This window comes from Perca fluviatilis, chromosome 21 (genome assembly GCF_010015445.1).
Source record: "Perca fluviatilis chromosome 21, GENO_Pfluv_1.0, whole genome shotgun sequence".
Classification (NCBI taxonomy): Eukaryota; Metazoa; Chordata; class Actinopteri; order Perciformes; family Percidae; genus Perca; species Perca fluviatilis.
In genome coordinates, this window is record NC_053132.1 from 15,848,239 (window position 1) to 16,057,495 (window position 209,257).

Here is a 209,257-nt window from a genome sequence, read left to right on the forward strand (position 1 = left end):
TTATCCATGATTTTCACACATGTAATTTTCCAGTAGATCTTCAAACTAACAGCTAACTGTGACTGTGCGGTATATCTGATGCAACAGCAAAGACTAAATGCCATCTGTATCATGGAGGAATTAACAAATGATAAATAATTTTTTTTCTTCCTTTAAACAAATTTGATATTTTTACATTTTTACAAGAACTGTTTGTGGAGTTCACTGACAACAGTGATAGTTCATTTAACTCACCTGTGCTATATGGCGTTATATATGTGCCTCATTCCTGAGCGAGTATTTGTATGTTTTGAGCACAGAGAACTACATTTTGCAAGCACATTACATTACATTTTGAACAGAAATTAACAATTGCAAAAAATTATTTCGTTTGAGCAAACAAAAACCTATTCTGTGCTCAATAAATGTATTTGCATGTTTGCTATTATGCATATTAACATGCAGTAATAACCCTTCTCACGTAGTTTACTTGTGCCCTCTCAAAAACTCTTCCTCTGTGCGCAGGTAGACGCTGCCGCGCTCCGTTCATGTCTCCCTTGCTCTCATCCTCTGCACTCTGTGTGCACTCAACTTTTCATAGCATTATAAGTGTGCCACAAAACCAACTAATATGAGAATTAAAGGTCATTTCTGATTGGCTATTTGTCTCCAAATAGATCGCTAGTAGCAGGAAACACAAATCTAGGGGGAACAGTCTTTGACACAACACCTGCAGTGATTCCTCAGCCAGAGGTATCTGCTGTTGCCAGGAGGTACTTGGAAAGATTGTGGAGCAGCTTAACTAATCAAAATAATTGAAATTATGTAGTCAAAAACTACTTTTTACAGTTTACAGCACTGAGAGGCCTGTTCAGATGACATTTCAGCTGCATAGATATGTTATGCTCTGCTGTTGTGTGCTAACGTTAGATTGAACATACAATTACTCACTCATCGATGAGGCACATATATAACGCCTTTGTGCTACACTCAGGTATTAAACTTGATGTGTAATGTATGTTGCACCACAATATCTGATATTGATCTAAAGGGGCTGTGCATTCCCACTCAGATGATGCCCTAAATAAAATGTTTTTTCTTCTTCTCCAAAACACAGCTGTTGAATGTTTTCAAAGACTCTGCGGGTTACTCTGGATCTAAAGTGTTGGCACTCAGGTAAGTCAGAGTCACAATGGTGTTTACCATCTGACTGTCTATCAATCTAGAATCACACTTCCTACAGTCCACTTACAGCATACTGCACTTAATAATTGCAGAATGTAATCATCATTAAGTGTGATTCTTGTCTATACAGGCCCAATAAAGCCAGTAAGGTTTGGTCAAGGTCAGAGACTGGGGTCAGAGCAGATGTAGAGATAATCTTCACAGAACAGGTTGAAATCACAACAGGAGAAGTTATAGAGAAGATGAAAACAGCCAGCAGTGGAGACGGTGTTCTGAAAGGTGCAGTCTTTGAAGGTAAGTCTATCTATCAAGTGTAAACGTTACTTCTTTATCTAGTTTGATGGTGAGATTTATCTAAATAATATTCAAACAAGACAGATTTGTATTTATATATATATATATATATATATATATATATATATATATATATATATATATATATATATATACCAATGGGCCAAAGTTCTGTAAAAATCTGGTCAGGTGTATATTTAGGCCCTCTGTCATTGCACATATAGTGATCTTTGTACAGAGTATCAGTACAGAGTATAATTGAGTAATAGCCATTGAGTAATAATGTCTTACTGATAAGGGTATTTCTCAACTTCTGTCAGCATAGAACATTTCAGACCACAGTTCACATCATGTAATTATTTTTTTTGATTTTGTACCACTGTATTTATTTGAATGTGGTGTACTGACTTTTATCTTATTATGTTTCCTTCATTTAAAGATACAGACCTGTGTGAAAAGAAGCCCTGTGATGAGGGCAGTACAACGTGCAAATGGGCAAATGGATCGTTTAACTGCACCTGTTTGGACAATTACATTAAGACAGACTTCACTACCAAAATGTGCATTTGTAAGGGCCTTTATTGAGTGCGAGAGAAATAAAGTGTGTGTGTGTGTGTGTGTTACATAATAACCTTTCTTTATCTAAACTCCCTCAACTTTTATTACTTTTGCAGCTTGTCCCAATGGTCAAAAAGCTGAGGGTTCCGAAAAATGTGTCAAGTGAGTGTTTAAATCTAAAAGAATGTTCTGAAAATGTAATCATTTGTTTCTATCCAATTATATACCTAATTATATTTCAACAACATTTAATACAAATCATAGTGAGGAGGGAAAAGCAGAGAGCCACTGTGAATATGATATGTGTCTGTAGAGAGCATGGGTATAAATGAAATCATATGAAATTATAAAATTAACCATTCTTCTCTTTCAGTTGTCCATTTGGTTATTCTGGTTTTAACTGCAAAGAATGTGAGTATAAAAGCATGTTTGACAGCAAAGGCAAAAACAGCTACAAAATTGCATAATGAGAATATTTATAAAAAAAAATAAGAAATCACTATTTGATAATAGTGATACTACATAGTTGACAACACATGATCTTATTGTGATTTAAAAAATTAACCGTTAATCTAGATTTGTTTACAGTTTAATACCATGGTATTACAACAGGTAAAAACTATACTCCGCAAAAAAATTTGACCGTGCCTCACGGACTGGTGTACTGGTACTCATTTGCCTGCTTGTTGGTTAACGTTTCATGATCAGTTAACGAGGGCCACCTATCGGTCAGGAAACAAAATCTAAAGTGGCATTCCTACAATTGATTGACACAAATCTTCTCTATTGCAGTAAAATGACTTCCCCAAATCATGTTCGTATGCAACTTCTGGCAAGTGCAATATATGCTCTGGGGAAATAAAATCCTGCTGAAACACATCAGACATAAGAAAATAGATATTTTATTAATAGCAATGCATGGCACATAAAATTTCTTTATTTTATATGGGGTTGCCAATTTGATAAAGTTGAACTAGGCGAGCCGGCATTGCAGTGGTCCTCCACACTTGTTTCACTACAGGATGTCCACCTGTGTATATTTATAATGTATGTATTTGAGCATATTTTGTATAGAGGCTACATGATTCCCATGCTAATAGAGGGCAAGGAATGTGTATTGTAAGCCTTTTAAATATTTTGAAATGGTGACTACATTTCATGCCATTTATTAGATTTTGCGCAGCTCCCTCTGAAGCCACAAAAGACTATAACTTTCTCATGAGAACTGTAAACAGACTTTGATGTGTGTGTGTGTGTGTGAGAGAGTTCTTTATTGCTATGACGTTGCGTTGTCTGTATTGTGAAACACTTTGCAGATTTTGTTTCATAGGAAAGTTGTTACTAAAGTCATTTCAACAGCGTAGCCTGATGTCCTTTTCATTGTGTTTTGTTAGCATGGAAGCTGGTGCTGGTAATCGTCGGCTCTGTGCTCGGGGGACTGCTGCTCATCGCACTCATTCTTCTGCCTATAGTGGCACGCAAGTGAGTTTCTCATCTATTCACTCACCCACTTCTAGTCATTCATTACTGCCTCTGCCATGTCTTTGCCATGTTTCTCTCTAACTTACGCTTGCCTGCCCTTAGTTTTAGACACACACATTTTGCCATTAAAGGGGTGATAGAATGCAAAACCGATTTTACCCTGTCATAGTTGAATAACAACAGTTCGGTGGGTAAATAGGACATACATATAAGCTCAAAATCCCATTGACACCCTTTTACTATGAAAATTTCATATTTTGAAACTGCTGCTGAAAACGGGCGAATCCCAACAAAGCTGGAAGTTGACATCAACCTCCCAAAATCCGGAACCTTTGTCACAGCCATGGGTGTATTAAGAGAACGGTCACGCCCCAACATTTACATAGGCTACACAACTGACCTGAGATCAGTTAGTCTTCTGAATCTAGGTCGTGCAGATCTCAGAAAATGTATACATTGTTCATATGCTATTTTACCATTAAATTCACTTCTGAGACTTTTTTATGCGAGAAATCAACTACTTAGAGGTCAAATATGGGCCGTTTTACGAAAATTGATGTCTAATTGCAAATTTTGTTCGACTGTGTGTCGGACTTCAGAGGTTGGTGCTGCCTGTGTTGCTGCCTCGCCACCTGGCCTGCCTTCCTCCACAGTCCCCGGCTTGCTGTGAGCCCGATTGAGCTCCGGCACGGCTGCTGCAGCCCACAGCACCTCATACCCGCGCAAAGTCACCGTTTGGGCTGGTGGACTACTACAAACCGCTATCAAACGGCCAGAGCTCCAGGGCCTGCAACTCCCCTCTTCCTGCTAGCTAGCTAAATGCCCGGTGTATGTGAGTGAAAGCGCAGTCAGCGAGCTTGTTACGCCAGCATTCTCTTACCACAGATTCTAGTTAATCTTATAATGTGTGTAATTATAATGTGTTGAGTTATTTAAACAAACGATTGGGAAAATAAACGCCGCTTGTCCATGAGTCTCATTGATAGAGCCTGCGGCTGGATGGAGCTCTATCAATGAGAGCTAGCTAGCCTCCTCTTAGAATTCACAAATATTCATTAACTTGAAATCGGACACCGTTGTTAGCTTTATAAAACATATAGTTAGTTGTTGTATAAGTGGCGTGACGAAATTCAAACTGTAAATATACTCGAATTACGACCAAAAATGAAGCTAACTAGCCGCAATCTGTACACATAGGATTGTAGGGACAGTCGCAGCTAACGAAACCCTTACAGCTCACAAATATTCATTAACTTGAAATCGGACACCGTTGTTAGCTTTATAAAACATATAGTTAGTTGTTGTATAAGTGGCGTGACGAAATTCAAATTGTAAATATACTCAAATTACGACCAAAAATGAAGCTAACTAGCCGCAATCTGTACACATAGGATTGCAGGGACAGTCGCAGCTAACGAAACCCTTACAGCTCACAAATATACATTAACTTGAAATCGGACACCGTTGTTAGCTTTATAAAACATATAGTTAGATGTTGTATAAGTGGTGTGACGAAATTCAAACTGTAAATATACTCAAATTACGACCAAAAATGAAGCTAACTAGCCGCAATCTGTACACATAGGATTGAAGGGACAGTCGCAGCTAACGAAACCCTTACAGCTCACAAATATTCATTAACTTGAAATCGGACACCGTTGTTAGCTTTATAAAACATATAGTTAGTTGTTGTATAGCTAAGTGGCGTGACATGTGTGTAACATGTGGTAAGAGATTGCTGGTGTAACAAGCTCGCTGACCGCGCTCTCACACACGGGCCATTTAGCTAGCAGGAAGAGAGGAGATGCAGGCCCTGGAGCTTTGTCAGGGCAGCGGCGTTTGGTAGTAGTCCACCAGCCCAAACGGGGACTTTGCGCGGGTATGAGGTGCTGTGGGCTGCAGCAGCCGTGCCGGAGCTCAATCGAGCTCACAGCAAGCCGGGGTCTGTGGAGGAAGGCAGGCCAGGCGGCGAGCCAGCAACACAGGCAGCTGAACTCCGACACACAGTTTTACCAAATTTGCAATTAGCCATCCATTTTCGTAAAACGGCCCATATTTGAGCTTTATATAGTTGATTTCTCGCATAAAAAAGTCTCAGAAGTGAATTTGGTAAGGAAACATTGCAGTGTCTGGAATATGAGATTCTGTCGCGTTTCTAATGTCTGTGTATTGGGGATTCGCTCAACCAATCAGCATATGACCTCTAATGCGTGTGTATGGCGAGTCGCTCAACCAATCAGCGCGTCTATATGTGTAATACGGGGCTAAGGCTCAACCAAGCGGGCGCAGCTCATCTAAATATTCATGACCATACCATATTTGGAAGTAAAGCTCTTGTTACAAATAGGGCCAAAACACAGGGATGCATAAGGGCCAATAAAATATCAACCGGGCCATTTTCAGCCCAACTAATGTTACATACCCCATTAGGAGACCATAAGGAACAGTGTGAAATACCCTATATAATCATTCTATCACCCCTTTAATTTGAGTCATAGAAAATATGTACATATGTAATGAAGACTATAATGCAATTCAGATTCTGTAACAGTAGTAATGTGCAATTTTGTTTTAATTTGTTAGATTTTCAAAGAGCTCGATTATGAACAAAAATGCAGACATTGGGAAGCCTTACATCAGCCACCCTCCTGCCAATAAACCATTGGTTAACAGCAGCTTAGCCAACGGCCGGGCGACCTCTGTTAACAGGCAAGTCAACGGCCTGTCAGCCTTTGCCAATGCTGGGGTGCCCAGGATCCCACGGGCCTCAACCACCAACAGCTGGGACAGCAGGACCAACCTGGAGATGACTCCGAACACCAGCCGGCAAAACATGATCCCTGAAGGGAGGTACTCTGTGAGTATACGTCTGTGTGTTTGATGTACAAAGAGGGAGAGTAGTAAGGGCAAATTAAAGAAGAATAAAATGTCAAAGGGGTTTTAGTTCATTAAACAGACAGAAAGTAGAATGTTAGTAGAAAATATTAAGCAGAGTAAGAGAAGTGAAAATTTGGCATAAGCTTGGTTTTCTAATTCTCTCATGAAGAAATTCTCTTTTCATTGTAGCGTTTCCACGATGACCATGATGACATGAACTCATATGCTCAGACTCAACCTCAGAGCAGCGTCTATGCTCAGACTCGCCCCTATGCCCAGAATCGACCTCAGATCAACCCTTATGCTCAGAACCAAGGCCACAGCAACCCTAACTACATGCACAACAATGGAAGAAGGTTGAATCAATGAGGATGCACAAAGGTTCATCCTGCAGTGACATTTCTCTCCCAAATAACTGTACACCATTATGGTAAGAGTTGTATAAACAGAAGTAAAACAGTTGCATAGGTCTTGTGCAGTAGTGTGAACACTATGCTGGTCCATTATAAGCTTTCATAAATCATTCCTGTCTTTCCTTCTTTTATCTTTGTGAAAGTTTGGGATATGAGAGGCACTGTCTGTAGGTCTTTTTAAAGGGTTCTCAGTATTTCCTATTGTTAATAAATTAAAATATTACTCACTTAAGCATATCCAAATGTTTAATGGCTGCAATGGTGAAAGCTCTGTCGCCTCTATTACCTTTATATACTTACTTACGGTTTATACAAACTGTTAACACCTCTCTATAGATATCTATAGATATATTTATTTCTTCTCTTATTTCTTCTCTCTCATATATGTTTACTACATACCTGTTTACATTCAAATAACATTCAGTTCATTCATTTATTATCCATGTTTACATTTTAGCCCTATAATTTAACTGTACTATCATGTCTTAGATTTGTATTTACTTTTTTTTAATACATATTTCAATTCAATTCACTTCAATTCAATTTTATTTATAGTATCAAATCATAACAAGAGTTATCTCGAGACACTTGACAGATAGAGTAGGTCTAGACCACACTCTATAATTTACAAATCCCCAACAATTCCAGCAATTACAGTAATTCCCTCAAGAGCAAGCAGTGCGACAGTGGCGAGGAAAAACTCTCTCTTGGGAAGAAACCTCGGACAGACCCAGGCTCTTGGTAGGCGGTGTCTGACGGGCCGGTTGGGGATATGATGAACAGTGGCAATAATAGTCAAATTAATAATGGAACAGTGACTTCAAATGGTAGTCGTAGTAGTTCATGTCATATCAGGGCGCTGCAGGGCGTTACAGGATGTAGCGTGGCCCAGCAGAGCATGGATGGACGTAGCAGGAAGCAGCAGGGTTCAGCCGGACGCAGCATGACATTGCAGGGCACCGCTGAGCTCAGCAGGGAGTGCAGCAGGACCACGGCGACAGCTGCAACCAGGATCTTGGTGCCAACGTTCTCCAAGGAAATATTTATTAAATTAAATTAATATTTAATTTGTAGGAGACAGCCTTAGATCCAAGATTTACATTGTCAACAACTGCTTCTTGTAATTGTTGTGCACATGACAATAAATAACTTGAAACTGGTTTTAAATTTGAGGAACATTAAACATTCATGAATATCATAATCAAATTGAGATTGTTATATTATTATATTTTAATATATAGAGTATTGCGTTTTATGTTTCCGCTTCGGTTTGACCATTTGTTTGTTTGTTGGTTTGTTAGTTAGTCTGTCAACAGGATTATAGAAAAACTTAGACTGGAAGGGTGTAGCATGGGCCAAGGAAGAACCCATTCAATTTTGGAGTGGATCCTAATCACAGGGTGTACACTGAAATTATTTTTTTCACTTTCGCTAACATAACATTGCAAAATTAGTTCCATGACTGGGAAAATATACACTGCATTAACATTGTGAGATAGGGTGTGCCTTGGCAAAGAATGTCCTTCTAGTTAATGTGTTTTTGATTTTCCTGTAACGCTAGTACTCACACTTAACCATATGGTTGCCTTGTGCAACATATATTTTTCGTTGAGTCATATCCTTTCTACATTCTCACATCTTACATATGAAGATAGGTGAGATTCAGCCCTTTACAATGAGAATGTAACACTCAAAAGTGCAATAAACTTTAACCAGATCAAACAAAAGACTCTGGCTCCAATATTACAAGATGGCAGTGCCCCTATCCAAGATATTTTGGCTTCACATTTGTACAGTGGGAGGAAGTGGAGTCGTCCATCTTTTTTTACGTCTATGTTTTTAACCAATACATGCTTTTAACTGAAACCACAATCTTTTTCTAAACTTAACTCAGTAGTTTTTATGCCTAAACCTAACCAAACTGCGACCATTTCACAACGTTAACGACGTGTTCACAACACACAAGTGCAGCACAAGAGGTTTTGTGTATCCAAGTGATGTGTTTAATCTATTCTTGTGTCACTTCTGTTGTTTTCCAAGAGAACATTGGTAAACTCGCCAACAGAAGTCTAAACAAACCTGCCGATGAGGGCTGCTGTTGTTTTAACGTTACATCACCCTGTCTTGAAGGACAAGTTGCCCAACAGCATGCGTATGCAGATTAAGTAAAAGTAGCAATACCACAATTTAAAAGCACTTCAAGTTATGCACTCAAAATTTTACTTCAATAAAAAATACAGAAGTATGAGCAGCAATGTGTACTTGAGTATCAAAGGTGAAAGTACAGGTAGTGAGGAGCGAGAAACAATTTGTGTGTCCACCCAGTGATTCAGATCTGTTACAAAATGTAATGAGTTCTTCCTTGGCTCATGCTTCATCCTTTTCATGGTTTCATGAAAATCCTGTTGACATACAGACAGACGAACCGAGCCAAAAAACATAACCTCTTTGGCAGAGATAAAAATAGAGAACAAAATGGGTCCCAGACTGGAACCCTGGGGGACACCTAGTTATCTCAATACAATTAGTATGTGTCCTACTTCATGGACACACTGAGTTTGATCTACAAAATAATTTCTGGACCATTTAACAGCCTTAGGACCAAACCCACTATTTCTAAGTTTGTTCAGCGGCAACATACACTCCACTGAGTCAAATGCCTTAGATAGATCCACAAATAAGGCAGCACAATGCTGTTTTTTTTCCAAGGCACAAATGAGATCATTTGTCACAACCAATAGCAGCAGTAATCGTACTGTGGCCAGGTCTAAAACCAGATTATAAATCAGTGATAATATTATTATCAAGTAGAAATTGTTTTACTGTTGTTAAACTGTAAATTTTTCATTTTTCCTGGGATTCAAGGATCTTAGCCAGGATTGAGACTTTGGAAATTACACAGATACTGTAGAAAGAGTAGAAAGAAATAAGTAAGTGTATGTACATAAGTACTGTACATTAGTACAATTTTGAGGTACTTGTACTTTACTTGAGTATTTCCATTACTGCTACTTAATATTTCTACTCTACTACATTTCAGAGGCAAATATTGTACTTTTTACTCTACTACATTTATTTGATAAGCTGGTATCAATCTTCCTCCCTCACCCTCAAGAACATCATGTTCAACTCAAATCACATCATCATTGCCAGGAACAGCAGGTTGGGTGGGGTTTAGGATGGCCAGAAACATAAATCACTTTGGACTTACAGTTAGCAAGAGGACCCAGAGGCAGTTATGGCTCTGTGGTCGCACCTCTGTTGACTCACGGCAACATGTTCATAAAACCTCCAGGTGAAAAATGTAGCTGAAGAATTATACTAGATGTCTTAATTTGTAGGAATATAGAATTCACCTGCTCTGAAATAAATTGTTAAGGTGAACATCATGTAAAAATGTAAAAAATTAAAAATTCACTTTTTTTATTAAATTAACACTTGTTAAAGGATCGTGAAGAAAAAATGAATAGTGAAATCCTTTTTGTTCAGCAAAGCAGTGGGATTAATGAAAAAAATGTGGTCTTAACATAGTATTGAATACCATTTATTATGTTGATTGTTGGGTGAAAAGTAAGGACTATCATTGGAAATGATAGCAGGTTCCAATCCAGTATTTTGAAGATATTTTTTTTAAAACATTTACATCCAGCAAACATTCTGTGGTCATGTTGCGAGTTGTATGTTTTATATTTTTAGTTTTTTTAAATAGTTAACCACAAAAAAGATATTAATATTATTAGTAGTATTGTTATTTTGCATTCAGTGTGGAAGCCCTAAATTGACTAAACAAATGTGTTTAAACACATTTCAGTGTCATTATGTGCATTAGTGGAAAAATGGCTGAAACAGGTATGTTTTCAAATGTGTTTTAGCACATTTGTTGTTTTGACTGCTACGCCTGGAAACCGGGTTGAAAACATACCTGTTTTTGACAACAGACATTTTTCCATTGATGCACATGATGACGCTGACGTGGTGCAAGACTTTCGTCATGTGTTAATTTAGATATGCGACTGGGATCAAAGTCAACTTTGAGATCATATAATTTTATGGGTGGTGATAGGATGATAGCTCTTTATGAACTTTCAAATAATTTAAAACATTACTTCAGGTTAACATTCTTGAGGTGATGCTTAAAACACATTTTGATTTTCCAAAGTTCCAACTTTCATGATGAGGTCTTGTCAACCTTTTTAGCTGTTTACCAAAAAGATTGTATTATCTCACATCTTATGACGTCTTTAAATCAAAGGTCACATAATCCTTCGTCACAACCCGTTTTATTGGTCACATAGTTTCCGATAAGACAGTTCTAAATGGGTTGAATTACTTTCTGAGGAGACATTTTTAGACTTTTGTTAGTAATTGGCTTCATGGACGCAGTTTCTTACGTGGTGTAGTATGGACACTGTTATGTTTCAATTAGTCCTTTGAAGAACTCATGTTTGTTAAAGTCTCTGGGTTGAATGATGACTGGTGGAATTGCCATAAATTCATAAAATGACTGGCAAGGAATGTAATCTTTCTCCCTCCTGTTCATCGCAGCCCCTGTAAGTAACTTATAAAGTCTGAGATGTACAAAATAAAAGTGCTATTTACCCTAGAAAGAAGCTGACAATTTTAATGAACTGACCAACAGCGCTGCATGAATATTGAAGCAAGTAAGCATACATTGTTTGTCAATAAACCGAGGGAGAATTTTGTTTTTCGTTGTTGTCATACAAATACTAGTTTTCAGCTATGGAGATAAGTTCAGACAGGAAACATGTACGTGACATCACTTAGTGTCAGTGTAATGTGTTTGATATTGCACAATGACGATAACCTCTATCAGTAAACTATCCTATGCTTTAAAGCTTCTTCCTTATTTAAAAAAAAAACCTGGTATAATTCCAAGTCTGTGTCAGCTTTAGTTAAGTTGACGTTTGCTCTTGATGTGGGTTGATCCAGGCACATAAATGCAGAACATGAGTTACCTATTCATTTACTGTTATCACTGACTCCTTACTGGCAAAGGCCAATGCTTCCTTTTGCATTTCTCCTAAGTTGTGATTTTAGACCCACTGTGAGTCATGACAACATTAATTAAATTATTAATATTAACTGTGTCAAAAATATGACCTGTCCTAAAAACAGAAGATGAAAGAATTTTAAGACAGACATATTGTTGGCATCTATAAACTAATTAGCAAAATACAATTAAAAAAATAAATAATAGAAAACTACTGTATGTATTAATCTGTGTGGTAAACAAATGTATTGATTAACTAATTATATTTCAATTGCAGATTTTTGATTGCTTCATATTATCTATTGTACCATATGGGAAGCTTTGAGTTGTGGTGATGTTGGAGGAATGTGACCTGACCTCTGCTTTAGTTAATTGTTTCACAGTTAGTTTACCATTACTTTTAATACATTTTAACTGCTACATTCAAGGTAACACTATTGTTTTGATTATTTAATGTAGCATCAATTCAAAAACGTCCCTTGAGTGGCTGCCCAGCCAATGAACCATGTCAGGTTTGACTCTCAAGTTGACCTATAAAACATCTGGGTACTTTGTTGGGTTTTTATGGGAGCAATGACGATGAAATGAGGAGGATAAAAAGCATCTTTTTTGTTGACATTTTAAGAGGGTTTCTGATGATTCAGTAAGTGGTTACTGAGATAATTTCAACTACACTCATTAAGATCCTGTGTCAAACAAACAGCATGGCCAGCTGTTCTTTGGATTTTCTCTGGATCAAATTTGTCTGAGGTTGTGTTTTTGATGGCTACGGTCACTCCTGTCTTAGCCTGGACAAACCTTTGTATAGTTCTTAGATCTGACACACTTTCTGGACATCAACAAAAACAAACTGGCAGATACACATCTATGTTATAAAGATTGATAAACATATACATGGCTTGGTAGACATGGAAAGTTTGAACACAGAGTCTTCTTTTCTGTTCGAGAAATGTACTTTAGCACACAGTGCTTTCCTCAGGGGAGTGGCTAATGATTACAGTAAAACTGCCTAGGGAGGACACCTGCACCAGCACTAAAGCCTCTTCCACTCATAGCCCACTCAGGCTTTCTCTCTTGTGGTGAAGTTTTGACAGCAAATTATTTTCCAATGGCTCAAAAATTCAAACTCATCTCTGTCCTTTGGCTAATTGTGGCCTGTCTTGGTAAGTTGCCTGATTTATTTATACGAACTTTAAATCCTAAACATTTTATAAATCTTTGTCGTTAGTCTCTGATAGGTGGAATATGTGAACATCAGGTAAACTTTATGTGTCTTTCAGTCAAATTATATAGATTATGTCTTGAAAGGTAACTGGAATTTAGGTTTACATAAGTCGCTACCCAAAGTAGAGAAACACAGCATCTGTTTAAATGGCCTTTTATCAGATAGTAATAGATATAAAGAAGATTTATGGCATTGTATGACTTATTAAATCTAGATCCAGTGATGAAAAAATAATGTGATGATGTAGGCTGAATGCTGAAACAACATTGTTCCTTTAAATACCAGTGTACCTATTCTCTCAACAGCCTGTTATTTTCAGATTTAATCTCCTTTACCTTAGTTTTGTTTCAAATCTAGCTATCATAAATCAACATTTATTATGAAGGCATAATTTGCACAATTGCTTCAAGCTTGGCCATTTTTACTGGATTGGTTTGGCGCACACACACACACAATCAAATGCAAATATTTAACTACTGTGTTGATGCAGACAAATCTGAATTTACCTTATGACCCTGTTGTTACTTTACCTTCTGTTGGAAGTCTATTCTAATCAAGGAAGTCTCTTTGTTCCCCTTAGACCCTCCAGTCTGGTTAATGCTTTACATGTGTGAAGCTTAAATAAGCTATCTGAGAGCCTTCATTTCTTCTAAATCACAAATTATTCCACAGTGCAAATGTGTCTAGGATATTGTTTTTAGACCAAAATATGTCAGTTATACTTATTACATGTCTCAACTTCAATGTGTGCAACATCGGATAGTGACGCCACAAACCTAATGATCCAATGATTACAACAGTAAAACAACAATGCTTAGTCTTTTACACAGTGAACAGCTGGACTTTTTCTTAAGCTATCTATGTAATATATGGCAGGGCCACGCCTAGTTCACCATTCACCCTTTAAGCTGTATATCTATCCTTGCTATATTTATTCCTTTTTTGTCTTCAGGTCAAGAAAAAGCACTGCCTATAAACCCATATATTCATGGTGCTGGGTCATAAAGCTGTACTGGGGAAACCTGATTGTTTTGGTAGTGTTGATTTTATTTGTCGTCAAATTTGTTAGCCATTTCAAAGTTAGTTGTAAGTGAACAAAAAAAGAATTGCTATGTAAAGATATAGTGGAGTAATGGCGTCCTGGGCAGAGAATGAAGTCACACTCCCTCTGAGTGTTTTAACATGAGCTTCTCTGTTCTTTGTTTTGATAGCTGGTTAGGACATGCGTCCATGTTAGTTTATGTGAGTGCCTTGTGCCTCGGTATCATACGCAGAGGGCTGTGACAGTGAAAGCGTCGGTATTTGACGAATTGGGAGCGGTCTGTGATAGCCATGTGGAGGCAATCTCAGACCACTTATTTTTTTGAATATAGAGTACAGCCCCTTTTAAGGGGCTATTATTTGTGTATTCGAAATACTTAAAATACATTATTTAATATATAATTTTATTCTCAAATAATTTTTATCCCCAGAAAAAAACTGTACAACAATTAGCCTAATCCCGGGCTTTGGCTAAATGCAAGTGAATAACCTGTCATGTCCTGTGTCATTGAGAACTACCATATAGGCTTATTTCATTTCCGTTTCCCTGGACTGAAGTGTTAGGGGGTACACAAAAGAAGTATTTTAGTTTTTTCAAATTACTTTTATTTTAATTAAATACATTTTTCTCATACCAGTATTTGGGATTTTATTTTTACACATTTGATGAGCAAGTATTTTTAATTTGTAACAAAATACTTTAATGTATTTTTGCCCATCTCTTACTGTAGCTGATACAAAAGTTGCAGAAGGTAGCACCACCATAGCAGCAGCTCCAGCTAAAAACATTACAACTACAGCCCCTACAACAACAACAACAACAGCTCCGGCTACTACAGCTACAACTCCTACAACAACAACAGCAGCTCCGGTTACTACAGCTACAGCTACAGCTCCTACAACAACAACAAAAGCTCCGGCTACTACAGCTACAACTCCTACAACAACAGCAGCAGCTCCGGTTACTACAGCTACAGCTACAGCTCCTACAACAACAACAAAAGCTCCAGCTACTACAGCTACAACTCCTACAACAACAACAACAGCTCCGGTTACTACAGCTACAGCTACAGCTCCTACAACAACAACAAAAGCTCCGGCTACTACAGCTACAACTCCTACAGCAACAACAGCAGCACCGGTTACTACAGCTACAGCTACAGCTACAACTCCTACAATAACAACAGCAGATCCGGATGGTTCATCCACAACACTAACACCTGCAACAACACCAGCTCCTACAACAACAAAGCTTCCAGGTAATTAAACCTGTGTCCAAAAAGTAATTTACTCTGTTTCCAAGATGTCATTGTATATGCTGTAAAGCCTTATATGTTTGTGTGCATGTTATTTATTCTTTTGCCTTTAAAGACCCTTGTGATGGAAACCCATGTGGCGATGGGAGCACCTGTGTGCCTCGTTTCAATCAAAGCTTTGCATGCTTGTGCTTGGTTGGTGAGAACTACAATAATGACAGCAGAAGATGTGAGAGTGGTAAGTATTTGTTTGCATACCACCACTATGAGGTTGTTACTCAATGAGAAAGTGACTTAAGGAATTATAATACAAAAGTCTAGGACTGTACCTGTGGGATGTAGGAGGACTTTGTTGAGAAGTGTTACTGTAAGGCTCAATGGTGTTTTAAGCCTTCAACGTCTCCTTCCAGGCAGCGCTGCGAACGTTAACTTCAAGGCACCTAACCTTAACCCTAACCATTGCCTAATCCTAGTGAGAGACATTGGGGGCTTAAAACACAGATAAACTACTGTAAGCCCCAATTATACTCCTTTTCAACATCATATTTGTTCTCTTGGGGTCTACTAGGATAGGTTTACATGCAGAAAAATACATCTATTACATACACAAAAAACTATATAACACACTCAAAGATTATCAGGTCAGTCAAAATGATTAGCATCTTTCGAAGACCAATTATACTTCAATTGTTTAAGAAAACAATTGAAGCTGTCCTGTCTTTACTTTGAGGTTGCTAGCTAGGCAAGCAGAGAAGATTTCAAGCTAGCCTTGTCTTATGTCTCAATGCTAAGCTAATTGCCTTTATTTATTGGGCAGACACAAAAGTTTGGGTTTATCTTCTCATCTAGCTCTGCAAGAAAGTTAAAAAGCATATATCCCACATAGTTAAACTATGATTTTAAATAATTGGTTATAACAGGAGTGTATATACAACTTTCCTAAGATGATATTTTCCTATTTTAGCCAAAGTTTTCCCTGGACAACTAGCCCTGCCTGAATTAACATACAAAGCAAAAATGTCTGACGATACATCACAAGAATTTCAGTCTGCCTCAAAAAACATTATTGATGCGGTAAGCAAAAATTCCTCTCCTCTTTTTTATTTTACTTTTTTGGACTACATTTCAGGTAAAGCACACCCCTTGTGTTGTTTAAATATGTATGTATCTACTTTGCAAGGAGTGACACATATATTTATCCATGATTTGCACACATTTAATTTTCCTCTAGATCACAGCTAACTAACTGTGGCTGTTGCATTATATCTGATGCAACAGCAAAGACTTAATGCCAGTAATAGTTCACTTAACTCACCAGTGCTACACTCAGGTATTAAAGTTAATGCATGTGGTAATGAATGTACGTTGTTGTTACATAATATCTATCAATCCCAAGAGTGAAATTGATCTAAAGGGGCTGTCAGTTGATGCCCTAAAGAAAAGGTTTTTTCTTCTTTTTCAAAACACAGCTGTTTGATGTTTTCAAAAACATTGCGGGTTACTCTGGATCTACAGTGTTGGCACTCAGGTAAGTCAGAGTCACAATGGTGTTTATCATCTGACTGTCTATCAATCTAGAACCACACTTCCTACGGTCCACTTACAGCATATTTCACTTAATAATTGTAGAATATAATCCTCAGCATATTTCACTTAATAATTGTAGAATATAATCCTCATTAAGTGTGATTTTTTGTTTTTTTTGTCTATACAGGCCCAATAAAGCCAGTAAGGTCAAAGCCAGGTCAAGGTCAGAGACTGGGGTCAGAGCAGATGTAGAGATCATCTTCACAGAACAGGCTGAAATCACAACAGGAGAAGTTATAGAGAAGATGAACAAAGCCAGCAGTGGAGACGGTGTTCTGAAAGGTGCAGTCTTTAAAGGTAAGTCTATCTATCAAGTGTAAATGTTACTTCTTTATCCAGTTTGATGGTGAGAATAATATTCAAACAAGACATTTGATTTCAGGTATAACATAATTGAAGAGTTCTGTTTTCAAAATGTTGTATGCTATATCTGCAGCACTGACTGAAACAAATTCATGAATTATTCAATCAAATATAGAATAATTAGTTGTAAATTTAAAAAAAAATGGTTTAGTTGTATTCACTGTTAGGGCTCTGAAATGCAGAACTGTCTATTGCTGTGATTTTTTTAAGACACTACACTCACTTTGGGTTTTGGCCAAGTGATAATTTCACTTGCTGTGATTAAAAAATAAAGTGTATTATAATACATGAAAATAGTGTTGGCATCAAAATGTTATGTGTTTCTGTTAGATACTAGTACTGTAACATAGTGAGGTTTAGTATTTTTATTTTATTTTCTGTTCTTCTGTAATTTCATTAAATTGCACACAATTAGTGTTTTTACAAAGCCTGTATCTGTTTTGTTTTTCTCTTCATGCCTGAAGTGAGTTATGGTTTCATGCTGTTGATTCATAAAGGACATGTACTGTACATTGTTCTTCCGAGTGTCTCAAAAGGAATTTAATAGCATGCTTGTAGAGGCATTGGAGAATTTCAGATATTAAATGTTAGTGTGTAGCAGCGTGTGGCAAGGCTCAAGTTCTTTTTCAACCATCCAGCACAATACATTTTATTTTTTTATCTGTTATCAGTTATGAATCTGATTACAAGTGTATTTCTATGCCCTCTGTCATAGCAAATATTGTGATCTTTGTACAGTGTACAGAGTATCATTCAGCCAATGAGTAATAATGTCCTACTAATAATGGTATTTCTCAACTGGTACCAGAACACTGAACATTTCAGACAATTGTTCATATCTAGTTATTTTTTCATTTTGTACCACTGCATTTATTTGAATTTGGTGTACTGACTTTTATCTTACTTTGTTTCCTTCATTTAAAGAAACAGACCTGTGTGAAAAAAAGCCCTGTGATGAGGGCAGTACAAAGTGCAATAGGGGAAATGGATCGTTTACCTGCACCTGTTTGGACAATTACATTAAGACGGACTACACTACCAAAATGTGCATTGGTAAGGGCCTTTATTGAGTGCGAGAGAGATAAAGTGTGTGTGTGTGTTTGTGTGTTACATAATAACCTTTTTTTATTTAAACTATTTTTGCAGCTTGTCCCAGCGGTCAAAAAGCTGAGGGTTCCAAAAAGTGTGTCAAGTGAGTGTTTAAATGTCAAAGCATTGTCCGGAGTGTAACTTTTTTTATATATATATATATCCAATTATATACCTTATTATATTTCAACAAATTTAATGCAAATCATAGTGAGGAGGGAAAAGCAGAGAGCCACTGTAAATATGACCTGTGTCTGTAGAGAGCATGGGTATAAATTAAATCATATGAAATTATAAAATGAACAATTCTTCTTCTCTTTCAGTTGTCCATTTGGTTATTCTGGTTTTAACTGCAATGAATGTGAGTATAAAAGCATGTGTTTGACAGTAAAGGCACAAACAACAGACACTCCTTTTAAAAAATAAACATGAGAAATCCCTTTTTGATAATAGTTATACATCAAATGCATCCAATCAGAGGGAGCCACAACCTATCCTGACACAGTAAAATACTAAAGTCAGAACAGCAAGAACTCCATGAGAAAATAAAAGAAAATAATAAACAATGACAAATCATGGGTCGCCAAGCACTTTAATTAGTCAGAACCACAGCTTGAGTGAACTACACTACATGGACATTGAGGCAGTAAAGATGCCACAGAGGTGGAAATGGGGACAGAATCGTCTTCAAAGGGAGGCATATTGGATACACATTCTAACACCCTCATTCTTAATAGTATGAATGAGGGGATTTAATTTGCTTGTTTCATATAAATTTGTGACTTTTTCATTTTAAAAGGTTGATTCATTTAATTTTCTTCTTCTTCTTTTTCTTCTCATATTTTTCGTGTTGTTCTGACTTTGGTATCTTACTGTGTCTGTGTAGGTTGTGGCTCCCTCTGATGGGATGTATATAATGTACTGGTTGTGGGTACCTGTAGTTAACCCAACCTGTGTAGCTATATTTTTGAGAAATATGTGGCAATAAAAAATGTTAATTGGAGTGCTGTCCTAATTGCCCTGTATGCATTGCAGTAAAAGTACTTCCCCAAAATCATGTTCATATGCAACTCCTGGAAAGTGCAATATCTGTTCTGGGGGAAATATAATCCTGCGGAAACATTTCAACACAATAGACATAAGAATATATATACATATATATTCTTACTTTTATCAATGCATGGTAAATGAAATAAGCAATTTTATTTGGAGTTGCTAGTTTGATGAAGTTGAACTAAGTGCTCCTGCGTTGCAGTGGCCCTCCACACTTGTTTTCCTACAGGATGTCAACCCGTGTATGTATATATTTATTCTGTATGTCTATTAACTGTATGTTTTGAGCATATATTGTATAGAGGCTACATGATACCCATGCCAATAGAGGGGTAGGTAACACATTTGTTGTAAGCCTTTTAAATATTTTGAAATGGTGACTACATTTCATGCCATTTATCAGATTATGCGCAGCTCCCTCTGGAGCCACAAACGACTTTATAACTTTCTCATGAGAACTGTAAACAGACTTTGATGTGTGTGTGTGTGAGAGTTCTTTATTGCTATAACTTTGCGTTGCCTGTATTGTGAAACACTTTGCAGATTTTGTTTCATAGGAAAGTTGTTATTAAAGTCATTTCAACAGCGTAGCCTGATGTCCTTTTCATTGTGTTTTGTTAGCATGGAAGCTGGTGCTGGTAATCGTCGGCTCTGTGCTCGGGGGACTGCTGCTCATCGCACTCATTCTTCTGCCTATAGTGGCACGCAAGTGAGTTTCTCATCTATTCACTCACCCACTTCTAGTCATTCATTACTGCCTCTGCCATGTCTTTGCCATGTTTATCTCTCACTTACGCTACACATTAACCTTTATGTAACCCATCAGATTAATTATGAACTTTTTTTATTGTGTCAAGGTAGCCTGGTGTTTTTAACGTGCCATTATTTTAGGAACACATATATTTGGGAATTAATTTGAGTCATAGAAAAATCACTTTACAAATGTAATGAAGACTATAACGCAGAAATAAAGATTAAGTAACAGTAGAGAGTAATGTGTTATTTTGTTTTATTTTGTTAGATCCTCAAAGAAAAGCTCCAAGATGAACAAAAATGCAGACATTGGGAAGCCTTACATGAGCCACCCTCCTGCCAATAAACCATTGGTTAACAGCAGCTTAGCCAACAGCCAACAGACCTCTGTTAACAGGCAAGCCAACGGCCTGTCAGCCTTTGCCAATGCTGGGGTGCCCAGGATCCCACGGGCCTCAACCACCAACAGCTGGGACAGCAGGACCAACCTGGAGATGACTCCGAACACCAGCCGGCAAAACTTGATCCCTGAGGGGAGGAACTCTGTGAGTATACTGTATACTGTCTGTGTGTTTAATGTACAAAGAGGAGCAACATCGGAGAGTGGTAAGGGTTAATTAAAGAAGTATAAAATGTAAAAACGATTTCCTAAAAGGGTTTTAGTTCATGGAACAGAAAGAGCCAAAGTAGAATGTTAGTAGAAAATATTCAGCAGAGTAAGAGAAGTTAACATCTGGGATATACATGGCTGGTTTTGCAATTCTCTCATGAAGAAATTCTCTTTTCATTGTAGCGTTACTACGACGACCATGATGACAATCAGTATGCTCAGGCTCGCCCCCAGACCAACCCCTATGCCCAGAATCGACCTGAGGTCAATCCATATGCTCAGAACCAAGGCCACAGAAACCCTTACTACACGCACGACGATGGAAGAAGGTTGAATTAATGAGGATGAACAAAGGTTCACCCTGCAGTGACATTTACCCAGATCAAAAATTCTTCCCCCTCCCCAAATAACTGTACACCATTAAAACACCATCATGCTGAGAGTTGTGGGAATAGAAGCACAACAGTTGCTTAGGTTTTATGCAGTAGTGTGAACTCTATGCTGATCCATTATTAGCTTTCATAAATCATTCCTGTCTTTCCTTCATTCATGTTTGGGATATGATATGCACTGTAGGTCTTTACAAAAGGTTGTTAATATTATTAGTTAATTCATTAGAATATTACTCTCTTAAGAATGTCTAATTGTTTATTGACATTGACACCCAGAAATGAGGAGCTGTTGGATATCATTGCACACATAATGTCTCACTCATCTATGAATTTACAACTTCTCATTACATTTTTTTGTTTCACACTTGTGAATGAGATGAAGATATTTTTTATCAAATAGAATTGCATGACTTATTCCTCCAAATCAGGGCATGTCAGGTCCCTCTATATATTTCAGGTTATTATTTGTGTAAAATGTTTACTAAATTGAAATTGTTTGATGTTTTATTTTGTTCAACTGAGAGTCACTTTCTTGTCTGATTAATAATCAAGCTGTTTTTCAAAATGAATAAAATATTACAATATTTAGAAATATTTGACCACGTATCTTATTTAATATTTTGTCTTTGTCGCTCAAAATAAATCTTTATATTTAATTCATTTTAACCATGTAAATATATTAAAACACAATTTTAATAATAAATAAAGACTTTCCATTATGATTTTCATGTATCATTTAAAAATATTTTAGCCATCTCCATTATTAAGCAACTTATTATTATTATTATTATTATTATTATTATTATTATTATTATTATTATTATTTAACTGCTTTTGTTAAGTCAAATACCTGTCACCCTGTATGCCATGTGTAGAGATGGTTGCAGTGTGCACTGCTGTCTTTCATTCTGCCACTGGAGGGCGCCGTGAAGACAGGGTCAACAAAAAAGCAGTACGCTTTATGTTTTGTGTGTCCATAGGATTCCGGTGCCTAAACTTGACCGTTGTGTTTTTCTGCAGGTCAGCTTCTCTTTTTTTTTTTTTTTTAAGAATTTTTTTGGGCTTTTCCGCCTTTAATTTTTGACAGGACAGCTAGGTGAGAAAGGGGAGAGAGAGGGGGAAGACATGCTGGAAATTGTCACAGGTTGGATTCGAACCCTGGACCTCTGCGTCAAGGCATAAACCTCTCAGTACATGTGCGCCTGCTCTATCAATGATCCAACCCGGCCACAGCTCCCCTTTTAATTTGGTCCCAAAGAAGTAAAAATGCTTTAGAGAAATAGACATTCCATGTGTCCCTGTAAAGTAATAAAAAAAAGTTTTTTTAAATCCCAAGATTGTCCTTAAAGTTTACTATTGTGCTTTGGAGAGTAAAGCTTGTGGGTTCCTCCTCTCAAACAAATACATTATTCTATATCACCGTAGCTGTGTTCACGGAATTTAAGTTAAAAGCCAATTCAGAGTATGTGTCCGTTTTCAAAGCTTTAACAAATGTTATTTCTCAGAAACATGCAAGAACAGTGAAACAGTGACTGCACAGAAAAACACATGGTTTAAAGCTTGAGTGGCTGGGAACACATGTTTGTAAGGAGAAGATATTTTGTGTTGTGGGAAGATAACATCTGATTTGTTGAATTGCTGATATACCCTTTGCCAGAACACATGGGCCAAATATGATTTAGCTGTAGCTCGATTACAGTTTTTTCTCTACTGAGGAGGATAAATGTGACAAAAAAGGCATTTGCCACTAGTCACCACTTTTTGTTTGTCTCAAAGCAATATTCCTGTGTGCAACCAATTAAGCAGATATGCTGTGACAAGGTCACATATTGAAAAAATAAAAAGCCACTAGAAGCTGTCAATATTTTGTTTGTTTGATGGCTGTAGCTAAATCAATTAATTGCCATAAAGCTCATTTAGTGATCATCTTTTTTGTTCTTCTCAAACAGGGTGGAATTCATAGACCATGACATACACCACTCTTACAAAAAACATTCAGATTTGAATTATGTTCTTAAAGGTTCTTTACAGGATGTAAAGAACTAATAAAAAAAAGGCTGGTAAAAAAACTCTCATGATCATCGCTATTTTTAGGAACTATATAGGCTGTATTAACTGGTTTTTGCCACATGCAGTGTTAACTTCCTGCTACAGTGTTACAAAAAAGTGAGTAGTTACTTTTTCTTGCTGATGTGGACAACATACCAACAGGTAAAAGTTAATCTTAGATGAAGTTTATGTAAAGAAGCGAGCCATAAAAAGCTGTATTACTGCATATCACGTTGTTGGTCTGCTGGTTGCTCCGGGTCAAATATCTCAGTCCCAAAGGCTGTATCTTCCCCAGGCTTATAACACGGTCAGATGTAGCATGAGTGTACATACTTTGTCAAACTAACACCAAAATTAAATTATGGTCCTTAAAGGTCTTCATCTTCTGTCTCTTCTACTGTTGTCCAAAGGAATTCAAATTTCTCAAGGTATGTATCTTCTTAATTTCACAACAATATGTTTTCTAGTCACAAATATGTTAAAAGAATACACATACTTGCGAATGGTCAGGAGTGGGATTTTTGGATGTTTGCATCATCAGTGTTATTTTGACCAAAATATTGAGTTTTAAGGGCTTTCATGTTTCACAATTACTGTAGTTTTTAAACTGCACAAAAATGTTTAGAGAGCCGTGCTTAGAAGATCTGAGTAGTTTGACACCCCAAGAAAGTATTACATTAATAAAAAATCACGACAATTTTAACTGTTTTAATTCATTAATCCATTTTTTAAAAAGTGCACTTACATGTGATGTTAAAATATTGTGAACATAATTTTTATTTTTTTTTTTAAAGTAAAGGTTTACCTCCGAAGTATATACAACTAAATTTAGTTCATGCCTAAGCAAGGTTTGGACTTTTTGCCGGGTTATGCCTCATTCAAAATTATATTTTACAAAATACTGAAAAGTTCTGAATACACAAGTGATACAAATTACATGTCTCTGTGCTGATTCAGACATCAGTTATTTATTTGAAATGATAGGCTGCCAAGGTCATAAGATGTACTGTTTATTCATGGTGAAGAATTAACTTCCCTTTAATTACAGAATCACATGTTTTCAGGTTCAAATGTTGCACACTTAGTGTGGCTTCAGCTGTCATAAACATGGTAACTCATTTGTCAAGGAAATTGTAAAAAGCATTTTTTTCATTTAAGCATCATGGTCATCGCCTGCCTGGAAAATCTACCATTGTATTTTAAACATATGAAATGTGTAAATGTACTCTGTAACTAAAACCATGCAGGTCGAGCCTGCATTATTACCTTAAAAAGATGATGACAGACGTTTTAATCCCATCCTTCTTTCTCTGTGGGTGTTTTTGCAGGAAGTTGTGGCAGTTGGGAGTTTCAGTGCACTAATGGACAATGCATCAACATAGCTTGGAAGTGTGATGGGACTAAAGACTGTGCAGATGACTCTGATGAGCTGAGCTGTCGTGAGTATGACAACCATAGGCGTAATTTACAGGCGGGATGGGGGGGGTTACAAGCCCCCAGAAATCAAAACTGTCCAGTGCAACCTCCCCAAAATACCTATTATAATTTCCTTTACATAAATAAAGGCATTTGCACCATAACTTGATGCAGAAAATGTAAAAAATGTTCCAGGAAAATTCACCAGCATACAGGAAATTAAGTGTTTGATATGTTCAAAATTTCAATTTTGCTCAAAAATGGAGATCTCAACAACTGCCAATGTTGAACCCGAAGTTATGCCCTTGATGACAACCAATCACTGAAAACACAGACGGCACCAGGCAAAATCATTATAAAAACCCAGTGTTTCCAGGGATTTTATAAATTCATCACACAGACAAAAATGGATGTCTGTTAACTGGGGAAGAAACGAAGAAAACGAAGAAAGGATTTGTACAGAAACATAAAACCATACCCAAACACAGCACTATTATTCATGTGTAAACTCTTAAAATGTTTTGTTCTTTGTGGCAGCACCTCCATCATGTACCTCGCAACAATTTAAATGTGTGACAAGCGGTGAATGCATCTCTTTGGGATTTGTCTGCGATGGAGAGGAGGATTGCATCGATGGCTCAGATGAACAAAGAACCTGTGGTATGCAGTGTTTATTGTTTATGTGGTGTTGTTTACAATGAGAGACTGATAAAAAAAATTCATGAAAATGGAATGAAAGTAGAGCATGTAAAGTTTTATATTATGCTGCAAAAAGCTGCATGTTCATGTGCAGTAATGAAGAGTAAAACCACTAGGTGGCCACATCAAGTCACTAATAAAACTGAAGCCTTTCAATAGTGAAATGCATGGAGTGAGAATTAAACTTGTAATACATGTTAATAAACTTCACGCTTAAGCATGTTGTCATTTCACATTCCAAATTACAAGTCTGCAAAATAGCATTTTAAGACTAAACCCAGTCACATGGTCTTGGTTCAGGTGGACAGACCTGCAGCCCAGACCAGTTCACCTGCCAGGAGGGCCAGTGTATCCCTAGCAAATACAGATGTGACCATGTAAAGGACTGCCTGGACAACTCTGATGAGAACAACTGCAGTAAGACTTTTACATCTGAACTTAGGACACTGTACTTTGAAGTCAGTCCAAAATTCACAATACTGATGTATACTTTTTTGCAGACTATCCACGTTGCACTGAGAAGACATGTGCTAATGGGGCCTGTTACAACAACTCTCAGTACTGCAATGGGCTGCAGGATTGCAGAGATGGCTCTGATGAATTCAACTGCAGTGAGTAAATGAGACTCACAGCAAACCCAGATGTCTTGGCATTGATGGCAATGGTTTTGCAGATACTTAAAAATATATGTGTTCTGTTCTGTAACACTGAGAACAAATGTAAGCTGGGTATCATTATGTTAAATAAAGAAAAGGTTTTCTGTGCAAAATAGTTGCTTCAGATAATATGATAGGATTAGAGCAGTGATTTTGTAATGTAAATGTTTACTGAGATGAAAAAATCATTGTGCTGTAAAATAACGACAATGTGAATGATGGGACATATGGGTATTAATAGAGTTAAGTTGGTCTTATACATTTGGATCACAGCCAAGCACAGATTGATTGTTGGAAGTGACTTGCTCATAGTAGACAACATTATGTTAAAAATGAAAAGATGTATTATTATGTTCATCTTAATTTTCATAATAGTTTCTATCACAAGACATTCACATTTTTTTATTGAACATATTGAACATATAGGCTACAACATCTCCGACACATACTCAATATAACGATCCAGAGAAACAAGTATATTACTTAAAATAAATAAATAATAAATAAATATAATGTTAATAAAAAAATCCGTATAATCAGGAAACAACATACATTGTTCTTATATAAAGGGTTCACCGTACTGTTCAACAGTTTTGTTACTTTTTTAGTGTACGTTTGAGTCTTCTTTGAATTCACTAAAAGAAAGCGGTGAAATTGGGGGTAACTTTTGTTATTTTGCATTTATGTAAGTAACATTTTGCATTTATGTAAGTAACATTTACATTTGATTCATTTAATTTCTCATGTTCAAAATATAAAATTATATTTTTCCACTCAATTTGATATTAGGATTAGTTTTACACAGTAATGTGTCATTTGAGTACAAGAAGTAATTGAATGTGTACAATGGTAAAATAATTGCGTTAAAGATTCTGGTTCATCTTTGCAAAAATTACATTTGTTTATTTAAATATCTCTGTGTATAGTTCCTTCATTTGAAGAGCTGATGGCCATGCACTCCAATTACTCATGCACTCTGCCAGTCAGTAGCCTACTACTAACAAGACGTTCATTTCCGGTCGCCATCTTTGTTTGTTTTAGCTAAATCGCTATCTATGGCAACTAAAGTTATGGGCATAGATATATATGTATATATCTATGAGTTATGGGAAGGTTAAAGCAAATATTGAGAAGCAGAGTAAATATTTTTCATTTCAGCTGGATAGAAGTGTGGTCAAGAATTCTGGAAATGTCTTTAAAACAGCCGTAAGAGTTGTCAATAATCTTAAAATCAAACAAACGTTGGCGTCTATTTATCTTTGACAGTAGCGTAAGTTACATGTATGTTATAACGTTAGTTAAAGCTCAAACTTTGTGACGTTACCTTTTGTTTCTTTTTCAATTTTTGCTTCCTCGTGAATTTGGTGACACTAAAATTGAAACGTATTTAGCTGTCACTTCGGTTTATGACCGTGGTAAAGTTGGTTTTATATTGGACGTTGGACACATTCGAAAAATCTATTATGCAGCTTACGCTTTCAACCTATTCATGTCAAACCACTTGTGATGAACTCAGCTAACCACCCTACACATTGCACAAAGCTTCTTTTTTCAAAAAACTCATCCTTTAATTTTTTTAATATTTTTTTATGTAAAAGAATGCTTTAAATCTATTATGCAGCCTGTCCTTTTGACCTATTCAGGTCAAACCACTTGTGATGAACTCAGCTAACCACCCTACACATTGCACAAAGCTTATTTTTTCAAAAAACCCATCCTTTAATTTTGTTTTGTTTTGTCTTTGTGCAATGTGTAGGATGGTTAGCTGAGTTCATCACAAGTGGTTTGACGTGAATAGGTCAAAAGGTCAGGCCACATAATAGATTTATGACATTTTTTAATATTAAAAAATATTAAAAAAATTAAAGGATGGGTTTTTTTTAAAAATAAGCTTTGTGCAATGTGTAGGGGGGTTACAGTGCGTTCTATTATTTATCCGTGTCGGACTTCCGACTAGGAAAACATACGTTGCCTAGCAACAAGCACCACTGCGTCACTTTTCCTCGGATTTCCGAGCTCGGAACTCGGACAACCGTGAGGACGCCGAGCAAGAATTCCGATACGGATTCCAAGATGGCAGCGCCCTGTGTAACTTGTAGGTATGAATTGTTGTCCTTGTTTTTTGGACCACTTTGGCTTTTAAATGAAGATTTCAATCACTTTCGTATTACAGCAATTCCTTACTATGTCCGTTTCACTGCCTGTTGGTAGTGGAATCGGTCTTGTTGTTTGCTAACGTGGCTAGCGTTGCTAACTCGGCCAGTGCTACCATAGCAACAGCTTTCCGTGTGGTGTCCATGTTTTTTCTCCGACTCGGACGCGCAAAACATACCAGAACGCTTGAAGTGTGGAAGTGACGTCATATCCGAGGTCCGAGTCGGTTCGTTGGGAATAATAGAACGCACCATTAGTTGAGTTCATCACAAGTGGTTTGACGTGAATAGGTCAAAAGGTCAGGCCACATAATAGATTTATGACATTTTTTAATATTAAAAAATATTAAGAAAATTAAAGGATGGGTTTTTTGAAAAAAGAAGCTTTGTGCAATGTGTAGGGTGGTTAGCTGAGTTCATCACAAGTGGTTTGACCTGAATAGGTCAAAAGGACAGGCCGCATAATAGATTTAAAGCATTTTTTTACATAAAAAAATATAAAAAAAATTAAAGGATGTTTCTTTTTTAAAAATAAGCTTTGTGCAATGTGTAGGGGACTTAGCTGAGTTCATCACAAGTGGTTTGACCTGAATAGGTCAAAAGGTCAGGCCGCATAATAGATTCAAAGCATTTATTTACATAAAAAAATATTTTAAAAATTAAATTTGGGGTTTTTTGAAAAACGAAGCTTTGTGCAATGTGTAGGGTGGTTAGCTGAGTTCATCACAAGTGGTTTGACATGAATAGGTTGAAAGGGCAAGCTGCATAATAGATTTTTCGAATGTGTCGAATATCCAACGTCCAATATAAAACCAACTTTACCACGGTCAGTTTATGTTGAGTTTAGTCAGAGGTTGTTTGACTTCAAGTGTACGTGCCGCCGCTTTTTAGCACTTCTAAATTCAATCGCTGTGTTTTATTTTCAGCGTCACAGCACTGTCCCATCCACCAGTATCAGTGCGCAAATGGCTACTGTATCCCTCATTCCTTTGTGTGTGACCACTGGAACGACTGTGGGGACAACAGTGATGAGCAAGACTGTGGTAAGGATGAAAGTGACTCGACAAGCCAGGGTTTGGTTTTAACTGAGGTGCAACTTTGACCATGATGCTGTTTTATGTCATTTCAGTATCTCATTTACATCTGAAATAAATTGGACAGTAGATAAGTTGTTAATGTTATCTTGTTAAAAGACCAATCTGTTCTTCAACCGTAAACGGAGTAGGGCTAAATGAAATCCCACAAAACCAAAATACAGTGGTTTCTCATGTTCAGGTTGCTCAATAGTTTGATGCAAGGTCCTATGGCATGCAGTATTTTAATATTGCATTTTAAGCTATAAAAAGTCTTTAAACGTGTGCATATGTAGTAACTGTAAAATTGAAGTAGTGTTTTTAGGTGTATAAAGACGGGCAACAGTTATGTTTGTTTAGAAGACAAAACTGTTCATTATTCTGAACAGATTAAAAATATATTTACATAATTCTCAAATGTTAGGGAAGGCAAGAAACCACAAAGCATTTCATACCTTTCAGCTGTTGGAAATTTTGCAATTACAATTGTTAAGCTCCAAAAAAGGCTTATCTATTAGTATTGTATTTATTGTTAAGAAGATGTGTAATGATAAATTACAGATAAATTAAGATGATAAATGTGAGTCCTATCTATTTATTCTTAAGCGTACCAGAGCTGTAGTGGCAGTGAGTTCACATGTTCCAGTGGCCGTTGCATTCCTCAGCGCTGGGTGTGTGACCATTTCAATGACTGTGGGGACTACAGTGATGAGAAAGGATGTGGTGAGAAAACTTTTTCTTATTAATAGTTTAAACTGTATATTCAATATTGCACACGACTAAGTCGTCTTGGTATAACTGAGGAGATTCATTCAAAAATGTAAAAAAAAAAACCTGTGAGAAACAAATGACTGCAGTAATGGAATAACCCATTTAGAAAAACTGGTAGCAGAAAACTTTTAGGAAATGTAAAGAGTAGTCTAAACAAATTCTGACAGATGACCAAAATAGAAAACTGCTTAAAGAATAGCATTTGTTTCTTTGTTTTTTAGATAGTAACTCTAGAGACTGTTACCCTGGTGAGTGGGGATGCCCAGGCTCGTCAGCATGCATACCAGTGGGCAAAGTGTGTGACGGCAAAACTGACTGTCCTGGAGGAACAGACGAGACCAACTCCACAGCACAGCAAACCTGCAGTAAGTCACACAGATGTTAATGTTTTACATGGGTTGAGAACTGTAGAATTCTGCCATGTATGCCTATTCTATCTGAAAAAAAACACAGAATTACTGCTTCCTAAATGAGAGACCTCTAGAACATTGTGTATAATATCCCAGATTTGCAGCATTTTCATAGGGCTATACATTTTAGGTGTAAGGTTTTAGACATTAAAGTGTATTGTACTCATCATTAATGTTTCGCAGAAGCCAGCTGTTCAGACTGCGATATGATACTTTCGCCTTCTATATCACTGCCTTCACGCACACCTGGTTTAAGATTAACTTTTATCAGGTAATTTTCCTAGGGCGAACACTAATGGCCTCCGTATTCAGTTGATGATGGCTATAATGCTGGTCACAATACTGATAATGATGCCCTGGCAGACAAAGCTGCGCACATGATAATCCCAAATAAAGATTTGTCCATGATGATTTATATGATTTTTACTCACAGGCCTGGAGCAGTGCTCCGCCTTGAGTTGCGAGTTCCATTGCCACCCGTCTCCTCAGGGAGGTGCGTGCTACTGCCCTGATGGTTTCACTGTAGCCAATGACAGCCGTTCCTGTGTAGGTGAGTGACATGTACCATGTATGTTTTTGTGAAAACAAAATCTATATTCTTTAAATGTGTACTGTAGGTAAGCAACATGAGGAAGTGGTACTATTCAACAAAGCAGCATGTAGTAAGAATAAGGTCATTGATTGAATTGAATTTGAAGTGGATCATTTCTGAGATCTCCTAACATTGTTGCAAGATCTGTGGATTACTTCCATGGTAACATAAATACATTCCATGATACCTTATTCTGTAATGTGGTGTTATTTTAGTGTTAATTTAATGAAGGGAGCACAGAGCTTTTGGTTAAATAGTCTCTGTCATTTTATTTTGGTTTTTAATGTGAGTCAGCCTTGAAGAGCTATAATTACTGGATTAATTTCATGGATCTCTGGTTGCAATTAGCGTTATAGATCCTCATCCTAATGCCTAATACATAACAAATGGCTTTTTGTTTTATTGCCCAGACTATAATGATTGTCAAATCTGGGGGATCTGTGACCAGCTGTGTGAAGATCGTCCTGGTACACACCACTGTAGCTGTGCTGATGGATACTTCTTGGAGCAGGGTCATGTCTGCAAAGCCAATGTGTCAGGTACAGAGATCACACATCACACTGTAGCTTTATATGTTTCTGTTGCTACGTAATCAATGGCGTGTTTTAAAGATCAATATGACATAGTTAAGAGAACAATACTTTAAATTTGCTCATACGAATTATAAGGCCTATTTCTTTTTCAACATTTACTAAAAGTCAATGTTTTTCAGTACAATGATTTGGTTTTCTAAAATATGTATATTTTGTATAATTATATCAAACATCTAAGATGACTTTAACTTTTTGAAATAAATTCACTGCTGATGTGTTTTCTAGGTGGACTGCCACAGCTAATTTTCACCAACGGGGGTGATGTGATGATAGCTGATATACACGGACGCTTTGTCAGAACTCTGGTGCCGTCCCAGGGCAAAGGCTATGCTGTAGGGGTGGCATATCACTGGCACAGCAACACAGTCTTTTGGAGTGATACAAATACCAAAAAGGTCAGTCTGGATCATTGTCTGGTGACATAATTTAATTTAATTTTTTTATATGATTAACACCAACTTCTTGTGTATCCAAACTGCACCACTTTAGTTCAACAGCAATACTTTCTGTTGGCCACTGAGAAGCTGTGCTAAAGCAGCTGTGGCTTTTATGCTTTTCTCAAGGCCACTAAGGCAGTAGTTGATTTGGGAAGACACACCCACTCGTCCTAAACCCTGTCCTTCTCTTGCCAGGTGTACTCTGCCAACTACAATGGTGGTAACATTGAGGAAGTTCTGACTGCTGCAGTCCAAAATGTACAGAACATTGCTGTGGACTGGATCAACTTCAAACTCTATGTCTTAGAGGCAATGATGCAGCGTATCGACATGTGCGACTTTAATGGAGGGAACCGGGTCACACTGTTGGCAGAAAACCTGCAGACTCCTCATGGCCTCGTCCTGGACCCTACAGTGGGGTGGGTTTAAATGCTTTAGTCTGTCAATGCTGCTTCCGAAGCTGCTGAGAAAGGCATGCATGGCAATCCATTTCAGACATAATTTCATGAGCTGCATACCAATAACATCTGATTTTAATAAGATAATGCTATGTAACAATGTATGTAATTTGCAAGGCAAGGCAAATGTGTTTTTATAGCACATTTTATACCCAAAGGCAACCCAATATTACAGTGTACATGTACAGATTACACAGAGTAAATCAAAAAACAAAACAAAAGAAACCATTAAATGCACATACATGCATAAACATAGAAAAATAATTAAAAGCAATATGAAAAGGTGGGTCTTTAGCTTAGACTTTAAGGTAATTAGGATTGATCTGATCTGATTGATCAAGTATCCTGGACCTAAACCGTAGTGATTTATAGGCAAGCAATAGAAGTTTTAAAGTTGATAAAAAGTTGATTCTGTGAAATCTGGTCGCCAATGTAATGATCTGAGAACTGTTGAACAGAGTTAGTTATGTCGGTATTATAATTTCTTTTCTTTCTTTTTTTTATGATACATTTTTTTATTATTTTTATGTTTTTGAACACGCAACATACAGAACAAACAAATACAATCGAACAGGAACCAAAACTCTCACCATTTCTTTTTTTAAATAAAACTTAAATGATGCAACGTGGTAAAGACTGGTCCAAAGTCTGCTCTATGTCATTTGTCAGGGATGACATGTTTACTTATCGTTGTCAGTTACGCTTATCAGTTAAAGCCTATTTATGTAAAATACAAAGTAAATCAGTGGCAACTCTACAAGATTTTAAATGAATCCTGTTAAAGAACTCCATAAATCCAACTGCCTGCACATAATCCACAGTGGAACCGCTCTGCGCTGGCTGTGCCTTTGTTTTCCTATGGAGAGAGCAGTGGAGACAACTGGGCTGGAAGTGCTACCCTTGGCGTTGCGACTGCTCGGAATTGCCGCCGAACACTGCGCTCAAAGTTCAAATAATTTCAACTTTGAACTTGTTGCCACTGACTTTTCAAGGCGCAACCATAGGCTGTATGAGATTATTTCATATTTTTACAGTCTATGGGCGCAACCAAAGCCAGAAACAATTATGAAGTATACCTGCGCTGTGCTTTGCCTCTCTGCTCTGCACCCTACCTTGCCGTTTTGCAGAGGATCATATGTGGGCGGCTTTATACTAAGAGTTTTTATATCCATTTGACCCGGCATCATGTGGCTTATATTATATCCTTTTTTTTTTTTTAACAATGTGTTTATTGATTTTCAGTTTGCAAATCACATCAAGTTATACAGTGTATAACAGAACACAGCAAACATTTTACACACTGTTCTCCCTCCCATCACCCCAACCCACCCATATTGCAACACTTTAAGTTTTAATATTTTGCTTGTTTGCAGCTACATGTTCTTCACAGACATGGGCTATGCTAATGAACAGATGAAGCTTGAGCGTGCCTTCATGGATGGCAGTAATCGTGTAGAGCTGGTAAAGAGCAGACTCGGCATTCCAACCGGAATTACCCTAGATATTGTCACCAAGAGAGTCTACTGGTCTGACAGCCACTTTGACACGATAGAGACAGTCACCTACAGTGGTTTGGACAGGTAAAGGTTGCACTAAAAATTCATTAAAGATTTCTCTCTACCTGTAGAGTAACTTTAAGTTGAAAAGGGAAACGATGACATATTCCATGTTGTGCTCTTCTTGATGGCCATTAAGGTGTTGTTGTTTCCCAGGAAAATAGTCCTCAATGGTGGAACCCAGGCTCCACATCCTTTTGGAATTGCTGTGTTTGAAAACCATGTATTCTTCACTGACTGGACCAAGATGGGTGTGGTGAGAGCCAACCGGTTCAAAGACAACAACCCAGCACTGCTCTATCGTACCACAAAGCGACCGGGCCATGTTGTAGTCTCACACGCTGTCCTGCAACCTGTTGGTATGGAGACACACTTCCAACCTGTAACAAGTTGGATTAAGTTCAGTGGTCAGAGATGTCCAATTTATTCTGCTGCTTGCATAGAATTAATTCCTACTTAACTTTTTTATGCATATCCGTTTTCTTGTCTTCCTTTTGTTTAACACCAGATACACTCTGAATCTCATTCGTTATGTTTATGAATTAATACTACATAAATATTAAAACAGTGCTGTCATAAAATGACCAGATCTGTCATGTCATGTCCTTCAGTGATTAACCCTTGCGGCAGACACAATGGGGGTTGTCAGCAGATTTGTGTATTGAGTCACCGCTCCGACAATGACGGTCTGGGCTTCCGCTGCAAGTGCCGCCATGGCTACGACCTGCACGCTGACCGTCAGGCCTGCTTTAGTGAGTTTCTCTTGATTGAGGGCAAAATGACCTGATTAGAGTTGGTCTGTTACTCATTTTGCAATATTCTCTGTATTCTGCTGTCAGATGTTCATATTTTTAATTAGTCTTAAAATTATATAAATTAAATTTACAATATTGTACACACATTTTCTAAATTGCAGTTATTTTATTTCATCATTCAGTTGCTAGTAGGTTTGCATCACATTTAAGCTATAATGTGCATGAGCATAACACACTTTTCCATCTTGAATATTTTTATCCCAATTACTTGCTGTACTAACAACAAACTTTTAGAATTAAATTGTTAAGACAGTATGTTTACCTGCTAGTAATCACTGCCACTCACTCTTTGAACAGAGGTGAAAGACTTCTTGTTGTTGGCCACCTCTCTGGGGGTGCGGGGAATCCCACTGAACGTATCCCTCCAGGAGGACATCACCCTGCCCCTCACAGGGCTCGGGACGTCTTTCTCCGGCTCTGCTGTGGAATTTGACGGCAACGAGGAAGCCCTTTTCTACAACGACAGGTCCAGAGGCCTCATCTATAAGTCGAACCTCAATGGCACTGGTGATTTTTTTTTTTTATTATTTGTGTTATAAAGCACCAATTCAAGAGCACTAAGGGTGATCACATGTAATATAAATGTTTGTGTTAGGCAATTAATTTGTAAGGTAATTTATTACCCATAAAATATAATATAGAATTTTGTCTTTCAAGACTCTGTTCTTAATCCTGTGTGTCACACATCACATTATTGATTTTCTCTATGCATTCTCAGTGCAACAGATTTTGACAGGCTACAGAGTGGGAACGATTGACGCCATGGCTTATGACTGGACCTCCAAAGTATTGTTTTGGACCACAAGCACCTACAAGACGGTGGTGGCCTTCAGAGTCACAGACAAGTCGAGACGAGACATTGTGACAGGAATAAGGAACCCAAAAGGAATTGCAGTGCATCCCAGTGCTGGGTGAGTGCTAAAATATATCAGGTTTAAATACTGGAGAGTGATTTGTTTGCTCTGAGGAGATTTCAGGTGGCAGGGACAGCACATTCACTGGTTTACAATATGACAGTCAAGTAATGGTAGTGCAGATGTGCCTTTTTATTGATATCCTGTGTATGATGTATTTTCAGTTTGAAAACCAATTTTTTTTTTCTATAATCTACTGCATTACTCCAGTCCATTATTTCGATTGCTTCTATTTAAGAAATACTGGTAATTGAATTGTATTTAAATAGTTCACTTGTTGCCAATTATTGCCATAATTGAATACCTTCAGGCTCCACGGTTTCGTTAATCCATGAAGTGACATAAAGGTTAACTGATTTCCTTATATTTTATTTTGATTGACACTAAACAGATCTGTTCTCTTGTGCGTGTAATCAAACATTGATCCACAGTTACTTGTTTTGGTCTGACTGGTACCGTCCAGCCGTCATAATGAGAGGCTTCACTGATGGCAGCAATGCTGTTCCTCTAGTCAACACAACACTGGGATGGCCGTATGGACTTTCTGTTGACTATGTGTAAGCAGAATGATGACCTAAAGTGAACAATTCTTAGGCTTTTCAAGGAATCAAAGAATGTTGTGTAGACTACAGTATTCCTTTATATTTGCTGGTTAATTCCTTGTGATTAATCTTCAACAGGATGGACAGGCTGTACTGGGTGGATTCCCAATTGGACCAGATTGGACACATCGGCATCGAAGGATATGACAGACAGACATTTACCAACATTGGCCAGATCACTCAACCCTACTCTCTAACAATTTTTTCAGGTAAGATTTATGGTTTATCCTCATGACTCCCACCTATATTACTCATGCACAAGATTATTCAAATTGTATATGATATTCAGGTTTATCTTCAGCTTTGACAAAATAAAACACAAACTTCATTATAAACAACAGTCAGACCAAAAAACTGTGGTGAACAGAGGATAACTTTAATTAATACATTAATGTATGCATCCCATCTAATCAATTAATGCCCAATACTATAAACAAATGTTAAATCTGAATATTTCTTTCCTTTATTTTTTTCTCTATGTAGAAGTGCGTAATACTTTTGTTTCTGTACTGACTGAACTTTATGTTAATTAAATTACTTACAATACTTCCTTTGGGAAATTATAGTACCACTGCCTTGTATGTATTTAGTCAAATGTTTAAAATTAGTTTATAGCATTGTGCACATTCAAGTTGTAGCTGTACATTAATAAAATGTTATAATGCCACTTATTTTACCTTTTTATAACTTATTAAAGGGATACGTCACCGTTTGTTGAAATAGGGCTTATCACGGTCTCCCCTAACTGTAGATAGGTGGGCCAACGCATTTTTTTTTTTTTTACATGCATCGTTTTAGTCCGGTGCAACACCGGCAGTGCCGCTGCTAGTTAGCTTAGCGTAGTGAATGGAATCCTATGTTGCCGGTTAGCATGTTGTGAGTAAAAGTGAGTCAACAAAAGACAAAAAAACAACCTAATTACTTGCACTGAGACAAAAAATGCATTGGCCCACCTATCTACAGCCAGGGTTGACCGTGATAAGCCCCATTTCAACAAACGGTGGCGTATTCCTTTAAGCAATTTACTTTGCCTGTGCTAAAATGACTCTCAGAGATACTCATTTATTATATTTTGTGAATGTGGATTTATTTTTACGTACCTTTGCTAGTTGTTTAAAAAAAATACTGAACCATCTATTTCTGTCTTGCAGACTACCTGTATGTGTCTGACACAAGGACCAGAGCAGTATTCGAGATGAGGAAGAGGGATGGAGGAGGAAACGTTATGATCAGACAAGGAATCACTGGCATCATGAATGTCAAGGCCTACACAGCTGATCTCCATAGCAGTAAGTTCTCACACAGGGAGTCTGCAGATATTGTAACACTCCAATCCTACTGTAGCTGATGCAGAGTGGTAAGTAGAGGCCAAATTTTTGACAGTGTAGATAACTGTGTATTAAGAACAAGACAGAGAGGAGTTGACTGCTAGTAGTCCAGGAGAGCAATGACAAGATAGAGGTAGAAGAGAAGAGAATGATATCCATATTACGTTCTTTCTACTTAAACTAGAATGATCAATGACTGCAGGGCCAGGGCCATAGTTGAGCTGTGACTCAGCCAGATATAATAATCCAGAAACCTGCTGACTGCTTCTTCATCATTCTCCTGGCAGCATTCACCAGCCGCTGCAATATGGTGCCCAACGGGCGATGCAGCCACTTCTGTTTCCCGACTCCCTCCTACAATCGAGTGTGTGGCTGTCCGTACGGCATGAAACTTCAATCCAATCAGAGGGACTGCATCAAGGACGATTCTGTTCCTCCACCTGACAACAACTGTGGCGACTACGCCTTTGAGTGTGACGAAGGACGCTGCAGGCCCAACTCCTACCGATGTGATGGAATTGCTGATTGCATAGATAAGACTGATGAGGCGAACTGCACTGATACAGGTGAATGTATAAACAGATGGGGGTGTTTTGTGGAGTAGGAACAAAATTATTGCGCAAACAATTGTATTAATCCATCTGCCTACTTTGTATTCTTTACCAGGCGCGACCTGTTCTCCACAAGCGTTCACCTGCAACAACAAGCACTGCATCCTCTCCAGTTGGCGCTGTGATGGCATGGACGACTGTGGCGACGGTTCTGATGAAATTAACTGTCCCACCCGTCTCCCTACCACCTGTGCTGCCAGCTCCTTTACCTGTGATAACAACAGGTGTATCTCTCAAATATGGGTGTGTGACGGTGACAACGACTGTGGTGATGGCTCTGATGAACACAACTGCAGTAAGTATCTGTCAATTTTTAGCCCAGTCACTTGTGTAATGTGATTTTACTTTATAGAATATTGGGCAGGCAAATTTTATCATGTAAATGTAATGTAACAAAATTCAGATTCATGCGCTGCATCTGTGATTGATAGATTCAACCATCACTACTTGCCCTCCTGCCTACTTCCTGTGTCCCGACCACCGCTGCATCCATAACTCCTATGTGTGTGATGGAGACCAGGACTGCCTGGATGGCTCTGATGAGAAAAACTGCGGTAGGAATTACTATAACTTCGATCTTTTTTGTGTTCTGTTTTATTTATGTAGATCATTTAAGACAGAACACCTTATTGAGCCCAAAAGACTCATTTTTGGGTTCAAAAATACCTGTTTATGTTTCTTTTGTGTTTTAATTGAGTTTTGATTTAAAAAATAAATAAATTCTGCCTCTTGTTCTTCTGCCTTTCACCAGAGTTTGCCTGTGCCTCCTATGAGTTTGCCTGTGCCAGTGGGGACCAGTGTGTCAGTTCGAGTTATCGGTGTGATGGAGTGTTTGATTGCCGGGACCATTCTGATGAACGAGACTGTCGTAAGCTAGCTACACTGACTGACAATATATATAACAACTGTGTCAATTAGTGATGTGATCATGACAGATTGCACCACTTGTAATTCGGTCAGTTTTATTGTTGATATTGTTCAACCAGAAAATGATTGTTGACCGGAATAAATCAATATGCTAATTAATAGATATTACACCTCTGTCTTGATGTTCGGTGTGTCAGTTTTCTGTTGGTGAGTCACTGTAATTTCTCAAAGAAAGTAATTTTATTTAAAAAGTAATTTTTAAATATTTGTTGCTCCTTCAGCCACTCGAGGTCCAGGCCTCTGCCACAATGACGAGTTCCAGTGCCAGACCGACGGTTTCTGCATACCAGATGAGTGGGAGTGTGACGGCCACCCAGACTGTGAGGATGGATCTGATGAACACAACTCCTGCCCGCCTATCACCTGCAAACCCAACTATTTCCAGTGTACCAACAAGTTGTGCATCCCGACAAGCTGGTTGTGTGACGGCGCCAACGACTGCCGGGACATGAGTGATGAACAGAACTGCCCCACCCCTCCATTTAGTTGCCCCTCCGGACAGTGGCAGTGCCCCACCGACCAGCTGTGCATCGACCTCGACAAGGTGTGCAACGGCCAGAGAGACTGCCCCAATGGAGCAGATGAGTCACCTATCTGCAGTGAGTTTTTGAAATATCATTCATTATACATCATATTTAAGCCTCAGCAAAGAGTATTCGTACAAAAACAGAATACAAAGATTTCTGTTGTATATGATTCAAAGAGAATAATCAAAAGGTAATAAAACAACATATCAAATAAACAGAGCATTGTTCAAATGTTTAAAAAAATGTAAAAGACTGTAGGAATTACCACAATAATAACCACATAATATAATGTACAAGAATAAAAAGAAACAAACAGCACTGAAATAACAGAAATTTAAGCAAAATCATCAGCAGCAAATACAGAACGGTGCCTAATAAATGCACAATACTAACTGGCATGTCATTTTTAAGACCAAAACGACTGTTCACTGAACAACGGGGGCTGCAGTAACGGCTGTGTCCAAGGACCATTTGGGGCTCAGTGCACCTGTCCACCAGGATTTCAGCTCCTCAACGACTCCAAGACTTGTGATGACATCAACGAGTGTCTGATCCCAGGTTTCTGCAGCCAGCAGTGCTACAACGAGAGAGGAAGCTTCAGGTGCTCCTGCTCATATGGTTACCTCCTAGAGCCTGATGGGCGCACCTGCAAAGCTGCAGGTAGGCAACAAACATTACGTTACAAAAAAAGCTGCAATTAAACAATGCTGAATATATGATGTATACCGTATATTTTTCAATTATGTTCTGGGTGTATATTAATAGAAACATATCTGTTTTTGATTTGTGACAAAACTAATTAGGTCAATTCATTACTTGAATCAAAAAAGCCCTACATGCAGCATTTACTGCAGGGTTGCAAATGTTATACACTACATGCAAACAAAGCACAGTACACATTGGAACAGTACACCCAAAGATAAACTTTAGATAAGATGTTGGTAGGAAACAAGATACTTCTCTGCCCTTAGACCCACTGGCAGCTGTCCTTCTGGTTGCCAAGCGAAGCCAGATCATCGCCAACCATATCAACATGAAACCTCCCGAGATGCATCCAGTGATCAGTGGTTCAAGCATTGTGACCGTGGACTTTGACCGCATAACATCCAGAATCTACTGGGCCGATGCTTCGCAGAAGAAGATATGGAGTGCCTACCAGAACGGCACCGACAGACGAGAAGTAAGAGAAATTATATCACAGATGCGTTTAAAGCAAGAGATTTCCACCACTGGTCACAAAGTTTCTCTGAAGGGTAAAATTCGAACATAGCTGCTGTACAATATTCTCAGTTTAACCTCTCCCTATTGTTCTAGGTGTTCTCCTATGGTCTGATGGTACCAGAGAGTATAGCTGTGGACTGGGTGGGTCGAAACCTTTATTGGACCGACTCTGTCATGGAGAACATTGAGGTCTCCACTCTGGACGGTCGCTATCGTAAAGTCCTCCTCACCAAGAATGTTACCAGCCCCCGTGGACTGGTTCTAGACCCCCGTAACAAGTGAGTAGAGACTCTTTGGGAGAAAGGGACATGGACATTTAGATGGTTTTAATTTGATTTTCAATTACATTGCCTGTTTTTTTTTATTTTATGTTTAGCTTACCCCTAAACAGCAAGTCACAAGACCATGACAAAAAAATATGTAACACACTGTCATTCCTCCCAGCACCAACCTGATGTTCTGGTCAGACTGGGGTCAGAACCCCAGGATCGAGCGGGCCGACATGGATGGAGCCATGAGAAAAGTCATTGTCAGCACTAAACTCTACTGGCCCAACGGCCTGGCCCTGGACTACACCACCCGCAGGGTCTACTTTGCTGACGCCTACCTCAAATATATTGACTACTGTGACTATGATGGCAAAAACCGCTTTCAGGTCATGGCAAGTGACATGGTAGGTTTAGTTTGATTCAGTTTGAGAAAAAACAAAGGGGATATTTTACTCATTGCGCCAAATCATAAATGACACCGGAGACAAGACAACAACAAAAGCTGTTTCAAACTTTAATGCAACAAGACAAATTAAACTCGAGATTGTGACAATTTCTTTCTTTCTGAAATAAGTTTGGTTCCTTCATACTAGTATCTTTTTACTGACGTGGAAAAACTCACTTAAGGCGGTAGGTAAGATGGTAGCCTAAACATTTTAGAGAGGGCACAAATCAGGGAAAATTTAAGTTTAACACTACCTTCTTTGAGCAGTGACTCAGAGTAAGATAGGGAGTTCCTTGAATAAATAAAGTTTAAAAAAAAACATCATCTCTGTGCACCTCACACCAGGTTCTCCAGCACCCACACGGTATGACCATCTTCGAGGACAACATCTACTGGTCGGAGCACTACACCAGCAAAGTGATGAGGACGAATAAGTTCCATGGTGGTAACATCAGCACTCTGATGAACAATGTCTACCAACCCATGGGCATCGTTATGGACCATCCCATCAAACAGCCCACAGGTAACTTCCAATTAAACAATAAATCTTACTTGCATACTTTCAGATTTCTGAAGTGTATTGAAATGATGCAGTGTAGAAAGGTAAAAGCATGTCTAATCTGTAATCAGTGAGTATAAAGTGAGCCCTCTAGAGTTATTGACGGGCCAACTGTATATATCTTCCTGAATGCATGCTTCTAAAGTTATGCTAACCACGTGTTAATGTCTTTGCGGAATAGAAGTACACAGACAGCATAAACAGCAGTAGCAGCAATATCTGAAAAATCAAATGTTAAGTGCATGTAAAATCCCCACCACAATGGCTGCACCAAATATTCATTTTAGTATGACAAATTGGATAGTATGTAGAAAAAGTATAAATGTCGTATTAAGGGTGGTTGAAGGTGACACTGTGGTTTTGTACTTAGCTATCGACCCATGCAGAGAACACCTGTGCACTCAGCTGTGCCTGCTGTCAGGCATAAGACCCAGGTACTACACCTGCCACTGTCAGTCTGGCTGGAAGCTGGATACTGACAAACGCACCTGTATCAAAGGTAGTTTTTTTTTTTTTTTTTACACAGTGCTTTCTGCATCAGTGTTTACATGATTTAACCATGTTGAAATCTTGCTACATACAAACCATGTAATAAATGTGATCAAATTTCAATTTCTGTTTGATATATATTATTTTTTGTGTGTTTCTGCTAAAATGTATATTCTCTCTTACAGCTTGGCACCCCTTTTTGTGAGTATTGTCTTCCTCTTGTCATCTGAACTTCTGTTCTATTCTAGATGAGACTCCATTCTTGATGGTTGTGAGAGATTCAGTGATTTTTGGCATTCCTTTGGACCCTGCTGACATTTCCAACAATGCAATGGCCCCTGTGTCTGGCATCAGCCAGGGGCAGGACATCGACTTTGATGACCAGAAGCAGTTAATCTATTGGGTGCAGAGCACTGTGAGTGGAGGTTTTAAATTGAACCTTGGAGAACTGTTTTGTTATAATGAATTTATCATGATGCAAGGATAGTGTTTCATAAAAATGTGTTATTATTATAGGCAACTGTGTAACTTGTATCCCATTATACTTGAATAGTATCTATGTAGAAGAGAAGAAAAAGGTTAGGCTTTTCAGAATTATTTCCATTACATGCTATAGTAATATATGGTTAATTACTGATGTGCACCTGTGGATATTTTTCTCTGTCTTTTGGTTATTGTTTACAAATTAGTTAAGTATCTACAGTTTCTAAAATGCTTGTTTTGAAGCATGGTCTTTAATTGTGTTCTATTGTCAGGGATCTATATGGCAAGTAAAAACCAATGGCGCAAACAGGTCTGAGTTTGCTCCCGCTGCTTTCATGGGCTCACCGTCTGGTCTGGCTTTTGATTGGATAAGCCGAATAATGTATTACACCAATCCCACTGTTAAAGCCATAGAGGTAAGCACCTTTTCAGACAGAAATTGGAGTTATGATTACTGGCAATACAAATATAGATTATGACAAGTGTTAATTGTTAATTATTTGATAACAACAATGGTAAATAGAACCTAACATTGCCAAAACTAGATTACTAGAAAACTGATGTGAAAAAATTACTAGATTATGAATGCAAAAGGTAAATGACACTGGAAGGATAAAGGGGGGAAAAAATCTAACACCTGGGAAATGAAATGTTTTAGTGTTGATATATGTAACCATTTAAATAAATAAACTACCACTCACTCCCTATTTTCTATTATAGCACATTCATTAGTTCATCAGTTATATTAATTAGAATACATATACATGGATTTATTCTTTGTCTGATTTAATTTATGTATTCTATTTATTTATTTAATCTACATTTAATATTTTACAATGTGTGTGTTTTTTTTTATCTCTTAATTTCTGTTTTTACATCATCATTGTGCAAGTAAATAATCAAACTTTATCTTCCACTTAGGTTATCCGTGTGGATGGAGACCAGCACTATAGAAAGACTCTCATCATCTCCACTGGTAAACCGGAGGGAGCAGGAGAGCCCATTGGAATAGCCCTGGATCCAGTCCGAGGGTAAAGCCTCTGTTCAACCTATGGAGTATTTGCTCTATTACTGAATTCAGTGAAATGGGAAAAACAATAGGAGGAACATATATAAGTGTCAGTTTCTCTGGGTAAAATGTTCAAACATGTTTCTGATGGTATAAGCAATACTTATTTATTTGTACTTGCTGGTACTAGAAAGACAGAACCAATAGACCAGGACATGATTAATTGGATAGCATTAATTGAGTGGATGATAGCAGGCTTACAAGAACAAAGTGGTCTGATTGTTGTGCATGCAATTGGAAAGTAAAATGATTTATTTCTCTAGCAACATCATCAATCATGTTTCTTGTGATATAAATAACCAACCAAAACCTATAACAGTAAAGGTAACACAGTCAGACATTTGTGCCTGCAACTTTACATTTTTTGTACAGTAGGTGAAAAATAATCACTTTATGTATATTCTGAATGTTATTTTAATCAGAGAGGAATTTTACACATAGCTAAAATTATGATGATTGACTCATTTTTGACTGACTCTTTAGTGGTTTCTCACATTTAAATTTTCCCTTCACAGGAAATTATTTTGGACAGACAAGGGGTCAAACAACGGAGTTCCACCAAAGGTTGGCAGTGCGGACATGGATGGAGGAAACCTCAGGAACCTCTACACAGACAACCTGGTGAACATAGGATTCATCGCCGCTGACATCTCTACCATGAAACTGTACTGGGGTGTTTCGGGCTCAGGGGTGGTATGTACACTATACATACTCAGCATATAGATGTCATCCGTTACTGTACATTTCAATACAAACTGCATTTTTGGGATGTTGAGGGTTATAAATTCTCTCTTTGGAACGGGCTGATTTCTTGGCCTGTGGTATTGCTGCTTGAAGCTTTTTCCAGAACCTTTGTACCCCAAAATAACTTACAGTACCCCAAAGCACTTAATATGCAAGCTACTATAATAAATTAGCACAAGTACACAACCTAGTCTGTGTGAGACGGAGGAAGATAGCTCTCTTTGCCCGGTCAGGCTCCGAGATTATTTTATTATTATATGTTATCTTCTGCCTTCTTCTTAGAAGTTAATTACAACTCACAGCAACTTAATACGATATAGTGTCTATAGTGGCTTTTGTTTTGATCTAGTGTCTGCAAAATGCCTTTTTATTGAGTTTCCTCTTAGCGAAATGCTCTGATTGAATTTAAACTGGGATTTTATTCTGAAGGGTAGATTTTTTTTCTTTTCTCAACTTTATTGTGCGGCCGTTTAGTTTTATTCGCAGTTTATTAATATCTAAAATCCAACGCTGTCCAAACTGCTCCAAATTCCAAAAGCCAAGTTCAGTGGGTACCCAGGAAGCCAAGTGTGATATTTTAAAATGGACACACTCACACACGCACTATGAACATTATTTACTGAAACTATATGTAACCACCAGCATATAACAAACAATATACTAAGGAATTACATTAATTTCTCTGTAATAATTAACATAAATGAAATTTAACATATTGTTCATTAACACAAACTGAGAGTAAGCTACATCCATACATCGCATATCCATTACGGACCAAAACGGTGAATTACACCTTTACTATCTGAGCACGTGGCTCCACAGCGCTAGTCTGTTTACTAGCAATTGCACGTTGTTGCTAGCGATCATTATATCCAATAATATTAAACAATCTGCACTTCCATCAGCTATGCAATAGAAAACGCAGCAACAGCAATATTATGGCGATAACATATTTCTCTCACTCTAAATAAATGTCACGTTGTAACACAGTCTAAACCTATACGCATCGTAGCAGAAAACTTATTGAAATCAATAAACATAGCTTTAGAGTTTACACAGATAACAAGGCAGTAAGATCCACAACAGTGTAGCAAGCTACAGAATAGTTTTAACTTCTTCTTAGTTCTGAGCTACACACATCACTTCAAGAAGTCTGAAAATGGGAAAAGAATGATAGAGAAAAAGTCTGTTAACAGCTGCTGCGTTCCTTCCCCTTCTCCTGTCTGAGTGTGAGTGATTGACAGGAGATCAGGAGAGAGAGCAAATGTTATATTACATTTATGTAAATTACATAATAAAACATGTTTTGTCCTGATCCTTTTAATACTTCCACACCAATTATGTGATGTGTTCAGACCAAGCTTACAGTATGTTTTTTTTATTTTTTATTCAAGTTCCCCTTGTTCTTATGTTACCTCTTGTGCTGATTCATCTTCATGCTGGTCCTGATTCAACTACTCGCAGTAACCTCTTCCTCTTTGCTCTCCTTCCTTGTTTGCCCAGATTCAGAGTGGCACCATGGACGGAATAACCCGGGTGACAGTGGTGAGTGGCCTCTCCCATCCGTGGGGGCTGACAATCTACCAGAACCACCTCTACTACACTGACCTGGACTACGAGGTCATTGAGAGGGTTGACAAGGACACCGGTGCTAATATGGTGGTGATGAGGAGCAGCATGTCTGGCCTGCGTGCCCTCAAAGTGCATGCCAGAGACAGTAAGTGGACCCACTGGTTTTTAATTTGAATTCAGAGGTGTCTGTCCTTGAGCTTTTTTTGTGTTTGCAAATATTATGCAACAGATAATTACTCCCAGAGAGTTAGCGAGTAGGAGTGTAGTGTCCTCCTCAAGGACAACACACAGCAGGGTTGAGCACTGCTTGTATTTCAGTTGTCAGTTTTTTTTTTTAAATGCATAATAATAATCAGCCATTTTTAAAGATTGGAAGAATATTTTTCTCTCTCTTTCACATCCCTGTGAATGTATAATTCATCAATAATAAGAAAAAACAAGTTGATAAGGTAGGGGTAAATGGAGGAATTAATAGCTTAATGATCTATGAATTACAACTGCACAGTACATAAATATTGCAGGAAGCTGTCAAACATTTTTCACATGAGGAGAAAAACGGCATCCTATCTCTCCTCTTCAGATGTTGTTTATATGATCCGGTAATGTTCACCTACACCACTATCTTTCTCTCTCCCACCTTAGACTCGGCAGGGACCTCCAACGCCTGCAGCTCCAACAACGGAGGCTGTCCCCACCTCTGTCTACCCAAACCAGGGAATCAAAAGACCTGTGCCTGCACCACAGGCTTTAACCCCTCTCAAGATGGCTCCCGCTGCGAACAGTATGAATCTTTCGCAATTGTCTCCACCCCCAAGTACATCCGTGGCTTCCACATAAACAGCTCTGACCACTCTGAGGCTATGGTGCCTGTCGGTGGAAGTATGTTGGCGTGATATTGTTCTGCATTATGTTGTTCGCTATAAATACCAAATTATCAGTTGATACAAGTAGCATTTTAATCTTTTTTTCAGCTTCCTACTCCATTAAGGGCAAGTTGGACCTTCATATCGAATCTGGCTTTTTATACTGGACTGACAACAGCACCTCCACCTCATTCAGGGGCATCTTCAGGGCCAAAACAGATGGAGGGCATTACAGCACTGTCCTCAACTCTGGCGTTGGAAGAGGAGGCATCCAGGGCCTTGCTGTAGACTGGATTGCGGGTATGAAGCCTCTCAATCATCCCTTCATTCATACTTCATCTTTACAGGAAGGCTCAAGGAGCAAATATATTAGCTAGTACTTACATTAAAAATCATACATTAATAATTCCCTAAAGTGTATTAATTTCATGCAGAACTAAACCCCTATGTTACCCTGTTGAGTACTACAGCTGGCAGTAATATTGTCCTCATCCCTTTCTTTCTTTTTCTTAGGTAATTTATACTTCACCAATGCCTTTGAGAGGGAGACCTTCCTGGAGGTGCTTTCCATCAACACCAGCTACCGAATGATTCTCCTTAAGTCCTCCCAGGACCAACCCCGTGACGTGGCTGTCAGCCCCAAGCTTCGCTACCTCTTCTGGACTGATGGTGGCCAAACACCTAAAATTGAGCGGGCTCTGCTGGATGGGACCAACCGCACTGTGTTGGCATCTGAAAGCCTAGCGTCACCACGTGGCCTTACCATTGATTACACCAATGATTTCCTCTACTGGACAGATGATGTTCTTAATATGATCTCCCGAATGGCCACAGACGGCACACAGAGGCAGATTATCCTGTATGGGAGCCGGTATCCATCACCAACAGGAATGGCTATATTTGGAAACTACATGCTGTGGGTGGATAAAAAGCTTGGGAAGCTCTTACAAGCCAGTAAGGACCCAGCCAATACCGACCAGCCAGAGGTGACAGTTAAATCTGCTTAATTAAACACAGTTCGTGCTTTCATGATGATGATGTTTTGTGATCTTGCAATGAAATAACTAAATCATTTGTATAATTTACACAATTTTTTGGGAAAACACAATATGTGGACTCAAATATTACAGGAGCTCCAGTCAATTTATGTCTTATATTGTTGTTAGAACCACATGCACATGACCATTGTTTAGTTAGTCGGAAAAAATGTCACCATAGTTTTACGGACAACTCAAGGGCTGCAACTAATGATTATTGTCAGTATAAATTAGTCTGCAGATTATTTTTTCAATGAATGGATTCATTCTTTGGTCTATACAACTGTTTAAAGGTCCCATGACATGGTGCTCTTTGGATGCTTTTCTATAGACCTTAGTGGTCTCCTAATACTGTATCTGAAGTCTCTTTCCCGAAATTCAGCCTTGGTGCAGAATTACAACCACTAGAGCCAGTCCCACAATGAGCTTTCCTTAGTATGTGCCATTTCTGTGTCTGTAGCTATTGAGGAGGAGAGAGGGAGGGGCAAGGTGGAGGGTGGGGGTGTGGGCTTGACCAACTGCCACTTTGCTCCATTTGAAAGCCATGATGTCTCTCTCTCATGGGTTGGCCAAATTCTCTGGGTGGGTAAAGCAGAGAAAGGGGAGGTAACCTTGCTTGTTATGACCTCATAACAAGGCTCGGTTTACACCTATCACCATTTCAAGCCAATTGGGGACCATAGGCAGGCTGGGGGAACTCATACTAATGTTAAAAAACCTCATAAAGTGAAATTTTCATGCCATGGGACCTTTAAATATGTCAGAGGGAAAACCACAAAAACCTTACATTTGGGTAGCTGGAAACAACAAATGTTTGAATATAATCTTTAGTTGCATCCCTAACAGCATCAATAAAGGTTTAGTAGCACCATCATTTTCTTGTGTCCTGAGAATGATTTTGTAAATGAGATTCTCTCAGAAAAGTACTTAGGAGCTGGAAGGAAGGAGAAAGACTGTTTAACAGACAAAAGTCCATTGAGAACAATTGACCGGCTGTTAATGTGCTATGCACCTGCTACTTAATAAAAAATTTTTTTTTCCAATGGTACCAGGTAATTCGAGACAACCTTGATGGGCTGATGGATGTCACTGTTTTTGACGCCCATGTCCAGCCTACATCTGCCAACCAGGTGGGCTTTAACCCATGCCAAGAAGATAACGGACGTTGTCAGCAGCTCTGCTTCGCCATACCAGGCCAGGAAAAACCAAAATGTGGTTGTGCACATGGGTCACTTCTTAGTAATGGAGTAACATGTGGTTATGGACAAGAGGAGTTTCTAGTTTTCACCACAGACTACACGCTAAATAGCTTGAGGTTAGATCCTGCAGATCACAGCACCCCCTATCCAGTGGTGAACTTAGGCTACAACTTGATGGCTTTGGATTATGACTTTAAGGACAAGCGAATTTTCTTTACCCAGTATATGGGAATCGGTCGTAGCAGAATTGGATACGTCACCACGACATCCATCACCAGCCCACCTGTCTTCATAGCTACAAGTGAGTTTAGCATTGATTGTTATTGTGTTCCCTTTGTTAGGACTCCATCTTGTAATATTTCTTTCTTCCTGATTTATTTTTTACTCTTTTCTCTCACCCGGTTTCATTTTCTAATTTGCTTCATGATCTTATCATTGTTTTTGTCTCTGCATTCAATATTCTCTCCTCTCTGTTCCACTGCTCAGATTTGGATGACCCAGAGGGTTTGGCATTTGATTGGGTCAACAAGCGTCTCTACTTTACTGATTACTATAGCCGCAATGTCCAGTCCGTGGGGCTAGATGGGATGAACCGCTCAATCATTGCCCATGCAAACCGTCCCAGAGGCATTATTGTTGACCCCTGCTATGGGTAAAAACAACAGACCATTACTTCACTACACAATGTGTACAGATTGGACATAGATTATTCTTGTACTTACTATGGAGCTCCTCTCCTCCCTTCTCACTCTGCTCTCTTCGCCTAGTTACCTGTACTGGACAGACTGGGGCTCTCCAGCTAAGATTGAGAGGGCCACACTGGGTGGAAACTTCCGGACCTCCATCATCAACAGCAGCCTGACAACACCCAATGGCCTGTCCCTGGATTACGAGGAAAGGATGCTCTACTGGGCCGATGCCTCATTGTACGTCCAGTTTTTTAATGTACACTGTGTTTCAGCAGATCCTATACAGCTCATAGTTTTTTGACATCTCTTCTCCCCCGCTGCTTCCCACAGAGATAAGATTGAGAGGGCCTCTCTGACAGGCGAGAACAGACAAGTGATCTTGCAGGGGGTCCAGAACCCATACGCCATGACTGTCTTCCAACAGGACATCTTCTGGACCGACTGGACTGAGAGAGCCGTCTTCAGGGCTGGGAAGGACGACGGCTCTGGCTTTGCAGTGCTGGCCCAGGACCTTCAGTACCGACCAAACGACATCCATGTTTATGCCGCATCTAAACAGGAGAGCTGCTCCAGCTCCTGTCAGCAGTTCAACGGAGGCTGCAGCAATGTCTGTGTTCCTGGTAAGAGGAGACTCTTCCTTATGGGTGCTAATAAACAAGGCGCTGAATCCCGACTAATACTACATTCCAGTTACACATCAACCACCAGACAGTAATTATACAGGTGATTTTGCCTCAAAACTCTAAAATTGTTAATTCAGCTTTCTCTGGACAGATTGCATAATTTACTGCTGTTCAAGGAACAGTTATTTTATTCATTTCTCTCGCCATTTTTTGGTACCATTTTTTGGTACTGAAAAAAGGATTATAAGACATAATACTTTTTACCAATACAATGTTCCTTAAAACGTTAACCATGCTGGACACAATATGGGTAAGTGTTTTGTTTTTCAAGTTGAAGTTGAACTTGCTCACTAAGAACTTGGAGCAAGTCGAGAAAGTTCAGAACAACACAAAGACACACAGTACTACTAATTAAAAAGACGGATTATCTCTGTGTTCCCTTCAGTTCCTCTCCATTTTTAAATCCCCTTACCTCCAATAATCTCTCCTGTAGGTCCATTGGGCCCAGAGTGCCAGTGTCCTCATCAAGGAGAGTGGTACCTGGCCAACAATGGCAAAGACTGTATTAAAGACACAGGGAATCGCTGTCAACCAGAGCAGTTCACCTGTCTCAATGGTAACTGCATCTCAGCACGCTGGAAGTGTGATGGTGTCAACGACTGCCAGGATAACTCTGATGAGCTGGAGAGAGTGTGTGGTAAGATATGAGGTTTAATCTGAGAGTGGTTGGTTGCATTTTTTAGTGGATAGACACAAGCAGACCAAGTAGGCAAGCGGACTTAAAAATGTTGTACATTTTAACCCCACATTAGGTATCAAATGGGCCACGTGGCGCCAACATGGGAAAGTAACACACACATTTTGTTATTGAGTTTGTTAGTAATACTGGTAAAATAACAATGTGTGTTCAATTTTGGGTTGCTGGTCTAACTTGCTCTTAAAAAAAGAGAATAAACAGAAAGCCTAAAACATAAATTTCACGGCAAGAAAGTAAGTCGGCACTTTGTTGTTCCTCCTGCTCAGCCTTCCACACCTGCTCAGCCATGGACTTTACATGTGACAATGGGCGCTGCGTGCTGCTCAGCTACACTTGTGACTACACAGACGACTGTGGTGACAACAGTGACGAGCGAGGCTGCCCCTTCCCCACATGTAACCCCGCTACCGAGTTCACGTGCGCCAACGGACGCTGCATCAGTGCTGCCTTCATCTGTGACGGCCACAATGACTGCCGAGACAACGCCACTTCTGACGAAATCAACTGCCGTGAGTGATGATTGGGATGATCAAGGGATTGATTCATGAACAGATTGATTGATTATTGTGGGAAATGAGATACATGTTGCAAGATTGTAAATTGATTAGGAAGAGAAGACCACCTTCCAGTTGTTATTCTGTGCTGCTGAGCAAGTAATGATATGTGTCGTGTGGTTTTGATCCTGTGGTTGATGTTTTGATCTTTGCCCCCCTCTCGACCCTCTGCAGCTGACCGGACGTGTCCCGCGGGCCAGGTCAAGTGTGATCGCAACAACATCTGCATCTACCCTGAAAACCTGTGTGATGGCTACAACAACTGTGGAGACAACAGTGATGAGAATCCTCTCTTCTGCGGTAAGTTGAACACTCAGCCTTAATGTGTGTTAGAGAAAGAGACGTGATAAGAACTATCACCCACAGAGTTTGTGTTTTACCTGCTGAGTAGATTCCGTAAGAATTCTACAAGGATATATGTCAGAATTTCTGTTCCTGTGCTACAGCGGGTCGTACATGCTCTCCAGATCAGTTCCGCTGCGATGGAGGAAAGTGTATCCCTGACTCTTGGGTGTGTGACTCAATCCAAGACTGCACTGATGGAACAGATGAACCTCTTTCCTGTAGTGAGTTCTTTGCATTTACATTTGACATTTTGGCTTTTTAGACAGGTTCAACTTACATTCAGAGAGCATGTTCAGTGACTTGATATCTTGACACGACTCGATTGCTGAAAGAAGGAGATCAACCTTTTGACTGTAGTTACACGCCCTAACTTTTGTGTTTCTAGTATGGTTTTTAGTTGGTATGTGGAGCCAATGCATTTGGATGACACCTTTTATATACACAGTAACTCACAATTCTTATTTTTAAATCGCAGCCAAATTAGGCAAAAGTTATATTAATTTTACTATTGAAATACTGATTTCCAGATAATAACCTTTAGCTACATTTGTTTAGTTGTGTGTTGTACTTTAAATCCAGCAGTGGATTTTTTAGAATAGATGCCACATTGTTTTTAAAGGATAGTTATCAATGACCTGTTATTTATACAGCAAGTAAGTGTCACCATGTGGTAATCTTTTTGCCTTTCAATCACATTTTTCAGCTCTTTGTTGTTGATTAGTGGTGTGTGTTTAGAGTAGATCTCTTAATGCGTCTTGAAAATGATTTCTCTTTGTTCTTGTGCAGAGGATCAAATCAAAACATGCAGTCCCAGTCAGTTTACTTGTACCAATGGAAACTGCATCCCCCAGTCAATGGTCTGCGATGGCAACAATGACTGCTGGGACAACAGTGATGAAGCTCCTGAACTACAGTGTGGTGAGATAGCACTTAGACATTTATTTATTTCACTGTGCGACGAGGGTAATACTGGTAATCTATTTATTGTATGTGATGTGTTAGAGGCTAGAAAAATACACTATATTTTAGCTAATTTGTTTTATTCTCAGCTCTTTTCCATGTCTCACCTGAATTAACGTACACTTAACAGCTGCATGTGTGATCTTGCACAAGTTTATGGTATCATATAGTTCATCCATCCCTGGCTGACCATTCTTATACTCTCTCTGTCTCCTTCAGGCCAACGTACCTGCAGTTCCAACCAGTTCACCTGTCCAACCTGGTACCCTGGCTACCCGCGCTGTGTGCCGTTAAGCTTTGTGTGTGATGGGGAGAAAGACTGCGCCAACGCGGCTGATGAGCTCCAGAACTGCCCCAACCGCACCTGCCATATGAACGAGTTTGCCTGTTCCAATGGGCTTTGCATCCTCCTCCCTTACCAGTAAGTAAGAAGTGTGTGTGAGTGAATAAAACATTTATTATATAATAGACATTTGTTCACTTGAATAGAGTCTAATGAATTTGTCTTCTTCCCCAGCTGTGACCGTGTGAACGACTGCGGTGACGGCAGTGATGAGTTGCGCTGTACATATGACACATGCAGCAGCAACCAGTTTACCTGCAGTAACGGAGCCTGCATCCCTGCCTCCTTCACCTGCGACGGGGAGAGTGACTGTATGGATGGCTCAGATGAGGGAGACAGCTTGTGCGTCACGCCCCAGCCCACCTGTGCTCCCCAGCAGTACATGTGCAAGTCAGGCGATTGTATCGACATCCATAAGGTGTGCAACGGACAGAAGGACTGCCAGGACAACAGCGATGAAAAAGGCTGTGGTAAGAGATACGAAAATAAGACATTATGTGACAATACTGATGTGAATTGATTTGAGTGTAGAGGAAAATAAGCATCTTTCTTACACAACCGGGATATTTGGTTTCGCAAGCCATCACTTAAATACAGATGTATTGTTTTAATTCAGTGGAGAAATACAATGGGGATTCTTCCTAAGGGTATTCAATATCCTTAAATTTATGTCCAGTTGGATACATTTTGTGAACCAAAATATTACCTCCCATGTTTTAAAAAATCCAAAAATAAATGTTAAAATGGGTGCTTGAATTTCTGTTGAAGTTTAATCAGAAATATCAAAGTTCTCACAAGTTTTATGAATATACACATGTAATTAGGAGCAGCAACACATTTTTTTTATTCTAAATGATTGATTAAAGATTTAATCTTCAAATGTTTGGATTTGTTTCACAACAGTTCAAAACAAAAAAAAAAGAAAAAAAAAAAAAAAAAAAAATAAAAAAAAAAAAAAAAAAAAAAATTTAAAACATTTCTACAATATTCTGTGAATCCGCTCATTGACTTTTTTTAAATTTTATTTATATAGGTTTATTGTAATCTGTGAGAATCTTTTGCACTCATTTAAAATCTAATTGAGAACTTGTATGTCTGTGTCACCTTGTTTTCCTGTCTTTTCTCCACTTGTTCTGTTTAGGAGTCAATGAGTGCCATAGCCCTTCAGTCCACCAGTGTGCCCAGCTCTGCACCGACACTCTTACCGGTTACTACTGCTCCTGCCACCCCGGCTACCGACTCATGCCAGATGGCAAAGCCTGCGAGGACCTCAACGAGTGTTTAAGCACACCCGCTGTCTGCAGCCAGATCTGCGAAAACACGGTTGGCTCGTACCACTGCAAATGTGCCCCGGGGTACATCCGTGAACCTGATGGACGCACTTGTCGTCAGAACAGTGGCATTTCCCCATACCTGTTGTACAGTAACCGCTACTACATCCGCAATTTGACCACTGACGGGTCACATCTGAGTATAGTCTTGCAGGGGCTGTCCAATGTGATGGCGTTAGATTTTGACAACTATGAGAAGAGGCTTTATTGGCTGGATGCAGGGGCAGGAAAGATTGAAAGGATGCGTTTTGACGGGACTGACAGGGAGACGCTGGTGGATGATGACGTCATAGGAGCTGAAGGTCTGGCACTGGACTGGGTGGGCAGGTGTGTGAAGTGGGAGGAACTTCATTATTAAAGCTTTGTTAATAAAGAATTAATTATTGAATAGTTTATTAAACAATGAGCAGTCCAATACCTAGATATGTTTACGTGAAAAAAAAATATTTGACTCAGTCTGGCTGACCAAAACAGGGCTACAGCAGTGTCAGTAAAAAAAACTGTTTGTGTCTGTTGCAGGAAATTGTACTGGGTGGACGGTTATTACGGTTCAGTTCATGTGATGGAGTTGGATGGGCGCTACCAGAGGAGGCTGCGGTCAGGAGAGTTCACAGATGGAAATACCACTTATCTTATCAGCCGACCTCGTGCTGTGGCTGTTAACCCCAAATATGGGTACTGACAATCTCACACACACACACATACACACACACACACACAGTTTACACTTGATGTTTAATTTTGGAAATAGGTTTTTACATTGTGCTGTCTACACTGATATCCAGTTAGGCTCAGGAATAGGAAAGGTAATAAAATGTGTCCAGAAATACAGTATTAGGTATTACTAGCTGTTTGCTATTTGCTGAAGATTTATAATAGTAAGTATCCACTACAATTTACTCTTGAATTCTTTGTTTTGATATTTCCCATCCTTCCTTTTATCTTCCGTCCTGTCCTCTTTTTTTTTTTTTTTTTTCTTTCTCCTAGATGGCTGTACTGGACTGACTGGGGTGACACAGCATATATAGGCAGAGTTGGCATGGATGGAAGCAATATCAGTGCCATTATCACAACCAAGCTGGAGTGGCCCAATGCTCTGACTATAGACTACACCACCAACAAGATCTTTTTTGCTGATTCCCACCTTAACTTTCTGGAGTGAGTCCATATTGAGTTGCCATCAAGTATCCTTTAATGGGGCTCTGAATTCTGTAGTTATTTCTGTATAATAGTACCAGTAGGACTTACAACGTGTATTAACCCTCCACTGTATCAACCTTAAGCTTTGCAGACATGGACGGCCAGAACCGACACCGGGCCATTGCTGGTACACTTCCCCATGTCTTCGCTGTTTCCCTGTTTGAAGACTGGGTTTACTGGACAGACTGGAACACACACACAGTGGAGAAGGCTCACAAGTACACTGGCGAACAGCGCACAATCATGGGCAACAACACGCATCGGCCATATGACATTCACGTCTACCACCCCTACAGGCAGCCTCGCAGTATGTACATTTGAACTGTGGATGCTTATATTCTTATTGTCTCAATGGACTGCAGCTCAGAATAGATCAATATGTTGTTTTTAATTGATTTATTTTCCAGGTGAAAACCCCTGCTCCTCCCATCACCTGACCTGCAGTCACTTGTGTCTGATTGGCCCTGGTGGGCAGCAAGCTTCCTGCCAGTGTCCAGATCACTTCATTGGCCTCTCTGTGGGCTTCAAGATCCAGTGTGTCGCTGACTGCTCAAGCACCCAGTTCCGCTGTGGAGACAATGAGAAGTCAGTCCGATATAAAATCACTTGTGTTCCCATTCCACTGTCCTCACAACTCCATTCATCAAGCCAGTCTCAATGTTCTTTCACACTAAACTCTATCCAAAGTAAAAACAAATTACGAAAATTAATGGGATTATTTTCAGAGCTTTATGTATTGGGGGATTTTCCATAAAACCCTGTGAATCAATGGATTAATTTCTTTGTAAAAAATAAAATAAAAAATAAAAATACATAAATAAATTCACATTAATTATAAGATTATACTGTCATTGCATTTCAGACAAACATTTCCAATATTGAAAAGCAGGCTATACTGATCACAGGCTGCTAATTTCTATTGGTGTTTGTTGCAGATTGTTGTGCAACAAATAAGGCTTAAGAAAGACATAATTGAGAATTTCCTGATTGCTTTCAACTGTTAGATTTATTGTGATTATTTTATAATCGCGAAAAACACAATACTCTTTACTTTGGATCTTTTTAAGCAAAGTCTGCGGTACTCCTCTTAAATTAGTAAACCTTTACTGTTTTTTTTTGTTTTGAATTAACGCTGTAGGGAAACAGGATGTGAACCTTGTAGGTTATAAAGATTTACATTTCAGGGTTAGTAGTACATTTGTAAGATAACAGGAAACGCGTGTTTAGTTGTGTAAAGTTATATGCATTATCCAGATACAATTTTTTTGATGTGGAAAGTATTACTGACACAAGGTTATTAATATCTTTTTGGTTTATTGACAACATATCAGACCCCATGTCGGGTAGAATGACAAAGTCCTGGACTTATTTCTACGAGATGGACATTCAATGTCTGTCATTAAGATATACAGTATTAGAAAATAAGAGCTAAAGAACTAGAAAACTGAATCATATGAACAAACCATTGAAAAAGCAAACAAGGTAAAAAGTATCAAATGCAGAACTAGAGGATAGATTAAGCTAACCTGTTCATGCTCTCTATTGTCCTTAGGTGTGTTCCTATATGGTGGAAGTGTGACGGCCAGTCAGATTGCGGAGATGGCTCAGATGAACCTCAGACCTGCCCACCACGATATTGCCCCATTGGCCAGTTCCAGTGTCAAGATGGCAGCTGTACCTACCCTGGCGTCATCTGTGACGGCCACTCGGACTGCCCCGACAGTTCAGACGAGGAAGCGGCCCTCTGCAGTATGAAAATTAACACAGTTACAGTAATTAACTGCAACAGTGTAGAAAATCAGATAGGGATGTTGTTCACATTTGCAGAATTGAAAAACTTCAGCTTGGGTTTTGCTTATGAAGTACTGAAGAATACTACATTTACTGGTAGAAATTCAGGCCTTGACGAGACTTTGACTCAGGCGAAGCCGTCACACTTAAGAATGAGTTCAGGCAAATGGTTCAGTTTTCAAACACTGGTCAAGCTGTAGTCTGTCCCTGTAGGTGACCACCGATGCCAGGAAAACCAGTTCCAGTGTAAAAACAAGAAGTGCATCCCTGTGTCCTGGCACTGCGACGGCGTGAATGACTGTTCTGATGGAAGCGACGAGGACACAGAGACTTGTTCCCAGAGGACCTGCCGACCGGGACAGTTCCAGTGTGCCAACGGGCGCTGTCTGCCGTCAAGCTACGTTTGTGACGCCCAGGACGACTGTGGGGATGCATCTGATGAGCCGTATGAAACCTGCAGTAAGTAGCACATTATGAGATGGCGGTTTTGGTAAATCGAACAAGAAAATGATACCATACACCACACAAACTGATGATCTTATCCATATTGCTGAGTCAGGAGAGAGAGGTATGATGTCTTGTTTAGTGGCTGTGGCAGGAATTAAAGCTGTGCCATTCCTGATTTTCTTCTGTGTGAAGCACAGTAAGACACTGTTGTAATTGATGACAGCAGTGTAATGTGGCAAAACAGAGCTGACAGTTTAATCAAGCATAGATTTATGTTTTTCAGTGATGTGTGTATATATATATATATATATAATCGATGTAGAATCTTCCATGTCCCAAGAGGAATCTGAGTGAATTAATGATGTTGTATTGTGTTTTTCTGAATTTAAGAGGCACAAACTATTGATCTTTTACCCTCTCATCATCTTCCTTCTGCTCTTACTCACTGTCTGTTTCTCACTTGTTTCCTATGTCTCATGTATCTCTGTCCAGTGGGTCCAGACTACAAGTGTGATGAGGACACTGAGTTCTCCTGCAAGACAAACTACCGCTGTATTCCTCAGTGGGCGCGCTGTGACGGCACCAATGACTGCATCGACAACAGCGACGAGCAAGGCTGCGGTCAGTGCTTGTGTGTCAGCAGATGTATTACGTGACTGCACTGGTTGAGGAAAAACAAATTTAGCAATAAAATACTGTGTCTTACTGTACATGATTTAAAAATCCTTCAGGAGTTTCATGACGATGAACAGAGATCTTGTTTTTCTGCTAGAGCTCTGCGCTGTACTGTTGGAAACAGAAAACCGAAAATAACAGATTTTTCCCACAGTTGTATGCCATTAACACAGGATTATTGACATATTTTGAATAGGCAGGAAAAATGTCATCTGATGGTGGCCCACACCAAAACAAGTTAAAGAGAAAATAGTATAATGAAGACAAGCACAAAATGTTAGTGATGTAGGATCTAAACATACCATTTTGTCAGTCAGTTGTGTGTACGTAATTGTGTTGTATGAACATATCTGGGGTTTTAAACATGGGGTCACTGAACTCTTGTTTTTCAAATTGACCGCATGTCCATTTCTGACTTTGTCTTCCAACAGAGGAGGTGACCTGTGATCCTCTGGGAGATTTCCGATGTGATAACCACCGCTGTGTCCCTATCCGCTGGCTGTGTGATGGCACCAACGACTGTGGTGACAGCTCAGATGAAAGGAACTGCCGTGAGTGTCATACTCCATATTTTTTTGCTTAATCTATCACAGACCAGCAGGAGTCGTGTGACCACCAGGGTTACAAAATTAAATTTTTCTTCTGTTTAGCCCTGTATTTTCGATTATGATTCAATCTACAAAAAAGCATTTACTAATATAATTTTCTTAATGCTGACCTAACCTTTCAGTTTTACTCATACTTACTTACCTGCCTGTGTAGGGTATGCTTGAACAGTAAGACCTCATTCTGATTGCATACTGAATATATTGTGTCTCTTTCTTATGGTGATTGTGGTCTACAGAGCCAAGGCCTTGCTCTGAAAGTGAGTTTCGATGTGACGACGCACAGTGCATCCCTGGAAACTGGGTGTGTGACCAGGACAACGACTGCGGGGACAACTCAGATGAACGGGACTGTGGTGAGCAGGCGCTGCACACAAAATCACTTCCTTGATATATTCTCTGTCATAAACTTGTTACCATCCTGGCTCTCTTCCAGAGTTGCATACGTGCCGTCCAGGTTCTTTCCAGTGTGACTCTGGTCACTGTATCCCTGCTGCTCTGCAGTGTGATGGCCGGCCTGATTGTCAGGACCTGTCAGATGAGACCAGCTGTCGTAAGTGCCTGGTCCCTACAGAGTTTACTGCACTTATATATATATATATATATATATATATATATATATATATATATATATATATATATATATATATATATATATATATATTGTATGAATGAACACATATGGAATTATGTACTTAACAAAAAAGTGTGGAATAACTGAGAAACATGTCCTTATATTTTAGATTCTTTAAAGTAGCCACCCTTTGCTTTTTTATTAATAAGGGAACAAATTCCACTAATTAACCCTGACAAAGCACACCTGTGAAGTGAAAACCATTTCAGGTGACTACCTCATGAAGCTCATTGAGAGAACACCAAGGGTTTGCAGAGTTATCAAAAAAAGCAAAGGGTGGCTACTTTGAAGAATCTAAAATATAAGACATGTTTTCAGTTATTTCACACTTTTTTGTAAGTACATAATTCCATATGTGTTCATTCATAGTTGTGATGCCTTCAGTGAGAATCTACAATGTAAATAGTCATGAAAATAAAGAAACACATTGAATGAGAAGGTGTGTCCAAACTTTTGGCCTGTACTGTATGTGTGTGTGTGTGTGTGTGTGTGTGTGATCTACATGCCCTTAGTCTTAAATTATTCAAGTGTAAATATGAAAATGTCTAAAATGTGCTACAGTAGGACACACAGCACAAGCAGTTAAAATGCAGACTAGAAGCACAGCAACAGTTTAACCCAGTTATTCAAATTTAGTTTTTTCAAAGTAACATTGTAAAACTGCATACACACACAACTACAGTATACTACTGTACAGTACAATAATTGAACAACAGAGTAGCTTTACAAGATCTGAAGGACTGTTTCAATTGACAGTTTGGGTTAAATCTATACCAGTTGCTTTTGTTTTCACATCCAGGTATTTGATTTAAATATGGTATGTTTAAACTGTGGACTTGGGATGCCCTGGTGGTCTAGGGTTTAAGCTTGGCAATGTTCCCAATTCAAGTCTGGCAACGGACCTTTTCTGCATGTCTTTCCCATTTCTTTTCTTCCCATTCTAAAGGCGTAAAAGGTCTGTTGGTTTAGTTGCTCTGTGCACCCTTTGAGTGTCATACCCCAGATCTCAGATCTTAGTGAGTAAAACGTTACCATAATCAAGAAGAAAGGTGGCCACACTAAAATAAGATCAACTCTCTCTAACTACTCCAGTGCAACTTACTCAGTTTTTACCGGGCAACTATTGGCTGTGACTGTTTGTATCTGAAGGTGAGTGGAGAGTGAAGGCTGAAAAATCATGGAAAGAGATAAACACTGATGTTGTCTGTCTGTAGATATTAGATGATCTGTTAATAACCATTTTTTCTACTCCAACAGCTACTCGTTACCCAGGAGGACGTTGGTGCCCTCAGAACCAGTTCCAGTGTGCGAACCGTCTGTGTGTGAACCAGGGCTGGGTGTGTGATGGCGTTGATGACTGTGGGGATCGCTCTGACGAACAGCTCGGTTTATGCTGTGAGAACCATTTGGTTTATAGTGTATGACAAAGTCCTGTGAAAAGAATTTCTCCCTGTGTGATGGACATAATCATTTATCCCTGACACACAATGCTAACCCTAATCTTAATTAATGAACTAATATAAGGATTGATAATATATTTTGAGCATTTTCATGTTAGTAATTTGTTCTATGCATAGACAGATAAATGCAAGCAGATTTTCTTTCCCATCTTCCTAAAATACTATAAAGTGATCAAAGAATCTGGAGCTCTGTAGCTGCTTCCCCCGGTTGAATCTACCTAATACTTAAGTCAACAAATGTGTACAGAGAAGACACTTGAATACGCTTACATGATTTAAAGGAACACGCCGACTTATTGGGAATTTAGCTTATTCACCGTAACCCCCAGAGTAAGACAAGTCGATACATACCCTTCTCATCTCTGTGCGTGCTGTAAAGCTGTCTGACGGCTCCAGCGGCATCAGGCCAGCAGAACATGCAGGTGAATGGTTCCAGCAATCCTACTGCTCCGAATAAGTGACAAGCAACACCAACATGTTCCTATTTACATGTTGTGATTTGTAGAGTCATCATGTGTACAAAAACAACGTAACATGAGACACAAGCATTTTCTAACCGTAAACAAAACCGGGAACTATATTCACAGGCGGAAGAATATAGTGCTTGGGCGGAGTGATATGCTCGCAAGCAAGCCTGTCTGAGAATATAGTTCCGGTTTGTTTTACGGTTAGAAGACTGATGTGTCCTCATGTTACGTTGTTTTTGTACACGCTGTGGCTCTACAAATCAAACATGGAAATAGGAACATGTTACGTTATTTTGTCACTTTGTCACAATTCGGAGCAGTAGGCTAGTTGGAACCAGTTACCTGCAGGATCTGTGCTAAGCTAATGCTGGAGCCGTCAGACAGCGTTACAGCACGCACGGAGATGAGAAGGGTATGTATCGACTTGTCTTACTCTGGGGGTTATGGTGAATAAGCTAAATTCCCAATAAGTCGGCGTGTTCCTTTTAAAGTAGCAGTGTGTTTTTAATAATTTATACTCCCAGTGGTTGTTCTAAACTCAGGTGTGTGTGTGTGTGTGTGTGTGTGTGTGTGTGTCCAGTGAACGTCACCTGTGAGATGCCTTCCAGGTTCCGCTGTGCAAACGGCTACTGTATCTACTCCGGCCTGCTGTGCAACCAGAAGGACGACTGTGGAGACGGCAGTGACGAGAAGGAAGAACTCTGTATGACTCACACACATTTGCCGCAATCTGTTTAGTTCATCAGGGCTATTGTGAATATAAACATTGCTCCTAAAACGTGCAGTATACTCGCCACTCCTGACCTGTCGCGTGACAGTGTGACGTCATGGGAGCGCCGTAACTATTTATACTCGCTCGTTTTGGTTGCGACACTAGTTGCAGTCTTCTCCTGAACAGAGGTGTCGCAACTGAGGAAAGGCTACCGACTTTGCTATTTTTACGGACTAGAAGAAGAAGAAAAAAGGCAGAACTGGCAGCAGCATTTTATTTTTTTTTTATATATTCTTTATTGTATAATAGAGATACAATCAAGGCACACTGTGTTTGTACATTTGTCAAAAAAAGTGTTGACAGCTTTGAGGTAGAAACAATATATACAGCAAAACAACAAATAAAGAAATTGGCAGCAGCATTGACATCAATCATCAAGATGATATTGGAGTCAATGGATGAGGAAGAACAGCTGCTTTTGAGCCTGCTTGCAAAGAAACAAAGAAAAAGAAGGTGGAATGTTCGTCCTTTGAATAACGCCAGACATAAATATGGTGAGTTCAATATCCTCATGGAACAAATGAGGATGATAGACGAAGAGAAGAACTTTGAATTCTTCAGAATGTATTCACAACAATTCAATGACCTACTTCGTCGGATCAAGCCTTTCATTCACCATAAAAGAACTCATCTTAACCCAGTAAGTTTACAAGAGAGAACTTGTCCATGCTTCCTGTTTCCACTTTGTCGTGCGCTGCGGAAAAAAAATAGTGGTGCATGATCTCTGTCGCGGCAGCGAGATCTACGTTATTTTGACGTCACATTGTCGCGCGACAGGTCAGGAACGGCGACTGTAAAAAGCCTTTACCCATTGCCAGTGCTACTTTTTGTATAACAGGTACTGTGTGTAACATCCTCTCTCACCAAATGGGTTTCTTAAATTCTCCGGAAGTGTGGAACTCAAATTTAATGAAAGCATTTTGAAGCACTGGTGTTCTCTTTTGCAGGGTGCAAATGTTTCACCAAAATAAGTTTCTTCCCAAGACCATTTTGCAGAGCCACCGTCGTTGCGTCGAGAGCTTAGTGCTGCCCAAGACGATTGTGATTGGTTCAAAGAAACGCAAACAACCCAGAGCGATTTATTTTTTTATTTTTTGTGGTGTAGCCAGACCTTACTCCACAGTGCTGTGGAGATAGAGCTGGCAATGCGAGACTAGCTCTCAATTAACAAAAAGACAGATACTGAAACACCGCTACACAAAGGTATCAAGCTAAACATATAAGAAAACTTGATAAGATAAAACTTGATTTATACTAAGAGAAATTGCTGAACCTGTAGCTGTTATTTAGAGGCAAGAGCTGGACAACAAACTAATTATTTAGATGCAAAATATTATGATATTATAAAAAAAAATTGTTAAAACTTGTTTAAACACAAATCAGAGACATTTGAGCGAGGCATAAAGATGTAAGCACACGGAAACAAGCGGTAATGCAAACATTGCTTTTTTTTAAACAAATGCTTTTTTCTCCTTTTTTAAACATAACCATTACCAGATATGTAATACGTTCAGGTTCAGCAAATGCACCACCAATCATCAGTTTTTGGTATCCCCAAGGATTAGTCGTAATCGTAACATTACTAATGCCTCATAAACCTTCCTCTCAAAGGCCAGTGAAATGGGAAATCCCAAAATGACATCAGTGTGTCTGCACAGGACACAAAGCCTGAAACATAGAATATAGGGATAAGGAAATAGTCTGTTTAATGGAATTGTTACGCAGTCAGGTTAAATGTCAATCAGAGCAAATTATTTTGAGAGGAGATTAAATAGGTTCAGAGAGGAGATGGACATTGGCTAGCTCATCATAAGCCATTTGTTTTTAGGGTGGAGACAGTGAAGGTAAACCGAGAGGACACTGTGGAGAAACCTTAAGTGATTAACTGTTTTGTTCACCAGCCACTTTTTTAGTTTTGTAACTGGCAAGTGTAACTGCATGTGAAAAAATAATACAAGATCTACAAGTATATCTCAAGCATGTTTATTTCATAAGGTAAAGTCTTAAGGAAAATACTAACATTCTCTCTTTCTCTCTCATGCACACACCGCACACTCACACCCACACACGAACCATGAAGTTATATTTAGCCTAATGAGTTGGGCAGATTAAACAAAAAACATTCCTCCACCCATCCTCATCCCCAGTCCCAGTTCCATTCTGATCTTTCACTGGTTCATCTTTTACCATCTTCATCATCATCTTTTACTTTATCAGATCGTACTTGAACAGGTGCTACACCAAAAAGAAGAGAAACTATCATTACATTGGGCAGTGGCATTACAACATAAAGTCCAACTCCAGACACATTTTGAATGTCCGTTATAAGTATTTTTTTTTTTTAATATGGTTTACCCACATAAAAAGTAAAATAAAAGTCTGACATGGGCTGGAAGCACATCTACCCTTTCTCCCTCATTGAGAAATTCTGGATCTGGCCTGGCCCCATCCACCTTGCTCATTCTCGCACTTGGTTGAGACTCGTTCGGTGACTACATTCTAGCATCTACCTAAGGTTGACCGGTAAACGAGCAGCACGTGTCTAGATTATTAGAAACATTGGAGATTCAGCTATGGCTTACGCTGGGTTCAGACAGGAGGAGCTGGGATGGCTGTCTTGCATTGCCCCGTGGCATGGCCACCTGCACTGGCAGCCTGCTTGTGGAGCTCCGCAACCTCGCAGTCTGCAACTTTACTAAGGAAGTCCTGTCTGACATTTGACGCGCGTTGACAACATAATGAACAGAAATTGTCCGGCTTGTCTCGTCGTAAGCTAACCAATGAAGGTGTGTCTCCTCTAAAAGTGTCCGAGTGAAGCAGTATGCTGCTTTTATTTACCCGCCACTGTGGCTGGTAGGTTTGGCAAATTCACCAGTTCACTAATTTCCATCCCTGTTAGTGAATAAAGTATGTTGCCATGTTAGACTATATGTCTGCATTTGAGTACTTGCTTGTGTGGGAGCTTGCCTGTATATGTGCATGCTTGGGTGTTTTTAAATCTCCAAGTGTGGGCACTAATTTCCACAAATTCTTTTCATTTTTGTTGGTATTTAGACAGTTGGGGAGTGAGGAGCGAAACTAGAGAAAGCTCTGAATTTAGACTAGTGGAGGTGGACATGTTTCCACAGATGGGTTGTATACCCACTCAACCTTCCCTGTGTTCTTGTGTTGATGACTCATTCTAACTGTGTCCTTCTCAGGCCGCGAGCCCACTCTGCCGCCCTGCACACTTGAAGAGTTTAAATGCACCAACGGACACTGTGTGGCCCTGCCATACGTGTGTGACCACAATGACAACTGTGGGGACCGCACCGATGAATTAGGCTGCAGTAAGTAGCATGACAAAACACTCATTCACTCACGGGAGATATTCTTTTTTAATGTTGATTATTAAATGTTGCTATTAAACATGTTAAAGCAGAAAACATAATTATAGCTACATTATTTATACAGATAATAGCAGATCATAAGTCAAGACTACAGCATCGTATGGCATTAACCAAAAAAAGGGATTGTATAATAAGAAAAATGTCATTATTATGATAATGTGAACAATGTGGTCTTGTAAGGAAGCACATTGCATTCTCCAAGTAAAAATAAATTTATATATAGTGACTTTTATATTGTGTAATGTTGACTTATCCATCCATTTTCCGCTTCTTCAGGGCGGCAACCCAATTACAACTTTGTGTCTCATAATTACAGTATGAGATACGAATCTTGTAATTATCAGAAAAAAATCCTATTATTTATCTAAAAAAATACATTGCAATTAGATTTTAAATTCTACTATTTGTAATATATATAATAATTTATAATTTCAGTTTGGCCTTAACACTACAGGTGGACAGAAATATCCTGTTGGCCGATTTTATTTATGGATACATGAATGTTCAGTCATAAAGGTGCAGAGAATCATTGTGACCTGGTTTATAGTCAACAGTTGAATTATTCTGCCCATGTAAACAAAGCCATTGTTGGATTTCATCAGAAGTAAGCAGCTCTTAACATTAGAAACAAATCTGTTTCATATGTGTCTAAGCTGTGCTTTGTGTTGTCTGGCTCCAGATTTTGGCCACAATCGCAACTGTGAAGAGAAGCTGTGCCAGCACGAGTGCACCAACCTGAACGGCACCGGCTTCATCTGCTCCTGCAGGCCCGGATACAGAGTGGACCCAGACAGCACCTACACCTGCCTGGGTACACAGACACACTCTTTGGGGGCCTGCTCCTCCTTTTATTTAACTTGCACAAACATGACTGCACATGGTTGAACATAAAAATTCCACTAAAAAGATTAATATTCAATAAATTATAATTATGATAATATCATCATTTCAGGTAAAGATCTTTTGGTAAAACCGTAAAAAAAAACTGAATTCTTTCTCGCAACCTCTTACAGACATCAACGAGTGTGAGGTGTACGGCACCTGTCCTCAGGTCTGTAAAAACACCAAGGGTGGCTACGACTGTGAGTGTGCTCCTGGCTACCGGAAAGTGGGCAACGGTAACATGTGCGAAGCTAAGGGTGAGAACAAACTTTTTATGAGCCTGGGTTTAGACTAGAGCAACATACAAAAACTTCACTTGGATATAATAAAGAGTCATAAGGCAGATATAAGTTGTATCTGCTATCTCTGAATATTTTTAAGAATGCCCAAAACAGTGTTAAGTGTAAATTTCTGTCTCGCTCAGGAGCGACTCCCCTGCTGCTTCTACCAGAGAACATTCGTATCCGCAGGTTCAACCTGCAGACGGAGGCCTACCACGACTTCCTTCAGGAAGAGGAGCACATTATGGCTCTGGACTATGACTGGGACCACAACAACACTGGATTCAGTAGGTCACACGCAGATCAATTCTAGATACTACATGAAATGCAGTAATGATGACACATCATCAATCAGAGGTACTTATTTGATGATGTCTTGTGTTTTGTCAGGTATGGTGTATTTCACTGTAGCTGGTAAGGACTCTGTACCAGGTGCCATAAAGAGAGCATACATACCTTCAGTGGATGATGGCAGTAACAACATCGGTGCTGCTGTTGACCTCGGCATCAAATACATCACCAGACCAGATGGCATCGCCGTGGACTGGGTGGGCAGGTGCGTTTAACTTTTCTGAACTAACCTGATTCACATTCCTGCAGTACTCTGGTCCCTTTAACTGTCTTGATTTGATTGATAAAGAATCTTGTCAGAAAGAAATATACAGCTTCTCGCTAGAAGGTTTGCATGTGTCAAAGCATATTTTGTGAATAGTTTCGTAATTCTTCGGCCTGTAGGAACCTTTACTGGGCAGACTCCAGTGTGAAGAGGTTAGAGGTGACTATGTTGGACGGACGCTACAGGAAGCAACTAGTCAAAACTGAGCTGGGCCACCCATCTGCTGTGGCCGTCAACCCACGACTGGGGTGAGACAGAGAGAGCTACCACACCTGACTTTAAGGAACTATTTTACAGATAGACAGTAAATTAGGGAAAATGTTTATTCAATGTCAAGCAGATAATATTGATTTGTGTCACTTTATGTTGCTCAATTTATCCATTTTTTTACCTGGTTTAATTAGTTGGAAAATGATTAGTAGAAGGATTGAACATTGAAAAATGTGTGGAATCTTTCTAGAGAATCTTGCTGTTATGTTGTATTTATCTGTCATGGAAAACCTAAAAGGAAGGCACTTTAACGCACCATATCTCAGAGCCCAGAACTCTAATCTCTGCTACGTTTCGGCAGGATGTTGTACTGGGCAGACCGTGGGGACGCAGCCAAGATCGAGTGCTCTTGGCTGGACGGTCAGGAGAGGAAAGTCCTGGTGGCCGATGGCCTGGGTTGGCCCACTGGTCTGTCAATCGACTTCACCAACGATGACAGAATCTACTGGTCTGACTCCAAGGAAAGCCGCATAGAGTCTGTTCTTCCTTCGGGAGACGGCCGTAGAACTGCCGTCTACATAGGTGAGGATTACAAAGGACAGTCATGAAAGAAGACTGAGATGAGATGTTAAATGTGAGACTGTAAATTAATTTTTTTTTAAATCTCTAAAGGAGAACATTTTCATATGTTACTTTTCAGAAATTCCAGTAATTCTCAAGAACCCTCATCATCCATCCATATTCCATACATTCAGTATCTATCTACATCACTGGTATTGAGTGAAATTGTTCAAACGTTTTGTTGCACCTTGTCTAGATGTGAGAAACCCCTTCAGTGTGAGCGTGTTCGAGGACCACGTTTATTGGGGTACTCAGGAGAAAGGAGAGGTGTTCCGGCAGGACAAGTTTGGCCGCGGAGCCAAGACTAAGCTGCTGACTGCCGGGCCGTGGCTGACCCAGATCTCTGTGTACCAGCAGCAGAGATACAACTCCATAGCTAGTAAGCTGCACTCACATATTCAAACACAGTAACACTTACTGTACTGTAAGCATGGAGTCCAATGTGCATGTGGGGTTTTCTTTTTTGTTTACAGTATATATCACTCTAATAGATTTTTTTGTTTTGCATCTTGTTTTATCTGTGGATTATTTTGTATTAGTAGATTATTAATTATTTATTTTACTAACTGCTATTTTATTTTTGACTGATATAGTATTTAGTTATATATATATATATATATATATATATATATATATATATATATATATATATATATATATATATATATATATATAGTTAGTTAGTTAGTATTCCATTAGACACATCCAGGGATTTAATGCACAGAAAGAATTGCGCTTTTTATCAGCAATCTGCAAGAAAGAAAAAATTTTGATTGACAGAAAGTTCAGTGAAAAAGTCATCACAGTAATGGCCCCATCAATAAAGAAGGGAGATAGCAAAGTCCTGCTTGCAGCAATCATGTCAAATTCAAAAATACTCAAACAAAAAACACAACCCAGCCTCCAGCCTTTTCAGATTACCATTATAAAATATGTGAGTCATGCACTTTACCTTGTTAAAATGAAATAATCAAAGCACCTTTCCTTGTCTCTGCAGTGAAGAATCCGTGTAAGGGAACCTGCAGCCACCTGTGTTTGCTCCGGCCGGGAGGTTACACCTGCGCCTGCCCCCAGGGCACCAGCTTCATCCCCGGCAGCAACATTGAATGTGATGCCGGTAAGAGAAAGACTTATTGATTTCCCTCAGTATGTGACCTAAAAACATGGGGCATCATGTATTGAAGTTGCAGAAATGAATCTCAATTGCAGCAATATTGATAAAATTACGGCAGAGATTCAATAGAGTTGTGAAATGCCAAGTAGGAGGTAACATGAAGCAAAATACCAATAATATGACAATAATACATGCCATTTAGTGTGTTTGGCTTGAGAGGGAGGATATTTCTTTCTCTTGGCTAGGAAAGTGTTTTAATTACACTAGACACAGATAAAGAGGACGTTTTATAAAGTCATGAATCTGTAGTTTGCCTAAAATTCTATTACATTCCCTTTGATGTTGAAATGATATAATTTGTTCTTCCATGTGGGGCAGTAGTGGTTCCTTTCAATGTTATGATCGTTGTTAACATAAATGATTTTAGGGTTTGATCCACCGCCCACCATGCCCCCACCATGTCAGTGTCAAAATGGAGGTACCTGCTACTTTGATGACAACAAGGCTCTTTGCAAGTAAGAAATATTTACAACCAGGAATTAAAAAATCCATCAAAAATATACTCATACACAGTATAATACAAATAAAACAAACGAATAAAAATGGATGCACAGATAAATACACTGCACAGTGATTAAGTACTGTAAATGAGCACAGTGTTTTGAAATGTTACAATTCTAAAGTTTGTATTTTGTTTCACAGATGTGCTCCAGACTGGACGGGAGAATACTGCCAGACAAACATATACAACGTGGTCGCATCCTCAAGTATATTTGATGTTAAAGCCAAAAATATAACATTACAACATTCAAACTTTGAACTTTATCTCGTTATTAATACGCTGCCTTTTGCTCCCCCCCTCCTCTGTCCATGTCCCTCCACCTAGTTGGAATAGCGATTGGGGTGACAGTGGTGATTGTGGCTCTGCTGGGAGCTCTGGTCTATGCTGCCAAGAAGAAGTCTAACCTGCTGGAGAGAGTATGGAGCAACCTGCCCAGTATGCCCAGTATGCCATCCATGCCCAACCTGCCAAGCTTCAGGTGAGATGGAGCCAAAAGAGAAAAGATACAAGAGATGGTTCTTTCTTTTTCTATATCTGAAATGTTTATTTTACCTTAATGACATGTCCACAGTTTTCATCTTCTACTACCAAACAAGACTAGATATAAAACTTCTGAAATTGTTTTACTTTAAAGAAAGCTAAAATTGTATTATTATTAATAATATGCTTTCAATATTGAGTAGTAGGCTTACTAATAGGTTTTCTGTTTTACTGTGAGGGTATGTTAGTAAGTTGTGTACAGCATCGTGTTACACCTGAATCATTTGTGTCTTTTGATGATTTTCAGAAATGGTTCATCTCCAAATGCATCAACAACAGAGGAGAATGACCCAAGGGGGGATTTTGAAGCCGTAAGTAGCAAAGCAAAACAGCCATTCATGAGGGGTGTCATTAACACTTTATCAATACTTCTACTCTTATTGATACTCCTTATTGGTTCTTTTTTATTGCCAAAAACATTTTAATAAAAACGTCTTAACAGGATTAGGATTTATTTATATTTTAAATGTAACAAAGTAGTGATTTTAGAGCAGCAGCAACATTTTCAACAGCAAAGTCGATATATAAACTTAATAACTTCCTGGAAACAAATCAATATATCTAAATTTTCCTGAGGTTTGAACAATGTGTGAATTTTAAAAATTAATGTGAATGAATCAACCACTATCACTCATTCATCCTGTCCTCTGACATCCTCTCTCTGTACTAATGTGGATATAGGGAGGAGGGGCTTGATGTGATTGGGGGCTGCCATCAGCCAGAATCATTTAGAACTGGTTCCAATACAGACCCAGGTTTTGGGAGGCATCCCTATTCATTATAAAAGCAAATGTTTCATATGACTGCTAGGCATCAACTCGTCAGATAAACAAAGAGCTATTCTAGCTATTGCGTTGTTTTGTCGTCTGTTTTCAGGTTCCCTGTATGTCTGTGTCCGTGGTGGAAACAGACGGGAAGAGTTTTGAGAACCCAGCCTATGAAGTTGGGGAACCAGCTGCTGCCACGAGCATGATAGCAGCCACCTCTGCTCCTGATGGAACAAGCGAGGTAGATAAACAGAAATGACTTACAGCTCGCCTGTACAGTTCATTGATTCTGCTCTCACCTTCTTTTGCTTAGTGGCTGCATATATATGACATACTACATGGCAACTGTTTTAAATGATATGCCAAAAGGCAATATTGTCATGACCAGATTTTTCCCTTATGGATCTTTTCCCTGCTAATGTACAAATTAATTTTGATATTTTTGATACAAACATGCTGTAATTGTTGTATCTGTTGTTTTTTTGTTTTTTTTATCACTCACCAAATGACATAATGCAAAAACATGACATTGTGCTCCAATGCAGCGCCTCACTTGTTTTAGATTTTGATATATTTGGATTAGCTCAGTCTTGTGATCCTGTGTTTCCTTTCTCAGGAGAACATTAGGAATCCTTTGTATACGGAAGAAGTTCAAGTTGTGGACGAGCCCACAAGAAGTGCAGACAAACTTGCCACTGTCAACAAGGTCGGTTTCACATTCATCACCAATTTGATTTAATGCCAAATGATTTACATATCTAATAACTCAAATATTACACCACACTGAAGACATTGCAGCGAGAGAAATATCTGTTATTACATTGTTTCAGTCATTAATCATTTTCTACATGTCAGGTCTTCAGTTCTTACTGACTAAAGTTACTACTGAGTTTTATTTTGTTGTGTGATGATCCTCAACTAGTTTAATATTGCTTTAAACCATTTTGAATTTGTCTACCTTGTGGCCATTTTAGGAGCCTTTTGAGAACCCAGCACGCGGCTCAGACATAGAAGATGTCGACGTCACTTCTACACAACCAGCGGGTTCGAGCACACAGGTAGCCATGGAGACGCATGTCAAAATGTTCAACAACGTTTACTGCTCAATATCTGAAAACATTGATAATTACATCCTTTGAATGTTTTGAAATTTGCAGCCAAAGGTCTGAAATACAATATCTGACTGGACAGTTTTGTCAAGAGTAGATTGAGGGCAGTGAAATCTTTGTGTGTGTGCTTGTATATATTCTCAGTTATTGAAGCATTTTATTTCTCCTTTTTCTAGACGTTTGAACCCATTGGGGACGACAGTTTTGTGACTTTCAAAAACCCCACATACACGGTGAGTCCAGAATGACATAAAGCTCAGACTGAATGTGTCAGGGGGAAAACAAGGGATATAAACGGGCCGCATTCAGTGTCTCAAAAAACTGTCTATCACTCTGGATTAACTAGATTTTATTTTGACATACACAGCTGTAAACGTTCTGCACATTATTGCCGTCTTAAAATGTATAGATATAAAAATATCTATACATTTTTACTTTAATTTGACAACTTTGTACTGACCGTCTTAGCAATTCACAGATTCACAGACTAATTCTTAGTCTCTGGCAATTCACAGCATACATTGTCATTTTTGTAAATTATGTAACAGTGAGTCTGACTATTAACAAAATTGTTGAAAATCCAAGAATGATTTCATTTTATGTTTAAATATTTTATATGACATGTATGTATATGACATAAACCAGCTTGGACACAATGTATTGGTGGCATTTTTAGTAATTGTGATCTTCCAACAGGACCACACACCAGATTCTAACATTTGATGTGACCTCTACATCAGAGATTAGACTGGACCACGTTTCAGGACTGAAACCTCAACAGCACAACTCAACAAGCAGAGCATTGCGAACACTGACAGACCCAGAACAAATCAACCAAGACAGTTTGTAAAAGAAAGACCCCTTTTGTATAGATATGCATTTGGAGGGATTTACATGCTTAACTTTAATTTCTATAACTGTTTGTGTAAAAAAAAAATGACAAACATGATTTAATGTAACTAATATGAGACTCATTCAATAAGTGAACATTTTGATTGTGAGAAAGTTGAATATTAAAACTGCTGTTATCATCAGAGTACATTTGTGTTTTTATTGCATTTTAAGCACTTTAGATAAAGCCCCTGATACTGAACGTTATTACAATCTCTCCCTCTTGTACCTTTTTTATGTGACAGTGCACATATCACAGAAGGATCTGTCACTACGACAAGGCTGAGTCTCACTGTTGTTATCCACTCTCTCATCACAGATAAGACTGATCCCCAGCTCTATCTGACCCACTGAGCTAATATGAAATGCTTTCTCATCATCCATTTAATAACAGAGCCACAATTTGAGGCCGTGATCACAGGGCAACAGTAATGACTCTGCTCCTCTCCCACTGTCACCAATGTCTGAACACATCAAGGTCTCTTTGAGCTTGCAACAACTAGGCCAACCAGATGAGCAAAGGGACAAAAGAAAAGTGAAAAAGACCGATACGTAGGAATGTATAGGGAGCTGCGACCTGTGTGTTTCTACGATGTGGTCCGTGATGATTTGTAGTCAATGTTACATTCTGCCTGCCCTCCACAAGGCATCTCTGACCGTCAGCCAAAACATGGACTTTACCGCTCACTGAGACACAGACATGAGGGAGGGGATGAATAGCAATAGATGGATTTGAGGGGGGCGGACCAAAGAGACATGTGTGCACACTGTGCTGCCTTCATGAGCAGTCAGAGTACAAACACTCAGTTCTCATGAAAGATCTAGTTCTCAAATAGAATTTAATTTTTATACAGAATATGTAATAAAAGTAAGGAGGAACATTTTCTTTATCATATGTAATTGGTCAGGTTATAGTTCGTATGGAAGCCCATTTCTGCCAGGAAAAGAAAAGTCAGATTAAAAATGATGGCAAAAGTCATGGCAAGTCAAATGATAAATCAAAATTATGAGATGCTAAGTGATAATACAACAATAAGTTTGACTTTCTTTAAAATCTAAATTAATTTATTGTCAAACTTTTGACTTGATTATTTTCACTTAGCCTATATGTATAAATTTGTCATTCTTTACATCGATTTTTTCCTTTCCTGGCAGATATAGTCTTCCATATAGGTTTTGCATTTTTCTTTGTAAAAATTAATGTATATTTTTGATATAAGTTGTTTAGTAAATTATTTTTCTAGAGCTAAGATTTGAACAAAAAGCAGAAATATGCTGCTTTTTGTTCAAATCTTGGCTCTAGAAAAATAATTTACTAAACAACTTAAAACCAATTGAAACAAAAAGTCAGCAATGAGTGGTGCTATGACTGGGTTAACATGTTAGGCCCACTGGAGAAAAGAAAATGCTGTTTGGCCCATTTTGACATCCAACCCTGTTACTCCCAGTTCACACAATTGTTTTAGAATACCCACCAAGTGAAGACAGTATAACTAAAAAGTAAAAGTGTCCACCAACATCAAACTTGACAGGAGGGGAACAAGATGAAAATAATAATGCAGAACACGCCTTGACTTATTTTAGACGTCCGAAGGTCGAGGTACTTTTCGGTGGCTGCCCCGACACTTTGGAACAGGTTAACCCCTGACATAATTACAGACGTAGCTATTTTTTAATCTAACCTTAAAAACCTATTTATTTCGAATGGCTTTTAATACATATTAGCACTGTGACATTTTCCTTTGTACCTACTGTATGTTATGTTTTATTCTTGTTCCTTGATGCAAAGCACTTGGGATACCTGCTGGTTGCCGTAAAGGGCTATATAAATAAATGTTGTTTGACTGTACTTTAGTGCTGCATATTTTCTCCGCCTCATGTTTCATCTAGCATTAATCATTAGTCATGAATCTATTTTTTCATCTGTGAATCTTGGAAGATGAAGATTACGAGAAGCACCTGAAGGCAGCACAGACAGAGCGTGAGGGCGAGAGCAAACTGACTGACAACGGGGGAAGGGGCGGCTCATTGAGCGATAGACTGGATGGAGCAGAGAAATAAAACCAGTTAGCTGAAGACGGAGTGGAAAGACCGAAAGAAGAAAGAGAAAACACGCTCGTGTTATAATCAGAGGCTGTGTCGGGTTTAAACACGCACGCTGAGCTGAGAGGAGCCACAACAAGGTAAGGATGCTTTCTAACGTGCACTGCCTGAACTCTGTACAGCTCTTTACCTCTGTTCATGTGTGTCTGACAAAGAGAAATAATTAAAAATCTTAATTTGCACAAATGTAGATTAGGCAAATACAAAACCTCGTTCTGTTTTTGCGTTATTTGGGCTTTTAATAAATCGAGCTTTCCAAACACATTTCTGAGTAAAATGTGGACGCCTGCCTGTGCTGCATGTTAATGAGGGGTGTACATCACCTGTGATTGATTGCCAACTCCAATATTAGATCAAACTGTCGTGGAAGAGACTATTGCATGTGGCCATGCACCACCATAGACTACTACATAAGCTAATTAAATGACTAAAAATGACCTTTCTCCTTCTGATGAATTAAAAGGGGGAATCAGTTCTTGGTGGCTGACAGGACAGGCCTTGAGCTATGAGTTGGTCACGCTTTGCTGCAGGGTTGTATGGCTTTTTTGGTGTGCAGGAGAGCCAGAGAGATTCAGTGAAGGTCAGGGTCTATGCACAGAGGGTTTAGTAAACAAAGACTCAAGGAAAAATGTGCACCAGTGCAGGCTGCTTAAAAGGAAGTCTTGGGTCTAGAAACTTATCTTCTTGACATTATTAATTTGCCATGTGTAAAAATATGGTGTTTTCAATACAAATAAAACCAATTTAATTGATTAAGAAAATGTGTTTGTTTGCTGTCCCCTTTTACACCCTGTCCCCCGTACATTTACACATATTATAAGCTCAGTGGGAGTTTAACACCAGCCATCAGTCAAAAAGCCTCTAAAGTCTGGTTGCCCACCAGCCAGATTGGCACTTTACCAGCCATCATGTCAAGGTCCTCTGCTCCTAAAAACCTATTTGGCTGTTGAAATCCTGAAATGAGACTGACAAATGTCAGATTTCTGTCGCTCAGACACAGAGCCAAATTCAATCTCTAGAAGTAATTCTCAGCTGTGTCTCAGACTGGGCGAGTTGAAGGTGTTCTGAAATCATGTTTTTCTTATAAGCCTCTTAAAAGCCGTCTGGCTCCTGACCTCCTGCACCACATTATATTTAATTTTCAGCATTTTTATGCTGCATAAAATAAAAGTCTCCATTTCATTTTAGACACACTATTTCAGCTGTTAACCAATTTTAGGATTATAGTCGAAACAATTAAAAATAATGGCCAACTGTTTTGTTATTTGTTTCAATCTTTTTTCAAGCAAAAATATGACAAAATGCCAAACAGTTTATGATTTAAGCTCTTCAAATGAGACGATTTGCTTTTATATGTTACATATCATTTTAAATGTAATATATTTGAGTTTTTGACTTGTGGTTGAACAAACACAGGACAAGGATTTGAAGACATCACTTGGGGCTCTGGGAAGTTGATTTTTGATATATATATATATTCTTTTTTTTAAAGAGGAAACCACTATAAATCTTTTGTAGAGTTGCTATAAACTGTGGCCGGGTTGGCCCAGTGGGTAGAGCAGGCACACATATACTTGGAGGTTTATTCCTCGACGCAGAGGTCTAGGGTTTGAGTCTGTGACGATTTCCTACTTGTTTTCCCCCTCTCTCTCCCCTTTCTCACCTAGCTGTCCTATCGATTAAAGGCAGAAAAGCCCCAAAAAATGATTTTATATAAAAAAAAAAAAGAGTTGCTATAAGCCTAGATTATCTTAATACCCTTGCGAAATGTACAGCAGGCAACTTTGTTTTCCCAAAACGGATATTGGAATGAAATCTGTCATATGTCAGATCAGCCATGTGGGTGGCATCATAGGTGGTGGGATGGACTAGATACACACACACACACACACACACACACACACACACACACACACACACACACACACACACACACACACACACACACACACACACACACACAAAACAGAGTGGTGGGCAGATGGCATCAGCAGTATGTCGACGACCTCGCCCCTCTCTGTCTTCCTCTCGGGACTCATCCAACAGAATGAGTCTGGCAAACAGGTGGCGTGCATGTTTGTATTTGTGTATGAGTAGAGAGGACCGTGACATAAGATTAAGCTCTCCGAACACAATGTCAGTATAATAAAGTACTATGCTGACTTGACTGTAGATTGAACCAGTTTCTAGTTCAGCAGTAGGATGAATAATCTTGTCACAATCTCAAGTTTTGTGAAGATAAATGACCGAGGCAGAACCAGAGAGACACCAGGGAGTACGTTAAGCAGTGGGAAACTCAGGCATTCAGTTAAAGCATTAAAGGGACAATCAGTGAGGATTTTACAGTCAGTCATAAGACCGTAAGAAGATGCATGTGAATATGAAACGTCAACAGCACACTCGTGAGCACCCGCAGCCAGGGGAAAACCTGAGAAGAAACCTAATAAAAAACTGTTACAACACAACAAGGAACTCACAGCTGACAGCTCTACTTCAGTATATCACAAGTTAACTTTAAGGAGGTGTAGTAGCAAACGAGATCTTGTGATTGCCTAAAGGTCAAAACTCTAAATAACAAATGTTTATTAGTATAACAATACATTTGTTTCTATTGGGATGCCATCAGGCAGACACCCTGCTTGTTGAAGTGTCCTTGAGCAACTCCCTAAATCCCTACGTTACTGAGATGATTAAAAATCAAACTTACCAATTGGAGTCAACAAATGATGAATAATTAATATTTAAATCAAATCTGTATGCAAATACTGTAAAAGGCAGACTAAAATAATAGTTAATGAACCTGACTACCAAGTTAAAGTAACCTAATTGACTAAATATCGTATCCCTCCTCATACTATGAGTTAAATTCAAGATTACTGCAATGTCTTACAGAAGTCATACAAGTCAGTATTCAGTACTCAGAAGTGTGCATTACAGTAATTATATAATCCATCATGATTCTTTTTTTTTTTATTTTAAGAAAACCAATGTTATAGACAATAACATTGATAATTAACTTCTAAAGGGAGTAAGGGGGTTTCATACTATAAAAGAATTAGAATATGTACAAAAACAAATCGAAGCCTCAGGTTCAGTCTGCAGCCATGGCAGCAGCTCTGTGAGGCACAGCACCATTTTGAGATGCATAAATGTTAACATGATCACAGTGACAATGCTAGCATGCTGTTGTTTACCATGTTTACTATCTTAGTTTTGTGTGTAAGCATGCTAATTAGCCCTAAACACAAGGTACAGCTGTACAGATGTCTTTAGTGTAGCAGGTATTTGGTCATAAACCAAGTGTTGGGGAAAGATGAAAAGCCACCAAAATGATTATGATTTATCCAAAGGGGGACATGGGTGTCTGAACCGCCGCTAGGTTGGCTAAAAACTGTGATGATATGAGGTACAGTAGAGAAAACAAATCCGTATGCTGGAAAAGCAGAAACCTACATGTTTACATATAGCACTATAATTAATTTATTTATTTATAATTATGTAGTCAACCACAGTGTATCAATTATATGAATAATTGTCTTATTTTCATTTGCTGTAGAGTTCTTTTTGCTATGAATACAAGTGTGTGGCATACATAATCCATTGCATATTAGAAAAGGTAACTAAATGCTTTTCAGTATAGCCTCTGCTACATCGTTGCTGATACTCAGTTTCTCGTCTAATCTTAGTGTCCTTTCTAATCTGCTTCATTGTATTCATTGAAATTCTCAGCGATGCACACAGCCGCCGTCTTAAATCAGGGAGGCTAGATAATACTGTACCACCATATGGACTGTGGTAACTTAAAAGTAGTTAGATGATAGGCTTAGTGATTGAGATGGGAAAAAAAACAGAAATACCGGTATGTCGGATTTAAGCTCTTTCTTGTAATTAGAGATAGAGAGTCGGATGGAGGGAGGACGAGACCGAGAGAAAGAAGGTCAGGAACATGGGCCAAGTGTGTTGGGAGGAGGGCTGAACGGAAGCAGAGAGGATTTAACCCACAACTGTTAACTTTGGTGTCTGAACCAAGTTTTCTCAATCTAATGGGGTTGATCAGATAGCAAAAAACTAACTTAAATTTTTTTTAGTAGCCGAAAAATGCATTTCAATCCAAACATTAAATAATTCACCTCTAAATTTGGAAATAATAAGTTTGCTTCTCTACATAGCAGAAGCGAGCAGTAATTACAGATGCAGTGAAGTTGAGAAAAAATTGGAAAAGCAGATACCACCCTACCCCCTCCCCCCCAGCATCATGACAAAATGAAGCAACTGACTCATTTAGTTAAGTAAAAACTTAATTAAGTTAAGTGTTTGTTCATCAAAATGGATTTTTTTTTCATTTAAAACGAAAAAAATCCATAAGTAAATCTATTATAGAAATTTAGTTAAGGCTTAGTAAGGCTATGGAGGCTAGCTAGCTTTTGACATAACATGTCTTCTTTGTTCATTGCCTGGTTTGGCTTTCTCTGAAATGTTGTTCTGGTCTTTTCATAGATTTTGTTAAAAGGAAAATATAGATCCTTTTTAAAGTTATTTTGTGTGAAATTAATGTAATTTAATTGATCTAATGGCTGCAGTCAGGTTATTTCTTTGTTGTTAACCTGTTGGCTCACCATATTTCGTGGATATCCTGCTTTGGCTCCATATCTTGCTGACAGAGAAAATAATAAACAAACATGAATACATATTTTATATATAGCTTATAGTTGACCGTGTGAAGGCCTGCCAGAATGTTTTTGTTTTTGTTTTCGCTCCTGATAATGTGCAGAATGGATTTTTTGAAATTCCCAACAGAGTGAGTGAATGGAGGGGCAGCCACGCTGATGGCAGTGCAGCATTAGACTGAATCAATCTGGGGGCATTACTATTGATGCCTGATTGAGGCTGACTCTTTGGGAGAGGTCAAGGGTCATTTCATGCTCAGGCCAGCAGTGATCCTGCTGGACAACATGTAATTACAACACACTGGTGATGCTAGTCTATCTGTCAACATGTGAGTGTATTATTTAGGTTCAGTAGTAAAACATAGAAGCTTAATTACAGTACATTAAAGAAATAGTTCAAACACGTATTTGCTTTCTTGCTGAGCGTTAGATGAGATTGATAACACTCTCATGACTGTACAGTAAATGGTGAATGTGAGCTTAGCATAATAACTGGAAACATAGGGTTACATAGGGTTGCTCTGTCCAATCCACCTACCAGCACAATGATTCCATTATATCTTAATCCGTGCAAACCTGAAGTGTAAAAACGATGTTGAATTAGCCTATATTCCGAACTACTTCTCTGCTGGATCCAATGACTTCCTGGAGACCACAAAGTTGCCAAGCCAATCATATAGCCACAAAGTGTCGTTTTTTTATATTTATATTATATATATGTGTGTGTGTGTGTGTGTGTGTGTGTCAAACTATTTTGTTTTTTTAAACCTTTTTAAGCAATAGAATATGATATCAACTGCTGAAGGAAGATATGCAAATAGATGATTTATGGTATGTTCATCCTCCAGTAAGTTGTATGGAAGGTAATTTATATCTCCCATGTTTATAATGATGCCATCAGTATACACACGCTGTCGATGGATTACAGCAGCAACATACAGTATAACAGACAGTCAAACTAACGTGTAATAGCTCTTTTCAGAGCAGCTTATTTTTTATCACCACTCATCAGTATAATGCACAATTGAGTGCATTATATTTGAAACATGGCTCCAACCTGGGCTTTATGAGCACTTGTAGTTTTACGAAGATCTGTTTATGCTGTCGCTGTTTATTCTAATTGCCACTTTGGCATAATGCCAACCTGACCCTTCAATCAGTTTTTTTTTTTCCTTAACTAGCAATTTCCCTGGCAGCAGTTTTTGTTGTTTTCAACAGCCCACCAGCGAAATGTGACCATGAAGTGACAAAACATGACAAAGAATTAATGTAAGACAATTGTAAATCACTGTTTTAATTAAAATTGTCAGAATATTTGACATAGGATGAAAGAAAAACAAGAAAAGTTGTTTTTTAAAAGTCCTGTGTTGTATTCATAGATAAACCCTTGTGGTTATAACTGATTACTATAATCAGCAACAACTCAGAAAATTCACAAGGTTGATGATTCATTCATCTGTCTTAAACCGTAAATAAATGTGACGAGAGCTTGACAGCTTGCTACATTGCCTACATGCTGATCAGGTGCTTTTGTTTATGGACGTCAAGCGCGTTTGTGGTAATTGGGGATACTAACAATAGGCAGAAAACACTGCAGGATTGGTTTGTAATTTAAATCTCAAAGGAAATGTTGCTTTCAGAGTGAAAATCAAAGACTTTTGCTTTTGTTTTTCATAGACCACCATGTCCACTGTCGATGGTAAACACACTTTACAACAGTGTGATGTTGGAAAGTTGGATGTCTGTGCAGGACATGTCTAGACATATGCCATGTCTGTGGAAATCATCAAAGAAAACATCACTCAAGCAGAAAATCACCCTGCAGATATTAAAGAGATGATGTGTAGGATGAAGATTGAGCATATTCAAAACACAAGGGTATACAGCAGGTGAATAATAACTACTTTTTGGGGGAGTTTACCCGATCTGTACGAAGATTTGGTAAAGTAATATGGATGCTGTTTCCAGGTCTGCTTTAATGGTTTCTGGAGGTATTCTGTCGGGTCCTGGTGCTTTGTTTGGTTTCAGCTTTTGAATAGCCTTTTTTTATTTCTTGTTTATTGGGCTTGTTTGTATTGACTTGTAGGGGGTATTCAGATGGTGGGATGTTGGCTGGTGCGGTCGGTATGGGTCTATTTAAAGTATTCGTATAAAGAAAGGCGACATCCTCACTTTAATCTGTCAGGCATGGTAACAATATCAGCTACTTTTTGTATTGGTAAATTTGAGTATGCCTGTTAAAATGTGTTTCCTCTTGGGAAATGATGCTTTAAAGTAAAGTGATGCTAAAAACCATTCATGATAACATAACATTTAAATCAAGAACATTTCATACAAGATTGTTCATTGGTCAGAAGTTGATTAGAAATATCTTTTAAAGGTCAGTGAAGTTACGTTTCTTAAACAATTTCATTTACCATCTTTGTGCAGCATTTACCTCAAGTTTGACAGTCACACAGTTTGAAATGAAATGAATGCTTTATGCCTCATTAATGAAAGCAGCTATTAATTATATGGAAACTTTGGCACAGTAATGGGTTGATTCATCACTGGCCAAGCATGGCTGACCAGTTACCCTTTCAAAATGTGTTCACATTTAGAAGTAATTTAAAATTAGAAAATAAATACTGTACTTTACTAAGTGAGTTCCAAGGTACTGAAACGTATTTGTATAACCTCACTGTGTTTAGCATCACAAGACAACAACAACCCTTAACCTTTTGTTGCACCTACATGGCAATTATGTATCTTCCTTTTTAAAATAACTGTGTCTAAAAGAACCATACTCTTGTCTTTTGAAGCCTGTGTAGTTTTAGATTGATATGTGTGAAACAAACAAATTTTAAGAGTTAAAAATAAAATCACAATTGTGAGGAAACTTAGTTGAATCCCCTTTTTAAAAATGCAGGTGTAAGATGTAAATGTATTGTTTTTTCCCATTCCAAGCTGTGTCTGTGATTTTTATTTTTTTTTTCACCTTGGCTGTGCGCGAGGAACAGAAGGAGCCAGTGGGGAGAGTTCACCGGCTTTTATTTTTCCTCCTTCCCTCCCCCCCTCCCCTCCCCCCCTTCTCTGCAACCTCCTGCCTCCTCTGAATGATTGAAGCCATGCCCATCGTGTCTGCAAGCACAGGTACAGACAGGTGTGTGTGTGTGTGTGTGTGTGTGTGTGTGTGTGTGTGTGTGTGTGTGTGTGTGTGTGTGTGTGTGTGTGTGTGTGTGTGTGTGTGTGTGTGTGTGTGTGTGTGTGTGTGTGGCATTAATGCTTTTTGTTGGAAATGATATTTGTACCCAAAAGAAGTGACTTTACATGACATATCAGACTTGGGACGTGTGCCAGTCTTATTTACCCAAACAGCAAACTGACTTTTTAAACAACCTACAATGAATGATAGTTAGATGGTTAGTTTCACTAAGATCTTGGGAGAAAGGAGGGTGATTACAAGTTTACAAAGGCAGATATAAGAGAAATAAACTAAGCCATATAGTTCCTACTGCCTTGAATCTGAGTGTCAGTCCAAACAACATTTGTTGTTTTCCTTGTCTTGGAAAATAGAGAATCTGATGTCATGGTACTGACTGAATGAAACCATATCAAAACAGATCTACGATTAGTGTATTTGGTTCCTAGTCCCTAAATTACATTATAATCCATAAGACTTGGAAAAAAAAGTAATGACACAATGCTATTTTATTTCTGCAGTGATGATGCATTTCTAATGATAGAAAAGCATCTACTTTTGGTATGAACAGTTTTTTTTCATGAATCATGATAGCAAATGGGTGTTTGAATGTGTGATTAATACATAATTCCTGTTTAAATTCATAGGGCTGCATGAGACTTTGGCCCTGCTCACCTCTCAGCTCCACTCTGATGCCAACCATAAAGAGGACCTAGTCTTCCTCAAGGATGTCTTCAGTGAGAAAAGCCTTGGTTACCTCATGAAGGTACAGCAGATATGTCTGGGTAGAAGTGACTTCTTGATATTTGTGACTTCAAATAACATTGACAAAAGGGACATGCGTTTCTTTGCAATAAAAAATCTTAGAAGGAAACCAGAACGTAGTGATACTTATGTTCCTCTAGATATATAATGGTATAAAAATTTTTTAGCTAAATTAAATGAGCTGATTCTTGGAAACTGTCCACCAAACGTCATGAAAATAAGTCAATCTTTGTGGTGTGTTTGTGCATATGTGTACATCTTTTCATGTGCTGTACATCCTAGATTCATGACAAACTGAAGCAATATGAGAAACACAGCCCGACTCCAGTTCTACATAGCGCCACCTGTCTGGCAGAGGATGTAGGTGCAATCTTTCCTTAATATTTTAAAGCCAAACTGAAGCTAAATTTTAATTAATAATTAATTAATTAATTGATTTATTTGATGCCAAGTAAAAGTAAACCTTTATTGGAATCCAGCAAAGGCAATTTTCAAAAGTAAATGTATTTCATGAGGAAATTTTAGTATTTGAAGCAGTGATTTTCTGATTCAAATCATCAGCTGGCAGAAGAGCTTCAGAACGGGCCGCTGGAGGACGATGAGAGAGAACTGCTTCTCCTGCTGAGCACTCCTCACCTTAAGGTTCACTCTCACAGATAAACACACACACACATACAATGTCTTTACTTACACATACACAAAATAATATACACAGTATATTATTTGACAGTGTCTTTTGACATCCTCTCATTCCTTCTGAGTCTTGATCTTTTTAATGTCGCTGCTTCTCTTTGCTTTTATCCTGCGCTCTTATATTCCTCTAAGTTGATCACATATTACATGCCACCAGCGTCAGAGCTGTCCGTACCCCTAGACACAGACACAACAACCTAATCACTCTTATCAAGTGGTTAATGTTCAATGTATTGGCTTTCTGGGGAGAGGGAAAAGATGACGGCATTGTTGACGGAACACACATTTGCAAAAGCGGTTAATGAAGGAGTGGCATTCTCTTCTTTTTTTCTGCTATTTTACCAATCTGTGCATTTGTCTGTGTATTGTCTCATAAAGGCAGTGCTGTCCGCTCACGACACAGTGGCCCAAAAGAACTTTGACCCTGTGCTGCCGCCACTGCCAGAGGATCTGGACAACGACCTGGAGGAAGAGTCAGTCAAGATTGTCCGCCTGGTGAAGAACAAAGAGCCCCTGGTAAGTGCTGCCTCACACCTGAGACAAAAATAAATGCTCTTCCTTCCCTCAAAAGCTATTATTCTTGTGCCCTCAAGTGGGGCTTTAAAAAAAAATCCATTTACTTTAATGGAGCAGCTTTGAGGCTTTAAAACACCCCAGGGTGTGAATGTGTGTCTCTGTGTCATGCCATAAAAATTATTCTCAAGGAAATCCTTCAAGCAAAGGACAAAAATAGATTTGATGTTAACTTGTCAGAAACGCCTACTGAAGTGACACCAGTTTTGCAGCAACAAGTTTACATGATTATACAGCTGAATTAATATCTGCTTATTAAAACCTATTGCAGAACATGAGCTTTGGAAGTTTTAATGGCAGTGATTCATCCAAAATGTGTTTTGATATGCTACATCATGTGGAGAGTGTATGAATACTGGCCAACCCACATGATACATGTGATGGCTAGACGGAATAGATGACATTTTGGGAAATACTCTTACCACCCTAATGTCTATATACTGAAGCTACAGTGGCAGCCAATTAGCTTAGCATAAAAACAAGAATCTGTACCAACTAGTACCAGCACCTCTATAGCTGACAATTAACACATTACATCTTGTTTATTTTAATCTGTGTTCACGGCTGATTTGTTACCTTTGGACAGAGCCGAGCTAGCTGTTTCCCCCGTTTCTAGGTTTTGTGCTAAGCTAAGCTAACTATATCCTGAGCGTACGGACAAGAGTGGTATTGATCTTCTCATCGAACTGTCTGCAAAAATGTCAAAATGTTGTACTACTGAATTGGATTTTAAATTAATTACAGTATGCCGTGGAAAAATCTCTGTGCTGAAATTAATGTAGCTGTAACCCTGTGATAGAAAACTCTGATAATCAAGTCTCAAAATCTTCAGTCACGCTGACTGTCTAAGAGGTTATTGATCAAAACCACCAACATGTACATGAGGGGTAGCTTTTACCCGTCTTCCAGAGCATTGTATCAGCTCAGTGAACTGAAGATGAGATACGTTATGTGTTCGAAAGTATTTGATTCATCATTCGTGCATCTTTATCACCAGGGAGCGACCATCCGGAGAGATGAAGCGACAGGAGCTGTAATCGTGGCCAGAATTATGAGGGGAGGGGCAGCTGACCGTAGTGGTGAGACAAACCGTATCCTCAACATATATCATTCTGCAAATGTCAGTTGTATTCTTTTATTTTCTCTGAAAAAAACTAAAATTCCTACCCAACAGGACTTGCTTATCTCTGACATACTGATAGAAGTGAGAAGATTACATTGTGTAACCCCATGAACTGTCAACAGAGATCAAATCCTTGAGATTAGTGTCACAAGATTTTGAGATTACAAACAAGGGTTGCTCCTGGCTGTTGCCATGATGATGTTATCAACTTCAAGCAAATGGAAAATTGTCTGTTTTATTTTTAGATCTATGCCAAAATACTCTTAGTGGTACTACACATAGGATACTAGGATTTTCTTTGCTTTATTTTGGCTAGTAGGCTTGTTTTCAGTAGACTTGTTTTGTGTGAGTTGTCTTTGTCTTTCCAGGTCTGGTGCGTGTTGGGGATGAACTTCGAGAGGTTAATGGAAATCTGATAACCCACAAAAGGCCGGATGAAATTAGTCAGATTCTGGTAAAGAGAGAAAGCTTTTTGTCATATTACATCATACTAGTTCAGACACTGTGTGACTATTCACTGGCGATTATGGCGGATACATGTTGAATATGCTGCTCTGATGTTTTTGATCAGTCCCAGTCACAAGGCTCCATCACCCTGAAAATCATTCCAGCTGTTGTAGAAGAAGACAAAATGAAGGAAAGCAGGGTGAGGACTTCTTTGTCTGCAACATTCGACCATAATAAACAACCAGTTACTCCTCCACCGAAATCTGGGAAAAGATGTCTATTTAATTGATTGCTTTTTATTTTTAATACTCCAAATGGAAACTAGGCAGTGTCAAGTTCAATTATTGTATTTGTTTAATCAAACAAAAACCAGACTTCCTGAAGTGCCAGGCTAGCTGTTATCCTAACTGGCTTCTGGGTCTACCTTTTTATGTAATGGATAGATATGACAGTGGTATTGAGGTTGTCTTCTAATTCTCGATAAGAAAGCAAATATTAACATATGTCCCAAAATATATAACTATTCCTTTTAAAGTTCCCATTGCTAACCTAATATTCCTGCTTGTAAAAAGGTCTACCTTCGGGCTTTGTTTGACTACACGCCCTATGAGGACAAGGCAACCCCGTGCCAAGAGGCGGGACTTCCTTTTAAGAGGGGGGACATTCTTCAGGTTGTTAGCCAGGAGGACGCTACCTGGTGGCAGGCCAAGAGGATTGGCGACTGTAACCTGCGCGCTGCCCTCATCCCCTCTACACAGTTCCAGGAGAGGTAGTCAGCTTCAACTCTGCCGTCAAATAAATAACTGGTTATAGCCACTATGTTTAGGATTTAAAAATATGTTTTCAGATAAAAATATATCTTTACTCTATTGTTTTCTTTTTCTTTCCAGGCGCCTGAGATACAGAATGAAAATGGGTTCTTTCCCTGCCCCTATGTCCCCCAAAGCTCCTGCATGTAAGCCTATTTCTACTTCTTCCTTTGGCTGCTCGCAGCGACACAGCTTCTATTGCAGGTCAAATGTAATCCAGCCAAGGAGATACAGAAAAAGAGATAATGAAAAGAAAACAGGGCATCTGAGGTTAATCTCCCTAAAAAAATGTAATCCATTGTTTATTATTTCCTAATCCAATTCAAAAGTAAAATGAAACAAAGGGTTTTGAAAAACAATGGCTGGTTGTTAAGTCACTACTTTTTTCTTGTTTGTTCTTTATCTGCATAAAAGCTTAACTCCCTCTCACTGAGTTAAAAAGATGTAGTTGAAATGTTGCAGTATAATAATGTTATGGTAAAGGTATTGTTCTTTGAACTGAATGTAAATTAATAAACCTATACAAAGGAAATGGGACAAGTAAATAAAGAAAAGCAGGTAAGTGGGTGAAGGATTTCTAAACGCATATACAGTTTAGATTTGACAATTGCGACAAAGAAAAAGTACTTTAAAATCACAATGTACCCTCAGAGCTGAGCAGCAATAATATCACAGTATAGCAGGTGTACTATTCTGTCTCTCTATAGTGATACTTTGTGTTATTCCTTGCATTGCTAACCTCAGATGATCGTGCTGGGAGAGGTACGTGGACAAACTCTCATGTTAGAAAATAAGCACTCATCCCTACCTCCCTATGTTATCATGGTCAGAATTTCAAAATGAAATTCTATCAGAACCCCACCTAAAACTCAAAAAACACAAATTACACAATTTACCCATTTTTTTTACCTTTTTTACAGTTGTCTTTATACCCTCAAAATCTTAGCAATGTAGGTACCGCATTTCAACCTGCTGTGTTTTGACATTAAAGTACCCTCAACATCAACCTGTCCTCCCTCCTCTTACCCTGTCTTCTCTTCCTGCATGCCATCCTGCAGAAGACTGTGACAGTGAGGGTGCTCTGAATGGAAAGGACATAGGTGAGGAGGCACGATCATTGAGTTTATACTAATCACTGTAACATCACATTTCTCCTCAATCGGTGTGCAAATCCATCCCTTCCTTTGGAATAGGGGTTCTAAACGATTTGATGACTGAGTGCCAATTTAGAGAGCTAGCATAGGATTGAGGGCTGTATAGGAAAAGTGTAAACACAAAACAAAATTTATAAAAGAGGTAGCTCAAATCAAGCAGTCTGATTGGTTAATAGCCGTGATATAATAACGTATATGACTTTCTTTGACATTTTATCTCATACTATACTATGACTTCTTTTTATGACTTTTTTCAACATGCTATACTGACTTTTTTCGACATACTATACTATGACTTTTTATGACTTTTTTCGACATACTATGACTTTTTGCGACATGCTATACTATGACTTTTTATGACTTTTTTCGACATACTATGACTTTTTTCGACATACTATACTGACTTTTTATGACTTTTTTCGACATACTATGACTTTTTTCGACATACTATACTATGACTTTTTATGACTTTTTTCGACATACTATGACTTTTTTCGACATGCTATACTATGACTTTTTTAAAACTTTTTTTCGTCATACTAGGACTTTTTTCGACATGCTATACTATTACTTTTTTTTTTTGCCATAATATACTATGACTTATGACATTTTATGTCCCAATATAGTACTGTGACTTTTTTTCCCCTTTTTTTCGACATACTATGACTTTTTTTTTTATCACTTTTTTCGACATACTAGACTATGAATTTATTATCCCTTTTTTGCTATACTATACTGTTGGAAAGCTTTTTTGCACACCTCTTTGGTCGGGCAGGTGCGTAGGATATGATCAACTGGTGGTTTACTAACCAGGACCAATCAGGCTGGACCTGATTGGTCCTGGTTAGTCAACCAAACTATTTAAGGCTATGGTTGAGGTGAAAGTGTGAATTTACCTGATGAAGGCCTGAGACTGAGACGTTGTTATTTTTCTAAATAAATTATTGCTGCGTAATGGTCAGTGTGCAGGATTTTCTCTAAACTTGCTATACTATACTGACTCTTCTGACTATACTGTGACTTTTTTATCATAACTTTTTTGACATACTATATTATGACTTTTTTCGACATGCTATACTATGACTTCTTTATCACTTTTTCGACATACTATGACTTTTTCAACACTTTATTTTACATATTACTATACTGTGACTTTGTCACTTTTTTCGACTTACTACACTTTATGACTTTTTCGACACACTATACTTATAATAACTTTTAATCACTTTTTTTCATCATGCTATACTATGACTTTTTTCGACATGCTATTCTATGACTTTTTTTATCATTTTTCATCATACTATGAAATGACTTCTTTTGACATACTATACTATAAATTTTGTATCACTTTTTTCACCATACTATACTATGACTTTTTTGACATACTATGACTTTTTTCGACATGCTATGACTTTTTATCACTTTTTTTTCAACATACTATACTATGACTTCTTTGACACACTATACTATGACTTTTTTCAACATGCTATACTATGACTTTTTATGTTGTTTTTTTTGACATACTATACTATGACTTTTTATAACTTTTTTGGCATACTATACTATGACTTTTTTCGACATGCTAGACTATGACTTTTTATCACTTTTTGTCGACAGGCTATACTGATATCGGGCAATATCTGGAAATGAGATGAAGACTTTAACAAATGCTGAGTCCAATGAGTTCAGACTAATGCAGCTTTATTTACACAACAAACTTTCATTAAAGGGAGAACAGTTGACATGGTGACAGGTGACATGCACCAAATGTACGTATATGACAAGGTGAATTATCAGAATAACTCCTCCTTTTATACTTTGTGGGGCTTCACACATTCCAGTCTATCTATTTATGTGAGACAGTGTTTTACCTCCACACTAATCCTTATATGGAAGATACTTCTAATAGAGTCACACATTCCAGGCTCCAATTTCCTGTGGGTGAATGTTGTCCTCAAATGAACCCCTCATACAAGACCTTATATAAGATATGAAATACATTTGAAACATGTATGCTGAAATGCTGAAATATCCAACCTATCACTATACTATGACTTTTTTATCAATTTTTTTCACCATACTATGAAATGACTTCTTTTGACATTCTATACAATTACTTTTTTCGACATACTATACTATGACTTTTTTATCACTTTTTTTCAACATACTATACTGTATCAGCCCTTGGATACAAAACTTGAATTACATTGATTACATGAAGAAACATTTAGGATGACAAACATTAATTACACAGAAAAATAGACCGTACATACAAACGTTTTTTCTGAATTACTATGAATGAAAACACATCGTACCTCGCAGCGCTCCCTAAGGAATGCGAAACATACGATCGTCCTTTCTTCCGTCATGAAACGGGCGTCAAGTTCTCAAAGTTCATAAATGAAACCCCAAATCTCAGATAAAATCCTGTAGGCACAAACACAGCTGCGTGCCATTCACACCCACCAGCTACCTTTCAAAGCTCGTCTTCCATTGTGCAAAACTACAGTGCTACCAAGGGGACACATTTCAGCATTACTGGTACGCAGAATTTCCGGTCAATTACATACAAATAACATTAAAGCACATACAAATATTTTACCAATAATCCAACCCATACTTAATTCATTAAATCAGCAGCATACATTAAAACTCCAAGTGGTCCTTTACATACAGTATACTATGACTTTTTAATCCCTTTTTTTTGCTATACTATGACTTTTTTTGGACATACTATACTATGACTTTTTCATCACTTTTTTGCACATACTATATTATGACTTTTTTGCACATACTATGACTTTTATCGACCTACTATATTATGAATTTTTTATCCCTTTTCTGCTATACTATACTGACTTTTCTGACTATACTATGACTTTTCATCACTTTTTTTGACATACTATACTATGACTTTTTTCGACATACTATACTGACTTTTTTCGATATGCTGTACTATGAATTGTTTTCTCACTTTTTTCAACATGCCATGAATTTTCTCTCACTTTTTTCAACATACTATACTATGACTTTTTCATCACTTTTTTTGACATGCTATACTGCGACTTTTTTCGACATACTGTACTATGAATTTTTTAGCCCTTTTTTGCTATACTATACTGACTTTTCTGACCATGCTGTGACTTTTTCATCACTTTTTTCGACATGCTATACTATGTCTTTTTTCGACATGAGTTTTCAACATTTTATCCTATGCCCTTTTCAGCTTTTTTCAACATACTATACGGTGACTTTTTACAACTTTTTGACTCTTTATGACAGACTATTCTATGACTTCTTTTTGACATTTTTATGACATACTATACTATGACTTCTTTTTATGACTGTTTTTATTAGATACTATACCATGACTTTTTTAATGACATTTAGATAACCTACAATGACTTATTTTTATGACTTTTTCATCCATCCATCCATCCATCCATGCATCCATCCATCTTCATCCGCTTATCTCGGGTCGGGTCGCGGGAGCAGCAGCTCCAGCAGGGGACCCCAAACTTCTCTTTCCCGAGCCACCAGCCTTGACTGGGGGATCCCGAGGCGTTCCCAGGCCAGAGTGGAGATCTAATCCTTCCAGCTGGACTGGCCCAGGGGGCATCCTTACCATATGCCCAAACCACCTTAACTGGCTCCTTCCGATGACTTTTTTGACAAACTAGGACTATTTGACTTTTTATGACATACTATGACTTCGTTATTTGAGATTTTTGTGGCATATTATATTATGACTTTAATGACATTTTGTCATACTATACTATGACTTCTTTTTATGACTTTTTATGACATTTCCATGACATGCTATGACTATTTGACTTTTTGACTTTTTATGACATACTATGCCTTCGTTATTTGATATTTTTGTGGCATATTATATTATGACTTCTTCTTTTGATATTTTTATGACATACTATAGTATGAGTCGTTATGATATACTGTACTTTGACTTCCTTATGGCATACTATACCATGAAAGGCCAGATGTAATGCCTCAGTACTCTTTAGCATTTTAAATTCAGAAAGCCATTCATTATAATTGTTTATAATATTGTTTGGTTCCTGAGGTCTTTACTGCTCAGTCAGCAGTTTGATCAGGCCTTCTGTCTGCTTTTATTGGCTTAATGTGACTGTGCTTTTTGTGGTTTTGTTTTTGTCTTAAAGCATCACCATATCATAACAAACACCACACCATTTTGACCTTGGCCTTATTTTTACATCTTATTCCATTACCTGTATGATTTCTAATGCTCATTGCAAAATAAATGTCTGTAAAAGTCTTAAATTTAATAATTATGACTCATCACATAGTGTGCGTTATAGCTTAAGATGAACCTGGGGAAATTCAGTTGTTATAGCAGCACAAAGACAGATTTAGTACAGATAAAGTAAAAGAATAAATAATTAGAAGTATATAAAAAAAACTGTAAATGCAAAGTAACCCGCACAGCTCCAAATCTTAGACAGTGTATCAGTGCACGGCAGTGACAAGGGTCAAAGGAAACAAAAACTCTGGCACTCACAAATTTGTAATCTTCTTATTTAATGTGGGCATTGGGCAAAAAACGAACGCGTTTCGGCTGCAGCTGAAACGCGTTCAAATTGATGTTAAACATCAGTATGTTAACATCATTGTTGTCAGCATGCTGACATTAGTGTTTAGCTCAAAGCACCATTGTGCTTAAGCACTCACAGAGTTTCATTGCTTTCTTGGCATTATGTTTGATGTGGGTGTCTCTTCATGCCCTCGCTTTGGATTAAGACGCTCAGCACTCTGTGTGGACTTGTTACTCTGGCGGGCTTTTTGTGCAGTATGCTACAGCCACCGAGCTTCTCAGTGTCTTTGTGGCACCTCATTGCAGCTCGTTTATCTCCCTGTGCTTCACAAATGGCCTCTGCTCACGCTACGATTACTGAAGGTGCTTTGTTTGTACTTGTGGAAGAGGTTGATGCAGCATGCATGGCTTGCAAGCTTCTATTCTGTTGTTGAGATTTAAGCTGGTTGAATAAATGGTCTAATATGAGCTGTAGTTTCTCCCAAAAGTAAGGCAACCCCTGTCTTCTGTGGCAATGCTCTGTCATGGGATTTTTACTCAGGTACTCTTACTGTTTCTAATGGTGTTCAGCGTGTCTGTGTTGTGTCATGGTTTCAATGTGGCAGTGTGATCTGCAATAGACTTCAGTATATCTATGTCCATCTTACTTTTGTATTTCTTTGACCACAGCTGGCCTGCGCAGAACTTTCCGCCTTAGTAAAGATCGCCAGGGTTCACCAGGAGAACCTCAAACTCCAGATGCCAATCACACAGAGTTCCTGATTTATGAAGAAGTAACCCAATATCTGCCCCGCCCTGGTGAAAGGCCTCGTCTTATAGTACTGATAGGTAGGTTCACCGTCGGTGTGAAAAACACTTCAGAGTAGAAATGGTGTTTTCCTCAGCACATGATCGTTTTGAATAACTGTTTATTTAGTTATTTATTCTGTAATTATATGGTCCCAGGTTCCCTGGGAGCTCGGATAACTGAACTCAAACAGAAAGTGATCGCTGAATATCCTCGACGTTATGGTTTGGCTGTTCCTCGTAAGTCTTTCTGCCTTTTAAATATTAAACCTTACACTCAACATGTAATGTACATTTGCACTAGGGATGCATGTGTTTTTTCTGTGGTTAATATGCTGTGGTTTTCCCCTGAGCACTACTAGTAGCTGTAAGATAGGATTAAAGTAGGATCAATCCACTGTTGCAGAAATGCACATATCTACCTCAGGTCTGAAATGATCTTTTGTGACTACCAATTAGAAAAAAGCAGCTAAATATCTCAATGAAATATATGGTCTGCTTTCAGAGAGGTGGAACAAATGCATGGATATGACAACATGATTCGTGCATTACTTAAGTATGTGTTTTGTACCTATATTATGAAACGTTAACCCCAGAACGTACAAAGGTAATCTTTTTTTCCTGCTGGCTGTTTTTGAATGTGACCTTAAGACACCACTCGAGCCAGAAAGTGTAATGAGAGGGAAGGAGTGGAATACCACTTCATCACCAAAGCAGCTTTTGAGACCTACATCCAGAGTGGCAAGTGAGTACTGGACACAGAAAACTATATCTTGTAGACTAATTAAGTGCAAAAAATAGTTTATAATTTAATCATGATGGTTCTGTATTTTTGCAGATTTATTGAATATGGGGAGTATAAAGATAATCTGTATGGCACCAGTTTGGAGTCCATTCACAAAATTTTGGATCAAAACAAGGTCTGTCTGGTGGATGTGCAACCCGAGGTTGGTATGCATTTCTAATTACTATTGCATTACCTACTTTTTAATTCAATGTGCAAGGACTTGTCCAGTGGTATGTTCAAACATAAGGTCAGCTATGATGTATTTGATGTAGAGGATGAAGAGTTAAAACCAATGATATGAAAATGTGAAATATTTTTTCTGTCTAGATTGTCAGCAACACTTAAATCTCAAAGTCCCTGAAGTTCATGCACAATTTTTACTTGTCACATTTAAAGTATGGCTGGATTAAGACTACAATGCAGAACATTGAGTTCTGAAGTGAGCTTTCAGGCAACTTAGGTTTTATGGGTTTATGTCCTGTGATTTTGAAGGTTGAGGGTACTTAATATTCATGTATTTGAATATTAATCATATATGTAAGTTTTACTTTTAGATTTAGGGTGTTGTGCTGACAGAAACGGAAGACAACATTTAACATCTGTTTAAAGGTGATGAAATCATTGTCTTTTGTGAAGTACCATATATGCTTTATTTTTCCCCCCACATTCAGGCACTGAAGACTCTACGTAATGCTGAGTTCAAACCATATGTTGTGTATGTAAGGCCTCACATCGATGACAGTCAAAGGAAACCTCTTGGATCTTCTTCCTCACTCAGCTCAGGAATCACAGTGAGTTGCTTAAAACTTAAATACTTGACAAATTGGACCACTATAAGTCTAAATGCACCTTTTCTGTGACCAAATTGTGAATAACATACAGCAGTCTTTGCACAAATTACTGTAATTTCAAGTTTTTTTTTCCCCCCACGTGTTCATGCTCTGACGCATCATTTAAACGTGATTCTGTATAAACTCTTACTTCCTTGTGATGGCTAGGAGGATGACCTACAGGAAATGAAACAGTCGGCTGAGCAGATGGACAAGTGCTATGGCCCCTGGGTGGACTATGTCTTGGTGAAGGAGGACCCAGTCAGTGCCTTAGCTGAGCTCCAGGTCGTACTGGAGAGGGTGCAGATTGAGTGCCAGTGGGTGCCTGTGTCCTGGGTAAGGAGCTAGCCTGGTTCAAGTTGGATCAGTGGACCACAGCAGGTGGAGGACAGGTTAAACTCCGGAGGTTCTGAGTCATCCAGTGTTTACTACCATACTAACAATTACACACGTACAGGTTTGTGAAAGTTGGCTGAGTTACGGCATCACTGTAAACGTCAAGCGAGCCTTTGTTCTAGATTCAGTGTAAAATGGCAGTAGAACTGACAGGCATTTAGCACAACCAAGTCAAAGTTCTACACTCAGTATGATCATTATGTAAGATGTGTAATGTAAAGTGCCATATTGCGCATTTATAACATGAGAATAAATCTGCAGACCATCTTGTCATGCTGCTGTACTAAATGTATTAAATAAGAAACCTGCATCCGTTGGCACTCCTACTTGAAGACTGAGAAATAAAACCCATGCACCCTCCAGTATTTGGGGAAACCATTTACTCTAGAATGACAATTACAAACCATAAACAAAAGAAGAAAAATATACATATGTGGTCGCATTGTGTGCACACACGGCCTTTTACTTCCAAAGCTTCTTGATCGACATATTCTTCTCGCTGTCTTTCTGCATCACCTGGTGAAGAGAACAGGAAACAGTGTTACTAGTCAAGTATAAGTAGAAACATTTGTTATACAGGTATTAAAATTAAACTAGACAAATATGAGGGCTTCATTCCTGACAAGGGGGTGTGAGGTGGACCTGAGCTCCTATGTTTAAATATCTTTGAGACAAAGTAAGGGATGAAAGGGCTTTGAAAATACAGATTTCTGAGAAACACTGCAAAGAGAATAGTTACACAAACCTTTGCCACAGCCATCTCAAAGTCCTCCTGGTTGACGTGAACTCTCCTTTCTCTCAGAGCGTACATCCCAGCCTCTGTGCAAACACCCTAAAAGAATACACACACACACGAGAAAATGAAATAAAGGCCTTCATTTACCACCCAACTGCTACCATTTAGTGGGCCAATTCTTACCTTGACCTCAGCACCCGAAGCTCCAGGCATCAGCTCTGCAATCTTCCTAAGATTAATGCCACGTGTCAGGTTCATCTTCCTGGAGTGGATCTTCAGGATGTCCAGACGGGCCTAATGGTGCAGAATTAAGATGTGCTCAAATACAAGCCCCACAGCATATTTAAGTTTCCGTATATACTGTGTACGCTGTGCAAGTGACTACCTCTTCATTTGGAGGGGGGAACTCAATCTTTCTGTCGATCCTGCCTGGCCTGAGCAGAGCGGAATCCAGGATGTCAATACGGTTGGTGGCCATAATGACCTGAGAGAGAAAGTTGTTTTTAGTCAAATTAAAAAACTAAACAGGAGGACTTGGATAACTAAAGTGTATATAAAATACTGTGCATTGAGAACCATATAAAAGCATTTATAATCAATATATAACCATTTAATAAATGGTTTATAAACACACTGATGGAGTTGTAAGCAGATATGGTATTTTTAAGTCTCAATGTATAAAATAACCTACTGTATTGTGACCTAACATCACAGCCTCATGAAACTGTACAACCACAAACTAGAGACCTAGGGCATTCAGAGGATGTATGGCTTCCCTAGGTGTATTGACAATAAGGGGGTTTCTGCACAGTTTCCAGAACAGAAGTGCTTGCCATCCAATCGCGGATAAATTGAATTCTTACAGAAATCTCCAAATGCCGAAAGTGTTTTGATACCAAATCACAGCATGCATTTTTCTATGGTGTTGCTCAAGGCCTCGTGTCTTAATGTGGTATTATGGAGGGATTTGACATTTTTATCAATTCTCAAATGGTCAAATATGGTTAGACTTAGCACCTAATTGGTGTAACAAATGGTATCAACCCATAAATTGCTGCAATAGCTCATGACATAAGTGAGCATGATGGATAGCCATCATATACTTCCATCATAAAGTTATATGCCCTTATACACTTCACAATATATGTTAACTCATTATTTTGTATTTATGAAAAGAAAAACTACTTGAGCTACATGTCAAATTAATCTTCAGGTTCCCAGCTTTCAGATGAAGTACACCACTTCTATGTGGCATATACTGTTGACCTTTTATCTACCCTCGGTGCCCCCCACCCCTCAGACAAACTGGGCAGAATGCTAAGTGGTTAAAAATGTCCTTATATCTGCTTACAACTAATTCATGGTTTTATATACCGCTCGGGGAGTTTAAACAAAGTACGACCAAAGAAATATACTGTAAGTGAGGGAGGGGCTGTCCTATATACACTATAAAACCACATTTACATAATACATAAAACGCAATTAGTCCTTCCAGAAAAAGCAGTTTTTTTGTGATTGTTGCGGCAAAAATCCTTGATTATGCGGCACGTTTTCTTAAAAAATGCGATGGAATATGCGGGATATTTATTCAATTTTATGCGATAAAATTGCGGGAACTTTCAAAAACTGCGGTTTGATGAAAAATAGAAGAAAATGTGATTCCCCCAACACCCTGCTTTTTTTAAACTTAATTTCCAAAAATTGTTCACAGATATTCAGTTATTGCAATAAGTAAACAAATAAGATACAAAAATATATACAAATATAATATTAAAGTAAAAATAAAAGTAATAGACTAAACAGAGGGAAATAAAAGATACAAAAGAGACAGATTTTAAAAAAATCAATAATATAGACAGCAGGAGCACTTAAAGAAATTTGAGTAGACATCAGATATTAAGATAGGTTTCTTATTGGATACCATCTTAAGAGACTCAAAGTACATGTCAAATTCAACCTCCAACACCTGCTTTTCGATGATGTTCACGTCACGTAATTACGTCACTTCATAACGTTCCCATGGCAACAGGGGAAAATGGCTGCTCTTGTGTGAAGTAAACAATTTTTTCAACCTTCTGCTAAGATATATATGACTTTTTTGCAACGAAAATGCGGGGATTATGAAATCATGCAAGCACCGCATATTTTCCGCGGAAATCGGCAATTTATGCGGCGAAAGTGCGGCATATTTGAAAAAATGTGGCCCCCGCATGAATATGCGGACTTTGGCCGATTATGCATTGAATCATGCGATCGCATAATCGTGGTTTTCTGGAGGGACTGGTAAATATATGAAAAGGTCATGTGATCAGGGAACTATTTCATGTGTGTTACCTTGATGTTCTTGGTGGCCTCGAAGCCGTCCAGCTGATTGAGCAGCTCCAGCATTGTCCTCTGCACCTCACTGTCACCACCCGATCCGCCCTCCAGGCGAGACGAGCCGATTGAGTCAATCTCGTCCATGAAGATGATGGAGGGAGCATGTTCTCTGGCCATGACGAACAGCTCACGCACCATGCGGGCCCCTGCCGCAAGAGAGGGGGAAGAATCAAGCTTATACAACCGGATAGGTTTAATTAGTTTTTGAAAAATTAAGAATGGAAATGAATTTGATAAAAAGTACCGGTATATATAGACACCGGAGCTAAATGACTCGTCTTGCCTGTTAATCATTTTTGTTTGTTGCGCCTAACGGTTTGCTAATGGATTTTCTTTTTGCATGTTATGCAATGTTTTGAATGTATACAATGTATATAATTGTTAAATTGTGTGATTTTTGTGTCAGACCCCAGGAAGACTAGCTGACATCATGCTGTTAGCTAATGGGGATCCTGATCAAATAAACTAAAATAAGCTCACCCTCTCCAATGAACTTCTGGACCAGCTCAGAGCCGGACACCCTGATGAAGGTACAGTCAGTATGGTGGGCCACAGCTCTGGCCAGCAGGGTCTTCCCTGTACCTGGGGGACCGTACAGCAGCACGCCCTGCACACATTCAAAGCAAAACGGAAATGAAAACCATCCATACACTGACAGATGGAGAAAACATACGACTAGAGCTGCAACAATTACTTAAATGTCAGAAAATTAATCTGCAACTATTTTATAAATCTATTAATTTGTTTCCGTCACTTCAAGGACAACATGTCTGTGGTTGCAGTTTTTCAAATGAATTGCTCCTTTTTTATCAGTTTTAGATCATTGTAAACTGAATATCTGTGGGTTTTGGACTGTTGGGTGGCAAAACAAGACATTTGAAAACATCACCTCAGGCTTAAGGATATTGTGATGGCCATTTTCACACAGTTTAAAAAAAAAAAAGTTTTATAGATGACACGATTGAGAAGATAATCCTTTTTTCCTAAACAACCCTTTGGAAAACCTACAATCTCTGAACTAATCTCAAAATGTGAATAAACTTTTCTTTTTTACAAAAAAAGTCTAATACAAAGCAAAAATATACAGAGTGGCTTTAGACAGTAGTCTCCTTATCAGCTTCAGGAGCACACTTTTGTATTTGTAGCATAACCTATTCTCTGACCTTCGTACAATGGAGACAAACCAAAAGGGGACTGTCTCCTTTAAGAATCAGAATGAAGAAGAACACAAAAAAGGGGAGCAATTATACAGCTCTTGTGCAATATCAGCTCTTTTTTTAAAATCACCCACCTTAGGCTGTGCAATGCCTAAAGCCTCAAACAGCTCTGGGTGCTTGACAGGCAGCTCAATCACTTCCTTGATCTCCTTGATCTGCTTATCCAGGCCACCAATCATTTCATAGGTAGAGTCTGGCACCTTCTCCACCATCATAAGGGATACCAGGGGGTCCACCTTGTTGGGCAGGATCTTGTGCAGGGTGTAGCTGTCGTTACGCAGAGCCACGCGACAATTAGGAGTCACCTAATGTAGAAATGATAAAGGAATGTAAGAATACTTCAGGTTTCATGTTTCCTGACATTTAGAGAATAAATTAGCACATCCGAACAATTCTTCTGTGCTGGTGCATAGGACAAAAACAAGGACTTGACGAAAGAGAAAATCCTGCACACAGCTCTTGCTGCGATATCACCATTTATTAAAGAAAACTAACGTTTGGTTGCTCCAGACATTAAATCCTCCAGAGGAGCAAGTATGGCTTGATTGATTTGCTATTCAGTCTTGTGCTATGGTGGTTACAAGTGAAAGGCATAATGTTTGTTCTGCAAGTGTTCCGTTTTGTTGTTGTAAAGAGAACAGTGGGAAAACAATTCCAGTACTCCGACTAGCAACCATTAAATGATTATAACTATAATACTAACATCATTGATGTCAATGTTCTTGTCCACATCCACGACAAACTTTCCTTCTGGATGGACCTGAAAATGATGAGAAGATAACTGATGTTAATTTAAACTCAACTAGTACTCAAAATATAGTTTGGTACAAAGTATAAGTAAACAGCATACCTTGACCAGCACTTTCTTTTTGTCCATGACCCTAACCACTTCTCCTACGTAGGACCCCTGCTCCTGTAGTAACTGCAGCTCCTCACGAAGGAGACGCACTGAGACAAAAGGTAGACCAATATATTTTTACCCATGGGGAAAGTTTACGTACAGATGTGTGTAATAGAATGAAATAATACTTAAAAATACACTGATGATGCAGTGATGAACAGTTTACCTTTGGCATTGAGCTCATTTCTCTGTGCCTGCAGTCGTCTGAGATTTTGGCTCTTGTCATTTACGGTCAACTATTGAAAAAAAGAGCGGTTCAGGATTGACAGGCTAACAGAAGTTGTGCAATCTAAAGCGCAATTTATGGTTCTGTGGAGGCTCCATGCAGAGCTTTTGCCATAGCCTACGTAAGTGGCCTGAAGTTTATACTTGTGCGTTGGTGTGTGGGGAGTGTGTGGTAGAGCGAGTGAGAGAGTGACAGCGATTAGCTTCTGAGCGAATAGCGACTCTAGAGACATATTGTGGGAGAAACAAATGGCGTTTTTCCATTAGATGGTACCTGCTCGTTTTCCATTATGAAAAAAAGGTCCCTGGTACCTCAACAGGTACTTTTTTTAGTATCACCTCCGTCGAGGTTCCAAGCAAGCTGAGGCGATACCAGAAGGTGACGTGAAAACCTGCAGACTACCGATTGGTCGGAGAGAATCGTTACTAATCACTGTGTCATCATTGCTAGCGACAGATGGGGGTGTCCTGAACAAACCCGCCATTTTTAAATAGTTTAGCCAGCAGTGGGTTTTTTGCTGCCTCCAGCTTCTTTTGAAACAAAATTTGTCTTTTGGCTGTGGCTACAGCCACATGCCGAGAATCAAAAACAACGCACCTTTGACGTTCTGTGTGTGTCGCATTAGGTCGCAGCAGTTTCATGCGGCATCGCTAGGGTTGGGCATCGAGAACCGATTCCTACTCTGAATTGTTTCAAAAATTACGATTCCATCGGAATCGTTTATTGGAATCATTTGGAGGATTTGGTTTCAAATCTGATCATGGATTCCAAATTTAACATGCGCAAGTTTTGGTTTCCATAGAGGCCAGGCGCTTGTTGTGTTACAGCCATGGAGCACAGTAAGCAGCGCTCTAGTGTGGCTTTATTTTACGTTGAAAAAGCCCGGTAAAACTGCAAACCACCATTGAATCAAAATAAAACTTTCCTCTTATTTGTGAAATAAGCATGTGACCCGTTTCAACTCCACCCCTCAAAGAATCGGAATCGAGAATCGATAAGAACCGGAATCGAAAGGAAGAATCTGAATCAAAACAGTTAAAATCCAAACGATGCCCTACGCTCACCTCACGCATGAGGCGGTACTAAATCTACAATGGAAAAGGGATGATGGGACACCGCGGCCAAGTCGAGCCGAGCTGATACTAGCAGTGGGTAAGCGCCAAAAGTGTCTCCCTGTGCTTTCTGACCATGTTGGGAAATCTGTAGCAGGAAAATTTTATCCTCTCCTTGATTGCATGTTGTTTTTGGAGAAGGAGAACCCGGAAATGAGTAGGGGGAAATGCAACGCTACCAAGCAACGTAGGCTACGGCGTAGGGTCCGTATCTCCACACACCTACGGCGTAGATTTAACGCAGAAGCATAATTCACGCTTACGTCACATAAACGGCTAAAGGTTTGCAGATATATACTTAGCAAAAAAAGAAATGTCCTCTCACTTTCAACTGCTTTTATTTTCAGCCAACTTAACATGCATAAAACTTTATATGAACATAAAATAAATTTGACTACGAAGAACTAAACTGAACAATGTTACACAGACATGTGACTAACAGAAATGGAAAAATGTGTCCCTGAACAAAGGATGTTCAAAATCAAAAGTCAGTGTCAGTATCTGGTGTGGCCACCAGCTGCATTAAGTACTGCAGTGCATCTCCTCCTCATGGACTGCACGAGGTTCTTGCTGCGAGATGTTACCCCACTCTTCCACCAAGGCACCTGCAAGTTCCCGGACATTTCTGGGGGGCATGGTTCTCGCCCTTACCCTCCGATCCAACAAGTCCCAACAAGTCATGCTGGAGAGTCATGTCAGAATGAGCCTGCAGGAAGGGTACCACATGAGGGAGGAGGATGTCTTCCCTGTAACTTTTGATTTTGACCATCCTTTGTTCAGGGACACATTTTTCTATTTCTGTTAGTCACATGTCTGTGAAACATTGTTCAGTTTATTTCTTAGTAGTTGAATTTTTTTAGGTTCATACAAAGTTGTACGCATGTTAAGTTGGCTGAAAATAAAAGCAGTTGAAAGTGAGAAATAGGGTTGGGCGGTAGTACGGTATACCGCGGGGTCTTAAAAATAGCAACGGTATCAGTTTCAATACCATCATTAAAAAAAAATGCAATGCACTTATATAGGAGACATGGATTAAATATTAAATATAATTTATGTAATTATGTGTGGTTGTCATCACGTGACAGTGTGGAGGAGAAAGTAGTTTTTTTGTAAGTTGTTATGTTATTGTTTCAGTATTAGTGTTTGGTATTCAGTTTCTGAACGGTGCACAAGCAAACAGTTTGGTGACGCCGTCTGAGCCTTACGTCATCATTTTTAATTAGTCACGGTAATACCGTATACCACGGTAAAATAGGGAGGAGGTTTGACGGTATCAAAATCTGGATACCGCCCAACTCTAGTGAGAAGACGTTTCTTTTTTGGCTGAGTTTATGTTCTTACCTGTAACTCTTCTATCTTAGACAAGTAGTACTGCCGGAGACCTGAGCCACCTTTACTCTCCCCCATCTCCATCTGTCAATGAAAATAATCAAACTTTAAATAAATTTAATATAGATGCATCTGTTGAATACTGTTTTCAGTTAATGGTTTGGTCTGATAAATGTAAAAAAAATATATATGGAAACGTCCATCATTAATTTCCAGAGTCCCAGTATTGTCTTCAACAATTCCGATAATATGAAACAGCTAAAAACAACAAACCTTCACATTTTAAAAGCTAGAACCAGACAATATAACTGACCAGACTTTATGCTAGATACATGGCAATTCAAACAATTAATCAATTGCTGTTGATTAATTTTTTAGTTGGTTGACTATTTACCTCATCGAAAGACTACATTTTTTTTCAAAATAATGCCAAATACATTAACCACGCATATATAATGAACATCTGTGAACAGTGACTCAACAAGCCAGGTTAACGTTAGTTGTGCTAAAGTGTTGACTGAATTAAGGTATTTGAGGATAGCAAAAATTCCGTTACCCAGAACCCGTATGTGCAACATAATATATCCTTTAATGGTATTTGCCAAGTAACGTTAGATTTTACACATAACGTTACACGAATTGTAACCTCTGCATTTCAACCATCTTCACTAATTAGGATGGGTTAGCAGCTGTGCTAACCACTGAGCCACGGTAGCAATACAATTAATAAAGTTGACTAAAAATTTGCGAGACCTGACTTTCCTAATTTACCTAACGTTAGATTAGCTAGATAACGTTAGTTTAAATCTGCTGACTAACATTTGACTAGCTAGCGTTAGCTAACTCGCACTGATATAGCATTAGATGCGGTAGTTTAGCTAGCTAACGCTTGGTGAGACTAAACATTATTACTGTAAATAGTGATGTATTTAACTGTCCAAACGTAACAATAAAAACACTTGCTGACTGTTGCTGCCAGTCATTCAGAGTAGCTAGCTCAAGCTAACGTACAGTGGCAGTGAGCTAGCCAGTTCTTTAGTCTTAGCTAGCTAGCTTGGTTAGCGACAATGAGACAGCAAACCGGCAGCATACTACACTTATCTTGAATGAAGAGACATTTCGCCATTTAGCTACAGCAGAGTCGCACATATATTCATTGTCACAAGCGGTTCAAGGTAACGATTCGACTCAAAGCGTAATAGTAACGTTTCTTTAATAATAAAACAACAAAAGCAACAAAACGTCCGCAAAAAAATACACCTACATGATCAGCTCCGTCCACCTCCATCTTGGAATTTTCTGCTTCCGCTTGAGGAGAGGCGTATTTCCGGAAGACTTCTTCTTTCGGGAACTTAAAAAAAAAAATATATATATATATATATATATATATTTATTATTAAATAAATGCGCACATCGCCACCTCCAGTTTTTTTCCGTTTAACCGTTAACGTGTTTTCGCGTCTACATTTTCGTTAACACCTTATTTTACTAACTTAACTTAACGTTATTCAAAGCTTAATTTACGCATACAAACCATTGACTAATATTAGCAGTCTATATGATACAAACACATGTACCTTTTATCAACTGATTTGGTCACATCTGTGCTTTGTACCATTTTCATCTTAAAAACTGAGTCGTAGATCTGTGAAGAGTGTACATTGTAGGAGTAGGTAAGACCAGCCCTACATGTTTAGACTGCAGCTCTCACAGGCACCTGAGCTCCTCAACCAGCCCTAACATGCACACTCATGGCATGAGCCCAGCTTTTGTCATAGAGCTGAGGCTGCACTGTAAAAGCTATGAGTATATCCAGCACCATCATATTAATAACACAATGGGCAACATTGTATATACATTTTTTTTTATACCATGAAATAACAAACATTTGTAAGTATATTTATTGTAAAAAATACTCCAAATGTATAAAAGATAAAAGTCATTTGATTGATACAAAACATGCAAACATTTTACAAAGAGGTTGTACAAAATAATATTTGTACACAACATTGCTCAAATTCTAAGTGCCTTCTTCACAAAACAAATTTTGGCACTATACCTGTTAACATGAAATGTTTGAAAAAAGTCAGAAAACCCTTTCATACAAAACCCTAACAAAATTGCATTTCAATGAAAAGTTAACTTGTGAAACTATAAACTTTACACAACAATTTGGTGCTTTGTTTAGTTGACACACTACAACAGCATTCCTATTTTATTAATAACAGTTGACCTTCTTAGGAGGTATGGATCTTCCAGGAAGAACCCTTCAGTCCAAACAGCCGGCCACAGTTCCTCTTTCTGACATTACAACAATAACCCCAACAACCCCAATAACAAGCGAAAACAGAATGTAAACATCCAAAAAGTACAAAAAAAGAGCTGCTGAATTACAGCAGGACAGAGTGGACTCAATCAAGAAGCTCAATCTTTTCCCAAAGTAGAGCTGTCCTGAAAATCCTGCTTTCTTACACAGCAAAAAACATTTAATTTCAAATGACATATCTACTGATCTATAAAAAACAACAAAAATTATTGTTGGCATATTGTTTTTTGTTCTTTTCCAAGTGATGAGACACCTTAAGAACTCCTATATTTTTCTTTTAAAGAATATAAACCTTATTTTCTAAATATATTCTTGAAATTAAAATATATATACATATTTCTTGTATAAAATGTTTTCAGTATGGATATATTTTCCATATATATATATATATAAGGTTATGGCTTTCAAATGTGAAGGTAAACAGACTCTTTTCACATCAGCACACAATGTGATGGTAAAAAACATCTAGTCAGCACCAATGCTTAATATGTTTTAGGAATATTGTACCATAAACAAAACATATTGCAAGACAAGGCAAAGATTATTTGAACAGGCTCAAAATGACAGACAATGCAAGGCAAACATATTATTAGTGACATGTTAATCATCGCTTTGGTCCCACATACACTTTGTTGATTTTAGAACTATTATCTTATAGGTTTCCCACTTAGAAGCTGGTTTATTATACCATGTTAGTGAGGATGGCTTTGTGAATATTTAAGCTGCAACATTAGCTTATTTCTTTTCAAGCAAATTCCAATTTTCATTGAGTAGACTTGAGCTGGCTGTGACATCTCTGGAATAAGTCTTTAGGTGAGTCGGATCCCCAGCACCTGCTCCAACTCTTGTCTTCTCTGCTGCACCTGGAACAACAAAGGGATACTGTTAGTGCATATTAAAACTAATAATAATCTACACCTTACCAAATAAGCATTTATGAAACGTGCACATTGTTAAGCAGTACATTAGGTAATTCCTTACTTTGGAGAAAACATATCTGCCCACTGCCTCTGGTACCCAGGGAGCCTGGTAGAACTCAGCTCTCCTCTCCTCCTCTGGGTTTCCGGTCACATCCGTCATCAACTGACAAAAACATTTTTTTTTTTATCATTAAACACGAGGAACCAAAATTTCATGAATACAGAAAACCAAAATAATGTTCAAGGCATCAAAGTCCCTCCATTTACGGAAATTTGAGTATGTTGGAATAAATAAGCAAACAACTGATTGCACAAAACGTGTGAACAAAAACAAACATTTGTTCAGGGTTGTCATGAAGATACTTGTGATGATACAACAGCCATATAAGCTTAAAGAAGTGGAGGAGGAAAGAATACAATTAGATATCTACAGTACAACCTTACTGAAAAACAAAACAAAACAGCTCAAACTGTTGTTAGTAGACTTGAAAACATAATGCATCTGAGCAATACTATGTGTGAAGCAGCAGTATAATGGCACGTGTTTTCAACACCACGCGAATAAGGCGAAAAAGCCTATCAGTGTTTAGATTCTTACAAAACACGTACAGTACATTAGTTGTGGGATTAAATGTTTACCTTCAGATCTCTGCACTGAGACTTGAGCCAGTCTTGGATGAAGTCCTGTGGTTTATTGCTGAAGCTCAGCATAAAGTCTCTCTCAGTCTTCAGCTGGTTGATGTACTCAATCGTCTCATGGATCTGCAGTGAACACAACCAATACAGTAATATGTAAGACATTCTAAACAAACAATATGTATTTTTATCCAAAAGCCAGCGAGGTGCAGGCATTTGAAATTGACTGGCCTTCATCTCCAGCGCAGCAATTTCCTGTTGGTTGGTTGTAGAGGACAGGAAACCGTTCATTTGGCCCTTCAGTGGGTCATCCACCTCCACATCAATGTCATAGCACGCTGTCTTCTTCTGGTCTGTGGGGTCCACACTGATCAGAGGAGACGCACAGACAGAAAAACGGAATTCAAGTCAAGAGTGATGCTGATGCAGACAGAAAATAAGTATTGATGGCCCATATCATAAAGCTAAATAAAACAAAAAGATCATATAAATACATTGTGTTTGAAAATTAGAGTTTATAAGCAAACACTTTATCTTTGGAAATACTTTTGGAAACACTTTGGAAGATTCTAGGGTTGCACTTTACTTGAAGGTATCTACATAAGAGTGACAGGACACTGTCATGAACATGTCATAAACATTATAAACAAGTCATAAACGTTCATGACATAACGCTTTTGTCATTAAGTGTCATTCGTTTTTTGTCATGACAAGTTAGGGTTAAGGTTAGAGTTAGGGTTAGGGTTCATGTGTCATGACAGTATCACGTGTTCATGACAGTGTCATGTCACTCTTACGTAGATACCTTCAAGTAAAGTGTTACTGATTCTAGATATGAGATCCTGACAACACTGGCAATTCAACACTCACACACATAACACATGTACGAACACAGAAAGAGGGATACATGAATGATCCACACTCCGCTACCTAATCATGTGATTGATAATGATGGGGTCAGGGTGCTGCAGCAGGCCGGCCAGTTTCATGGGAATCTCGGAGAACCTCATTCGAGGACAGCCGAAGATCTGAACAGCATTTGGTTAGAAAATGTAAAGTTTTGTTATCATTTTATCTCTCCGCAAGCCTCAAAAAGTGAGAAACCTAACATAAAAAATGTATATTAGGTGCACATCTGAAGTCCTTTACAGTCATGGAGTGCAGTACGTATTAGTTTTTGCAAATTAGCAATACGTACCGTGTACAAATTCAAAGCAACAAACTATTCATTTACGATATAAATTACTAATTTACGGAACAAATTAGGTAATTGTATGCGAACATTTATTCTTGACATAAAACACATACTAAATGATTTTGAAAGAATTTTTCAATGTCAACGCAACACTGGGAAATGCGTAAATGGTGAACTAACATTCTGCTGCTTGGCGTAGCCTTAAAAACATTCCATTACCTGTCTGAAATAGCGGTTGCAGTTGATGTACTCCTTCTCGTGACAATCCTGCAGCTTGTTGTTCTTGATGTAGAGCCAAAGAGCTTGCATGATGCTGGCCCGCGTCTGTGTGTGCACACCCAGCAGACGAGCCAACCGGGGGTCCAGTTTGTACTGAGGAGGCTGAAAAAAAAAGAACTGGGGTAAAGAAAGTGGTGGTCGCATACAGTATATTACCATCCAGGCAAACGACTGTTTGCAAGATGGTCACTGAGCAAATGGGTGGTACCTGGTGGTCGAGCATGAGGAGAAGGGTGCATTTAACATTCACGTCGCCGGGCCTTTTGACCTGGAAACCATCCGTCTCCTGAGTGGTGGGCATTCTGTGCCACTAAAGATAAAGTAAAGAGATCACATTTCAAGTTCAATTAGAGCTAAAACTAAATCTAAACTGAAATATGTTAGCAGAATAAAGTTGTATGTACATTCAATAATCCCCCCTTCCACCATCTATCATCACAAATAGTTTCACCGCTTTTTGTTGTATTGTTTTTGAGTGTGAGACTCTCAGTTATGTATGGACTTTTGATTTTTTTTTAATGTCATTTAAAAATATGAAAGAACTTAGTTACGAAAAGTTGAATGATTCCAGATGAAAAGTATGCTAAAAAGTGGCCAGTGAACCAATAGCAGTCTCAGAACATATTGGTCTCCATGTGCCTAAAATGCATCAAATGCCTTTAAGATGACGTCATACCTCTACTAAATGGTTGTCAGGTCCATAGAGCTCCTTATCGAGCTCAATCACCAGGCTTTTGAAGAAAGATGAGAACTTCTTCTTCTGCTTGCCAGGCTAGAAACAAAAAAATGCAGAAACAGTGTGAAAAGACAGGCAACAAGATTGTTATCTATGGCTTCTTATCGTGCCGTGACAGTCTGTGCAGCCGCATTGTTTAGCTCTGACCACATTGGGGATGGCGAAGCACAAAACTGTAGACAACTAGAAAAAGCTGTTGCACCCACTCCTTCTCCAAAGCAATGTTAAAGTCTGTTTGCACAACATGACTCCCTCCCTCACATCCCTTTTCTTTTTCTGTTACTCCATGCAAAACTCCTACGCATGCCTAAACCAAATGAGCCAGAGGAGAAAAAAAATCCTCCTTCATGTGGCCCCAGATGACACAATGAGTTGAACTGGAATTGATGGAGGGAGGGGAGGCCTGTCAGCTCATGGTATGTAACGGCCAGTGGTTTCAATTCCTCGTTTCAAAAGAGAACATGAGCTTGTGTGTGTTAGGAGTTGTGGGGTGGAGTGGGGAAAGCTGTAAACACACATCTGGTTGCATGGCCTGAGCCAAGGACACAGGCCAACCAGAGCTGAGTGACTGAAGTTTTCAGAAACACAATAACACAGACTGAAATACTTGGGAGTCAGACCACACTGGGACGATGGCGAAACAGACCACGAAGATTAGAATGAAAGTTGAAAGTTGTTCACTTACTTCCTCCAGAAGTTTTCCCTCCACTCTCAGTTCCCAAGAGGACACCTTCTCTGCCTCCTCGCCCTCTGGCTTGCAGGGGGTGTACGTGTTAGAAATGTAGATCCTAAGCTTGCGTTTTTGCTGTTTCATAGAGATGAACAAGCAGATATATCAGGAACTGTTTCTCAAACAAAAATGAACCATGAAAAATTTGAATAAGATTCATTTGTGAATTCGACTTTTAAACTGCACTTGGTGAAGACAGACCTTGGACAGAACGTGGCAGTCATAAATTGGTCAATCAAGACAGTGCAAACTACAGTATATAGTTACATACAGTTATAGTATTAGTTACTATAGTTATAATCCTTGAGATATTCATGAAATCAAACTCTTCAGCATTTCATAAATCCATAAAGTAAACTTCACTCTCGTGAAGAGGTACCATAATGGGCTTCTTGATGGCTTCCTGGATCTCCATACGCTTTCGGGCGATGGTCTGATCCAGTTTCCTTTCAAAGGCCAAGAGATCCATGTAGGCCTGGGACTCTGGGACCAGGTCTCGGATCTAAAGAGCCAACAGCATGACATGAATATTAAGGGAACACAGCTGAACAAATTGAATCCATCTGAAGTATGATTCAGAGGACCAAAACTTTCTTACCCTCTGCGGGAGAACCTTGTCAGCCATCTTGCGTCTTTTTGCCCTAAAATCACAGAGAAAAGATCATAAATGAGATGATTTCCAAAGTACTATATGTTTATTTTGCCCAAAAAAAACACATGAACCATATGCTTTTTCTAACATATAGAATATCTAATGGCTAAAATATATTACTTAGTCAAGGACATACTGTACTGTGTTGCCAGAGTTGTGTCATCATTTAGCATTTGCCCTTTTTAAAGAGTGACCTTAATTAACAAATTTACAAGGAATTGACCACACACACACACACACACACACACACACACACACACACACACACACACACACACACACACACACACACACACACACACACACACACACACACACAGATTAACAGAAAGACATAACTCACTTCATTTGATTATCAGTTATTTGTAAAAAAAAAAAAAAAAAATCTTGGCCAGTGCTATCTCTTCATTAACTCCCCCCAAATGAGCGCCTTGGGCTCTGACTCATCATCGCTACTGACTTCATAAAAGCGGCTTTGTTTCTTTCATTAAATTACACTGTTCCTCCTCATTATGACTAAATGTAATTCCCTAGCTCTTTAATGAGAATTTAGATGGTTGCTTCTGGCACTGTGGCACACCAATCCTCTTATACTGAGAATGTTGTTATGAGATCAAAGCTTTAAAGACAAGAGGTTCATTGTGGATGAAACTTTAAGTGCCGCCTCACATCATGGATCAAAACATTTATGAGCGTGGCATAACTGAGCAGTTTGAAGTCAAAAATACCCACTCGTGTCTGCTGCTTTGAAAGCAGTCATGAGATACTCCTACCCTTGTGTCTGTGTGATCCGAGCTGTGTTTTTAACAGCACAGTAACTTCACAAACAGACCACAGAGAGAAAAACAGAGTGGTGTTGTTTTATTGTTAATGAGCCACAGCACGCAAAATTAGTCACTGAATCTTAATCACTATATGACTACTGCGATGCTATGTATGAAGAGATATATTTACAATTTTTTTAGGTTTGGACTATGGACTATAACTTGAATAACATTTCCCAATGGATGTAATTATGTTGATTTAGAATATTTTAAGTACACACACTTACTGCTGTAGGCTTTGTCCTGGCTGACGAAAACATCACTAGTAAGGTCATTAAAGTAATGCTATGAAGAAATCTGTTTGACTTGGCTATGACTTTACACCCAATGTTTGTTTTAGTCAGTCAAAGACAGACAATTAGGTTTTGTATCTCAATTTTTTTTTTATTTTATTCATTGTTACTGTAAAAAGGGGCCTGGCAATTGTTATTGTTATAGAGTGTGGTCTAGACCTACTCTATCTGTAAAGTGTCCTGAGATAACTCCTGTTATGATTTGATACTATAAATAAAATTGAACTGAATTGAATTATAATGGTTGAGTCGATCAATTAATTGGTAACAATCTTAATTGTGTTAATTGAGTCATTTAATAAGTAAAATAAAAAAAAATCAGGTTCTACCTTCTCAAATGTGAGGATTTGCTGCTTTTCTCTGCTTTATATCATCATAAATGGAATGTATTGGTTTTAGACTGTTGTCCACACAAAACAAACAATTAGAAAATTGCATTTTCACTCTATCTGACTTTGTTGACCAAACCTTTAATGGAGAAAATAATCCACAGATTAATGGACAATGAAAATAACTGTTAGTTGCAGCTCTATTTAAGTCTAAATCTCAGGCAGCGCCATTCCCTGATCTGGCCTCAGGCTGTCTTGATCAATCAACCTTGGTATTATTCCTCTCCCTCCTCTTCTCCTTCTCTCACACAAACACTTTCACTTCTCCACAGTTTACCCTCGTCTTAGGCCTCCCAGTGCCTCTTGCTGCTGCTGTTGATGCAGATGAAGGAACCGTTTCCTAGAGGCGTCCATGCTTGGAGGCCCCATGCCTTGCCCTTGCCGCATGGACATGTTCCCACCACCATAAGAAGGACCAGGCAGCTGGCCCCCCATTGACCCCATGGGGCCCCCGACTCTGTTGGGTGGCATCCCTGGGCGCTAAAGAAAAAAGGGAAGCTGAAGCTATGATCTCAGGTTCAAGTACTGAAAAAACAAGTATCTTTCTGCAGACCTTTTAAAGAAAATTGTGGTTATTAAAATGAGCATGTATAGACAGATGCTTTAGTTGCAGTTATTTTCACCCTGCAGTGCTGGTTTACAATTGTATGCTCCCAATGCGATGGTTGTGATATTACATTTAAAACCAAAGGTGTGTTTTGTGTATAATGAATATTTTCTTGATGTTCCAATCTTTTAACTTGTTATTATTCTGTTAGAGTCTGATATAAACCAAATTGTAGATTTAGCAACAATATATGTGAATTTTCTTTTTTAACACTGCTGGGTTTTTTGTTTGGCCACACCTTTAACAGTAAAACAAATATCCGAACCCATATGGCTCTAACTAACAAACATCAGACAACGGTAATAGTGTGTATTAACAACAGACCACATGAAGCTGCAGATGGTGGTAAAACTGGGATAATGTATGCAGGCTTGGCTCTGACAGATGGTGGAGATGATTAACTTACTTTTGTTTTCATGCTAACTGACAGGAGGCTGATGGCAGCCATGTGATTTTCTCTTTCACACATGCACAACAAATTAATCGTTGATACTAATTATAATTAAACATCCAAAAAGCCTACTTAAGGTGCACAATGATCAATCCACTATAAAGGCCATATTAATAATATTAAATTCAATTTATTATTGGCAGTAAGTAACGTTAATTACATACCCTATTCAAATGCGGAAGTAGTGTCCACACCTTGATATTTTAAGAATAATGAGCTTTAAGGTTATTCATACTTTTACATGTTAGGCGACTGTCTTCAAATCGTTATTTTTGTATTACTCTAAATTTAGGACTGCGTGTACTGTTAAAAGCAGCCAAGGCAACATCAACTTTAAGAAACCACAGTAAAATTAACTTAACAGATAAAGTTACCCTCATCTTTAGTTTAGCTCAGTAAGTGTCTCTATATAATAAAGAGAAATTAAGCAAGAAACCAACCTGGTACTGGGGAGCGTTGTTCATGCTCCGGGAGTATCCCGCCGGAGGTTGAGGCATACCTGGCATCCTCATGCCCGCAGCATGCCCAACATTCATGGGGTTCACATTCAGATTCATGAATCCACCTCCTCTTGATGCCATCTTCTAGATCCACAAGTGGTTAAAAGTCACGGAAACTTTTATCAAATGTCGGTCTGAATACGAGTCTAGCAAGCTACTAAATGAAAGTCGCTGGTACAAGTCCGAAAGTAGCGAGTTAGCTGACGACAGTTACTTTAAATGAGTTCGGGTTGTGGTTTGACAGCAAGCACACTGTCATCACAAAAAGCTAGCTAATGTTAGCTAGCTAGCTCTTTTCGAGTTCCGGGATATGCTTCTGCCTAGCTACAACTGCTTGTTTTCTGGACAAGCGGTGGCTGTTCTGTTGTTTGTCACCTCCTCCCCTTGTTCTCAAGTCTTTACATTGCTAATTAGCAGCTATTTCACCTTTAGGCTGATGAAAAACATGATAACGAGTGCCTAACGACAAACTGTAAAGTTTTATTGTAACTGCCTACACACAATGCCAAATGCTGCCTTCACAGATGTTGGAAATTTCGACGTTCCATATTTTAGCGCACATAGTGTGGTGCAAATTGAAATGTAAACCTGGGAATTTTAAGGGAACCTGGGGTTGGGCGTTAGGGCAGCTGCATGCTTTAGCTGGTTAGTAATAATTAATAATAAATAAATAAATAAATAATAACATTGTTATTGATAACAATGAACTGATATTGATAACTGATATTATATATGACATTATTAGATTGTTAATACTGATGCATTAATGTGTAAGCAGCCTTTTATTGTTGTTGCTGCTTGAGGTGGAGCTTAAACATTTAAACCAGTGGTGGGATATCTTTTACTTCAGTAAATGTAGCAATACCAGTGTAGAAATACTTTGTTACGAGTAAATGTTTTGCAGTTAAAATTGTACAAGTAAAACTATTAGTATCAACATAGGCTAAACTCAAAGTACCAAAAGGAAAAGTACTCATTATACAGAATGGCCCATTTTCGAATAATGAAAATTAGATTATTTGATTATAATTACACTGATGCATCAGTGTGTAAGGCTCACACTGTTATTGCAGTTGGTAAAAGTGGAGCTAATTTTAACTTCTTTATACAGTACAGGCTACTGATTAAGATAATGTAGCTGAAACTATAATAATGCATAATTACTTTATTGATCATATTTTGTTTCAATGATTTGCAAAGTAACTACAGCTGTCGGATAAATGTAATGAGTCCATTATTTATATCTGAAATGTAGTGCAGAAAAGTATAAAGTATCATAAAATGAAATCAAGCACAATTCTCATCAGAAATCCTTAATTTACATCACTGGTTTTAACTGTTTTATATACAGATTGGTAGTGGGATGGTCAGGTTGTATGTGCTAAGCTTTCTTGTGAAATATTGAGCAATTTAACATCTTTGACCAATGATTACACCACACATAGCTGTTCAAGGATGGGTTGTTTAAAACATATATCAAATTCTTTAGATGATAGTGTCTATATCATATGTTATATCTTAGATGAATTGTTTTTTTGTATGCCGTGGGGCCCACCAATAGCCTGCATTAAGAATCCCCAACACACAAATGTATAAAATCTCAGATGTCAGAGTTTAAGAGGAGCACATGAAGGCAGCATAACTGGCTACCCTGGCGGTTTTCTATTCAGGGGGAAGTCAATGCAGAACACTTTTGATTTAATCTCCAACTGTGTGAACTTCAGTGTTTACTATGTCTCAATTTCTGCAGAATAAGATCTACCAGAGCACTACAATGAAAAATAAACTTTCACAAAGGAACATTTAATGTATCATATGGTAAGTGTATTAAAATAATCAAAACTGGAACATTTCTAGACCTCTTCATTTGATCAATAGCATCCCCTGTGGGTCATTTGGTCTTTAACTATAAGTACTTGATCAGGGTTAATATCAAAACCCTATTCAGTTTCAAGTTAACACAAGATGTAAAGACAGGTAACAAATCATTTATTATGCTAGACAGATGAAACAAACTGAGCCATGATAGCAGCAATTCAACTATTGGAATATTTACACTATCACATCACACCAAAGATATATGTAACCCTTTACAATGTAAACACATGATACAAAGACATTTTTTTGAATGCTGGAAAACAAGCCGACCTATCCACCAAAAATGAAACAAAACAAACCTGCTGTTTGCAGCAAAAACCTGCATGTACAATTAGGGGTTCATTTACTGAACAATTCCACAGGTGAATGACAAACTGAGAGTTGCTTCTCTCTCAAACACTGTATTGTGATTCAACCGAAGAACTACGAGCCCGACAGTGAATGTGAAAATAAAAGACAAACCATTAGTAATGATTGTCTTTGACATTATTTTTCAAAGAATGAGATTTTAAAACATGAGGAAATAGAAGTGCACCTAATGACTAATCCTTTCTGTATTAAAAAAACAAACAACATACTGTATGTGCACACAGCTGCCTCTGTTTGGCCGCTGAATGAATGACACCACAATCTACCTTTGTGCAGTGTAATTGTATACGGTGATATTCATTATTTTGGACTCCAGCAAAAATTGCTGAGACAAAATAACTAAAACAAAATAAAAAAATGAGTGTTGGTACAATGATTTTGTGAAACAATCTGTCAAGTATACAGTGGGAGGTCTGGACTTCTTCTGCAGAGCAGCAAACGCCTTGAATGTCACTAACATCGACATCCATTGATTTTGCAACATAAAGAACCAAGGGTGAAGTGTTACTGGTCTTCCTGTGTGTGCACGTGTGTGTGTGTGTGTGTGTGTGTGTGTGTGTGTGTGTGTGTGTGTGTGTGTGTGTGTACACAATGGTGAGAGAATGTGTTTGTGGATGAGTGTGTTATTGAGGGAATGCCTCATCTTTCATCAGCATGCGCGGGCTCTCCTGGTTGTCCATGCGACGTCTCTGACCCATCATGCCTATGGGAATAAACATAAGGCCGGATGTCATTCAGTCACTTGTACCAGATAATTACAATGATTTAAATAAATATTTACAGAATTTCACAATTTCTCTGATCAATGTAAGGCATTTTGGATGCATAGCCAAGAGACAGATATTCAAAACAATATTGACAGAATGAACCAAGCCCTAATCTAAGCATGAATTTAATGGACACAAAGTGGGTTCACTTCTTTACTCTAAAATCAAATAATTAAAAAATATTAAGCAAAATTTGGTAAAACATTAATACATAACCCAATTCCAATGAAGTTGGGACATTGTGTAAAATGTAAATAAAAACAGAATACAAGGGACATCCCCGCTTACTTCAAGGACGATGCCAAGATACATTCTGCACAGCGTGACTTCATAGTAAAAGAGTGCAGGTTCTAAACTGGCCTGCCTGCAGTCCAGACCTGTCTCCCATTGAAAATGTGTGCCGCATTATGAAGCGCAAAATTTGACATTGGAAACCCAGACTGTTGAGCAACTGAAATTGTACATCAAGCAAGAATGGGAAAGAATTCCACCTACAAAGCTTCAAAAAAATAGTGTCCTCAGTTCCTAAATGCTTCCTGAGTGTTGTTAAAAGGAAAGGAGATGTAACACAGTGGTAAACACGCCCCTGTCCCAGCTTTTTTGGAACATGTTGCAGGCATTAAATTAAAAATGAGTGAATATTTGCAAAAAAAAACAAAAAAAAACGTTTATCAGTTTGAATATTAAATATCTTGTCTTTGTAGTGTTTTCAATTGAATATACAGTACAGGCCAAAAGCTTGGACACACCTTCTCATTCAATGTGTTTCTTTATTTTCATGACTATTTGCATTGTAGATTCTCACTGAAGGCATCTAAACTATGAATGAACACATATGGAATTATGTACTTAACAAAAAAGTGTGAAATAACTGAAAACATGTCTTATATTTTAGATTCTTCAAAGTAGCCACCCTTTGCTTTTTTGATAACTCTGCAAACCCTTGGTGTTCTCTCAATGAGCTTCATGAGGTAGTCACCTGAAATGGTTTTCACTTTCACTTTGTCAGGGTTAATTAGTGGAATTGTTTCCCTTATTAATAAAAAAGCAAAGGGTGGCTACTTTGAAGAATCTAAAATACAAGACATGTTTTCAGTTATTTCACACTTTTTTGTTAAGTACATCATTCCATATGTGTTCATTCATAGTTTTGATGCCTTCAGATTTAATCTACAATGTAAATAGTCATGAAAATGTTGTGTCCAAACTTTTGGCCTGTACTGTAAGTTGAAAAGGATTTGCAAATCATTGTATTCTGTTTTTATTTATGTTTTACAGAACGTCCCAACTTCATTGGAATTGGGGTTTGTATGTTAAAAATAACTAGCCAACAAATGTATTGGTTTCTTTTAAACTGTGCACAAAGTACAAACTGCACACATCAACAAGAAGTTCAAGGATTCATTTCCACTTACTGCTTTTATGCTTGAATGATTTGGATCTTCTGGGTGAGTTTGGATTCTGAGGTGGAAAAAAGAAAATTCAGAAAAAAAAATCAGGAATAATTAGTTAACATTCTACATGTGTTTATATAATAGAATTAATGATTGTGGATAATAAAACAGTGTCATGCTCCTCAAGATTGTTATATTAATCTTCGGGGAAAATGAAAGTACCTTATCAGATTTCCTTTTCTTGGCTGTAAAAGAAAGACATTACATTTCAAGATTAAAAAATACAACATTTGAGTAATTTCATACATGTCAAACTTCATTTGAAATTAACAATTAACATTCAGTATCACTAAAAAGAAGTTAAAAAGTAGCACCAGCACATCACCTTTCTTTTCTGCCCCATAAGACCAGTCATTGTCATTGACGTCATCATTATCCTCTTGGTCGCTCTCTGACTTGTTGTTGGTATTGTTACCGGTGACTATTCTGTAAAAAAAGGGAGAAATAAGATATGACACCAACAGTGACTCACTGTAAATAACAGTCTGCTTATAAAACAAATAGATTCTGACCTAAAACTATTTCATAATGTTTTGTATCATTCTATTTTGTAATATATACGGAGCATCACTTCTCCAGTATGTGTAGCTACACAACATAAATACGGTACATATGCATTATCAAATTTAACTTTTAATGCTCATAGAAGGAGGCTAAGCTTACGGGACAAAGGGAGAGGTGTAAATCAGTAGTATACTGTACTACATATATCACTGTGGTTAGCCGTTTTACTCTCATACCTGCGGTTGGCTATGCGGCTGCTGTTGCGTCCCATCCCCAGGCATTTCTCCAGATGCGGGGCAAAGCGTGAGGCAGCAATGCTTCGGCTGCAGTTGGGACATACACACTCTTTGTTTTTCCACTGGTTGTACACCTGGCCGAACACATCCAATCCCGGCTGGTCCACGATTTCTGGAAATTGAAAGCAAGCAATGAACATCTCTGCTTTATGTCAAAATACACAAAATGACTATTGGTTTTAAAGAGGAGATGTTTTTTCCTTGATGTGTCATTGCTTTCTTTGGACTTTTTTTTATTATCTGGTTTCATTAATACGCAAGAAAACACACTCACTTGTTCACTGCTCTCATTTATGTCACCTTTATGTCACTAGTAGGAAGACTTTGTGCTCACCAAAGTCCCTCATGCTTTCTTGGTCCGTGTCATCCAGGAAAAAATAGCCCTGCTTGACGGCCCGGTGTACCTCGAAGCAAAGACCCAGGCATGCATCCTCCACCAGGTCAGACAGGATGTCCTGAGCTAGGCCCTGGCAGGGAAGGGCCGGGGAAACAGAGACACAAGTCAGGCCACTGTCTGTGTGTATCCTAAAGTGTCTGCAGATGTACAGTATTATGTGAATTTCCAAGGCTGCTCAAACTACTATTATACTGTGTCCTTGGTCTAATGTACCTCCAGCTTGCTGTTGTCCAGGCTGGACATTGAAACCTCCTCCATTTTCATTTGCCAGAACTACCAGATGAGCCGACGCTGCTGTGGTCATGCTGTAGCGCAGCAAGCATTGGCCAGAACAGGGCTGCAGCAGGAGGGAAATACACTGTTAGCAGCACAGTGGCGATTCATGTAAATCAGTGCATGGTCAACATTTGACGCCTTGAATGTGATACAGCTACTTACAACTGCACGTTGAACACTGCCAGGGACTTATTTCCCACGTTTATAACCTACGAATAACACAAAGCAGAAGCATAAATTAGCGTTGGTGTAGCAGCACTGTCTGCAAAATCCCAATAAACAGACACAGTTAGCTTAATTTTAAAACACACCACCCTGCTGCTCCGAGCATTACTGTCTAATGAAGGTAGCTTAGCCAAAACCTTACTGAGGAAAACAAAGAGTGAGGCTATGAATAGGCTGGAGAAACTGAACATGCCAAGAGGTTAACGTTACAAGAGGCGGTATCCTCCAGTCGACAGCAGCTACAGCTACGAGCTAAACGTGCCAAATGTATCAGACTAGGCGGAAGAAATAGAAACAATGTAACACATTTGGAAGTGACTGAACGCTTTTGCTGTGGAAGAATTACATTTGATCACAGCGAGGCTTGTCCGCGAACCCAACACCGCTGCTGCACTGCGGCTGTTCGCCTCTCAACAAGCCCCGAATGATTCAAACCACACTTGTATCCCAATATAAAGCCTACATACGAGGAATACATCAATCACAGCCACGCACAATTTGCTAATTGTCTTTATTTACCTATTTCGGCAGGCATCCATCTTTACATCACAGAGATCAGACAGTAGCAATCGATCGCTACACGAGTTTCCACCAAACGCTTCCTTTGCAGCACTGCCGGGGATTTCCTTTACTCAGCCAACTTCAGTGGGAGTGGATTTATCATCCAGGCACTGCGCGTTACCCCGAGCAGTTGAGGGGTTAAATTGGCCTTTTGTTCAGCTTTGTAGTAGTCATTACAAACCATCCTATTTGGTAACACTGGTTTGTGCTTTGTTATTTGAACTTTGCTGCATCAGGCAAGATGACTCACATCTTTAACATGTAACATATTTTATTTTATATTGGAAATATCTCTTCTTTCTGGAACATCCAAACAACAGCATGTACAAGGGTCTATATCAATAAAAAAACAATGCTTGACAAAGTAAATTATTTTGTTTTTCCACACAATTAAAACAAATCACATCATTTTGACCCCATCACATAAAATCAGACAAATCTGAGTACTTGCAGTAAAATCCCCTGGTCAGGCTTTCTCTCTAAAATATTTGTATGCATGTTGTCATTGTTTAAAAGTAGAACAGAATAGCAGAGTAATGGTACAATAAAGTGTATTAATTTATAGACTAGCTCAGATGCATTATGTTGCAGTAAAGGCCAGATTAATCCGCTTGTGGGTCCCTATAGACCTTCAATTTTTCACCAATCTGTGTCCATGGTTAACAGTATTCCAATGGCAGATTATCAAATAGACCCATGTTTGCTGTGTGGTAATTTGAACAAAATTATTTTGGGGATATGCAGCATGTGAGCACAATATAAAATGAAATAACGATGGTCTTAAAACATTATCTTTGCAGAGGGATCCTATTTTCACAAGTCTTTAAAATGTGATAATAACCTTTAAGGACCCAGACATGTAATTCTCAATTAGCTTCTTACTATGGGAGCCTACATGAACACACAATTTTCTGCCAAAGTTACAACAGTTTTAGTTCTTTTGAAGTGGATTTAAAAAAAAAAAAAAAAAATCACAATGACTGATAAACCCTTATATAATATATAAGGGTGTTTGTTTTTTCTAAATGTAATAGTTCAAGGCCCTAATCATATCAGTTGATATTGTGCTTTAGTCGTGCATATTCCCAAACAGTCTTACAATTGTTCACATTACAACCAACTAATCGCCACATAATATGTAAACCCGGGGCTTGTGTGGCCCCTGGGGGTCTCGGGTCCTCGGGCACTTTGTAATCCAACCTTGGTTGTGGCACAATAAATAGGAGTACTGGTAATGGCAACCTTTCAGCAAATATGGCCACGATACAATGTGGCACTGAAGACAGCCACTGGAGAGACCGCCCATCATCTCAAATGTGCTTCTTTGTACAGACCAAGTTGAATATTTCCAGCTCTGAACTTGACATGAGTGTGTGTTGCTTTTGCTGTCCATCTCCTCTCCATTTAAAACACCTTAAACATGATGACATCGTTGTCTTCTTCCTCCTCGACCTGTAGATCGACAATTAACATTTATAACATCTGGAGATGCAAAAATAAATACAAAAGTACAAAATATACATTTAGGTGTTCGAACCTGATAACAGTCCGAATTGTCCTCTTCTTCTTCGTCACTGCTGCTGTCCTCAATGTCTTCGTCTTCTGAATCCTGTGTGGCAAACGATAAATTAGGGCTGAAAATAAAGCTTTTTAAACCTGAGTGCAGCATATAGAATTTTTTTTATAAACAAATGTATGTGATTGTATACATTCAGTTACATTTACTTCAAACTTCACTATAACACAGCCTGTACTATCACAGAGCTTCGCATTGGTGTGGTTAAGAAGACTATATTATTTTGTGTGTGTTCTATTAACTACGGTTTGACTCACTGATGGTCTGTACGCAGCTCCACATGGTTCTTCTCTGTCATCTTTCATTTGGTTGACAATAAGGAATTGCAATTTCTGCAAAGATAAGCTTATTATCGATCTTAAAAAAAAACATTTATGAAACACATAAAGAAAGACACATGTGTGTGTGCTTACACTGGGGTTACGTATTCGATAAGCTTCCTGCTCTGCTGCCGGCAATGTCTATGGAATGTAAAAAGTTACACATTTTAAAAGGATATTCCAATTTTATAAAAAACTATATACAGTACAGGCTAAAAGTTTGGACACACCTTCTCATTCAATGTGTTTCTTTATTTTCATGACTATTTACATTGTATATTCTCACTGAAGGCATCAAAACTATGAATGAACACATATGGAATTATGTACTTAACAAAAAAGTGTGAAATAACTGAAAACATGTCTCATATTTTAGATTCCTCAAAGTAGCCACCCTTTGCTTTTTTTGATAACTCTGCAAACCCTTGGTGTTCTCTCAATGAGCTTCATGAGGTAGTCACCTGAAATGGTTTTCACTTCACAGGTGTGCCTTGTCAGGGTTAATTAGTGGAATTTTTTCCCTTATTAATAAAAAAGCAAAGGGTGGCTACTTTGAAAAATCTAAAATATAAGACATGTTTTCAGTTATTTCACACTTTTTTGTTAAGTACATAATTCCATATGTGTTCATTCATAGTTTTGATGCCTTTAGTGAGAATCTACAATGTAAATAGTCATGAAAATAAAAGGAAACACATTGAATGAGGTGTGTCCAAACTTTTGGCCTGTACTGTGTGTGTGTGTGTGTGTGTGTGTGTGTGTGTGTGTGTGTGTGTGTGTGTGTGTGTGTGTGTGTGTGTGTGTGTGTGTGTATATATATATATATATAAATTAGGACAGGATTCTTATACCTTAAACCACTTCTGCAGCTCCATCGAGTATTTATTAACTTTTTGACATACTTCCGCTTTGTAGCGTTCCTTCTCCCTATCGGAGAGGGCATGCCACATTTGGTTGACCTTGGTGAAGCGCTCATTTGAGTTTGGGAATTTCTCCTTCAGAAGTTCCATCTGGTTTTTGCAGAAAATGACATTACCAGATCTGTGAGTAAAGTAAAAAAAAGTTTTAATTAATTCTGGGAATCTCAAAAGGAACAGATGTTTGATGGTTGTGCTCACCGAGATGGCATCTTGGGCTCGCCAGGAAGTTTCCGTGCAACTTTTTTCACAATGCTCTGCATAATAATGACAAAATGTATTAATAGAAGAGGACATCAATCCAATGTAGTTTTTATTTATTTTAAAAAGGAAGAGGGATCACAAACAACCCCCGCTGATTAGAAGCTGTTGAGGCTTACGACACGGACAATTAACAATAGCTGTAAAAGCAAACAAATAGGTTTAATCAAATCAAAGAAAAGTTCCCTGAATGTTACCAAATTAGTCAACCAAGTGTTAAAAACAGCCTCTTACCTTTTGTTAACAGAAGTGACAACACAGAACATTAGTTCTTAGGACTAACTACCACATCTGTGCAGGAACCATGAATTACTTCTCACCTTATGCTCATGAGGTCTTTTGATGCCATTCTCATTTAGGATACGCTGCTGCTCCTCCTTATCAAAAGTCTGAGGAACATAAACACCATCGTCACACAAAGTCTGGCAGCATAAGCTCAACGCTGCAACTGTAGTCTTGTAAAGTACTTACCATTAGATATTTATTCAGCTTGACCGAATACTGTCTCTTTAACTGAAAGAAATGAACATTCAGATTTAACTGATTTTTACCGTAACCCAACATACTAATCTTTAGTAGCACTGTCTTTATGAAACCGTTTGTGTGTGCATACCTCTCTGCAGCGAGTGCTGTACTCTTCCCTCTGTCTCTCAGTCAAATCTCGCCAACGTTGGGCCCAGACACTCACGTAGGTATTTCCAGAGAAACCCGTCATGGACGCACGTTGTTCTTTGCAGAATAGATTATAACCATTGCTAAAGACACAGACACACACACCACATGTGCTCAGCTGCTTGTAAATTACCTGCTTACATCCTTGTTAGCTTAAGTTTCAATTCATTTACCCACAGATAAGACCTAAAATGTGATTAAAAACTTTGTTCAAGCTAAGTGTATAAGATAAAGCTGAGTCTAAATACAGCAATCCACTAGACTTTTGTCACAAAGTTAATGGAGTTTTGCTGGTTCTCCAAAGGGCTTCTTCATATATAATGACAGGCAGGAAATATTGAGCATGTATCCCTTGGAAATGCCATGCCCCCTAGTGGATGAGGATGTGTATGGAGGTCACCATTTGGTGAGAAGCAGTGGCAGCAAAAACTGTCCTGAGGAGTGTCCCAGGACAGTCAGACACTGTCCTGTGACACCCAGACACTGTCCTGTGACTCCATGACTGTCCCGGGACAATCAGACACTGTCCTGTGACTCCCGGACACTGTCCTGTGACTCTCGAGTCACAGTCACAGGACAGTGTACAGGACAGTGTCTGGATGTTACAGGGCAGTGTCTGACTGTCCCAGGACAGTCATAAAGTCACAGGACAGTGTCTGGGAGTCACAGGACAGTGTACAGAACAGTGTTTGACTGTCCCGGGACACTCCTCAGGACACTACTAACAGTAGACAGTTTTTGCTGCCACTGCTGCGGCTTTTGGTGGCACCACCCTTTTAGTGATGGCCCCTCTCTTTGCCAGGTAAATTGCACACCACAAGCTGACCAGTACGATGATGATGATGGGAGTGGTTTGCATGTGTCCAACAGTGGGGAAAACAATACAGACTAATAAACTAAATAAATTAACAAATGATATGGCTTCTCATGGTTTACACCAAATCAAAAAACACACTGTACTGTTTCTGCCAACACTTAAAAGCTGTGAAAACAACAATTAATATCATCCACAGCATCCATTACCTGCTAATGTTTAATTAGCAAACGTCAAGTGTGACTGCTTTAAGAATGTACTTTGCTTTTGGCACTTTCTGAACTGGTGGCTCCAATTACATCCTCATCCACTATGGTGTCAGCAATTATTTTCATCCACTTAGGTGAAGCTTCACAATGAAAGTCCAGTGAATTCTTAATAAAAAAAAGAAAAAAAAAGAATCACCTCACAGTTCTAGAGATGCATGCTGCAGATTTATGAACACAACAAAGAAAAATAAGGGACTTCTGAGTTCAATTTCAATCACCCTGTGTGTTTGTGTGTGTGTGTGTGTGTGTGTGTGTGTGTGTGTGTGTGTGTGTGTGTGTGTGTGTGTGTGTGTGTGTGTGTGGCTTACAAAGGAGGCTTGGGAGGCAGGTCCTTTGCAACTTTAGTACCCTCTTCTCCCTGCTTTAGCGAGAGAGAGCACACATTAATTTGAAGATAATTCATTAAGAATTAGAACCAGCAGTGTTAGGTAAGGTAACTGCAAATAAATATGCGCCCTTCCAAATAACTACTGTATGAACTGTATTAAATCATATGAATATTAATATGTATTTGGGAAGACAAAAAGAATAAACCCAGCTAACCATGCAAATAGTACACCATGGTTTGTGACGAGGTCTGGCTGATGTGACCATCACTTACTTTGGGAGTGTCTGCAGAGAGTCTCTTCCTCTTCTGGCAGGCTTTGGGCTCCCGGCAGGGAGGTAATTTGTATTGTTTTCTGAAAGACAAAGAGTTAGCTGACACTGAATTCACACAAGCAGCCTGGGCCAAGTCCCATATTCATATGGTATGTTATGTGTGTTTATTTACAACCTGAACTGCTGCATCTTTTTCCTGTATCCCTCCATTGCAAGCTCAGATTTCTCCACATATTGAGCCTAGAAAATGTCAGTAATTCATAATTTAAAATGGGAGGCCTTAGGCAACGTCAAACGAAAAGAAGCTCTGTTTCAGCAGTAGCCTTTCACCAACTGTACCTTCTCTTCATCTGAGAGTGCCTGGTATTTCTTCATTAGGCGTCTGAACACCTTTCGGTGGCTCATATTTGGGTGCTTCTCGTGAAACTTGGCCCAGTTCTCCTCACAAAAAATGGCATTTGGCGGGCTGGGTTTCTTCGGGAACTCTGGATGGATCTGCAGGAAAAATTACTCAAACAAATTAACCGATGAAGCATGTGGTATTATTGGACGGATCGTGTTTGCAATCTATCAGCAATACATACAGATTTCTGTCTTTATCTGCAGTGCGAGTGAGCTCTCCACAGAGTGGATGTTTGAAGACTGATAAGTCATTATGGTTTTGCAGGGGATTTGTATTAGTATAAACAGTGACCTACATGTATTTAAAATATAACCTTGTACAGAGAAATTTTTTATTCACATCATATCTAAAGCTTGATTGTGCTGTGCTTACCTTCATATTCTTGACCGGATTGGAAATTACATCTTCAGCTTCAACGATGAGCTCTGTGAGGGTCCGAGTCTTTCGCATCTGAGCAAGAACAACAAGGATATTACACTGAACTAACAACATTTATAAGACTATCTTTAATGAATAGTTTGATATACTAAATTGTAGTTTTTTGCATTTCATCATCATGGAAGGACATCTTTCAAATTAGCTGTCTTGTTAATTTGAAAAACCTGCCAATTCTTCTTATTAAAAGTAAAACCAGTGTGTACTGTTTGTAGCATGGTAGTAAAAAGGACAAAAACTAGCCTCATTGTGACAATATACATTACATAGTTATCCCAATACATAATTACTCTACCTAAGTACACAACAAATACCAACATGCAATAACACATTTATTTAGGAATTCTTCATTGTAATGTGATTTGTGACAACTGAATACGTCAGTACATCCAAATTCACTATAGCTCATATCAAAATGGTAATATGTAACATATTGGTAACAACAAATCTATTTGGTTTAAATACTGTGATGACACAGGAACCCCAAGAGATGTACTGTTATAGTAAACTGTTTATAAGACAAGATTTTAACATCTACATTTCTATGACATTTCTATAACTCCATCTGCTTAAGTACATTATGTGATATAATTGAAAGCCTTAGAACAGCTACTGAGTGTTGAAACTGTTTTTGACTCACCTTCTGCAAAATCTCTCTCCACTTTTCTTGGCATGCTTCAGGAGAGAAAGGGGGGAAAGCCACCATATTCCAGTCCACATTCTTCAGTCCTTTGGTATATGCGCTCATCATGTCATGTTCTGGGATGCTGGTTTTCATTGCAGCGAGAAGCTTCTGGAGGTTTGCCTTGGTCCACCCTGTAGTTATAGCATAGCACAGGGACAAACAAAAAAAAAACAGCCAATCAATAGTTAATACAATTGTGATCGACAAGCGTGTCTTCTTGCAAAGGAATTCCCAACTACTTTTTAGTAATTTGTGCAATTTAAGTATTAATTATACCCACCAGATTCTTCAGTCACAGTCTCAGTTCCACTCATTTTCCCCAGAAAACGTGTTTCGGTAGCTGGATGCAAACTGGACAGAACTTCAGGTCTATCTACGTGACTCCCGGAAACAGTACAACAATAGCTAGTTAGCTAAAAAAAAATCAAGCTTAGGTTTTAGAAAATTACCCAAAAGCAAGCGATATTTGACCTAAATATATATTCATTAACTGGCGTGGTTGCCGTTACGTTTTTCTGCAGAACACAAACGCCACATTATGCTGCAGTTTTTTAGCCGACAACATGTGTGAAATGCCTCCATTTTTGGTAGGCGGGTCTTTGCAGAGCGTCACCCAAAAGAGCCAGAAAGCAGCCAATGAGCTTCCTCTTCTTCCTCTTCTTTCTGTTTATTGGCAGATCAGATTCGAGCAGCGGTGAGGTTGAGAGCCGGAGTGTCTAGTCTGGCCACTTCATGATTTACTGACTAAATCAATTAAATACTGATAAATTATAGAAAATAGAAATAATATATTATATACTATACGTTAGTTAATCACCTGATATTTTAACCTTCATTATTGCCTTGACTCTCTAAATCTCTAAATCGAAATATCTTCCTCTCTAAATTACAAAGCTTATCAACATATTGACATATCTTTCATTAGGGGCAGAGCCTGCATTTAGAGTTTTAAATGTATGTATGTATTGACTGTACATTATTTAATTATATTAAAACGTTGCATAAAACAGGTGCTATACAAAGTTTGATTTGATTTTAGAGCACCCAGAGTTTTTTTTCTGGTGTCTCAGGGATTTATTTCAATAGCCTAATGTACAGGTGCCAAAGTGAAAACACATTTCATTACTCCCTGCTTTCCTTAACACCAATCAAAAGCCAACCACACCTAATTAAACTAAATTGATGGGTCTTTAACCGTCATGTGTTGGGGTCACAGTCTTTGAGCAGGTACTTCATAGTACAACTGAACGTACACTGTGGACAGACAGGACACAGCTTAAATCTTGTCAACGCTGTTTAATCGCACAATTTGCTGCTCAAAAGATATCATTTCAGACCTTGTGCATAAGGTGGTCACTAACCCATTTGTGATCTAAATGTTATGAAAACAGTTTCATTGACAGTCTGTCATTGCTCCCATGAGCCCAATAACGTAAAGAGTGTAGCAGGAACCAGGCTGACTGTAGAGGAGGTTGGCTGCTGGGATGTATTGTATCACCTCGTAGGACTCCGATGGCTCCATCTGCACGACCTGACATACACGATACATTCATTTCAAATGTATTTGCGTGTTTTAGGTTAACTACTGTTTGAAATCCTGAAACAATTCTAAATACTGTGTCACTTGTGGACTCTTCTCCATTTCTCTTGGACTGTTTTATTTTTAGCAGCCAAGACTAATCAAGAGTCCAAATAAAGAATTTGAGAAAAATATCCAAACAGGGCCCTCCAGAAAAATCTACGTTAATTAAAACATGAAACCAAGCTGGTCCTTCAGAGTGTTTGTGCACATCAGGCCAGAGTATAAGGTGAGTAGGCCTATCCGGGTCTAATTGCATCATCTTGAATGTGATAACGGGCGGTTTTAGGATCTTACCCTGATAAATGTCCTGGCGTGACGGGGCCAACTTCTCTGGCAGGTTGCTGGTGGCAACACAGAGGCAATTTCTGAGAAGAAAAAAACATTAAGTGAGGCTCCTTAACTGTCCGATTCCTGACAGTGATAGTTTCAAAGATGAGTAGAAAACCCTGTGCAGATAATAGGAGTGGTGGCCAGAGGGACACTCTTCATGTCAGAATCAGAATCAGCTTTATTGGCCAGATCAACAAGGAATTGGACTCTGGTTAATCTTTGCTCTCAAGTAGGCCTACAACACTCACTTACAGTTTTTTTTTTTTACAGTTGCTAAGACACATTTCTCAATACTTGGGTCACTTTGTCAAAACTCTTCATACAGTGAGCACAACAGAAGTATATGTGGGCTAAACTGTGGATCGTTTATCATTGCTTTGGCACAAAATGCATTCAATGACATCTTTCAAATGACATTCATTCTTTTCTTACTTCAACACAACCGCCAAAACTCTATGTACCTACAGGCCAATTTGCACATGCTACATACTGTTTTCAAAACTGTTAAACTTAAGTTCAAACAATAACATAATAAAAAAAATGAATAAGACAGCAATTTGCTACATTTCTACAGTAATATTGTAATTAAATATATTTCTAATCAAAAAATTAAATGCTATGAAAACAATTGGACAATTGGACCAACTACAGCTGATTCTCATTATGGCTGAACACCTACAGGTGTTACTCTTTCAATTTCATTAGAAAAGGAGACAACCTCAGAATAGTTTTGTATTGTGATGTAAACATGGACCCAGCCAGAGATGGAGAAGTGGCTGAAAGAGGAAGAAGAGTGGCTGGGAGGGGGCAAGGAATTCAAATGCGTGGTGGAAGAAGAAGAGGAACAATAATCAAAAGTGGCCAGTTTAACCCCCCCAAAAATGTTATCATAATGATCAATGTAAAATATAAACTGTTATAAAAAATGATAAGTGGTTGACTTTCTTGATTCAATGTAATTGGCAAGCAAAGAATTTTTTTTTCACACAAACCCCCCCCCCACCTCTGGGTGAGACTTCATTGCGCCAAAGCCTTCTCTGTGTTTTTCAAGCTCACAGACAGCAGGCCAGCACGGCGCTTCGTGAGTTTATTCAGTAAGCAGAGAAGTGTAAAAGACCAGTCCACAGTCTGCGCTTCTTTTCCTAGAACTTGTATTTCTTTCAGAGGACTTTGTGCAATAAATCCATATTCTTAGATCTAATATTGATAGTCTATTTTTTCCATATTTTATTCATTTTAGGTCCTTTTATTGTAGCTGTGATGCTTAAGCAGTTTTAGCTTTCCCATGATGCTTTTGAAAGTTTTTGACCAGAGGAGTTGCTTTCAGGGCCCATGAAATACATATTTGACCTACCCACAATGCTGCAATATATAGTATTGATTTTGGCTTTTTGAATTGATAGACATTTGACATTGAGAAAGTTTGAATATAGTGCTCACTGCTCATATGCCTACATGTATGTAGTTGGATAAGTTAGTAAATTACATTTGAGAAATCCCCTTGATTATGTCTGATATGTTTGGCAGGGGGAAAGCAATTGTTGGTTTCTCTTTGCATAGTGAAAATGCTTTGTTTTTTGTTAGTTTTTTTGGCTTGTCTGCTGGGCTGATGTACTGATGTGTATTGATTTTGACATTTTGAATTGAGACATTTGAATATAGTGCTCACTGCTCATATGCCTACATGTATGTAGTTGGACAAGTTAGTAAATTACATTTGAGAAATCCCCTTGATTATGTCTGATATTTTTGCCAGGAGGACAGCACGAGTAAAGGGGGTAGTGGACGGGGGTGTGTGTGTGTGTGTGTGTGGGGGGGGGCGGCTTTGAGGTATAGTGCCCAGCGCCCACCACATTGTCTTAATACAGGGCTGCTTTTGGGAGGTAGATTTTTATTATTATTATTTATAGAGAGACGACAAGAACACAGCAATATAACACACAATATAAACTTAACAACACACACAATTCATCATTTTCTCTCTCCCTGTATTGGGATACAGTGGTGTTGCTCAGCAGTGTTACCAGTTTGATCATTCTTGCTAAAATATGTACACTTTGCTTGCATCATTGCCCTATAAATCATGTATTACTTCATTCAGAGATTGGATATTGCTACCATCAAGCAAGTAAGTACAACAATAACTTAAGTGACACATGTTACAACATTACATTCAATGTGCCGTTGCTTGGAGAAACATACAATTTTGGCTTTTAACACTACAATTTTTTTCACACAGCATCCAATCTGTCAATTTTTGGAGTGTTAACATGAATGAGTTTTTATTTCATGCAGTGCTTCTTTCTTTTTTGTAAAAACATGTCAATGTAATTTAATTATTTTTAGCATCAGTGGTGTGAAAAGCACAAGCTGTTAGAAACAAAACAACATGTTTCAAATAATTTACCTGAGTGACTGTTGAAAACTCTTCAGGAATGTTTGACCAAGACATTTTTGTTTTTACAAGATATTAATATTCATCCATATTGACAATATAAAGATAGAATTTAGATCTGCATCTTCATTAATAACAAAACATGTTTTATAGGTGGATGAAACATTCATTTGAGCCACATAAAATGAATATACTTTTGTCAAAATAAAAGTATTGCTGGCATGAGCTGGCATGGAAGACATCTACAATGGCATCTGAGATTCACAGTATACATCCTGCCCCGGCTCCTCCTCGAATGTCACTTTGCCATCATCAGCATCCAACTACAAACACAAGAGACCCAGAAACATTAGTACTTAATACTGCTTTCATCTGCATTCATTTCTTTAAATGACAGGAGGTGTCCACTTACACATTCCATTTCCTGTTCAGTGAAGAGACGCCCGGTCATAAACATGCGTATAGGGATGGTGAGGATGAGTATGAAGGGAAGTGCGAGGGATACTGGACTGGACTTAACAATCCACAAAACTGCAAGGCACACTACCTGGATGGTTGTGAACAAGTGCATTCGTCCTGTGCTCACCTGTAGCCAACATTTCAAAATATCAGTCAGCTAGACATGACAGCAACTGCGGACACTTTTTGCCTTCTGATGTGATTTAGAGGCTCTAATAGTTGCCAACACATGTGACACTATAGGATATAAGTTCATATGAGTGCTGTTTTTCTTAAGCACATTAGTCTCACAAATACTGGTATATATGGTGCATTTCTGCTAAGGTAGCAACAGTCCTAGCGTTCTAAAGCATCATGCATCATGCATCATGCACCATGCGCTTTAGTTATGTGATCACGGGGATCTTACTCTGGTGGCGTAGGATTCAGGGTGGTATTTCTTAGGGATGAACAGAAGCAGTATACGATCCCACAGCTGGATGCCATTGAGTGACGTTACTCCCATGTAGAGAAAGATCCCAAATAAGGCCGACATGGGAATCATCTTTAGGATTGGCTCCATCAGAATTGACAGCCCTTGAAACAAACAGACATTCAGATAAAGGGCGGTGTACTGTGTTTTAATGACAGACCTGTAGATTTTTAGACATGCAGACATGGATGATTAGAAAGCACCTACCAACCAGTAACGCCACCAAAATGCCACTGACCCTCTGCTCCATCACCTTCTCAATCACAGGCTTTGGTCCTTTGCTCATGACGGTGAGGGCGTTGGCGTGAGTGACAGTTCGCACAGTGGCAGCACTGAGCCACGGCACACCAAATATTGCACTGAGCCCTCCCATGCCAACTAAAACCAGCAAGTCAAAGTGGAACCCAGAGCCTTTGACCATCTTCCTCTCAGGCTTACTCACAATCAGACTGTTAACAGATTGAACATATGATTCAAGTGGTTCAAAAGACAGCACATGTAATGTTTTGTTGATGAGGTTGATCATTCAGTGAGTGATATTGTTGTTGAGATGTGAACGACTCACGTTGTGATCTGAGACTCCAGAAAGATCAGAATGAAAACAAGCAAGGCAGGGACACAGCATGCAAACATCACCCACACAGGTAGTGTCTTGTGCTCTCCGAAGGGGTTGATGAGCCAGCCTCTTTTGGATGGGTTGGACACCATCAGACCTTTGGGAACCACTAGTTTCTGTAAAGAAAAAGCTTTTGGATTAAATCTATTAAATCTAATGAGAGTTAAAGGGTTCTGAAACAAATAGTGCCCCTATGTGCATTGAAATAGGTTTTGCACCTGTTCATACTGGCAATCAAAAGCTCAATTTTAATGGCCGACTGAAGCCTCATATAAGCTTTAAATAAACCTTTGAATATATTTTAAACACAGAAAGATGTGGATTTTGTCCCCCATCCCCCAGGGATCTTTTAATGGCTAGTATGTGAATCGTGAACCTATCCTCCAACATTTTATCTGAATTTGCATGTATTCAGCACATAAAATGGATTTGGAAGCTTAGACTGATCGGCCAACCTGAGTGTAGGTATCATCAATGTTGTAGTCCACAGCAATCATGAGGAAAATGGCAATGGGCACACCAAAGTCACCAAGCAAACGTCTGACCTGATAAGCATAGATCAGATTGATTAAAAAGTTCAAAATTGAAGAAAACACTTGATAACATAAATAACCTCACTTATAATTGTGGACCTAACTCACCTTCCCAGGAAGAAAAGTACCATTCTTGAACTGGCGCAGGAAGAAAGCAATTAAGAAGCATCCAAACATGAGGCACATGGAGAGCAGTGCTGTGTTGGGGTAAGGTGGCTTAATAGCTTTTACAACAATAGTGGCGTTGCCAGTAACATTATCAAACAGGACCAACTCTTCCACCTTTGGGTGCCAGGGATTTTCTAGAGTTGCATTCAGATGATCGTAATTCAAAATCAGCGGATGAGCCTTAAAGATCTGAAGAGGGGTCAGGAGAGAGTAAGAAAGATTATAACCTGGTCCATGAGAGTCAGCACTATCATCACAAAATTTAAATGTCTCAGATTTTATTATGACAGATCAAATGTGTGAAATGGATGAATATGGTTTACCCTCCCTAGCTTGGCAAAGGTTTCATAGATGAAGATGAGGGAGATGAGGATGGAGAAGATTTCCTGGGTGAAGCGGGAGATGAAACGCACCAGGAAGCTGCCCTCAAAGGCCACGACGATCACTACAATGATGACCAGCCACACTCCAACCCACACTCTTCCCACAATATACTCAATTTCCTGGGACTTGCAGAACTGAATGAAGGAAACTGGGGTTGAGTTGAACTCTGACCAAGCAAATTAATTAAAGAAATATTGGGCTGTGGTATACAAAAATGTAGAATTTATCACAAATTTGTTGCAAAAATGTACTTGAGTGGGCTCAAATGGATCAAAAGAGACTCAACAGTTTACCTACACGATTCAATATTATAACTTACGGCAAAGAAAGCCTCCTCAAACACTAACAGAGGGCCGGAGAAACCAATGACCAGGATGGGCTGAGCAGCAACGAAGCAGAAGATAATCCCCTGAATGCAGGTGGAGATGAGGAGCTCTGAAACGCCCATCATGTTGTCCACCTTATCAGCTGTAGTGGCAAAGATCACATCAAAGTATTATTATTTTAGCAACAGCATTACCATGTCTCATACAAATAAAAATAAATATGCACACATACCCAGCAGTCCCCCGAAGGTGATGGCGGGTGAGAGGGCGGCAAAGTAGATGAAGATGACGGCAGCAAGGACCTGGGTGTTAAGAGCATCTGTGATGTCACTCTTGTAGTACTGGTAGCGTCTCTTTATGTCTCGAATCATCCCGCCAAATGGTTGACCAGTACGGGACAGGGGGTCTTCAGGTGGGGGACCAGTAAAGATGGAAACTGTGGGGAAACAATTTTAATCTTGTTTATGTGTATGTGTTGTAGGAAATCTAAAGTTCCATGACTATTGATAGTATTTACCCCTGCGAGGTCTGGAGTCCAGACGGAGCATGGGATCATAGGACTGGGATCTGTCCTGCAGCAGCTTCTTCTGAAAGCTGATAATGGAGCTAAGCATCGCTTCATTCTGGATCTCTGTGGGCGGGATGACGATGCTGCAGTCCATGAAGTCGTCCAAGGCGTACTTCAGCTCAAGGCTGCTCCTTGCCTGAAACGCTGCCTGATTGAACACCTGGGATTGGAGATAGTGGAGGGGATATTAGGACTGCACAGGGTCAGGGTGCATTTGACAAGGCGTGCATTCCCATTTCATGCTGTACTTTCAATAACTCTGTTGCAAAGTGGCAGAAAATGTCTGTGTTCTAAACATTTCTTTTGTCCGCACTTTTATTGTTTGGAGAGTTTTGCAACAATATATCCTGTAATGTGAGAGATATTCTTCTTCTAGCATCTGAACAATTGAAACTATAAGATACATGTACAGTATGTTTATCTGTAGTAAGTGTCAGCTAACTCACTTTATCAGCCATTAGTGCTGCCATAGCGCGGCCAGTCTCGCGGTAGTCCATGTCATTCTTGGTGGGGCCAACCAGAGCAAAGACAAAGCGTACGGGCACTGGGGCCTCCAAGGCAGAGTCGAGCACCACCGCTTCCTTCAGACGCACAAACGCTACTGTGGGCCTTTCCAGAAAGTCCAACGCTCCTGGTTCAAACAGACAGAAATGTTGCATTCATTAATAAACCCACACTGGCCACACATATACATAAAGGATGCATACAAACGATTCTGCAGCAATAAACACATAAACTGTACTGCAGATCCTAAATAAAAAACAATGCAAACACTGGCTTACCTACTAGCACCATGGAGGCCTCAACACCGTCAGATTCATTCCTCTAAAGGAACACAAAATGAGCAAACTTAGTGAGCAAACAAGCAAACACACACATATATATATATATATATATAGATGTGTTTTCTTGCACATTTTCCTCAAGAGGAAATTACAATCTTAGCATCACAGCTGTGGGATAATACCTACTTAACATGCCAAGACTTGTGTCACAGCCCTTAAAACTAAATAAGATCCACTCAACACATAAAGAAAACAATATGTGCAGAAATTTAAATGATAAATGGATCCAATAAAAACTGAGATAACGTGTATCAGAAGAAAGAAATCTGAATGTATTCGTCTAAAAAGAAACAGAATCCTTAAATCATTAAAGCTTTACTCCTCTGAAGGACTTTCTAAATGGTCTGATGCCAGAAATCACTTTCACCTTTAAATCCACTTCCATTGTCTCCCCATTGTCATGATATCAGATCCTGTTATCACCAATGACACATTAATAAGACGATCTAATCAGATCATCAGGATGGAAGAAACTACCTTGTCCTTGACTGAAAACTTCTGCAGGTCCACCCCATCAGTCAGGGTTTGGCTCTCCGGGTCATCTGATTGGCTGGAGAGAGAAAATGGCATGTGTCATTGGCTGCTTTTGTGTCAAACTGAAGACTGAGCGGCTGTGATGAAAGATGGTTAAATTATTCTCTGGTAGTCTCCTCTGTAGAAGACAAGAGTGTGCAAACATTCACTAGGCTAAGCAAACAATATCGGTGATTAGGTAGGCAAAACATTTTGTTGCCTTTGTAGCGAGCCAGGCCAGCTGTTTCCCCATTTTTCCAGTCTTTTGCTGCTGGCTGTAGCTTTATATTTACTGTATGAGATCAAACGTCTGATCCAACTCTTATTAGCGTATTTCCCAGAATGTCAAACTTTCCCCTTAAAGGCTGATTTTTTTAGTTTTGTGTAAATATTCTGGCAGTGTAGAGAAAAGACCTTTAGACTGGAAATAATAGTCTCAGAGGACATCAGGTTGGCTTAGAGAAAACAATAAAACTTAAAATCTTAGTGAAGTGGACTTTGGCAACTTTGATCTAAATTACCCAGAAGTTTGAATTTAGATTTATTTACTTTTTGAACAAGAATGTGAAAACACAGTGACTGTATATACCCCTTTAGAGTGACCTGGCCTATATAAGTGAGGTAACTACAGTACACATTGGTCCCCTTTAACAAAGACTTAAGCAGACAGACACAGTGGTTTGGTGGTCAGAGACTATGTTTCAAAATTACAGGTTTAATCTCCACAATAGTTACATGCTGTGTTCAACTTTCTCTGAGCGAGAGAGTGGAACTCACTCGCAGCTTTGGATAACAGCATCATAAATGTAGGTCATTTATGTTTGAGTCACTGTTGGGTGATGTCTTCGAAGGATACCTGCGGTTTTGAAGCAGAGATTTCAGCACTCCCTCCCGGTCTTGAGGTCTGATCGCCTTCTTGTTAACCATCTCTTTGACCATCTTCTCTGCGATGCTGGCCAGTGTCTGCTCTTCACAGTCGAAAACTGTCACGCCTTGACAAAGAAACATGTTGGAAAATATTCAGAGGTGATCTCAAAGAGGAGGGCAGTGTGGTTGTGGTTTGAGGGGAAGTTCAGACAAAATGAGAGCGAGAAAGAAGCGCTGAAGGTCCAAGAATCTGTTGGGTTAAATGTTGGCATTCTCTTGGTGAAACATACTGTCAGAGAAAATACAGGAAAGCAGCATATAATAATGCCTCTTAATGTATTTGTTGGTTATTTTTTTGTAATAATATTGTGAATCTGCAAAGTACCTAATGCTGTCAGGTATAGAGGAATAAAAAGTATAATAGCTCCCTCTTAAAGTAGTCGAGTAAAAGTTTAACGTAGCGTAAATTGGAATTACTCAAGAAAATGTATTTTACTTTGCACCACTAAAAATTGACAGATTGATTTATATATATATATATATATATATATTTTTTTTTTCTCTGACCTGTGTTCATGGTGCGTCGGAGCTGGATGAGGCTCTTGAAGGTGAGGTAGGAGATGCTCGAAGACACCCACACCCCGGTCTGGGGGTCGAAGCTCTCCTCGTAGCCCATCCATCGGCCCGTCTCCTGCCAGTAGGTCTGCTGCTTCTGGTCCTTCATTTGCTCCTATAGCTCCACGTACCTTTGAAGGCACAGAGAAAGACAGAGGTAAATACTTGCTCATAAGGACATGAATGTAGGACACAGGCACAAACATGCTTGTGTCTGTGAGACACAGAGTGAAAATCTGGGTCGGGGCAGGTGGATGAAACAAGCTTGCACCTCCCACAATTACAGCTGAAGCATGTGGTAAACACCTGTGGTTTCACTGTAAGACAATATTTAGTCTCTATCTCACCTGAAAATAAAAATTCTAAATAGCTTTTATATCAAGTAAACGTAAGTTACTTTTTAGGATAAAGGCAAAGTTCATATTATCAAGTCTGTCTTAAAGCAACATACGCATGCCCATAATGGCCATACATTTAAAGGGTTTTTGGATGCTGTAATTGTTCCTCCTGTCTTACCAAGGTTGCAATGTTTTAGTCTCTGTCTTACATTGTCTCCACTGCAGCTCAACAAAGAACCACTGTAAAATAATAATCTATAAATAATGTGACGATTATTTTTACTACTGCTAATATTCAGATGTATCGATAGCTGTAAAAAAAAAAAAAAAAAAGTGTTTAACAGTGAAACAACAAAGCAAAACAGGACGAAACGGTAACATTTGTTAAAACTATGAGATACCAAATAAGCAAAATAATATTGAAAAAATGTTATGAATTTAAAAAGGGTACAACAGAGTTAAAATGCAAATAGTGGCAAGGGCAAAAATAGAAAAAAGCTCTTCCAGTAAAAGTGAGTTTTAGATGACTTCTCTGTTGCTGATGTGAAGTTACAATTTGCATTTTAATTTCAGGTATTTAGTTTGATCTCTTATCAAGAGCAAGTGCAGTAAGCACAAAGCCAGAGAAAGAAAGCCTTCTATTTGTAATAAACTTTGTGATATCCTACATTTCACAGAATGACTTTCAACAAACTTAACTGAATATTCTTGAGCTTGTTGCCTTCAGCTAAAGAAAGAAATTATACTTGTTGGTTAAGAGAGCAACAGGGACATCATTTTGCATGCCTTATGGCCCCTAAAACAGAAACACTCTCTTCAGAGCAGGATCAGATAAAACCACGTTCATGTTTCGCTACATTACAGAAACACATTTTGGGTGTTAAGTGTCACAGGAAGCTTTTGTTGTTTCTATCATCTTTTGGCAGCACCAGTGTGGATATCGATCTAGCTAATGTGACAAGGAGGTGACACTTCTGTGTGTCTACAGGGTAAACATGTTGGTTCCCCCACCTTAACAACCAGCGGGCTCCAAGCTCTGGGTCACTGTTAGTTTCCTGTGTGGACATTAATGATGGCTCACCCTGGACATGTTTGGACTGTCTACACATGTTGTGTGTCTGGAGTGTGTGTGTGCGTGTGCCCCCTTACCTGACACTCTGCGCTGGGGTTGGTGTTTCCAGGCAGCTGAAAAGGACACAATGGACCCATGTAAAAAACACTGTAAATAATATTAAAGTTACTACATGTAACTTTTTAATGTTTCTGAAACTGTGTAATTTTTCATCTAATGATCATAAATAACCTGTAACAGCAAACGAGAACAGTGAAAAGAATACTATTTTTCATATAGTTTTTATTAATGCCTTCGCCCGGTCCGATATTCCCTGCAAAGTCACAAAATGATTTACGGCAGGTAGAATGGCTCTACAGTAACACATTCTGACGGGTCACAGATTTCTTTGTAACACCGTACAAGCCTATGCAGCCAGGTAAAAAAAAAACAGAGTCAATCTCAGTCAGGCTTTCAACGGATGGAGACAATTACAGGATTGTAAATGATTCAAAACCGACCTGAATTAGCCCTCAGGTATGTAATATGTCAATGTCATTCAGGGTTAGTGGTTGTAGTCAGTAGCCGACATTAAATTACGTCCCCCTTCCATTTAGCACCCGATTTTATTTCTTTTCTTTTCTGTCCGTGTTTGTGTTGGCCTACTATTTTTTTTTCATTGTACTTTTGTGAAGCTTCCTTGGTTTCATTAAATGCGCTATATTAATCTAAGTTATTATTACGTTGATTGCTACAAAAAACTCGTAATGCTTTGGCTTGTGACACAGTGACAGTGATAACGTTACCCGTTGCCCATATAACTTATTCTCTTATTGTGAATGAATGATTTTCTGTCATCGCATTCATTGCAACTATATGACCTCCCTGTAACGCTAATTCAGTAATACAGTGGGCAATACAGCACCGTAAACAAAAAAACCTTTACAACAGCAGGTGTGGTAAAACAAAAGCGCTTGCTAGAATCAAATGAAAACAAATGGGCACTTTAACTGTGAATATGTTCCCCGTATGATATTTGAGTTCACTTTCATACACGTTTTAAAGGTTAAATAAATAAAAAAAATAATGTGGTTCAAAGCTTTGCAAGAAAGTGGTAAAGAATGATCTGAATGAATAAGTGAATGAATGTTTAAATATGCAATAAATACATAAATTGTGTGGCAAATATGGATATAGGTTGTTGTTGGCGGTTGACTTCAGTCTTATGTAAGATATCTCCAGAGTGTCCGTTTTATCTCAGATTGGACCAGAGCGCTGAAGTTGTCTGTAACAACAGAATGATCTATTTCCTAAACACAACTGAGCAAAGGGGTGGAAGATTCAGACTAGACCGGCTAGACGCTGTCTACAGTGCATGCAAGCATGTGAGTGTGCATGCTCACGTGTGTGCATATGGGAACCATCAAGTATGTATTTGCATGCATTCGTTTATGTACAGTGAATACATACATGATGTTACATGAGTGTAGGTGTAAAGCCAGAGTGCACACATGGATGCAGATGTGTCTGCAAATATAGATTCATATGTGCAGACAAAAGAGTAGAATAGCTGGTGGGTCTTTTTGGTATTCACATACAGGTGCTCCTTGGATATTTCGGGTGCACTATGTTTATTCCATCTTGTAAAGGGCTCATTGCATGAGTTAAAAAAAAAAGAAATAGTCCAAGGCACTCTGAAAATCCCATGGCAATATATTTTAAAATGACTAATGCGTTTCTATTCACATAGGTCTTCATCAGGGTCATTGTCTGCAATAACTTAAAGAAAGGGGAAGTTATTGCAGACAATGACCCTGATGAAGACCTATGTGAGTCGGAACGCGTTGGTCATTTTAAAACATATTGGCATGTAAAATAAAGGTATTTTAAATTTGCACAAATCCTACAGAGTGCCTTGGATTATTTTTGAAGGAGGCATGCATGTTTACATTTTTTGACTGAGAACAGTTTCCATCATGCAATGAGTCCTTCTCAAGATGGTATAAACAGATATGTATGTGTCAAGTGTTTTTAATACACTGTATTCTTGCATGCAAAGATGCATCTAACTCACACAAAGACATTTAAAGAAAAATACATGTTTATAGATGTTTAAAAAAGAAATGTGTGTCCAATGTGCAAAACAGACTTTTTGTATTTGAACATGCATATGGTAAGATAACATTTTTGCATGTGGGAAGATAACTATTAATTTGCACATTGCACTTTCTTTAAACATTACATTTGAGCCTGTTAATGACTGGCGTTATTAACAAAGTTGAGCTGTATTAACAAAGAATGAAATCTGCAAGCTTCCATGCCTCCTTGGTTTTACTTTCTTGAAAAGGGTTTACAAAGCTATGTAAATTTATAGTTACAGAAAACCCTGAACTAATCTTTGAAATCATCCTACTGCAGCATTGACCATGAGAAATATAACAGTTTACATGTCTTTCTTGTATTATTGCACAAATACTATTCGTAACTCTAGCAGAAAAGATAAAACTTACCTCCTGTTGACACGCAGCAGTGACAAGTGACTGACCCCAGAATGGCAAAAAAGCGTGACTTTATAAACACCACCTCTTTAAAGCTGCCCCTGTGTGTATGTGTGCCGCCGGACAATGGGTGGGACCAACTCCCCCATACACACACATGGATATGAACACTAATTATCTCTGAACCACACATCCGACAGAGCGATGTGTTCTGGTCTCACTCATAATATTGATAGTAAATACACTGACTTGGTATGTGCAGAAAACCAGTCGCACTGTGTCATTATCCAACCAGCATCTTATCACATTTAATGTCTGTGTTTGTGAGGACAACAAAGGCTTGGATAGTGCACGCATGCACGCTCACCTTCAACACCACCGGGTTGGAGTGTGCAACTTTGGATGAAGACGCCTTTCATCTTCTAATCTTCCTCTCCCTTTAAAATGGTGCAATATCTGTCCATCGCCTGAAAATTTGACCTGAGACATGACAGTTAATACATAATCACCTGTATATTAGAGTATGACACTGAACCTGCTGGCAAAAAAGTAGAGATCACTTACCCTCCGAAAGAAACACTCTGGTTCATTAGGCACCCAATGTTTCATCCTGTGGTGACATTTGGATGTTCCATTTCTTCTCTCTCACACACACACACACACACACACACACACACACACACACACACACACACACACACACACACACACACACACACACACACACACACACACACACACACACAGCACTTATGCATGATTGGACACATATACAGCATACATAAACCCATGTGCAAAGATATCTGATACAAAACTACAAAAGAAATTCAGTAAATTATACTCTATAAAGGTTTCCATAATTTAAGTAAATACTAATTTTAAAATGTTTTTTTTCTTCCAAACAGTTTGTCAAAATGACCTTTGCCCAATGCTGGTATAAGTATTTAGGTTATTTACATAATAAGTAAAAGTAGCAATACTGCAATATAAAATACTCCACTATAAATAAACTCCTAATTGTAAATCTTACTTAAGGTAAGGTACGTAAGTACCTATTGCAAAATGAAATTAAGGTATCAAAAGTAAAAGAAATATAGCCTTTTTGTTACGAAACAATCTGATTTCATGATTGTTTTACTATCATTTACTGGCTTGACCTCTGTGAGTTGACTCTGAAAGCACTTCTGAGTACTCAGAGAACAAAGTGACACGAAGCAAGTTCAGTTCAAAAATGTTTTAAAGGTTTATTGAGACACAAAAGAATATATTCATTTTCTAACAATCGCTCCATTTACTTTAAAGACGTAAGAGTAGATAGATAAAAATGGGGCAGGAAAGGAGGATTGGTTCAAGGCAGTTTCACGCAGATAAATCTTCAGGGAAGAAAAGTGTAACAATTTATGATACCAATTAAAACAGATTAGAGGCTTTGTTCAATTATCACAAAATGGAGTGTAACATATTCACAACAGTTATCGTGAAAAGGATAACTAGAATAGCCATTCCATTCTTGGATCATGTTTACTTAATTTAGGGTATGTCAAAAACAAGCAGTTATTCATTGCATGGGATTAAAAACTTATCTTCATGCACCAACAAGCTCTGTCTCCCCTGCTGCCTGACAGGAGGCTGTGTGAAGAAATAAGACTCAACAAATCAGTGTGATCTGACAGAGGTCGAAGGACACACACATCAGGCCAAACATCTCACCTAAATGTGATGGCTGGAGATAGGTAAAAGACTCGCTGTGACTAACTTCCCTAACTATCAATGCCACAAGAGAAAATTCCTCAAAGGCTGGAGGAGGGAAAGAATCTTCTGAAGCACTCTGACATCTAACTGAAGTACACCTGAATAATATCAAGTTAATGCAAACATGGTTACAAAAAGAAATAAAACATGTCAAATAAAAAATGTAATTAAACAACAACTCCAATAAGTATAAATAACACTGCTTTGTAGTAACATATTGTATATTTGAGCAAGCTATAAAATTGTTTTTATAGTGAGTATAGCGAGTCCCCTTTACATTGAGGCAATGGACAACATTACATTCCTAAGTACAGGTCTTCTGTTGTGACCTTTAAACCATCACACCCAGATGAAAATACTTAATACAAAAATAAGAGCTGTTGGGGCACCTGGATTATATAAGCGTGCGTCCCATTTACGGGGGCCCAGTCCTTGGCGCAGCGGACGCAGATTCAGTTCCCACCTGTGGCTCTTTGCTGCATGTCATTCCCCCTCTCTTTCACATTCTCAGCTGTCCTGTGTAACAAAGGCCTAGAATGCCCAATAAAATATTCTTTTAAAAATAAATAATAATAAGAGCTAAAATAAAGGAGGAAAACAAAAAAGTTCTAAATAGACGTAATAATAGTCATGCAATTAATCAATTACTAAACAAGCAGTATCAGTATTAGGCTACTTGCTGCATCTCCAAGCTTTCTGGGATTCAGGGACTTGACCAGGACCGTCTGTTATTTATATATAAAAATGAACACATTATGGACTAAGGCCATCAACATAAAGTGAAGCTTAAGCTCAACCAGCACTAGACTTTTTTAACAACAGCAGCCTATAACATGTCAGTTCTTAATGGAAATATTAGTTTTTCCACTTGAAATTAAAGTGCAGTATTTTAAATACAATGAAAGGAATATGACTGGCTTTTTATCAAAAGGAAAAGTTCCACTGTGTTATTAAAAAAAATTAATACAAATAAAACACATTAAGTGCAACATAACCCAATAATGACAGAGCGGAGTCAGTTGTTAGTCTGACTAACATCTGCACTTGGCACCCCACCCCTCACTTTTCACCCATTAATAATAGTGTAACAGTGAGAAATCAAGATGGACTGTCCGGTCAGCTTCCATAGATAGGCTACTGTGGTTGGATGGTGACATTAAATGGTGTGATATCTTACAACTGGTATGGGAGGTGGGCATCGATTAAACATGTATTAGGCTACTGGATGACTCCGGAGAACATCCAGGCTATGAGGGACTATTTGAAATAGCGAGCAGATGTGACTCGACATGGATTGGCATTAGCCTACTTATTAGTGCAGTTTTCTTCTAATGAGCATTAAACACTGCAAGAGAAACCAATGCCAAATACATGTATTGTCCTCCAAGCTCTCAATGTTTATATCGGACTATTATAAAGGCTATGCCCAATATTTGGTTTCTAATAATGTAATTAACAGTGTTTAAGTAGGCCTATAGTTTGGGTTTAACATGTCACTATGTGCGGTTTCTAATTACAGCATATAAATTAGGGTAGTGTCGCATTGCCAGACCTTTCTCCACAGCACTGCGGAAGGGGGTCTGGCGAGTCCACACAGCATTTTGGGATGGGAGAAGAACTTGCTGTGGCCACACAGAGCAAAGGCGCCTCTGCAAAATAGCCTAGGTAAAGAACTTGTTTGAGTGGAACATGTGTTTGTTCAAAGATTGTTTTAATCGTGTAACAGAAAACGCAGATTGGACAGATAGTCTAGCTAGCTGTCTGGATTTACCCTGCAGAGATCTGAGGAGCAGTTAACCATAATCCTCATGAATCCACCGGAGTTTAAAATGCCAACACAAAGAAAGCGGAAGGTAATGGACATTCGGCCAAAATGAAAGACATCCGGCTGAATTTCCAGTGGAACCCTTTTTTTTTTTTTTTTTTTTTTAATGATGATACAAAGTAGGCTATGGCTTATTACGTCTTATTTATGTCCCATAAAATAAAGTGAAAACCAATGGTGTAATTCAGGTAAACCGCCTGTAGCACAGGAAAATAAGTCACCTGCTGTTCTGGCAGCAATGGACGATATAAGGATAATATGCAGCAGCGTTTAGCCACTGTTTGCAAATTTCCTCTAGCCACCTCACTACCAGAATCACAGTGACCCTTGGTCTTTACAATAGCTAATTTAGCAGGTAGGTTAATCTTCAGTTACCAGAGCACTATGAGAAATAGGTTTACCATCAGCGGAAATTGTGAGCGACATAAATGAGAATGGTAGTCATCATTTCACCGGCCATGACCATGCAAGATCTATTTAGGATTATCAATTCAGCAGCTTGAGTTGAGTTAGGAATAAGTGAGTGAGCTTCTGTTATCCAATCAGGTAATTCACACAGGGTAGTCATAGGTCAGAGCATGGGTGCTGCACAGAGCAGCCTTTAACACTGAAAATGAGTGCATAATTTCTGCGGACCATACAGTACAACAGTCTGACGAGAGTTTTTAAGGTAAGCCTGTCTCAAAATCGTGTCATGGTAAGAACAGTCAGGGATCTATTCTGTCAGCAATAGTAAATAAGACAAAGGAAACTCATCATTGCCTTAGGGGTGTTAGGAGGAGGAACCTCTTGGATCAATGAGACACGATCAGCAGATAACAGACGTTACCCTTTGGACAGGAGAAATCCCAAATATTGAACTCTCTATTTGCACCATTGCAACTTTGACAATGTGGCTTTGTGTCCACAGCGAGCCAGGTGTTGCAACAATTTTAGTGAGGCTTTTTCACACAGTTTGTCTCAGCAAATAGCACTAAGGATGGATTAAACATCAGAACCAATAGGTGCTAATGGAATAATGAAATTATTGATTGCTCAAAGGTCCTAAGTAAATCCCTAGCCGTATTAGGCTTAGGCACAGGATTGACAGGTGTGGTATATGATGATGTGTATGTGGCAAATATCTGAGGAGATTGTCTATCAACTGGCCAGTTCTTCTCTGGTTTGTACATGCTGTTCTCTTGTCAAGCTGAAAACTGATGTTGTGTTTGCCTCAGTGTCTGCCTCAGTTGACTGTGTTTGAAAAAACAAACAGAATTTGCTGTTGGGACATCAATAGAGATCGCCTTCTTTGTGAATGTTAATAAATACCCAAAAAAGCAAACATTTTCCCAGCAAGCTCACAGGTGAATGAGGAATGATAACAAATCAGAGATAAAACCTGATCTGAGGCTCATCACAGGATCTTACAAGTAAAGGGAAAGTCTTGACATGCCCTCTTCCCTCTCCCTCGCTGTTGCAGAGGTCTGCCTGTGTAGCCACCTGCCCTGCCCACAAGCTCCTCCCCTCCAATCCCACTTCCTTGTGGCTGCCAGTCAGTGTGAGAGGCTTGAGCAAGCATCATGTGGTTGTCCTTAGTCACAAACGCTTCAGCAAATTCCTTTTCTCTGAGACTGAGACTCCTTTTCGCTTTTATCTGAAGCAAGCCATCTTATAGCGTTCTACATACACGTGCATTCGTCTCATGCATATTGGCAAGACATAAGTAAATATGACAGATTTTCAGTCAACAGTATACACACACAACTTTAAGCCAGGTATTCTTAAAGCAAGTGACAAAAGCTGTAGTATACTCTCCTGATTTTTGTTTGCAGTTTGAAAACAGGTGTCATGTCCTGTTTGGATTTGTTAATTTTAAGCAGAAACTCTGACAATGTTCTCTCGCAATTATTCTAGTATCCCTCATCAGCCCATACAAAAACAGATGTGGTTGTTGAGTGATCATTTTTCTGATTTAGGAGGCGGAATTCTGCTACTAATTCTGCCTCAGTAATTTCAGGGAGCACCTTTGTGACAATGAAAAGGTAAAACTTTCCATTGTACTGATGATACTAAAGTCTTAAACTGCTGTATATAATACTGCAACAGTATATATATATATATATATATATATATATATATATATATATATATATATATATATATATATATTTGAACACTCTGAAGAATCCTTTAAATAACACATAATGGTTAATTATAGATTTGATACATAATACATTTTTGTTGATAATATGTCTATGTACTTTGACATGAAAGTACAGATGTATGAAAAATAAAAAATATATAAATTTAAAAATAAGCATACTACAACTATTACTTGCTGTTAGGATAGTTTATATAACATATGAATGCCTCGTAATGTTGAAATCTACAGTATACATGCACTGTTTCACATGACTGCATTCTATATAATGTTGACAGATGGAGCCAGAGATGAGGTATTGTTTCTACTAAAAACCTCTTTGGTTTCCACATGTCGCTCTCTGCACAGATCAGTTATCTTGGTCAGAACAGAAAAAGACAAGATAGAGAGCTAACCAAACCCTTTTGAATGAGTGTTTCTTTCTCATATTTTCACATAACAAGCAACAGCATCACATAACTGGAAACTTGATGCAACTGAAAGGGTTAAAAGGAAGTTAAGGGTTAGGCTTACAGAAGGTCACAGGCAGTCGGGCAGGACATCAGCAACAGGTAGTCGGAGGAGGAAACAGGCAGGAGGCAGGCAGGAATGGCTGGAAGCCTGGCGACGATCTGGCAAAATGCACCTGGAAAACTGTCGTCTGCTGAAGAGCCGAGGAGAAGCAGCTGTGAAGGCAGGAGGCGTCAGGTGACCAACGGAGGAGAGACACCCACTGAGGGTGCAGCAGTGTGCAGGTGACCATAATGACATACAGTACTGTACATCTGGGTATCACAAGGGTATTCAAGTTAATCACAGTTTGTTTTAGAGACAGACAGACAGACATACAGACAGACTAGAGGAAATAAAAGACCAAGATATAAGTCCAGATATAAAAGCAGTTTAAATATAAATATATTTAAGTGTGAAATTATTCAATTGTTCTGTGTAGCATTGCCTTTTTTGTCTTTTTAACATTTTGTAATTCATCAGTAGCACCCTTCTGGAAAAGAGCCACAACTGTTATTATTGTTATTAACGACTTACAAACATTCATGAGTGCAGATTTTATGACTCAGAGGAAAGTAGGACATTGAATCATTACTTTACAACCTGTCAACCCAAAAGCTGTTTTACAAGCTCTTCAAACTGATATATAAAGCTTGAGTAAATATTTATTAACCATTAATGACAAACTACAGTATAACTCCCTATAAAGTCTGCCTTATTAGAAGCCACATATTTGAAACTCTACATACTCATAGAAAACATACACATTCAGAGAGAGGGGGGGTGGTGGTGGTGGTGGTGGTGGTGGTGTGGGGGGAGTATTATGTGTTTACCCATGTGATGCAAATACAGACTTATAATTTGTCAATGTTAATGTTTGTATCAAGTGTCATCTTTGAACAGCATCTCTGACAGGATGATGGTCTTCTGCTCAGAAGGGGGCAGCATTGTTTTAGACATTGATTCTTTAGTTTCATGTGCAACCAATAAAGATTTTTCCAGGCTGCATTTTATTGATCATTTACAAAACTAATATTCTTAAAAGGAAATATCACTGACATCATGTAACAGACATGTTTTAAACTGACCATTTGAAAGATGTGAGCATGTAATAGTCCTTTAGTGTTTGTTTCTTATTGATTTCCTTGAATACGTCCTACCAACTTTCTGACCAAACCACCTGGACATAACCTCTGGCATCATCCTCAAACACGAAAAGCCACATTATAGTCTATCCTCGAAACAGAAGTGAACTACACCATTTGAAGTCAGAAAATATATTTATGGCACTATACTTTAGACTTCATTACCCAATATATCTTCTGATAATAAAACATCAGAAAATTACACAATGTAACTGTTTCATCAAACACCTTCAACCAGGTCACCTAAGAACCACTTTTATATAAAAAAAAAAAAAGTCAATACACGTAAAATCTGACTTTGTTCAATGGTTCACTTTGTTACCACAACATTTTCATTTCAATGTCATGAATCCTTTAAATTTCTTTTTTAAAACAACATATTAAATTTGAATCTACTAAATAGATGCTTATTTTACCTGGTCAGCTTTCACAGTGATACTATGCAACATAAACCATCCTGTACCTCTGTGATTTCTGGGTCTGAATTCAGCAGGTTACTATTGTGTCTGTGAGTGCATGAGCTTGCTTCATATCGGCAAAATCTGTGTCTCTGAATGCATAATGGGATGCATTGACAGTCAACAGCCTGAGGCTCATTTTTACCCCAGTGTGTGTTAAACTGAATCTGCCCAAATCTGATCAATACAAAGGCCTGTTTACCCCCCTCCCTCCCCATAAAAGTCCCTTCAATGAAACAAAAAACGTGCAAATCAATATTTTTTTTTTTTATTGATCCAGTGAGGACAAGCACATATGTTACACAAACGCAAGGACATCATGCTGAATGGAATGGAAGTGCAGACGTAACTGTACACACATAGAGAATATCAACGTATGGCAAGCATGCACATGCTCCTTCAACATGACACCGACACTGTGGGCCTTAGGGTTCAGGTCAGGTCCCAGTTGAAAGGCTCACACATTCATTCATTCATTCATTTTCAGAGTTTTGGAGAGAAGTGAGTAAAGCTCATGGTATGGTAAAATTTTGAAAAAAACAGCATTTAGAGAACAAACCTCGGAGCATAACTGTAATAGAAACTCATATTTGTTTCCAGATATTACATTTGTAAATTTGTGTTAAAGTATATTTGTGTGGCCGGCTCATATTTAGGACAGAGTTATATGTCCAAGACGAGGTTAAATGTCTCATGTGATTATATAAAACAATTAAACAACCCTGCGATTGTGAACAGGATGACCAGTAAATTACCAGATTCTAACTTAGAACGCTTAGAGGAAAAAATATTTATTTATATTTATATTTCTTATTTTACAAGATATGGCAGCTTGTGAACAGAGGATAGAGGGGAGGGTGTACAGTAAAGAGAGAGAAAAATGGGTAAGACAGATCAGATCAATAAAGCGCAGATGAGGGAGTCCCACGGGAAGAAACGAGGTTCGTTGCCATCTGGCCTGGTTCACCCTGGCACAGAATGAATCCAACTATTTTATCCCCACAGCAGGCACAAAATGAAATTAAGGATGTCTGCACCAACTCATCAGCCTGAACCTTTATTGCACATAATGATGTTGGTTTGTTGAACTTGAAGTTGTTTACCAAATACACTACATAACAGGAATGCACCGCCAGCATTGCAGTACTCTCTTAACACAACACAATATCACTGTCATGCCAGTTATTGGTGTGAGTGCTCTCAGAGTAATGTAAGGGCTTCCTTGGCTCGTCATATGATGCCTCTCCATCTATTACAGTGCATTAGAAGGAGAGCTTGCAAGGATGCTGTGGATCACATTGCCAATGCTGTTTGTGCTCCTCTGTTGCTGCTGTTGTAAGAGTGACGGGTGGTCAGCGTTGGTAAAATGAAAAACTATTTTCACATGTTGAAGATGGACGTGTGCATGGGAGATAAAACCTTAAATTTGAAACATGGGACATGCACAAGAACGGAAAGCTTACCAAGACTGAGACGGCACACACACAGACACACACTTGTTTTTACGCAGGATCGGTCACCTGGAACAGAATCCTTTTCTCGGAACCTGAGATGGGACAGTAAATGTCTCCTGGACCACCCATCCTCTGTCCACTCACTAGTGACAGATGGTCTGTGTGTGTGTGTGTGTGTGTGTGTGTGTGTGTGTGTGTGTGTGTGTGTGACTCCATGAGTGCGAGTCTAGAGCTTTGTCTTTGTGTCTATGTGACAAAATGGATAAAGTTATTTTTCCACATGCAAATTTCATTAAAGGTCCCATGGCATGAAAATTTCACTTTATGAGGTTTTTTAACATTAATATGCATTCCCCCAGCCTGCCTATGGTCCCCCAGTGGCTAGAAATGGTGATAGGTGTAAACCGAGCCCTGGGTATCCTGCTCTGCCTTTGAGAAAATGAAAGCTCAGATGGGCCGATCTGGAATCTTCTCCTTATGAGGTCATAAGGAGCAAGGTTACCCCTTGACCTTTCTCTGCTTTGCCCACCCAGAGAATTTGGCCCACCCATGAGAGAGAGACATCATGGCTTTCAAACGAGCAAAGTGGCAGTAGGTCAAGGCCACACCCCCACCCTCCATCTAGCCCCCCCCCTCTCCTCTTCAATAGCTGCAGACACAGAAATGGCACATACTAAAGAAAGCTCATTGTGGGACTGGCTCTAGTGGCTGTAATTCTGCACCAAGGCTGAATTTCGGGAAAGAGACTTCAAATACAGTATTAGGGGACCACTAAGGTCTATATAAAAGCATCCAAAGAGCACCATGTCATGGGACCTTTAAATTTTATGCATGCTCTTTCCTCTTTTTTTCTCTTCCAGTAAACACAGACTTGTAAATGCGCACAAGCTTTGTTGCAAAAACAAAGTGGAACTCCAGATATTTTGCATCGTTGGCTGTTTCAGTTCCCTATAATTTCTTATAATACTTTTTTTTTTACTTTTTTTGTTTGTTTTTTACAAAATGTAATATTATAGACATTTAAATGAAAAGGAACATTAAAAACTCACTCAAATGCTAAAAAAATGCTAAAAAAAAATCTTTATTTAACATCAGCTTTGAATTTTTTTTCTCAGGTTGGATCGATTCCCGGAAACAGTTTTAAAATGAGTTACTTGATTAAAATACACAGAAAAATATATTATTTAACCAAATAAATCTTTGTAACCATTTATGTCACAGCTTATAGTCTCCTATCTAATGGGTTATCGTAGGATCATACCACCATTTCATAGCCAACCAAAGATACCAATCTGTATTCCTGTTAAAGCGCTTGTTTGAGGTCTGTATTCCTGTTAAAGCTTTCTTATCCAGAGTGTGCTGTTATTCGCCTTCATGTCATCTCCCATCAAAAAGTAACATTTTTGATGAGTGATTTCAGATGGAATAAGCAGAGAGTATCTTGAATGAACTACAGGGACCAAGATGAAAATTACATTCATCTATTTTGGCCCAAATAAGTGACTCTGAAACAGATTTTCATTGTGTCTGTCTGTCTATTTCTCTCTCTCTCTCATGCATTATTTATCCCCCCCATAGTAACCTGGCCTCCTCTCTCTCTTCTTTCGCTGCACCCATTTCCCTCCCTGCCCTCAGTCCTTACAGGGTCTAAATAAATCACTGTCTCTTGATACATACAAGGCAGAAACATCTAACTATATAAATTGAGGACCGTGTGTGTGCGTGTGTGTGTGTGTGTGTGTGTGTGTGTGTGTGTGTGTGTGTGTGTGTCCGTTGTCTTTCAAATATATCGAGAACCGTTTATCTGATCTACTTCACACTTGGCTTTCTGGGTACCCTATGAACTTGGCGTTTGGAATTTGGAGTTTGGACAGCATTGGATATTGGTTATTAATAAACAGTGAATAAAACTTAACGACCGCACAATAAAGGCTGAGTTAAAAAAACACTGGCATTATGCTGGCTTCACTTCTTCCAGGTCTACCCTTTACAATAAAAGCCCAGCTTACATTCACCCAGACCATGTCGCTATGAGGAAACTCAATAAAAAGGCATTTTTTTGACGACACTAGATATCAAATAAAAGCCAGACACTATATCTTATTAAGTTGCAGTGAGCATACTTCAACGTTACTTTATAACCATCAAGCCACTAAGCCTGTTTGGAAATTCATACCTCTGCTAAAGTGTTAAATTTGTTCACGATAATAATGACAAGACACCTCCTCCACCATTAAACTCTGACTGTGGTGATATCAACATGCAATATCTTTGACGAAAAAGACAACACTAAAATGTAGATACAATAAAAAACTCTTAATTGTCATTGCCTCCCATCCCCCCCCCACAACCCTGCTTCAAACACACTCACATTGCCGTGCCGGCTGAGTCCGTCTCTGTACTCAGTCCGGTTCTGGTGTTGATGAGGCAAATGTCTGTGATTACTTCAGGTTTGTAATAACAGTAGGACAGTAGAGCATCTGTGCTTAGTTCACATGTCCGTCTGTAATAACCGGACAGTTGAGTTTATATTATCTAAACTGCTAAAGGCGGTTGTGAAATGAGGATGACGTCAGTAGGCACCTGTGTTTTTCATCAGATAATGATATGTCAGATAAAATCTTATCTGAAAGCAGTTTGAGTAAATTGACAAAATTATTGGTTTATGGTTTTGGCAAGACTAGATTAACTGAATTGTTTGATGTAACATATAATTAGTTGGGGGCCAAGGCAAAGTGTCTTGCTTTACTTTTCACCCTTTCTCTAACTGGGAATGTTTGTATTGGCAGTGGTAGAAGAAGTATTCAAAACTTTTTTTTTTTTACTATTAACTATTAATAGTAAAACTATTCGTCCCGTTCCAAACAGGCATGTTTTGAACGGGCACTGCACTAGCAATCTTAAATCCCAATGCAAATACACACTCTGCACAGAGAAATGAACACCTGCCATGTCTGAGAATACCTTTTTAACCTGGGTGTAACATTCATGATATCACAACCTTTATTATAAGCAGTTTTAATGAACCAATGTGTGACTCACAAAGATTTCTCTACTACTGTATGTCTCCTGGTCTTCTTTCACAATATCTGACAAAAAAAAGTATACTCAGCTATATCTTACGGTGCTCCAGTGGAGCATGTTATAAAGGAAAAAAACAACAATAATACTTCATAATTGGGCTTATTGTCATCCCAGGAATCATTTTGAAGTAGCACCAACTAGTTCAGTGCCCATCAAGTGTAACTTCATTAGAAGAAAGAGATACAAGATAATTTATAAGGCTGCAGGGACAGTCAGTTTGTGAAGACCATGCACAAACATGGCAGACTATAACACACTCACTTGTAAACCTCACAAACAAATTGTCAATCTAAAATATCAATCAAAAAGAGTAAAATATGATGTGCTCCCCGGTTTATTTCAGGCCAACATTTGGCCTCAGGTGTCAGCCAGTCAACAGATTGCCTCTTCTTAGGTATAAAGGCAGCAGTGTTTCTGAAAAGAGCCAACCCGTGATTTAACTTAATGAAAAAAAGCACTGTTATAAAGTTTTTATGTAGACTATCTAACTTAGACCATGGAGTGATGGGGATACTCAAGTTGCACTTATGCTGCTGCAAATATAAGTGGATAATTACCTGTGTGGATCTCAGGTTTCTGTGTTAAAAGTGCATTCACATGGAGAGAGAAGTCTGTTGATGTGGCTGCTGTCTACATGCACTGATAGGCAACAAAACAAGGCCAGTTCAATGCTTCAGGGAGACAAAGTCACCAGGCAGAAACAGACTGCAATCTGCTGGATCTCCTTCAGTTATAGAAGTTGTTCAAGGGAATGAAAGTTGGAGAAAATTTACATTTAATCCATTGTCTTGTTTGCAGCGAGGCTTTTCATCATATAGCACAATGTCATCTAAAAACCTTTGCTAAATGGACGACTTTCGCAAGACTTAATTTGTCTCTAACATTTAAGCTGGTTGGTTTATCCGACTCAGCAAGAAAACAACAGGTTTGTGTGTGTGTGTGTGTGTGTGTGTGTGTGTGTGTGTGTGTGTGTGTGTGTCTGTGCGCGCGCGTACAGTGGGCGTGGAGAGGGAGATGGCTCCTTCCCTAAAGCAGTTGAGCTGAGCGCGCCTGTCATTTGAGCCCAGGAGAAAAGCGCACCAGAGCCGAACATCCAATGGGTCAATCTAGCGAGTTTATTCACTGACTCTTTGCAACAACAGCTTCGATCTGGACAGTTTTCTACACACTTGGTTGCAAACCTGGAGAGTTTTTTTTTTATTATGTATTTCTTCTTCTAGAAGTTTAACTCAAAAGAAGCGCAGCGATGACAGCCGAGTTTATTTCACTTCGAAGTGACTGAGATCCGCATCTTGCTGCGTCGCATCCGATCCGATTCAGCCTACTGTGAGGATGCAAAGGAGATACAGGATGAATTCCGCTTTTATCGCAGTGTTATTTGGAGTGGTGAGTAGCCCCTTACAAAGTGTGTATTAAATGGTTGCCATCAGCTAAACTTGGATAACACCTGCGCAAATGCGCATCCATTCATCCCAATAAGGGGGCAAGTGGTTTTTGAGAAACTTGACCCTCTTCCTCAGATTTCCCTCCTTCCAACCTTCAGCACCGTATTACGTTTTGACAGGAAATTCATCCGGAAAAAAACTGTAAAGTTACAGTCTTTTCCTTGCATGAAGTGAGATTTAACTTAGGCTACTTTATGACAGTTTAAATTTCACGAGTTTGATCTCTACTTGTACAAATGTCTAGTATATCTTTTAGGTCTGAAAACTATAAGAGTCCGTGTCCTTGCACCTGTCCTGTCTTCAGTCCCGGGCTGACAATGTAAAGCAGTGCGGATGTATGCAGCAGCCATTCAGGTTGACACTCTATAGCTCCAGTTGCTGGATCTGTAGTTCCACCCTTCTCAGTTACATGTGGCCCTTCAGACGGCAGGACAATAACAATGTCACACTGGTCTCTGACTGTGGAGGAGCTCACCAAGAAACCATGTGTTAACTGATGAGGTGAATTTACTGTAATTTTTCCTCCATTACCAGAAATCAATAACAGAAATCTTGAGAGGCTACAAACTCTGTAGAGTCGCATTTGATATGATCATGATTTATTTCTAAATCCCTTGAGGCCATGCAGGGCCCAGGAAGGAAATCTATTTTCCAGTTTCTTCTATCAAGACATGGCCAGTCAGGGCTGCACAGCTTGTCAAGGTCCTGGTTAAGGAACAGGCTACATCACTGATACATGACAGCTGCTTCCACTGATGGGTATGCATCCTCTGCTGGCTCAGAACATGCAATATTGATACAGCCCGAACCATCCCCCGCTCACTCTCTCTCTCCTTTCACCTCACACTCACATCCCTCTCTTCTTCTCTGTCTGTCTGTCTGTCTGTCCCTTTCAATTAAAAATAGACAATGATTCAGCGTTGTTTAGAAAGTCAATAGCAATGTAATTGTCAATGGTGTTGCCACAGCAGTCCATGCCTGGATTAAAATTAGGCCCAGTTTATTGGCTGGTATAGTCAAACTCTATAATGGCTTAACAAGCGCTGACAGCTGAGGTGCAGAGGTTAAGTGTCCCCAACTGAAAATTGCATTTATTAGTCAGGTTGGTTGCTCTGAAGTTACGTGTCCAGATGCTTCTGCACATGCTTGTGTGTGCTTGTTGATGTGAGTGTGCCATCAACTTGCTTCTTGCTTTAGCTTCAGGAAAATCGGCTGAAAAAAAGTTGAACCCTCAAAAAAAAAAAAACAACAACAGGAAACTTGCAAGTCGAGCTGCAACTTGCTAAGTGCTGCACATTCTTTCATTCCACAAGCTATTTGCTCAAATCACATTACCCTCTAATTCATCTGTATGCACAATTTACATTCATAGTGTTGCACTATAATCTGAGTTTTTGGTCTCTGAGACGCTTTGGCGTTGCACCCACACCCGGAGCTAGGATAGTGTCATAGAATAAGAACTAAGGGAAGCTAAACACTGGAACTTGGAGATATTTCAAAAGTGTCAGTCAGTCATTTTGGAGCAGGTTTGTTCATATGTGAGGATGTTAATGCGTTTTGCGGCAACATATGCGTGCCGATGGGTGTGTACAATATAATATATAAGAGGGCAGTTCAGGGGAAGCGTGTGTGATGACAGATTTGATTCATCTCTGAATGAATGCCTATTGCGCAAGGTGTATGTGTGAGGTAGAGCGTGTGCTGGAGAGTAAGGTCAGTGAAGCTCTGAAGACTGATAAATGATTTTAATTGCTGCACTGTGAGAGTGTCACATCTCAAGTGTCAACTTTTCAAGAAATATTTGTTTATGAAAAACATTTCTGTGCATATTCAGTGGCTAAAGATCCTAAACAACATCAGAGGATTACCAAGACTAGAGTTTCACTCTCTGCAGGATAAGATTAATGCTTTTGTTTCCCCAAAGTCTTCGTAAAAACTTTCAGGAAATGTTTAGATATCATCAGGCATGTCTCATGAAACATTTCAAGCGAAAAGTTTCCCAACAAAGCCAAAGTTACATTCTTGAACATGGACAACGTGATTAACTGAATACCAGACTTAAAGGCGAATGGGCCGTGACATCATCAACGGCAAAAGGGGGAGACATGTGTGCACACACACACACACACACACACACACACACACACACACACACACACACACACACACACACACACACACACACACACACACACACACACACACACACACACACACACACACACACACACACACACACACACACACACACACACACACACACACACACACACACACACACACACACTATCTGCCAGCTGACTCAGAAGTGCCTGAGGGGACACTTGATGTTTTTTAGAGCTCCTCTCTCTTGTCTGCAGCATTCCACACACACCTGAACCCTGACGATTTATGTTGAGTGAACCTTCACACAACCCCTCAGTATACACACATGCATGCATACACACCCAAACTTCAAATCAGTAAAGAGCAAAATGACTCGCATCTGACAGCTGTAATATACTTTAAAATCCCACGCCGGCTACTTTTAATGAAATCTGGGATTAAAACAAGTTTAGGATACAGCTTTCTTTTGCCCTCTGATCTGCGGCTTGTCTGTCACCCAGTGACAGAGACACTGCCCAACAGAAGAAGACCATAACCTCATAAATAAAAACAATCCCTTCTCATGTATCTGGAGAAAATAAAAGACAGACAATTCCTCTGGTTCGGTGTCAGAGGGCAATCCCTGCTTTTATCAAGGTTTGCTTTTGAGATCGACGTGTGCGGAAGATTAAAAAAAGACCCGGTGTGAGATAAGAAACTTTTCAGTATGATATAACGCAAAAGGTCACATAAACATAGACTCCTGGAAACATCAAGGCCCGGGCATGAGTGTGCAACCTTGTACGCACTCTCATGCATTTGCAAATGTAGAGGCACGCACAAACATCTTTCACCTGTCAACAGCCAACATAAAGCACTCAACAGGTTACTGTTTGAAGAATGCAGAGAAGACATAATCCAGTGTTACCTGGTCTGAATGTGTGATTTTATTACTGTATCTGTGACTTTAGATGTGTGAATAAAAATAAAGCATGTATTTTTGTCGACCTGACAGTGCCTACAAGTTGTAAGCAGTTTGACCAAAGAGGATTTTCCCTCCAGATTGCTTCATTTGAATACTTTTCGAAGCTTGATTAAGAAAAAATATATTTAGTATTTCACAAGACTGTAGGTCAAAGAAAATAACTTAGAACAATGACGTTTTTGTAGCTGAAATTTTCTTCTTTCTTATCCCATTAATCATCTCACACCCCCTTAGATTTATCTTGTTGCACGGCCCTGCCGCCTACACTGGGAACCGCTAGTTTAGTGGTTCCAAAATAAATCTAAAGGGACCCCGGATGATTAAAGACATTGCTTTTTCTTGTGAAATACTGAATATTTTCAGGCCTCTGAAAATGATGAAAATAAAGCTCACATTGCACAATGCTAGACATAGCATAAATCAAGTTTAGTTCTTTGTAGACAATAACAAGTCGTTTTTTGTGTGCCAATGTATTGTTAATCTTATGGATGCTGCTAAATGTAAATGATACTTTGCTTGCCTCATTTTGAACGGTCTCTCTGGTGATTGGCAGGTTGGGGCTCTGGCAAATAAGGAGGAATGTGTTTCACGCCAGTATACAACCAGCGGAGAATGCTGCGTGCAGTGCCAGCCCGGTGAGGGCGTCGTCAAACCATGTGGAGTCACACAGACTGTCTGCGCCCCCTGCCTTGACAGTGAGTAACACAGTATATACACACACACTCACACACATTGATAAAGGAGCTGTGTTGGTCACATGTCTTAATGCAGAGATAATGGCACACACACATACATACATAATGTATTGAACAGTAATTTAGTGTTTCATCTGACACAAAAACATTGGATTGCTGCCACTATGACATTCTGTCTATAAGTTATGTCCTCCTCATAAAAACCCTCTACTGCACTTACTGTCCCTGGAGAATACACGCGGTTCAACAGCAGTTGGAAATATGCAGGATTGTAAATTACAGTAATGTTTCTGCAAAGTTTGAATTAGGATCCAAAATCGTGCTTCTGGCCTATAAAACAGTAAATAAATCTGGACATGACGATGATAGTTTTTGTATATTTTGCAACCAATCTTGTTTTAGTATGACATGATAGTAAAGTTGCTATATCATTTTCTTTTGTCTAGTGGTGGTAGTAGTATTGGTTGTAGTTAGCACTATTGATCCCACTCTTGGACCTGAATGTTAAATGAAGTAACTTCAAGAATTCAGAAACATAAACAAGACAAGTCTACAGCCAGGCTAGAGATGAGGCCATACTTAGATACAGTGGTATGATAAGCTAAATGCTAACATCAGCTTGCTAACATGCTCACAATGGAAATGCTTATATACTAATGTTTAGCAGGTATCACGTTTACAATGGTCCCAATTTTATTTTAGGCTCGTAAGCATGCTAACATTTGCTGATAAGCACTAAAGAAAGTACAGCTGAGGCTGATGGGAATGTCATTAGTTTTACATGTGTTTCGTCACAAACCAAGTATTGAACAAATTTTAATTTTGATTTGATAATATATATAATTCATCCTCTGGGGGGCTGTGGATATCTGTACCAAATTTAATTGCAATCCATCTTATCTTTCTTTATTATTATTTCAGTTTGGACCGACTGACTGACTCACTGACTGACTGACATTGCCTAGTGTGGCTAAAACAGGTCACAGTTTTTTAGATTTCCCAACATAATAGTCCTCAACATCAGTTTGAAACATAATACAGATTGAAGTCTAGATGTGAATCTGTAGACTTATTCAGCTGCTTGTCAGGAAATAAACTAGATGCCAAACCTGACTGTGTTCCAGCATTACTGCCCTCTTCATGGCCCTTACCATGTAGGGAGAGAAGCTGTGCTGGGTTGTAAGACTTTATGAGGACAGTGATATTGAGAGGATACAAGAATGGGACCAGCTCCAAATGTTGTTGCAGTGGAAGATATTTAGAGCCTCAGACACGTTATGTCACACAGATGGTAAGCACAGATATTCTGATTTTGTAAACATGACTGGTGACTGAAGAGCTCCAAAGGATATATAAAGAATCTTCTGCTTGAGTGTGTCGGTAAAACAAATTAACATTCAAAGTTCTTTTTTTTTGTTTACTCTATGTGTGAGGTCAAAGTACAGCTTGGGCCTGCAGAGGCCAGGGTTGGTCCACAGCCAGTTCCTACACTGTTCTCAGAGTTTTCTATGAATTCCCTGACTTTCCTGCGTCCAGGCTAGGAAGTGGTTGTAAACCTCCCTAGGTCAGTGAAGGATAGCAAACCCTAAGCCAAGAGGCCCCACAGTCAGAAAATGATTCAGACTTTAGGTCATGAGAGAAGTCACAGAATGTGTACATGAAGAAAATTATTAAATTTGTATTTCTTTGGGCTTCCAGGAATGATTTATGTTTTTATAAGTGAGATCATGAGTTACATCTTTATGATATATTGTTGCCTTGTATATATAAAATAAGCCCTGGACTGCTTATTATTAATTAACGATTGTTCTATTTGTATAAAAACTATATCTTAGGCTCAAAATTATTTTAACTAATGACATACAGTAAGCTGTGTCTCTGAGGTTTCTGCTTTCTGTTGCACAACAGAAGGCTTTCAGGTTAATAACGTTCACTCCTACAGTGCTTGTTGTGCTCAGACATGAAAAGACAAACAGTGACAGGCTCTCAAACTCATGAGGCCAGACAGGCTCTACACTGACTCGTGGAAAAAGAGAAATGCAAAGCAGATAGCGGTGGGTTGTTTAGGATAGCTGGTTCTGACAAAAACTCATGTGACAGAAACTACTGCATCTTATCAATCCTTCCCCCTAATTGTCTTCCAAAATCAACTCCCACCCACCATATGTCTTTGCGTGTGTTGTTTCAGGCATGTCGCCCACAGTTGATAGCATCTAATGTGCCAAGAATCCATTTATACTGTAAAGAGACAGACTGTGGTTTCCAGACAGCATTCAGGCTTCATTTAGTACAGATAGCTAACAGGGTCCTGGCTGATGTGCTAAAAAGGAGGGCCAGCTGAAACACACAGAGGAGTTTGGATGAATGAACAGATGGGTGGAGATAAAACAGAGCAAGTATAGCTGTACAGCTGGAATCCAGACATCTTCTCAGCCAGCAGCTAATGGTTCGTACACAAACACACACGAAAACACACATTTAACCACACACAGACACAAAACTCCCACACATTCACCAAACACACACATCTTATGCTGCGCAGTAGCCAGAGTGGTTAAAGTCAGGAGTCCTTTTATGGGTGTTGAAAACAAAGGATTGAATGTTATACTAGATGCAAAAGTACTGTTGTGATACAATATGCTGAGCCAGGAAAAGACCGCCTGTACCCCCCTTCCTCACTCCGCCTCCATTGCCCACCCTCCCCCTCTCCTTCAACCCCCCCTCCATGCTGCAGGCTAGCGTTATTAATGTATTGACTTGCATTATTGATGCATGGCATTATGATAATGGCTCTGAGAGCACTCGTGGGGAGGAGGGGTGAGGGTAGTCTGAGTGTGTGTCTGAAGAGAGGGAGAGGAGATGCAGGAGATAAATGGGGTGAGGGGGGATAACAGTGTATAACTGAACTGGTGGCTGGACGATAGTTTGTCCACTTCCTTAAAGACATAATTAAACAAAAATGTAAAGGACCCACATTGGACACCACCAATTTCAGACGGTGCATCTCAAATGACACTCTGCTTTCTTGTGGTTCCTCCATTTTTCTCTGTTTCTCTGTCTATCTGTCCTCATCTTTGTTTTAATCTCTGCATAATCAGAGCGTTCGCCGTGGTTGGTGGGCCAGTGACGCAGACCGAAAACTTGATATGCTATGAGACACAACCCCCCCTGTCTCCTACCACACACGGTTTAGTTCAGTTTAGTTTGAGCTGAAAGAAATCCCCAAAATTCTCTGGTACCAGCTTTCTAAAATGTGAATATTTGCTGGTTTTCTTGTCCTCTATCATAATATATTGAATATGTTTAGATTGTAGACTGTTGGTTGGACAAAACAAGCAATTTGAAGACGTCACTTCAGGCTGCGGAAAATTGTGATGGACATTTTTCACAATTGTATGACAATTTATAAACAAAACAGTTTGTTGAGAAAATAATCAGCAGATTAATCAATAATGAAATGAATAGTTGCAACACTAGGTTAGTTCAGGTGAAGGAATGTCAAACAGACAGGACAATTGAGGCAGGATCTGGAAAGATGAGATCTGCATAGTTTACATTGGTCGTATTATTTCAAAAATGATAATAAATTTTTTTGTATTTCAAGTTTGGTCCATAAAATTGAAGAAAATAGAGAAAGATGATGGTATCAGAATAGTTTTTTTGTCCGACCAACACTTTACGGACAAAGATATTTAAGTTTATTTATTTATTCAAAGCAGAAAATTAGAACCAGAGAATATTTGGGATTGTTGCTAATAAAATTATCGACATAGTTGCAGATGATTTTTCTTCATCAACTCAAAATAAATAAACACCACCACACACACACACACACACACACACACACACACACACACACACACACACACACACACACACACACACACACACACACACACACACACACACACACACACACACACACACACACACACACGTCTGTTGCATAATTTAGTGTTTCCCAGTTCTCTATCCAACCAAAATAAAATTCCATAAAACATGCAATATTGATTGCGTCCTCTGCAGATATATCTGGCAGGTATACAAATCATTTATGAAACATATGTGATGTCTGTAAGTTTATCATCTAAAAAATCCTTTAAAAAACATGTTGCTGCTTATACATTTATTCATAATTTTTTTTTAGAATCTTTTCTTGTCCAAAGGGACCTCATGCAATTACATATCCACCAGGGGAGATGACCCTAAAACTGAATTTCCATGTTAGTGTGACTTTGAGAAGCTGAATCCAAATGTGCCCTTCCCAATAACATGGTTAACAATTCCACTTTTTGACACACATTTAAAACAACACTCTTAAGGGGATTTAGAGAAGTAAAAAATGCTAAATAAACAAGCACACATATGATATAATATAATGATATACTACACATATTATTCTTGAATACAGAATTTATACATTTTTGGTGAAGAAAATGTAATAATAAATGGGAAAACCCTACTAGATTGAGGTACACTACAATATTCCACAAGCTGACTATGCAAAGGACATAATTAGTCTTTGATTCTGACTGGAAATGTAACTTCTGCTTCAATACACAAGTCTTTGGGCAGAAAATATAAACAGCCTGGAGGTGGAATAAGATTGTGCATATACTGCAAATGCTTTAAAGGGATAGCTGAAGAAACAGAAGTCTGGCAGATAAAAAGTTTAATAGTTATTTTCTTCCCTCTCCTTTCAGGTGAAACCTTCTCAGAAAACTTCAGTCACACAGAGAGATGTCAGCCCTGCACAATATGCACAGGTCCATTCCGCATGAAGGCGCCTTGTACAGACTCCAATGACGCCACCTGTGTCTGCAACTATAGCTACTATATGAATACGATCTCTCAGCAGTGTGAACCCTGCACCAAATGTCCTGAAGGCCAGGGCATGCTGTACAGCTGTGAGTTTGACCATGACACGGTGTGTGAGGAGTGCACCGGGGACACCTACTCTGACCAGGAAAGTTCTCGGGAGCCCTGCATCCCCTGCACCACCTGTGATGACGGGGAAGTGTTACAGCCCTGCACCTCTCTCACAGATACAGTTTGTCCTGGTAAGACGATTAGCTATGTTCACAGTGAACATCAAGTCACAGTGTACCAAATTCAGGCCCTGATATATACTCCAAAATGGACATCTACATGATCCTGGTTATAATACAGTACATTGGGTGTCTGTGCTGTGGGCATGTTCACACTTGTGGTTTTACACCACAATTTAAGGGCAATTCACGGACCTCCACATGGATACAAGCAAGTGACAAAATGTACGTGTAAAGTTAAACCTAAAGCAAAAGTTTGATATTTTGGGAAATATAAGATCCATACCACACTTAAAAATATCCGGCAGATATGAAGCTACAGACAGCAGCCGCTTAGCTTAGCTTAGCATAGCATATCACAAAGACTGGAAACAGGGAGAAACAGCTAGCCTGGCTCCTAAATATCTTCAAGTCTTTTGCAATTAGGGCGAACTGGCCCTTTATTAATAGGCCATTAAGTAAAAAATCTTCAACACTTAAAACACTAAACTCCATGCAGAGAGAAATGAATAAGGCATTCATGGGATTGTTCAAGAGGAAAAGTGAAATTCCTCTAAATTTTTTTTTTTCTTTTAACAAGAGACTTAATTCACTTGTTCAGAGATGTAATATGTATTATTTATTTTTCAGCTATTTAGTAAATGGCTGCGGAATGACCCTATCATAACACTAGGAAAGTTTATCATGAGCTTCTGTGTAGGGCCAGCAAAGCTGAATGACGGAGTACATCGCCCAGGGTCATGATGGCCTGAATAGAATCTATGTAAGCACATAGTCGCCGTCCAGCACTGTGCGGACAGTACGATGCACTGGACATCCACATTGTCAGCCACATAATCAGATCATCTCAGTGTGACACTATAGACATTGTTGGCCCATAGACCTAAATGCCACGCCAAAGCTTGTCTCATTATCTTCATGGACTCATCCCATCTACAGATACAAAGACCAAACTCTTTCTGTATTGAGGGTTTAGAAGGAGGTCATATCTCTGAACGGAGCTCTGAATTTCTTTTATATCATTGCACCCTGTGGGTATCACTCCATATCACAAATTCCTTATGACTGCAGTCACTGCTCATTCCAATGACCTGATGACACACAGATTAAATCAACGCTTTTGTGAAATGACAATAAAAGGAGTCTGTTGATCAGCCATGCAGTCTGTTGAGGCAGCGGTTTGAAGGATGTTGTTATCACAGGGATGAAGACAGAGCAAGACTAAAGGAAGTCTTTTGTGCCTCTCCCATGATCCCGTTTGGCCTGTGAGGGCTTTCAGTTCAGCCCATGGGGCTACTTAAAGGAGCTAGTAATGAGTTAAACAGACAGTAAAACCTGTGTAGATTTGTCCTTCATGTATTTTTGTAAGTATTTCTTCCTGTTTTGGGGATTTTTATGCTTTGCTTTAAGTTTTACTTAAGTCAAACTGGAGGATTTATGTTATTTAAAGGCTCAAAAGGTCACAACCTTGTACATATAAATGAAAGTTGGCAGCTTGAGCTGGGCAGACACTACAAATTTAATTGTTACGTGATAGTCATAAAACTGACTTTGCTGCAAAACATAAAGACCATATAGGCCACCTCCTCACAGCCATCTGCAGGTCCATATTCTTATTTCTTTAACCTCGCTTTCTGTTCAAATGTTTGAGGACGCGGTCATCTTGTTTGAATACAAGGACTAGGTTGACTGGGGTTTTACGTTTAACGCTTAGTGTAAGCACCTATGTTGGGCAATAATACATTAATGAGTAGTGTAAGGGATTACATATTTGACATTGTTTAACTAGCTTTGCCACTGTTACTGATCCCATTAGTTCTACAATTTGGGGATTGCCTTGTTCAGTGTCTTACAGGGAGTTTGATAAAGGGTTGTTATCAATTTGGGCTATGCTTTAACAGAGAGACTGTTGGGGTATGTGTTAGCTTGGCACAGAGACTAAAGGTGTTGAGAGATGGTTAGTGTACCAAATAAGAGAAATGAAACTCCCGGTAACTCCAAAGTGGTCTTCTTTACATGTCTTAGCTGGCTTGCTAATATTAGCCACTGGTACGACTACATTCAGGAATCAGCTGAGTTTAACGGCTTCATTGTGAAGATGGGACTTCTGAAGTTCTGCTGTGTGCAGTCATGGGGCTTAGCTAGCTGTTGGTGGTCAGTAAATACAACAGTGGACTTGCTGTGTGTTAAACCACAGCGTCTCCTTTTTACACATGTTCAATACAGACAATTAGACATGTGGGTGGAATGTTAGAGCTGGGCTGAGTAACAGAAATAATGAGCTTTTGAACTAATCAATTTGGCTGTTTAGTAATTACTAACGTAGTACGTATTTACACTCACCTAAAGGATTATTAGTAACACCCTACTAATACCATGTTTGACCCCCTTTCGCCTTCAGAACTGTCTTAATTCTTTGTGTCATTGATTCAACAAGGTGTTGGAAGCATTCTTTAGAAATGTTGGCCCATATTGATAGGATAGCATCTTGCCGTTGATGGAGATTTGTGGGATGCACATCCAGGGCACGAAGTTCCCGTTCCACCACATCCCAAAGATGTTCTATTGGGTTGAGATCTGGTGACTGTGGGGGCCATTTTAGTACAGTGAACTCATTGTCATGTTCAAGAAACCAATTTGAAATGATTGGAGCTTTGTGACATGGTGCATTATCCTGCTGGACGTAGTCATCAGAGGATGGGTACATGGTGGTCATAAAGGGATGGACATGGTCAGAAACAATGCTCAGGTAGGCTGTGGCATTTAAACGATGCCCAACTGGTACTAAGGGGCCTAAAGTGTGCCAAGAAAACATTCCCCACACCATTACACCACCACCAGCCTGCCCAGTAGTAACAGATCCATGTTCTCATTCTGTTTACGCCAAATTCTGACTCTACCATCTGAATGTCTCAACAGAAATCGAGACTCATCAGACCAGGCAACATTTTTACAGTGGATTCACAAATTCTTTGCTGCATTCCTCGGTTGTATCGAGTGGTTATTTTTAGTCAAAGTTGATCTTCTATCAGCTGGGATCAGTCGGCCCATTCTCCTCTGACCTCTAGCATCAACAAGGCATTTTTTGCCCAGAGGACTGGATGTTTTTCCTTTTTCAGACCATTCTTTGTAAACCCTAGAAATGGTTAAGTGTGAAAATCCCAGTCACTGAGCAGATTGTGAAATACTCAAACCAGCCCGTCTGGCACCAACAACCATGTCACGCTCAAAGTTGCTTAGATCACCTTTCGTTCCCATTCTGACATTCAGTTCGGAGTTCAGGAGATTGTCTAGACCTGGACAACACCCCTAAATGCATTGGAGCAGCTGCCATGTGATTGGTTGATTAGATAATTGCATTACTTGCACGTAGTGATGTAGTGTAACATGTAGTGTAAGTAAATGGGACATACAAGATTAATAAATCACAAAGTGTCTGACCAGCTTTACAATAACCAGGAAAATGACCACAAACAGAAAAGGCTATTTGATAAGCAAAAATAAAAGTGTATTGATGTTTTCCTACCGAGTGCCCTGCTGCTGTAAAAAACATCTTCCATTGAGGATGGCGCTTTAATGCAGCTTGATTCAACTTGTGGTTTTAAAAGAGAAGTGTGGTTGTAATGAAGGATGCAGAGATGATTCATCCAAGATCAAGATATAAAAGGAGCCAGAACTCCAATACTAAAACATAGCTAACGCAGTATACTTCATGATGAATGTGAATTTGCTGTGATTCCAGGCACACAGCTCACTGTGTATGGGCTTCATCATCATATGTTATTCTTCACTTTAACCCAATCATGTGCTCTTTATTTCTAATGTAATCTTTTTACCGAAGCACAAGCATAATCAGCACTTACAAATCTGTAGTGCTGCCAGACATCCTTATCCATTAGTGTTGTGGAGGAGGGCAACACAGGCCTAAAGGCTAAACGCAGTCGGAAAGGTGGAGGGAGAGAGAGGAGAAGGCCACTGCCTGTGAAAAGACAAGTCGTAACTTGAGACATTAGAGACATAGTTTAACTGAAGGTGGAGGGAACTAGAACATCACATTGACTATACTGTAGGTGAATTTTGGAGAGAAAGCTGGATTTATAGCAGTTATTGTTTGGATTATATTTGAGGTTAGGCCTGTGGTGAATCTTCCCCTTTATGTGGATACAAGCTCAGCTGCTATGTGGGGTGAAAATCCAATTTCCTCCCACACTTCCAAAGGGATTAGTGGTTTGTTTTGAATCTTACAAGGAAAAAAAACTCACTCACTTCATCTCTCTGATGGTAAAACATGCCTCTACCGACCACACTTTGTTGCGGTAGACCCACGGAGTTGATGGGTCTGAAGGCAAGATGCTTATCTAAAGAAGTGTGATATGACTTCTACTATTCTGCAGGCCGCCGAGCAAGGTCAGAGGTTAAAGGTCATGGGAGGCTTGTATGCTGACAGGGGTCTTTGTGGGAAGATCAGGCAGTATGAGTTTCCTCTGGGGATGTGCACTGAACAGCATGGCATGATCCCCACAATCCTTTTAGGGGTCACAACAACACTAAGACAAGTGAAGTTGATTAGTGCTCTGTTAAATGACCCCTGAAGTAACATCTGTGTTATAATCAGCTAAGACAAACCAATACTGTACGGGTCAAGCTTGTCTACTAGAAATGATATATGCAAATAATTTGCAACTGCAAATATGTTTAAGAAAATGCAGTGCCGTCCAGATTACATTTTCTATTAACATAATGAGGAAAGTTTAAAGAACAAGAAAAGATCATGGTCTTAGTTTTAATACACAATAAAGTTGGCCGTGCATGAGGCAGGACGTGTTTATCAACTTTTAACTTATACCACAATCTTTCACTAACCTTAAGCAAAGTACTTTTGTTGACTTAACTTAAGCACATGCAGGACTCAGGATGCGAACACCGGTGTCCTGTGTCACAGTCCTGAACTTTACACTTTTTGTAACTGTAACACTTCTTTCACTCAAAAAATTTTTTTTCTGCTATTATGTTTGTTACCATAACATAATTGGAAAAACAAGTTCATACTTTATAAATGCAATTCCTAGGAGACAGGAATGAAAAGATGGAGTGGTTTTTGCTTTGCACCGGACTGGGTATTAACCCTGTGAAAACCAAGCCGTTTCTGAGGGTTTTTTTCTGAGATTTTCTATCTATCTGCAAGTCTTGCATCTCAAATTAACAACAACAAATACATGTTTTTTGTGCTGTTTAACACCGTTATAATGGTATAAAACATAAAAAAGGAAAAATATAAGTTACATTTATTTGATAATTTATTTTTTAAAGCTTTAGTGCGTAACTTTTTTTATAGTAATGAACGTCCGGTACATTAAAGCCATTGCCAAATGAATTGATTCAAAGTTAATTAAGACCATCATCTCTCTGTACTTCTCAGTCATCCGGCGACTTTCACACGCAGAAACTCGAGTGAAGATAATTACCTCTTTTGAAGAGTCCATCATGTTTTTTTTTTAATCCTCAGTGTCCTCCTTGGCTACTAGCAACTGCGTGGAGGAGGAGTGTGGGTGGTGTGCGATTATGGAAAGCTTGTATCATGTGGATGCAACAACAGTGGTGTTGTCAATACTTAGAATTCCTCATAGGGGCGACAGAAACTACACACTATAGCTTTAAAAATAGAAAAACATCAGATAGTACATTTCCCTAAGGGTACACATGTACTATATACAATACAGGACAAAATAATTTTGGCTAAACATCATTCACAAAGAATTATTAACATTTTTAGAATCTTAACACCAGTGGTTGAATGTAACTCAGTACATTTACTCAAGTACTGTACAAATGTTGAGGAACTTGTACTTTACTTTAGTCTTTTCTTTTCATGCCACTTTTTACTTCTACTCCGCTACATTTCAGAGAGAGATATATACTTTTATCACCACTACATTCATAGTTTCGCATTGAGTACTTTTACTAATAAGTACTTTAAGTACATTTTCCTGATGATGCGTACATACTTTTACTTAAGTAACGTTTTCAATGCAGGACTTTTACTCGTAATAGAGCATTTTAACAGTGTGGTATTAGTACTGTTACTTAAGTAAAGGATCTGAATACTTCTTCTACCTCTGTTTAACACTAAGCTGTGCTGTGGTTTGGTGCTGTTGTTTGCAGTCCCAGTCATGGATTGGATGAATTTTCATCACATGGCTAGTATGCATCACAGTAAACAAACATGTCTACCTTCTTGTTTTTATCTACAACCGAGACAAGAATCCGATGAACAATTTGTTTTTTTCAGCTTCTTTCCAGGATAAATGGTTTTTAATTGGCGATCCCTTAAACAAAACATGCTTTTTAAAACCCGCTGGCGGGATTTGAGGTTTTAATATGGCTAATAATAGGATTGGATACAGGGTAATTACTGTCAAGCCCAGAGAGAGATTATTTGCAAATGCCCTATTAATAGGAATGGCCAGCCAATGTTGACACACATGTGACAAAGCCCTTTCACAACATGGTTAAAGAAAGTTGAATGAGCAATGCTTGAGTTTGACAGAGTAGTCACTGCCTGCTCTTATCAGTCTTAGGTTTTGGCTACGAGCCTCAAGGCTAGTGGGAGACAGAGGTTTTCACTCTTCGACCCTTTTCCTCTTTGAGATTGTAGGCTACCCATGATTGTGCATATGTGGGATGACCTATCACCCACAGCCTGAGTTTCTGGTCCTGTGGCTGCAGGGGCAACAAGTTGAGGTTTGCAGCACACATGCAATTATTTTATTCATGCACATACACGCACTGAAAGGAAGTTTAAAGGATCACTCAAATGTGAGTCACAAAACACACGAAGATCCATATGGATACAGACGTGCACCGATACTCCCGCTTCTATGCACAGATTTACATCAATAAGATGACTTATTGAACATTACAGATCTGAGACAGCATATGGAAGGTCGAGTGGGTGCGGTTAAGAGGAAGAAAAAGGGGGGAGGGGAGGGTGATTGGTCCAAGTGCATTTGGTTATTGAATTGATAGGTTAGTAGGAGGAGGGAGCGGTTTCCTTCCTGAGTTTGGTTGACCTTAACGATCAAAGGTTGCCCTCCAGAAATCAGAAAGCGTGATCTGCTTCACAGCACTCAGGGCCAGACCTGTTCAACTAAATCAAGACATAGAGACAGAGGAAGGGAGAACATGGAGGGATTGTAGGAGAAAATAAGGGAAAGGGTTTGAGATTTAATTAAGCTAATGTTAGCTCTATAAATTGTTGGAAATGCCATCGTTGGCAGACTTTTTAAATGTTTTAAAATTCATTTTAAAATGGGAATCTTGTAAAATGGGTCTTAAATATGCACTTGATGGCTACATACTATATGATATCCTGCTAAATGACTGAGGCTGAAGCTGCATGTCCCAGGCAAAAAGTCAGTATCCTCCACATTAATAATATACTGTATGTAGAAGACGTGGGAATGAAGAAACAGCTTTGCTCTTGTATTGCAGTGTAGAGCTACTTAGTCTAATATAAATATGATATAGTAAAATGTAATGTTATTTTGTTCCAACATAACCCTGTTTCGCTGTTTAACTCACATATTGGACAAGCAGAAAGAGGCTAGAATTATGCTATATTGTTCGCAGCATTATGTTTCAGGTTTCACATTACAAGAGAAAAGGCTTTTAGGATGAGGATGAAAATAACTGTGATTGCTAGAGTGTAAACTTCCCTTAATCTAATAAAGAGCAGGACAGAGTCCCTAACGTTAGCCTAAACTTTGATATGGTAGCGTCCAGGACAAGCTTGCAATATGTCATCATGTTTTTACGTCACCTGTAACTCCAAATTATGAAACGCTCCTTGTCTACTGCAGGGTTATTACTGTAGGTAGCAAGCTGGGTTTACTAGAGATGCTAATGATTACAGCATATGTTAGAGCAGACAAACACACAGTTTAATGAGTTTCCTAAACTTTTTCTCCAGCAATTTTAGTTTTTGCAAAGGCTGAAAAACAAAGACACCACCCTCCAAACTATCCAAATATCTAGTGTTGCTTTTTCTTGAGCCCCATGCACACCACTTCAACGTGGATATTTCCATGACAGTTGCTGGACTATGATTGGACAATCACTGTGCGTGGGAGGGGCTTAGTTAATGATCAATTCCAGCAAGCATCTGACAGACAGATAAAGAGAGAAAGACAAATGGGAAAAATGATAAAGGGCAAAATGCCATCGACATTTCTAATTTCCTGCATCCAAAGCATTACCACATCAATAGCTGTGAAAAGTCGACCAAGCCCAGTCTGACTAAACAATTCACAGTCTTTGTGTTACACAGTCACTCATTGTATGGCTATAGCTTTGTCTCCACACATCTACTGACTTATATCTCCACTGACTTGGGCTCCATGACCACAGCTGACCTTCTCTCTTTAACCCTTTTGCTCGCTGTTTCACACAGTACAAGCATTGTAACAATGAAATACGTTTTAAAGTCGACTGTGTCTCTTTCCGCGCCGTCATACAAGAATCGACCCCTTGTGGCGATGACTCAGTCTCCTGAAGTCGCCTGCTATCCCCCAGGAATTTGCCCCTCGACATTCCAGGGGAACATTTTGGAAACGATTTGGAATGAGTGGGCTGTTCTGGTCCAAGGGTGACCACAACACTTGCGCTTTCGCTCGTGCCGTTCATTCTTCGCCGAAAGTTCTGTTTGGGGAGTCAAGGTTTTGTCCTCATGAAGATTTATAGGATGTAATGGGGGGGGATTGTGTCTCTGCCAAGACTTTCTCTCAGTGATAATCATCTTTCTATCTGCCATAGCGGTCTAGAGCTGAATTACTGCAGTGTGGTGTAAAGAAGGAATTTTATGGAATTTTGTGTTGTTGGCTCATTTGATCCATTATTTCTGTCATAGTGAAAGCTGGTTTTGTATTTTTCTACAATTTATGCGTTTCAAAATTCTTCACCAAAATTCCAGAGATTAGGATTGTGTTATTCCACAAATGTGAAAAATGGCTGGCATACAGTTTATAAGTGCAAATATACACATCATATACTGTAGAGATGCCCTTTTCTACATTTTCTGCTTATTCATGATAATACTATGAATACTTGGGTTACATTAGCTAGCTGGCTGTAATATTTAGCCTATATTATTTTTTGGTTTGTATTTTTATTTGCACTTATAAGTCTTAAAATAAAGAAACAAGAAGCAAAAGTAGGTTACAGTGGTTTGCGGCAAACAGTCAAATTTGTGCACAACAGTAGCACGTTTCAGAATAAAGAACAAAGTTTGGTACCACCTTCTAATACAGCACCTATTATAAAGAGTGTATACATTGTAACTAGTGGCTTAATTAATGGTTAAATCATTTAGTAATGCTTTATAGATCAGTTATAAGTCATTAATATAACAACTTTGAGATTGCCAGATGTGAAAGATCTCTTTGACTTTATAATCACTTCAATTCTGAAAAAGGGCTGTAGAGGATCTGGATCAAAATCCATTTATTAATGACCTATCAAGCATTTATGAAAGATTACCAATCATTCACAACTCATAATCGAGCAGTCAACTGGATTGTAACGAAATAGAAAGTGGAATAGAGAGCTGCAGAAAAGAAAGAGAAAGAGAAGAAAGCTTGAAAGAGCAGAGAGAACAGATGCGGAGAATGTGGCCTGGTCGATAAAAGTGATGGAGTTACTCCTCTGCACTCTCGGGTTTTCTCTGGTTGACCTCTACAAGTGCTGATCACATTCTGCCGCAGAAAACACACACACACACACACACACACACACACACACACACACACACACACACACACACACACACACACACACACACACACACACACACACACACACACACACACACACACACACACACACACACACACACACACACACACACACACACACACAAGAGCATGTGGGCAGATAAATGAGATGGGTCATGTAAGATAGGAAAAGGAGAACGAGAAAGAGGGAAGAGATGGTGGATCTAAGAAAAGCACAACATTCTTCAAAAATATTCTTAATTTATCCCTTCACTTATTCTTGTTGTAACAACATGAATATTTAAAAAATGTCCATCATTGGTGAAGGCGTTTCAGGTTTGGCTGGGCAGGTCTGCGGCTGTGCTCAGGTGTAATGACATATAAAAAAACAAACTTGCTGGTGTCGGAAGCCCCTCCTTTTCCTTTCCGTTTGACTCCAAAGCAAGCTTTTAAAGTATATGGTGTCGAAACAGCAGCAACACCTGTTTGCCAGAGGTTGGAATGACGAGTTTAACACAGGCGTGGCTGCTTTAGAGCACCCCACACATACACACAAACACTCACTTTGAACACAAATTTCACACACACACTCCCCCTGTATGCATATACACTCTGATGAGAACACCAAGTTCTTTCTATATAATTACTCAGGTAATGCTGGCAAGTACACATGTGCCCGGATTTCCAGTCGCACATTAATCATTAACAGACAAAGCCAGGAGGAAAATTCCAGTAATTTCATTAACAACCAAATAATGCTTAACAATAAATACAATAAACGGTTTGTTGATAAGAGTTACAGTTGACTGAACCTGTTATTTTGACAGCTCCACATCTTCCAGCTTTTATGATCTTAATGACAAGCTACGGAAACATCGTAACACAGAGCATCCAAGTTTGCACTCCTATCATTTTAAAATGGAAACACCATATATGAAAGCACTGTGAGGTCTAAGTGTGGATCTTATTTGGGTGTTGGGATCAGGGATAGACTATCATAGAAGACCATTTCAGGACATTAACATATTATTGTCTAAATATAGCATGCACCTTCATGACAAATTGCTAAATCAGTATGATGTCTGTATACTCTCCATGCATATTCTCACCTGGTAATGCAAGCAGTAGTTTTATGTGATGAGCTGCATACTGTATCTCCTTTTTTCTTGAATTTCATATATTTCTGTGCAGTAATTTCTAAATTTTTTTAATACATACATTTATTTTAGATTTTTTCAATAATCACTTCATTTCTAATGCGTGGATGGAGGTGATTTTGTATAAGAAGCTCGTGACTTAAGGGTACAGCATTAGGAAGTTTTTGCTGAGCTGATCATTAAAATGTCTGAACAATGGTAACTCTCTGACTGAAAGCAGCAGTCCAGTAACCACTGGGCTCTCTGCATAGTGGAAATAGAGGCCATACAATGTGATAGGTTGACTGAGTGGTTCAGTAAAGGCACTTAGAGCCCTGTTTTAACTGTTAATCATAGAGAGAGGGAGAGCAAAGTAATGCATAGAGTCAAGGGCATAAGGATGGATGACATAAATGGTTAATGAACAAAAATGAATAAAAGATATAACCAGGAAGGTTAGACAACAATGATGTTGTGTTTCCCATCAACGGAGGTGCTCACAAGGATGTGAAAAACATGCAATAAAAGAAAAAAGCGACATTGAAATGACCCTAAGTTTGATTGACAGAAGAGGAAACGCCTGATAAGAACGAGCAAAAATGTAGCCAGCGGTAAAATGGATAGAGAGAGAATTGAAGGATGAAGAGGGGACATTTGCGCTGGACAAAGAAGATTTCTGTCAATGAATGGTGTCTGGTTTCGAGTATGTGTGTGTATGTGTGTGTGTGTGTGTGTGTGTGTGTGTGTGTGTGTGTGTGTGTGTGTGTGTGTGTGTCTGTGTTTGTAGGGGATATTGAACAGGACGGGAAGAAATGTGATATGCTGCAGTGCATAATCAGAAGCCTGTTTGTATTGTATTGTAATGTATTTTGTATTTCTTAGGCGTGATTTATGGTTCTGCGGAGCTTTGCAGAGCTTTCGCCGTGGCCTACGTAAGTGGCCTGATGTTTATACTTGTGCGTTGGTGTGTGCGTCGAGCCGGCATTTGTGTGTGTGGGGAGTGTGTGGTATAGAGAGGGAGAAGTGAGAGTGACAGCGATTAGCTTCGGAGCGAGTACCGACTCTAGAGTCATAGTGAGAGAAACAAAGTGTCTCCCCTGTGCTTTCTGACCACGGTGGGAAATCTGTAGCAGGAAAAGTTAACCCTCTCCTTGATTTCATGTATCATATCGGTATCGGCTCCGATACTGCCTTAAACAATGGTATCGGTATCGGGAAGTACTGGAGTTTATGCACCGATCCGATACCACGTAATAAAGCCCTAAAGAAAATCTACTTAAAAGTAGTTTATTTTGTTCTTTTTCCATTATAACTGACTGTCAAACTGGATAATAAAGAAAGTTCTGTGGCATTCATTGTATGTTTTTGTTCATGTTTAACAAAGATTTTAACCTGAGCCAGACTGACAACAAAGATAGAAATCATATCACATCCATACAGGGATAGTAGTATACAATTGTTAAAACATAATAAAATATATGACACACTGGTATCGGATCGGTACTCGGCATCGGCCGATACGCAAGTTCAGGTATCGGAATTGGTATCGGGAAGCAAAAAATGATATCGGGCCATCTCTAGTACCTACGTATGTATCCATAAGGTGGCTTTTACGCAGAAGCATAAATCACGCTTTAGGCACTTTATTCACAGATATTAGCCCTATATATCAAAACTGATGCAGCAGAACCAGAGATATCATCTTTTTTATTCCACATTCTTCTTCCTTGTCTTCTTTCCTGGCGCCTACATAACCCACAATGCAACTCAACCACCAACAGTGCATTTGGACAATGTCTTTAGGCCTTAGAGTAATACGTCACCAACATCATCATAAGACTTATTTTTAGTGAAAAAAAAATCTGTGGCTTAACAGGTTAAGGATTAATAATGATGGACATCCAGCATAATATATTAATAGCATGTTCAGTATATTGGTTTTGCCATAAACTACTTATCACATCACACCCTTAGAATACCTTCAGCTGAAAGCCCTACAGCCTCTCCGTGCACCCATCTATATGAGCTCTAATTAAAAAAATGTTCACCTCATTCAGCGGCTCTCCTGAGGTTTTTAGTGGCCTTGGAAGCCACCATGTTTATTTCCTGTTTATGATGTGAGTAACTGTAAAGAAGTCACAGGCAAGGATAGATTTCCACATCCGCGGTGAGGAGCCAACATCACTGCTTAGCGCTAATGGTTGGAGGAAAGTGGGCAGGACTGGATGGACATACTTGCTCTTACCCATGTTAATGGCTACCTGGGGAGGAGGGGAAATGACCGAGTGATGGGGGATGTAATGTGTGGGCGGTTGTGCTTGTTGTATGTGTTTGCAGCATGTGAGACATTTATGGTTACACTGGTTATGGTGGATAGAGGCAAAACAAATGATAGGAGCTTGGAGATAGATGATCTGTCTTACTGTCATATTTGTATCCATATTTAAATCTGGGATACAATTTTCCAACCATATCTTCAAGCTGGAAATATCCCAAATCTGCAGGGTATCAAAGAGTCTACAACATGTTTCTCCATCTGCTGCTACTGATGGTGGGGCAAACTTTGGCCTGGAGGAATTTATCTTTGCGCTATCTCCTTTTGTTTGAATAGCGGTCAAGTCTCTTTCAGTTTATGTTTTGGTTTTACAGCCCTCAACTTTACTTTTTTGGTTAATTCTCACAGCTCCTACAGTTTACGAAGATACAGTGTCTCCCACGCCCTTTTCGAGTAACTCCACACCCACCTACGATGACTTCCCACCAGGCGGCTTCCCACCAGAGGGCCCTACAGACACCACCACCACCACTAATGGTGATTCCAAGGAGCCGATCTACCATCTGAATGATAAACTCATCCCCATCTACTGCTCCATCCTGGCAGCTGTTGTAGTCGGCCTCGTGGCTTTCATTATCTTCAAGAGGTGAGGACAGAAACAATATGATGTAAGTTAAAGCACACAGTAAAAATAAATGATGAGCACTGCTGGATTATAATATTATAGTTCGAAGTTGCCCCTTTTTTCCCAGACAAACAAGCAAGACAAATCTCAGATTGTTTAACTTTATGTTTTTTTTTAAGAAGTATAATGTTAAAAAAAAGCTGAAATTTAAAAAGTGTCATAAAAAATGTTTGAGTAAAAAAAAAAAAAAAATGTATATATGCAACAAAACCAACAAAAAACTAAAACAAAGAAGTTTCATATTTAATGAGACCATCTGCTGATTTCCTGGATGAGAGCACACTGTTGTCCTGTGGGTCACAATATGGTCTATTTACACTCTTCATATATATTTGAAACCCATGCAGTTCAACCCAAAATCAAAAATACAATACAATCTTACCTGCAGTGCTATTTACAATCTAGATTGTTTGGGTGCAAGTTGCCAAGTGTTACGGCCAGATATTGGCCCCAGAGATGCCTGCCTTCTGTTGAATATAATAATACTAGATGGCCCTCGGCTTGTGGTGGTCAAAGCATTTTTTTCCAGAGATCATGACCCAGTTACTCAAGATAATCCACAGACCTGGCTGTAAGCAGTTTCATAAAGGAACTATTTCATTTTTACCATAGTTCCTACATGAAACAAACTGTTTCTTCAGTATTGTTGATTTACTGCTTCCTTTTTCCTTATTGTCACTCAGGTGGAACAGCTGGAAGCAGAACAAGCAAGGAGCTAACAACTGCACAGCCAACCAGAACCAGACGCCGTCACCTGAGGGAGAGAAGCTGCACAGTGACAGTGGCATTTCTGTGGATAGCCAAAGTCTGCAGGAGCAGCAGGGCCAGCCTGGGGCACATACAGGTAGCACACTGATGCCTGTACCTAAACAGAGGCCACTCCCTTAATAACAACAAAAGCAATAGCCCTCATTTATCAAACTATCAGACTTAAATTGGGCGTAAGCACCTTTCAGAACAGAAGTCAGTGTTATCTGGAGCTGAATTCCTCTGGTAATGAGATCTTCTCATCCACAAATAAATCTGATGGGTTACTGTAAATGTACACAGGACTGCACCCTGAACGGTCCCACCGCGTCAGTTGAAAGAATTTCCCCTCAGGAATTAAACGTCTCGTAGCTTCATCTGAAATACAACCTTTCAAATTTACTGTAGCAAATCCGCAAACACAGATTACAACCCTGACAGAGCTACATTGTCTTTTTTGGCAGAATGTGCTCCTGGCATGTTCCAGTCCTGCCCTGACAAACCAGTTTGAGAGAATTCAGGACTTTTAAAAGCACATGCTTGTCCAGATTATGGAGAAAAAAAACAAAGTGGTGCAAGCAGGAGAATTTAGCAGAGCTCTCTCTAGGTATGGACAGTATCTTAAAGTGCTAATAGGTGGAATGTGTGGAGGCATTTTTGGTGCTAAACTACAGTGCCTTGCGAAAGTATTCGGCCCCCTTGAACGTTTCGACCTTTTGCCACATTTCAGGCCTCAAACATAGATATAAATCTGTAATTTTTTGTGAAGAATCAACAACAAGTGGGTCCCAATTATGAAGTGGAACGAAATTCATTGGCTATTTCAAACTTTTTTAACAAATAAAAAACTGAAAAAGTGGGCGTGCAAAATTATTCAGCCCCTTTACTTTCAGTGCAGCAAACTCTCTCCAGAAGTTCAGTGAGGATCTCTGAATGATCCAATGTTGACCTAAATGACTAATGATGATAAATAGAATCCAGCTGTGTGTAATCAAGTCTCCGTATAAATGCACCTGCTCTGTGATAGTCTCAGAGGTCCGTGTAAAGCGCAGAGAGCATCATGAAGAACAAGGAACACACCAGGCAGGTCCGAGATACTGTTGTGGAGAAGTTTAAAGCCGGATTTGGATACAAAAAGATTTCGCAAGCTTTAAAAATCCCAAGGAGCACTGTGCAAGCAATAATATTGAAATGGAAGGAGTATCAGACCACTACAAATCTACGAAGACCCGGCCGTCCCTCTAAACTTTCAGCTCATACAATGAGAAGACTGATCAGAGATGCAGCCAAGAGGCCCATGATCACTCTGGATGAACTGCAGAGATCTACAGCTGAGGTGGGAGACTCTGTCCATAGGACAACAATCAGTCGTATACTGCACAAATCTGGCCTTTATGGAAGAGTGGCAAGAAGAAAGCCATTTCTTAAAGATATCCATAAAAAGTGTCGTTTAAAGTTTGCCAAAAGCCACCTGGGAGACACACCAAACATGTGGAAGAAGGTGCTGTGGTCAGATGAAACCAAAATCGAACTTTTTGGCAACAATGCATAACGTTATGTTTGGCGTAAAAGCAACACAGCTCATCACCCTGAACACACCATCCCCACTGTCAAACATGGTGGTGGCAGCATCATGGTTTGGGCCTGCTTTTCTTCAGCAGGGACAGGGAAGATGGTTAAAATTGATGGGAAGATGGATGGAGCCAAATACAGGACCATTCTGGAAGAAAACCTGATGGAGTCTGCAAAAGACCTGAGACTGGGACGGAGATTTGTCTTCCAACAAGACAATGATCCAAAACATAAAGCAAAATCTACAATGGAATGGTTCACAAATAAACATATCCAGGTGTTAGAATGGCCAAGTCAAAGTCCAGACCTGAATCCAATCGAGAATCTGTGGAAAGAACTGAAAACTGCTGTTCACAAACGCTCTCCATCCAACCTCACTGAGCTCGAGCTGTTTTGCAAGGAGGAATGGGCAAAAATGTCAGTCTCTCGATGTGCAAAACTGATAGAGACATACCCCAGCCGGACTTACAGCTGTAATCGCGAGCAAAAGGTGGCGCTACAAAGTATTAACTTAAGGGGCTGAATAATTTTGCACGCCCAATATTTCAGTTTTTTATTTGTTTAAAAGGTTTGAAATATCCAATAAATTTCGTTCCACTTCATGATTGTGTCCCACTTGTTGTTAATTCTTCACAAAAAATTACAGTTTTATATCTTTATGTTTGAGGCCTGAAATGTGGCAAAAGGTCGAAAAGTTCAAGGGGGCCGAATACTTTCGCAAGGCACTGTATCATAGCCCTTGAATTCTGTTGACAGTCAGAGGGATATTTTCCTGTCATGATGTTTTAATCATCAAAACTGGTTGGCCAGAGAGGCTATTGCTGCTCATGCAATGCAGCTACCCAGTGCTTTCTTTTTTGTTGCTGCTTCAGGAAATGTATACTCCATCACTTCCTTTTTACAAATAATTAAAGCCAATTGAAAAGCTCATGAACAGGATGTAGGTAGAATCCATATTGTGTTATTATATTATATTACTCAGTCATAGAGAGCAATTTGTAGGGATTTCTAAGAATGTTCCTTTACGTGAACCAGTCATTCATAAAAAGATTCAAAGTTATGTTAAAAGATCTGAGATTCTGTTAGAAGATGTAATCATATTTAGATTTAGTATTATGTTTAATATCACACCAAGCTGAACATACCTAAATAATATAAATTCAAATAATGAAATGACAACTTGTTTTCCCTCTCTGCAGTTGTCACCATGGATGAAGAGCCTTGTTTGCTCCTTCCTCTCCACACCAGAGAGAAAGTGGAGAAGTTGCTGTTCAGGGGCAACGAAGGAGATGACTGCAACCACATGGAGGACAGTGACTGGTGCAACCTGGCGGGCCTTCTGGGATACGAGGAGGAGCGGATTGCCACCTTCCAACAGGAAGAGCATCCTGTCCGCGCGCTCCTGTCTGACTGGGCGAGCAAGGACTGTGCCAGCATTGACACGCTGTGCACGGCACTGCGCAAAATTAATCGCGATGACATCGCCCAGAGTCTGGTGCTAAGCCCGAATGTTACGAAGCCTACCGCCACTTCTGTAGTGTGATTTGAACTTAACAGTAAGCAAACCACCTTAACCTTAATATTCTTCCATGGCCTCCCTCACTCCACATAATTCATGCTAGAACCGCTTAAAAGTTATTCCCTCAAGAAGCCAGCAGTCAAATATCATGAGTCCAGAAGACTCGTGTTTAATAAAGGAATAAAACGCCAGAGATACAAAAACTGCATGAATATCATCATACTTAATAAAGCCAAAACCCTTCACTTAATCATCTGGATGTGCTTATAATCATTCATTCTCACCTTTTAAAATCCACATACTGTAAAGCCTATGTGGAAGAAAAATGTCTATAATCAGTCCATTTTTGGCCTTGATATCCATTTGCCTTCCCACACTATTACCATCCTCTGACTTTATTAACCATAGAAAAGAAATGGGCTTTGAACTGAATTTATTGTGGATACCTGGCTCTTTCATTCCTACAACTTGATCCGCTGCATCTTTATTCCTAAACATTCATAGTTAGTTTGTCCCTAGCTTATAGCATTCATACACCAGTGTTGTACCTTGTTACTTTACAAATCTATGCTACCAAAGAGGAGTAAATGTCTTGAGACCATACCTGACGAGCGACATTATTTACATGCCATGTTAGACTTTTTGCATTTAAGTTGTCAAACGGCTTGTGTCTGTTACTGCTGCCCGATTGGGCCTGCATACCACGGAGTATCTGGATCTTTGCAAATATGACAACCTGAGGAAGGATGCTTGGATGCTTTTCAAATGAACTTGATCTCTTTCAGCAAAAACAAAAGTCCGGCTATGTGCTCTTATTTTAAATATGTGAGACAGTGAGCTGCAGCACACATGGGATTGATCGCAACTAACTGGTTTCTGCAGACCCTGCTTTCTTCCGACAACTGCTATAAGAACTGCTGGCTGGACTTTGCCAACTAGGTGGTCTGTGGGGCAGGTCATTGACCAAGGCAACATGAGACACTATTCTATGTGCTCAGGTCTATCTGCATAACACAGAAGCTCGTACACAGAATCCATCATACTGACCCAGAAAAGGGATGTGGAATTCAAAAGTAACAACTATGTACACAGTACATACATAGGCACACACCATACTCATACTGTACATACATACACACATAGACCAACAGTATATAACCATGCATGTAACACACACACACACACACACACACACACACACACACACACACACACACACACACACACACACACACACACACACACACACACACACACACACACACACACACACACACACACACACACGATTTTCGATCCTGCCATATACTGTATGAAAACACTTTCATGAGAGGACCATGTATTGTTCAATCTCATTATTAGTAGCCAATATATGGTAATAGTATGTCTAAAATCAATTTAATTTACAATGTGTGCTATAGATGGTGAAATGCTACCTTAACAGTAAACAGCATGCAGAAACTAGCAACTCAAATTCCAAGAAAAAAACAAAACATACAGAATAATCAGAATGCCAAACAAAAGTCCAGGGTTTTCTATCTTTTTTGCTTAATTTCTCAGGGTATCTTGAATGACTGTTACATCAATATTACACTTATTATTGCACCCTTTATAGACACTGTGTTTATCCAAAGCAGTGATTCTTGCAACTGACAATCCTTCAGACAGGTGAATAAGAAAAGGGAAGCGGGCCAGAAAAAAAAGAAAAATGGGTGTCTTGTTTCCTCATTGTTTGCAACAATGACCTCTGGATAAAAGGCAAGTCAGTGGAGATATAAGTCAAAGGATGTGGGATGATCAGACCGAGGGAAAGCGGAAAAGTTTTGGATTACTTAAATGTAAAAGGTGAAACCCAGGATCCAGCATTCAGCTTGTTTAAGTACAAGCATGCCTTCCTCTTCTCATGGCGGTACTGTATGTGCTTTTTACATTGTGTTATGTTGTACCCTTTTGGTTTGAATTTTTCAAAGCATACTTCAAAAAATGTGATTATGATGATATTAATATGCTGCCGACTGAGGATCGCAACTATTTGTATTTTTTTTTTTTGTGGGGGGAAATATTTGAAGGAGCAAATAATTTACTGTTCTAAACTTACCTATATCACCAATTTCATCTGTTACTTTCAGTTACAGATTGTACATTGGTACTAACCACTAGCATACTGAGTTAATGCTGTAGTGTTACTTTAAATGAAGGTATTCTCACTCTACTCTCTAAGGGTTGTTGTATTTTAACTACCGAATAACAACTGTAAATGGTATTATGTTTCTCTTATTGTCCTAGATTTTAGTACTTAAATGTCTAATTATGTCTGTTTGCATCACAAGTGCCTGAGAACTATTTCAGGTGTCCGCTGATGTTGTACATGTGTTGTTTGTTAGCCGTTTTTGTAAGTATATTTTCTTTAGTTGTTGTTTTTTAACTTGTAAATAATTCGTCTTTTTCTAGTTTTTATTTTAGTTAGAGCATAGAAGGCTCTACTGTACTATGTGAATGGAACGTTGTTACAATATCAATGCTGTCCAAGTTTAAAAGGGTAAGAAGGGCAAAAGGGAGAAATCCAGACCCAAATCCGAAAGATTAAGGGTCTGGCATTGAGTAATGAAAATGGCCCAACTGAAGGGGCGGCACCAAGCATGCATTTGAAAATCTCACTGCACGCAATTGGATAACACTACGACCAATCACAACAATACACGGGGTGACTTATCCAGAGCCCCATACGCTTAGCTACCAGCGGAGCTAACTGGTTGGTTAAACTGTTGTCATCTGTTTAGCTCGCCTCTGGCCCGCCTATATCAGATACAACGATGTGATTGGTGCAGCTCGGCTACAAGGGCATAGTTAATGAGCATCATTACTGAATGGCAGAGTGACTCGCTGAGCAAATTCAAATTGTGCTCTCGCAAGAACTCTGGATTTCCAGGGTAGAGGTAGGTGCCTTTGTGAGTTACAATTAACAACAATTTACTATCAGTTGTATTAATGCAGTGCGTCATTAAGACTAGACACAAATTGAATATACTTATAAGGCTAGTCAGAACTGGAAAGGCTCAAATTGTCCATTAGGAAAAACACCCCCTACCACCAAACTCAACTATACAACAATATAATACACTGTGATGTGAGTGCCCTCTACAGTAAGTCAATCATTTTGCAGTATGACATTTTTGGAAATACGCTTGCAATTACTTGCAGAGAGTTAGATGAAAAGAGCAATATCACTTATGTGTACATTTAATATAAGGCTACAGCAAGGAGCCGGTTAGTTTATCTTAGCATGCAGACTGGAAACAGGAGAAACAGTTAGCCTGGCTTTGTCCAAAGGTAACAAAATACACAGTACATAGTACATTTAAAGCTAGCTAATTAGCATGTTATATCATGTGTGTTTAATCTGTAAGTGTAAGAACAACAAATTGTGGTGTTACAGGGTGTTACATACCAGACTATTTATGATAGCCTGGCTTAGTCCAATAGCATAAATAGTCCAGAGCTGGTAGGCAGATTATGTTTCCTTTGGACAGAGCCAGACTAGCTATTCGCCCGGTTTCCACTCGTTATGTTAAGCTAAGTTAACTTGTTGCTGGCCAAAGCCATATCTTTATCAGACAGACAGACTAATTAAAAAGTTATACAAAACGTAAATTACTCTGGTAAAATAGCAATTAACAGGATTAAGGAAACGTGACATATGTTTTCAATATTAGCCATTACCACAGAATGACATTCCCTGAAAGCCCTTTTTTCATTGTACTATAACTTAGTCAACACTATCTTCAGAGTGGTGACTGTGACTGAAGATGGAGGCTTTTTCTCAGACAGTATTTAGTTTGATAGATATAAAAGATTGAATTGAGTAACAGTGAGCAGACATGCATGTACAGTAAACCCAACTGAAGGTGAACATGTCATATTGCACTTGAGCGAAACAAAGTAGCCATGCAGATTGGGGTTTGAGGGTGGTGGTGTCTGTGTGTGTGTGTGTGTGTGTGTGTGTGTGTGTGTGTGTGTGTGTGTGTGTGTGTGTGTGTGTGTGTGTGTATGTGTGTTCTGTGTGTGTGTGTGTGTGTGTGTGTCACCAGTACTGAATAGTAGACATCTGAGAAATACTGAATGTTCCTTGTATAGCCTACCAATACATATACTGTACTATACTTAATGTGAATTTGCGAACCAAATTCCTACATCAGACAAGCAGAAAAAAACAATAATAAAGCTCTTAAATCCACTTATACCCTGTATTGATCCAACAATGCACACACAAACATAAGCGTGCATTTACCTGCAGTAACACACACACACACACACACACACACACACACACACACACACACACACACACACACACACACACACACACACACACACACACACCTGGCTAGCTAGCTAGCAAAGCAAAAGTACAAAACAGGTTAGTTTGTGAGTCAGTGAATTGGTCTGTGTTTACAGAGCTATATATAGATATATATGACATTATGAAATACTCTGATGAATACATATAGTAACATATATAAATCAACCAAGAAATTGTGAAATTATTTACAAAAGTATAAAACTCAACTAATTATTCTGGAATGTTATTTAATCAATCATTCTTAATTTTTTTGCTCCCGTTAGAGCAACAGCACCAAACTAGAGGCTGCTGCTGTAAATAAACAAACAACTAACTTCACCTTTTATTAGGCTTAACAAGGCTATGCTACCAACCTAGCCAGCTAAATAGCTAAACAGTCCCTCCAGAAAAACGCGATTATGCGATCGCATAATTCAATGCATAATTTTGCGGGGGCCGCATTTTTTCAAATACGCCGCACTTTCGCCGCATAAATTGCCGATTTCTGCGCAAAATATGCGGGGCTTGCATGATTTCATAATCCCTGCATTTTCGTTGCAAAAAAGTCATATATATCTTAGCAGAAAGTTGAAAAATGTTTTGTTTACTTCACACAAGAGCAGCCATTTTCCCCTGTGGCCATGGGAACGTTATGAAGTGACGAAATTACGCGACGTGAACATCATCAAAAAGCAGGGTGTTGGGGAATCACTTTTTTTCTCTTTTTCATCAAACCACAGTTTTTGCAAGTTCCCGCAATTTTTGCAAGTTCCCGCAATTTCATCACATAAAATTGCATAAATATCCTGCATATTCCATCGCATTTTTTATGAAAACGTGCCGCATAATCAAGGATTTTTGCCCACAACAATCACAAAAAAACTCTTTTTTCTGAAAGGATTGGCTAAACTGGGGTGTGAGCTTTAATTATTACTCCGAATGAAAGGGAAAAGCAGGTAAGCAATAATTAACTAGCTGCTGCTGCTGCTGCTGCTAACACTGGCTTTTTACTGTACATTGATAATGGGTAATAATAATCAATACCAACATGAAAAAATTGCTAGTTAGCTGTCTAGCTAGGTACCATAGCATGTAGCCTTGTTAAGATAAATAAAAGGAGGACATTATGAAATAAAAGTGGTGTTAGGAAAAATGCTATTATCAAATATAAGCATAAAATGCAATAAAAAAGAACTTCAATAAAACGATTATGAAAATAAGGATAAAATTACATTTCACATTAATATGTTGAGTTTAATACTTAACTTCTTAAAGGATTTACAATTTATTGGTTCATATGTGTTACACAATTTATTCATTTGATACATTTATTTCATAAGTACTTATTCATTTATTTAATATTGTGAACTTTGGGGCTCCATAGTTATGCTCTGGATTCTTTTGTATTTTGCCCTCAGGATGGAGGTCTGTGCATTTTCCTCAAAAGCCACTGAAGTCCTTCTGACATGTAATCCAAGCCAAATGAGACAGACTGATTACTGGAAGCTTTAACAGTTGCAGCCCAAGGAGGGAAGAAAGAGGATGGGGGACTGAAAAGGGGGCTAAATAGGATGGACTAGTTCCTCTTTAGCTTCATCAAACTGACTGCATGAATTATGGCATTGTGTGTGGTCAATGTGGCAACAGCAACACAATACTATAATAATAGAAACCAACAGCCTGTCAACGCAATTAGACTTACTCTGGTGAGTGATACGGCAAGGTAATGGTGCGTGATGTGACACATGCTGGCAGAGTGGTTCCCGCTGGCTTATATTTTTATGTCACTGTGGGCTTAAGTCAGTGGTAATATTACTAGTGTGGAAACATTGTGATGAATTAGTATACTTTATGGTCGAAAGGTAAATACTTCTTTTGGTTTGAATTCATATACTGTATGTGCTGGAAAGAATTATAATAGATATTTACAAATTTTAACATAAAATAGGACAAGACTTTATTGATCCCCAGAGTGGAAATTGACATGTTACAGATGGACAAGAAGATGTAGGAAACAGATAAAGAACAGTTTAAAATAATAAATACAACAAAATCGTTAATAATAAGAAAATTTCATTGAAAAGCTGTATGCTAATAACCAGGTGATTGATTTGTGCATTGTGCAGATATCTGTATTTGCTACATGTTTGCTTGCTAATAGATAGATAGATAGATAGGTTAGCAACAATCTTTACCCTGCCATCTTGGTAACTGCACCCTGAGCGGTTTCTGCTTATTCAGATCCGAAATATCATCAACAGGTTCTGACCCAGTCCCAGTACCCAGGATCAGTTTCTAAGTGAACCGTGATTCAAATGGAAAACACATTTCCCAGCTAACTGCTGCTAACCTCCAGTGAGTCGTTAGCGAGGAATGTTCGATGTGTGAAGGGAACCATGTGTGCAGGAGTGACATGTGGTGGTGAAAGAGGATAGGCCACGTTGAGTTTGGGTGACCAGTTGAGTGTTGGCTTCATGTTGAACCGAGTGAAGAAAAGCTGTCTTCACAGAGTCTGTAGAGGCGCACCGCTTATAATCAGTGGGTTTGTATTATTAATCTTTACATCATCTTGAACACTTCAACATGCTGATTTACATTCTGTAATGATGAAAACCTACTGAAGTTCCTCTTAAGTCATTACTTCAAATGTGATTCATACTGAAATGATGGATCTGAGGGCTACCTCGATTTTGCAACAAGATAGGTAATGCCAAAAACTTTCAGCCACCATACAGCACCATACAGGAATACAGTTTAAATGTTGCCCTTTATTCTGTTAAGACTATGAAAAGAATGAATGAGAAAAGCAAGGAGAAAAAAAAAAAGTATATCACAAATTCTTATTTACTCTACAAATCAGATCTACAAAAGAGCTGCAGAGAAGTTCAGAGAAGACATGGAGAAGGACTTTCGGTCGGCACCAAGGTGCTTCTGGAAAACCTCAGGAGGGGGAAGCGGGGAACCATCCAAGCTGTGTACAGTAAGGATGGGACACTGTTGACCTCAACTGAGGAGGTAATAGGGCGGTGGAAGGAGCACTTTGAGGAACTCTGTCAGAGGCTGAGCTGGAGGATGATGGGGGATTGTCGTCAATTTCCCTGGTGGAAGTCACTGAGGTAGTCAAACAACTCCACAGTGGCAAGGCCCCAGGGATTGATGAGACCCGTCCAGAAATGCTGAAAGCTCTGGGTGTGGAGGGGCTGTCTTGGTTGACACGCCTTTTCAACATTGCGTGGAAGTTTGGGACTGCATCTAAGGAGTGGCAGACAGGGGTGGTGGTTCCCCTGTTCAAAAAGGGGGACCAGAGGGTGTGTGCCAATTACAGGGGTATCACACGTCTCAGCCTCCCAAAGGTGCTGGAAAGGAGGGTTTGGCAGATAGTCGAACCTTGGGTTGAAGAGGAACAATGCGGATTCTGTCCTGGTCGTGGAACAACGGACCAGCTCTTCACTCTCGCAAGTATCCTGGAGGGAGCCTGGGAGTATACCCAACCGGTCTACATGTGTTTTGTGGATCTGGAAAAGGCGTATGACCGGGTCCCCCGGGAGATACTGTGGGAGGTGCTGCGGGAGTATGGGGTGAGGGGGTCCCTTCTCAGGGCCATCCAATCTCTGTATGACCAAAGTGAGAGCTGTGTCCGGGTTCTCGGCAGTAAGTCGGACTCATTTCAGGTGAGGGTTGGCCTCTGCCAGGGCTGCGCTTCGTCACCAATCCTGTTTGTAATATTTATGGAAGAAAGCAGGATAGAGGGGGGGGGGGGGGGGGGGGGGCGGTGGGCTGGGGATCTCATCGCTGCTTTTTACAGATGACGTGGTCCTGATGGCATCATCGGCCAGCGACCTTCAGCACTCACTGGATCGGTTCGCAGCAGAGTGTGAAGGCTGGGATGAGGATCAGCACCTCTAAATCTGAGGCCATGGTTCTCAGCAGGAAACTGATGGAGTGCCTACTCCAGGTAGGGGATGAGTCCTTACCCCAAGTGAAGGAGTTCAAGTACCTTGGGGAGATTGGTCGGAGAATCGGCGCAGCGGGTGCGGTATTATATTCAATTTATCGCACCGTTGTGACGAAAAGAGAGCTGAGCCAGAAGGCAAAGCTCTCGATCTACCGGTCAATTTTCGTTCCTACCCTTACCTTGGTCATGAAGGCTGTGTCATGACCGAAAGAACGAGATCCAGGGTACAAACGGCCGAAATGGGTTTCCTCAGGAGGGTGGCTGGCGTCTCCCTTAGAGATAAGGTGAGAAGCTCAATCATCCGTGAGGAGCTCGGAGTAGAGCCGCTACTCCTTTACGTCGAAAGGAGCCAGTTGAAGTGGTTTGGGCATCTGGTAAGGATGCCCCCTGGGCGCCTCCCTAGTAAGGTATTCCAGGCACGTCCAGCTGGGAGGAGGCCCGGGGAAGACCCAGGTCTAGGTGGAGGGATTATATCTCCAACCTGGCCTGGGAATGCCTCAGGATCCCCCAGTCGGAGCTGGTTAATGTGGCTCGGGAAAGGAAGTTTGGGGTCCCCTGCTGGAGCTGCGCCCCCGCGACCTGACCCCGGATAAGCGGACGAAGATGAATGGATGGAATCACTGATAAAGTGAGAATGTGGAAAATGGACTCCCTTAGGATTGTCTAGAAATGTGAGTTGGTGAAACCTTTGCCATGAAAAACTGTTTTCCAAAGGTCTCACACAAGTAACACGTAATAACTTCAGAAGGTTCATATCCAGCCTACCATCATCAACTAGGAATAAACGATTTAGATCCTTGTTTAAACCAATGAAATTGAATTTTTGGGGAATATGCATATTTGCTTTCTTGCTAAGAGTTAGATGAGAAGATGAATACCACTCCCCTGGCTGTAAAGTGAATATGAAACCACAGCCAGCAACTAGTTAGCTTAGCACAAAGACTGGAACCTCTAGAGTCACTAGTTATATCTTGTTTGTTTAATCCATACAAAACCTGAAGTGTAAAAAGAACACATTATGGTTTCACGGGGTGTTATGTGCATGACTATTTCTTGAAAAGATTGATGCCTTACATGTAGAAATGTATTTCTATTTACTTATGTGAGCCATTAAAATAACCTTGCAGAGACTTTCTTGAGGTCCCAATGGCAACAATGACAACCTTGACAGTCTGGTATTAATCTGCTTATCCAACTCTCTACCAGAAATCGTATTTCCCCAAAATGTTGATAATTTCCTTGACCGTTCAAGATAAGTATTTCTGCAGATTCAGAAATGAAAATAAATGCTGACTGCCAACTAAAGAGTCAGAAGCAGCATACCGTATTTGCCTGTGAAGCAGATTTAAGAACTCCTTGTTAGTTATTTCTTCTAACCTCCATGTCTTTTTTCCTTTATACAAGTTAGCACAGTATTCTTTAAAAAAGGCAATCATGAGATGAGGTCAAAGGTCTGAAGCATCTTCTTCTTTAAGACCAAGTGAGAAGCATCTCTCTGAGGCTCTTAGTAGACACTCATGATGATGTATGGCTGACTGTAGCAAGTCTGCAGATCATTCCAGACGTTGCCACACGTGTTCTCTTTGGTCACAGAGGACTTTAACAGGAGATCAAATACAACTGTGCAGCCTTTGAAAGTAGCAAAATGGTGTGGGACAGTAGGGAATAAGTGACTGATCTCCTCTGAAGTCAGAGGTCGGCATCTGACAAGGTAACAGAGGTGGAGCAGCTTTCTTTTCTTTCTTAGGCGTGAATTTAAGGGTCAGTTTCAATTTGTATCCTGTTTTGTATACAATACGTTGAAGGTCGTATCAATCTGGTTTTAAATGACATTTTACTAATACAGCAAATTAATTCAGACACAGTTTATTTCTCTTCTCTAACCATACACAGTAATACTAAGGAACAAAACTACAACCAGGTATGACACATGCCTTTGGTGTGGGAGATCTGAGTTTGAATCCCACTGCGATACATCAACCAATGTGTCCCTGAGCAAGACACTTAACCCCTAGTTGCTCCAGAGGCGTGCGACCTATGACATAAATAGCAATTGTAAGTCGCTTTGGACAAAAGCGTCAGCTATATGACGTGTAATGTAATGTAATATGCTGTCACTTCTGTTGTGTTTATCTGCTTACAAAACATTTATATATTTGGTTATTGCCCTATCCCTATGTAGAATCGGTAGCATCTGTATTATGATCGAGAAAAGGACAAATTACTTCACAATCTGTGTTGTAGAAAATGTCGGCCTATGTAATGCATTTCGATGAATGCAAATTCTGACGGAAACATACATTTATCAACTTTCAAATCATCTTTTTAACCACTCTTCATCAATACACTGTAATAGATACTCTTTTTGTTTAACTTTTTCTTGACTAGGAAAAGCAATCATATGTAAACAAAGGCAATAATTATCTTATGTCTACATGGATTGTGTTATGGACAGCATGTTACTGTAAATCCATCTAGTGCTGTATTCTGTATAACACACCGAGATCCCGCTCATTGTTCTGGCTGTGTTTACACTTGGCTACTCAGAAGGGACCACCTAACCCATCACTTTTACACGCTGTCCATCTATAAAAATGAAGTGATGTGGTTGCCCACTCTGTTCTATTATTCTGCTCTTCTTCCTCCTCTCCCACCTGCCTCTGTTTGCTGGAACAGAGAGTGAGCCTCTGCCAGCAACACACACAATTAAGTGAAGAGTGATGAAATTATATCTCCGGCCCGGGCAAATGGAGGGATGAGGGGATAGAGAGGCAAAGTGGGAAGGAGGGAGAGTCCATTCTGTGTCCCTCTGGGCCAAGGGAAATTCTATTAGGCCTATAATAGAGCCATTTTTCACCTCCTTCCACATCAGCCTGTTATTCAATTCCTCCCCCTCCTTTCCTTTCCTCTCTCCTCTTTAAAGATAGTGCATGTCCTCTCTCTTACTTCTCCCTGGAAAACCCTTCTCTTTTCTCTGAACTCTATTCTCTGCATTTTACCTTATCAATCACCTCTCAATTACAGTCCTTTTTTTACTGCCATATGATGTAAATAAGACAGAACACCCCTTACTATGGCCTCAAGAAAATGTAGTAAAAAAAGTCATAAAATGTACATTCAAATACAGGGTCATATTATTCCAACAGTTAACATCATTCCTAAGAAACAACATCTTTGTTGACTGAAGGGTTATAAAATGTCTGCAGCCTTAAAGCATGGATTAAAGCTTAACGCTGGGAATGTGCTTTGGAGAGTAACAGCTTTTATTGTGCACAATCATTCCATTTTCAGCGACGATGAAGCTTTAATGTCTGTAGTATAAAGTGACAAAAAAAGGAAAGTTTTACACAATTTATACAGTGTCTTTCAGAAGCTCGTAATTGGTAAGGCATTCCAGCCAGTGGCTTTGCGGATTCGTTTGTCATGGGCTGGTTCAAGGGGGAAATGTCATTAAAACATTACTGGTTTAATTGGATTTTATGTAAAACCACACATGTTCCCCTGTTTCCCCTATATTTGTGTGTCCTGTCTGTTTACCAGGTGCCTGGCACACACATGTCAGCTGTGCCATTAGAAAATATTCAGGCACTATTGAGAACAGACACATAGTTTCTTGTCTCATGTTTAAAACAGAATTCCTACCCAGGACAGTGTTTTGAAAGAGAAAATCTATTTCGTCGTCATTACAACAACAAGACGTCAACCATAGACATAACCCATTTAAAATTTTGACTTGCTTCATCACAGATTCATGTGAAAATGTTGTACATGCTTCCTCCCTTTGATTCTTTTGTCAGCCTGTCCTGACAAGTAAGTCACTGAACCAACAGAGCCTTTGTGTCATAACAGAAAAAAAGATCTACAGCATGGATTACAATTGCAACAAGACAACCAAGATACCTCCAAAGCCTGATCTGCACCTAGAGGTACAAACACACTGCTTGAATGACACAGATACTCTGAGCCAGCTGCATATTTCCAACGGCTGTCAAAGAAGCTTTGAAACCTTGTAAGCACTTAACATTAAATGCTTTATATTTAAACACTGTTTATGTTCCAGGGATGTTATTAGAAAATCCCATTATATCATGGAGGGGTAGTTATTAGCACATGCTGAGAATATTAGCAAAATGCAATAATGTAAAAAATGAATGCATCTATGAGGTAGATAATATGAACATAACTTTTATCTTACAAATGAAACATTTGATTTATAAGCAATAAAATGCATCCTTGTTCAAGTAATGCCCTCAGTTTTGCTGCTAAAACCCTACAGTACTTGGTCCAGTATGACCAGTAGCTTATGTGTCTAATGTGAGCAAACTTTAGATAACATGAAACTACTGTGTAACTGACATTACTGAGTCACTTTACTGGCTTTATGACTCCCCTCTACTTGTGCTATTGCTACACTACATTCTTGCATGTTACCTTTGCAGATATGTGGCTTCAAAGCGTAGTTGGGAGGCCTCTGGTTCTGGCTCGTAGTTGGTAACCAGCTTTTTACAGTTTTGGCCAACTCTGCAGAGAAGAATAGTAAAGAGATGCTGTTGTAACTTTACATGAACATTTATATATTTTTTTCTCTTCTGTGGCAGCAAACACAGCACACAACCTTTTGATAACCATTATGCTACCCCCCGAGCATCTTTAGACAGTAACTTAACCACTGTTAACAGCATGCACTCTACTGAGGCTACGGCTAAGTGCTGGCATTTCTAACACACACCAGCTGCACAGTCACAGGTTACTAAAGAAACTTTTCTGTGCAGGGGCAGGATTGGCCAGTAACACTTGTTGGTTCTATCACAAAGGTAAAAAAAGAAGGTCTCTTTCCACTCGTGGTTACTGAGGTTGACTAATGAAGATGTCTTTTAAGCAACTGACTGAAGTAAATCTTTGGAAATTATGGGAAATGCAATGTGCCATATCCTGCAATTGCCACTTGGTTCATTGAAAGTTACATTACATTACAACTCCCCCGTAAAACCATAATGTGTTAATGTGTTGTTTTTACACAAACAAGATATAAAAGGTATAAGTAATCTTTAGAGGTGTTTAAAACAGAGCCACACTAGCTGTTTCCCCGTTTTTGAAGTCTTTGTGCTAAGCTAAACGGCTGCTGGTGGTTCATATTTACTGTATTTACCGACATCAGAAAGGTATCAGTCTTCTCTCCTAACTCTCACAGAGAAAGCAAATTAGTGCATATCGCAAAATGTCTAACTATTGTTTTAAATTCATTGCCACAAATTGTACCTGGGGGTAATCTGGGCCCTGCTGATAATCCAACCTAGGCTAAAAGATGCTAACCAACAGGATGATCTCTTCGAGACATGGGTTATTTGTGAGATGTCCACTATATCTATTATCTGGACAGAGCGTACAGGAAACTGGAACTCTGTCCCCATATTCTGCCTCATGCAATCTGATTAGCCTTCAGAACAACCAAGGACAAGCATCAATGTTCTGCATCTCATATAATACAAAGGCTTTAGTTTCAATCCCAGCCAACCGTCTCTGTGGTGAAAGCAGGTATAGAGTGATGATCATGATGTCACATTGATATGGCCTCTAAATAAAGGAGTGATGTAATGTTGCACTGTGGATGTGGAAGAGGACACATATTATTGTACTCCAAAAGATAATACAGCTCTCTAGTATGACATGGACCTTTCCCACATCTATCTCGACATCCAAGAAAGAGAAAGAGCCTGTGGGTTTTGGTACTTCATCTGTGTGTTTTATGTAATGAAGATACCGATACCGTGTTAAGCAAGAGTTTTTCCAAAAGCATCCCGTGAATAAAGAAACCATTGTGCTAGAAACGCCAAAATCTTTTGTGAAAGGTTTAATATCACTATTCTGGTCTACCGCTTATATGCAAATGATGCAGAAATGATAGAGCAATTTGTTTTTACCAAATGGGTTTTAAAGGAGCCTCCGAGGAACATACCACCCTTCAGTTAACATTACTTGCGATGAAATGTGAAAATACTTAAGTATCTAATTAGACAAATGTCCCAAATATGACCTGACATTGTGGAGAATTCCACAAATGCACATTTCTAGGTTCTTTTCACTGTATTGTTCAAGTATGTTCATGGTATTTGATGACAGACAAGAGGCCCAATCGGTCAACATCAGTTCTAGTGCTGACCTGAGGCAGAATGTGTTGCAGCTTGTCTGTTTGTGATGTATGCCAACTGCACTGGTGTTCTTGAGAATTGAGAGTGGGAGTATTTCTAAGAAAACACAAGTGGAACCCAAAACACCTCAGTAAAGCTTGATAAGCTTGGTTAAGCATATACACAGAGAAACACACAACATCAAATGTCTTTGAACGCCCCCGTGTATCCCAGGGGATCTTTTTGCAGCCACTGTTTAAATGGCTTTTCTATCAATTTAATTCAGGAAGGCTCGGGTTTCTGATGGCTCTATACCATTCAGCCAATAGCAGCTAATGCTGGTGGGGCCCATCTGTAGCACCTGTGGAGGGCTGGCCATTCAGCCTTCAGACTCAGTCTGAAACATCCCTTCAGGAAAAATACAGCTGTCAGAACTGTAAGATCAGGGACAAAGTTATGAGAAAGTTAGGCTCTTTCTTTTATGTCATCTTCTGACATGTTTTGAACTTCCTTGGTACGCTTACACTTAGAGCAGCAAATATAGTAGACTTAACCCAAGGGCAAACTTAAGACCCCTATACACTATATACACTAAATGTTGGGCTGTCCCAGAACAAAGTTGACAATCATATTTGGTCATCAATCAAAAATAGTAGATTGCAGTGTGAGACGAGCCCTGATCCAGGATCATTTACTGCACTACATATCACAGACTTGCATGGCTCCCAACCTCCCATGACTGACATTTTAGTCTCAAATCCACTCATAAGATTTGTCATGAAAATAATGTTCAAAACACAAAAAATACAACTTTTGAAACTATATTGCAGCCTTACTAGTACTAGTATACATCTTCTGGCCAGCAGTAAAGCTGAGCAGCACACCAGTCGCTGAGTGAGAAAGCAGTACTGCACAATCTTTAATTTTTACATGGTTTGTGGAGACTCTTTTCTGTCTGGAATTTAAGTTTTTTGTTAGTGCCGTTTGGACAACTGGGTCAACACTAGCCCCGTCCTGATATTGTGTACAGTCTGACATGGATGGAGACAAAGATTTTACGAGACCCCGGCTAGACTCACTGAACCTCCTAGCTACTATTTTCTGATCAATCTATTGGATTCATTTCATTTCATTGGATTTTGAAAATCTCCAGGGCAAGGTGTTGTCTGTACATCATCCACAATATTTACACACCTTGAAGAACAGGATCCTTATACAGACGCTGATACACAATCCCATATCACCATCATGTCCAAGTTATATTTTAGGCATCCATGTGAACAGATGTAAGTGACAAAAACATCAAGAGACACTGTTTACCCTCAGGGCATTCCCTCCTCTTTATGGTGGGCCGTGACCTCTTGGGCTGAGTTTAACCAAGAGGGTCATCATGTCTGTCTGGCACACAAAACAACAGATTCTCTGGCATTCAGCCCTGCTCGTCTCAATCCCATTCTCCTCTTCCCATTCCAGATTTGTTCAGAGGCAGCGCCGAGTGTCCGGTTACGGTATCGGCTGTCAGGGATTGGAGTCAGATCAAAGTGGGATAGTGAAAAGAGTGAGATCAACACCCTGACTCCTAACCGTACAATGAAGCCAAGGAGCAAACCCCCCTCCCCCAGGAGTTGTAATGGGAGCGGCCGATTACCCCTGTGTACCAGAGCCATTTGGGCTAACCCGAGGGAGCCACAGTGGAGGATAGCATGCAGTATGGGCCAAAGTTAGACTATCACTGACCATAGTGGGAATATTTTATCCCAATCAGCTACAAATACAGTATAGCCATCAATAATGCCAAATTCCTGCAACTCTTGTGCTGACCAATCACAATATATATTTCCTGTTTTTAAAAATCATTAATTGCAGCACAACCTAGACCCAACAGACCCACATTCAACCCATCCTTTTCCGTGTTAATCTGGTGTTATCCTGTCTGCTACTTCGTGATGAACTATCCTCCTCTTCCCCCTCCGAAAACAAGTGAAAATTGCGTTAGGACCGATCCGCTGCCCAATTTATCTCAAATCCTCTGCGATGCAGATCTAATTTCAGCCTCTTAGTACCACAAACAGGAAGAAGAAGTCAGTCGATAAACAGCCCATGGTCAATGTTGGAGGGAGTGAAGTGGTGGTGGTGGGGCGGAGGAAAGAGAATATGGTGACACAGTGGAAAAGGAAAGCAGGAGGATTGTTATTATCTTTTGTCCAGTCCATCACTCACTCCATCAACCTCTGGCCTTCTAATTTCTGGGATAAACTTAATTAGAGTATGGAGGCAAATTAGCTAAAAGCATTTTAAGTAAATTGAAAATACTCAGAAAACTACATACAATCTGGTTTGACCAAATGACTTGAAAGCTGGGAATGAGACTTTCACTAAACATAGGGTGACCAGATGTCCCGGTTTGACCGGGATCAGTGTATCAGGTTCTCCACCTTGTTTCAAATCATCGGCAATCATCAAACTCCTGCTCACTACCTGCCGATCTATAAATACATCCACTCCAAGTTATTTCTCAGATGCCTTCAGAGCCACCTTTTCACTTAGCAGTTCTAAAATCCCACCCCATCAGCTGAATACAGACCTATTAATCACAGAGTTTAATTCTATCTGTGGAAATATTTTGGACTCCATTGCCCCTCTGACTATCAGGAGCCAAATCTCAGCCTTGTCTGAATAGTGACACTCGTGCTCTTAGACGACTATGTCGAAAAGCAGAGAGAAAATGGAAAAAAAGACAGGCTACAGGTGTTTTTTGAGATGCTGAAAGGCTGTCTGGCTAATTATCAATTATCAGTCAAAGCAGCAAGAGCCAAAGATCATCTCCAAAAATCACCACAATCCCAAAGTCTTGTTCCATACAATAAATTTAGTTCTCACCCGTTGACAACACTTTTCTTGTACCATCCACAGCCATTTGTGAGGATCCCAAAGAAGTTCCGTTCTTAACAAAGGTCCCATCAACACTGTGTTAACATACAGATTCCTGCTGCAAGACGCAATACTACACAACTGAGGCCTGAATTTTAAATGTGCTCAGGCTATAAAATCTGAAGTTGCACTATGAAGTGTGAACTGGAGAAAATGGAACATGTGAGAGCAGCCAGGGAGCTTCTCAAAGGATGAAATGTAAATGTTATCTTATTTTTATATCACATACTGTCACATTCTGCCTCTGTTCCCCTTTTCAGCTACATTCACTTCCTCATAAGTGTAATACTATTTCCAAGTTGTCATTTTCCATCCATCCACCAGATGCCCCCGGACTTTCCCTCCTTTCCCAATCACCTGACACACCCGCACCCATCTGCCACCAGTGGCACGTTAAGTCTCAAAACGGTGTGCATCGTTTTGCTACGGTTTCTGGGGTTTTTCGGAAAGGTGTGCAATGGTGTGCAACAGGCTTTGAAGTATGTTGTTTCTCGTTCGGTGAATGTGTCTCTCGTTTCTGTAATCTGTAGCAACATGTATGCAAACTCGTGGTACTAAAATGGCATAAACGGTTTGTTTTGTCGGGGCTGAACGTGGCCCTATAGACCTTTTTCATGGCAGACATGTTGTCATGTCATAGTAGGAAAAGCACAGGTGTATTCAAAACCATTAATAATGGCTGCATTCCACTTAGGAGAGGCCCTGGTATTGTGCATGCTGACTCACTGAAATAGCTTACTGGGACACTTGATGGAATTGAGCCATCGTTAAGGTTATCAATCTCAGCTTTGCTTTTCCTACTATGACAAGTCAAAATGTCTGCTGTTAAAAAGGTCCATTCCCACATCCCTCATCTGTTCTGCCTGGCCTTCCCCACCCACCTCGTCACCTGCATCATCCAATCACCCACCTGCTTCCCATTCCCTTTGATTAGATCCAGCTCCACATACACCAGCCCAGAGCTGTTGTTCCTCTGTCAGGTCGTCATCATAGTTGCAATGCTGTCTGCCTTTTATCTGCCTGCCGGACCGGCTGCCATTTGGACACTCTGCCTGTAAGCTATTTCCAATAAATCACTGAAATCACCCTGCTGCCTCCTCAACTGACTGCATTTGGTCCAATCCCTGTTCCCTGCACAGTGCGGGGGACTGCACTGTCACACGCGTTGGAGAGGAGAGTAAAGTTCTCACATTAACCGATTTGTTAAACCATTCAAACAGTGCCATACATTACATTATCATTATCAGGCCTATTAGATGTGTTGCATTGTCGCACTGAAAATAAAATGCACACACAGTCCGTACATGATAACGGCGCTACTGCGCACCTTATATTGATTATAAATGGCGAAATGGTGATGCTTCGCTTTAAATTTTGCTGCCGCAAGGACTTGTGGGACGGCATTATCGCCTTTCCTTTCGTAAAGGATGGTCCAGTGTATCCTATGCTAAAGAAGGTAACAAAGGAAGCAATGAAGCACCTTTCCTTATCACATACATATTCGGACGCCTCTTATCATGGTAGCCACTTAACTACTTCCAGGTCATTTCACTCTGTTAGGAACCTTCCTAAGCAAATTTGACTATTCAGCCAATATGTGAAAGTATGAGGACATGGCTATCGCACAGACAAGACAAGCCAGTCAGTAGAAGGGGAGAGGAAGAGGGTTGCAATGTTAAATTATTTTCTATTTAACACATAGGCTAGTGTGACCATAGGAACACATAAATGCATTTTTTTTCCCCAGATGCTTTTTAAGACAAATCTTTAGTGAGTCACTGAAAGCCGTAGTACAGGTTTAAGGACTGAAGGAAGCAGTCATGGGTTGACAGCAGAACCAGATGGCAAGAGGAAGCCCTCTGGTAAACCTCTGATCTAATATTTCAAATGGAAACAGCATGTCACAGACAATATAATTCATAATCATGGCATTTTTATTATAATGGATTTTTATGGAATTAATTGATGAATAAGCATGACCAAACACAACGTTATAGTATTATTATACTTTCCCTATAGTGAAGAGGGGCTGATAAGACATGATTAGATTTTTGTTTGTTTTTTCACTTTAAATGGGACATAATATAAATACATTAAGACTGCAGATAAACTATGAATATAAAAAAAAAAATTTGCTCTTGTGAGATGTAATTTTCAGGACGGTAACAATGTCACAGTAAATCTGTGAAGAACACAGCATGGATGAAAGTCACGGTGCGTACACTTAACAAAGTGTTGATTTTTCACACATGGTTTGCTCAGTCAATTTCATGACTTCTAGGATTGCAGCTACAGTCCCCTGACTGTCCAGCCTTCTCAGGAGTATAGAATTCACCAGGGAAATCGAATTACTCTCGACAGAAACAGTAGATGGCCGGATATGACTTTATCAAGAGAGGTCCGATCAAAACAAAAGGCTTTGTGAACAACAAGAAAAACAAACTACAGAAAGAAAAGTCTTTTCCTGAGAATTTTTGTTCACACAGGATATAGTGGAAAGGTGGGCTAAAGTATACCTGCTACTCAAAGGAATGTAATGCATTAGTCAGTGTTAGCATGTTTTTTGTCTATAGAATTAAAATACTATATTGATTTTTTTCAGTCGTATTTCAACCAACATAAACCTATAACTTTTGTTTTCATCCTCTGTAAAAGAAAAAAATATACTGTATATTTCAAGTTTAATTATACAAATACCATGATTATGTCCCAGTTCATCTTCACCATGATTAGCTGTCTCCTGCTTGATCTTACCATTTAACAGAGATACACCCAGAGAAAACAGTAATGAGAAAATTCACTACAAATGAAAGTAATAACAGTTAAGGTTACACTTGCCAGTTATAAGCATTCTGGAAATTGCAAATTACAAGTATTAAAAGCATTAATATCTCACTGTTACTAGCTAATAAATAATTGCATAGCAACACTTAGTACAGTGGAATACGTTCTCAACAAAAGAGTAAAGAGGCAAGGAGGCAACTTAGTCTCTACCTTTAGTTCTTACCGTACATTGAAACCCAATTTAATATATAATATGTATAAACTACTTTTAATTTGAAAATGTAATTTAATTATTTCCATTCCACTTTCTTTTAAAAAAGTGTTGTCATTTCCATGTAAACATGTTGCAATATCCTCAGAGCTATTAAACCTTGATTGATGTTGTGTACAAACCTACAGAGTACCCTTTTTTTACACTTAGTAAACAAATTTTTCCATGTAACCCCATAAAACATTAAATACATTGTTTAGGGTTTTTAAGCCATAGCTTTTATCTTGAAAAAAGTGATACAGCCATAGACAATAATGTTAAAGATTTAATTTACTTGTCATTTATCTGTTTCTTAAATTATTTGTTTGTTAGACGTCATATTCCATTATGTTTCAATAGCAATGGCTTTGAAGTAGCAGCATTAGCCCACATTCATCCTCATAACCAGACACTGAATATGTCTTTCAAACTGTGGGCATGTAACACACTGAAGTGTAGTTGTTGTGATATTGGGAGAATTCTTGGTGGGCACTAAAATTTGTCAATTATCAATGGTTAATGTGCCCGTTTTTAACCACAAATTAGAACTTCTACTTCTACTATTAAAACTTATTTTATGGAATCTGGTATAAATGGACTCAAGTTCAGATGTAATTAGCTGTGAGCTGCATAGCGGTCAGTGGTGCTGACATGAGGGGAATAGGAGAGGTCAAACGTCAGATGGGAACAATCCTGACCCCTCCAACACAGCACACAGGGGACTTTATGAGCGAATCCAATTAGGCCCACTAAGCCCTCAGCATCTTGTAAGTCAACAAGCCATCACTCATATTTCCCTCTCTTCCCTATCCACCAACTTCTCTCTCACCATCTTTCACTTTATTCTGTCTCTCTCCTTACCTCCCTCCGGAGGCAACAAACTCCCAGGCTTGCCTCTAAAAACAGCTCAGGTCTGAAGTGGAGGGATGAGTATTCAAGATTGGTTTGATGGCTCAGAGTTGGAAAATGCTTGGTAGACAGTCTTTGCCTGGAAATCAGACCAAAACAAAGGAAAACAGGATCCGCTTGTAGACATTTAATGAACCTTTAATGATGGCTGTTCAGATATATCAAATACAACTATTTAAACTGAGAATTACATATACATGTTATTTAAGTACTTGCAAAGACATTCATGAAAGTTTGCCGTAGTTTACCAGCTTCTTTTCTCTTCCAAGCTATCTAATGTCAATGCAGTTCACCCAGCAGCTCGCTACATCAAGGAGCAGGATAAAGTGATTGTATGACATCCATTTACAAATGACAGATAAGGTATGACTTGCCACATATGGATGTTGTTAAGTTTGACATATGTGGATGGGTTCAAAAAGGTGGGACAAAATCTGTGAAGCTTTGGGAACTGCATTTAGTTAATGTGATTAGATCAGGGATAGATGAGTTAAAGAAAAAGGATAAAATAAATGGGACTGAAAAGAAGATATGAGAGCGACCAGGGGGGATTAAAGGGCTACATGCATTTCAGGAGGATACATTATACCTTTAATTCTAAAGAGAAGCGATTTTCCAAATGCTGATTAGGGTTAGCCACAGTGAAATATCTCAACATGTACTTGATGGATTGGCAGTATATTTTCCACTGACGTTCATGCTTCCCAGAGGATGAATCTTACTGCTTGGTGATGCCCTGACTTTTCCTCTAGGTTGACATTTTGGGATTTGGGTAAAATGGCTCAATATGGCTCTTATGTCCAGCAGGAGACAACAAGAACACCATTCAAGCCCAAGTCTACCTTCATACCAAATATATACAATCACACTCTTAATACCTTCTACAAAAAAGTGACATATGAGGTGGGCAAACTTTTTCTTTTTTTCTAGAACTTGTTTCTAAGAGAAAGGGGACTATTATTAGACAAAGGAGGAAACAGGGGCATTAAAATGGCTGTCAACTAATGATGACATCATAACTAAAAGAGCTGACATAGGGGGAGCAATTGTATGGGGCAGAGACCACTACATCACAGAGGCAAATCGACTGGATAACAACTGTGAGTACTATGAGCATTATTTGTTTAACCCAATAGAACAAATTAAGACTGAACTTACACAAATTCTCTTAAAGGCAAAAAATTAAGAGCTGATGTCACAAAAAGAACATGATTTTCTATTGTGTAAGAGCGCAAGGATACCTTCTTTTTACATGCTTCCCAAAATGCATAAGAACATAGATAATCCACCAGGAAGACCAATAATCAGTGGAAATGAGTCAGTTACAGAACCAGCATCTCAGCTTATTGACTTTTACATCAAGCCATTTGTGTCTGAGTTGCACTCTTTCATTTAAGCTAGCACACACGTATAAAATAAAATTAAAGATATAAAGAATATTGGACGTTGTGACAAAAAGAGAGCTGGGCCAGAAGGCAAAGCTCTCGATCTACCGGCCAATTTTCGTTCCTACCCTGGTCATAAAGGCTGGGTCATGACCGAAAGAACAAGATCCAGGTTACAAGCGGCCAAAATGGGTTTCCTCAGGAGGGTGGCTGGCGTCTCCTTTAGAGATAGGGTGAGAAGCTCAGTCATCCACGAGGAACTCAGAGTAGAGCCGCTTCTCCTTCGCGTTGAAAGGAGCCAGTTGAGGTGGTTTGGACATCTGGTAAGGATGCCCCCTGGGCGCCTCCCTAGGGAAGTGTTCCAGGCACGTCCAGCTAGGAAGAGGCCTCGGGGAAGACCCAGGACTAGGTGGAGGGATTATATCTCCACCCTGGCCTGGGAACGCCTCGGGATCCCCCAGTCGGAGCTGGTTAATGTGGCTTGGGAAAGGGAAGTTTGAGGTCCCCTGCTGGAGCTGCTGCTCCTCCGACCCGACCCCGGTTATTCGGACGAAGATGGATGGATGGAAGAATATTGGATTAGAGCCCGACCGATATATTGAACGTGCCGATATTATCGGTCGATTTTAGGCATTTTCCAAACTATCGTTATCGGCATTTATAATGGCCGATAAATGAATATTTAAAAAATAAAATAAAAACAGACGAAACACCCTTCAACTATGTTATGAGTGTTGGCATTGCATAGTTTGTCCACTCTACAACGTCCCTGTTGGCAACACTCATGTTTAACCCTTTAAGTTTCATATCTTAAGTTTGTATTTTTATACATTTTATTTATCAGAACTTAAATATATTTTGATGTTCCTCTGTTCTGTTGTGACAATAAAACAAACAAACTGCATTATCATATTTTAGTAAGGACTCATAAATAACTACAAATAACTAATGTTAGGGAAATCTGTTAATGTTTTGTTACACTTTTCTGGATATTTAAAAAAAATATATATCGGCCGATATATCAGAATATCGGATATTTAAATCACCAAATATTTGTATCGTTATCTGCCTTAAAAATCCTTTATCGGTCGGGTTCTATATTGGATCATCATATCTACCAATCTATTCCAATCTGTTCATGTTCATCTTTGGAAATATTTGTATATTCCAGACTAAATGTCTTTTTTGAAAAAAAGAAATGATATAATGGGGTAGATAAACTAATGATATTCTTCTGCTATGGTCCGGGTCAGAGACAGAACTTCTTCAGTTCTATTCATATTTAAATAGCACAAACAGCAACTTGATGCTTAGTTTGGATTTTTCTTTAATTGAAATAATTTTTCTTGATTTAAAGATGGTAATGGTGATTTACATACTTCAATATTCAGAAAAATCAACTGACCGTAACACCATTCTTTTCATCCTCCTTGGTTAATAAATGACATACCCTTCGGTCAGTTTCAGAGACTTAAACACATCTGTGATTCAGAAGAGTATTTGAAAGAAATGCTCAAGACATGAGCCAAAGATTTAACAAAAGTGGATATAAACATAAAACTATATCCACAGCTTACAATAAAGCAAAATGTCTCACTAGAGAACAGTTACTTGACCAAAAACATAAGCAACAACAGTGCTCAGACCAAGTGTATTTTGTGACACAATATAGCAGTGAAGCAAATATTTTAGAATTAAACAAATCATTAAAGGAAACTGGGACCTACTACAAAGTGACAGTTCTCTTAGAGAAGCTATTCCAGATTCCCCTACCATCAGCTTCAAAAGAGCTCCAACTCTAAGTGACAAACTTGTTAGGAATTATCTTCCCCCTGCAAAAAACAGGTAGCCACAAGTGTGGATATTGTAATCATTGTGGTAATATGACTAATACTAACTACTTTACCGACATAAAATCAGGTCGTAAGTATAATATAAAGTAATTCATTCATTGCAATACCTCATATGTGACTATGCAGACTTGAGTGTCAAGTGACATGTGGCTGTTTTTATGTCGGGAGAACAAAACATAAACTGAAGGCAAGACGAGCTGAACATAAACATGCTATAAGAACTAGCAACCCCCAATACCCCATGGCTCTACAGTACAAAGAGGCTAACCATGGAAGCTGTGATTCTTTAAAGATATCAGGCATAGACCATATAGGAGATTCTATAAGGGGTGGAGACAAATTAAAAAGGCTCTTACAGAGAGAATCATTCTGGATTTATACTTTAAAAGCTATGCAATATCCTGGTTTAAATAATGAACTTGACTTCTTGCATTTTCTCTGAGTTTCTTGAATGGTCTCTTCCTGTCTTGTTAAGCATCAGCGTCCTGTAAACAAAATGTGCTCTCATGCCTA

General features: G+C 39.0%; 9 protein-coding genes and 1 long non-coding RNA gene across 15 annotated transcripts; 4 read left to right on the plus strand and 6 right to left on the minus strand.

Annotated features, from left to right (window-relative positions):
- Nucleotides 1–12,813: 12,813 nt before the first annotated feature.
- Nucleotides 12,814–21,752, plus strand: muc13b (mucin 13b, cell surface associated). The gene is made up of 12 exons (XM_039789342.1): nucleotides 12,814–12,962; nucleotides 14,797–15,324; nucleotides 15,437–15,559; nucleotides 16,286–16,395; nucleotides 16,791–16,849; nucleotides 17,036–17,205; nucleotides 18,196–18,324; nucleotides 18,418–18,463; nucleotides 18,684–18,721; nucleotides 20,035–20,122; nucleotides 20,435–20,711; nucleotides 20,960–21,752. Exons 1-12 carry the CDS (start codon nucleotides 12,908–12,910, stop codon nucleotides 21,113–21,115), a joined length of 1,779 nt encoding a protein of 592 aa, XP_039645276.1. The 5' UTR covers nucleotides 12,814–12,907; the 3' UTR covers nucleotides 21,116–21,752.
- Nucleotides 21,753–23,524: 1,772 nt separating this feature from the next.
- Nucleotides 23,525–74,485, plus strand: lrp2b (low density lipoprotein receptor-related protein 2b). The gene is made up of 81 exons (XM_039789362.1): nucleotides 23,525–23,645; nucleotides 24,546–24,656; nucleotides 25,171–25,293; nucleotides 25,633–25,749; nucleotides 25,833–25,943; nucleotides 29,068–29,184; nucleotides 29,821–29,937; nucleotides 30,207–30,350; nucleotides 30,829–30,945; nucleotides 31,398–31,526; nucleotides 31,806–31,975; nucleotides 32,213–32,436; nucleotides 33,849–34,055; nucleotides 34,188–34,390; nucleotides 34,643–34,783; nucleotides 35,144–35,353; nucleotides 35,565–35,757; nucleotides 36,192–36,317; nucleotides 36,441–36,571; nucleotides 37,514–37,651; nucleotides 37,978–38,256; nucleotides 38,357–38,596; nucleotides 38,733–38,855; nucleotides 39,053–39,169; nucleotides 39,450–39,827; nucleotides 40,167–40,415; nucleotides 40,727–40,935; nucleotides 41,070–41,254; nucleotides 41,421–41,649; nucleotides 42,036–42,213; nucleotides 42,620–42,748; nucleotides 42,987–43,153; nucleotides 43,494–43,637; nucleotides 44,143–44,252; nucleotides 44,806–44,983; nucleotides 46,538–46,751; nucleotides 47,249–47,485; nucleotides 47,578–47,769; nucleotides 47,983–48,455; nucleotides 49,559–50,006; nucleotides 50,192–50,357; nucleotides 50,473–50,631; nucleotides 50,725–51,014; nucleotides 51,511–51,714; nucleotides 52,041–52,283; nucleotides 52,503–52,628; nucleotides 52,775–52,894; nucleotides 53,460–53,591; nucleotides 53,853–54,054; nucleotides 54,151–54,446; nucleotides 55,118–55,634; nucleotides 55,827–55,982; nucleotides 56,295–56,465; nucleotides 56,591–56,814; nucleotides 56,915–57,092; nucleotides 58,060–58,256; nucleotides 58,512–58,757; nucleotides 59,238–59,366; nucleotides 59,852–59,971; nucleotides 60,265–60,381; nucleotides 60,462–60,578; nucleotides 61,917–62,054; nucleotides 63,167–63,289; nucleotides 66,559–66,687; nucleotides 67,427–67,558; nucleotides 67,761–67,886; nucleotides 68,054–68,197; nucleotides 68,301–68,466; nucleotides 68,646–68,774; nucleotides 69,098–69,318; nucleotides 69,554–69,736; nucleotides 70,355–70,474; nucleotides 70,899–70,986; nucleotides 71,174–71,238; nucleotides 71,358–71,511; nucleotides 71,821–71,884; nucleotides 72,450–72,581; nucleotides 72,957–73,046; nucleotides 73,315–73,398; nucleotides 73,626–73,682; nucleotides 74,146–74,485. Exons 1-81 carry the CDS (start codon nucleotides 23,579–23,581, stop codon nucleotides 74,170–74,172), a joined length of 13,857 nt encoding a protein of 4,618 aa, XP_039645296.1. The 5' UTR covers nucleotides 23,525–23,578; the 3' UTR covers nucleotides 74,173–74,485.
- A 1,823-nt stretch (nucleotides 74,486–76,308) lies between these two features.
- LOC120551039 (MAGUK p55 subfamily member 3-like) lies at nucleotides 76,309–97,584 on the plus strand. Of its 4 annotated transcripts, XM_039788167.1 has the most exons (20): nucleotides 76,309–76,523; nucleotides 84,110–84,242; nucleotides 84,939–85,057; nucleotides 85,339–85,416; nucleotides 85,618–85,698; nucleotides 86,128–86,265; nucleotides 87,320–87,401; nucleotides 87,814–87,899; nucleotides 88,017–88,091; nucleotides 88,465–88,661; nucleotides 88,783–88,847; nucleotides 89,446–89,463; nucleotides 89,760–89,801; nucleotides 94,901–94,966; nucleotides 95,095–95,253; nucleotides 95,371–95,451; nucleotides 95,863–95,956; nucleotides 96,050–96,158; nucleotides 96,670–96,789; nucleotides 96,997–97,584. In XM_039788167.1, exons 2-20 carry the CDS (start codon nucleotides 84,206–84,208, stop codon nucleotides 97,174–97,176), a joined length of 1,827 nt encoding a protein of 608 aa, XP_039644101.1. In that variant the 5' UTR covers nucleotides 76,309–76,523; nucleotides 84,110–84,205; the 3' UTR covers nucleotides 97,177–97,584. The 4 variants fall into 4 exon arrangements, with proteins under 4 accessions (XP_039644101.1, XP_039644099.1, XP_039644098.1 ...); XM_039788165.1 differs by lacking the exon at nucleotides 94,901–94,966 and having other exon boundaries at nucleotides 84,216–84,242; nucleotides 96,997–97,176; XM_039788164.1 differs by lacking the exon at nucleotides 94,901–94,966 and having other exon boundaries at nucleotides 76,310–76,523.
- Nucleotides 97,585–97,587: 3 nt separating this feature from the next.
- On the minus strand, nucleotides 97,588–106,475 carry psmc5 (proteasome 26S subunit, ATPase 5). Its single transcript, XM_039788169.1, has 12 exons — nucleotides 106,389–106,475; nucleotides 105,137–105,208; nucleotides 102,624–102,693; nucleotides 102,407–102,504; nucleotides 102,260–102,316; nucleotides 101,631–101,861; nucleotides 100,820–100,946; nucleotides 100,295–100,485; nucleotides 98,346–98,444; nucleotides 98,144–98,254; nucleotides 97,970–98,056; nucleotides 97,588–97,740 (listed from the first exon to the last, which is right to left on the minus strand). Exons 1-12 carry the CDS (start codon nucleotides 106,410–106,412, stop codon nucleotides 97,687–97,689), a joined length of 1,221 nt encoding a protein of 406 aa, XP_039644103.1. The 5' UTR covers nucleotides 106,413–106,475; the 3' UTR covers nucleotides 97,588–97,686.
- Nucleotides 106,476–107,007: 532 nt separating this feature from the next.
- smarcd2 (SWI/SNF related, matrix associated, actin dependent regulator of chromatin, subfamily d, member 2) lies at nucleotides 107,008–116,166 on the minus strand. Its single transcript, XM_039788168.1, has 13 exons — nucleotides 115,603–116,166; nucleotides 114,382–114,584; nucleotides 112,545–112,587; nucleotides 112,326–112,448; nucleotides 111,902–112,021; nucleotides 111,157–111,252; nucleotides 110,689–110,790; nucleotides 110,421–110,582; nucleotides 109,937–110,034; nucleotides 109,238–109,373; nucleotides 109,010–109,132; nucleotides 108,432–108,533; nucleotides 107,008–108,313 (listed from the first exon to the last, which is right to left on the minus strand). Exons 1-13 carry the CDS (start codon nucleotides 115,741–115,743, stop codon nucleotides 108,260–108,262), a joined length of 1,503 nt encoding a protein of 500 aa, XP_039644102.1. The 5' UTR covers nucleotides 115,744–116,166; the 3' UTR covers nucleotides 107,008–108,259.
- A 1,298-nt stretch (nucleotides 116,167–117,464) lies between these two features.
- On the minus strand, nucleotides 117,465–122,499 carry atxn7l3b (ataxin 7 like 3b). Of its 2 annotated transcripts, none has more exons than XM_039788957.1 (9): nucleotides 122,348–122,499; nucleotides 121,766–121,812; nucleotides 121,541–121,664; nucleotides 121,265–121,397; nucleotides 120,871–121,042; nucleotides 120,456–120,556; nucleotides 120,293–120,315; nucleotides 120,092–120,137; nucleotides 117,465–118,612 (listed from the first exon to the last, which is right to left on the minus strand). In XM_039788957.1, exons 3-9 carry the CDS (start codon nucleotides 121,589–121,591, stop codon nucleotides 118,533–118,535), a joined length of 606 nt encoding a protein of 201 aa, XP_039644891.1. In that variant the 5' UTR covers nucleotides 121,592–121,664; nucleotides 121,766–121,812; nucleotides 122,348–122,499; the 3' UTR covers nucleotides 117,465–118,532. The 2 variants fall into 2 exon arrangements, with proteins under 2 accessions (XP_039644891.1, XP_039644892.1); XM_039788958.1 differs by lacking the exon at nucleotides 122,348–122,499 and adding an exon at nucleotides 122,175–122,300.
- Nucleotides 122,500–122,642: 143 nt separating this feature from the next.
- On the minus strand, nucleotides 122,643–129,942 carry LOC120551490 (nucleolar transcription factor 1-B-like). Its single transcript, XM_039788956.1, has 16 exons — nucleotides 129,622–129,942; nucleotides 129,297–129,472; nucleotides 128,594–128,671; nucleotides 128,158–128,313; nucleotides 127,994–128,058; nucleotides 127,820–127,898; nucleotides 127,527–127,579; nucleotides 126,077–126,218; nucleotides 125,935–125,976; nucleotides 125,784–125,852; nucleotides 125,404–125,459; nucleotides 125,137–125,326; nucleotides 124,379–124,426; nucleotides 124,223–124,297; nucleotides 123,927–123,998; nucleotides 122,643–123,841 (listed from the first exon to the last, which is right to left on the minus strand). The coding sequence occupies exons 1-16, from the start codon at nucleotides 129,653–129,655 to the stop codon at nucleotides 123,794–123,796; spliced, it is 1,383 nt and encodes a 460-aa protein (XP_039644890.1). The 5' UTR covers nucleotides 129,656–129,942; the 3' UTR covers nucleotides 122,643–123,793.
- Nucleotides 129,943–133,136: 3,194 nt separating this feature from the next.
- slc4a1b (solute carrier family 4 member 1b (Diego blood group)) lies at nucleotides 133,137–143,978 on the minus strand. Its single transcript, XM_039788794.1, has 18 exons — nucleotides 143,914–143,978; nucleotides 141,502–141,537; nucleotides 139,967–140,145; nucleotides 139,389–139,524; nucleotides 138,497–138,569; nucleotides 137,957–137,999; nucleotides 137,621–137,805; nucleotides 137,124–137,334; nucleotides 136,839–137,042; nucleotides 136,600–136,748; nucleotides 136,220–136,414; nucleotides 135,837–136,085; nucleotides 135,651–135,740; nucleotides 135,145–135,311; nucleotides 134,787–135,028; nucleotides 134,517–134,683; nucleotides 134,061–134,234; nucleotides 133,137–133,971 (listed from the first exon to the last, which is right to left on the minus strand). Exons 3-18 carry the CDS (start codon nucleotides 140,121–140,123, stop codon nucleotides 133,891–133,893), a joined length of 2,523 nt encoding a protein of 840 aa, XP_039644728.1. The 5' UTR covers nucleotides 140,124–140,145; nucleotides 141,502–141,537; nucleotides 143,914–143,978; the 3' UTR covers nucleotides 133,137–133,890.
- Nucleotides 143,979–145,171: 1,193 nt separating this feature from the next.
- Nucleotides 145,172–201,869, minus strand: LOC120551380. 2 transcript variants are annotated; one of them, XR_005637870.1, is made up of 5 exons: nucleotides 201,513–201,869; nucleotides 196,936–197,025; nucleotides 150,135–150,286; nucleotides 146,043–146,184; nucleotides 145,172–145,530 (listed from the first exon to the last, which is right to left on the minus strand). It is a non-coding gene; the product is annotated as an uncharacterized LOC120551380 (long non-coding RNA). The 2 variants fall into 2 exon arrangements; XR_005637871.1 differs by lacking the exon at nucleotides 146,043–146,184.
- On the plus strand, nucleotides 157,310–186,473 carry ngfrb (nerve growth factor receptor b). Its single transcript, XM_039788795.1, has 6 exons — nucleotides 157,310–157,637; nucleotides 161,320–161,461; nucleotides 166,165–166,521; nucleotides 180,096–180,333; nucleotides 181,056–181,216; nucleotides 183,891–186,473. The coding sequence occupies exons 1-6, from the start codon at nucleotides 157,584–157,586 to the stop codon at nucleotides 184,232–184,234; spliced, it is 1,296 nt and encodes a 431-aa protein (XP_039644729.1). The 5' UTR covers nucleotides 157,310–157,583; the 3' UTR covers nucleotides 184,235–186,473.
- Nucleotides 201,870–209,257: the final 7,388 nt, after the last annotated feature.

Coding starts and splice junctions, on each gene's coding strand:
- atxn7l3b (XM_039788957.1), bottom strand. CDS start 121,591: ATGAAAATGGAGGAGGTTTCAATGTCCAGCCTGGACAACAGCAAGCTG. Junction 121,398..121,540: donor TGGACAACAGCAAGCTGGAG/GTACATTAGACC, acceptor CTTCCCTGCCAG/GGCCTAGCTCAGGACATCCT. Junction 120,316..120,455: donor TTATGGGGCAGAAAAGAAAG/GTGATGTGCTGG, acceptor TTTCTTTTACAG/CCAAGAAAAGGAAATCTGAT.
- muc13b (XM_039789342.1), top strand. CDS start 12,908: ATGGCTCAAAAATTCAAACTCATCTCTGTCCTTTGGCTAATTGTGGCC. Junction 17,206..18,195: donor GAAAGGTGCAGTCTTTAAAG/GTAAGTCTATCT, acceptor CTTCATTTAAAG/AAACAGACCTGTGTGAAAAA. Junction 18,464..18,683: donor GGTTCCAAAAAGTGTGTCAA/GTGAGTGTTTAA, acceptor CTTCTCTTTCAG/TTGTCCATTTGGTTATTCTG.
- smarcd2 (XM_039788168.1), bottom strand. CDS start 115,743: ATGGCATCAAGAGGAGGTGGATTCATGAATCTGAATGTGAACCCCATG. Junction 111,253..111,901: donor AGGGAAAACTTCTGGAGGAA/GTAAGTGAACAA, acceptor TTTTGTTTCTAG/CCTGGCAAGCAGAAGAAGAA. Junction 109,374..109,936: donor ATTATCAATCACATGATTAG/GTAGCGGAGTGT, acceptor TCCTCTGATCAG/TGTGGACCCCACAGACCAGA.
- LOC120551490 (XM_039788956.1), bottom strand. CDS start 129,655: ATGAGTGGAACTGAGACTGTGACTGAAGAATCTG. Junction 128,672..129,296: donor GGAGAGAGATTTTGCAGAAG/GTGAGTCAAAAA, acceptor GTTCTTGCTCAG/ATGCGAAAGACTCGGACCCT. Junction 123,842..123,926: donor ACAATTCGGACTGTTATCAG/GTTCGAACACCT, acceptor GTCGATCTACAG/GTCGAGGAGGAAGAAGACAA.
- lrp2b (XM_039789362.1), top strand. CDS start 23,579: ATGGTCCTTAAAGGTCTTCATCTTCTGTCTCTTCTACTGTTGTCCAAA. Junction 23,646..24,545: donor AGGAATTCAAATTTCTCAAG/GTATGTATCTTC, acceptor GTGTTTTTGCAG/GAAGTTGTGGCAGTTGGGAG. Junction 73,399..73,625: donor CAGCGGGTTCGAGCACACAG/GTAGCCATGGAG, acceptor TCCTTTTTCTAG/ACGTTTGAACCCATTGGGGA.
- LOC120551039 (XM_039788167.1), top strand. CDS start 84,206: ATGATTGAAGCCATGCCCATCGTGTCTGCAAGCACAG. Junction 85,417..85,617: donor CCACCTGTCTGGCAGAGGAT/GTAGGTGCAATC, acceptor TCAAATCATCAG/CTGGCAGAAGAGCTTCAGAA. Junction 86,266..87,319: donor TGAAGAACAAAGAGCCCCTG/GTAAGTGCTGCC, acceptor CTTTATCACCAG/GGAGCGACCATCCGGAGAGA.
- slc4a1b (XM_039788794.1), bottom strand. CDS start 140,123: ATGAAGGACCAGAAGCAGCAGACCTACTGGCAGGAGACGGGCCGATGG. Junction 135,741..135,836: donor GTACTTTTCTTCCTGGGAAG/GTGAGTTAGGTC, acceptor TATGCTTATCAG/GTCAGACGTTTGCTTGGTGA. Junction 134,235..134,516: donor CTGAATCCTACGCCACCAGA/GTAAGATCCCCG, acceptor TGTTGGCTACAG/GTGAGCACAGGACGAATGCA.
- ngfrb (XM_039788795.1), top strand. CDS start 157,584: ATGCAAAGGAGATACAGGATGAATTCCGCTTTTATCGCAGTGTTATTT. Junction 161,462..166,164: donor CTGCGCCCCCTGCCTTGACA/GTGAGTAACACA, acceptor CTCTCCTTTCAG/GTGAAACCTTCTCAGAAAAC. Junction 180,334..181,055: donor GCTTTCATTATCTTCAAGAG/GTGAGGACAGAA, acceptor ATTGTCACTCAG/GTGGAACAGCTGGAAGCAGA.
- psmc5 (XM_039788169.1), bottom strand. CDS start 106,412: ATGGAGGTGGACGGAGCTGATCAT. Junction 105,209..106,388: donor AGGTGGACGGAGCTGATCAT/GTAGGTGTATTT, acceptor TTTCATTGACAG/ATGGAGATGGGGGAGAGTAA. Junction 98,255..98,345: donor TCCCCCCTCCAAATGAAGAG/GTAGTCACTTGC, acceptor CTGCACCATTAG/GCCCGTCTGGACATCCTGAA.